Genomic DNA, 288358 nt, shown 5'->3' with positions numbered 1-288358 from the left:
TCCCAGTGAGAATCAGCACCTTCAGGGATTGTATCCCAGTGAGAATCAGCACCTTCAGGGACTGTATCCCAGTGAGAGTCAGCACCTCCATGATCTATAATGCAGAGAGTGTCAGCAGCTTCAGGAACTGTACCCCAGTGAGAGTCATCAACTTCAGAACCTGTACCCCAGTGAGAGTCAGCACATTCAGGATCTGTAACCCAGTGAGAGTCAGCAAGTTCCAGGACTACCTCAGTGAGAGTCAGCACCTTCAGTGGAACTGTACCCCAGAGAGTGTCAGCACCTTCAGGAACTGTACCCCAGTGAGAGTCAGCACCTTCAGAAACTGTACCACAGTGAGAGGCAACACCTTCAGGATCTGTAACCCAGTGAGAGTCAGCACCTTCAGGAACTGTATCCCAGTGAGAGTGAGCACCTTCACGAACTGCACCCCAGTGAGAGTCAGCATCTTCAGGAACTGTACCCCAGTGAGAGCCAGCACCATCAGGAATGATATTCCAGGGAGAGTCAGCACCTCCATGAACTGTACCCCAGTGAGAGTCAGCACCTTCAGGAACTGTATCCCAGTGAGAATCAGCACCTTCAGGGACTGTATCCCAGTGAGAGTGAGCACCTTCATGAACTGTACCCCAGTGAGAGTCAGCACCTTCATGAACTGTATCCCAGTGAGAATCAGCACCTTCAGGGACTGTATCCCAGTGAGAGTGAGCACCTTCATGAACTGTACCCCAGTGAGAGTGAGCACCTTCATGAACTGTATCCCAGTGAGAATCAGCACCTGCAGGAACTGAACCCCAGTGGGAGTCAGCACCTTCAGGGACTGTATCCCAGTGAGAATCAGCACCTTCAGGGACTGTATCCAATGAGAATCAGCACCTTCAGGGACTGTATCCCAGTGAGAGTCAGCACCTCCATGAACTATAATGCAGAGAGTGTCAGCAGCTTCAGGAATTGTACCCATGAGAGAGTCATCAACTTCAGAACCTGTACCCCAGTGAGAGTCAGCACATTCAGGATCTGTAACCCAGTGAGAGTCAGCAAGTTCCGGGACAGTACCTCAGTGAGAGTGAGTACCTTCAGGAACTGTATCCCAGAGAAAGTCAGGACATTCAGGAACTGTACCGCAGTGAGAGTCAGCATCTTCAGGAACTGTACCCTGGTGAGAGTCAACAACATCAGGAACTGTACCCTGGTGAGAGTCAACAACATCAGGGACTGTACCCTGGTGAGAGTCAACAACATAGCTGCCAGACTGGGTCTGCGACAGGTGGTGAGGGAACCAACAAGAGGGAAAAACCTACTTGATATCGTCCTCACCAATCTGCCTGTCGCAGATGCATCTGTCCATGACAGCATTGGTGGAAGTGACCACCGCACAGTCCTTGTGGAGACAAAGTCCTGTCTTCATGTTGAGGATACCCTCCACCGTGTTGTGTGGCACTACCACCGTGCTAAATGGGACAGATTTCGAACAGATCTGGCAACTCAAAACTGGGCATCCATGAGGCGCTGTGGACCATCAGCAGCAGCAGAATTGTATTCAACCACAATCTGTAACCTCATGGCCCGGCATATCCCTCACTCTACCATTACCATCAAGCCGGGAGATCAACCCTGGTTTAACGAAGAGTGCAGGAGAGCATGCCAGGAACTGCACCAGGCATACCGAAAAATGAGGTGTCAACCTGGTGAGGCTACAACACAGGACTACTTGCATGCCAAACAACGGAAGCAACATGCGATAGACAGAGCCAAGCGATCTCACAACCATCGGGTCAAATCAAAGCTCTGCAGTCCTGCCACATCCAGTCATGAGTGGTGGTGGACAATTAAACAGTTAACAGGAGGAGGAGGCTCCAAAAATATCCCCATCCTCAATGATGGTGGAGCCCAGCACGTGAGTGTAAAAGACAAGGCTGAAGCATTTGCAACTATCTTCAGCCAGAAGTGCCGAGTGGATGATCCATCTTGGCCTCCTCCTGAGGTCTCCAGCATCACAGATGCCAGTCTTCAGCCCATTCAATTCACTCCACGTGGTGTCAAGTAACAGCTGAAGACACTGGATACTGCAAAGGCTATGGGCCCTGACAACATTCCGGCAATAGTACTGAAGACTTGTGCTCCAGAACTAGCTGCGCCCCTAGCCAAGCTGTTCCAGTACAGCTACAACACTGGCATCTACCCGGCAATGTGGAAAATTGCCCAAGTATGTCCTGTCTACAAAAAGCAGGACAAATCCGACCCGGCCAATTACCGTCCCATCAGTCTGCTCTCAATCATCAGCAAAGTGATGGAAGGTGTCATCGACAGTGCTATCAAGCGGCACTTACTCAGCAATAACCTGCTAACTGATGCCCAGTTTGGGTTCCGCCAGGGCCACTCATCTCCTGACCTCATTACAGCCTTGGCCCAAACATGGACAAAAGAGCTGAACTCAAGAGGTGAGGTGAGAGTGACTGCCCTTGACATCAAGGCAGCATTTGATCGAGTGTGGCATCAAGGAGCCCTAGCAAAACTGAAGTCAATGGGAATCAAGGGGAAAATTCTCCATTGGTTGGAATCATACCTAGCACAAAGGAAGTTGGCTGTGGTTGTTGGAGGTCATTCATCTCAATCACATGACATCACTGCAGGAGTTCCTCAGGGCAGTGTCCTAGGCCCAACTGTTAAGTCCGTGAATGATTGAGACATGGACTAGCAGGAGAGAAAACAAACAGATCTTCACTGGTGAAAGGCATAAACGAAACTAAACAACAGAGGCTCTCTAGCGCCTTTTATACAGGGGTGGTCACTGCCGGTACTGCAGTCTGAGACCAGTTATTCTCTTAAAGGTACATACACAACAATTCCTCCCCTTTTAGATAAACAGTACATAACATTCATTTAACAACTAAATGATAACGAATTACAATCACAATTACTGTTGCTAGATACATTGGTTAAGTTTAAGCAATTATAAGTTCAGTCTTTGAGGAGGCTTCCTGATTCTGTCTGGATAACGCCTCTTTGGGGTATCAGGTTGTTCTGGCAATGTTGAGTTGGAATCAATGTCGTTGTTTGGTTCATCTGCTTCCAATATTACCGGTTCTGCGGTAGCTGCAATTGGAACGTCGATTTCATTACCAGGTGTATCAGATCGTGGTGTGGAGTTGACGTTTTCCCGTGACTCTAGAATCTGGTCAACATGGCGTCTTACAATGCTCTCCCTAACGTCCACGGTATACATGAGAGGTCCTTGTCATGTACAAATCGTTCCTGGTTGCCATTTCTCAGTGCGGTAGTCCCGGGCCAAAACTGGTTGACCTATCTTAAAACTCCTGGTCGGCCTTTCATTCATATTCTGAAACTGCCTGTTCTCCACATCTCTTTGGACGTTTGGCTTAACCAAATCCAAGCGGCATCGTAGTCTTCGATTGAAGAACATCATGGCTGGAGTTTGGCTGGTAACCGCATGTGTCGCATTCCGGTAGGCAAACAAGAAGTTGTCCACCTTGTGTTGTAGGGGTATATCTTCATTACACATTGCCTTGATAGCCTTCTTGAATGTTTGGACAAACCTCTCGGCCAATCCATTAGTGGCTGGATGATATGAGGCAGATGTGTAATGCTTAACACCATTGTTCTTTAAGAACCTCCGGAACTCTTCAGACACAAACTGTGGTCCATTGTCAGAGCAAATCTGTTCAGGCAGCCCATTCCTGGTGAATATGGTTCGTAAAACTGCGATAGTTTTTTCCATGGTGGTTGAGGACATTTTTATTACCTCTGGCCACTTTGAATGTGCATCCACCGCAATTAAAAACATCGAGTCCATGAAGGGACCAGCAAAATCAATGTGCACCCTTTGCCATGGAGATGAGGGCCACTCCCATGGATGCAGAGGAGCTTGTGGTGGGGCGTTTTGGACCTTCTGGCATCCTGCGCAGCTCTTGGTCATCTCTTCGATTTCTCTATCGATTCCCGGCCACCACACAAACGCTCTGGCTAAGCTCTTCATTTTTACCCCACCCAGATGACCCTCATGAAGCTCATTGAGCACTCTGTCCGTCAACTTAGGTGGAATTACTACTCTGGATCCACACATCAAGGTTCCTCTGCACACTGACAGCTGTTCTCTTCTCGGCGAGAATGCTGGCAGCAGTGGTTCGCCAGGTGCTGGCCATCCCTTCACCGTTAAATCATAGACCCGTGATAGTGTCGGGTCATTCCGTGTTTACTTTTCTATGTTTGCATTCGTCACAGGGAGACATTCGACTATGGTCGAGTGGAATAACTCCATTGGATCCACTGCAAGGTCTTCTTCTTCCACCGTCGGCAATGGTAGACGTGACAATCCATCAGCATTTCCATGCTGTTTAGTTCCCCTGTACTCGATGTCATATTGGTGTGCCCCTAGGAAAAGGGACCATCTCTGCAGCCGTTGTGCTGTCATTATCGGCCTCTCCAAACCATCAAGGAATTTATGTGACAGTACCGCCCCAATGCCGTAGGGAGACGCATCACACGCCAGCCTGATTGGCAGTGTCAGGGTTGGGGAGCCACGGGGCCGTATAAATACGAGGCCGTGCTCTCCGGGCGAGGTAGGTTCTGGACCCAAGTGCAGAAACCAGACAAGAGACACATATACCGTACTTTGTTTGAACTTTACTAGATTACACATAACTAGATTAACACCAGGGACACAACGATAAACATAAGAACTAGAGACAAGAGAACTCGAGACAGAAAAACAACAAGCATACATAAGAACTAGAGACAAGTTACAAGACAGCTAGTCAAGATAGGAACTCAGGACAGCTTCCATGAGGAAGCCCACTTGTCTATACTGAGCTTGCGACAAGCTACCACAAGGGGCAACCGGCTTGCCGAGGTTAAACTCCAGACAAGCTACCCCAAGGGTAATCGGCTTATCAATGCAAAGCTCAAGACAAGATCCCAACGGCTCCCACATAGCAACACGCTAGTCCAAACAGCACCTTACCAAGACAAGCAACTTAACAGAACAACAGACTTAAATACATCTTAAATCCAGAGACAAGAACACAGACTTAGATACATAGCTCGAGAGAACTATGGCAGCCAGCTAGTGAAGGCAAGCTGCCATAGAGAAAAGGCTAGTCACACAGAGCACCTAGTCAAGACAGAAGACAGTGTCAAGACTAACTCCCTGGTCCACCCTAGTGAGGACTGAGACCTGAGTGAAACAACCATAGAACTTATATACCAAGAAAACCAGGTGAAACCCATGAACAGCTAACAGGCCATTAAGAATTAACACAGGACACAAACAAGATCCAAACAAGTGAAGGTGCCATCTAGAGGCTAGAAAAGGGACTGACTGGCACCGTCACAGGCAGTGCTGGGTTGTAGTGAGCCAATACTTCCTTTGAAGTGATTAAGTCCTTGCTCTTCTGAAAAGCACGCTTACAATCATCGCTCCATTTCCATGCTACCCCCATTCGTAGCAGGGCGTTCAGTGGGTGCAGGATTGTCGACAAATTCGGCAAAAACTTATGATAGTAATTCACCAACCCGAGGAATGACCTCAGTTGCGACACATTTTCAGGCGCTGGGGCCTTAACAACCGCTTCAATTTTGTCAGGGGACTTATGTAACCCCTCTTCATCAATCACGTGGCCACAATACGATATCTGTTTCTTACAAAATTCGCACTTGGGGTGGTTGGCTTGCAGCTCATGTTCCCGTAGTCTAGTGAGCACCTGTTCTAGGTTGTTAAGGTGTTCACTGTCATCTTCACCTGTTACAAGGATGTCGTCCAAGTAACACTGAGTCCCCGGAATCCCTTGCAGGACTTGTTCCATCGCTCTTTGCCATATCGCCGGAGCCGATGCTACTCCGAATACCAATCGATGATACTGGTAAAGACCTTTGTGAGTATTTATCGTGAGATACTTCCTAGAGGACTCTTCAACCTCCATCTGCAAATATGCTTGTGCTAGGTCAATTTTTGTAAAACGCTTCCCTCCAGACAGCGAGGCGGAGATGTCTTCTATCCTTGGAAGAGGATATTGTACTGTGCGAAGGACTGGGTTCACCGTCACCTTGAAATCCCCACAGATGCGAATCTTCCTTGGCTCTCCGGACTTATTGCTTAACGTTTTCTTCATGACAGGAATGATGGGTGTCGCCCACTCGCTCCAGTCGACCTTAGACAACACGCCCGCCTTCTCCAGATTCTCCAGCTCTGCCTCGACGGCTGGGTGAATTGCATATGGTACCGGTCTCGCTTTGAAAAACTTGGGAACTGCATTCTCTTCTATTTTTATCGAGGCGGTTATGCCTTTAAGCGTGCCCAGTTCTTGTTGAAATACCTCTTTGGCGTTAGCTAAGATTGTTGACAATCGTCCAGGAGTGGCGTCTTCATCTTTTTTACCGTCCACCGTCATTGCATGAATGGAATGCCAATCTAAGTTTATCTTCCTGATCCATTCCCGTCCCAATAACGGTGGTCCACCATTTGGCAGTATGTAGAGATACAATTTCCGTATTTTCTTGCCATTGTATTCGACAGGCACCCTTATTTTTCCTCTGGGGTATACTTTTTGCCCCATATACGTCGTCAAGACGATGGATGTCTCTCTCAAGGGTATGTGTGAAAATAGCCGCTCGTAGTCTCGTCGATTCATGACGGTTAGCGCTGATCCTGTATCCAATTCCATTTTAACTTGGGACCCTGCTATCGTGAGAGTGACCCAAATGGTTCGGTGATCCTCTTTTGCGATTACATTGTGAAGTTTGAGACAGCTTAGTCTCCTGTTTCCGGATTCACTATCGCTCATCTGGTCTTTGGAACTACTGTCCGTCATCTTTTGTACTTTCTTGTACGGTTCCTTAGTAGCCTTTTTGTTGTCGCTGGTCTTCTTCCCAGACCTACAAACTCGTGCAATGTGTCCAATCTTCCCGCATTGTCTGCATATTTTGTCTTTGGACCAGCAGTCCTTCTGGTCATGGTTAGTTCTGCCGCAGCGATAACATTTTGCAAATCCCCGTGTCATTTCGTGGGTGCCGTATTCCTGAGGTTTTTGTTGAATTTCTGCAGCTCCCCTGGCTGCTGCTTCATATGATACTGCCACGCTGAAAGCCTTATCTAGCGTCAGCTCTTTTTCTGCGAGTAACTTCTTCTGTGTTCCTTCACTCAGGAGTCCACAGACAAATTTGTCCCGTAGGGTATCTGCCAGTCCTGCTCCGAACTGGCAGTGCTTTGATAGCTTGCGTAGTTCCGTAAGATACTCAGCATTGCTCTTATCGTTGTGCTGAGTTCTCCTGTGGAATTTAAATCTTTCTGCTATCAACAGCGGTGCAGGGTTTAAATGCTCCTGTAGAACAGCAACAATTTCGTTAAAACTCTTCGCCTTCGGTTTGGCTGGAGTAATCAGATCCCGCAATAGGCCGTACGTTCTAGAACCCATTAAGTTTAGCAATATTGATGCCTTTTTCCCCTCCACTATTTCATTTGCCTCGAAATATACCTCGACTCTTTCCACATACGTGGTCCAGTCCTCTAATGTGTTATCAAAAGCAGTGATACAGCCAGTCTTCGGCATCTTGCAAATCTAAAATGGCGCCTCCCGCGCTTTGTCTTCTTCCCCGCTGTTGTTAGCGCTGCTTTCCACGGTTTCTTGCGCGTTAAATATTAATTTGTTTTCTTTTATTATCTTCCCGTCGTGGAGTGGACCCTCTGGGACACTTCCCTCCCTCTTCTGAGGTCCGAACGCTGCCCAGCTTCGAAACACCGGCCGCGCCCTGTGTGCTCCACCCTCTCTCTCTCTCCTTGCTTCCCGACTCGCTGCCCGGCCCCGTTGAAAGGCCACCCGATCGAGCTTCAGCCCGCCGCAGCCCAGGAAGGATCAGAGCACTACCTGCCACCAGCCCGATTAGCTGGGAAACCACGGACCGAGGAACCCAGCCTGGCTCCGGACAGTCTCTCCTGCGAGTTTTTAAATCGATGATTGACGGTCGACGCCCGTTTCTTGAGTTTCAATGGCCTCTTTTTTTTTTTTCTTTCTTCTGGCTCCGACTTTCAACAATGTCATCGGAGCTGCTGCTGAGTTGCAGGTAAGTTCATTTCTAACTCGTCGCCAGTGTTAAGTCCGTGAATGATTGAGACACGGACTAGCAGGAGAGAAAACAAACAGATCTTTACTGGTGAAAGGCATAAACGCAACGAAACAACAGAGGCTCTCTAGCGCCTTTTATACAGGGGTGGTCACTGCCGGTACTGCAGTCTGAGACCAGTTATTCTCTTAAAGGTACATACACAACACCAACCATCTTCAGCTGTTTCATCAATGACCTTCCCTCCATCATAAGGTCAGAAGTGGGGATGTTCGCTGATGATTGCACACTGTTGAGCACCATTCGAGACTCGTCAGATACTGACGCAGTCCGTGTCCATATGCAGCAAGACCTGGACAACATTCAGGCTTGGGCTGACAAGTGGCAAGTAACATTCGCACCACACAAGTGCCAGGCAATGACCATCTCCAACAAGCGTGAAATAAAGAATAGATTTGCCTTCCAAAGCTAGGCTTTATTAACTTTAAAATCTGCAGCACATCTTTCCACATCCAGTCCCAACCAAAGCTGGAAAAGAACTGAATTTAAGGTGGCCACCACACATCATGTGACATCAACTACCAATGAGATTACAACATATATCCCAAGGCAGTTAACAAACAACCAATCACAATACTTTTACTAAACAAGGAATAATCACCACATTCACCCCTCCTTTTAAAATATACTCCAACCTAAATAACCTTTACAATTTATAATTAATTATTTACAACTAAAACTATGCACAACAAGAATAAAACTGTTTACATGACACAATACTAAGTGAACAACAACAAATAATAACATTGCACATAAGTATTAAGTATCTCTCAACTAAAACAATATAATATAATATTTCAACAATTTTAAAACATTACTATCAATTTAAAAGTCCATTTTCAATCGGTCGACCATATATCTTGTTCGTGTCGACCTTCTTAACCTTGGTGAAATTCCTTGCCCTCCCACACCAGAAGGCACAGAAGTATCTTCAGCAGGAAGGCTATCCATATCCCGATTTTCAACGGTTTCCGGATTAGAAATCCCATCAGAAGGTAAACTGGGATGGTCATAAACATCCATCAAGGGCTGACTAATAGAAGTATAATTATTTGCAATCGGATTGGAGACATTCGTAGTATCTGTAACAGCATCCACATTATCTAAATCATGACTATTGTTAATATCCTCAGAAGAGGGCTGGCCACCACAAGGAGCCAAGTCTTTAATTGAAACGGTACTTTCTTTCCCATCTTGGAATCGAATATGAGCATATTGGGAATTTGCCTCCAACAGCTCCACTTCCTCCACTAAAGGATCATATTTTGACAATCTAACATGGCGTCGAAGCAGCACAGGTCCCTGCATAGTAAGCCATGAAGGTACCGAATATCCCGTAGTAGATCTCAGCGGATAGTTAAAGAGCCTTTCATGGGGGGTCACATTAGTAGCCGTTGAAAGCAATGATCTAATGGAATGCAGGACATCAGGCAGTACCATTTCCCACTGTGTATTCTTAAGGTTCCGGGATGTCAAAGCCAACATAACTGCCTTCCAGATCACCCCATTGTATCGTTCGTACTGTCCATTACCCTGGGGATTATACGGGGTAGTTCTACTAGTAGAAATTCCCCGACTCTGAAGGTATTCCTTCAACTGGGAAGACATAAAAGAACTTCCCTGATCCGAATGGATATACGCAGGCATCCCAAAGATGACAAAAAGTCGAGTCAGACATTTGGTAACTGTGGCAGCTGATACATCTGCACAAGGAAAAGCAAAAGGGAACCTTGAAAACTCATCCACAACAGTAAAAATATATCGGTTTTGAGTAGTTGAAGGAAGAGGCCCCTTAAAATCGACGCTCAAACGTTCAAAAGGAGAAGTAGCCTTTATAAGATGAGCTCGTTGAGGCTTAAAGAAATTCGGTTTACACCGAGCGCAGATAGAACATGATGAAGTCATCCGCTTGACGTCTTCAACTGAAAAGGGCAAATTCTTACTGCGTACGAAGTGTATCATCCTCGTAACCCCAGGATGACATAAGGCATTGTGAAGATTAATAAGCGTATCTCCGTGAATCACAGAACAATAAGCCCTCGACAGTGCATCAGCAGCAACATTATCCTTCCCCGGACGATAAACTATGTCAAAATGGTAACATGCCAACTCAATCCTCCATCTCATTATTTTATCATTTTTGATCTTTCCAAAATGTTTAACATCAAACATAAAGGACACAGATTTTTGATCAGTTACCAACGTGAAATGTCACCCCGATAAATAATGTCTCCATTTACGCAATGCTTCTACTATTGCGTATGCCTCTTTCTCTATTGAAGAATGTCTTTTTTCACTATTGTTCAAAGTACGTGAGAAAAAGGCCACAGGTCTTCCATTTTGGTTCAGAGTAGCCCCAATTGCAAAATCAGAAGCATCCGTCTCAATCACAAAAGGAACCTGCTCATCAATAGAATGCACAACTGCTCCTAAAATATCCTTTTTAAAATTCTCAAAACATGTCCTGGCCTCCCATGATAGAGGATATGTCGTAACCCGAATAAGAGGCCGGATCTTCCGTGAAAAATTTGCAATCCAATTAGAATAATAAGAAAACAGTCCAACAACTTGTTGCAAAGCCTTAGAATTAGTAGGACAAGGTAAATCAATCAATGGTCGCAGACGTTCTGGATCTGGTTTAATCTTGTTTCCCGAGATAATATACCCCAATAGATTTACCTCAGTAGTCGAAAAGATACATTTCTCTTTATTAAAAGTTAAACCAACTTTTTCCGCAGCTTGAAGGAATCTTTTAAAATTAGAATCATGCTCCACCCTTGATTTGCCACACACTGTGATGTCATCTAAGTATGAAAAGGTGTCAGAGAGGGAGTTATCACTTATAAAAGCATCCATTGCCCGTTGAAAACAAGCAACACCATTAGTAACACCAAATGGTATTCGGCAAAACTGATACAGCTTTCCACCAGCCTCAAAGGCCGTATATGGTTGATCCTTCTTAACAATAGGAATCTGATGATAAGCACTCTTTAAGTCAATAGTGCTAAAAACCTTATACTGAGATACTTTATTGATAAGCTCATCAATCTTAGGCAAAGGGTACGCATCTAATTGAGTATACCTATTAATAGTTTGGGAATAGTCTATCACCATTCGTTTCTTGTGTCTCTCGTTAGTCGTGACAACTACCTGTGCTCGCCAAGGCGAACAACTAGGTTCAATGATTCCTTCCAATAAGAGACGTTGAACTTCAGAATTAATAAATTCTCTATCCTGACTACTATATCTTCTTGACTTGGTAGCAATTGGCTTACAATCCGGCATCAAATTGGAAAAAAGTGATAATGGAGAAATGGATAAAGAGGTTAATCCACAAATAGATAAAGGTGGCTTAGTCCCTCCAAATGAAAGATTAAGAGACTCGTGTAACTGAAGCACATCATGTCCAATCAAAATATCCGCACAGAGATTAGGCAAAACAGATAGGCGTATATCAGTATACGTATTACCTAGAAGAATCATTTTCACAAAGCAACAACCAGCTATTTGTGAAGTAAGGGTCGTCTGAGCCATACACACCTGATATGTAACAGGCGAAATTTTCAAATGCTTCTCCTTCGCAAACTGAAGACTTATAAAACTCTCAGTACTGCCCGTATCTATAAGGGCCTTCACTTCCAACCCATTAACTTGAGCCGTAACTATAGCTTTGTTTAGGCCATGAGCAAATGCAGCAGAAATTGATGCAATAAACGCCCTATCTAAAGGCTGAATAGTCACAGAGGAGGAGGTGGTAGAGGAGGGCCCTCCCACACCAGGAGAGGAGGAGGTAATTGAACCTGATGATTTGCACACGCGTGCATAATGACCTCTCTTGCCGCATTTACTACACACAGCCTCCCGAGCAGGACACTTCAGACGAGGGTGCCGGATATTCCCACAAAAATAACACTTCTGAATCCTAGAGGCAACAGCTGCCGAAGTAGAAACTGTTTCAGAATCTAGTAAACCACTCCCATTAAGTCCACATAATTCCTTTTCATCCGAAACTGCCGAAACCATAGTCGCAGGCCGATTAAAAAGAGCATAAGAATCCGAACTTCTCTGAGCCACATCCAATGTAGAAGCTTGCTCAAAAGCACTTTTAAGATCCAAAGTCTTATTTTCTAACAACCGCTGATGAATTGATCTAGACAGTAATCCATTAATAAAAGCATCCCATACCGATTCTTCCTTATATTCTTCAGCCGTCACGGCCTTATAATTACAGTTAACACTAAGGCACCGAAGTGCTTGTAAATAAGTACCCAAAGATTCTCCCACCTGCTGCCTACGGTCAGATAGAAGGTGACGTGCAAATACCTCATTCTTTGGTTTAACAAAAATCTTTTCCAATGTAGAAATAGCCACTTCATAAGTTTTACAGTCCAAAATATATTTATATACATCCGGAGCAATGTAGTTGATCAGCATATTCAGCTTATTTAGAGACTCTTGATCCAACACGCCCAAAAAGTTTTTAAATGTACAATACCAATGTTTCCATTTATCATCCACTCCAGCAGAATTGGGGTCAGCCTTGAATCGTTCTGGTTGAAGATATCGCTCCATTCTAACATAAAGTTAATAAATTGAAATAAAGAATAGATTTGCCTTCCAAAGCTAGGCTTTATTAACTTTAAAATCTGCAGCACATCTTTCCACATCCAGTCCCAACCAAAGCTGGAAAAGAACTGAATTTAAGGTGGCCACCACACATCATGTGACATCAACTACCAATGAGATTACAACATATATCCCAAGGCAGTTAACAAACAACCAATCACAATACTTTTACTAAACAAGGAATAATCACCACAAAGCGAGACTGTAACCATCTCCCCTTGACATTCAATGGCATTACCATCGCTGAATCCCCCACTATCAACATCCTGGGGGTTACCATTGATCAGAAACTGAATTGGACCAGCCATATAAATACTGTGGCTACAAGAGCAGGCCAGAGGCTGGGAATTCTGCGGCGAGTGTCTCACCTCCTGACTCCCCAAAGCCTTTCCACCATCTACAAGGCACAAGTCAGGAGTGTGATGGAACACTCTCCACTTGCCTGGATGAGTGCAGCTCCAACAACACTCAAGAAGCTCGACACCATTCAGGATAAAGCAGCCTGCTTGATTGGCACTCCATCCACCACCTTCAACATTCACTCCCTCCACCACCGGCGCACTGTGGCTGCAGTGTGTACCATTTACAAGATGCACTGCAGCAACTCGCCAAAGCTCCTTCAACAGCACCTTCCAAACCCGCGACCTCTACCACTTAGAAGGACAAGGGCAGCAGACGCATGGGAACATCACCACCTACAAGTTCCCCTCCAAGCCACACACCATCCTGACTTGGACCTGTATCGCCGTTCCTTCACTGTCGCTGGGCCAAAATCCTGGAACTCCCTTCCTAACAGCATTGTGGGTGTACCTACACCAGATGGACTGCAGCGATTCAAGAAGGCGGCTCTCCACCATCTTCTCAAGGGCAATTAGGGATGGGCACTAAATGCAGGCCTAGCCAGCGACGCCCACATCCCATCAATGAATTAAAAAAAACTGTACCCCAGTGAGAGTCAACAACATCAGGAACTGTACCCCTGAGAGAATCAGCACATTCATGAACTGTACCCCAGTGAGAGTCAGCACCTTCAGGATTTTTAACACAGTGAGTGTCAACACCTTCATGAACTGTACCCCAGTGAGAGTCAGCACCATCAGGAACGGTATTCCAGGGAGAGTCAGCACCTCCATGAACTGTACCCCAGTGAGAGTCAGCACCTTCAGGAACTGTACCCCAGTGAGTGTCAGCACCTTCAGGGACTGTATCCCAGTGAGAATCAGCACCTTCAGGGACTGTAGCCCAGTGAGAGTCAGCACCTTCAGGAACTGAACCCCAGTGGGAGTCAGCACCTTCAGGGACTGAACCCCAGTGGGAGTCAGCACCTTCAGGGACTGTATCCCAGTGAGAATCAGCACCTTCAGGAACTGTATCCCAGTGAGAATCAGCACCTTCAGGGACTGTATCCCAGTGAGAGTCAGCACCTTCAGGGACTGTATCCCAGTGAGAGTCAGCACCTCCATGAACTATAATGCAGAGAGTGTCAGCAGCTTCAGGAATAGCACCCATGAGAGAGTCATCAACTTCAGAACCTGTACCCCAGTGAGAGTCAGCACATTCAGGATCTGTAACCCAGTGAGAGTCAACACCTTCAGGATCTATCCCCGAGTGAGAGTCAGCAACTCCATGAACTATACCCCAGAGAGAATGAGTACCTCCAAGAACGGTACCCCAGTGAGAGTCAACAACATCAGGAACTGTACCCCAGTGCGAGTCAACAACATCAGGAACTGTACCCCAGTGAGAGTCAGCACCTTCAGGAACTGTACCCCAGTGAGAGTCAGCACCTTCAGGAACTGTACCCCAGTGCGAGTCAACAACATCAGGAACTGTACCCCAGTGAGAGACAGCACCTTCAGGAACTGTACCCCAGTGAGAGACAGCACCTTCAGGAACTGTACCCCAGTGAGAGTCAACAACATCAGGAACTGTACCCCAGAGAGAACCAGCACATTCATGAACTGTACCCCAGTGAGAGTCAGCACCATCAGGAACGGTATTCCAGGGATCCGAGTCAGCACCTCCATGAACTGTACCCCAGTGAGAGTCAGAACCTTCATGAACTGTACCCCAGTGAGTGTCAGCTCCTTCAGTAATTGTACCCCAGTGAGAGTCAGCATCTTCAGGACCTGTACCCAGAGAGAGGCAACACCTTCAGGAACTGTACCTCAGAGAGAGTCTGGACCTTCAGGAATAGTATCCCAGTGAGAGTGAGTTCCTTCAGAGGCTGTACCCCAGTGAGAGTGAGAAGCTTCAGCAACGGTTCCCCAGTGTGAGTCAGCAACTTCAGGAACGGTATTCCAGTGAGAATCAGCACCTTCAGCAACTGTCCCAGGGTGAGATTCAGCACCTCCATGAACTGTACCCCAGAGAGAATCAGCAAGTTTAAGAACTGTACCCCAGTGAGATTTAACACCTTCAGGATCTGTAACCCAGAGAGAGTCAGCACCTTCAGGAACTGCACCCCAGTGAGAGTCAACACCTTTAGGAACTGTTCCCAATGAGAGTCAGCACCTTCAGGAACTGTTCCCAATGAGAGTCAGCACCTTCAGGTACTGTACCCCAGTGAGAGTCAGCACCTTCATGAACTGCAGCCCAGTGAGAGTCAGCACCTTCAGGAACTGTTCCCAATGAGAGTCAGCACCTTCAGGAACTGTTCCCAATGAGAGTCAGCACCTTCAGGTACTGTACCCCAGTGAGAGTCAGCACCTTCATGAACTGCAGCCCAGTGTGAGTCAGCACCTTCAGAGACTGTACCCCAGTGAGAGTGAGAACCTTCAGCAAAGGTACCCCAGTGTGAGTCAGCAACTTCAGGAACGGTATTCTAATGAGAGTCAGCATCCTCAGTATCTGTACCCCAGTGAGTGTCAGCGCCTTCAGGAACTGTACCCCAGTGAGAGTCAGCAACTTCAGAAATTGTACTCCAGTGAGATCAGGAAGTTGAGGAACAGTACCCCAGTGAGAGTGAGCACCTTCAGTAACTGTACTCCAGTGAGAGTCAGCAAGTTCAGGGACAGTACCCCAGTGAGAATCAGCACCTTCGGCAGAACTGTACACCAGTGAGAGTCAGGACCTTCAGGAACTGTACCCCAGTGAGAGTGAGCACCTTCTGGAAATGTACTTCAGTGAGAGTCAGCACCTTCAGGAACTGTAACCCAGTGAGAGTCAGCACCTTCAGAAACTGTACTCCAGTGAGAATCAGCACCTTCAGGAACTGTACCCCAGTGAGAGTGAGCACCTTCAGGAACTGTACCCCAGTGAGAGTCAGCAAATTCAGGGACAGTACCGCAGTGAGAGTCAGCACCTTCAGTGGAACTGTACACCAGTGAGAGTCAGCTCCTTCAGGCTCTGTAACCCACCGAGAGCCAGCACCTTCAGAAACTGTACCTAATGAGAGCCAGGACCTTAAGTAACTGTACCCCAGTGAGAGTCAGGACCTTCAGGAACTGTACCTAATGAGAGTCAGGACCTTCAGTAACTGTACCCCAGTGAGAGCGAGCACCTTCAGAAACTGTACACCAGTGAGAGTCAGCTCCTTCAGGATCTGTAACCCAGTGAGAGTCAGCACCTTCAGAAACTGTACCACAGTGAGAATCAGCACCTTCAGGAACTGTACCGCAGTGAGATTCAGCACCTTCAGTATCTGTACCCCAGTGAGTGTCAGCATCTTTAGGAAATGTACCCCAGTGAGAGTCAGTACCTTCAGGGCCTGTACCCCAGTGAGAGTCAGCACCTTCAGGAACTGTACCTCAGAGAGAGTCGGGACCGTCAGGAATGATACCCCAAAGAGAGTCAGGACCTTCAGGAACTCTACCCCAATGAGAGTCAGCACCTTCAGCAACTGTCCCAGGGTGAGATTCAGCACCTCCATGAACTGTACCCCAGAGAGAATCAACAAGTTTAAGAACTGTACCCTGTCTTGTTTTGCACACTTTGTACAAAAATAATAAATTGCAGGACAACGGAGTATTACAGTTTAACTCTTTTATTAAGCATTAGTTCTGATCTTACTCATAACAGCACCATGGGGAAAAGCCTGGCATTAGGACCCCTAGCCTAGATCTTCCAAACAATAGTAGCCCTTACAGATGCCTGCGGGCCAATGACAACTCAGCACGTGATCACATGTGAATATAATAGGTATTCCTTACAGATGCCTGCGGGCCAATGATAATTCAATATGCAAATGTTACATCCCCTTTCTTTTCAAATAAAAATGTTATGCATTACTTTTAAACCTTTCTTCTACATAATGTTCTCAGTAGCATAAACATATAAGTAAACTCAGCATTTAACTAGCACTGAAAACATCTCAACGCTTCAATAACGATGTGCAGTTTTTTTTTAGGGCAGCGATCCGCCTACACCCTTTGACAGTTCACAAGTCAAGGATAACTCTAGGCTTAACCTCTCGTCCCGACCTTGTGTGGTATGGAACTGAGCATGCTCCTGAATCGGTCAACAATTCAGGTTCAGGTTTAGGTTCAGGTAAGTATGATGTGTTTTGTGCATTGCTCTGTTCATCACACTCTGTTGAACTGATCCTCTCGTCGGAATGACAGTGTTGTTCCTTGGTGTTCAGGAGGTGCCTGCGTTTGCGGCGGTACACCTGTCCTTCTGGGGTGCGGACGTGATACGATCGCTCAGTGAAAGCTGGCTGGATGACAACTGCTGGCTTCCAGTAGTCATGCTCCTGGATTCTGATGGATTCTCCATTGTGCAGCGGTGGCAGTAGTCTAGCTGACCTGTCATAGTATCTCTTTTGGTGTTGCTGTCTCTGTACATGTTTTGCATGCACTTGCTTGCAGCTGATGACCTCTGGCTGCAGCTGCTGGTTGGTGCTTGGAAGGATTGAGCGAAGTCTACGGCTCATCAACAGCTGTGCTGGTGACTTGAAGTTGTCAACCGGAGTGTTGCGGTACTCAAGGAGACTGATGTAGGGGTCTCTTTTGTCCGCTTTGGCTATGTTGTCCATGAGTGTTTTTGCAAACTGGACAGTTTTTTCAGCAAGGCCATTACTTTGAGGTTAATGTGGGCTTGATGTGACATGTGCGAAATCCCATGCCTTGGCAAACGACTCAAACTCTTTTGATTTGTATTGGGGGCCATTGTCTGAGACTAAAGTCTCTACCATGCCATGCCTGGCAAAGGCTGCCTTTAGCTTGTGGATCACAGCTGCAGATGTGGTGCTGTGAAGCTTGTCCAGTTCAAAAAATCTGCTGTAGTAATCAACAGTCACTATGTAGTCCTCGTTGTTCCATGTGAACAGATCAATTGCCGTGACCTGCCAGGGCCTGTCTGGGATACGGTGTGGTATCATGGGCTCTTTGACATTTGATGGGCGGCATTCTAGACAAATGGAACATTTTCCGACAATGTCCTCAATGTGTTTGCACATTCCGGACCAAAACATAATGTCACGTGCTCTTTGTTTGCATTTTTCCATGCCCATATGTCCAGCATGAATTTTTGTCAACATCTCTTCTCTGAGACTGGTAGGAATGATGATTTTCTCCCCTTTGAAGATGATTCTGTTGATTTGTGACCGTTTGTCTCTGTGGTTCCAGAATTCAGGTATGCTCTGAGGGCATTTCCTCCTTTCCTCAGGCCATCCTTCATGTATGACTTTGCTCAGCAGTGTGAGTTGTGCATCTTTCTCTGTTCCTGCTCGGATCTCCTTCAGTTTTGAGTCACTCACAGGTAAGCTGTTTGTACACCATGTGCACCTGCACATCCATGCCTTCACTGAGGCTGCTGTCCTGGTAGCTAAGAGACTTTCTGGAGAGCGTGTCTGCGACAGGAATGTCTTTGCCGGGACGGTGAATGATTGTGAAGTCGTACTTCTGTAGCTGAAGGATCATTCTCTGTAGCCTTGGTGGGGCTGCGGCTAGTGGTTTTCTCATGATTGACTCGAGGAGCTTATGGTCGGATTCCACAATGACTTGTCGGCCATAGACGTACTGGTGGAAACGCTTACATCCAAACAGAATTGCATATAGCTCTTTCTCGATTTGAGCATAGTTGATTTCACTGTCTGTGAGAGATCTGGAAGCGTAGCCGATGGGCTTTCCTTCTTGCAGTAATACTGCACCTAGTCCGTACTTTGACGCGTCCACTTGTAGTCTGAGCTCTTTGTTGGGGTCGAAGTAGGCAAGAACTGGTCCTGGTTCTCTGGTGATTAGGTCTTTCATTTTCTGAAATGCTGTGTCATGTTGTTTGTCCCACAGGAACTCATTGGATTGTTTGAGCAACTGATGCATGGGTGCGTTGATTTCAGAGAGGCTCGGGGCAAACTTGGCTAAATAGTTAACCATGCCTAGTACTGTCTCTAGCTCTGTGTGGTTCTTCGGCGGCTCCATCTTCTTGATGGCGGAGATTTTCTCTGGATCTGGCTTAATGCCATCAGTTGAGAGGCGATGCCTGAAATAACTGATCTCGGTGGATCCGATTATGCTTTTCTCGGGGTTGAGCCGGATACCTTTCTCCCGTGATCTTTGTAGCATCGCACGGAGGTTCCTGTCATGTTCCTCCCTATTCCTGCCATAGATGAGGATGTCATCTACGATTGCGACTACTCCGTCGAGGCCTTCATAGGTTTCGTCAATCTTCCGCTGGAATTCATCCTGAGCTGAGATAAGACCAAATGGTAAATGCAGAAATCGGTAGCGTCCAAATGGTGTGTTGAACGTTGTTAGCTTAGATGACTCTTCCGTGAGCTTGATAGTCCAGTATCCTGATCGTGCGTCCATTACACTGAAGTAACGTGCTCCCACTAGCTTGGGTGTGATGTCATCTAGCATTGGTAGAGGGTAGTGAGGGCGTTTGATAGCCTTGTTCAAATCTCTGGGGTTGAGACAGACTCTGAGCTTGCCTGTACGTGGTTTCTCAACCACTACTAATGCATTGACCCACTCTGTCAGTTCTGTTTCCCGGACGATGATTTCTGTATTCTCCATGCTCTGCAGCTCCTCCTTCAGGTGACTACATAGAGCAAGGGGTATCCTTCTTGGTGGGCAAAGCACAGGGGTTGCTGCTGGGTCAAGGTGAATAGTGCATTCACCTGGGAAAAGTCCGATTCCTTTGAAAACGTCAGCAAACTCCTCCATGACTGTCTGCTTCTCAACTGGTGCTGTCAATGATAGCACTAGCTTGACGAGGTCCATGTCTAAACATGCCTTTAGACCTAGCACTGGAGGTGCTCAAGTGTCAACAATGTAAAAGTCCAACATCATGTCGCTTTCTTTGTACTTGCATTTCATCACGCATGTGCCTTTTTCAATGAGCTGCTCACCCCCATAGCTGGTCAGTCTGCATGAGGTGGGCTGTAGCTCACACTCCTCCTTCAAGCTGTGATTCTCACTCAGAGGAATTATATTAATCTGAGCTCCAGTGTCTAGTTTAAACTTAAGCTCTGTGCCCTGTTTTCCTATCTCAATGTCTGCAAAGGCTTGCTCAGTCTCTCAAATCTGTTTTTTCTGTGACACAGAATCAATAAACAGTTCCTCTGCATTTGGCTCTCTATCTGGCATTTGGCTGTCACTCACTGTGTGTACTGCTATTCCAAAAACAGTCCTGCAAACTTTAGCAAAATGGTTCCATTTACCACATTTAGCACATTGCCTTCCTTTGGCAGGGCAGTGCACCTTTTCTCCATGCATCTTGTTTCCACAATATCCACAGTTTTTGAAGTGTTTTATGTCTGTGTCGCTCATTTTTAGAACTCTCTCTGTTCTTTCTGTTCTGAAACACGCTCTCTGGGCGGTGTTCTTTGGTGTGTGTCTATTAACTGCGTGCACTGTCTGTTCACGTGAGCTGCTCGTGGTGCCGGTTATGGTTTTCAACTGTGCTTAGGCTATCGCGTGCGATCTAGCTATGCCCATAGCTTTGTCCAGCGTTAGCCCAGACCCAACATTCAAAAGTTTCTCTCTCACTTTAGCTGAATGTATTCCAAACATGATGCGGTCTCTGACCATCTCATCTTTATCTGCATATTCACAGTCTTTTACCAGCAGTTTTAACTCAGTCACGAACTGTTCAAACGACTCACTAGCTCCTTGTACTTTCTCCTGAAACTTGTACCTAGCGAATATCGTATTTGTCTTGGGCATCACATATGATTCAAAACGGTCAAAATAACTTTTCAGTACCTTTGCTTCATCCGCGGTGAGAGACCATGTGTTAAAAATGTCTCTCCCTTTTTCTCTGATCCACAGGAGTAGGTAACTGCATCTTTCTTCCTCCCCTTTGCTTTTCAGCGGACCCGAGAACATCAACTCCACGTGTTGCTTGAACTTGCGCCATTCTCCATGTAAGTTCAAAGATCCCCAATCCATTCGAGGCAAGGGAGCTCCAACGATGTCCATTTCAAATCCCTGTTCTGACACCATGTCTTGTTTTGCACACTTTGTACAAAAATAATAAATTGCAGGACAACGGAGTATTGCAGTTTAACTCTTTTATTAAGCATTAGGTCTGATCTTACTCATAGCAGCACCATGGGGAAAAGCCTGGCATTAGGACCCCTAGCCTGGGTCTTCCAAACAATAGTAGTCCTTACAGATGCCTGCGGGCCAATGATAATTCAATATGCAAATGTTACATACCCCAGTGAGAGTCAGCACCTTCAGGATCTATACCCCAGTGAGAGTCAGCACCTTCAGGAACAGTACCCCAGTGAGCGTCAGCATCTTCAGGAACTCTACCCCAATGAGAGTCAACACCTTCAGCAACTGTCCCAGGGTGAGATTCAGCACCTCCATGAACTGTACCCCAGAGAGAATCAGCAAGTTTAAGAACTGTACCCCAGTGAGAGTCAGCACCTTCAGGATCTGTAACCCAGAGAGAGTCAGTACCTTCAGGAACTGTTCCCAATGAGAGTCAGCACCTTCAGAAACTGCACCCCTTGAGAGTCAGCACCTTCAGGAACTGCACCCCAGTGAGAGTCAGCACCTTCAGTGGAACTGTACCATAGAGATTGTAAGCACATGCAGGATCTGAAACCCCATGTGAATCAGCACCTTCAGAGACTGTACCCCAGTGAGAGTGAGAACCTTCAGAAATTGTACCCCAGTGAGTGCCTGCACCTTTAGGATCTGTACCCCGTAAGAGAGAGCTCCTTCAGGGACTGTACACCAGAGAGAGTCAGCAAGATCAGGATCTGTACCCCAGTGAGAGTCAGCAACTTCAGGAATTGTACATCAGTGTGAGTCAACACCTTTAGGATCTGTACCCCAGTGAGAGTCAGCACCTTCAGGAATTGTACGTCAGTGCGAGTCAACACCTTTAGGACCTGTGCCCCAGTGAGAGTCAGCAACTTCAGCAACTTTACATCAGAGATCGCAGAGATCTGAGGGAAAATGAATGCCCGGAGTGATGAAGGAGATGTGAGGAGGGATGGCCAAAAGACTGGCCAAAGAGGTGGATTTTAAAGTGGGACTTAAAGGAGGAGAGGGAGGTGGAGGCTTTTAGGGAGGGAATTCCAGAGTCTGGGTCCCAGACAGCTGAAGGCACGGCCGCCAATGGTGGAGTGAAGGGAGAGGTAATGCACAAAGGGTCAGAGTCAGAGGAACAGAGATTTTGATTGGGGATTATGTAGGACTGGACGAGATTAGGGAGATAGGGAGGTACAAGGCCTAGAAAGGATTTAAACACGAGGATGATAATCTTAAATTGGAGGCAAGGGCCACTGATAGTCAGCCAGGGCAAGAATGGATTCAGGAGAATATTAGATCAGCCAGGGCAGGAGTGATGGGTGAGCTGCAGCGGGATAGGATATTGGCAGCAAGAGCTTAGGATGAGTTGAAGTTTGCGGAGGGTGGAGGATGGGAAGGCCGGCCAGGAGAGCATTGGAATAGTGGAGTCAGGAGGGAACTGTTAAATCCGTGAATCTTAAGGTATGGTGTTCTTCAATAAATAGACGGAGACTGCAGATGAACAATCAACAGGTGTTTACTGGATGAGGGTATTCTAAAAACTAACAGTACAGATCCCTACTCAGGGTTTATATACAGGTGTGGTCACTGCCGGTACTACAGTATACAGGAGCTGTAAAAGCAGTTCTCCTCTTAAAGGTACATACACTACAATTCCTCCCCTTTTAGATTAACAGTACCATAACATTCAATTAACAGTTAACACTTTTAACATGCACATTAACTGAAATGGTCCATTTATAGATTCAGTCTTTGGGGCAACTTCCTGATCCTTTCTGGCTAGCGCCTTTCCTGAGTGTCTTGCTCTTGGTGCGGAGGCGATTCTGGCCCCCTGTCGTCGGTTAGTTCATCAGCTTCCGATGCTACTGTTTCTGGGGTAGATGCTACCGGTATGTCGGGTTCATCACCAGGTACGCGAGGCTTGGGGTTGACTCGTTCCTGTGATGCTAGGATCTGGTCGACATGGCATCTCACAATGTTCTCCCCAACATCCACTGTGTACATTAGTGGCCCCTGCCGTGTGCATATCGTTCCTGGTTGCCATTTCTCTGTTCGGTAGTCGCGGGCCAAGACTGGTTGTCCTACATTGAAGCTCCTTGTCGGCTTCTCATTGATGTGCTGGAATTGCTTATTCTCAACATTTCTTCGTACATTTGGTCTGAGCAAATCCAGACGAGATCTCAACCTTCGGTTAAAGAACATCATGGCCGGGGTCTGGTTAGAGTCATAGAGTCATAGAGTAATACAGCACGGATAGAGGCCCTTCGGCCCATCGTGTCCGCGCCGGCCATCAAGCCCTGTCTAATCTAATCCCATATTCCAGCATTTGGCCCGTAGCCTTGTATGCTATGGCATTTCAAGTGCACATCCAAATGCTTCTTAAATGTTGTGAGGGTTTCTGCCTCCACAACCCTTTCAGGCAGTGAGTTCCAGACTCCAACCACCCTCTGGGTGAAAAAGTTCTTTCTCAAATCCCCTCTAAACCTCCCGCCCTTTACCTTGAATCTATGCCCCCTAGTTATTGACCCCTCTACTAAGGGAAAAAGCTCCTCAGCATCCATCCTATCTATGCCCCTCATAATTTTGTACACCTCAATCATGTCCCCCCTCAGCCTCCTCAGCTCCAAGGAAAACAAACCCAACCTGCCCAGTCTCTCTTCATAGCTGAAGCGCTCCAGCCCTGGTAACATCCTGGTGAACCTCCTCTGCACCCTCTCTAACGCGATTACATCCTTCCTGTAGTGTGGCGACCAGAACTGCACACAATATTCCAGCTGTGGCCTAACCAGTGTTTTATACAGCTCCATCATAACCTCCTTGCTCTTATATTCAATGCCTCGGCTAATGAAGGCAAGTATCCCATATGCCTTTTTTACCACCTTATCCACCTGTTCCGCCGCCTTCAGGGATCTGTGTACTTGCACACCCAGATCCCTCTGACCCTCCGTCTTGCCTAGGGTCTTTCCATTCATTGTGTATTCCTTTGCCTTGTTAGTCCCCCCAAAGTGCATCACCTCGCACTTTTCCGGGTTAAATTCCATTTGCCACTGTTCCGCCCATCTGACCAACCCATCTATATCGTCCTGCAGACTGAGGCTACCCTCCTCGCTATTTACCACCCTACCAATTTTTGTATCATCCGCGAACTTACTGATCATACCCTTTACATTCATATCCAAGTCATTAATGTAGACCACAAACAGCAAGGGACCCAGCACCGATCCCTGTGGTACCCCACTGGCCACAGGCTTCCAGTCACAAAAACAACCTTCGACCATCACCCTCTGCCTTCTGCCACTAAGCCAGTTTTGTATCCAATGTGCCAAGGCACCCTGGATTCCATGGGCTCTTACCTTCTTGACCAGTCTCCTGTGCGGGACTTTATCGAAGGCCTTACTGAAATCCATGTATACCACATCCACTGCGTTACCCTCATCCACACACCTAGTCACCCCCTCAAAAAATTCAATCAAATTAGTCAGACATGATCTTCCCTTGACAAAGCCATGTTGACTATCCCTGATTAATCCTTGCCTCTCCAAGTGGAGACAAATTTTGTCCCTCAGGATTTTTTCCAATAATTTTCCTACCACTGATGTTAGGCTCACTGGCCTGTAGTTCCCCGGTTTTTCCCTACTACCCTTCTTGAATAATGGTACTACATTAGCGGTTCTCCAGTCCTCTGGCACATCCCCTGTGGCCAGAGAGGTCCTGAATATATGTGTTAGAGCCCCCGCAATCTCCTCCTTTGCCTCACACAGCAGCCTGGGATACATTTCATCCGGGCCTGGGGATTTATCCATTTTTAGGCCAGCTAAAACCGCCAATACCTCCTCCCGCTCGATGTTAATATGTTCGAGCATATCACAGTCCCCCCGCCCTATTTCTATGTCTACATCGTCCTTCTCCATAGTGAAAACAGATGCAAAAAATTCATTTAGAACCCCTCCTACATCTTCCGGCTCCACACACAGATTGCCACTTTTGTCCCTAATGGGCCCTATTTTTTCCCTAGTTATCCTCTTACCCTTAATATACTTATAAAACATCTTCGGATTTTCCTTTATTTTGCTTGCCAGTGTTATTTCATGGCCCCTCCTTGATCTCCTAATTTCTTTTTTAAGTATCCCCCTGCACTTTTTGTACTCCTCTAGGGCTTCCTCCGTCTTTAGCCTTTTGTATCTACCAAAAGCCCTCCTTTTTTTCCTAATCCATTCTCGTATATCCCCTGTCATCCAAGGTTCCCTGTGGTTTTTGGAACCACCCTTGACCTTTACGGGAACATGTTGCCATTGTATGATCTCAATCTCCCTTCTGAAAGCCTCCCATTGCTCCGATGCGGATTTTCCTACAAGTAGCTGATCCCAGTCCATTTTGGCCAGATCCTGCCTTATCCTATTAAAATCGGCCTTCCCCCAATTTAGAACCTTTATTTCCGGCCCATCCCTGTCCTTTTCCATGGCCACCTTAAATCTTACCATATTATGGTCACTATCACCAAAGTGCTCACCTACTAGCACTTTTTCCACTTGGCCGGCCACATTCCCTAGAATTAGGTCCAGTACCGCCCCCTCTCTTGTAGGACTTTCTACATGCTGGCTCAAAAAGCTCTCCTGGATGCACTTTAAGAATTCTACACCCTCTGAGCCTTTCACACTCTGACTATCCCAGTTAATATTGGGGAAGTTGAAATCCCCCATTATTATTACCCTATTATTTGCACATTTCTCTGAGATTTGCCTACATATCTGTTCCTCTATCTCCCCCTGACTGTTTGGAGGCCTATAGTACACTCCCAGCAAAGTGCTTGCCCCCTTTTTGTTTTTAAGCTCCACCCATATGGCCTCATTAGAGGACCCTGCTAATATATCATCCCTCCTTACTGCAGTAATTGACTCCTTAATTAATATTGTGACACCCCCTCCTCTTATACCTCCCCCTCTGTCTCGCCTGAAGATTCTGTACCCCGGAATATTGAGCTGCCAGTCTTGCCCTTCCCTCAACCATGTCTCCGTGATAGCAACAATATCATACTCCCATGTGTTTATCAACACCTTCAGTTCATCCACCTTATTCGCAAGACTCCTTGCATTAAAATAGATGCCATCCAGCCTTGCCCTTATATATTTGCCCTGTCTACCAAGCTGACTTGTTTTTTTCTCTATAATTGGCAGCACATCCCCCCCTATTTCAGCTCCCCTCTGTATCCCATCCCCCTGCCAAGTTAGTTTAAACCCCCCCCAACAGTGCTAGCAAACCTCCCCGCAAGGATATTTGTCCCGCTCTGGTTCAGGTGCAACCCGTCCGACTTGTACAAGTCCCACCTTTCCCAGAAGCAGGCCCAGTGATCCAGGAAAGTAAAACCCTCCCCCCTACACCAACTCTTTAGCCACGCATTCATCTGCTCTATCCTCCCATTCCTATACTTACTAGCACGTGGCACTGGGAGTAATCCAGAGATTACAACCTTTGAGGTCCTGCTCTTTAATCTGTTACCTAGCTCCCTAAATTCTTGATGCAGGACCTCATCCCTCTTTTTACCTATGTCGTTGGTACCAATGTGGACCACGACCATTGGCTGTTCACCCTCCCCCTCCAGAATGCCCTGCAGCCGCTCAGTGACATCCTTGACCCTGGCACCAGGGAGGCAACAAACCATCCTGGATTCACGTCTACGGCCACAGAAACGCCTATCTGTTCCCCTTACTATAGAATCCCCTACCACTATTGCTCTCCCACTCTTTTTCCCCCCTTCCTGGGCAGCAGGAGCACCCCCAGTGCCAGGAAGTTGGCTGCTGCTGCCTTCCCCTGGTGAGTCATCCCCCTCAACAGTATCCAAAGCGGTATACTTGTTTGAAAGGGGGATGCCCGCAGGGGTTCCCTGCACTACCTGCCTGCCTTTGTTGCTCCGCCTGATGGTCACCCCCTGTGCTGCCCTGCCCTGAGGCGTGAACAACTCGCTAAACGTGCTATCCACGAGCCTCTCAGCATCGCGCATGCTCCAAAATTCATCCACCTGCAGCTCGAGCGCCGCAATGCGGTCTGCAAGTAGCTGCAGCTGGATGCATTTCCCGCACACATGGTCGTCAGGGACACTGGCAGCTTCCCTGATTTCCCACATGGAGCAAGAGGAGCAGAACACGGGTCTGAGCTCTCCTCCCATGACTTACTCCTTTAATTAACTGCATGTTGGTAACTGCATGTGTCGCATTTCTGTAGGCTCACAGGAAATTGTCCACCTTATGCTGCAGTGGAATGTTGTCATCGCACATGGCCCTTACTGCCTTTTTAAAGGTTTGTACGAACCTCTCAGCCAATCCATTTGTGGCTGGATGATATGGGGCAGATGTGTAATGCCTTACCCCATTCCTTCTCATAAATTTCCGAAACTTTTCGGACACAAACTGTGGTCCGTTATCAGAGCAAATCTGTTCTGGCAAGCCGTTCCTGGCAAATATGGTCCGTAGGACTGCAATCGTTTTCTCTGTAGTGGTGGAGGACATTTTGATCACCTCAGGCCATTTCGAGTGCGCATCCACTGCTATTAAGAAAATTGAGTCCATGAATGGACCAGCAAAATCAATATGCACCCGTTGCCATGGAGAGGAGGGCCACTCCCATGGGTGTAGAGGGGCATGTGGTGGTGCATTTTGGACCTTCTGGCATCCTGAGCAGCTCTTGGTTAGGTCCTCGATTTGTTGATCGATCCCCGGCCACCACACATAAGCCCTAGCAAGGCTTTTCATTTTCACCCCTCCCAGATGGCCTTCGTGAAGCTCATTGAGCACTCTCTCCCTTAACTTGGGTGGAATTACCACTCGGGATCCACACATCAATGTCTCCTGGCATACTGACAGCTGTTCTCTTCTGGATGAGAATGCTGGCAACAGTGAGTCGCCATGTGTTGGCCATCCCTTCACCATCAAATCATATACCCGAGACAGTGTCGGATCATTTCGGGTCTCCTTCTCTATATCCGCGTTAGTTACTGGCAAGCGTTCAATTATAGTTGAATAAAATATTACGACACGGTCCACTGCTGGTACTTCCTCCGCAGTAGGCAGTGGCAGGCGTGATAGCCCATCAGCGTTTCCATGCTGTTTCGTGCCCTTATACTCTATTTCATATTGGTTCGCCCCCTAGAAAAAGGGACCATCTTTGTAGCCGTTGCACAGTCATCACCGGAACGCCCTTCTTTGGATTAAAGATGGAGACAAGTGGTTGGTGGTCAGTCAGCAAGGTGAACTTCTGCCCGTGCAGATAGTGGTTGAACTTTTTCACTCGGCATACTAGGCTGAGGGCCTCCCTGTCAATCTGGGCGTAGTTGCGCTCGGCTGAGGTTAGTGACCGAGATGCAAAGGCTACTGGCCTCTCCAACCCGTCTGGGAATTTGTGCGACAACACCGCTCCAATACCATACGGTGATGCATCACACGCCAACCGAATTGGTAGTGCTGGGTTGAAATGAGCCAACACCTCTTTTGATGTGATCAATTCTTTGCACTTCTGGAAAGCTCGTTTACATTCGTCATTCCACTTCCATGGTACCCCCGTTTGCAGTAGGGTGTTCAGTGGGTGTAGTACTGTAGACAAATTTGGTAAGAACTTATGGTAGTAGTTCAGCAGCCCGAGGAACGACCTCAGTTGTGACACATTTTCCGGTGCTGGAGCCTTGACTACTGCCTCAATCTTTTCAGGGGACTTATGTAACCCCTCTTCATCAATAACGTGGCCACAATATGAGATCTGCTTCTGGAAAAACTCGCATTTGTGGCGATTAGCTCGGAGCCCATATTCCTTCAATCTAGTGAGCACCTGCTCCAGGTTGGCAAGGTGATCACTGTCATTTTTGCCCGTGACCAGGATGTCGTCCAAATAACACTGGGTCCCTGGAATCCCTTGCAGGACTTAATCCATTGCCCTTTGCCAAATAGCCGGAGCTGATGCTACCCCGAACACCAGCCGGTTGTATTGGTAGAGACCTTTATGAGTGTTGATCGTGAGGTATTGTTTCGAGGCTTCTTCTACCTCCATTTGCAGGTACGCCTGGGCCAGATCAATCTTAGTGAAGTGTTTTCCTCCAGATAGCGAGGCGAAAATATCTTCAATCCGTGGAAGCGGATATTGTACCATGTGAAGGACTGGGTTCACTGTCACCTTAATGTCCCCACAGATGCAAACCTTCTTTGGTTCCCCAGGCGTATTACTCAACAACCTCTTCATTACAGGAACGATGGGTGTAGCCCACTCGCTCCAGTCCACTTTGGACAGTACTCCTGAACATTCCAAACCTTCCAGCTCTGCTTCGACAGCTGGGCGGATTGCATAAGGCACCGGTCTGGCCTTAAAAAACTTTGGGCTTGCATTTTACTCTATTTTGATCGTCGCTGTTATGCCTTTTAGTGTTCCGAGTCCCTCCTGGAACAGTTCTTGTGCGTCAGTTATCATTTTTGACAGTCGTCCAGGTGTGATGTCGTCATCCTTTTTGGCCTCTACCGTCAGTGCCTGTATGGAATGCCAATCTAACTGTATCTTCCGGATCCATTCACGTCCTAGTAGTGGTGGTCCTCCATCTGGCAATACATATAGGTCCATTTTTGGCGTTTCCTTGCCGTTGTATATCACGTTCACCCTTATTTTTCCTTTGGGGTAGACCTTTTGTCCCGTGTACGTCTTCAAGACAATCTCTGTATCTCTCAAGGGTATATGTGAGAATAGCCGCTTGTAGTCCCTTCGGTTTATGACTGTTAGGGCTGATCCTGTGTCCAATTCCATTTTCACTTGGACTCCGTCTATCTTGAGCATGACCCAGATAGTTTGGTGATCCTCCATTTTGATTACATTATGTAGTTTCAGACAACCCAGCTCCTTGCTTCCGGAGTCTGTATCACTTTTCTGTTCGTCTGAACTACTCTCCGTCACCTTATGTACCTTTTTGTACTTCTCCTGTGGAGATTTCTTGCTGCTGGTTTTCTTCCCCGACCTACAGACTCTTGCTATATGTCCTGCTTTTCCACACTGTCTGCACACTTGGTCCTTGAGCCAACAATCCTTCTGGTCGTGTGTTGTTCTGCCGCAGCGATAACACTTCACTGCTCCATATGACATTTCATTGGTGCCATATTCTTGCGGTCTCCGTTGTATCTCTGCAGTGCCCCGTGCGGCTGCTTCGTGTGATACTGCCATGCTGAAAGCCTTGTCCAGCGTAAGGTACTTTTCTGATAGAAGCCGTTTCTGGGTTCCTTCACTTTGAAGCCCACACACAAACTTGTCCCTTAACGTATCTGCTAGTCCCACTCCAAACTGGCAGTGTTTCGATAGCTTGCGTCGTTCCGTTAAATACTCAGCATTACTTTCCTCTTTATGCTGGTTCCTTTTGTGAAACTTAAATCTTTCTGCTATCAGCAGCGGTGTGGGGTTTAAGTGGTCCTGTAGGATTGCCACTATGCTTTCAAAATCCTTATCCACTGGCTTCTCTGGGGTTACTAGGTTTCGCTAAAAAGCCATAAGTTTTTGCACCCATGGAATTCAACAATACCAGTGCTTTCCTGGCATCTGGCACTTCATTCGCCTTGCAGTACACTTCAACGCGTTCTACATATGTCGCCCAATCTTCGACTTCATTGTCGAACGCTGTGACACTGCCACTCTTCGGCATCCCTGGGTGTGGTTAGTCTGGCTTAAATGGCGTCTCCCGCGCTCTCCCTTCTTCTCCGCTGGCTCAAAATGGCATCTCCCGTGCTTCCCTTTCTTCCCGCGCTCGCCCTTCTTCTCCGCTGCGGCTTCAAAAATGGCGTCTCCCGCGCTCTCCCTTCTTCTCCGCTGCGGCTCAAATGGCGTCTCCCGCGCTTCCTTTCTTCCCCCGCGAACGCTGCTCAGCCCTTGAGCACTGGCTGTGCTCTGCGCATTTTCCTGCGCGCCTCTCTTGTTGACGCCGCTCGGTCCTGAACCCCGGCTGTGCTTTACCCTCTCTCTCTTTTTGTTTTCCGTCGATGCCGCTTGGTCTTCAACCCCCGGCTGCGCCCTGTGCGCTTTACCCTCTTTCTTACCCCGTCGACGCTGCTCGGCCTTTTCTGTGCCATCGGTCAGCTCCAGCCGCCGCTGTCCGGGAAGGGTCTGCGCCGTACCTGTTGCCAGCCTGTTGCGCTGGATTGTCGTGACTGGAGAACCAAGCCCAGCTCTCAACAGCCTCCCCTGCGATGCTCACTCTCTGCTGGATGACTGGGCGGTTGCTCGTGGTCGACGCCCGTGCTTCTGGCCTCGACTTTCTTCCACTGTCCTTCAGCAGCGAATCCCTGGGAGGAAATGCAGAGTTGCAGGTAGGTTCGAATCAGTCTCGTCGCCACTGTTAAATCCGTGAATCTTAAGGTATGGTGTTCTTCAATAAATAGATGGAGACTGCAGATGAACAATCAACAGGTGTTTACTGGATGAGGGTATTCTAAAAACTAACAGTACAGATCCCTACTCAGGGTTTATATACAGGTGTGGTCACTGCCGGTACTACAGTATACAGGAGCTGTAAAAGTAGTTCTCCTCTTAAAGGTACATGCACCACAGGAACAAAAGCGAGGATGAGTGTTTCAGCAGCTGATCGGGTGAGGCGGGAGATGTTACTGAGGTGGACTAAGGCAGTCTTTGTTAGGGATATGCGGTCGGAAGCTCAGTTCAGGTTCAAGAAGCAAACAGAGATTGCAAACAGTTTGGTTCAGCCTGAGACAGAGGGCGGGGAGGGGGATGAATTTGGCGGCGCGCGGACGGACTTTGTGGTGGGCTCCAAGGCGACAGCTTCAGTCTTCCCGAAGCGTTCCTGAAGGGCAGACAGCGATCACTGCTCCTCCTGGATGCTGGAGCTGGAGCAGTTGTTTGAAGTTTGAATGGAGGAAGGCGCGAGGGCCTGGTACCGTGGGGACCTCGGATGAAAGCCTCAGCTCGCTCCATCAGGACCCCGAGGGAGACGCACCAGCATCACGGGAGAAGCCATTCCGATGAACTGCTGAGAAACAAAACCAGAATGTCCGAAAATAAGACAAAGAGCGGAGATTTGCATCAAAATTTCCATTAAAATCATCATTTGTTACATAAACTGCAACAGCAAGCCGCCCGGTCAAGACTAGGCATTCTAATTCGCACATTTTCGCATGACACAGCTCATTCCACCAACACATGTCCTTAATTCACACCTACCCCTCCTCAAACACAATCCCAGTGAGAGTCAGCACCTTCAGTAACTGTACACCCAGTGAGAGTCAGCACCTTCAGTAACTGTACCCCAGTGAGAGTCAGCACCTTCAGTAACTGTACCCCAGTGAGAGTCAGCACCTTCAGTAACTGTACACCCAGTGAGAGTCAGCACCTTCAGTAACTGTACCCCAGTGAGAGTCAGCACCTTCAGTAACTGTACACCCAGTGAGAGTCAGCACCTTCAGTAACTGTACACCCAGTGAGAGTCAGCACCTTCAGTAACTGTACACCCAGTGAGAGTCAGCACCTTCAGTAACTGTACACCCAGTGAGAGTCAGCACCTTCAGTAACTGTACCCCAGTGAGAGTCAGCACCTTCAGTAACTGTACCCCAGTGAGAGTCAGCACCTTCAGTAACTGTACCCCAGTGAGAGTCAGCACCTTCAGTAACTGTACACCCAGTGAGAGTCAGCACCTTCAGTAACTGTACACCCAGTGAGAGTCAGCACCTTCAGTATATATACCCCAGTGAGAGTCAGCACGTTCAGTAACTGTACCCCAGTGAGAGTCAGCACCTTCAGGAACTGTACACCCAGTGAGAGTCAGCACCTTCAGTAACTGTACACCCAGTGAGAGTCAGCACCTTCAGTATCTGTATCCCAGTGAGAGTCAGCACCTTCAGTAACTGTACACCCAGTGAGAGTCAGCACCTCCAGTATATATACCCCAGTGAGAGTCAGCACCTTCAGGAATGGTATCCCAGCGAGAGTCAGCACCTTCAGTATATATACCCCAGTGAGAGTCAGCACCTCCAGTAACTGTATACCCAGTGAGACTCAGCACCTTCAGGAACTGTACACCCAGTGAGAGTCAGCACCTTCAGTAACTGTACCCCAGTGAGAGTCAGCACCTTCAGGAACTGTATACCCAGTTAGAGTCAGCACCTTCAGTATATATACCCCAGTGAGAGTCAGCACCTCCAGTAACTGTATACCCAGTGAGACTCAGCACCTTCAGGAACTGTACACCCAGTGAGAGTCAGCACCTTCAGTATATATACCCCAGTGAGAGTCAGCACCTTCAGGAACTGTACCCCAGTGAGAGTCAGCACCTTCAGGAACTGTACACCCAGTTAGAGTCAGCACCTTCAGTATATATACCCCAGTGAGAGTCAGCACCTTCAGTAACTGTATACCCAGTGAGAGTCAGCACCTTCAGTATATATACCCCAGTGAGAGTCAGCACCTTCAGTAACTGTACACCCAGTGAGAGTCAGCACCTTCAGTGTATATACCCCTGTGGGGGACTACGGTCTCCCACGTAAAGAAATAGGCAACACAGCGAGCTACAAGAAATAGGTCTTTACTCCAACTCTCACAATACAGTACTGAATTCGTGAAGCCCGCGAACCTGTGATGACTCACGGATTGGTCACCTGCTGGAACCTGATTGGTTTTCCTTCTCTCAGCAGCAGGCAAGTCTGAACGTGCCTTATTCCTCTCAGCTTGCAACTGTCTTGCGGGGGGAGGGGAATACAGCAGTTATAAGGGGATTATACAGGTTTATCTACATACACACAGTGTTTCCCCAATGTGGCAACGCCACATATGCCCCCCCAGAATCCTCATTAACTATAAAAGTCAGTCTCTGCGGAGGTTTGACCAAGCGGCCGTAGCGGCTGTAGTAGCCATCTGGCGTGTGAGGAGGGCTGTCTGGGAGGTCGGCCGGTTGGTTCGTCGGCTGGTCTGGCGGCTGGTCTGCCGGTGGGCTGGCTGGACGGGCTGCCGGCGAAGGTGGGGCGGCGGCCGGAAAGTAAGGTTCTGGCGTGTCTTGGTCCTCTTGTGGGGCCGCCGCCAACGCGGGAGGTCTGCCCCGCCGTGGGGGAAGAGCCAACCGAAGTGGGACGCTGAGGTCCAGGTGCGCCAGTTTGAGGCGGTCTACTGAAATAAGGTCCGGCTTCCCGCCGACGTTGATAAGAATAGCTTTGTCCCCCGTCTCCAATACTGGGAAGGGGCCGGTGTATGGTGCATGCAGCGGGCCTCTGTGCGCGTCCCGGCGCACGAAGACGAACTCCGCATGTCGTAAGTCTCGAGGCACGTAGGACGGCTGCGGGCCGTGTTGTGAAGTGGGCACTGGACGGAATTGCTGGGCCGCGTCCTGGTGCAGGGAAAGCTGTCTGGCGGCCGACCACGGCTCCGTTGTCAGGGGGAGGAAGTCGCCTGGTACTCTGAGCGGTTGGCCGTAGACCATCTCGGCCGCGGAGGCGCGGAGGTCCTCTTTGGGTGCGGTGCGCAATCCCAGGAGAACCCAGGGTAGTTTGTCGATCCAGCTGGTGTCGGCCAGGCTGGCGCGGAGGGAGGCTTTCAAGGAACGATGAAAGCGCTCGCAGAGCCAGTTGGCCTGCGGGTGGTAGGCTGTTGTCCTGTGGAACTTGGTGCCGAGGCCGGTGGTGATGGCATTCCACAAGTGGGAGGTGAACTGGGGGCCTCTGTCCGAGGATATGTCGGTCGGCACGCCGAACTGGGCCACCCATGTCGAGACGAATGCTCGCGCGACGTCGGTCGCGGTGGTGGAGGCGAGGGGAACCGCCTCGGGCCATCTGGTGGTGCGGTCGACGATCGTGAGCAGGTGTGTAAAACCATGCGACGGCGGCAAGGGGCCTACCAGATCGATGTGGACGTGGTCGAAACGCCTCTCGGGCACCGGGAAACACTCCAATGGCGCCTTGGTGTGCTGCTGGACCTTAGCGCGCTGACACGCCACACATGTGTTGGTCCAGTCGCTCACATCCTTGTGGAGTCCAGGCCAGACGAACTTGGCGGACATAAGTTTCTGAGACGCACGCATCCCTGGATGTGAGAGGCCGTGGATGATGTCGAAAACTCGCTTGCGCCAGGCGGATGGGACGACCGGCCTAGGCGAGGGGACTGAGACGTCGCACAGGAGGGTTGTGCCGGCTGCGTGGAAGTGGATGTCGGCCAGGGTGAGGCTGGTAGTTGACGTCCTGAGGGCCTGGATCTCCGCGTCGGCGGCCTGGTCTCTCGCCATGCTGGCGTAGTCGACGCCCAGGTGCACTGCGTGGAGCGAGGGTCTTGAGAGGCAGTCGGCCACCAAAATTGTCCTTGCCGGCGACGTGGCGGATGTCCGTGGTGAACTCCGAGATGAAGTTGAGTTGGCGCTGTTGGCGCGCGGACCAGGGTTCGGTTACTTTGGCCATGGCGAAAGTGAGCGGCTTGTGGTCCACGAATGCGGTGAACGGCCGGCCTTCCAGGAGGAAACGGAAGTGCCGGATTGCCCGGAACAGGGCCAGGAGCTCTCTGTCGAACGTGCTGTAGGCATGCTCGTTCTTGCGCAGCTGTCGGCTGAAAAATGCCAGTGGCTGCCACGTGCCTTCGACCCACTGTTGCTGGACGGCGCCGACGGCGTAATCCGAGGCGTCCATGGTGAGGGCGGTCTTGGCGCCCGGGATGGGGTGGGCCAGTAGTGTGGCGTTGGCCAAGGCGCTTTTGGCCTGGTGGAAGGCTGTCGCCATCTCGCTGGACCAGGCGAGTTGCTCTTTACCCGTTTTGCCCCTGGTGGCTTCGTAGAGGGAGCGCATGAGTGCGGCGGCCTTGGGCATGAACCGGTGATAGAAATTGACCATCCCCAAAAATTCCTGCAGCGCCTTGACCGAGGTGGGCTGGGGAAAGTCCGCCACCGCCTGCACCTTGGAAGGTAGGGGAATGGCTCCCCTTGGCGAGATTCTGTGGCCGAGAAAGTCAATTTGGGCTGCTCCGAACTGGCATTTGGCTGGGTTGACGATTAGCCCGTGTTGGCTGAGGCGCTGGAAAAGGGAGCGCAAATGCGCGATGTGCTCGGCCTTGCTGGTGCTGGCCACGAGGATATCGTCCAGATAGACGAACAGGAAGCTCAGGTCCCGTAGGACGGAGTCCATGAGCTGTTGGAAGGCCTGTGCGGCGTTCTTAAGCCCGAAGGGCATGCGCAGGAACTCGAACAGTCCGAAGGGGGTGATGACCGCCGTCTTCTGGACGTCTGCGTGGTGGACGGGGACCTGATGGTAGCCGCTAATCAGGTCGACCTTGGAAAAGACGGACTTTCCTGCTAGGTGTGCCGAGAAGTCTTGGATGTGCGGAATGGGGTATCTATCGGGCGTGGTGGCGTCGTTGAGCCATCTGTAGTTGCCGCAGGGGTGCCAGCCACCGCCCGGCTTGGGCACAATATGGAGGGGGGACGACCAAGGGCTGTTCGAGCGGCGGATGATGCCCAGTTTTTCCATCATGGCGAATTCTTCCTTGGCCACCGCCATCTTGGCTGGGTCCAGGCGTCTGGCTCGAGCGAACACTGGTGGTCCCATAGTGACGATGTGGTGCTCGACCCCATGCTTGGCTGCTGCGGCTGAGAAAGTCGGTTGTGTGAGCCTCGGGAAATCTGCGAGTAGGTGGGCGTAGTCGTCATGCGCCGGGCTGGAGCAGGACCCGACGAGGGCCGGGCTGTTGCTCTGCTGGCAGGCCAGTGAAGCGAAAGTTGCTGCGTCGATCAGGCGCCTGTTGTGGACGTCGACCAGGAGTCCGTGGGCGCAAAGAAAATCGGCGCCCAGCAAGGGATGTGCCACCGAGGCCGTCACGAAATCCCACATAAATCGCTGGCCGTTGAAACAAACCTCAGCCCGTCGCTTTCTGAAAGTAGCGATGGCTGCGCCATTTGCCGCCACGAGGGGTAGGCCGCTGCGGCCTGCCTGGATGTCGAGCTGGGAGGCAGGAATTATGCTGCATTGGGCTCCGGTGTCGCAAAGGAATCTGCGCCCTGAAAGAGAGTCGGTTATGTACAGCAGTTTACCTGCGGTGCCGATGGCCATCGTGGCGGCGGGGGTGCAGTCGAGCGGGCCTAGGCGGCGGCGCGGGGCTGGTGCGTTGGTCCGGGTGGCCATCTTGGTTTGATCGAAAGAGCAGGGTGCTCTGCAGCGTTGGGCCTTGTGGCCGAAACGCGCGTGGTAGTAGCATAGTTCTGCGGCCTGGCGTGGCGGCGCGCGCTCGGTGATGTTGGGGAGCCTCGCGGCTGCACAGCCGAGTTGGGCGACGGTGAAGACTTTGTCCGCGGCGGCTGCCAGTTGTATGCAGTCCGCGATCGGGGACCCCGCGAGGGCAGTCTGTACCTGCTGAGGAAGCAGGCTGAGGAAAAGGGCCCGAAACAAGAAGCACTGCGGTTCAGAGCCCAGGAGCGCAAGCATCCGGCTCATCAACTGGGTCGGGGTAGAATCGCCGAGGCCTGGTAGTGAGAGAAGCCTGCGGGCCCTCTCCTCCCCGGACAGGCCGTAAGCCTGCAGCAAGCGGCCCTTAATGGTTGAGTACTTGCCGGTCTGTGGTGGGTTCCCCAGCAGGTCGAGAACTTCAGCAGCAGTAGAGCTTGCTAGTGCTGAGACTACGTGGAGGTACCTTTCTTTATCGTCTTGAACCCTGCGAAGGGTGAATTGGGCCTCCGAGTGCGTGAACCAAGCTGGTGCTTGGTGTTCCCAGAAGGTGGGGAGCTTCAAGGACGCGGCGCCAGCCGACATCAGGCTGCTGCTGGTTGCCATTGGGTCGTTGCTGGCCTCTGTAGGGCTGCGTGAGTCGGGGGCTTCGGCCGCCGACATTCGGGGTCACCAATGTGGGGGACTACGGTCTCCCGCGTAAAGAAATAGGCAACACAGCGAGCTACAAGAAATAGATCTTTACTCCAACTCTCACAATACAGTACTGAATTCATGAAGCCCGCGAACCTGTGATGACTCACGGATTGGTCACCTGCTGGAACCTGATTGGTTTTCCTTCTCTCAGCAGCAGGCAAGTCTGAACGTGCCTTATTCCTCTCAGCTTGCAACTGTCTTGCGGGGGGAGGGGAATACAGCAGTTAAAAGGGGATTATACAGGTTTATCTACATACACACAGTGTTTCCCCAATGTGGCAACCCCAGTGAGCGTCAGCACCTTCAGTAACTGTACACCCAGTGACAGTCAGCATCTTCAGGAAATGTACCCCAGTGAGAGTCAGCACCTTCAGGGACTGTGTCCCAATGAGAGTCAGCATCCTCAGGGACTGTACCCCAGTAAGAGTCAGCATCCTCAGGGACTGTACCCCAGTGAGAGTCAGCACCTTCAGTAAATGTACCCCAGTGAGAGTCAGCACCTTCAGTAACTGTACCCCAGTGAGAGTCTGCACCTTCAGGAACTGTACCCCAGTGAGAGTCTGCACCTTCAGGAACTGTACCCCAGTGAGGGTGAGCTCCTTCAGGAATTGTACTGCAGTGAGTCAGCACCATCAGGGACAGTACCCCAGTGAGATTGAGCACCTTCTGGGACTGTACCCCAGAGAGTGTCAGCAACTTCAGGAACTGTACCCCGGTGAGAGTGAACAAGTTCAGGAACTGTACCACAGAGAGTGTCAGCACCTTCAGGTACTGTACGCCAGTGAGAGTCAGCAACTTCAGGAACTGTATCCTAGTGAGAGTCAGCACCTCCACGAACTATAATGCACAGAGTGTCAGCAGCTTCAGGAATTGTACCCAAGAGAGTCATGAATTTCAGAACATGTACCCCAGTGAGAGTCAGCAACTTCAGGCTCTGTACCCCAGTGAGAGTCAGCAACTCCATCAACTATAACCCAGAGAGAATCAGCACCTTCAAGAATGGTACACCAGTGAGAGTCAACACCTTCAGGATCTATCCCCGAGTGAGAGTCAGCACCTCCATGAACTGTAATGCAGAGAGAAACAGCACCTTCAGGAATTGTACCCAAGAGAGAGTCATAAATTTCAGAACACGTACCCCAGTGAGAGTCAGCAAATTCAGGATCTATATCCCAGTGAGCGTGAGCACCTTCAGGAACTGCACCCCAGTGAGAGTCAGCTCCTTCAGAAATTGTACCCCAGTGAGAGTCAGCAAGTTGAGGAACTGTACCCCAGAGAGAGTCAGGACCTTCAGGAACTGTACCCCAGTGAGAGTCAGCACCTTCAAAAAATGTACCCCAGTGAGAATCAGCACCTTCAGTGGAACTGTACACCAGTGAGAGTCAGCACCTTCAGGATCTGTAACCCAGTGAGAGTCAGCACCTTCAGAAACTGTACCACAGTGAGTATCAGCACCTTTAGGAACTGTACCCCAGTGAGAGTGAGCACCTTCAGGCACTGTACCCCAAAGAAAGTCAGGACCTTCAGGAACTGTACCCCAGTGAGAGTCAGCACCTTCAGCATCTGTACCCCAGTGAGAGTCGACAATATCACGAACTGTACCGCAGTGAGAGTCAGCATCTTCAGGAACTGTACCCCAGTGAGAGTCAGTACCTTCAGGGATTGTATCCCAGTGTGAGTCAGCACCTTCAGTAACTGTACCCCAGTGAGAGTCTGCACCTTCAGGAACTGTACACCAGTGAGAGTGAGAACCCTCAGGAACTATCCCCGAGTGAGAGTCAGCACCTTTAGGAACTGTACCCCAGTGAGGGTGAGCTCCTTCAGGAATTCTACTGCAGTGAGAGTCAGCACCATCGGGGACAATACCCCAGTGAGATTGAGCACCTTCAGGGACTGTACCCCAGAGAGTGTCAGCAACTTCAGGAACTGTACCCCGGTGAGAGTGAGCAAGTTCAGGAACTGTACCCCAGAGAGTGTCAGCACCTTCAGGTACTGTATGCCAGTGAGAGTGAGCACCTTCAGGGACTGTATCCCAGTGAGAGTCAGCACCTCCACGAACTATAATGCAGAGAGTGTCAGCAGCTTCAGGAATAGTACCCATGAGAGAGTCATGAATTTCAGAACATGTACCCCAGTGAGAGTCAGCAACTTCAGGATCTATATCCCAGTGAGAGTCAACACCTTCAGGATCGATCCTCAATGAGAAACAGAACCCCCATGAACTGTAATGCAGAGAGAGTCAGCACCTTCAGGAATTGTACCCAAGAGAGAGTCATGAATTTCAGAACACGTACCCCAGTGAGAGTCAGCAAGTTGAGGAACTGTACCCCAGAGAGAGTCAGGACCTTCAGGAACTGTACCCCAGTGAGTGTCAGGACCTTCAGGAACTGTACCCCAGTGAGAGTCAGCAAGTTGAGGATCTGTACCCCAGTGAGAGTCAGGACCTTCAGGAACTGTACCCCAGTGAGAGTCAGCACCTTCAGAAAATGTACCCCAGTGAGAATCAGCACCTTCAGGAACTGTCCCCCAGTGAGAATCAGCACCTTCAGGAACTGTACCCCAGTGAGATTCAGCACCTTCAGTATCTGTATCCCAGTGAGTATTAGCACCTTTAGGAACTGTACCCCAGTGAGAGTGAGCACCTTCAGGCACTGTACCCCAGTGAGAATCAGGACCTTCAGAAACTGTACCCCAGTGAGAGTCAGCACCTTCAGTATCTGTACCCCAGTGAGAGTCAGGACCTTCAGGAACTGTACCCCAGTGAGAGTCAGCACCTTCAGAAAATGTACCCCAGTGAGAATCAGCACCTTCTGGAACTGTACTCCAGTGAGAGTCATCAATTTCAGGGACAGTAACCCAGTGAGAGTCAGCACCTTCAGGAACTGTACCCCAGTGAGAATCAGCACCTTCAGGAACTGTCCCCCAGTGAGAATCAGCACCTTCAGGAACTGTCCCCCAGTGAGAATCAGCACCTTCAGGAACTGTCCCCCAGTGAGAGTCAGCACCTTCAGGCACTGTACCCCAGTGAGAATCAGCACCTTCAGGAACTGTCCCCCAGTGAGAATCAGCACCTTCAGGAACTGTACACCAGTGAGATTCAGCACCTTCAGTATCTGTATCCTAGCGAGTATTAGCACCTTTAGGAACTGTACCCCAGTGGGATTGAGCACCTTCAGGCACTGTACCCCAGGAAAATTCAGGACCTTCAGGAACTGTACCCCAGTGAGAGTCAGCACCTTTAGGATCTGTACCCCAGTGAGAGTCAGCACTTTTAGGAACTGTACCCCAGTGAGAATCAGGACCTTCAGAAACTGTACCCCAGTGAGAGTCAGCACCTTCAGTATCTGTACCCCAGTGAGAGTCAGGACCTTCAGGAACTGTACCCCAGTGAGAGTCAGCACCTTCTGGAACTGTACTCCAGTGAGAGTCATCAATTTCAGGGACAGTAACCCAGTGAGAGTCAGCACCTTCAGGCACTGTACCCCAGTGAGAATCAGCACCTTCAGGAACTGTCCCCCAGTGAGAATCAGCACCTTCAGGAACTGTATCCCAGTGAGATTCAGCACCTTCAGTATCTGTATCCTAGTGAGTATTAGCACCTTTAGGAACTGTACCCCAGTGAGAGTGAGCACCTTCAGGCACTGTACCCCAGAAAAATTCAGGACCTTCAGGAACTGTACCCCAGTGAGAGTCAGCACCTTTAGGATCTGTACCCCAGTGAGAGTCAGCACTTTTAGGAACTGTACCCCAGTGAGAATCAGGACCTTCAGAAACTGTACCCCAGTGAGAGTCAGCACCTTCAGTATCTGTACCCCAGTGAGAGTCAGCACTTTTAGGAACTGTACCCCAGTGAGAATCAGGACCTTCAGAAACTGTACCCCAGTGAGTGTCAGCACCTTCAGGAACTGTACCCCAGTGAGAGTCAGCACCTTCAGGAATTCTACCCCAGTGAGAGTCAGGACCTTCAGGAATTGTACCCAAGGGAGAGTCATGACCTACAGAAATTGTACTCCAGTGAGAGTCAGCTCCTTCAGAAACTGTACCATAGAGAGAGTCAACACCTTCAGGAATTCTACCCCAGTGAGAATCAGCATCTTCAGGGTCTGTCCCCAAGTGAGAATCAGCACCTCCATGAACTGTAACGCAGAGAGAGTCAGGACCTTCCGGAATTGTACCCCAGTGAGAGTCAGCACCTTCAGGAACTGTACCCCAGAGAGAGTCAGGTCCTTTAGGAACTCTACCCTAGTGAGAGATTGCAACTTCAGGAACAGTATCCCAGTGAGAGTCAGCACCTTCAGGAATTATACCCCAGTGAGAGTCAGCACTGTTACGTCCATGAATAATTGAGACACGGACAGCAGGAGTGAACAAAATAAGTCTTTACTGGTGGAAGTCTATAGTGAAACTAAAAACACAGAGGCTCACTAGCGCCTTTTATACAGGGGTGGTGACTGCCGGTACTGCAGTCTGAGACCAGTTATTCTCTTAAAGGTACATACACAACAATTCCTCCCCTTTTAGATAAACAGCACATAACGTTCATTTAACAACTAAATGATAACTAGTTACAATCACAATTACTGTTGCTTGATACATTGGTTAAGTTTAAACAATTATAAGTTCAGTCTTTGAGGAGGCTTCCTGATTCTGTCTGGATAACGCCCCTTTGGGGTATCAGGTTCTTCTGGCAATGTTGAGTCAGGATCAATGTCGTTGTTCGGCTCATCTGCTTCCAATATTATCGGTTCTGCGGTAGCTGCAATTGGAACGTCGATTTCATTACCAGGTGTATCAGATCGTGGTGTGGAGTTGACGTTCGGCAAAAACTTATGATAGTAATTCACCAATCCGAGGAATGACCTCAGTTGCGACACATTTTCAGGCGCTGGGGCCTTAACAACCGCTGCAATTTTGTCAGGGGACTTATGTACCCCCTCTTCATCAATCACGTGGCCACAATACGATATCTGTTTCTTAAAAAATTCGCACTTGGGGCGGTTGGCTCGCAGCCCATGTTCCCGTAGTCTAGTGAGCACCTGTTCTAGGTTGTTAAGGTGTTCACTGTCATCTTCACCTGTTACAAGGATGTCGTCCAAGTAACACTGAGTCCCCGGAATCCCTTGCAGGACTCATTCCATCGCTCTTTGCCATATCGCCGGAGCCGATGCTACTCCGAATACCAATCGATGATACTGGTAAAGACCTTTGTGAGTGTTTATCGTGAGATACTTCCTAGAGGACTCTTCAACCTCCATCTGCAAATATGCTTCTGCTAGGTCAATTTTTGTAAAACGCTTCCCTCCAGACAGTGAGGCGAAGATGTCTTCTATCCTTGGAAGAGGATATTGTACTGTGTGAAGGACTGGGTTCACCGTCACCTTGAAATCCCCACAGATGCGAATCTTCCTTGGCTCCCCGGACTTATTGCTTAACGTTTTCTTCATGACAGGAACGATGGGTGTCGCCCACTCGCTCCAGTCGACCTTAGACAACACGCCCGCCTTCTCCAGATTCTCCAGCTCTGCCTCGACGGCTGGGCGAATTGCATATGGTACCAGTCTTGCTTTGAAAAACTTGGGAACTGCATTCTCTTCTATTTTTATCGAGGCGGTTACGCCTTTAAGCGTGCCCAGTTCTTGTTGAAATACCTCTTTGGCATTAGCTAAGATTGTTGACAATCGTCCAGGAGTGACGTCTTCATCTTTTATACCGTCCACCGTCATTGCATGAATGGAGTGCCAATCTAAGTTTATCTTCCTGATCCATTCCCGTCCCAATAACGGTGGTCCACCATTTGGCAGTATGTAGAGATACAATTTCCGTATTTTCTTGCCGTTGTATTCCTCTGGGGTATACTTTTTGCCCTGTATACGTCGTCAAGACGATGGATGTCTCTCTCAAGGGTATGTGTGAAAATAGCCGCTCGTAGTCTCGTCGATTCATGACGGTTAGCGCTGATCCTGTATCCAATTCCATTTTAACTTGGGACCCTGCTATCGTGAGGGTGACCCAAATGGTTCGGTGATCCTCTTTTGCGATTACATTGTGAAGTTTGAGACAGCTTAGTCTCCTGTTCCCGGATTCACTATCGCTCATCTGGACTTCGGAACTACTGTCCGTCATCTTTTGTACTTTCTTGTACGGTTCCTTAGTAGCCTTTTTGTTGTCGCTGGTCTTCTTCCCAGACCTGCAAACTCGTGCAATGTGTCCCATCTTCCCGCATTGCCTGCATATTTTGTCTTTGGACCAGCACTCCTTCTGGTCATGGTTAGTTCTGCCGCAGCGATAACATTTTGCAAATCCCCGTGTCATTTCGTGGGTGCCGTATTCCTGTGGTTTTTGTTGAATTTCTGCAGCTCCCCTGGCTGCTGCTTCATACAATACTGCCACGCTGAAAGCCTTATCTAGCGTCAGCTCTTTCTCTGCGAGTAACTTCTTCTGTGTTCCTTCACTCAGGAGTCCACAGGCAAATTTGTCCCGTAGGGTATCTGCCAGTCCTGCTCCGAACTGGCAGTGCTTTGATAGCTTGCGTAGTTCCGTAAGATACTCAGCATTGCTCTCATCTTTGTGCTGAGTTCTCCTGTGGAATTTAAATCTTTCTGCTATCAACAGCGGTGCAGGGTTTAAGTGTTCCTGTGGGACAGCAACAATTTCGTTAAAACTCTTCGCCTTCGGTTTGGCTGGAGTAATCAGGTCCTGCAATAGGCCGTACGTTCTAGCGCCCATTAAGTTTAGCAATATCGATGCCTTTTTCCCCTCCGCTATTTCGTTTGCCTCGAAATATACCTCGACTCTTTCCACATACGTGGTCCAGTCCTTTATTGTATTATCAAAAGCAGTGATACAGCCAGTCTTCAGCATCTTGCAAATCTAAAATGGCGCCTCCCGCGCTTTGCCTTCTTCCCCAATTTAACAAAATGGCGCCTCCCGCGCTTTGCCTTCTTCCCCGCTGTTGCAAAATGGTGCCTCCCGCGCTTTGCCTTCTTCCCCGCTGTTGTTAGCGCTGTTTTCCACGGTTTCTTGCGCGTTTAATATTGATTTTTTTTTCTTTTAGTATTTTCCCGTCGTGGAGCGGACCCTCTGGGACACTTCCCTCCCTCTTCTTAGGTCCGAACGCTGCCCGGCTTCGAAGCACCGTCCGCGCCCTGTGCGCTCCACCCTCTCTCTCTCTCTTTGCTTCCCGACTCGCTGCCCGGCCCCGTTGAAAAGCCACCCAATCGAGCTCTAGCCCGCCGCAGCCCAGGAAGGATCAGTGCACTACCTGCCACCAGCCCGATTAGCTGGGAAACCACAGACCGAGGAACCAAGCCTGGCTCTGGACAGTCTCTCCTGCAAGTTTTCAATCCGACGATTTGGAGGGCGGTTGCCCACGGTCGACGCCCGTTTCTCGAGCTTCTTTGGATTTTATTTTATTTATTAATTTTTTTTTCTTTCTTCTGGCTTCGACCTTCGATAACGTCGTCTGAGGTGCTGCCGAGTTGCAGGTAAGTTCGTTTCTTACTCGTCGCCAGTGTTACGTCCGTGAATAATTGAGACACGGACAGCAGGAGTGAACAAAATAAGTCTTTACTGGTGGAAGTCTATAGTGAAACTAAAAACACAGAGGCTCACTAGCGCCTTTTATACAGGGGTGGTGACTGCCGGTACTGCAGTCTGAGACCAGTTATTCTCTTAAAGGTACATACACAACAAGCACCTTGAGGAACTGTACCCCAGTAAGAATCAGTACCTTCAGGAACTGTCCCTGAGTGAGAGTCAGCACCTCCATGAACTGTAACGCAGAGAGAGTCAGGACCTTCAGGAACTGTACCCCATCTAAGTCATTAATATAGATTGTAAATAGCTGAGGCCCAAGCACTGATCCTTGCGGCACCCCACTAGTTACAGCCTGCCAACTGGAAAATGACCCTTTTGTCCCTACTCTCTCGTTTCTGTTTGTTGACCAATCCTCTATCCATGCTAATATATTACCCCAATCCCATGAGCCCTTATTTTGTGCAGCATCCTTTTATGTGGCACCTTATTGAATGCCTTTTGGAAATCCAAATATACTACATTCCCTGGTTCCCCTTTATTGACCCTGCTCGCTACATCCTCAAATAACTCTAATAAATTTGTTAAACATGATTTTCTTTTCATAAAACCATGTTGACTCTGCCTAATCATATTATGATTTTCTAAGCGCCCTGTTAACACTTCCTTAATAATGGATTCCAACATTTTCCCGATAACTGATGTCAGGCTAACTGGTTGATAGTTCCCTGTTTTCTCTCTCCCTCCTTTCTTGAATAGTTGGGTTACATTTGCTAGCTTCCAATCCGTGGGAACTGTTCTAGAATCCAAAGAATTTTGGAAGAGCATAACTAATGCATCCGCTATTTCTGCAACTATCAGCCAGTCATTATTCCAAGGAATTGTATAGGAAGTTCTAAGGAGTGCACAGAATGTTATACAGGGGAATTTATGGAAAGTAGAATCTATTACATGGGTGTTTTGTGGAAGGGACAGTGAGCTGTGGGGAATGTTACACAGGGAGCTGTGGGGAAGGGACAGTGAGCTGTGGGGAATGTTACACAGGGAGCTGTGGGGAAGGGACAGTGAGCTGTGGGGAATGTTACACAGGGAGCTGTGGGGAAGGGACAGTGAGCTGTGGGGAATGTTACACAGGGAGCTGTGGGGAAGGGACAGTGAGCTGTGGGGAATGTTACACAGGGAGCTGTGGGGAAGGGACAGTGAGCTGTGGGGAATGTTACACAGGGAGCTGTGGGGAAGGGACAGTGAGCTGTGGGGAATGTTACACAGGGAGCTGTGGAGAAGGGACAGTGAGCTGTGGGGAATGTTACACAGGGAGCTGTGGGGAAGGGACAGTGAGCTGTGGGGAATGTTACACAGGGAGCTGTGGGGAAGGGACAGTGAGCTGTGGGGAATGTTACACAGGGAGCTGTGGGGAAGGGACAGTGAGCTGTGGGGAATGTTACACAGGGAGCTGTGGGGAAGGGACAGTGAGCTGTGGGGAATGTTACACAGGGAGCTGTGGGGAAGGGACAGTGAGCTGTGGGGAATGTTACACAGGGAGCTGTGGGGAAGGGACAGTGAGCTGTGGGGAATGTTACACAGGGAGCTGTGGGGAAGGGACAGTGAGCTGTGGGGAATGTTACACAGGGAGCTGTGGGGAAGGGACAGTGTGCTGTGGGGAATGTTACACAGGGAGCTGTGGGGAAGGGACAGTGAGCTGTGGGGAATGTTACACAGGGAGCTGTGGGGAAGGGACAGTGAGCTGTGGGGAATGTTACACAGGGAGCTGTGGGGAAGGGACAGTGAGCTGTGGGGAATGTTACACAGGGAGCTGTGGGGAAGGGACAGTGAGCTGTGGGGAATGTTACACAGGGAGCTGTGGGGAAGGGACAGTGTGTTGTGGGGAATGTTACACAGGGAGCTGTGGGGAAGGGACAGTGAGCTGTGGGGAATGTTACACAGGGAGCTGTGGGGAAGGGACAGTGAGCTGTGGGGAATGTTACACAGGGAGCTGTGGGGAAGGGACAGTGAGCTGTGGGGAATGTTACACAGGGAGCTGTGGGGAAGGGACAGTGAGCTGTGGGGAATGTTACACAGGGAGCTGTGGGGAAGGGACAGTGAGCTGTGGGGAATGTTACACAGGGAGCTGTGGGGAAGGGACAGTGAGCTGTGGGGAATGTTACACAGGGAGCTGTGGGGAAGGGACAGTGAGCTGTGGGGAATGTTACACAGGGAGCTGTGGGGAAGGGACAGTGAGCTGTGGGGAATGTTACACAGGGAGCTGTGGGGAAGGGACAGTGAGCTGTGGGGAATGTTACACAGGGAGCTGTGGGGAAGGGACAGTGAGCTGTGGGGAATGTTACACAGGGAGCTGTGGGGAAGGGACAGTGTGCTACAGAGAGAATTAAATATTTTTATCCCGAATTTCCTGCTCTCCACTCCTTAAGTCACAAATTAATGTTTAGTTATAGTTCTACAAGCACCTCGGCAGTGAGCGTCTGCAGACTATTCAACTCTGGCGGGTACACAAGCTGAGTTCAATCATTTCCTGATCCAACATCCACGTATTTACTTTTCAGTAGGGCTCACTGGATGGTAATCAGGAGCAGTGTCCCTGGTTGATGTCCCCCCTCCCTACCCTCGGGAAACTGATACCAAATGTAGTGCACCTCCTGTGGCTCTGACTGGCCTCTGACTCAGCACAGACAGGGAAGTTACACACTGCCTTTACTAACTAAGGCATTGGGGGAGCAGAGAACTGAGTCTGTGTACTGGACAGTGAGTCACACAGAGAAGTACTGGATGTGGTGTGTTGGTAATTTAATATTTGAGCTGGAGTTATCAGATGGCGCATTTATTACATTGTGCAGCGTTGTGTGTATTTTTGATGGGATTTTCCTGTGATTACTGACAGCTTTTCAGTTGCTGTGCACCAAGAGGCAAGTGTTTTATCATATCTTTAAATAACATTTAATAGGTTGAGCAACCATCTGTCATCCCTGGGCAGGTAGGAAATGGATTATCAGGTATTGTAATGAAACAGGAATGAGTATTTCCTAAAGCCAAGGTTAGTTCATCTTCCTTGTCAATTGTTAACACTAGGATAGCTTTATGCTAGAAAGCACACAGCCCCCCTCCAATTCCCCAAGCCAAGAATCATCAAGTCTGTCGGATACGATGTATGATCACTCTCAAACAGTGATGTGTTACTACATCTGGGTAATATTCCCCTTGGTTATGAAGGTGAGTAACAAATATGACTCCGGTACCAGGAATTCAGTACGTTATGTGGAAAATTTAAGGATTTGTTTTTGGAGAAGTGGAGACTTTGAGGAAACCTAATTGAAGTTTTCGGGATTATGATGGGAACTGAAAATGATTCACGCAAATTGTTCACTGTGGTTGAAGGGTCCAAAGGCCAGGGGCATAAGTTAAAAATTAGCAAGTTAGGAGTAAGAAGGGAGGTCGAGCAAAAAGGTTTCACCTGAAGTATAAAAGAATAAATTAGCCGGGAAGCCTAGCAAGGCGGACAGCATGAATGAGTTCAAGACACAATAAGATGTGTTTCTGGAAAAAAAAGGGATTGAGGGATATATTGAGAAAGTGGTTGAAAGGGTTGATTAAGCAAAAAAGGGATGAGCTTGTTTGGGCATAATGGCCTTTTCCTGTTCTGAAAGTTATGCTGTTCTTCTGTTTCCCAAGCTCATTTTGGTTTCTAGTATTGTCAGGGTTCTTCAGCAATGCCAATTCCAGTTCCCCAAGAAAAATAACTAGGCTTTGAATTTTGATTGTTTGTGAACAGGCCTAAGTCCTGCTGTCTGAGCAACAGTGATACCGACTGGAGGGCGCACTCCCACTGCCCACAGTTTCCATTGTTTACAGTCAGTATGGCCGGAATTTTCCTTACCTGGGCAGGTCCGGTGCGGCCGGTGTTGGTGTCGGGTCGCGACCCCGCTGCTGGCCCCATCCCGCTGCAGAAAATGAACTTACCTTAATGGGGCCTATTAAGCCTGCCCAGCGCATCACCTGGCCCAATTAGATGGAGCGGGTCTGGTGACGTCATTCATGGCGCATTTTAAGCCATGATCCTTAAAGTGACCCTGGCCACATTCAATTTTAAATTTAATTTAACATAGTGAGTGTTGAATCTTTACTGTATATAATAATATAATAGAAGTTATATATGAGTGACAAAGAAATATTTAAATAAAATTATCATTAAGTAATATGACTCCATCTACAAATATGATGCCGAACATAATCAAAAAAGTATATTAATTGGGAAGTGCTGTGGAGTATTTAAAACCAACACCTGACGCAAGGTTTTAGATCGATAATCAAGTCGTCTTTATTGCACCAGTGGGGAGACAGCCTGCTCTGTCTTAGCCAGACTTCTCCAAATTGTTACAGCAAACACTACATTTTTATACATTACAATACACATGTCCAGCGCATGCAAAATTCATTCCTGCCACCTGATTGGACCTTGGCCCGCATGCATCTTCACTGAATATATCCGTTATCCCACAAGCTGTTGTTGCACCTATGACCTTTGTTAATGTCAGATGGGGTCTCACCAACATTGTACTTCTGACTCATTGTCCTGCTTTCCTGCCTCTCTAGGCCTCTTTACTTCCAACTCATTGTTTTACTTTCCTGCCAGAACAGAACTTACATCCTCTAGGCCTCTTATGGTTCAACATCTGGCTATTTGCAATTGTCTCCAAATTATACAGTTTGCAGTCATCAATCATTCTAACACTACTGCAAAATCAACATGTCATTGTTAGGTTATCTCAACTGCCAGTTCAGCAACTTAGAAAAAGCTTACTACTGCAAAGGCCTATTAGATTATTGTCTTTATTACACCATTCAGTGAAACTGCCAGCGATGTCAGTTTAACTCTTTCCCCACTGCAATCCCCTCTTTTGGTACTTGGCCCTTGCCCAAGTTAAACCACATGTATAAGCATCGCTGTGCCTCCTGCCCCATGCGGTGATCAAGTGCTGGTTTGGGAGGCCCTGCATACCCATCATGTTTAGAGCAAACTTGTGTTTTCCAGCTCTTTCCGACTTGCTTTAGCTCTTTGTTTGGTCCATTTCTTTTTACAAGCGGTGCATGCTGCTATTCCCCATCCTATAGCCATGACTAACTGTACTATCACTAATATGTGAGAAATCATGCGGATCCATGAGTATATGTTGACATTCATTCCCCAATCCCACAGCTTCTCATACCATGGGACTTCCTGTAGCTCTACCTCTATGTTCCTTTCTAATTCCCCAAGATTCCTTTGCAACATTATGTATTGTTTCACCATCTTACTTAAACCCTCTTTCATTTCTTGCAGATCCTCTTGCAGGCAGGGTATTGGGGCCCCTAACGGATCTTCATAATTAACCAACTCATCCTTTAGACTATCTGGCACATTTAGTTTTATCTCCTCCCTTGAATGTACATACACCAATCTGGTGTGTTGTAGGGTTTTTTTTGGCATATGTGCCCAGTCAGCTCTGCCCCTGACTGTCTCTGAGCAGTTTGAATCGCTCCACACCCCCTGGGTTCTAGACACCGGACTTAGGTACAGGCGGCGATAGAGAAAATCCAGTAGACAAGTGGTTTGATGCAAGAAAACCAAAATTTTATTAAAAGGCTGAATAAAACACAATACTACTGAGAATTACTGGTATAGTTACAGGCATAAAACAGTTACACTTATATGGGAATGGGGAACACACTGCACATCGAGGGAAAACAACTACATTACCAATCCCCTTATCCTTGTCCCACCCCCTATACCTAACTAGATTAAGCTATGAGGGGCCAGGAATTCATGCTCACCAATCCAAAACCTGTTGCTTTAATTGGGTTGGTTTTGAGGTCCGCACTTGCTTTCCTTTGGGGTATCCCATCGCCACGTGGTCTCAGGGTGCGGCGCTGGAGTTGTTGATGCGAAGCACCCTCCTTTTCCTCAGCTACCGTCGTCGTCGAGTCACGATGGGTTTTCTTCTTCTTCTCCCTCGGGTGGCCGTCGGCGGTAATGTTACGGTTGGGGGTCGGTTGGTGGTCTTTACCGTCAACGCCAACTTATTCACCAAACGCCAGCTTATAACTAGGCATTTGGTTTTTCCCCAATGCGTCTTTTGCTGCCCTTCTCTGCTCTTATCGGTTTACCGTAATTCTTCGTCTCGTCTCGTCTCATCCGCCCGTTTGTGGCCTGTGTGTCCTGTGTGGTTTTGAACTCGGGTCTCATTCTCCTCCCACGTTTGGCCCCGGTGTAATGGGCGTCCTTGGTTGTTGAGCGGTGCGGGGAACGAGAAGAGAGCCCGCCACGAGGCCAGGGCATGAGAACGAATGGCAGCAGGCCAAAGCCACACGATAAGAGGGCCAGAGCAAGAGTCAAGCAGAGCAATTGCCACTGATGGGCCTACAATTATACCCGATTCTTCATTCCTTATCTGCACGCCAAATCAGGTCAGTCCTTTGTCTAACTTTTGGCCGGCTCGTTTAAACTGATTACAGCCATTTATTTTAACGACTTGTGGAGTGGTTGTCTCTGGGTCTAATGGCCCCGATGTCCTGGTTGTTTGTCATGGATGAAACTTAATTGTCCCCATCCTGACTTGATGGCTACTGTGAGCTGTTACCGATTAAAATGCAGAAACCTAATGGCCTCAATTTTAGGCCCATTCTGGCTTGATCTGTTTCAAGTCGAATGAATGCATAGTCTGTGTTTACTTTGGCTGTCTGTCTCCACAAAGTCCTTTTCACAGATTCCTGCATTTTAAGTTTCGTCTCCGGGCCTGCCTGTCTGCAGAGCCCTGCTTTAAAAATCCTGTCGGTTTTGGTCACGAGGTTACAGAAGTCATTTTGGGTACCCTGTTTTTAATAACTTGTCCACACAGGGTCCCTTGATCCATAATTTTGGTGAATGTGAGAATTTTGAGAACCCTACAGTGTCCAATTGTCACAGGGATCTTTGGCGTAAAGCAGAAGTTAGGCATTGTGATTGCACATACAAGGTTATGATATTGGTACTCAGTCTCTGTGGTGGCTGTACAATACTCCCCTTCGCCTCTATATCTCGAGCGGGCATGATGGTGATCAACGTGATAATTCCAACACACAGCCCTCAGTCTTATTATAGCTGCACTCATCCTTAGGGCCTTCTCCTACCGGATGTGGGCATATCATAAGCGTGCCTTTCCCGTGGCATACGTTTAGGGAGACTCCTCTCATAGTATCATTCTTCCTGATGGCATAGGTATCAATTGGATAGTATGTCTCACCCCTCACTATGCCTAATTTTTGTTACCTGGTACTGTGGGTATGGAGTCGTGTCTAGTCCCACCACTGGTGTCAGGAGTACCATGCCAGTCATCGCTGTCACTTCTACTTTACATTTTTGTATCACTGGATATACTCTGGTCATCCCTTTGAGGGTACAAGCACTCAGAGGGCCTGGATTCTGGCTCAGGCCATAGAGCTGTGTGCTGTTAATCCAGTCTGGTACCTCGCCTTGCTGTATCTGTGCCAGATTATGTTTTAACTGTCCGGTGATCCATTGGCCATAGGCATGACCTGTCTTTTGCCTGTTCCTCATCTCTATGGTTTAATTTGCTGATAATGCTAGCATGGTCCTCTATAACCTTGATTCCCTCGAGTAATTTCCTTATCGTGTGTCCTCCTAACTCTGATCCTTGTCGAACCAAACCAATTTCCTTCTCTAAAATCTGTTATTTTATCCCTTGTAGTCGTTCCACACTACTTTGGACTCCTTGTACATCTAGGGCATTAATGAATGATGTCCCCGTGTTTATTCCCGTGAGTATATTGGTTCCTAAACTCCTCTTAATCCTTTGGTGGAATGCAGCATGTCCCCTGAAATTAGTGGCCCCTGTCGCATCAGCAGCTTGATTAATTACATTCTTTATCATATATGCATACAATTCTCTAGTTTTAGTAAACCTTTCACAATATCCTGGCCATTATAATGTGATTAATTTCATTAGTACCGGTACAATTTTGTGTCTCACATTATCATACAATTGTTCTCCCTCGGTAAATAATACTATTCCATTCATAGGTCCAGGTTTCATATCTGGACATTGTAGCATCCTCGGTTCGCTTGTCTCTTCTTTCGATGTATTGGGAGCCGTGGATGAGACTCCAAATGTGATTGTTCCATTAAAACATGGTGCTTCCTCATCATGTACTTGTCGTGTAGTGTGGGATGTCCCTTCGCTTATTTCGTGATGCATACTGTAGTGTATGTACCTTTAAGAGAGAACTACTTTTACAGCTCCTGTATACTGTAGTACCGGCAGTGACCACACCTGTATATAAGCCTTGAGCATGCCTCTGTACTGTTAGTTTTTAGACTACCCTCCTCCAGTAAACACCTGTTGATTGTTAATTTACAGCCTCCGTCTAGTTATTGGAAAACATCATACTTTAAGAATCGCGGATTCAACAGTGGCGACGAGGTCGATTCGAATCTACCTGCAACTCTGCATTTCCTTTCAAGGATTCGCTCCAGGAGGATGGCGGAAGAAAGTCGAGGCCCGAAGCACGGGCGTCGACCACGAGCAACCGCCCAGTCATCCGGCAGAGAGTGAACATCGCAGAGGAGGCTGTTGAGAGCTGGGCTTGGTTCTCCAGCCACGACGATCCAGCAACAGACTGGCAACAGGTACAGCGCAGACCCTTCCCGGACAGCGGCGGCTGGAGCCGACCGACGGCACAGAAAAGGCCGAGCAGCGTCGACGGGGTAAGAGAGAGGGTGAAGCGCATAGGGCGCAGCCGGGGGTTGAAGACCGAGCGGCGTCGACGGAAAACAAAAAAGAGAGAGGGGGTAAAGCACAGCCGGGGTTCAGGACCAAGCGGCGGCAATGAGAGAGGCGCACAGGAGAACGCGCAGAGCGCAGCCAGGGCTCAAGGGCTGAGCGGCGTCCGCAGGGAAAGAAAGGAAGCGCGGGAGACGCCATTGAGCCGCGGAGAAGAAGGGAGAGCGCGGGAGACGCCATTTTAGAAGCCGCAGCGGAGAAGAAGGGCGAGTGCGGGAAGAAAGGAAAGTGCGGGAGACGCCATTTTGAGTCAGCGGAGAAGAAGGGAGAGCGCGGGAGACGCCATTTTAGACAGTTTAACCACACCCAGGGATGCCGACGACTGGCAGTGTCACTGCGTTCGACAATGAAGTCGAAGATTGGGCGACATATGTGGAACGCATTGAGGTGTACTGCAAGGCGAATGAAGTGCCAGATGCTAGGAAAGCACTGGTTTTGTTGAATTCCATGGGTGCAAAAACTTATGGCTTACTGCGCAACCTAATAACCCCAGAGAAGCCAGTGGATAAGGATTTCGAAAGCATAGTGGAAATCCTACAGGACCACTTAAACCCCACACCGCTGCTGATAGCAGAAAGATTTAAGTTCCACAAAAGGAACCAGCATAAAGAGGAAAGTAATGCTGAGTACTTAATGGAACTGTGCAAGCTATCGAAACACTGCCAGTTTGGATTGGGACTAGCAGATACGTTAAGGGACAAGTTTGTGTGTGGGCTTCAAAGTGAAGGAACCCAGAAACGGCTTCTATCAGAAAAGGATCTTACGCTGGACAAGGCTTTCAGCATGGCAGTATCGCATGAAGCAGCCGCACGGGGCGCTGCAGAGATACAACGGAGACCGCAAGAATATGGCACCAATGAAATGTCATATGGAGCAGGGAAGTGTTATCGCTGCGGCAGAACAACACACGACCAGAAGGATTGTTGGTTCAAGGACCAAGTGTGCAGACAGTGTGGAAAAGCAGGACACATAGCAAGAGTTTGCAGGACAGGGAAGAAAACCAGCAGCAAGAAATCTCCACAGGAGAAGTACAAAAAGGTACATAAGGTGATGGACAGTAGTTCAGATGAACAGAAAAGTGATACAGACTCCTGGAAGCAAGGAGCTGGGTTGTCTGAAACTACATAAGGTAATCAAAATGGAGGATCACCAGACTATCTGGGTCAAGCTCAAGATAGACGGAGTCCAAGTGAAAATGGAATTGGACACAGGATCAGCCCTAACAGTCATAAACCGAAGGGACTACAAGCGGCTATTTTCACATATACCCTTGAAAGCTACAGAGATTGTCTTGAAGACGTACACGGGGCAAAAAGTCTACCCCAAAGGAAAAATAAGGGTGAACGTGATATACAAAGGCCAGGAAATACCCAAAATGGACCTATATGTATTGCCAGATGGAGGACCACCACTACTAGGACGTGAATGGATCCGGAAGATACAATTAGATTGGCATTCCATACAGGCACTGAAGGTTGAGGCCAAAAAGGATGACGACGTCACACCTGGACGACTGTCAAAAATGCTAACTGACACACAAGAAGTGTTCCAGGAGGGACTCGGAACACTAAAAGGCATAACAGCGACGATTAAAATAGAGGAAAATGCAAGCCCAAAGTTTTTTAAGGCCAGACCGGTGCCTTATGCGATCCAACCAGCCGTCGAAGCAGAGCTGGAAGGTTTGGAACGTTCAGGAGTACTGTCCAAAGTGGACTGGAGCGAGTGGGCTACACCCATCGTTCCTGTAATGAAGAGGTCGTTGAGTAATACGCCTGGGGAACCAAAGAAGGTCCGCATCTGTGGGGATTTTAAGCTGACAGTGAACCCAGTCCTTCACATGGTACAATATCCGCTTCCACGGATTGAGGATATTTTCGCCTCACTATGTGGAGGTAAACGCTTCACTAAGATTGATCTGGCCCAGGCGTACCTGCAAATGGAGGTAGAAGAAGCCTCGAAACAATACCTCACGATCAACACTCATAAAGGTCTCTACCAATACAACCGGCTGGTGTTCGGGGTAGCATCGGCTCCGGCCATTTGGCAAAGGGCAATGGATCAAGTCCTGCAAGGGATTCCAGGGACCCAGTGTTATTTGGACGACATCCTGGTCACGGGCGAAAATGACAGTGATCACCTCGCCAACCTGGAGAAGGTGCTCACTAGATTAAAGGAATATGGGCTACGAGCTAATCGCCACAAGTGCGAGTTTTTCCAGAAGCAGATCTCGTATTGTGGCCACGTCATTGACGAAGAGGGGTTACATAAGTCCCCTGAAAAGATTGAGGCAGTAGTCAAGGCTCCAGCACCGGAAAATGTGTCACAACTGAGGTCGTTCCTCGGGCTGGTGAACTACTACCATAAGTCCTTACCAAATATGTCTACAGTATGACACCGACTGAACACCCTACTGCAAACGGGGGGTACCATGGAAGTGGAATGACGAATGTAAACGAGCTTTCCAGAAGTTCAAAGAATTGATCACATCAAAAGAGGTGTTGGCCCATTTCAACCCAGCACTACCAATTTGGTTGGCGTGTGATGCATCACCCTATGGTATTGGAGCGGTGCTATCGCACAAATTCCCAGACGGGTTGGAGAGGCCAGTAGCCTTTGCGTCTCGGTCACTAACCTCAGCCGAGCGCAACTATGCCCAGATTGACAGGAAGGCCCTCAGCCTAGTATGGGGAGTAAAAAAATTCAGCCACTATCTGCATGGGCAGAAGTTCACCTTACTGACTGACCACCAACCACTTGTCTCCATCTTTAATCCAAAGAAGGGCGTTCCGGTGATGACTGCACAATGGCGACAAAGATGGTCCCTTTTTCTAGGGGCGAACCAATATGAAATAGAGTATAAGGGCACGAAACAGCATGGAAATGCTGATGGGCTATCACGCCTGCCACTGCCTACTGCGGAGGAAGCACCAGCAGTGGACCCTATCGAAATATTTTATTCGTCGATAATTGAACGCTTGCCAGTAACTAACGCGGATATAGAGAAGGAGACCCGAAATGATCCGACACTGTCTCGGGTATATGATTTGACGGTGAAGGGATGGCCAACACATGGCGACTCACTGTTGCCAGCATTCTCATCCAGAAGAGAACAGCTGTCAGTATGCCAGGGGACAGTGATGTGTGGATCCCGAGTGGTAATTCCACCCAAGTTAAGGGAGAGAGTGCTCAATGAGCTTCACGAAGGCCATCTGGGAGGGGTGAAAATGAAAAGCCTTGCTAGGGCTTATGTGTGGTGGCCGGGGATCGATCAACAAATCGAGGACCTAACCAAGAGCTGCTCAGGATGCCAGAAGGTCCAAAATGCACCACCACATGCCCCTCTACACCCATGGGAGTGGCCCTCCTCTCCATGGCAACGGGTGCATATTGATTTTGCTGGTCCATTCATGGACTCAATGTTCTTAATAGCAGTGGATGCGCACTCGAAATGGCCTGAGGTGATCAAAATGTCCTCCACCACTACAGAGAAAACGATTGCAGTCCTACGGACCATATTTGCCAGGGACGGCTTGCCAGAGCAGGTTTGCTCTGATAACGGACCACAGTTTGTGTCCAAAGAGTTTCGGAAATTTATGAGAAGGAATGGGGTAAGGCATTACACATCCGCCCCGTATCATCCAGCCAGAAATGGATTGGCTGAGAGGTTCGTACAAACCTTTAAAAAGGCAGTAAGGGCCATGTGCGACGATGACATTCCACTACAGCATAAGGTGGACAATTTCCTGTTAGCGTACAGAAATGCGACACATGCAGTTACCAACCAGACCCCGGCCATGATGTTCTTTAACCGAAGGTTGAGATCTCGTCTGGATTTGCTCAGACTAAATGTGCGAAGGAATGTTGAGGATAAGCAATTCCAGCACATCAATGAGAAGCCGACAAGGAGCTTCAATGTAAGACAACCAGTCTTGGCCCGCGACTACCGAACAGAGAAATGGCAACCCGGAACGATATGCACACGGCAGGGACCACTAATGTACACAGTGGATGTCGGGGAGAACATTGTGAGACGCCACGTCGACCAGATCCTAGCGTCACAGGAACGAGTCAACCCCATGTCTCGCGTACCTGGGGATGAACCCGACATACCGGTAGCATCTACCTCAGAAACAGTAGCAGCGGAAACTGATGAACTAACCGACGAAAGGGGGCCAGAATCGCCTCCGCACCAAGAACAAGAACCTCAGGAAAGGCGCTATCCAGAAAGGATCAGGAAGCCGCCCCAAAGACTGAATCTATAAATGGACTATTTCAGTTTAATGTGCATGTTAAAGTGTTAACTGTTATTTGAATGTTATGGGTACTGTTAATCTAAAAGGGGAGGAATTGTAGTGTATGTACCTTTAAGAGAGAACTACTTTTACAGCTCCTGTATACTGTAGTACCGGCAGTGACCACACCTGTATATAAGCTTTGAGCATGCCTCTGTACTGTTATTCTTTAGACTACCCTCCTCCAGTAAATACCTGTTGATTGTTAATTTACAGCCTCCGTTTAGTTATTGGAAAACATCATACTTTAAGAATCACGGATTCAACACATATGATTCCCAGCAGTCATCCCACCTTCATGGTGAAGTTTCCCTGTAAATTAAGCAGAAGCCTGGTCATCACCAGAGGTTAGTTTATCTCCGGTTATTCCATTGTTCCTGTGGGATTTAAGATCAGATGGGTTATTGCTATATCGTTTTAATTGGGTCCAATGTTTCCATTTCCCTTTACCCTCATATCTATACATGCGCACAATTCGCTGGTCATGATAACCTCAAATGGTCCAGTCCATCTAGGTGAGAATCCCGATCTCTCTGACAATATTTTAACAAATACCTGCTCGCCCACCTTGGGTAGGGGCTCCGAGGCCCCCTGCTTTCGTGTATTTTTATTTCTGATGTCTTGTTGTATTTTAACTTCTTGTTTGAGCTCTTTCAATTGATTATCCAATGGTTGTATGTATTTCCTAATGTTATAGAAACATAGAAACATAGAAGATAGGAGCAGGAGTAGGCCATTCGGCCCCGCGAGCCTGTTCTGCCATTTAATGAGATCATGGCTGATCATCCAAATTCAGTACCCTGTCCCTGCCTTCTCCCCATATCCCTTGATCCCTTCAGCCTTAAGAAATATATCTAACTCCTTCTTGAATATATTTAATGAATTGGCCTCAACTGCCTTGTGTGGTAGAGAATTCCACAGGTTCACTCTCTGGGTGAAGAAATTCCTCCTCACCTCAGTCCTAAATGGCTTACCCCTTATCCTTAGACTGTGACCACTGGTTCTGGACTCCCCCACCATCGGGAACATCCTTCCTACATCTAGTCTGTCTAGTCCTGTTAGAATTTTATAAGTTTCAATGAGATCCCCTCTCATTCTTCTAAACTCTAGCGAATATAAGCCTAATCGACCCAATTTCTCCTCATATGTCATTCCTGCCATCCCAGGTATCAGTCTGGTGAATCTTCGCTGCACTCTCTCCATGGAAAGAACATCCTTCCTCAGATAAGGTGACCAAAACTGCACACAATACTCAAGGTCTCACCAAGGCCCTGTACAACTGCAGCAAGACATCCTTGCTCCTGTACTCGAATCCTCTCGCTATGAAGGCTAACATACCATTTGCCTTCTTAACCGCCTGCTGCACCTGCATGCTTACCTTCAGCGACTGGTGCACAAGGACACCCAGGTCTCATTGCACTTTCCCTTTTCCCAATCTATTGCCATTCCGATAATACTCTGTCTTCCTGTTTTTGCCACCAAAGTGGATAGCCTTGCATATATCCACATTATACTGCATTTGCCATGCATCTGCCCAATCACCCAACCTGTCCAAATCATACTGGAGTTTCTGCATCCTCCTCACAGCACACATGCCCACCCAGCTTTGTGTCGTCTGCAAACTTGGAGATATTACATCTAGTTCCCTCGTCTAGATCATTTATATATATTGTGAATAGCTGGGGTCCTAGCACCGATCCCTGCGGCACCCCACTAGTCACTGCCTGCCACTCGGAAAAAGACCCGTTTATTCCAACTCTTTGCTTCCTGTCTGCCAACCAGTTCTCTATCCAAGACAGTACCTTACCCCCAATCCCATGTGCTTTAACTTTGCACGCTAATCTCTTATGCAGGACCTTATCGAAAGCCTTCTGAAAGTCCAAATACACCACATCCACTGGTTCTCCCTTATCTATTCTACCAGTTACATCCTCAAAAAATTCCAGTAGATTAGTCAAGCACGATTTACCTTTTGTAAATCCATGTTGACTTTGTCTGATCCTGTCACTGTTTTCCAAGTGCTCTGCTATTACATCTTTTATAATGAACTCTAGCATTTTCCCCACTACCGATGTCAGACTTACTGGTCTATAATTCCCCTTTTTCTCTCTACCACCTTTTTTAAATAGTGGGGTTACATTAGCTACCCTCCAGTTATCTTTTAAGGGTCCTAGTCCCTCGCTACCAGATGCTACTCCTTCCGGCAGACGCATTCCTCGTCCAGTGATGAGTTCATATGGTGTCAGTCCGGTCACCTTGTTTGGGGTGGCTCTCAGCCTCATCAGGATACATGGAAGGACATCCACCCATCCCTGTCCGGTTTCAGCTGTGGCCTTACTTAAGGCTGTTTTCAGGGTTCTGTTCATTTGCTCCAGCATGGCTGAGCTTTGCGGATGATAGGGGATATGGAACTTCTGTCTTACTCCTAGTAACTTAAAAGCTTCTTTCATTACCTTTCCCGTAAAGTGGGTACCTTGATCTGAATCTATTTGCAACGGGACCCCCATCTCGATATCATGTCGTATGCAAATATTCGGGCCACAGTCTGAGCACTACAGTCTCTGGTAGGGAATGCTTCCACCCACCTTGTAAACTGGTCTATGATCACTAAGCAGTATTTCTTCCCTCTACTGTTAGGTAGGTGTCCAGTAAAGTCTATCTGGAGGTTTTCCCAGGGGCCTTTGGGTCGTGGCTGGTGGGCCATTCTAACCTTTATGGGCCTACCCGGGTTGTGCTGTCCACAGATGATGCAGCGTCTGCAGTATCTTGCCACATCTTGTCCGTTTCCACTTGTAAGGTTCGCAAAATTCTACAGATACCCCCAAACCAAGAAGATTACTGTTTTAAAAGAATATTGGGCCGAAAAGGGGTTTAAAGTTAAAACCCCAGGATTTTGGTTATTTTAAAAAGGACATGTCCAGGCCTGTGGAAGGCTGCGACAAAGGGGTTGGGATGAGCCTCTGTAAAAGAAACAGTTTGAGTATTAGCATATGTAAGAAGTCACACAACACCAGGTTATAGTCCAACAGCTTTATTTGAAATCACAAGCTTTCGGAGCGCTGCTCCTTCTTCAGGTGAAGTGGAGAAATGCATAAAGACACAGCTTATATAGTCAGAGAATCATGTCAGATGTTTACAGGTAACCTTTCCAACTGCCATTTATCACACCTCGGCAGAGAGATAATCACAGCAGTCAAAGGTGTGAATGGTGTCCAAACAGGTCAGTCAGGGAAACATTACATCAAAGAACAATGAGGTGGGGTCACAAGGGGTCAAATATTGCAGATGCTGGGGTCTGTATGAAAAACAAAAAAACAGACAAAAAACATTTTTTTTGGCTGGAAATCACAGCAGGTCCGGCAGCATCTGTGTAGAGAGAACAAGCCAATGTCGACTCGAGTCTGGATGACCCTGCATCAGGTGGGGTTACATGTAGCGTGACATGAACCCAAGATCTCGGTTGAGGCCGTCCTCATGGGTGCGGAACTTGGCTATCAGTTTCTGCTCGACGATTTTGCATTGTCGTGTGTCTCGAAGGCCACCTTGGAGAATGCTTACCCGAAGATCGGAGGCTGAATGTCCTTGACTGCTGAAGTGTTCCCCGACTGGGAGGGAACACTCCTGCCTGGTGATTGCTGCGCGGTGTCCGTTCATCCGTTGTCGCAGTGTCTGCATGGTCTCGCCGATGTACCATGCTCCGGGGCATCCTTTCCTGCAACGTATGAGGTAGACAACGTTGGCCGAGTCACATGAGTATGTACCATGTACCTGGTGGGTGGTGTCCTCACGTGTGATGATGGTATCTGTGTTGATGATCTGGCATGTCTTGCAGAGGTTGCTGTGGCAGGGTTGTGTGGTGTTGTGGTCGCTGTTCTCCTGAAAGCTGGGTAATTTGCTGCGAACGATGGTCTGTTTGAGGTTAGGCGGCTGTTTGAAAGTGAGTAGTGGAGGCGTGGGGATGGCCTTAGCGAGGTGTTCGTCATCATCGATGACATGTTGAAGGCTGCGAAGAACATGGCGTAGTTTCTCCGCTCCGGGGAAGTACTGGACGACGAAGGGTACTCTGTTGGTTGTGTCCCGTGTTTGTCTTCTGAGGAGGTCTATGCGATTTTTCGCTGTGGCCCGTCGGAACTGTCGATCGACGAGTCGAGCGTCATATCCCGTTCTTACAAGGGCGTCTTTCAGTGTCTGTAGGTGTCCATCGCGTTCCTCCTCGTCTGAGCAGATCCTGTGTATTCGCAGGGCTTGGTCATAGGGGATGGCTTCTTTAACGTGGTTAGGGTGGAAGCTGGAGAAGTGAAGCATCGTGAGGTTGTCCGTGGGCTTGCGGTAGAGTGAAGTGCTGAGGTGTCCGTCTTTGATGGAGATTCGTGTGTCCAGGAATGAGACTGATTCTGAGGAGTAGTCCATGGTGAGTTTGATGGTGGGATGGAACTTGTTGATGTTATCGTGTAGTCTTTTCAGTGATTCTTCGCCGTGGGTCCATAGGAAGAAAATGTCGTCGATGTATCTGGTGTATAGCGTTGGTTGGAGATCCTGTGCAGCGAAGAAGTCTTGCTCGAACTTGTGCATGAAGATGTTTGCGTATTGGGGTGCGAATTTGGTCCGTGTGTTTGGGTAAAGAACTGGTTGTCGAAGGTGAAGACATTGTGGTCAAGGATGAAGCGGATGAGTTGTAGGATGGCGTCTGGAGATTGGCTGTTGTTGGTGTTGAGTACTGAGGCTGTCGCAGCGATGCCGTCATCGTGGGGGATACTGGCGTAGAGTGCCGAGACGTCCATCGTGGCGAGGAGTGTTCCTGGTTCAACTGGTCCGCGGGTGCTGAGCTTCTGTAAGAAGTCTGTAGTGTCGCGACAGAAGCTGGGGGTTCCCTGTACGATGGGTTTCAGGATGCCCTCGACATATCCAGAGAGGTTCTCACACAGGGTTCCGTTGCCTGATGCGATAGGACGTCCAGGTGTGTTGGCTTTGTGTATCTTTGGGAGGCAGTAGAAGTCTCCCACGCGGGGAGTACGTGGGATGAGAGCATGTAGGATGCTTTGAAGGTCTGGATCGAAGGTTTTGATCAGTCTGTTGAGTTGGCGGGTGTGTTCTTTGGTCGGATCTGCGGGTAACTGTCTGTAGTGTTCCTGGTTGTCCAGTTGTCGGTATACTTCTTTGCAATAGTCCGTTCTGTTCTGTGTGACGATGGCACCTCCTTTGTCTGCTGGTTTGATGACGATGTTGCGGTTGGTCTTGAGAGCGTGGATGGTGTTGTGTTGTACTTGGGTGACATTCTGGACTGTCTTGTGAGTGCGGCTGATGAATCTGGCATTGATGCATCTCCTGACAGCTTGAGCATACATGTCAAGCTTAGGGCAGCGACCCTCCGGAGGGGTCCAATTTGACTCTTTCTTCTTCGGTTGCTGCACTGCGGGTCCCTCTGTCTGCTGTTCCGGATCATTGATTGTCTCATTGGGTTCGCTGCTGACATCTTGGGATTTGTGGAAGAATTCCCAGAGCCTCATTCTCCTGATGAATTCCTCTGTGTCTGCCGCGAGACCGATGGGGTCCATTTTGGTGGTGGGGCAGAAATTGAGCCCTCGGCTGAGAACTTCAATTTCGTCTGGTTGAAGGGTGTGGTCGGACAGGTTGACGATGGATTTCCCTGTGGTTTCAACCGTGGTACCGGGGGAGGCTTGGTTGCTGCTGCTGGTGATGCCAAGTTTCTCAAGCTTCCTGTTCTTGGTGTGCATGTAGGTAGCGTAGTTCCGTTGCCTTGTTTGTTTGGCGGTGTCTCGTAGCTGGTCTGCTGTGTCCTGAGCACAGGCTGAGAACATGGACTCCATCTCGGTTTCGAGGTTGCGGCGTCTGCTGTAGAGCTGGTGTGCGAGATGGTTGAGGAGTGTGCAAGAGGTACGACGGCAGAGTCTCTCAGCGTAGTCTGTGTTGTAGGTCGACTTGAGTGGGTTAGTGATCTGTAGTCCTTTCGGGATCTTGTCTGCTTTCTTGCATCTCTGTAGAAACTTGATGTCTGTGTCGATATGCGCGATCTTCTTGGAGATCCTCTCCACTTTGAGCCGGCAGTTTGTGGTGTCGATAGTAGCCATGGTGTGGAGATGCCGGAGTTGGACTGGGGTGGACAAATGTAAGAAGTCACACAGCACCAGGTTATAGTCCAACAGCTTTATTTGAAATCACAAGCTTTCGGAGCCACAAGCTTCGGACCTGCTGTGATTTCCAGCCAAAAAAAATGTTTTTTGTCTGTTTTTTTGTTTTTCATACAGACCCCAGCATCTGCAATATTTGACCCCTTGTGACCCCACCTCATTGTTCTTTGATGTAATGTTTCCCTGACTGACCTGTTTGGACACCATTCACACCTTTGATTGCTGTGATTATCTCTCTGCCGAGGTGTGATAAATGGCAGTTGGAAAGGTTACCTGTAAACATCTGACATGATTCTCTGACTATATAAGCTGTGTCTTTATGCATCTCTCCACTTCACCTGAAGAAGGAGCAGCGCTCCGAAAGCTTGTGATTTCAAATAAAGCTGTTGGACTATAACCTGGTGTTGTGTGACTTCTTACATTTGTCCACCCCAGTCCAACTCCGGCATCTCCACACCATCAGTATTAGCATAGGCCAAACTGTCTGGGAATGTTCTGGACTGTCTCAGTCATTCATACATAATGACAATAGACAATAATGAAAGAGCAGTTCCCGCCAAAATTACAGTCATCAAGAGTATGCATAATGCAGTACATGCCACTGATCAACAAAAGGGACCCTGACCCCAACAGGAGAAGACAATCGAACAACAGTTTAACCACTCAGAGAGACATCCAAAACCACTTCACACACTTAAACCAATTTCGAAGCAATCCCGAAACCAGTTAAATAAATGGGACCAATCAATGTTAACGAGCCCGCCCAAAATTTAACAATGGCCAGAGAAGATTTGGCGGGCAGATAAGCAAGGCCTCAAACGGTATAATTGAGGCCTGCTTTTCAGTTGAAACAGGCCATTCGGAAAGACAGACACAGACACAGCCACACAGTGAAAGAAGAAGAGAGCAGTTCGGTTTCGGCCCGTTCGATACAGCACGACTCATGTAGAGAAGAAGAAGAAACGGACTTCAAGGTCCAAGTCAAGTCACAAAAGTATCCCATCAAACGCCTCGCGGCAACCAAGGGCCCCAAGAAACAAACAACCAAAAATATTACCAGCAACTAGGTAATACTGGGCCACCGCGACCAACAAGAAACCAACTCGGAAGAAACCGAAGATCTGCAAGTTTTTCCACTCTACAAACTATTCCTGCGTTTGGTGAGCATTTTCCCTGGTCCTCTGGAGTCCAACTTAGTCAGTGTAGTGGGATTGGGAGGGGTGAAGTATTCGGTCTATTGTTATTCTCCCTTGTATATTCTGAAGTGTTCCCCCTTTCAGAGTGATAAGATTATTGTATTGTAATTTTCCTTCTCAAATAAAAACCAAAGTTCTTGTATCAAATTCAGTTGTCTGCTGCAATTTCATTACAACCCCCAAATAAGTCCAGGTCTAGAACCAAGGGAGTGGGAGCGATTCGAACCGCTCAGGAGTCAGAGGCGAAGCTGACACACACACCACCCCTTACACGCTCCACCACCAATCTATACTTAGCCTACCTATCATGTCATTCTACCCCCCATGGTCTGGCTCATGGTATATTTTCAACAAATTCTCCTGAATACAGCGAGGGGCTACCACCCTATGATCCCTTTTCCATATTCCATATCTACATTTGGCTGCACCTCTTTTTGTCCACTGCTCCTTTCGGTCTCCTCTTGGATTCTCTTAATGTTCACTTCCTCTGCTCCTACTCTACCTACTGCTATTGGTGTAGGCATCTCTGTGTCCGCCGCTGCTCTTGCTGCCTGATCAGCTAGCATATTTCCTTTTTGTTGCTCGCTCACTATCTTACGGTGTGCCTTTATTTTAATCACTGCTACCTCTTCTGCTCCTTTTACCGCTTCTACTAGGTCTCTCACTACTTCCTCATGCTGTATTTGTCCTCCTCTGGAGGTTACATATCCTCTCCTAATCCATGCTATCATATAATCATGTACTACCCTAAACGCATATCTACTGTCTGTATATATATTTACTCGTTTTCCTTTTGCCAATTTCAATGCTTCCGTGGGAGCCACTAGCTCTGCTACCTGCGCTGAGGTTCCTCCTTCAAGCCCTCCCTTGTTTCTCCATTCTCAGATACTACTGCCCAACCAGTGTGCGGCTCCCCATTTATATATCGGCGAGATCCGTCTACATAAAAGGTGTTTTGGGGATTTTCAAGGGGCGATTCTAATACGGTTCCTCTGACCTCTTTTTCGATTACCAACTGACACTCGTGTGCCTCACCCTCTGATAGCATTTCCTCTGTGGGGTTGACTCTAAGGCCTAGAAATTTGGTGGGCTGCGTCACCAGTTAGCACCTAAAGAGGGCACTCAGTGGCTTTAGCGCCACTGGCCACGCCTCCCGTGATATTTAGCGGGGCGCTAATGGCAGCGTTAGCCTGTAGTGCTGCGCCGCCACCGATGACATCATCGGTGTGTGCAGCGCCCCGCTACCGCCCCGATCGCTATATTTGGTCGCGCCCGCCTCTGTGACGCCAGTCGCAAATCGCGCCCAGTTCACGGGGCCTACCTGTGGCGGTAGTGGCACAAATTAAGGTGGAGGTGCGGGGCGGCCATTTTTTTCGGTGTCCGCCTGCCAGTACCTCCGTCCCCGGCCTCCTGATCCCCCCCCCGGCAGTGCCAGCTGTGTCCCGAGAGCCCGGCACTTCTCCTCGGTGCCGGGCTCTTTTGCCGGCATTCGCGATTGGTCATCGTGCTGGTGCAGGCCCCTCCCCCTTAAGAAGGGGAGGAAGGGCTGCAGTACTGCAGCGCGCCGTGCCGCAGCGTGTGGTGCTGCGGCACGTTGCGCTGCGATATTCAGTTTGAGCGCCCCAAGAGGGACACGGGGCACCTCGAGCAGCGCCCCGCGTCCCTTTTGGGGCGCTCAAACTGAATTTCCAGTGGGCGCAATGGCTCCATTCGCAGCGGTAATTCCGGCGCCCAGTCACGGGGCGCCACCGAATTTCTAGGCCTATGTTCCCTTATAACCTGGACTGATCTGTCCTTGGGTATCAATACTGCTTCCCAAGCCGCCCTCCTTCTGTCTGATACAGCCTTCATTTTGCCTGTGTTTAGCAGGTCCACACAAATTTACACCAACCAGAATTTCACCTTGGCCACAATAAAAGTCTGGTTTTAATAGGTTAATTAACCTCAATAACTCCAATCCAATCCAGATCCATTTTTTTTAACTAACCAATATCACTTGAGAAAGAAAGAAACCATACCTTCATTTTCTTCCAGGCACATTGGCAACTGTGACTTCAAGGCTGAAGCTTATCTTTTGTAAAACAATTAACAAATTTAAAACAACACATGTTTGTCCATCATTCAAGACAAGTCTTCAAAGGGTTAAACAGCTTTTAGCTCTCTGTACAAAAGAGTGGGTGGAGCTAAAGCAAACACAACAGACACTTTCTTTCAAAGTCAGAAAACTTCCACACTTTTAACACACACTTTCACACAAACTGAGATTCCAGCATTCCTTTTAAGATTCCTTTCACTCAGTTATTTTACTTGTTTTGAACAGAAACTGATAGCATCTATGTCGATAAAACTTTAATTCTTTCCTTATTCCCTTTCTTAAATTACTGGTACTCGGGAACAGTTTTGGCACCCGTTTTTGGTCCAAATTCGAGTACGTTTACTCAACTCATAATATGCTTGAGCCACTAAAATTATGGCCTTTTTTTCCTTTAATTTTGTTTCTTTAGCCCTCCATTCTCTTTGTTTGGTCGGTGGGTCGTTCGGTTGCCAATCGTTTTTAACCATTTTGTCAATTAATCGTTTATTTTTGTCCGCTAAATAGCGTGTCAGAGACCCCACTCGAGTTTTTCACTTCCCATGGTTAATTGTTGTCAGCGGTACGTCGCTTACTTTACTCTCGCAGAGTGAGACGGTACTTGTAACCGCAGTTGTCAGAGGTACGTCCCTTACTTTACTCTCGCAGAGTGAGACGGTACTTGTAACCGCAGTTGTCAGAGGTACGTCCCTTACTTTATTCTCGCAGAGTGAGACGGTACTTGCAACCGCAGTTGTCAGCGGTACGTCCCTTACTTTACTCTCGTAGGGTGAGACGGTACTTGTAACCGCAGTTGTCAGAGGTACGTCTCTTACTTTACTCTCGCAGAGTGAGACGGTATTGTAACTGCAGTTGTCAGAGGTACGTCCCTTACTTTACTCTCGCAGGGTGAGACAGTACTTGCAACCGCAGTTGTCAGCGGTACGTCCCTTACTTTACTCTCGCAGGGTGAGACGGTACTTGCAACCGCAGTTGTCAGAGGTACGTCCCTTACTTTACTCTCGCAGGGTGAGTCGGTACTTGCAACCGCAGTTGTCAGCGGTATGTCCCTTACTTTACTCTCGCAGGGTGAGACAGTACTTGCAACCGCAGTTATCAGAGGTACCTCCCTTACTTTACTCTCGCAGAGTGAGACGGTACTTGTAACCGCAGTTGTCAGAGGTACGTCCCTTACTTTACTCTCGCAGAGTGAGACGGTACTTGTAACCGCAGTTGTCAGAGGTACGTCCCTTACTTTATTCTCGCAGAGTGAGACGGTACTTGCAACCGCAGTTGTCAGCGGTACGTCCCTTACTTTACTCTCGTAGGGTGAGACGGTACTTGTAACCGCAGTTGTCAGAGGTACGTCTCTTACTTTACTCTCGCAGAGTGAGACGGTATTGTAACTGCAGTTGTCAGAGGTACGTCCCTTACTTTACTCTCGCAGGGTGAGACAGTACTTGCAACCGCAGTTGTCAGCGGTACGTCCCTTACTTTACTCTCGCAGGGTGAGACGGTACTTGCAACCGCAGTTGTCAGAGGTACGTCCCTTACTTTACTCTCGCAGGGTGAGTCGGTACTTGCAACCGCAGTTGTCAGCGGTATGTCCCTTACTTTACTCTCGCAGGGTGAGACAGTACTTGCAACCGCAGTTATCAGAGGTACCTCCCTTACTTTACTCTCGCAGAGTGAGACGGTACTTGCAACCGCAGTTATCAGAGGTACGTCCCTTACTTTACTCCCGCAGAGTGAGACAGTACTTGCAACCGCAGTTGTCAGAGGTACCTCTCTTGCTTACTCTTGTAGGGTGAGACGGTACTTGCAACCACAGTTGTCAGAGGTACCTCTCTTGCTTACTCTCGCAGAGTGAGACGGTACTTGCAACCGCAGTTATCAGAGGTACCTCTCTTGCTTACTCTCGCAGAGTGAGACGGTACTTGCAACCGCAGTTGTCAGAGGTACCTCTCTTGCTTACTCTCGCAGGGTGAGACGGTACTTGCAACCGCAGTTGTCAGAGGTGCGTCCCTTACTTTACTCTCGTAGGGTGAGACGGTACTTGCAACCGCAGTTGTCAGAGGTACGTCCCTTACTTTACTCTCGCAGGGTGAGACGGTACTTGCAACTGGAGTTGTCAGAGGTACCTCTCTTGCTTACTCTCGCAGAGTGAGACAGTACTTGCAACTGGAGTTGTCAGAGGTACCTCCCTTACTTTATTCTCGCAGGGTGAGACGATACTTGCAACCGCAGTTGTCAGAGAGGTACCTCTCTTGCTTACTCTCGCAGAGTGAGACGGTACTTGCAACCGCAGTTGTCAGAGGTACCTCTCTTGCTTACTCTCGCAGGGTGAGACAGTACTTGCAACCGCAGTTGTCAGAGGTACCTCTCTTGCTTACTCTCACAGGGTGAGACAGTACTTGCAACCGCAGTTGTCAGAGGTACCTCTCTTGCTTACTCTCGCAGAGTGAGACAGTACTTGCAACTGGAGTTGTCAGAGGTACCTCTCTTGCTTACTCTCGCAGGTTGAGATGGTACTTGCAACCGCAGTTGTCAGAGGTACCTCTCTTGCTTACTCTCGCAGGGTGAGACGGTACTTGCAACCGCAGTTGTCAGAGGTACCTCTCTTGCTTACTCTCGCAGGGTGAGACAGTACTTGCAACCGCAGTTGTCAGAGGTACCTCTCTTGCTTACTCTCGCAGGGTGAGACAGTACTTGCAACCGCAGTTGTCAGAGGTACCTCTCTTGCTTACTCTCGTAGGGTGAGACGGTACTTGCAACCGCAGTTGTCAGAGGTACCTCTCTTGCTTACTCTCGCAGAGTGAGACAGTACTTGCAACCGCAGTTGTCAGAGGTACCTCTCTTGCTTACTCTCGCAGAGTGAGACAGTACTTGCAACCGCAGTTGTCAGAGGTACCTCTCTTGCTTACTCTCGCAGAGTGAGACAGTACTTGCAACCGCAGTTGTCAGAGGTACCTCTCTTGCTTACTCTCGCAGAGTGAGACCATACTTGCAACAATTTTGTTCGGGTAATTTGCTTTCAGAGGTATGCTTAGCACTACTTGCAACTGGAGTTGTCAGAGGTATGCTTAAACTTTCTGCACTACTTGCAACTCGAGTTGTCAGAGGTATGCAGGTATGCATTAGACTTTTACTCCAAAGTTAACGCACTACTTGCAACTCATACCATGCCCATACTTCCGCGCGTTTCACCTGAACCCCAAGACCGCTTGACTTATCGATTCAAACCTTTTAGTTCTTTGATTCCAAAGAGGGCGGTGGACACGAGATGGTGTTGCCTTGCCCTATCTGTACGTGGTATTTAAAAGTACTCACGTTTTTGGCTCAGCTTCACTCGCCCATGCCTCCCGTCCATGTGAAAATCCTGTTCATGACGCCAATTGTTGTGGAGTATTTTAAACCAACACTCGACACAAGGTTTTAGATTGATAATTAAGTCGTTGTAGTGCAGCTGTGGACTGCACCTTTAAACTGTATGTACTTTCTTGCATTTCCGCGTGATGACGTCATGACGCCGATCACGTGACCACCAGTTGGCGTGGAGAACGTCATGACGTCAGCTTCCAGTACTTTGCAGCAGTCTTTGAGGTGCTGAGGGGCTGCACAGACCTGTGTACATCTTCTCCTGTAGTGTTATCAGTTAAGTTGTTTGTTTAATAAACTTTGTTATTTTGTTTCACTGAGTCGAACTTCATTATTCGGATAGGAACCTCCGTTCCTACATCGTCTTTATTACACCGGTGGGGAGACAGCCTGCTCTGTCTTAGCCAGACTTCTCCAAATTGTTACAGCAAGCACTACATTTTTATACATTACAATACACATGTCCAGCTCATGCAAAATTCATTCCTGCCACATGATTGGACCTTGGCCCGCATGCATCTTCACTGATTGGTTGCCTATGCCACGTTACATTAAAGTACCGCCTTTATTATCGGAAAAGTATATGTCCATTATCCAACAAGCTGTTGTTGCACCTATGACCTTTGCTTATGCCAGATGGAGTCTCGCCAACATTGTACTTCTGACTCATTGTCCTGCTTTCCTGCCTCTCTAGGACTCTTTACTTCCAACTCATTGTTTTACTTTCCTGCCAGAACAGAACTTACATCCTCTAGGCCTCTTATGGCTCCACATCCGGCTATTTGCAATTGTCTCCAAATTATACAGTTTGCAGTCGTCAATCATTCTAACACTACTGCAAAATCAACATGTCATTCTTAGGTTATCGCAACTGCCAGTTCAGCAACTTAGAAAACGTTTACTACTGCAAAGGCCTATTAGATTATTGTCTTTATTACACCATTCAGTGAAACTGCCAGCGATGTCAGTTTAACTCTTTCCCCACTGCAGGAAGTTATTGGTGCTTTAGTCCACCGCTGCCGCCACCACCACCACCTCCTCCTCCACCTCCTTCTCCTTTGTGACTGTGACAAGGGTAAGCTATCCCTCCTTGCCCTTCTTGACTTGTCTGCAGCCTTTGACACGGTTGACCACTCCATCCTTCTCCAACGCCTCTCCACCATCATCCAGCTGGGTGGGACTGCACTTGCCTAGTTCTATTCTTATCTATCTAATTGTAGCCAGAGAATCACCTGCAATGGCTTCTCTTCCCGCTCCCGCATCATTACTAATGGTGTCCCCCAAGGATCTATCCTTGGCCCCCTCTGATTTCTCATCTACGTGTTGCCCCTTGGCAGCATCATCAGTTTTCACATGTACACTGATGACACCCAGCTCTACCTCACTACCATTTCTCTCAACCCCTCCAATCCCCAGAGTGCATCTCGCTCACTAACCGGTTCACAGTTCTGGAAACTGGTGGGGGTGATGGTTCCTCTGGGGGGAGCAGCCAGAGCCAAGGCCACAGCACCACGGGTGGCTCAGCTGCACAGGGGGAGGGGGAAGAAGAGTGGAAGAGCAATAGTGATAGGGGATTTATTGGTTAGGGGAACAGATAGGTGTTTCTGTGGATGCAGGCATGACTCCAGGATGATATGTTGCCTCCCTGGTGCCAGGGTCAAGGATATCACTGAGCAGCTGCAGGACACTCTGAGGGGGGGGGGTGAATAACCAGAGGTCGTTGTCCATATCGGTGCCAACAACATAGGCAGAAAGAGGGATGAGGTCCTCCAGGCAGGCTATAGGGAGCTTGGAAAGAGATTAAAAAGCAGGACCTCAAAGGTAGTAATCTCCGGATTACTCCCGGTGCCATGTGCTCGTGAGTACAGGAATAGGAGGATAGAACAGGAGGGAGGGCTTTGGATTCCTGAGGCATTGGGGCTGCTTCTGGAGAAGGTGGGACCTGTACAAACCGGACGGGTAACATCTCAACGGAGCCGGGACCAATATTCTCGTGGGGAGGTTTGCTAGTGCTGTTGGGGAGGGTTTAAACTAACTTGGCAGGGGGATGGGCACCAAGATATAGGAGCAGAAAAGAGGAATAAGGTGCATAAAAAAGCAAGTGTGTTGGATAGTACTAGAGAAGAAAGTAGTTTTAGAGGCAGTAGTAGTACCATATTAGAGAGGAGCAGACTAAGAAAGACTATGAAAAATTCAAAAATGGGTTTAGAATGCATGTACGTAAATACACAAAGTGTGGTGAATAAGGTTGGTGAACTACAAGCACAATTAGCCGTATGGCAATATGATGTGGTAATAACAGGTACGTGGCTTAAAAACAGTGAGGACTGGGCACTTAATATTCAAGGATACAAGGTGTTCAGAAAAGATAGGGAAGGGAAAAAGGGAGGTGGGGTGGCAGTGCTGATTAAGGAAGACATTGTAGTTTTGGAAAGGGAGGATGTTCTTGAGGGGACAAGGACAGAATCCATTTGGTTAGAGTTGAGGAGTAAAAAGGTTGTGGTCACGCTATTGGGGATATTCTATAGGCCTCCAAATAGTGAGAGGGAGGTAGAGGAGCAAATCTGCAAGGAAATCACAGAGATATGCAAGAGCTATAGAGTGGTGATATTGGGGGACTTTAATTACCCAAATATCGATTGGGATAATGTTAGGGTAAAGGGAAAGGAGAGGGAGGAATTTATGAAATGTGTTCAGGAAAATTTCCTTGACCAATATGTTCTTGGCCCAACTAGGAAGGAGGCATTGCTGGATCTGGAGCTGGGGAATGAGGTGGGCCAGGTTGACCAAGTGTCTGTGGGAGAACACTTAGGTACGAGTGATCATCGGATCATAAGATTTAGATTAGCAATAGAGAGGAGCAAGGTACAATATGGAGTGGAACTTCTAAACTGGAATAGGGCTAAGTTCAATGGGATGCGAAAGGATCTAGCCAGGGTAAAATGGAACCAAAGACTGACAGGAAAAACTGTAACGGAACAATGGGTGATCTTTAAGGAGGAGATGTTCCAAGTACAGGCTAGATAAATTCCAATAAGAGGGAATGGTAAGGGAACCAAAGCAAGGGCTCCTTGGATGACGAGGGAGATAGAGAAGATGATGAAACAAAAAAAGAGGGTGTATGATACATGTCAGGTGAATTCTTCAAGGGAGAACCAGACCAAATACAATGGCCCCGATTTTCGGCTTGTGTGGGGAATGGTCGGATTTCCCCGAATGTGGGGTTTCTGACACACATAAAAAAGTGTCAGCCAGCTCCACACAATTTTCCCTCAAGTGGCCAATTAATTCCCAGCATGTGGGAAGCCTTGCTAATTGTCCACTTCGAGTCAGAAATCCCCACAGTATGATGTCATCATTCGTGGTGCTTTCAAGGTCCATAGCAAGCACTGCATCCTCTGAAGGCTTCCAAACGAACCACACAGGATGGCAGAGGAGCCTGCAGCAGCTGTGCGCAGTGCCAGACCCCGAGCTGCCTTCAAATTCGACGAGGCTTCACTGCAGGCATTATTGGATGGGGTTAGGGCTCACAGGGAGATCCTCTTCCCTAGGTCAGGGAGGAAGAGGCCTCCCACTGAGACCAATGCTGCATGGATGCAGGTGTCAGCAGATGCCAACTCGCTGGGAGTCACCAGAAGAACCTTGGCATTACATCTCTATCTCCTTCCTTTACTCCCCCACAGAACCATCCAGAGCCCCCGTCCTCACTGTGGAGGAAACATAGAAACATAGAAACATAGAAGATAGGAGCAGGAGTAGGCCATTCGGCCCTTCGAGCCTGCTCCGCCATTCAATGAGATCATGGCTGATCATCCAAATTCAGTACCCTGTCCCTGCCTTCTCCCCATATCCCTTGATCCCTTTAGCCTCAAGAAATATATCCAACTCTTTCTTGAATATATTTAATGAACTGGCCTCCACCGCCCTCTGTGGCAGAGAATTCCACAGGTTCACCACTCTCTGGGTGAAGAAGTTCCTCCTCATTTCAGTCCTAAATGGCTTACCCCTTATCCTTAGACTATGACCCCTGGTTCTGGACTCCCCGGCCATCCGAAACATCCTTCCTGCATCTAGTCTGTCCAGACCTGACAGAATTTTATAGGTTTCGATGAGATCCCCTCTCAATCTTCTAAACTCCAGTGAGTATAAGCCCAATCGACACAATCTCTCCTCATACGTCATTCCTGCCATCCCAGGTATCAGCCTGGTGAATCTTCGCTGCACTCCCTCCATGGCAAGAACGTCCTTCCTCAGGTAAGGTGACCAAAACTGCACACAATACTCAAGGTGCGGTCTCACCAAGGCCCTGTACAACTGTAGCAAGACATCCTTGTTCCTGTACTCGAACCCTCTTGCTACAAAGGCCAACATACCATTTGCCTTCTTAACCGCCTGCTGCACCTGCATGCTTACCTTCAGCGACTGGTGCACAATAACACCCAGGTCTCTTTGCACTTCCCCTTCTCCCAATCTATTGCCATTCAAATAATAATCTGCCTTCCTGTTTTTGCCACCAAAGTGGATAACCTCACATTTATCCACATTATAGTGCATTTGCCATGTTTCTGCCCAATCACCCAACCTGTCCAAATCGTACTGGAGTTTCACGACATCCTCCTCACAGCTTACCCACCCACCCAGCTTTGTGTCATCTGCAAATTTGGAGATATTACATCCAATTCCCTCGTCCAGATCATTAATATATATTGTGAACAGCTGGGGTCCTAGGACCGATCCTTGTGGTACCCCACTAGTCACTGCCTGCCACTCGGAAAACGACCCGTTTATTCCAACTCTTTGCTTTCTGTCCGCCAACCAGTTCTCTATCCAAGTCAATACCTTGCCCCCAATCCCATGTGCCTTAATTTTGCACGCTAATCTCTTATGTGGGACCTTATCGAAAGCCTTCTGAAAGTCCAAATACACCACATCCACTGGTTCTCCCTTATCTATTTTACCAGTTACATCCTCAAAAAATTCCAGTAGATTAGTCAAGCATGATTTACCTTTTGTAAATCCATGTTGACTTTGTCCGATCCTGTCACTGCTTTCCAAGTGCTCTGCTATTACATCTTTTATAATGGACTTCAGCATTTTTCCCACTACCGATGTCAGGCTTACCGGTCTATAATTCCCCGCTTTTTCTCTACCACCTTTTTTGAATAGTGGGGTAACATTAGCTACCCTCCAATCCATGGGTACCGTTCCAGAGTCTATCGAGTTCTGGAAGATGACCAGCAATGCATCTACTATCTCTAGGGCCACTTCCTTAAGTACCCTGGGATGTAGACCATCAGGCCCTGGGGATTTATCGGCCTTCAGTCCCATCAATTTTCCTAACACCATTTCCCTACAAATACTGATTTCTTTCAGTTCCTCCCTTTCATCAGACCCTATGTTCCCCAACATCTCTGGGAGGTTATTTGTGTCCTCCTTTGTGAAGACAGAACCAAAGTATGTATTTAGTTGTGCAGCCAGACTCCTCAGAGGAAGCTCCAACCTCTGAGGGCACAGCGTCAACAGAGGTAAGCGCACCCAGCACCAGCGCAGACACTCACACCTCGGGGGACCTTCGGGACATAGAGTAGTGTTGTCACCTGGTGTTTCACAGCTCACAAGTGAGCCTCAGCAGATTCTGGAGACAGGGACAGCAGTGGAGAGTCCTCGTCGGAGGGCGCAGGACTCTGCCAGCTCAGCTCAGCTGCGCTGCATGTCGACCCTCTGCCTCTGGGTCCATCAGCAAGAGAAGAGGTGATGGATCTCCATGCACAGATGCAGGAGTCTCTGGCAGGTTTTGTCTCCAGGGTCGCTGCGAGTGTGGAGCGAATGGAGGAGTCCATAGCGACCATGAGCAGAGCCTTTGTAGAGTCATTGGCGCATGAACGTATCACCATGGAAAGGTTGGCAACCTCCATGCAGGAGATAACTCGCCAGGGTACGGAAAACATGGTGAGTGCTCATAAGAGAATGACATCTCTTGAGGAGCATTGGCCATCTGTTGAACAGAGAAACCAGATCCTCATGGAAGTCCTTCTGAGTAGGACTGCATGTGCAGATACGGGTCCCCATGGCCCCCTAAAGCGCAGCAAGGTGCTCTCAAGCCACTTCCAAGCGTTGGCCCCTTCTGGCCTGTGCAACTTCAGGTGAGTGAGCAGCAGCCTGGTGCTCCTGGTGCTCATCATGCTGCTGCCACCTCTGCTGCTGGAGATCCTCTAATGGCAGGAAGGGAACGTCTCAAAGGCCTCCCATGCTTCTGGCAGATGCCTCCGTTGAGGGGGCGCTGAGTTAGGGTGGTGAGAGGGGCTTCCCAGGAGCTCACACTGGAGAAGTGTGTGAGGCTCCAACTTTCTGCAGCTGCTCCTAAGGCTTCAAAAAGTTCCCCCAAGCCTTGATCAACAAGGTCCTGCAGCCTGCAAATGCTGCCTATTTAAATCTCTTCAGCCCTCATCGACCTGCTGCTGCAAGCAAGCAAGCCAGCTGTTTTCACGCCAGCTCTCAGCAGCGGGGTTCCCTGCAGGCGGGTTTCAGGTGGGGAAAGCCCCAAAGTCGCAACAGCACGGGAAAATCCACTTCAACAAGCAGATAATTTCTTGTTAGTGCTCCGATGACCAGTCCCGCCAGCGGCGGCCGGGACTGAAGCGGGGCGCGTGAAAACGGCAGTCCGAAAGTCGGACGGGGCGGGGAATCAGGCTGGGGGGGGGGTCCCGACCCGCTTTTTCGCCGATTTTCGGCCCCCGGCCGCATGAAAAGCCGCCTGACGGCGGCCAGAAAATCGGGGCCAATAAGTTGAGGGGGGAAGTGAAGATGAAAATAAGATTGGCAAAAAGAGAATATGAGAGTAGAATGGCGGTTAACATAAAAGGGAATCCAAAAATCTTCTACCGGCATGTAAACAGTAAGCGGGTAGTAAGAGGCAGGGTGGGGCCTATTCGGGACAAAGAAGGTGATATACGCTTAGAGGCGCAGGGCAAGGCTAGAATACTCAATTAGTACTTTGTATCGGTGTTTACTCAGGAGGTGGATGCTGACAAAATATCGGTAGAAGTGGAAAAGGTAGAAGCAATGGAAGGGGTGAAAATTGATAGACAGGATGTACTAGAAAGGCTGGGTATGCTTAGAGTGGATAAGTCGCCTGGTCCAGATGGCTTGCATCCCAGGTTGTTAAGGGAATTGGGGGAGGAGATAGTGGAAGGGCTTGCCACAATTTTCCAATCTTCCCTAGATGTGGGGGAGGTGCCTGAGGATTGGAAAGTGGCAAATGTGACACCATTGTTCAAGAAAGGGTGTAAGGACAATCCTAGTAACTACAGGCCGGTCAGTTTAACATCAGTGGTGGGTAAAGTTTTAGAAACAATAATCAAGGAAAAAATTAACAGGCACTTGGAGAGGCTTAAGCTCATTAAGGAGAGCCAACATGGATTTGTAAAAGGCAGATCGTGTTTGACTAATCTAATTGAATTTTTTGATGAAGTAACAGGGAGGATTGATGAAAGGAATGCAATGGATGTTGTCTACATGGATTTTACGAAGGCGTTTGACAAAGTACCACATAGAAGGCTGGTTAACAAAATTGAGGCTCATGGAATAGGTGGGTCAGTGGCAGCTTGGATAAGGAATTGGCTTACGGATAGAAAACAGCGAGTTGTGGTAAATGGCTGTTTTTCAGACTGGAGGATGGTAGACAGTGGTGTTCCCCAAGGGTAAGTGCTGGGTCCACTGCTTTTTTTGATGTATATAAATGACCTGGATATTGGAATACAGAGTAGAATTTCTAAATTTGCTGATGATGCCAAACTTGGGGGTGTGGCAAACAGTGATGATGATACCAATCGACTGCAACAGGACATAGAAAGGCTCGCAGAATGGGCAGACAAGTGGCAGATGAAATTTAATACAGAGAAGTGTGAGGTGATGCATTTTGGCAGAAGGAACAGGGAGAGGCAATATACACTTAATGGCACAGCTTTAAAGAGTGTGCAGGGACAGTGGGACCTGGGAGTTAATGTGCATAGGTCCCTGAAGATGGCAGGACATATTGAGAGAGTGGTTAACAAAGCACACGGGATCTTGGGCTTCATAAATAGATGTATTGAATACAAAAGTAGAGAAGTTATGCTGAACCTTTATAAAGCGCTGGTTAGGCCACAACTGGAGTATTGTGTCCAGTTCTGGTCACCACTCCTTAGGAAGGATTTGAAGCCCCTTGAGAGGGTGCAGAAGAGATTTACCAGAATGGTTCTGGGGATGGGGGATCTTAGCTGCAAGAACAGGTTGGAGAAGCTGGATTTGTTTTCATTAGAGCAAAGGAGGTTGTGGGATGATTTGATAGAGGTGTACAAGATTATGATGGGTTTGGATAGGCTAGACGGGGAAAGGCTGTTCCCACTAGTTGATGGTACAAGGACTAGGGGACACAGGTTTAAGGTTTTTGGCAGGGGATACAGGGGAGACATAAGGAAAAACTTTTTTATGCAGCGAGTGGTGAGGACCTGGAACTCACTGCCGACAGAAGTGGTGGAAGCGGACACATTCAATGTCTAGAACTAGGGGACATAGTCTCAGGATAAGGGGTAGGGCATTTAAGACTGAGATGAGGAAGAATTTCTTCACTCAGAAGGTTGTGAATCTTTGGAATTCTCTGCCCCAGAATGTGAATGCTGAGTCTTTGAGTATAATCAAGGCTGAGATAGATAGATTTTTGGACTCTAGGGGAATCAAGGGATATGGAGATCGGGTGGGAAAGTGGAGTTGCAGTCAATAATCAGCCATGATCTTATTGACTGGCAGAGCAGGCTCAAGGGGCCGTATGGCCTACGCCTGCTCTAACTTTTTATGTTCTTATATTTTCAAGGGGAGACTGGAAAGGCACTTGAGGAAAATAAACTTGCAGGGCTACAGGGATAGAGCGGGGGAATGGGACTGACTAGATCGCTCCACAGAGAGCTGGCATGGACTCGATGGGCCGAATGACCACCTTCTTTGCCATTATGACTCTATGACCTCCCTTTCCTCCTTTAAGACGCTCCTTAAAACTTACCTCTTTGACCAAGACTTTGGTCACCTGCCCTAATTTCTGCTTATGTGGCTCGGTGTCAAATTTTTTGTCTTATAATACTCCTGTGAAGTACCTTGGGACATTTTACTACGTTAAAGACGCTATATAAATACAAGTTGTTGTTGCTGTTTAGTCACAAATCTTTTGCATCTGTAACTGTTACAAATAAAAGATGTGTGTGTATAGGTAATACATAAAATTAAGTAGATTTTAAATGTAATTGTAAAGGGGTGGATTTACAATCTTATGCAAGTTCAGCGGAAGAGCTGTGGAATCCCTGACAAACAGTGTAAGTGGTGCTTACAATGTATTTCTGGGATTTCTGCAGCTCTTCCGTTGAAGTTAACAATGGACAAGTGAGAGAACCTCTGCAGAAATTCACCCTAAAGTCTCAGACTGAAAAATTAAATTAGTCATATTCAGGGACTGAAAGCATAGTGAACCAGTGGAATGAGTGATGAGAATAAAATTGTTACAGTTGATGACTCAATTTAATGTGTAACTAGACAATCACAATTGACTGTAAGAAAAACCTGACCAGAAACAACACAAAAATTTATTTAAATGGTATAGGTCCTGTTTTACAGTGCAGGTCAATTCACTGCAATTACTGTTCAGTTGGAAGGCAACAGCGAGAATGGCCAGTGAAAAATTAACATTTACAAGTAGCTTTTCAAGTACAACAGAATCTCCATCAATCTGCCAGCTGATGTAATCAACATGTTTTTATTCTGGTTTGTTTTTATGCTGTCAAGTAATCAGCTGGAGCAATGGCCACGGAACTCACGCCTCAGGTTGACAGACATGGTTCTCGAGCTGTGTGAATCATGTGGCTATGCAGGGAAATTTAAAAAGTAGGGGGAAAAAGACTGTTAAGTGCCTGTAAAGTGCCTTACATTGATTTCAATTGGGTCCTCCGCTGCTGCAGGCCGGGTTGGTGCCATGCTGAGGAAAGGCACGTGGGAGCAAGTTGACCCACTGTCAAAAAAAACAACTTTCCCACTGACCCGCCACTGATCATACCCGCTACCACCACGGAAAATTCAGCCCTAAATGTCTAATGTCAGTTGATTTCAGCTGGGTGCTGGTAGGGATACATAGTTGCCAACTATTTGCTTTTTGAGCGACCTGCCAGTGTTTCTGCTTCCAGTTTGTGCTATTTGCACAGTGCCCCAAATTTTTTTTAAATTCATTCACGGGATGTGGGCTTCACTGGCAAGGCCAGCATTTATTGCCTAGCCCTAATTGCCCTTGAGAAGGTGGTGGTGTGCCACTTTCTTGAACCGCTGCAGTACGTGTGGTGAAGGTACTCCCGCAGTGCAGTTAGGTAGGGAGTTCCAGGATTTTGACCCGGCGACAAAGAAGAAATGGCAATATATTTCCAAGTCAGGATTGTGTGTAACTTGGAGGGGAACTTGGAGGTGGTGGTGTTCCGATTAGCCTGCTGCCCTTGTCCTTCTAGGTGATAGAGGTCACGGGTTTAGGAGGTGCTGCCAAAGAAGCCTTGGCGAGTTGCTGCAGTGCATCTTGTAGATGGTACACACTGCAGCCACGGTACACTGGTGGTGGAGGGAATGAATGTTAAAGGTGGTGGATGAGGTGCCAATCAAGCGGGCTGCTTTGTCCTGGATGGTGTTGAGCTTCTTGATTGTTGGAGCTGCACTCATCCAGGCAAGTGGACAGTATTCCATCACATTCCTGACTTGTGGCCTTGTAGATGGTGGAAAGGCTTTGGGGAGTCAGGAGGTGAGACACTAGTCACAGAATACCTAGCCTCTGGCCTGCTCTTGTAGCCACAGTATTTATGTGGCTGGTCCAGTTAAGTTTCTGGTTATTGGTGACCCCCAGGATGTTAATGGTGGGGGATTCGGCAATGGTAATGCCATTGAATGTCAAGGAGTGGTTGGTAGACTCTCTTGTTGGAGATGCTCATTGCCTGGCACTTGTGTGGCGTGAATGTTACTTACCACTTATCTGCCCAAGCCTGAACGTTGTCCAGGCCTTGCTGCATGCGGGCACGGACTGCTTCATTATCTGAGGAGTTGCGAATGGCGCTGAACACAGTGCAGTCATCAGCGAACATCCCCACTTCTGACCTTATAATGGAGGGAAGGTCATTGATGAAGCAGCTGAAGATAGTTGGGCCGAGGACACTGCCCTGAGGAACTCCTGCAGCGATGTCCTGGGGCTGAGATGATTGGCCGTCAACAACCACAACCATCTTCCTTTGTGCTAGGCATGACACCAGCCACTGGAGCATTTTCCCCTGATTCCCATTGACTTCAGTTTTACTAGGTCTCCTTGATGCCACACTCAGCCAAATGCTGCCTTGATGTCAAGGGCAGTCACTCTCACCTCACCTCTGGAATTCAGCTCCTTTGTCCATGTTTGGACCAAGCCTGTAATGAGGTCTGGAGCCGAGTGGTCCTGGTGGAACCCAAACTGAACATCGGTGAGCAGATTATTGGTGAGTAAGTGCCGCATGATTGCACTGTCGATGACACTTTCCATCACTTTACTGATGATTGAGAGTAGACTGATGGGGCGGTAATTGGCCGGATTGGATTTGTCCTGCTTTTTGTGGACAGGACAGACCTGGGCAGTTTTCCACATTGTCGGGTCGATGGCAGTGTTGTAGCTGTACTGGAACAGCTTGGCTAGAGGCGCGGCTAGTTCTGGAGCACAAGTCTTCGGCACGACAGCCAGGATGTTGCCACGGCCCATAGCCTTTGCTGTATCCAGTGCGCTCAGCCATCTCTTGATATCACATGGAGTGAATTGGCTGAAGACTGGCTTCTGTGATGGTGGGGACCTCAGGTGGAGGCCGAGATAGATCATCCACTCGGCACTTCTGGTTGAACATGGTTGCAAGCGCTTCTGCCTTGTCTTTTGTACTCACGTGCTGGGCTCTGCCGTCATTGAGGATGGGAATGTTCAGGGACCCTCCTCCTCATGACTGAATGTGGCAGGACTGCAGAGTTTTGATCTGCACCGTTGGTTTTCCGATCACTTAGCTCTGCCTATAGCATGCTGCTTCCGCTGTTTAGCATGCATATAGTCCTGTGTTGTAGCTTCATCAGGTTGGCATCTCATTTTTAGGTATGCCTGGTGCTGCTCCTGGCATGCTTTTCTACACGACTCATTGAACCAGGGTTGGTCCGCTGGCTTGATGGTAATGGTAGAGTGAGGGATATGCCGGGCCATGAGGTTACAGGTTGTGGTGGAATACAATTCTGCACCGGCTGATGGCCCACAACGCCTCATAGATGCCCAGTTTTGAGCTGCTAGATCTGTTCTGAATCTATCCCATTTAGCATGGTGGCAGTGCCACACAACACAATGGGGAGTGTCCACAGTGTGAAGATGTACTTCGTCTCCACAAGGACAGTGCGGTGGCCACTGCTACCAATACTGTCATGGACCTATGTATCTGTGACAGGTAGATTGATGAGGGCGAAGTGAAATAGGTTTTTCCCTCGTGTTGGTTCTCTCACCACCTGCCGCAAGCCCAGTCTGCCAGCTATGTCCTGCAGGACTTGGCCAGCTGTGGTGCTACCAACCCACTCTTGGTGATGGACATTGAAGTCCCCCACCCAGAGTACATTCTGACCACCACACAGTCCTTCTGGAGACGAGGTACATCTTCACACTGAGGACACCCTCCATCGTATTGTGTGGCATGACCACTGTGCTAAATAGGATAGATTCAGAACAGATCTAGCAGCTCAAAACTGGACATCCATGAGGCGCTGTGGGCCATTGGAAGCAGCAGAACTGTATTCCACCACAATCTGTAACCTCATGGCCCAGCATATCCCTCACTCTACCATGCCCTTGCTACCCTCAGTGCTTCTTCCAAGTGGTGGTCAACATGGAGGAGTGCTGATCCATTTGCTGAGGGAGGGCGGTAGGTGGTAATCAACAGGGGGTTTCCTTGCCCATGTTTGACCTGATGCCATGAGACTTCATGGGGCCTGGAGTTAATGTTGAGGACTCCCAGGTCATTCCTTCCCGACTGTATACCACTGTGCCCCCACCTCTTGTGGGTCTGTCATGTCAGTGGGACAGGACAGATCCAGTGATGGTGATGGAGGGGTCTGGGACATTGGATGAAAGGTATGATTCTGTGAGTATGACTATGTCAGGCTGTTGCTTGACTAGTCTGTGGGAAATCCCTTCCAATCTTGGCACAAGTCCCCAGCTGTTAGTGAGCAGGACTTTGCAGGGTTGACTGGGCTAGTTGTGCCTTTGCAGGGTGGTCCGTCCGATTTTATTCTTATTATAATTTTTCGTAGTGGTTTGCTATAACTGAGTGGCTTACTAGGCCATTTCAGAGGGCAGTTAAGAGTCAACCACATTGCTGTGGGTCTGGAGTCACATATAGGCCAGACCAGGTAAGGACAGCAGATTTCCTTTCCTAAAGGACATTAGTGAACCAGGTGGGTTTTTACGACAATCCGGTAGTTTCATGGTCACCATTACTGATACTAGCTTTTTATTCCAGATTTATTTAATTAACTGAAATTAAATTCCCCAGCTGCCCTGGTGGGATTTCAACTCATGTCTCCGGATCATTAGTCTAGGCCTCTGGATTACTAGCCCAGTAACATAACCACTCTGCTACCGTTCCCTACATTGTGTCTTCTCTCTTCTCTGAAATTGTGATGTTTTTGCATGTGTGCAGAAGAGAGGAGCTGCAAAGCATTATGGGCCAAGTTCATCACGCCCAGGGAAAAATGTTGACAAGTAAGTTTATCTAACCTGCTAGCTCTTTTAGATCTTTCATGACAGGTTTGTTTAACTAGAGTGGCACCAAGTATTGTGGCTTGTAATATGGCTGATGTAAAGCCACCGCAGCACTACTGTCAAACTCCTTTTCCAATTAATCTAATGCAAAGCAATGAAGCTGCTGCCAATGATTCAACTGAATGTTAACTGTTGCAGCAAAAAAGAAACACCCAGTGAAACATATTCAAATGTGAATTTAATAGCACTCCACTGTTCATTAAAAGTGAACACGAAGTAGATGTCCCTCAGTTACAAGTTGATAGAGTTAGTATGTCTAAGATATCTTTCAGAAAATGCATTTGGTCCAAAGATATGTGTACATTGACCATATCTTATCTTGTACACCACAACTACAAGATATGAGAAACTACAGCACAATTTCCATAAGCCAGTGTCAGGACAGCAGACTTTCACCAGATTCTGACATTGCTTCAGTGAACAAGATGATGCATTCAGTTTACAGGTGATGAAGGAAACCTGGTAACCTAAGCTGTTGACGTTCAGAGCCATTTGTTTCAGTTTTTGTATTTTGTCAGTTCTAATTTGGGTCATAGAGCATCATGAGGAAGTGAAGTATTTTATTTGGGGAGTGGAGGAAGAGGCCATTTGGGTTAGTTTATTAGGAGTAGCCCACTGTTGATGTTCGCTGTATCGATTTGACAGTGACCGTGTAAAATCTAGGCCCAGGATCCAGTCAGTGTGAAGTTACTATCAATCAGGTTAATCCAGTCCTCAAATGTATCTCAAAAGCACTTGATTATAAATGAAAAGAGATTGTTTTAATCCTGGTTAAGTCAGACTTGGAATATTTTTTGAATCTGAGCACCATATTGTTGTCTCTCCTTTATTACAATCAGGTTCTGCTTAAAGTCTTGCACAGGCTCTTTTAAAAATATCCTAGCTCTATTTAATAGGGTTATTATTGGCAATCCCATAACACAATGTACTGCATCAGCTTCAGTGATGGGGTTAACTCAGCCAACTTCAACAGTGAATAACCAGTTTAAGTGATGTATACCCAAGTCTAGGTCATTAATATATATCAAGAAGATCAATGGTCCTCATACCAACCCCTGGGGAACACCACTATGCTTTCCTCCAGTCTGAAAAAAATCGTTCACCACTACTCTCTGTTTTCTGTCCCTTAGGCAATTTCATATCCATGCAGCCACTGTCCCTTTAATCCCATGGGCTTTAATTTTGTTAACAAGTTTCTATTATGTGGTATTTTGTCAAATGCCTTTTGAAAGTCCATATACACAACATCAAACACACTACCCTCATCAACTCTCTCCATTACTTCATCAAAGAACTCAATCAAGTTAGTCAAATATGATCTGCCTTTAATAAATCTGTACTGACTTTCATTTATTAGCCCATACTTTTCCAAATGTTAATTAATTTTGTCCAAACAATGGGTTGGGTGACTAGAGAAGCTAGACTAAGGATAGGCTATATGATGGGAGCATCTACTCACTTACTGTAATAGAAAACGAAAGAAAGACTTGCATTTATATAGCGCCTTTCATGACCACCGGTTGTCCCAAAGCGCTTTACAGCCAATGAAGTACTTTTTGAAGTGTAGTCACTGTTGTGATGTAGGAGAATGACAAGTTAGTCTGGGGAGGGAAAGATTGAGACAGAAACACTGATCTGTAATCGAGGGACCTTTGAAACAGTTTGGAAACAGTGGCAGATTTCGGGTATAATAGTGCATTTGTTTGACTTAATTATTTTCCAGTATGTTTGAGAAGTGAGACAAATTAGGAATTGTGCAGATTAATTAAATTGATTAATTGCGGGAATGTCAAATTGATATTTAGATTTATGCGAGTGAGTTATTACAGAGCTAGTCTATAAAAAGCAAATAACCAAATGGAGTGACAGTATCAAAAACATTCAAATTTCCCCTCAGTCACAATTTATATGTAATTATGTTCTGTAAATGACTGTAATTTGGGTTCATCTTCTGCTTACTCTTATTTCAGTATTTTTCTGATAAGCATTTAACCTTCTTACATTATTACATCACGTAGGCATGGATTACCTCCTGATATTCAGGATACAACATCAACAATCACTTGGAAATGTGATTTTTGCCTGTCATATACCTACATTTAAGACTGTGGCCCCAAAATTCATGGGTTGGGGAGGGCAGAAGAGAGGATTTGTGTTTTTGTGGACCAGGAATTTGGGCAGGTGCTAGATCTGCCATATTTGCACCCCTAAAGCGCCACATCACAAATTTTGTCAGGTTGAGTGTCTGCCCTCTCCGTGGTAGATGTATATAAATCACAGACTTAGGACAGGATGGCATCATCTGTCCACTCGATGGCTTCCGCTTTCCCATGCGGCCTTCTGATTGCCTGCCGCCATATAGCTGGTGCAGATGCCAAGATCTGCTCTTTAAGGCAGCAGTGATTGTTTAACGGGAAGTTGCAGATAGTGAGGTTGCTGTTCTACATGTTTGGTGATTTCTTGGGATTGCCTGCAGGTATCACTCTCAGCTATATCAGGCTCACTTGCACACCTGCATCCTCTGACTTCCCTGAGCGCTGTGTCTCATGCGGCTCTCCTCATCTTTGATGGGTGGATCCATCCGATTAAGGCTATAGACCAATGGGTAGTTTATTCAACATAGACCAACTAACTGAGCTGTGTTCAGTACAAAAGAGTCTATTTATTGTAGTTTACAAACTTGGCTATTCTGCTTGATATATCAAAATCCATACAGAGACTTCTTCTGTGTTATCTCTCAACATACATTGACCTTTGGAATCGGATGTTCGTTTCTTATATAGTGAAACACCACTGGAATAACACAGGCTACCTGCCGGCCTTAGTCTGGTCATTTTAGTGCTCACAGCTCCACTAGAAGTTTCCAGTCACAGCATTGTTCTTCAAAAGGGATTGCAAAGATTTAGTGACCCTGTCACTTTGGCATGCCCCAAACACGGCTGTAAATCAAATCCGCCACCCAAGGATGGTTTGATTCTTTGATCAACCTATTTGAAGATCTTTTGAAGGCCTGTCACAATAAAAGAAATGAACACACTCATCATCATTCAAACAATGCTTTAAAAGGGTGCAGAGTTATTAGGCCTGAGATTGAATTTTTAGCTGTAATAATCCAATTGTCAACAGACTGAAACATAGAAACATAGAAAAATAGGAGCCCGCTCCGCCATTCAATATGATCATGGCTGATTCTCTATCTCAATACCATGGCCCAGAAATTCGGGTCTCCACGGGTGAGTACGCACGGGGCACTCACCCGTAGGCCCAATGGAAGTGCCGGTTTTCTGCATGCACTGCGCATGCGCGGGAAACCGGCACTTCCGTTCCTCTGAACGAAGAGGTTCCGAGGTCGAACACGTGCGCAGGAGAGGCTGCGCGTGCACATCGAACTTTGTTTTTTTTAACAGGTTTTCCCGGGAGAGTAAGTCTCCAGAATTTAGGAATGTAAAAAGCAGGCATAAGGCCTGCTTTTTACAAGGTAAGTGGTGAATTAATTCAAATTAAAACATTTTTTCCACAGGTTTATTATTTTTAAATACTTTAAAGCAAGGTAAGTTTATTTTTAGCCCCATTAGAAAATAAAATAATTTTTTTCAAAAATTTAAATTATTGTTTCAAATAGTTATTTCATGTAATTTATAGTTTATTTAAAAAATGTGATTCAAAAAAAAATTTATTTGAAGATTTAGTGCTGTTTTAGGGCCGTAGTATTTATAGGTCTTGACAGCTCTTCCTGTCAATCTCATGAATGGAGCATTCCCTGCTCCGATTGGCTCCCCATGGCCCATGTGATCCCAGGGGGACGCATCGAACTAACTGCGCCCCTGGGATACGCAAGCACTGCGCCCCGCAGGCCCCGGGCGACCAGGCCCCGGATCGGAATTCCACGGGGGCCCAGAGCTCAATGGCCGGCGCGCTAGGTAAGTGCAGATCGGGGGCTTGCACCCGCGGGAAGCCCCCGACCCGAATTTCTAGGCCATGCATATTCCCGCTCTCTTCCCATACCCCTTGATGCCTTTTGTGTCTAGAAATCTATCTATCTCCTTCTTAAATATATTCAGTGACTTGGCCTCCACAGCCTTCTGTGGTAGAGAATTCCATATGTTCACCACCTTCTGAGTGAAGAAATTTCTCCTCATCTCAGTCCTAAATGTCCTACCCCATATCTGAGACAATCCCTTACAACAGCAGCAGGAGGTAGGAGCCAGAGTGGTGTGGGGGAAGAAGCCTGATATGTATACTGGACCTGAAATCAATGTAGGACAGTGCTGCAGAAATGTGTATCGGGTAGTGTCCAGAACAATGTCCCAGAGACCTGTACAGGAGAGTACAGTTTTTAAAAGAATCATTCCCAGGATGTTGGCATCGCTTGCAAGGCCGGCAATTATCTGCCACCCCTAGCTGCCCAAGGTTTGGTACAACTGAGTGGCTTGTTAGGCCACTTCAGAAGGCAGTCAAGAGTCAACCGTGTTGGTATGGGACTGGAGTGACATATAGGCCAGACCGGGTAAGGACAGTAGGTTACCTTCCCCATGAGTGAACCAGTTGGGTTTTTATGACAATCCGACAGCTTCATGCTCACTTCTGCTGATACCAGCTCTTTGTTTCCAGATTTTTTAAACTGAATTCAAATTCTCAAACTGCTGGGATTTGAACATGTTGGGATTTGAATTAACATTATCTAGATTACTAATATATAAACAGAAAATGCTGGAAATACTCAGCAGGTCAGGCAGCATCTGTGGGGAGAGAAACAGAGTTAACGTTTCAGGTCGATGACCCTTTGTCAGAACTGGAAAATGTTACAGACGTAACAGGTTTTAAACAAGCACAGAGGCAGGGAAAGGGGGTGTGATGAGGTGGGAGGAAAGGACTAAAGGGTAGGTCTACTAATCCAGTAACATAACCACTGCATCACCACTACAGGTGCCCTGGAGACCTATTGGCCTAGAAATTCAGTGGATAGCGCCAGCCATTAACGCCATAAGAGGGGTCTACTTCCAGCGCTAGGCACTTTGCGCCCGGGCGCAGCGCGATCCGCGCCGACGCCCAAATTCAGTTGACATTTAGCGCCGGCTTTGCGCCTGCTCAGGTGCGCGCGCAGCTTATGACGTCATATCGTCGCGCAACGCTGTTTGTGCGCCCCAAACCGGAAATTCAGTGGCGCCCGCCCAATGTGGGCGTGGCGCTGCTAAGAACTGTGAAGTGGAACGCAACAGAGGCCCTGTGGGCCTCGGGGAGCGCTAATTAAAGGGCACTTACACTGACCTATAAAGCCCAGCCATTTTGCTGCAATGACTTTACTGCTTTGGATTTCTGGACAGAGACCAAGGGACAGAGCTAACTGATTTGGGACAACATAGGAGAGGTATTTTTGGCTTCTGGCCAGTGCTTTGACATTTGACTCATTGTGATTTCACTGTTTTCAACTTCATTATGGGGGCTGTATGGGGGTGCAACCCTGAGTTGCAGCATTATGTGCGAAGGGCTCGCAGACGCTGTGAGAGAGGGCCAGCCATGCCTAGACGCAGAGGGGCCATCAGGCGTCGGCAACGTAGGCCTTACACACTCAGGCAATACCGGCAGCAGGTGTCCTATCTCACCATGACTGCGGCGCATTGTGTTAAGAGGCTGCGCTTCAGAAGGGAGGTGGTTGCAGAGATCTGCCAGCTGCTTCACAGAGATCTGCGTCCACAGCTGATGTGCAGGACGTCTCTCTCGGTGGAAGTGAAGGTCACGGTGGCTCTGAGCTTTTATGCAAGCGGCTCCTTCCAAGCCGCTGCTGGGGACATAGCGAACATCTCCCAGTTTGTCGCGCATCGCTGCATCCGGCAGGTCACCGATGCACTTTTCGCGAGGAGACACCAATTCATCTCCTTCCCCATGACCCGACAGAGGCAGGAGCAGTGTGCAGTCGGATTTGGCAGGTTCGCGGGCTTCCCCATGGTGCAGGGCGCCATTGACTGCACGCATGTGGCTATGCGGGCACCTATCCACAATGCCAAGGATTACCGCAACCGGAAGGGCTACCATTCCCTCAATGTACAGCTGGTGTGTGACCACAGGCAGCGCATCCTAGCTGTCAATGCCCGCTTCCCAGGAAGCAGCCACGATGCATTCATCCTGCGCCAGACTACTGTGGCTGACATGTTCGAGGCACAGCCTCCACCAAGGGGATGGCTTATTGGGGACAAGGGCTACCCTTTGTGTACATGGCTCATGACCCCGCTCCGCGCGCCCAGGACCCCAGCGGAGGAGGCATACAACGAAAGCCATCAAGCCACAAGGAACATCATAGAGCAAACGATAGGCGTCCTCAAGCAACGGTTCCGCTGCCTGGATCGTTCTGGCGGCTCTCTACAGTACTCGCCGGATAGAGTCTCCCAGTTCGTCGTCGTGTGCTGCATGCTGCACAACCTGGCTATCCGCAGGACTCAGGCACTGCCACCTGACATTGCACCACCACCTCAGGAGGACAAGCAGGAGGACCATGAGGAGGAGGAGGAGGAGGAGTACCAGCCCAGGAGGGAGCCACAAGGTCCAAGGGCCGTCCGCCGGGTGCTTATTGCTCGACACTTCTAGGCCCCCTGTCAGGGAATGGGCTGTGGAAATGTACGCACCTGAAGGCAGCCGCTCCGCAAGCCCTCAGCCGGTTAACGCAACAACCACTTGAAACATGACACCTGGACATGCTGAATAAATAAAACGCTTTATTTCACAAACTCAGGGCCCTTCCCACATGAAACAGAAAAACAGACAAGAGCCCCAAAAAACAGTCAAAATCATCTGTTGCTCCCAAAACCTGGGGAGGACTTACAAAACTTGGCCATCCAAATGGCCTTCAACATCGGCCTTACAAAAATAAGGGCCCCCCTCCACAACACAAACACCCCCATAAAAACAAACAAGGCCTTGATCTTCGGCCTTCCCAAAATAATCCCCCCCAAAACACAAGCCCCCCCATATATAAAAAACCGCTCTCACCACACTCTAGTGGGTGTGCCGAGAGGGCGAGTCCTTAGACAGCCTTCCCCGGCCCCTGCCCGACCTGCTGCTCCGCCTCAACCTGGGCCCTGTGGCTGGGACAAGGCTGGGGGAAGGCTCATGAGGGCCCCGAGGCGTGTCGGCAGATGCCCTTGGGGGTCGGCCTAGACGACGCACGTCCCGGGAGGGGCCGGCTGCTGACTGCTGCAGCTGTCGCTGGCCAGCATCAGTGCCAGCAGCAGCTCATCGCACCTTGGCTGGGGGAGTGGCAGTGTCGGCTGCACCAAGGGGGGCAAGCTGGCTGATGGCAGGCGCGCGATGTTCGCCAGAGACACTGGCACTCGGCCGGCCTGGCAGTGCAGCAGGCGCAGCTATCTGGTGGAGGCCAGACCGCTGTGCTGCAGCAGGGCTGCGGGTGTCGTGGCGAAGCCTCTGCGCCACAGCGAGTGTGGCAGAAGTGAGTGCCCGAACTGCCCTGGTATGTGGCCGCATCAGCTGTGCCAGTGTCTGGACGGCACCACTCATCTCGCGAGTCGCGTCCTGCACTGCCGCGAGATGCTGGACACCCCTGTCATGGGCTGCCGCGAGTTGTTCCACCCCCCTGGCCTGTGATTCCCCGAATGCGACCACACTCTGAGCCAGGGACTGAATGGCCTGAGGCATCTGGTCCACAACCCCCATGAACCCCTGGTGGCGCCGCTCAGAGGCCGCCGAGATCTCTTCGAGGAGGCGCACCTCCTGGGCGAGGACCCTCTCCAGACTGGAGGGAGGACTCTCCCTCTGGGGAGAAGGCGGCCGAGCTGGCCGAACCCTCCCGCCTGCCTCAACCCCACTGGGCCCAGGATCTGCCCTCCCCTGCAACACCTCCCCCCTCTGGGGAGCAGGCCGGCGTGCTGCCGGACCCTTCCCGCGTGCCTCAACCCCACTGCGCCCAGGATCTGCCCTCCCCTGCAACACCTCCCCCCTCTGGGGAGCAGGCCGGCGTGCTGCCGGACCCTTCCCGCGTGCCTCAACCCCACTGGCCACAGGATCTGCCCTCCCCTGCAACACTTCCCCCTGGCTCTCCTGCAGGCCAGACGTCCCCCCTCCATTGCCATCCCCTGGCGCGGCTGAGGGTTCCCCCGATGTGCCGCCTTCCTCCTGGTCCTCGTCGTCCTCCTCCTCCAAGGGCCTGGCACTCGGAGCTTCAGGGACCACCTCCTCCTCAGCAGCTGAAAGCAGGAAGGCATAAGAGTAGCTTTAGAGTGAGGACACGGCGTCAGCGAGGGAGGCCTGAGTGGTGGCATTATGCGCATTTGTCGGTCAGTGGGAAAGGATCTAGATCTGAAGCGCTAGGGCAACGAGAGAGGTCCAACCGGTCATGTCCTAACCAGTGGGTTCCAGTACAGGGTCCGCATCTCCGATCGCAACAGGGCCAGTCACCCGGTGATATACCTATCAATTCGTCCAATAAAAAGCGACGAGTTAGGAACGTAACTAAAGGTTTTTATTGACTAAATAACAGAGCCCACCCTCGTGGGTGATCGGGTCCAACAAGGAGGAATACCAGCCAGTCGACTACCTTTATACCTGGGCAGGTAGGTGGAGCCATGGGCGGAGTCGGAGGTGGTCAGCCCAGGTATAACAGCGCGACAAGAGGCGACCTCGTATCGTGATACAACAGTGATAAAGGTGATAACAATACAACAGTGATAACTATAGTGTAACGATAAAAGTGGTTTACCACATTCACCCCTTGTTTAGATTTGAGTCCGGCGGGGTGAAGTGTACTACCAGTTCTGGTATGTCAGTCTGTCCGGAGGCCTCGTAAGCCTCTCCGATCGTCGCAGCGGCGGTGCTGCATTATCCGGTGTTAGTGCTGGTGTCTGCGTGGTCGGCGAAGGCTCGTGGGGTTCCGGCATGCCGTCTACCTGGGCTGGAATTGGGGGGGTGGTGGGGGGGGGTAAAGGTGGTGTCTCCGGAGTGCCCGAGGGTGCGAGGTCTCGTAAGGAGACAGTGTCCTCCCGCCCGTCTGGGTAAGCCACGTAGGCGTACTGGGGGTTGGCGTGCAGGAGGTTCACCCTCTCGACCAGGGGGTCTGTTTTATGGGCCCTCACGTGCTTTCGCAGCAAGACGGGCCCCGGAGAGGTCAGCCAGGTTGGTAGAGTGGTTCCCGTAGTCGACTTCCTGGGGAAAACAAACATTCGTTCATGGGGGGTGGCGTTAACGGCAGTGCAAAGTAGTGACCGGATGGAGTGCAGCGCTGTCGGGAGGACTTCCTGCCAGCGGGAGGTTGGGAGGCCCTTAGACTTTAAGGCTAAGAGGACGGCCTTCCATACCGTCGCGTTCTCTCTTTCCACCTGGCCGTTCCCTCGGGGGTTGTAGCTGGTGGTCCTACTTGCTGCAATACCTCTCGCTAGTAGGAACTGACGGAGTTCCTCGCTCATGAAAGAGGAGCCCCGGTCACTATGTATATAGTTTGGGAACCCGAACAAGGCGAAGAGGTCGTTCAGGCATTTAATGACCGTGGTACTGGTCATGTCTGGGCAGGGGAAGGCAAAGGGGAAACGGGAGTACTCATCAACAATGTTGAGGAAGTACACGTTACGGTCAGAGGACGGGAGGGGCCCCTTAAAGTCGATGCTCAGGCGCTCGAAGGGGCGGGTGGCCTTGATCAGGCTTGCTCTGTCCGGCCTAAAGAAGTGCGGTTTGCACTCGGCACAGGTCTGGCAGTTCCTGGTTATGGTCCTGACCTCCTCGATGGAGTAGGGCAGGTTGCGGGCCTTAATGAAGTGGTAAAGTCTGGTGACCCCGGGGTGGCAGAGGTCGTTGTGGAGGGTCTGAAGTCTATCACTTTGCGCGCTGGCGCATGTAATTCATGACAGAGCATCGGGGGGTTCGTTCAGCTTACCTGGCCGGTACAAGATATCATAATCGTAGGTGGAGAGCTCGATTCTCCACCTCAAGATCTTGTCATTCTTGATTTTGCCCCTCAGCTTGTTATTAAACATAAAAGCGACCGAACGTTGGTCGGTAAGGAGGGTAAATCGTTTGCCTGCCAGGTAGTGCCTCCAGCGTCGTACCGCCTCCACAATCGCCTGGGCCTCCTTCTCGACCGACGAGTGTCGGATCTCAGGGCCCTGTAGGGTCCTTGAGAAGAAGGCCACCGGTCTCCCCTCCTGGTTAAGGGTGGCGGCTAGGGCGAAGTCGGATGCATCGCTCTCGACTTGGAAGGGGATGGACTCATCCACTGCGTGCATAGTGGCCTTGGCAATGTCTCCCTTAATGAGGGAGAAGGCTGCGCACGCTTCCTCCGTAAGGGGGAAGGATGTGGACTTCATGAGGGGTCTGGCTTTGTCCGCATAATTGGGCACCCATTGGGCATAGTAGGCGAAGAGCCCCAGGGTTCTCTTAAGTGCCTTAGGGCAGTGGGGGAGGGGTAGCTCCATGAGGGGGCGCATTCTTTCGGGGTCGGGGCCGATGAGTCCGTTCTCTACTACACAGCCAAGGATGGCAAGGCGCGAGGTGTTAAACACACATTTCTCCTTATTGTAGGTGAGGTTCAGCCGTTGGGCCGTACGGAGGAATTTCTCCAGATTCACGTCATGGTCCTGCCGGTCGCGGCCGCAGATGGTGACGTTATCTAGATAGGGGAATGTGGCCTGCAGTCCGTTCTGGTCAACCATCCGGTCCATCTCCCTTTGGAAGACCGAGACCCCGTTGGTGACACCGAAGGGGACCCTAAGGAAGTGGTATAGGCGCCCATTCGCCTCGAAGGCGGTGTACTGGCGGTCCTCGGGGTGGATAGGGAGTTGGTGGTAGGCCGACTTAAGGTCGATGGTCGAGAATACGCGGTATTGTGCAATCTGATTGACCATGTCAGATATGCGGGGAAGGGGGTATGCGTCCAGCTGGGTGTATCTGTTTATGGTCTGGCTGTAGTCGATGACCAGGCGATTTTTATCGCCGGTCTTAACGACCACGACCTGGGCACGCCAGGGGCTGTTGCTCCCCTCGATGATGCCCTCCTTCAGGAGACGCTGCACCTCAGAGCTAATGAAAGCTCTGTCCCCAGCGCTGTACCGCCTGCTCTTGGTAGCGACGGGTTTGCAGTCGGGGGTGAGGTTAGCGAACAGGGAAGGTGGCGGCACCTTGAGGGTGGATAGGCTGCAGGTGTTACGCGGTGGGCGGTTTAACCTTCGCTGGTTGTCGACTGTGAGTGGGGGGAGGGGTCCACCGTATGCTAGGGTTACACTTTGGAGGTGGGATTGGAAGTCCAGCCCTAGTAGGACGGCAGCGCAGAGCTGGGGGAGGACGAGGAGTTTAAAGTTTTTATACTCTGTACCCTTAACCGACAAGGTCACAGCACAGTAGCCGCTAATGTCCGTGGCGTGGGACCTCGATGCCATCGAGATTCGGTTGCGCGTTGGCAGGACAGGGAGGGAGTAGTGGCTCACCGTGTCTGGGTGGATGAAGCTCTCCGTGCTTCCGCTGTCGAACAGGCAGGTCGTGGCGTGGCCGTTTACTTTGATGTCCATCATCGACTTGGACAGGTGGTGTGGGCGGGCTTGATCCAGAGTGACGGAGGCTAGCGTGTAGGTAAGCGAGTCGTTGTCGTCTGCGGGCGAGGCGGTCGTCGGGTCCGGGGGCCCGGTGGCAGTCGGGCGTGGTGGGTAAAATGGCGTCTCCCACGAGGTAGGACAAAATGGCGGAGAAGATGGCTGCCCCCATAACTCACATGAGGCACTATTGGGGTCGGTTGCCTTGATCAAAGATGGCCGCCCCCATGACTCACGTGTGGGGATACTGGCCTCAGTTGCCGTGAAAGAAGATGGCCGCCCCCACAGTTCGCATGAGGCACTGCTGGCCTCTGAAGATCCGCTCCTGCAGGCCTTAGAGAAGTGGCCTTTCTTCCTGCAGGTTGTGCAGGTAGAGTTCCTGGCTGGGCAGCGCGACCTCGGGTGCTTCTCCTGGCCGCAAAAGAAGCAGCCGGCGGCCCGATCGCGGGTGCCCGATGTCGGAGCCGGTACCGGGGGTGGCGGGCCCGGTCGGGTCCGGGACGCCGACGCTGAGGTAGGTCCCGGGGGCGGCGCTGCGAAGGGTATTGGGGTAGGGGTCGGGGTAGGTCCCGGGGGCGGCGCTGCGAAGGGTATTGCGGTAGGGGTCGGGCCCGAGTCCCAGGGTCGCGAGCAGTACCTGGAAAACGCCTCCTGGTCCTGATGGGCCACCTCCAGGGAGAGAGCGAGGGCTTCAGCTTTGTCCAGGTCGAGGTCTTTAGCTTCAAGCAGTCTTTGCCGTGAGTAGTCGGACCGTAGGCCTTTCACAAAGGCATCGCGGATATTATCTTCCGTATTTTCAACAGCCGTCACCGCTTTAAAGTCACAGTTCCTGCCGAGTGCTCTTAGCGCCCGTAAAAATTCAGCTACAGACTCTCCTGGCTGTTGCGGGCGGGATCTTAGGAGGTGCCTGGTGTACATGTAATTTACCGGGCTGCGGTACTGCTGTTTCAGTAGGTTGATAGCGGCCTCGTACGTAGTCGTGTCCTGGATGAGTGCGTATACTCTCGGGCTCGCTTGGGCGTTCAGAAGTCTTAGTTTGGATCTCTGCGGGGCGCCGGATTCTTCCAGGTAGGATTCGAAGCAGTCCAGCCAGTGTTTGAAGTTGAGGGCTGCGTTTGCTGCCTGTGGGTTTAGATCCAGGTACGGTGGTTTGAGGGCTTGCAGCCAAGCCGGCTGGTGTGGCTGTGCTTCTGGGAGGGCTTCTGGCTGGCCAGTAGTAGACATCTTTAAAATTTAGTCAATAAAATTGATATACCTATCAATTCGTCCAATAAAAAGCGACGAGTTAGGAACGTAACTAAAGGTTTTTATTGACTAAATAACAGAGCCCACCCTCGTGGGTGATCGGGTCCAACAAGGAGGAATACCAGCCAGTCGACTACCTTTATACCTGGGCAGGTAGGTGGAGCCATGGGCGGAGTCGGAGGTGGTCAGCCCAGGTATAACAGCGCGACAAGAGGCGACCTCGTATCGTGATACAACAGTGATAACGGTGATAACAATACAACAGTGATAACTATAGTGTAACGATAAAAGTGGTTTACCACACCCGGGAACGCATGAGTCCAGCCACGCTCTCCTCCAGATCAGTGAGCGCCTGGTACTGGGGACGGCCTCCACCGGTGACAGTCTGGCTCCTCAAATTCCTTGCCAGCTTGGCCTGCAAGAGAAAGGACGGACTCTAAGTACAGTGTGGTGCCCTGTTGCTGTGTGCACTGCCTCCCATGGTGGAATAGCTTGGCCAGTGTGGTGCCCTGTTGCTGTGTGCACTGCCTCCCATGGTGGAATAGCTTGGCCAGTGTGGTAAGTGCAGAAAGTGCTATTGATGATCATGCCAGTGCCATTGCTGCGGGAGGAGGGCTGCCCATTAGGCCTTTGAGGTCCCTTTGCCCATAATGTGAGGTTCACATGCAAGGATGAGGAGGACACTGGAAAGGGTACTCACCTTCACCAACCGAGTGAGGTCGTTGAACTTCTTGCGGCATTGGTCCGCACTCCTGGGGACATCGCAGGTGGATGACACCCTGCGGGCGATTCTCCTCCAGGCTTTCCTGTACTCGCTCCTGGGAGCCTTGTTGCCACTGTCCGGGCACAAGATCTGTCTTTTGTCCTCCACACCATTAATGAGCACCCTCAGAGCATGCTCGGAGAAGCGCTGCGCTCGTTCACGGGCCCTCTCCATGTCTCCTGGCGCTATTTTGGCCCACCAGCAGTGTTGAGGCCTAGCTGCAGGGCTCCAGTATGCAGGGCGTGGCAGCAGTCAAAGTCGACCCTTCCCCCTTTAAGAGCAGGCCGGCGTCAGGGTGTCTGCTGTCAATCAAAACATGACCGCACCTGCGCTGCGCCCGGCCTCGGCGTTATCAGGCCGCATCGCCGGATTAGCGCCTGAACAGAGCATTGCAACGCCAGTTTCAGTGCTTGGCCAAACTCTTGGCCAACTCTGCTGAATTTTGGCGAGGTGGCCTGCACTTTCCGGCGGGCGCTAACTTTAGCGAGCGCCCGACTTTAGCGCCCCAAAAGTGTCCAGACTGAATTTCTAGGCCATTATATGCATACCTGTATAATACTTTGAGACTTGAAAAGGACACAGCAGGCTTGTGTACTTATCCAGTGAGACATTCTCTGGCACCTTGTTGGTGTAAATCAGGCATGTCCAGGACCTTTATTCTTGAATGGTTCTCTTCTATGGCTTATAATTAATCGACTGAGTGAGTAGAGGTTAGAGCTGCCTCCCCTCTACCCCTGCCTGTAAATGCACTCTCCTGCAGCTCCCAGTGCACACTGCCCTGATCTAATTAGCACGGCTGCTCTTCCACAGTTTGTTGAGGGATGAAAGAGACACCGTTAATTAAAACGGTTCTGTGTTGAAGAGTGTCTGTGTCTCAACTCAGGCCTGAAAGGCTTCAGAGACACTGGTAACAAGCAAAGTGCTTTTGTTGTACCCTGAATGAAAGTTAATTACAGTTGCACTGAACACAGGTGCAGTGCATCTTCTGGTGGGAGCTGCACTGATAGCTGAGACGGCAAACGCGGTTTTAAAAACAATTATTGAGAAACAAAGTTGAAGGATCATTGTGCAGGAAAGGAACAAGATTACAAAGTTTCAAAGAGAAGATGCAGTCAAGCAGGTTACAGCGGTTAGGTGACGCCGAGCTTGGGTTTCAACAGCCTGTGGCTTTGTAGGGGGAAGGCTGAGGGAGGTATGGAGCTCCAGTGTATTGAGGTCCTGGGAAAGGACCGGTATACATGCCAACTGTCTCCATTTGTTGTGGACAGTTTCTGTTTGCCAATGAAAATCCACAAGGACCAGGCTCCTCCCCTCCCCCCACCCACCACTCTGGCTCCTACCTCCTGTTGTTGTTATAAGGGATTGAACATTACTACACACTGTGGGCAGGAACTCTTGCGGGATCAGAAGTTCCGCCCACATTGGGTTTTTTATCCATTCATGGGATGTGGGCATTACTGTCAAGGCCAGCATTTATTGCCCATCCCTAATTGCCCTTGAGAAGGTGGTGGTGAGCAGCCTTCTTTAACCGCTGCAGTCTGTGTGGTGAAGGTACTCCCACAGTGCCGTTAGGGAGGGAGTTCCATGATTTTGACCCAGCGACGATGAAGGAACGGCGATATATTTCCAAGTCAGGATGGTGTGTGACTTGGAGGTGGCGGTGTTCCCATGCGCCTGCTGCCTTCTAGGTGGAAGAGGTCGCGGGATTGGGAGGTGCTGCCGAAGATATTCAGTCTCTTACAACAGCAACAAGAGGCAGAGCCTGTGAGTGGTGCTGGGTGAAGAACAAGCCAGGAGTGACGCTTTGGAGGGAAAAAAGAAGCCCAGGGCACTGCTGGGTGTAGGAAAGTTTCAGCAATTACTATTGAGGGGGAAGGAAAGTTCTGCATGAACTGGGGTGAGGGAGAGGAGGAGGAGGAAGAGGAGAAGGAGAGGGAAGAATTGCATTTATATAGCACCTTTCACGACATCCCAAGGCACTTTACAGCCAATTATTTTGTTTGAAATTCTGTTGTTATTGTTTGAAATAACAACAGAAAACGCTGGAAAAAACTCAGCAGGCCAGGCAACATCTGTGGAGAGAGAAATAGAGTCAACGTTTCGGGCCGAAACCCTTCTACAGAACTGAGAGAAAAGGCAGGAAATGAAACAAAAGGCAGTTTGGGGGATGGGAAATGGGGGAGGGGATGAAAGAAGAGACATTAAGAGATATTCAAGGTGAGACGAGATAGTAATAGGACAGGTAAAGAAACAGACAATGGCTCTAGATGAAGTGTGAAATGCGCTGGCAGAGTGAGAGACAGCTGCCTTGTGGGAGAGAGGAAAAAACAGGGAAAGTCACAAACCAAAAGTGTGGATAAAAAATATAAAAATATAATAGGGGCCGAGGTTATGATCTGAAGTTGTTGAACTCGATATTGAGTCCGGAAGGCTGTAAAGTGCCTACTCGGAAGATGAGGTGCTATTCCTCGAGTTTGCGGTGAGCTTCCGTGGAACAATGCAAGAGGCCGCGGACGGTGAGGTCTGAGTGGGAATGGAGCGGTGAATTGAAATGGCAGGCGACCGGAAGCTCGGGGTCACCCTTACGGACTGAACGGAGGTGTTCCGCAAAGCGGTCACCCAATCTTTTTTGCAAGTACTTTTTGAGCTGTAGTCACTGTTGTAAGGTAGGTAACGTGGCAGAAAATTTGCTCACAGCAAGGTCCCACTAACAATGAGTTAATAACCAGATAATCTGTTTTAGGTGTTGGTTGAGGGATAAATATTGGCCAGGATACTGACAGAACTCCCCTGCTCTTCTTTGAATAGTGCTGTGGGATCTTTTACGTCCACCTGAGAGGGTAGACAGGATCTCGGTTAAACGTCTCTATCGAAAGATGGCACCTCCGACAGTGCAGCACTCCCTCAGTACTGCACTAGAGTGTCAGCAAAGATTATGTGCTCAAGTCTCTGGAGTGGGACTTGAACACATAACCACATCTGTTGTATAGGGGGGAGGAGGCTATCAGCATGAATTGGGAGTATTGGTGGGGGAAATGAATACCAGCTTGAATGGGTTGGGGGGGGGGTTGGTGTAAATAGAATGCCAATTTGAATGGTGGGGGTGGAATGTATAACGAATGCCATCTTGAAATGAAGGGAGTGGATAGGAATTATAGTATAAACTGGTGGTGGATGATTGGAGGAGGAGAAGAACCCCAGCTTGAACTGAGAGGGGAAGAAGAGTGCCAACATGAACTGGGAAAATTGGAGAGGAAGAATGTGTTTTGTGAATTGGGTGGGGCACAACTTGGAGTGGAACTTTGTCTGGAGGGAGTAGAGTATCTCAGTGAACTGTGGGTGGGGAGATCGGAGGGGGAGAGTGTCTCTGTGATGGGGGAGAATGCCTGTTGAGGTAACTTTTCAGGAAGTGATGGTCAGGTTAGTCTGTTGAAAACCCAAATGGCATTCAATTTTTCCCACTTAAAATTCCTATGGATTGCGAGTGTAAGGGCTCGATATTAGCTCAGAGGCGGGGAGGGAGTGGGTGGTGCAGTTTTGAGGGCGGGAAACCTGAATGTGCGGGTTTTTATTTTTTTTCTGTATGTTTCCAACCCACGGCCAGCCTGATTGACAAGCTGGCTGCTTGTCAGGTGGGAAAGCCTATAGCACAAGGCCACAGCCAAGCTGTGCTGTGAGCAGGTAGGTCTAGTGGGGCAGGGGGTCCAATCACGGTGGGGGGGGGGCGAGGGGTGGAGATGGTGGTTGGGGGGAGCAGATGGTGGGGGGTCTGATCGCGGGGAGGGGGGTACAGATAGATTGCAGGGAAGGGTTTACTGGGTAGTTTGTTGGGCCTGGAAGAAACACTCCCACTTACCTCATGGATTCAGCCTTCTAGCCTTCTTTCATCTGCCGGGTTTCCCGAGGCCTGGGAAACCTGACTGACTGCGGTTAAAAATAGAAACCCAGTTAAAATGAAGGCCCACAGCCTCATTAAAATATTTAAATGACCAATCCGCCTTTTGTGAGTGGATTGGTCGCCAGCCCCTCGTCCTGCCTCCGTTAAAAACGGAAGTAGGCGGTTTGGGTTCAGATTTTTAGCTTTTTAATCTCCCACCCGCAGTGAACCCACCCATTTTTGGGGGTTAAAATCCTCCCCCAAGTGTTTAAATTAACCAGAATACACAATTTTTACTGTGAAAACTTAACATTTTCCGAGTATGATGCTGTTGGACCCCCTAGGACTGTACCGTGAGGGTTGAGGGACAACATTTGGAAGGAATGTGTACAAGTCTAAATTTTCTGCCTACAGTTGCCTTATGGTTAATAAGGTTGGGTTCAAATCCTCTGTTCATTATTAGAAAGAAAGAAAATGTATTTGTGAAGTAGCACCTTTCATGTCCTCATGACATCCAATACTCTTTACCATCCAATGGACTATGAGGCAATCTAAAAGAGTAAATAAATCTTTTTATCTCCAGTGGTAGATTATTGGCTGCTACTGGAAGAAAGAAGTTTTAAAATATAAAGACAAATAATTAATTCCAAAATGACAAATAGGAGCACTTTTCAATGAAATTGAACAAATATCCCTCCGTTTATAGTTCACAAAACTGCACTGCCCCTGTTCATTGTAGATGACTCTGATGCATTTTTCTCAACATAGGTTTTCTCAGGCTGGCAGGCACAAGAATATTGTGATTTTTGAAGATAATCGTCTCTTCAATATTCAATTCACCCCCAAAAACTCCAGATCTCAGCTGGGGCAGTACAACGGAGTTAAGTTCCTCTGAGTGAGGGAGGTGAAAAATCAGCCTGGGTTGTTTGATGGGGTTGATTTCCTCTAATCTTTATGTGTAGTGACATAAGCATATTTGAGAAGATTTCCTTTGGTTAGTATTTCGAACAACATTATGAATGCATCATTATGAATTTGCTAGAGATACCAAACTGAAGAAATGTCCCTGCATTTGTTTGCGATGTTATAACTAGAGGAATTCATGCCACTGATCTCTAGCCAGTTACCCCTACTGGAAAGCATACTTATGTGGACATTGACATTCTTTGTAATGCCCTCCATGATTGAACAACTTACTGAGTCTCTTTCTCTTGGCTCACACATTAAGAATGGTCACTTGGACAAAGTACCACAGGTCATTGGTTGTGGATCCATACTCCAGCAAGGTGCCAGGGTTTTCAGGAAAGGAGGGGGGGAACTAAAATACATATATTTGCACTTCTCTGCAATGCCTAGTAACACAATCCTTCCTCCACACTCTGTTATGAACATACATATATGAGGAATACATTTGCACACATGGGACAGCTGATTTGCTGGGTCTACAGAAAGCTACATTCCCATCCCTAGCTCCAGCCTGAATCCTACCCTATGAACACATTGCAGGTTGAGAAGTATGGTGGGTGTAAGGTTGGGTAGGTATGTTTGGGCATTGAGACAGGATTAAACTCAGCTGTAATGTCCTAACAGTTGAATCGCTGCAGACAATCATGGTCTAGGCTTACACATGAAGAATGACTATTCACTTGAGGTACTGGAGGGATACCTTACTCCAGCATGAGTCAGTACCTTCAGCAGGAGGGGAGAAAATTGGAGATGTGGAGAATTAATAAAAAATGATTAGGGCTAGATGCGACAAGGATAAAGAGTGTGGTTCAAGAGCATGCTTCCCATTCTTTACTGTTAACTTCAGCTTTATTCAGCCTCTGCTCTCCAGTATCTTTCAGTTTAATTAGCCGTTCTGGAAGTGTGGCACACACTCCACTTGTCCCCATAGTCCATATCATTGCTAAGGACTTGTAGCCTGTCCGAACAAAGGCATTATTAAGATAGCTGTAGAGTATGTTCTTGGAGGGTAATCTGCTTTGAAACTCTTTCATAGGAAGGCAAAGGTGTTTTTATTTAGAAAGTAGCTGGACGTGGAGGCAGCCTGTCAGGGCAGCCGTGGACATTACACTGCAGCCCCTTGAATATCAAAGAGCTGGATCCTGAATTGGTGTGTGGGGAGAAAATGGAACCTGTTTATCTGGAATCATTTGAAGTACTCTCAGCTGCACTCGGGAGAGGGTCGGGCCATGGATGACTAAGCACGAGCTGTAGTTACACATCTTATTAAAAGCACAAAGCCTGCACGGAATTGTTCATCTGATGCAAAGTGCTGCTCAGTCAGTCTGCTCCTTTACTGATCAGTATGACAAAGCCATTAGTGAGCGGTTCTGTATTTATACATCTTATTATCTGCTGGAGATGAAGCGGCCGTTTTTTTGTCTGTTTTGAGCTCTTTGTATATTTGTTTCCTGGGTCCAAATCAGAGGGAAAAGGGGCAAAGATCTGTGATGCCAGGTCTCCACCTCTTGGTGCTATACGTGGGGGGTTCTCAGAGTGGGAGAGGTGCAGTAGACCATCAGCTGGAACAGGTAGAAACATGCAAATAGTATGGAAATGAGGCAGGAGTTACACAACCTGCATCACCTGCTGGAGATCCAAACAACTGCAAATTGGCCTCAGTGCTGATGCCCAGCCTCCTTGGATCAAAGGATCTGAGCGGGAGCTGGCAGTAAAGTTCCAAATGTTGCACTGAAGGTTATTTCATTTCCCCCCAGAGCCAGCGGGATGAGCATCAGAGCTAGAAGCCTTTTGGCTGCTGTTTTTGGAGTCCAGACAATGTGTTGGAAAAATATTTAACTGTGGGGGGCCTCACAAATTAGCTTTACTTTGTCCTCACCACACACGCACGTGCACACACTGCCCCTCCCCTCCCCCACACACAGGATAGTGATCAGAAATGGGAACCTGGCTGATTCTTTCTCATCCTTAGGCTGGGGACACTGAGCCCATTTGCTGAGAACGACTAATCCAGCATACTCCATGGTTTGATCATAGAATCATAGAATGGTTACAGCACAGAAGGAGGCCATTCGGCCCGTCGAGCCTGTGCCCGCTCTCTGGAAGAGCACTTCAGCTATTCCCACTCCCCTGCCCCTTCCCCGTAGCCCTGCAAATTTTTTTCCTTCAGGTACTTATCCAATTCCCTTTTGAAAGCCACGATTGAGTCTGCCTCCACCACCCTTTCAGGCAGTGCATTCCAGATCCTAATCACTCGCTGCGTAAAAAAGTTTTTCCTCATGTCGCCTTTGGTTCTTTTGCCAATCACCTTAAATCTGTGTCCTCTGGTTCTCGACCCTTCCGTCAATGGGAACAGTTTCTCCCTATCTACTCTGTCTAGACGGCTCGTGATTATGAACAACTCTATTAAATCTCCTCTCAACCTTCTCTGCTGTAAGGAGAACAACCCCAGCTTCTCCAATCTATCCACGTAACTGAAGACCCTCATCCCTGGAACCATTCTCGTAAATCTTTTCTGCAGCCTCTCTAAGGCCTTCACATCCTTCCTAAAGTGGGTTCTTTCTGTTCTGTCAGGCCCATACCACATGATGCATTCACTCGCTGACAAATAGGGGAGCCAGTTAACTTGTGTTCATGAATGTTTATGGATTACGAATATATGTAAGTCTGAAATTTTTCAGCCTTGTTTATTGACTTATGGACTGGTTGGGCTGAATGGCCCTTTTCTGTGCTGTATATCCTATGTAATCTGTCTGTGGGTAGAGCCTGTAACACCTTGTACTAGTGTGTATGAAGTCATCGTACATTTTGATTATATAGTGCTTGTGGGAGGAGTACACTGATTTATTCAGTTTCCTTGAGATGATTACGCTTGTACTGGGACTGTGTGGATTTAAGCAGGGGAAAAATTCGTTAGCGACCATTTTGGGTCGCAGCGCTGGTGACCGCTAACTTCAGTTTTAGCGCCCCAAAAGGGAGATGGAGCGCTAATTCAAGCGCTCCACTTCCTTCTTAGAGCGCTAACCCCGAATATCGGGGTGATGCGTTCTGCAGCACTATGCACTGGGCCACGTAGCGCTGCCGCATGGAAGGGCTCCTCCCCTCATTAAAGGGGAGGGCCCAAGCCCACAACTCTGCGGGGCCCTACCTGGACCACCGAGGAGCGGGATGCCGTGCCAGCAGCTTGGCACTCAAGAGGAGTGCCAGGCTGCCAGATCGTGGCACAGACCCCTTGTTCAAAGATGCAACGGGCCGCGACAAGTAAGTTGGCCGATTTTTTTCCCCCCGCCTGCCACCTCCCCTTTGCTTAGCGCACTGTGCGCTTGCTGCCGCTCCGCTCCCGCCCCCCCGAATCGGTCGCTGTCATCGCCCAGTGCAGATTTAGGGGACACGGGCCAATTTTGCAGGCGGGGTGACAATGGGACACTGCGCACGGTGAGGCTGCGCAGCGGTGCGGGGTGCTACCGGTCACGTCCGCCGCTAAACTCCCGCTGAATTTAGCGGGAGTCGCTAGCGGCGCCGCGCCTGGGCAAAAAGTCATTTGCGTTCCATTAGCGCCCCCTGGGCGCGCTAACGAGAGACACAATTGCACCGAATTTCTAGCCCAAAGAAATGGTGTTTGTTCTTGGTCCCTGGCTTGTAGAATGAGGGTGTCCTACCTACTAGTGGTGCTGCTTGTTGGGGGAACTATCCTGATGTGTTCATGGGTGGATCAATGATGCTGGTTTATTCGCCCCTCTCCCCACCCACAACCACCTCACGCCCCCCAAAAAAAATGTCTTGATCTTCCTTCTTCTCCTATGAAGTGATTTGGGTGTTTGTGAGGACAGTGGGTGGAGGAGAAGTTGTGAGGAAGCCTTCAAGCATGAGCCCTAGATGGCTGCCAATTCCAGGCTGAGGCCAAAAATTATCCATTCGGATTAGGATATGCCCCATGGGTACTTTAGCCATTGTTTCCTTCTGCACAGTGGGAGCTTTCACCGTGTAGCTAGTCATACTAGCTTGCATTCTGTGAGGGGTTCTCGCTCTCCAGGCCAACAGGCATTGGGCTGGGACCTTCAAAATGATGAGACTGATGGGGCATGACCAAAATCTATGTAGGAAGGAGGCCTTCTGGCTGCAGCTCCTCCAGAAATTGTCTGGTACGGATAGGTAGAACTTTGTGTGAGGTATAGTTGTTTTATGGAAGGGATACCGAAGGTGACAGGAAGAGACCCAGTGGTGGTAGTCCATGTAGGGTTAACTAACATGGGCTGCATTCATTATAGAAGCCTTAAAAGTCCCTTAAAGCTTGAAGATAAGGGATGCAAAGTAATGTTCTGTGGTATACTTCCCATGTCCAGGAAAGGAGCAAAGTTCATAAAGAAAATTGAGGATATAAATGAATGGCAGGCAACATTCTGTAAAAACAAAAGTAAGTAAATTTCATAAAATAAAAACAGACAATGCTGGCAATACTCAGCAGGTCAGGCAGCATCTGTGGAGAGAGAAACAGTTAACGTTTCAGGTCGATGACCCTTCATCAGAACTGGAAGAAGTTAGAGATTTAATAGTTTATAAGAAATTATCATAACTAACTGAACATATTTTCAGACATTAGAAGTACTGGTACAGGAGAGTTGGGCTGGAATCAGAGAAGTGATTTCAAACAGCTCACTTTTTGAGTCAGTGGGAGGATAGATAATGTAAACCAGGTTAGCAGGGAAGCTGGTATTCAGTGGCGGACATAGGATACAAGCACTACAGCACCAACACTGCTAGTAGACCTGAGTGACGGGACATAAGACATGCTGCAGAGGCACCAGTGATCGGATACAGCATGATGGGGGAGAAATTTGGTGGAGGCGCAAACAGGGCGCCCAGCTCACCTGGGAGCCGGAATTACCGCTGCGATCGGAGCAGTTGCGACCGCCAGAAATTCAGCTTGTGCGCCCCAAGAGGGACACGGGGTGCTGCTTGTGGCACTCCGCGTCCCTCTTAGGGCGCTGAAACTGAATATCGCAGCGCAACGTGCCGCAGCGCCACACGCTGCGGCACGGCGCGCTGCGGTACTGCAGGCCTTCCTCCCATTCTTAAAGGGGAGGGGCCTGCACCAGCACGATCAGAGATCGCGAGTGCCGGCAAAAGAGCCCGGCACCGAGGAGAAGTGCTGGGCTCTCGGAAAACAGCCGGCACTGCCGCGGGGGGAGATCAGGAGGCCGGGGACGGAGGTGCTGGCAGGCGGCCGCCGAAAAAAACGGCCGCCCCGCACCTCCAACTTAATTTGCGCCACTCCCGCCACAGGTAGGCCCCGTGAACCGGGCGCGATTTGCGAACGGTGCTACAGAGGCGGGCACTACCAAATATCGCGATCGGGGCGGTAGCGGGGCGCTGCGCACACCGATGACATCATCGGTTGCGGCGCAGCGCAACAGGCTAACACCGCCATTAGCACCCCAGCTAAATATCGCGGGAGGCGTGGCCAGTGGCGCTAAAGCCACTGAGTGCCCTCTTTAGGCGCTAACTGGTGGCGCAGCCCACCGAATTTCTAGGCCGATAAGTTTACATAGGCAAAACCCATTATAAATGTGGACATAGGAATCGAGAATGGTAAAAGGTTGACACAATAAGTGTGGCAGAAATGTGACAACAGGTGGCCCATTGGTAAGGGCAAGAAGTACACGCAGATGTAAGATAAAGCTAGATAGGGCACTGGTTCATTCTCAGTCACCCAACTGCTTTTCTCAGGCCCTCTACCCACCACAATATGACTGCTGCTGTTAACTTTCTAAACTGTTCCCTCACCTCTGCTTTCAAACTATCCCAGGTCAGGTGTAGCAATGTTAGATGCAGATTAAAGCTCTCTCTACTATGCTCCATCAGCATTTCCAGGTCAGGTACAGCACAGGTTAGATGCAGAGTGAATCTTATTATGCTCAGCCCTAAACCTGGTATTCCATTTCCCACACTAGCCGTTGTGTGGTCTCTGTGAGTGAGAATGCCAGTTTGAAGCCAGGTTAGGGGCAGATTTGTTCTGTAGGCCTATAAAACTGGATTCAGTCAGCCCAAACTCATTTCTTTGACATTTTAATTTATGGTAGCATTCACAATATGTTTGTTTAAGCTTTAGTGATTGGAAGTCATCCTGAAACAGTACAAAGGATGTTTGTAATATTGATTGGTCTGATATGTGTAACAAATGTATTAATGAATATAGTAATAAAAATAGAGCTTGACTTGGGTACAGTGTTCAAGTTTAATATGATCTAGGATTATATCTAGGACAGTATCAAACATTGTGAATGCATCTGCACTTGCAAAAATTAACAAAGACTATTTGGATAAAATAAGCTTTTTGCTATAATCCCTTTCCAAACATTAAGCAGCTAACAACTCACTAACTTGGGGAGGCTCCAGATAGAAAGGGCGAGTGTCACCAATCTATATCATGAGAAAGGGAAATGTTAGCTGAACCCATCAAACTGGCAGTAACATTATAAGAATTATTTTTCTCACTTCTTGAACTCCTCCTCCCTCTCCAATACCCCCAGAATTGTGAAATCTTCTGACAATATTTTGGAAAAGGTATTAATCTACCTGAACTGCACTGTGTTGACTTTGTAATGAAACTGAGACAAACAGGTGCCTATTAAAAGCTACAAAGTCATTGTTTATTGCCCTCTGAATGTGTTCATATTACAACAGCAAACAAGAACGAGTAAACTCGGGGCAGGTGTTGCTCTTTGAATAAGACACAGCCAAATCAGTCACTGAAGAATGAAAAGGCCATTGACCATGGCTGGCAAGCCAGCTAGTGCTGGAAGGAAGGGAGCTGAAGCATTGCAAGAGAGGATAATGGAGATGGCCCGTTCACCAGCGATCTTTCCTTACTACACTAGACTGGTCCTTAAACTATATAGAAGCACCTTGCAGAAATTCAGTGAGGCACCATATATGGTCAGGTCCCAAATACAGTGAAACATCATATACAAAAAGGCACTATATATCCTGAGACCACAAACGGTGAAGCACCAAAATTAGTGAGACATTCTAAACACTGAAGATGCATATACATTGAGGCACCATATACTGTGAGACTACTTAAACAGTGAGAACCACATATACAATGAAGCATGAAATACAGTGCGGCAACTATACAGCATAAGGCATCATATCCAACAAAGTACAATATTCAATTAGACCACATATACAGTGAGGGTTTGTCTACACTTTCTGTGGGACTTTTTTATTTATTGGACTTGTACATTAGATCCTGCTGTACTGTTTATGTTTGAGGACAGGCTGCCTCTTTTACCATTTGCAACCCTCACTCTAGTCCAGAATTGTGGAGTGGGCTTGACTGCTCTTGTGATATAGTTTGGTGACACTCACCCTTTCTCTCTGGAGCCTCCCCAAGTGGTTGAGTTGTTAGTTGCTTAATGTCTCCCTTTTAGCTATTAGTCAGTTGGTTGCCTGGGACATCACTGGTTTTCCTTTAGCCAACATATGATTTGGACAGGTTGGGTGATTGGGCAGATGCATGGCAGATGCAGTATAATGTGGATAAATGCGAAGTTATCCACTTTGGTGGCAAAAACAGGAAGGCAGATTATTATCTGAACGCCAATAGATTGGGAGAAGGGGTAGTGCAACGAGACCTGGGTGTCCTTGTGCACCAGTCGCTGAAGGTAAGCATGCAGGTGCAGCAGGCGGTTAAGAAGGCAAATGGTATGTTGGCCTTCGTAGTGAGAGGGTTTGAGTACAGGAACAAGGATGTCTTGCTGCAGTTGTACAGGGCCTTGGTGAGACCACACCTTGAGTATTGTGTGCAGTTTTGGTCACCTTATCTGAGGAAGGATGTTCTTGCCATGGAGGGAGTGCAGCGAAGATTCACCAGACTGATACCAGGGATGGCAGGAATGACGTATGAGGAGAGATTGGGTCGATTGGGCTTATACTCACTGGAGTTTAGAAGAATGAGAGGGATCTCATTGAAACTTACAAAATTCTGTCAGGACTGGACAGACTGGATGCAGGAAGGATGTTCCCGATGGCCGGGGAGTCCAGAACCAGGGGTCACAGCCTAAGGATAAGGGGTAAGCCATTTAGGACAGAGATGAGGAGGAATTTCTTCACCCAGAGAGTGGTGAACCTGTGGAATTCTCTACCACAGAAGGCAATGGAGGCCAATTCATTAAATATATTTAAGAAGGAGTTGGATATATTTCTTAAGGCTAAAGGGATCAAGGGATATGGGGAGAAGGCAGGGACAGGGTACTGAATTTGGACGATCAGCCATGATCTCATTGAATGGCGGAGCAGGCTCGAGGGGCTGAATGGCCTACTCCTGCTCCTATCTTCTATGTTTCTATGTTTCTATGAAAGGGCTGGAGCAGTCCTTTGTGGGAATAGTGTCCTATATGCTTCCAACCAGCACTTGATATGATGCAGGGAGCAGGATACTGATGAAGGTACAAGCAGAAACTGGATTCTTTTGTGGAGGAAGATGTTGGTTGTCAACTTGGAGGACAGAGTGACCAACACTGCAATACTGAGAAGGAGTGACCTGTGTGCAATAACTGAGTATGAGAAGATTTCAAGGCTGGTTTGTCTGGGATATGGCTGATTATTGGAGCCCTCAGATTCTGGAATCGGTCTCAGCGCGAGCCACCTACGAGCAGGTCAGATCCTGCAACTACATTTTGCAGGCAACTGATCCGTACAGGATTTGAATTGTAAGGGGGAAAATTGGGTTGCTTTGTGCCTCCCGTTAGCACCCCAAGGAGGCGCAAAGCACCGCTAATGCCTCCCGCGAAAACCTCTCGCTCGCGCCCCCTGACCTACTGCTGGACACTATGTCCGACAGGGTCAGGGTGCCGTGTTTGCGGCCGGGGCGGCGCAAATTAAAGGGCAGGTGCTGGGCAGCCATTTTTCTTTGGGCTGCCTGCCAGCACCTGCCCCCTTTTGCCTCCTCCGGCGGGGTGCCAGCCACGATCAGTCAGCCCGGCACTCCTCTTCAGTGCCGGGCTCTTTTGCCGGCACCCCACTCCCTGGTGGCCCAGCTGGGCCCCGGTGCACGCTGCGCAAGGCCCCGCCCCTTTAATCAGGGGAGGGAGGCCGGTAGTACCGTGGCGCTACGTGCTGCCACGCATGGCGCTGCTGCATTTAGCGCTGTGATACTGAATGGGAGCGCCCCAAGAGGGAGGGGGAGTGCTTCCAGTAGCACCCGGCCTCCTGCTTGGGGCACTACCATTCAATATTCGGCGCGGGGGTGCGAAGTTACTGCCCCAAAGGGGGCGCGACCCGATATTTCCCCCTAAATGTTTATATGGGAAGTTCCAATGCTAAATGTTCACTAAAAAGTGTAACAAAAAATCATGACAACAGGGAGTTAGATAGGAAGTGTCTGTGTACACAAAATATTTACTATAGTACTAGTGGATTTCCCCTGGCAATACACACAGGGATCAAAACCAAGTAGTCTTCAGGTGAAGCAAGGTTAGAGGGCAAGGATAATTGGCTCAATACATGCAAATATAATTATGTCCCCTTTTTAAAGTCATATAAGTTCTGCCCTTTCCTTTTTAGTTCCATTATAAATTCCTCCACTAGGAGGAGGTGTAATTACAGTGCGACAAGTTTACATCAGCAGTTGCCATTATAAATGTGGATATAGGAATTTATAATGGGAAAAAATGAGAGGAGTGCATCCGCACATATGATTTTAATATATTACTTTATATTATATATCTTGTGACTTTGTTTTCAGTAACGCAGAGCATATAGCCACTCCCTTACCTGTCACTCATGTCTTTATGTTACTGTTTCTCTCTGTTTCTCCTCTTGCATTCTGCTTCTCTCTTAACTTTTCTTTTTATTTCACTCTGTCCTCTTTTGCTTCACAACCTGTCTTTTCCTTTTTTCCATTTTGGTGGGAGCTGGCGGATGGTGTGATGAGGAACGGAGTCCTCAACGGCTGATGCCTACATTTGGAGTAGGATCTGTGGGGCAAATGTCACCTACCCCTTCAGCTTCCCACTACCCATTCCCCTTCCTACCACCCCTCAGTCCCATTACATTTCCCCTTTGAACTACCCACTCACCCCTGTATCCTACCTTTCCCCTTGCTCTACTGTAACTCACTTTACCCTTAATTCTCCATCTAGTTGCCCCACTTCCACTTGCTCCCCCCAAGGTTGGGTGATAGAGGCTAGAGACCTTTCACCCTCAAGTGGTTCCCCTATTTTGTCCCTTTCAATTTGTTTCTCTCAGAGACTTTGTTTGCTTTCAAAATTCAACTTAAAAAAATCAAATTAAAATAAAGTATTTGCTTCTCTGCTTTTCTCCCAATTTGTGTCATTTCTCTCTCTTCCTCTGCCTCAGGTGTTAGAAATTAGACTCTCTATCTCACAGATATAAACTGTAGGGTTTGGCCAGTGCCAACATCAGTGGATGCATGTGCCTCAAGGATTTTTGGACTTTTAAAATGGATATGTACCCTTTTAAAATGGAGACGCACGTGGGCTGCGTTTTAAAAATGGAGTTTGGACTTCTGGACTTTAAAAGGGACTGCCTGTTGGTTTCTGTGAAGATAGCAGGAACTGTCTGTCTTTTGGGTTGCCATGGGATCTGTCTCAATGCTGATGTCATGAAATATTCGAACTTGTGTGATTTGGGGAAAACCACCCTTTGTCCATGGAGCCAGGATGTCTGGATGGACAATGAGGTTTGCAGGCCAAAAGTAACATCTCTAGACTCTTTCAATGAAGGAGCAGTCAAGAACTTAACAAACAGTTAGCACTTAGAGAACTGCTCATCTACAGAAATGGCCTACCATTGTTTTCTTCAAGGTAACCAATCCAGGACAAAGACATCACCAGGAAGGCCTGTAGTGTATGTACCCGTCTACCTTTAAGGGAACGATTGAGTGTAACCGTTCACCTTTAAGAGAACTACTTTAGGTGTGGCACTATTTGATTGGCTTCTGTATACGGTAATACCGACAGTGACCACACCAGTATATAAGTGATGTTACAGGATAACTAGGGCAGATTCGCCCTGACCTCTGAATAGTAAAGACCTGTTTGTTTGTACTTCAAAAGTCTGTGTATTTATTTACTGCACAACCCACAGACTTTACAGTGGCGACGAGTCCGATCGTACCCTGCGGCAAGAATAGCAAAGTAACAAAGAGCGTCGAAGAGAGGCAACCGCCCTCGTCGTGCTACCAAAAGAAAACACGAGGCTACAACAACAGAAAGTGTGGTACTTTACAGAAGCTGGAAGACTAGCAACAAAAGCTTCATCAGCAACAGGCACTGATTACCCTGCTACCACGGTGTGGAGTGAGCCGACCAGCAAGAAACAAGGCGGCCGAAGAGACTGTGAGTAGGGGAAGGGGTAGAAGTATCCGGAGGAGAAGGGCAGAGCACTCGACCTCGGTCGAGGGGGAGCTGTACCGGCCAAAAGTCGGGTCCAACGGCGTTGGGTGACAGCCGGACTGCGATCGGCGGGAAAAATCCGGGCAGCGACCGCAGCCACGAAGCGCTGAACCTGCGAGTAGGCGCGGGAGGAGAAACCCAGCCGCAGCCGGGGAGGGAAACACCGGTCTGCGAGAGGGCTGGGGAGGCGAACGGGAACCGTGCGGGTGAGAGCCGGGTGCGGAGTGAGAGACTGCGAGGAGCCAGTCCAGCGGCTGAGCTGTTCTCCACCAACGGGGTACTCAGAGCCGGCAAAACCGAACGTGCGGGAGTGGGAGAGCGAACAGGAGCCGAGAACGGGGAGAGAGACTGCGCGAGAGCCAGTCCAGCGGCTGAACTGTTCTCCACCTACGGAGTACCCAGAGCCGGTAGAACCGAACGTGCGGGAGAGGGCGAGACAGAGCCGAGCACGGGGAGAGAGAGACTGCGCGAGAGCCAGTCCAGCGGCTGAACTGTCCTCCGTTAACGGGGTGTACCCAGCGCCGGTAGAGCCGAACGTGCGGGAGAGGGAGAGACAGAGCCGAGCACGGGGAGAGAGAGACTGCGCGAGAGCCAGTCCAGCGGCTGAACTGTCCTCCGTTAACGGGGTGTACCCAGCGCCGGTAGAGCCGTGCGGGCGGGAGGAAAAGACAGAGCCGAGTAAGGGGAGCTGTGCGAGAGCCAGCCCAGCGGCTGAACCTGTCCGCTGTGGGGAAAGCGTACCCCTTACACCAGGGAGAAACGCAGAAAGCCGCCATTAGGCGGAGAAGACGACAGAGGCGGGAAACCGCCATTGAAGTGGGCGGGGAGAGAAAGGAAGAGCGGGAAACCGCCATTTTCGCGGGAAAAGAACCGCCATCTTAACTGCCATTGAAGTGGGCAGAGAGAGCGAGAGAGAGAGAGAAGGGAAGAGCGGGAAACCGCCATTTTCGCAGGAAAACCGCCATTTTAGAAAAAAAAAGATAATAAATAATACTTAAAGAAATACTGTGCTGCTTCAAAGAAAGAAAGATGCCTAAGCGAGGGAATATTAACGATTTTAATTCTGAAATAGAAGACTGGGCCACGTACGTGGAACGCATAGAGATCTATTGCGAAGCCAACAAAATAGAGGAAGACGACAAGGCGATAACATTGCTAAACTCGATGGGGGCAAAAACATATGGGCTCTTGAAGCATCTAATAGCACCAGCTAAACCAGCGGATCAGACCTTCGAAGAAATTGTGGCTGTGCTGAAGGACCACTTGAACCCCACACCGTTGATGCTGGCTGAGCGATTCAAATTCTACGCAAGAACGCAGAGGAAAGACGAAAGCAATGCGGAATACTTGGTCGAACTGCGTAGGCTAGCGAAATACTGCCAGTTCGGAGGGAATCTGACAGAGGCACTGCGGGACAAGTTCGTATGCGGATTGTCCAAAGAAGGAACGCAGAAGCGACTACTGGAAGAAAACGACCTCACACTGGACAGGGCTGTCCTCATAGCTGCATCACACGAAGCCGCAGCGAAAGGAACGGCCGAAATGCAGCTAAAGGCGGCGGCACTCGGGGTGGACCAAATTACTTCGAGCACAACAAAATGCTACCGTTGTGGGAAGACCACGCACGACCAGAATCACTGCTGGTTTAAGAACCAAGAGTGTCGGAAATGTGGCAAACTGGGTCACATCGCGAAGGTATGCAGGTCCGGGAAAAAGATCAACAATCAACGGAAGCCACCACAAGAAAAGTACAACAAGGTACACAAGGTGGCTGAAAAGAGTTCAGACGAACAGAATTCAGACTCAGACCCAAACAACCAGGAGCTGGGTAGTCTGAAGATCCACAATGTGGGGAAAGAAACTGATCTACAAACGATTTGGGTCGTACTAAAAATAGCTGGAGTCCAAGTACGAATGGAGCTGGACACTGGATCAGCTCTATCAGTCATCAACCGAAGGGACTACCACCGGCTGTTCTCTCACATACCTTTGAGAAATACCAAGTTCGTATTACAGACATACACGGGGCATAATGTATACCCCATGGGGAAAATAAGAGTCAAGGTGAGAGATAGAGGGAAAGAACACCCAAGAATGAATTTGTACGTATTACCTGAGGGAGGACCACCACTTCTAGGACGGGAGTGGATTAAGAAAATAGACATGGAATGGCACTACTTAAAAGCCATAATGAAGGAGGATTCGGTGCAAGCTATCAGCTCAGATTCTGAGATGGATGACGATAAGACCAATTCAAATATGCATGACAAGGCTAAAGGGGACTTGCCGACGATGGGGAAGGAAACAAAGACATGCAGAAAGACTTATGTCACCAAGAAGAATAAAGTTACAGAGCAGAACTCCAGGTTGACAGAGAATTCTGAGCCTGTTCAAGCTAAGGATTCATCCACGATGGAAGAACACCGAGCTCGGACTCAAACTTATGTCAAAGTACGACAACAATTAGAACAGTGGAGTGACCGTCTCGTACAAGAGATGAAAAATATGGAAAAGTTCTGGGACACTGAATGGGAGAACCTGGAAAGACAACAGAGACAGCTAGCTCGAGAAAAGAGTGACCATAGAGCCATCGTGGCCAAGTACCGATCACATCTCCCTGAAACTGTTCAGGAACTAGACTATTTACAGAACGACCTAAAGGAAGAGGAATCTTCAGGAAGCCAGGATTTTATCCCAGTTCATCTCTACGACTCGTTGCAAGCAGAGTGTAACAAGTTGAAGGAACAGTATGAACGGGCCCAGACTACAATCCTGGAAGGGGTTAACTCGGCAACCTCCGAAAAGCTAGTTTTAGTGAAAGCATATGAACAACTAAAGTTTGAACATGAGCGAGAATTACAAAGGCTGCAGGAAATGTTTGACGAGCTCCAGGCCAAGACAGATTCATCGGTAGAGATTCCATCCGTAGATGGAAAATTAGAGGTGGAAGACATAGCAGAAAGTGAAATTCAAGATGTCCAAGAACTCGTTAAATTATTGAAGGAAACCCAAGACAAATATGAGGCGGCAATGGCAGAGGTCCAACAACTTGAAGAACATATTCAACTAGGAATCCGGGCAGTGGAAGGAAAGGCCAATGGAAGGAACACAGAGACTGTAGGAATGGCCCCTGATCAGGAGTTAGAGAACACCAAGGCGCAATTTCTTCGCGCGCTTAAAACCAAAGGACCGGAGGAAAGGAAGGTGAAAACATTGGAGGGAAAGGTGGATGAAATGGAGAAGGCGCTAATCCACAGTGTCCCCGTAGAAGAGTTAACGGCCAGCCAACTCTTATACACGCTGAGGGACAAGACTCCAAAATGGGAACACGAGTTTCAGGTTTCAAAGGGAAAGAATTCGGAGCTTCCAAAAGTCACGGAGAGAGCTGAGGGGGCAACACAGCTTGCACATGGATGTCAAAAGTATGCTGAATTACGTCAAGGGGAACAGAAGAATGCGGAAACAGCTACTTCAGTAGAAGGATTAAATAGCCTGATAACGGAATCCCCGATGGAAGGGAAGGTATTGAACTCACAAATGAGGCCAGGCGTGAAGGAATGGCAGACATCCCAGGAAGAGCGGGATGAATATGAATGCTTGAAGAAGTCTTTTCAAGAAAGATGGTCAGAGAAGGAACCACCGTCGGCTAACGTCCAGTTGGATAAGAAGGAAGTAGAAGGGCCCCTCACTGGCCTAACTCAGGACGACCCCGAATACTATCATGACCTATTGAGTGACACTGAATATTACGAGGATCTGGTCTGCCCAGTTTGTGATGAAAACTCCCAAAGTACAGAAATCCGCATGAAGCACTTAAGGTCTAAGGAACATAGAGAGTTGGTGGCGCTACAGATGGCCGCAGAGAAAGGAGCTCCGAGAGTTTCAAAAAGGCAGAAAAGAAAAAGAAGAAGCAGGAGATAATAACTGTCTAAAATACTATCATCTCAGGCGGGACACCATGAAAGGAGCTAAATTAGTTGAAAACCCGAAAATTATCAAGACAGCCAGTTGGTTGTAAAAGTCCGCACTGCTGGTTCAACAGGACGGAAGGTCAAGCTGTTACGTTAAGAAAAAGGCTATGGAGGAGTCACGCTAGCCATGTGAACCGGCTACACCAAAGAGATGCTGTTCGGAATGAGTCAAGATCAGAGACTGAATCTATGAACTGTTTCCGCAGAGACTGAACCTGTGAACTGTTCCCACCGAAAGTATATCTGTAAACTGTTTTATATGACGTTGACTCCACCGGAATTATCTCTGTAAATTGTTTGTTCTCCACCGAGAGTATATCTGTAAATTGTTATGTGAAGTTGAAGATATGTATGTTTAACGGGGACCCTGTAAGTAATAAGCTAAAAAGGGAGGATTGTAGTGTATGTACCCGTCTACCTTTAAGGGAACGATTGAGTGTAACCGTTCACCTTTAAGAGAACTACTTTAGGTGTGGCACTATTTGATTGGCTTCTGTATACGGTAATACCGACAGTGACCACACCAGTATATAAGTGATGTTACAGGATAACTAGGGCAGATTCGCCCTGACCTCTGAATAGTAAAGACCTGTTTGTTTGTACTTCAAAAGTCTGTGTATTTATTTACTGCACAACCCACAGACTTTACAAGGCCAACTATCATCTCTGCGACCATGGTAACCAGGAATCGCCCAGCAAGTTTTGTCTATTGCACGGGGCACAAACATGCTGAACTTTGGGGATGCAGGCCTTGCTTGCTTGCTTTTCTCTACCATCTGTAACAAGGTTCTCCGCGTAACCATGCGTCCATCAACTCTCCAGGAACGCTTGAAGTGAGTGCCTCATCGTACCACCTGAATGTAACTCTCTAGGCCCTATCACATGCCTCTGTTAGGCACGGTTTTGTCTCTGGAGTCGAACGGAGCCGGGACGGCGTGAATCAACGACAAGGTAATTATATCCAGCCTACACCTCTAGTAAATCCCCAGGACCGCCCACGTGTTTTGCTGCTGAGGAACTGCAAGTGTCCAAGAAGCAGGCTAACACAGGTGTGTGTGTGAGGAGGCTTCCAAGTGTGGGTTCTGACCAAACTGGGAGAGGGGTTTAGTTAGAAGGGTTTTTCCAATTTCTAGGCTTAGGTTCTGGGAAGGGGTTGGTTCGGCGTAACCAACAGGGTGGGTATTTTAGTCTAAAGTTATAAGCTAGTGTCCACGGTCACCTACTCATTCTGCCGTAAGCGAGAGGAGTAGGGATTGTCGTTTTTGTGAGTGTAATAAAAGGAATCGATCTTTGACCAACCTGAACCGTTTCATTTTGTCTGAATCATTTATAATCTATCCATAGTAACTCCTTGGTTCCGAACTTGGGGGTTGTGGGGCTTGTGGTTCATGGTATAATTCAGAAGACCAACCGGGTGGTATCCGGTCACGGCTGGGTTACACAGTAATCCCGCTGGAGACGCTGCGCATCGGGCATAGGAGAAAACCTATCTGGCCTTGGTCTCCCTGTGTGGGATTACCCGCTAATCGACGGGCTGGGCAGGGACTATTGGCATAAGCTCCTGCCGTCCAAGGGAAACAACACAAACCGGGGAGTTTTTGTGGCACGGGTCGATTCAAGGGAGAGTCATAGAAACACGGGGCATGCAAAAACACCCTACAAAACATAGGCGAGATAATTCGTTTACTCCAAAATTCAACCAGTGTTTTTAATTGAACATTAAAGAAATACTCTCTCACTCTCCCCATCTCTCTCCTCCTTCTCTCACTCTCCCCATCTCTCTCCTCCTTCTCTCACTCTCCCCATCTCTCTCCTCCTTCTCTCACTCTCCCCATCTCTCTCCTCCTTCTCTCACTCTCCCCATCTCTCTCCTCCTTCTCTCACTCTCCCCATCTCTCTCCTCCCTCTCTCACTCTCCCCATCTCTCTCCTCCTTCTCTCACTCTCCCCATCTCTCTCCTCCTTCTCTCACTCTCCCCATCTCTCTCCTCCCTCTCTCACTCTCCCCATCTCTCTCCTCCTTCTCTCACTCGCCCCATCTCTCTCCTCCTTCTCTCACTCTCCACATCTCTCTCCTCCTTCTCTCACTCTCCCCATCGTTCTCCTCCTTCTCTCACTCTCCCCATCTCTCTCCTCCCTCTCTCACTCTCCCCATCTCTCTCCTCCTTCTCTCACTCTCCCCATCTCTCTCCTCCTTCTCTCACTCTCCCCATCTCTCTCCTCCCTCTCTCACTCTCCCCATCTCTCGCCTCCTTCTCTCACTCTCCCCATCTCTCTCCTCCTTCTCTCACTCTCCCCATCTCTCTCCTCCCTCTCTCACTCTCCCCATCTCTCTCCTCCTTCTCTCACTCGCCCCATCTCTCTCCTCCTTCTCTCACTCTCCCCATCTCTCTCCTCCTTCTCTCACTCTCCCCATCGTTCTCCTCCTTCTCTCACTCTCCCCATCTCTCTCCTCCCTCTCTCACTCTCCCCATCTCTCCCCTCCTTCTCTCACTCTCCCCATCTCTCTCCTCCTTCTCTCACTCTCCCCATCTCTCTCCTCCTTCTCTCACTCTCCCCATCTCTCTCCTCCTTCTCTCACTCTCCCCATCTCTCTCCTCCTTCTCTCACTCTCCCCATCTCTCTCCTCCTTCTCTCACTCTCCCCATCGTTCTCCTCCTTCTCTCACTCTCCCCATCTCTCTCCTCCTTCTCTCACTCTCCCCATCTCTCTCCTCCTTCTCTCACTCTCCCCATCTCTCTCCTCCCTCTCTCACTCTCCCCATCTCTCTCCTCCTTCTCTCACTCTCCCCATCTCTCTCCTCCTTCTCTCACTCTCCCCATCTCTCTCCTCCTTCTCTCACTCTCCCCATCTCTCTCCTTCTTCTCTCACTCTCCCCATCTCTCTCCTCCTTCTCTCACTCTCCCCATCTCTCTCCTCCTTCTCTCACTCTCCCCATCTCTCTCCTCCTTCTCTCACTCTCCCCATCTCTCTCCTCCTTCTCTCACTCTCCCCATCTCTCTCCTCCTTCTCTCACTCTCCCCATCTCTCTCCTCCTTCTCTCACTCTCCCCATCTCTCTCCTCCCTCTCTCACTCTCCCCATCTCTCTCCTCCTTCTCTCACTCTCCCCATCTCTCTCCTCCCTCTCTCACTCTCCCCATCTCTCTCCTCCTTCTCTCACTCTCCCCATCTCTCTCCTCCTTCTCTCACTCTCCCCATCTCTCTCCTCCCTCTCTCACTCTCCCCATCTCTCTCCTCCTTCTCTCACTCGCCCCATCTCTCTCCTCCTTCTCTCACTCTTCCCATCTCTCTCCTCCTTCTCTCACTCTCCCCATCGTTCTCCTCCTTCTCTCACTCTCCCCATCTCTCTCCTCCCTCTCTCACTCTCCCCATCTCTCTCCTCCTTCTCTCACTCTCCCCATCTCTCTCCTCCTTCTCTCACTCTCCCCATCTCTCTCCTCCTTCTCTCACTCTCCCCATCTCTCTCCTCCTTCTCTCACTCTCCCCATCTCTCTCCTCCCTCTCTCACTCTCCCCATCTCTCTCCTCCTTCTCTCACTCTCCCCATCTCCCTCCTCCTTCTCTCACTCTCCCCATCTCTCTCCTCCCTCTCTCACTCTCCCCATCTCTCTCCTCCTTCTCTCACTCGCCCCATCTCTCTCCTCCTTCTCTCACTCTCCCCATCTCTCTCCTCCTTCTCTCACTCTCCCCATCGTTCTCCTCCTTCTCTCACTCTCCCCATCTCTCTCCTCCCTCTCTCACTCTCCCCATCTCTCTCCTCCTTCTCTCACTCTCCCCATCTCTCTCCTCCTTCTCTCACTCTCCCCATCTCTCTCCTCCCTCTCTCACTCTCCCCATCTCTCTCCTCCTTCTCTCACTCTCCCCATCTCTCTCCTCCTTCTCTCACTCTCCCCATCTCTCTCCTCCTTCTCTCACCCTCCCCATCTCTCTCCTTCTCTCACTCTCCCCATCTCTCTCCTCCTTCTCTCACTCTCCTCATCTCTCTCCTCCTTCTCTCACTCTCCCCATCTCTCTCCTCCTTCTCTCACTCTCCCCATCTCTCTCCTCCTTCTCTCACTCTCCCCATCTCTCTCCTCCTTCTCTCACTCTCCCCATCTCTCTCCTCCTTCTCTCACTCTCCCCATCTCCTTCTCTCACTCTCCCCATCTCTCACCTCCTTCTCTCACTCTCCCCATCTCCTTCTCTCACTCTCCCCATCTCTCTCCTCCTTCTCTCACTCTCCCCATCTCTCTCCTCCTTCTCTCACTCTCCCCATCTCTCTCCTCCTTCTCTCACTCTCCCCATCTCTCTCCTCCCTCTCTCACTCTCCCCATCTCTCGCCTCCTTCTCTCACTCTTCTCTCTGGCCCTTGTTTATCTGCCTCTTTTTTCCCCTCAGTTTAATAAATTTTCTGAAATGTTGCATTTCAGAATTTTTGACCATTTTACAATGGAAGGGGAGAGCTCGGTGTAATTTATGTTAAAACGTGCTTTTAAAGGGTTAGATTCACAGGGCAGCCATATGGCGGGAATACAGATCAGAATTCAGATGCAGTGTCTGCCCAGATAGTCTCAGAAAATGGAGGTTTCTTAAAAGAAAACCCCAGCAACCATTCACGCTTTAGTGATTGGAATGTCTCATCTTTCTGACATTTGCAGAAGTTAGTTTCAAGGGGCCATCCAAGGAGGTTGTAGCAGTCTACATCGGCAACTCTACTGGCCAACCCCTAGACAGGGAATGGCTAAGTTGCCAATTTGCCAAACTTCCTGTTTTGGGAGGCCACAAAAAGGACAAAGAGACACATGTTTGAGGGCAGTTGTAAGAGCTGTTGTGAGCAGGAGGCTAGACCTAGGCTGGGGATTAGCAGTAGAGCTGGTTAGATTTGAACTAGGGCTGACCAGAAAGAAAAACAGTATTTGTCCCACTACCTATGGTAGTGTATTGTGCGTTGTTGTTTTGTATGTTACAGAAAGCGTTATAGAAGAAGTTAAATAAGAATGAATATGTTACTTTGTTCAGTCACACGTATTCTGTAAAATAAACCTTCTTGCTTTTAATTTGACCTCATCTGACTAGAGTGTGTGTCAGTACCACCTTTTGAAAGATTGGAAAAGCACAATTGAGGGCATATGCAAGGATAACAATACCCAGTTCCTACAACCAGGGGGTTTCATTGTTACACACTGGGTTATACAATAATATTCCTAGATATTGGACAGTACAGATGAACTCCTGAATGTAAATGTGCAAAGTATATAGGGTATCAGGGTTCCAAGCAAACAATGAACCTTTTGACTGTTGAGGTATGCACTAGTAATACTACAGGGTATCACTTCACACTCCTGATTTCTCCAGCTAATGGAAAACATCAAACAGGCCAATAACTCAGACTTCATACCAATTTGTGTTTATTAAGATTAAACAGAAACAAAAAAATTAGAATAGAAGAGATAGGTCAGCTTTGTCATGGTTTCCTCTGAGTTCTCAAGTGCAAAGGAGAAGAAAAAGAGGGAACCCATCATGTCTCTACTTTACATTGTATAGGGTTTCCTGAGGGTTTCCAAGGTGGCGCAGTGCAGCGGTTATACTACAAGATTAAGCCATGCAAATAATATGGGAAAGTGTAACCAGCCCTCCCACTTCATTCTCCTCCCCCAGTGCCATGAGGGCACCCATTTTGAGGGAGACTCTGAAGTGACCCTTAGGCTCTATGCTCAGCCTCTGTCAGGTCAGTGGGTCTGAGGGGCAGGTAACAAGAGGATGGAGCGTGGTGTTAAAGATATGTACCTTTTCTTTGCAAGTACTTGGGCCTGAAGGCTTTCTGGCTGCTCCTTTGAACAACAGCCAGAAGATGCCACAGGCTCAGCCATTAGAGAAATAGACGAGTAGAGAAAGAGGCGAGGGCAGACAAAAAGAAGAGAGAGAGGAAGAGAAGGACGCAAACAGAAAGGAAGAGAAATGGAGGAAAATTGCATTGTGATATTAGCATACAAATGCATTATTTTAAATAGATTAATGCCTTTGTCAAAGAATCTGACAGAGAAAATGCATACTAGCGCATTAACACCTTTGTATGAAAGAAAGAAATAAGAACATAAGAAATAGGAGCTGGAGTCGGCCATTTGGCCCTTCGAGCCTGCTCCGCCATTCAACAAGATCATGCCTGATCTTCTGCCTCAACTCCACCTTCCCGCACTATCCCCATATCCCTTAATTCCCTTCGTTCCCAAAAGTTTATCGACCTCTGTCTTGAATATACTCAACGATTGAGCACCCACAGCTCCCTGGGGTAGAGAATTCCAAAGCTTCACAACCCTTTGAGTGAAGAAATTTCTCCTCATCTCAGTCCTAAATAGCCTACCCCTTATTCTGAGACTGTGACCCTGTGTTCTAGATTCTCCAGCCAGGGGAAACATTTTCCCAGCATTAACCCTGTCAAGCCTGTAAGAATTTTATACGTTTCAATTAGATCACCTTTCATTCTTCTAAACTCTAAGGAATATAGGCCTAGTCTACTCAGTCTCTCCTTATAGGGCAATCCCTTCATCCCAGGAGCCAGTCTAGTGAACCTTCACTGCACTCCCTCTAAGGCAAGTATATCTTTCCTTAGGTAAGGAGATCAGAGCTCTACACAGTACTCCAAGTGTGGCCTCACCAATGCCCTGTATAATTGTACTAAGACTTCTTTACTCTTATACTCTAATCCCTTTGTAACAAAAGCTAACATACCATTTGTTTTCCTAATTGCTTGCTGTACCTACTTTCTGTGATTCATGTGCAAGGATACCCAGGTACCTCGGAGTGTAAACATTTCCCAGTCTCTCACCATTCAAAAAATATTCTGCTGTTTTGTTTTTCCTACCAAAGTGGATAATTTAACACTTCCCCACATTGTATTCCATTTGCCATGTTCTTGCCCACTCAGTCAACCTCTCTATATCTCTCTGCAGCCTCTGTGTCCTCCTCACAGCTTACTTTCCCACCTAAAGGGGCCTTTAGGGACAAGTGACCATAATATGATTGAATTTTACATTAAGTTTGAGAGTGAAGTAGTCCAATCTGAAACTAAGGTCGTCAAGCTAAACAGAGGAAACTACAATGGTATGAGGGACAAGTTGGCCATGGTAAATTGGGAGACTACACTAAAAGATATGAAGGTGGACATACAATGGCTAACATTCAAGGAAAAAATGCATAATTTGCAACAAACATATATTCCTCTAGGGCATAAAAACCCAAAAGGAAAGTGATCCAACCATGGCTAACAAAAGAAATTAAAGCTAGTATTAAGTCAAAGGAGGAAACTTATAAAGTTGCCAGAAAAAGCGGTCAGCCTGAGGATTGGGATCTTTTTAGAAATCAGCAAAGGGGGACCAAGAAATTGATAAAGAAAGGGAAAATGGAATATGAGCACAAACTAGCGAAAAATATAAAAACGGATTGTAAAAGCTTCTATAGGTATGTGAAAAGGAAAAGACTGGCGAAGGTAAATGTAGGTCCTTTACAGTCAGAGACGGGAGAATTTATAATGGGGAATGAGTAAATGGCAAAGAAATTAAATTAATACTTTGTTTCTGTCTTCACGGAGGAAGACACAAAAAACCTCCCAGAAATACGAGAAAACCAAGGGGGTGACGAGAATGAGGAACGTAAAGAAATTATTATTAGTAAAAAAACAGTACTAGCAAAATTAATGGGACTAAAAGTCAACAAATCCTAAGGACCGGATGACTTGCATCCTAGGGTTTTGAAAGAGGTGGCCATTTGAATAGTGGACGCATTGGTTGTCATCTTCCAAAATTCTATAGATTCTGGAATGGTTCCTGCAGATCGGAGGATAGCAAATGTAACCCCGCTATTTAAGAAAGGAGGGAGAGAGAAAACGGGGAACTACAGACCTGTTAGCCTCACATCAGTAGTTGGGAAAATGCTGGAATCTATTATAAAGGATGCAATAACTGGGCGCTTAGAAACTAATAGTAAGATTGGGCAGAGTGAACATGGATTTATGAAAGGGAAATCCTGTTTGACAAACCTATTGGAGTTCTTTGAGGATGTAACTAATGGAGTAGACAAAGGGGAACCGGTAGATGTGGTGTATCTGGATTTTCAGAAGGTCTTCGATAAGGTCCCAAACAAGAGGTTGGTGAACAAAATTAGGGCACATGGGATTGGGAGTAATATACTAGCATGGCTTGAGAATTGGTTAACAGACAGAAAATAAAGAGTAGGGATAAACAGGTCTTTTTCAGGATGGCAGACTGTGACTAGTGGGGTACCGCAAGGATCGGTGCTTGGGCCCCAGCAATCACAATCTACATCAATGATTTGGATGAGGGGACTAAATGTAAAATTTCCAAATTTGCTGATGATACAAAACTAGGTGGCAGTGTCAGTTGTGAAGAGGATGTGAAGAGGCTTCAAGAGGATCTCGACAGGCTCAGTGAGTGGGTGAGAACATGGCAGATGGAATATAATGTGGATAAATGTGAAGTTATCCACTTTGGTAGAAAAAACAGAAAGGCAGAGTATTTCCTAAATGGTGAAAGATTGGGGAATGCAGATGCTCAAAGGGATCTGGGTGTCCTTGTACATGAGTCACTGAAAGTGAATGTGCAGGTGCAGCAAGCCATTAGAAAGGCAAATGGTATGCTGGCCTTCATTACAAGAGGATTTGAGTACAGGAGTGTAGGGGGTGGCCTGTGGGGTTACGTGCGCCCAGTCTGTTATGCCTCTGACTGTTTATGAGCGGTTCGAATCGCTCCCACGCCCCTGGGTTCTAGACACCGGACTTAGGTACAAGGCGGTGGTACAGAGAAGACTCGAGTAGACAGGTGGTTGGATGTAAACAAAAACCAAGATTTTATTGAAGAGGAAAAAAATTGATACAATCTTATGGAAAATTACTAGTGTACACTTCTACAGGCAAAAATACAAAAGAATAACTATACTTATACAGGGAATGGGGAGCCCACGGCACATCGAGGGAAAACAACTACCTTAACAATCCCCTTATCCTTATCCCACCCCCTATACCTAACTAGATTAAGCTATGAGGGGTCAGAACTTATGCTCACCAATCAAAAGGGTTTGTTGGACTCAAAACAGCGGTGGGGTTTGGGGTTTGCTCTTGGTGCTCTCTGGAGCCTGCCATCATCACATGGTCTCCGGGCGCTGCAAGGACGTTGTCCAGGTTCGAGTACCCCAAAGTTAAAGTCTCTGTTTGGGTACTTTACCTTGCAGGGATGATTCTTCGTCGTCGGCCGACAGTTTGAGTTTGTATGAAGATAGTCGCAGGTTGGCTGAGGCTGAAGGACCGATGATTCAAAGCCTCCCCTCAGTTCGTCTCCTCAGTTGGTCTTCAGTCGGTCTTCCTCAGGTGGTCTTCCCTCCTCCCCTCGTCGCATCCCGCCTCGCCTGGCCTGAATTGTCCGTGTCTGCCCGATGCAGTGCCGGGGCGATTTCCAGATGGAGTGGGGAAAGGCACGGGCAAAGGCCAGGGGGTAAGCGCGGGATGGGGAAAGAGCGACAGCCACGAGGGCGAGGGGCTGAGGAGCAGAGAGAGAAGAGAAGAGCAGAGAGCGATTGCTACCCGGGGGCCTTCAATTATACTACATAAGAACATAAGAACATAAGAAATAGGAGCAGGAGTAGGCCAATCGGCCCCTCGAGCCTGCTCCGCCATTCAATAAGATCATGGCTGATCTGATCCTAACCGCCAATCCACTATCACAGAACCATCTCCTGAATCTAACAGAATTAGACACACGAAATAGGAGCAGGATCAGGCTACACGGCCCCTGGGCCCGCTCCGCTACCCACAGGGCCATGACCGATCCGAACCTAGACTCATGTCCAAATTCCTGCCCGCTCCCCGTAACCCTTAATTCCCTTTACTTCTAGGAAACTGTCTATTTCTGTTTGAAATTTATGTAATGATGTAGCTTCTACAGCTTTTTGGGGCAGCATATTCCATGGACCTACCACCCTCTGAGTGAAGTAGTTCCTCCTCATCTCAGTTTTGAAAGAGCAGCCCCTTATTCTAAGACTATGCCCCCTAGTTCTAGTTTCACCCATCATCGAGAACATCCTCCCCGCATCCACCCGATCCAACCCCTTCACAATCTTATATGTTTCAATAAGATCGCCTCTCATTCTTCTGAACTCCAATGAGTAGAGTCCCAATCTACTCAACCTCTCCTCATATGTCCATCCCCTCATCCCCGGATTAACCGAGTGAACCTTCTTTGTACTGACTCGAGAGCAAGTATGTCCTTTCTTAAGTATGGACACCAAAACTGTACGCAGTATTCCAGGTGCGGTCTCACCAATACCTTGTACAACTGAAGCAATACCTCCCTATTTTTATATTCTATCCCCCTAGCAATGAAAGCCAACATTCCATTGGCCTTCTTAATCACTTGCTGCACCTGCATACTAACCTTTTTGAGCTTCGTGCACCAGGACCCCCAGATCCCTTTGTACTTCAGTACTTTCCAGTTTCTTGCCATTAAGATAATAACTTGCTCTACGATCTTTCCTGCCAAAGTGCATAACCTTACACTTTCCAGTATTGTATTCCATCTGCCAAATCTCTGCCCACTTACTTAGCCTGTCTATGTCCCCTTGCAGGTTTTTTATGTCCTCCTCACTCACTACTTTCCCTCCCATCTTAGTATCATCTGCAAACTTTGATATGTTACACTCGGTCCCCTCCTCCAAATCGTTAATATAGATTGTAAAGAGTTGGGGACCCAGAACTGACCCCTGTGGAACACCACTAGTTACTGATTGCCAGTCTGAGAATGAACCATTTATCCCAACTCTCTGCCTTCTGTTAGATAGCCAATCCTCTATCCATGCCAGAATATTACCCCCAATCCCATGATTTTTTATCTTAAGCAATAATCTTTTGTGTGGCACCTTGTCAAATGCCTTTTGGAAGTCTAAATACACTACGTCCACTGGTTCCCCTTTATCCACCCTATATGTTACTTCCTCAAAGAACTCCAGCAAATTTGTCAAACATGACTTCCCCTTCATAAAACCATGCTGACTTTGTCCTATTAAATTATGATTATCCAAATGTCCCGTTACTGTCTCCTTAATAATGGACTCCAAAATTTTACCTACCACAGATGCTAGGCTAACCGGTCTATAGTTTCCAGCCTTCTGTCTACTGCTCTTTTTAAATAAGGGTGTTACATTAGCAGTTTTCCAGTCTGCCAGGACCTTTGCTGAGTCCAGGGAGTTTTGGAAAATTATTACCAATGCATCCACAATCCCTACCGCCACTTCCCTCAAGACCCTAGGATGTAAGCCATCAGGTCCAGATGATTTATCCGCCTTGAGTCCCATTATTTTACTGAGTACCACTTCCTTAGTGATTTTGATCGTGTTTAGCTCCTCCCCCCCTTTAGCCCCCTGTTTGTCCAGTGTTGGGATATTCTTAGTGTCTTCTACTGTAAAGACTGATATAAAATATTCATTCAGTGTTTTTGCCATCTCCATATTTCCCACCATTAATTTCCCGGTCTCATCCTCTAAGGGACCAACATTTACTTTAGCCACCCTTTTTCTTTTTATATAACTATAAAAACTCTTACTATCTGTTTTTATATTTTTTGCTAATTTACTTTCATAATCTATCTTCCCTTCCTTAATCAATCTTTTTGTTATTTTTTGCTGTCTTTTAAAGTTTCCCCAATCCTCTATCCTCCCACTAGATTTGGCTACCTTATATGCCCTTGTTTTCATTCGAATACTATCCTTAATTTCTGTACTTAGCCACGGATGGCTGTCTTTTCTTTTACACCCTTTTCTTCTCAGTGGAATATATATTTTTTGGAAGTTGTAAAATAACTCCTTAAATGTACACCACTGATCATGTATCATCTTACCCTTTAATCTATTTTCCCAATCCACTCTACTCAATTCCGCTCTCATACCTTCATAGTCTCCTTTATTCAAGCTTAGCACGCTTGTTTGAGATCCAACCTTCTCACCCTCTAATTGAATATGGGATTTAACCATGTTATGGTCACTCATTCCAAGGGGATCCTTTACTAGGACATTTTTAATTAATCCTGTCTCGTTACACATACTCTTTTCGAAAACCCTTACCTGCACGCCAAATCAGGTTAGTTCTTTGTCTTAATCTTGGCGGGCTATTTTAAATAATGGTCGCAATCCATACTAACTGTTTTTAGATGGCCGATAATTGACTTGTATTGTCATGAATGTTCCTTGATGGGCCTGTCCAGCCTCGATGGCTCTCTTAATCTGTTTCCGATTATATATGTAGACTGCTTGATGGCCTTAACTATAGGCCTAAACTGAATTTAGATTTGTCTCCAATTTGATCTAATACATAATTCAGAGTCCTGTCTGGTTTCAAAACACAAAGACCTAGAAATTCGGTTGGTTGCGCAAGCGATTAGCGCCTAATGAGTCCGAGATTTGGGGCGCTACCCAATGTTCGGGCGGGCGCAATGAAGATAGCAACAACTCACATATTGACTATCCATTTAGCGCCTGCGCTAACTGTTAGCACGCGCCCGCGTGCGCAGGCTGATCATGACATCATTTCAGTGTGCAATGCCCTTTTGGCGCCCCTGACCGGATATTCGGTGGCGCCCGGAACCTTTCCGCCTGGCGCTATTAGTGACCGTTCGAAGGAACGTTCCCAGGCCCTTCTCGGAGTCGGGGGGCGCTATTTAAAGGGGACAGCTCTAGTATAAAAGCTGCAGCCACTTGGCCTGTTCATTCTGATCATTGCTGGAGAGAGTTGGTGAGCTACTGTTGCACAGGATTTATCGGATTTAGCCTTCAAATACTTGGGACCTTCAGCCCTGTCCGGAGCAGTTGGAGCGCTAGACATTACAGCGTGTTGCCCGTCTGGCATAGCAATGGGAGCTGCTTTGGAGGGGAACGTCCTCATGGCCGGACACTTTGAAGGGGCACAGAGACGGCGGGAGAGAGGACCGGGATTGGCCAGAAGGAGGAGGGGCAATGGAGGTCGGCCACTCCGAAGATACGCTGCGAGGGTTTTCAGGCAGCAGGTGTCATACCATATCATGTCGGAGGAGCAGTGTCTGCGAAGGCTCCGATTTCGTAAGGAGGTTGTGACTGAGCTGTGCCACCTGCTTGCTGAGGATCTGCAGCCGCATCTACGGTGCAGGACCTCTCTGTCGGTGGCCGTCAAAGTGACTGTTGCCCTCAACTTTTACGCCACCGGATCCTTTCAGTCAGCCACTGGGGACACAGCGAATATATCTCAATTTGCAGTGCATTGTTGCATCCGGCAAGTGACAGCTGCCCTCTATAGAAGAAGGCGTCAATTAATCACCTTCCCTCTGACCCCGGAGAAGCAGGCGGCGCACGCGCAGGGCTTCGCTGCTATTGCGGACTTCCCCATGGTGCAGGGGGCCATTGATTGCACACACGTGGCTTTGCGGGCGCCATTACTGAATCCTGAGGAGTTCCGCAACCGCAAGGGGTTCCACTCCCTGAATGTCCAGCTGGTCTGTGACCACCGCCAGATGATCATGGCAGTCAACGCGCAATTCCCTGGGAGCAGCCACGATGTGTTCATCCTGCGGCAGACCTCAGTTTCTGACCTTTTTGAGGGGCCGGCTCACCCACGAGGCTGGCTTCTTGGCGACAAGGGCTATCCTCTCTGCCCATGGCTCATGACCCCACTCCGTTTGCCCGCCACCCCGGCAGAAGAGCTTTACAATAGCAGCCATCAGGTGACCAGGAACATTGTGGAGCACACTGTTGGTGTGCTCAAACAGCGTTTCTGCTGTCTGGACCATTTGGGGGGAGCCCTGCAGTACTCGCCGGAGCAAGTGGGTCGCATCGTCGTCGTCTGCTGCATGCTCCACAACTTGGCCATTCGACGAACCCAGCCAATGCCAGCTGCCCCTCAAGGTCCAGCAGAGCAGGCCGAGGAGGAGGAGGAGGAGGAGGAGGAAGAGCAGGCAGACGAGGAGGAGGAGCATGCAGACGAGGAGGAGGAGGAGGAGGAGGAAGATGGGAGGGCTCCTGAAACTGGAAGGGCCGTCCGTCAGCGGCTCATAAGGACTCGGTTTGAGGACCCTCTGACGGAATGATGGGTCTCATTCGTCCTGCGCACTTCTGATCGTTCAAAGCCTATGAAGGCCACCATGAGTGTAAATAGTTACGAGTACCATTGTAAATAAAAAATGTTCTTTATTTTCAACAAAGTGCTTCCTTCCAGCATAGCAACGTCATGTCAACAGAAACCATAACTAACAAAATAACAGTTAACTCTCTGGCAAAGCCGCAAAACTAAACAAACCATCACCAACAATCAGAACAGGTGAGGGCGTCCTTGAATTTGGGGAAAGAAACGTCTCAGCACCTCCCTCTACTGCTGGCCCCTTGATGGAGACCGACTTCTCTTTCGCGGTCGGCCCCTTCCCTCCCTGCTGCTCCTCCGTAGTTGAACCCCAGTGGCGGCGTCAAGGATGGGGGACGCCTGGTGACTGTCTGCAAGCGCAGAAGCCCCTGAGGGACGGCCTGGACGACCTCTGGGCTTGGAGGGTGCGGAGGCTGGCTGCTTGATCTGGCCATGGCTGGAAGCAGTGTGCACTGCAGGTGGTGGCAGCTGCACTGCAGACGTTCCAGCGGTGGCATGAGCAATGGTCACCTGCCGAGAGAGGACACCTGCACCATGGTCGGACGACACACTGGCTCTCGGAGGGGACCGGCTCGGCTCTACCGCCACAAGCGACTGCTCCACTGATTCCTGGCCTCGTGTGGTACTGGAAGGGCCTGGGGTGATCCTAGCTGATGCAGATAGGGTGGCAGCAGTGAGAGTTCACGTTGCCTCAATCTGGGTCTGGACGAGGTCAGCAAGTGACTGCGTGGCAGCAGTGAGGACCTGTGTGGCAGGTGCCAGTGCTTCGGAGAAACCCTGGACAGTTCTCTCCATTGCTTCAGACAAGGCCGGAGCAGTCCGTTCCACTGCCTCGGACAAGCCCTGGACAGACCTTTCCAGGGATTGTCCGAAGCTCTGAACAGTCCTTTCCATAGTGGCCTCGAAGCCCTGGACAGTCCTCTCCATTGCTGCCCCGAAGCCCTGGACAGTCCTCTCCATTGCAGCGTCAAAGTCCAGCACACTCTTTGCCAGTGTTTCTATCGACTGAGGCATCCTCCCCACTGCAGCCATAAGCTCAGTGTGCCTGAGCCGGGCCTGGGTGCTCATTTCAGCCAGGCTACGCACCTCCTCTGCACTCTGTGCAGCAGTCATCGCTCCCTGCCTCGCCCACCGGGGAGCCGGTGCCCGAACTTGCCTACCCCCCTCGCGTTGATGCAGGCCGCTTGTTCCGGCAACTGGCTCCTCATCAGAGCCCCCCCCCTCCCCTCCAGGGAGCTACTATCCCCAGTCTGCAGATGTGTTGGCTCCCCTGCGGCTGGAACGGATGGTGCGGCTTCCTCCTGATCCTCGCCTCCAGAGGCACTGGCACTGGCAGCTTCAGGGCCCGGATCCCGAGCTGGTGATGCAGCATCTGAAAGCAGGGAGGTGGAAGAGTGGCTTTAGCAAAAGGACAGGTTGGCAGCAAGGCATGCCAGATTGCGGCAAGGCTATGACATGGCTCCACAGTGAGAAAGCATGCTGGCGGGGGGACCAAGTGGCAGGAGACAGCTGAAAAAGGTGAGATCCTTACCATCGCTGTCGACAATGGGGTCGGCAGCTGCAGTGGTAACAGGGCCACTCAGACGTCCTCCAAGAATCTGGTGCACTCTCTCCTCGAGATCCGTCAGAGTGACCACTTGTGGAGGTCCTCCACCGGTTCGAAGCTGGTCCTTGCGAATCGTCGCCAGCTTGGACTGCAGGGGAAAGAAGGGGAAGTTCTGTTACATGATGCCCTGAGTGATCATCTCATGCCCCCCATGGTGCAAGAGCCCTTACATGACGCCCTGAGTGATCATCTCATGCCCCCCATGGTGCAAGAGCCCTTACATGACGCCCTGAGTGATCATCTCATGCCCCCCATGGTGCAAGAGCCCTTACATGACGCCCTGAGTGATCATCTCATGCCCCCCATGGTGCAAGAGCCCTTGCATGACGCCCTGAGTGATCATCTCATGCCCCCCATGGTGCAAGAGCCCTTACATGACGCCCTGAGTGATCATCTCATGCCCCCCATGGTGCAAGAGCCCTTACATGATGCCCTGAGTGATCATCTCATGCCCCCCATGGTGCAAGAGCCCTTACATGACGCCCTGAGTGATCATCTCATGCCCCCCATGGTGCAAGAGCCCTTACATGACGCCCTGAGTGATCATCTCATGCCCCCCATGGTGCAAGAGCCCTTACATGACGCCTTGAGTCAAATGTGCATGTGTGTGCCCACAAAGGGCCATGGGTGCTTGCTGACACATGGCCATTGGGGCATCGCGCACCCTGTAGCCATGAAGTCAGGTGCAGATGGAGGGAATCAGAAGTTTGCATAAACACCACTCACCCTCACGACCCAAGTGAGGTCGTTGAATTTCTTCCTGCACTGAACAGGGCTCCTGGTCACCATGCTGCTGGAGTTGACCCTCTGACAAACATCCCTCCAAGCTCGGCGGTAGTCCTTTTGATTCGGCCTCCTGCCATTGTCAGGATAGAGAACATCTCGACGGCGCTCCACTGCGGCCACCAACTGCTCCAGAGCCTCAGTGCTGAAGCGCTCTGCTCTCTGTCTCACCTTTTCCATCTTGACCAAGTTTTTTGCGCCAGAGAAGGGCATGCGCCGATTCTGAGGCCTACAGGGCGATGAGTGTGGAAGTTGAGGCTGACTGACCCACCCCTTTAAGAGCCGGCTGGCGCCTGGAAGTCTCGTGGTTATCGATAATTGAGATCACCTGCGCTGCGCCCGTCCGCACCGATATTGGGTAGCGCTGGAAGTTTTGCGCCTTAGGAGGCCCGTGCAATGTCTGAATTCGCGCCTCAATCACCTTTGGGGGCGATGCAACCCAATATTGCGCCAGGCGGCGATAAGTTTCGTCTGGCTATAAACTTTGCGCAGCACCAGTTCTAACGCCTCAAGTGGGGCTATACCCAATTTCTAGGCCAAAGTCTCTCTTCACAGAAAACTGCAGCTTGGGTTTCGATCCACAAGCTGTCTGCGTTGCAGAGTCCATTTTAAAACCCCACAGGCTTTCTGCCACGAGGCACGGATGCCATCTTGGGTACCCTTTTTGATTTAAAATGTCCACACAGGGTCCCGTTTATTAATAACAGCCTTCGGGGAAATGCAGAAATGTTGCAAATCTTACACTCCCCCCTGTGATACTAAAACTTGTTTGAAGCATCATACTTTTAAGGTGAGCAAAATTTTTTTGACCCTCCATAGTCAACCGTCCCCAGTAATTACATAAGAACATAAGAACATAAGAAATAGGAGCATGAGTAGGCCAATCGGCCCCTCGAGCCTGCTCCACCATTCAATAAGATCATGGCTGATCTGATCCTAACCTCAAATCTACTATCACTCTACATCCCTCCCGAACCCATGTGATCTCATGGGAGAGGCGAAAAACCAGATAGAAAACCCAATGGCCAATTTGGGAGAAAAAAATCTGGGAAATTCCTCTCCGACCCATCTAGGCGATCGAAACTCGTCCAGGAGATCACTGTCCCTATATTTTCTACAGTACTTACCTTCTGTAAAAGGTGATCTCCACCCCAGCCAGGAACAGGAATAGAACCATCTCCTGAAATCTAACATATAATTAGAACACAAGAAGTAGGAGCAGAACCAGGCTACACGGCCCCTGGGCCCGCTCCGTTACCCATAGGGCCATGACCGATCCGAACCTAGATTCATGTCCAATTTCCTGCCCGCTCCCCGTAACCCCTAATTCCCTTTACTTCTAAGAAACTGTCTTATTTCTGTTTTAAATTTATTTAATGATGTAGCTTCCACAGCTTTCTGGGGCAGCAAATTCCACAGACCTACTACCCTCTGAGTGAAGAAGTTTCTCCTCATCTCAGCTTTGAACGAGCAGCCCCTTATTCTAAGATTATGCCCCCTAGTTCTAGTTTCACCCATCATTGGGAACATCCGCACCACATCCACCCGATCAAGCCCCTTCACAATCTTATATGTTTCAATAAGATCGCCTCTCATTCTTCTGAAATCCAATGAGCAGAGTCCCAATCTACTCAACCTCTCCTCATATGTCCACCCCCTCATTCCCGGGATTAACCGAGTGAACCTTCTTTGTACTGACTCGAGAGCAAGTATGTCTTTTCTTAAGTATGGACACCAAAACTGTATGCAGTATTCCAGGTGCGGTCTCACCAATACCTTGTACAACTGCAACAATACCTCCCTATTTTTATATTCTATCCCCCTAGCAATGAAAGCCAACATTCCATTGGCCTTCTTGATCACTTGCTGCACCTGCATACTAACTTTTTGAGCTTCGTGCACCAGGACCCCCAGATCCCTTTGTACTACAGTACTTTCCAGTTTCTTAGCATTAAGATAATAACTTGCTCTATGATTTTTCCTGCCAAAGTGCATAACCTCACACTTTCCAGTATTGTATTCCATCTGCCAAATCTCTGCCCACTTACTTAGCCTGTCTATGTCCCTTTGCAGGTTTTTTATGTCCTCCTCACTCACTACTTTCCTTCCCATCTTTGTATCAGCTGCAAACTTTTATATGTTACACTCGGTCCCCTCCTCCAAATCATTAATATAGATTGTAAAGAGTTGGGGACCCAGCACTGACCCCTGCGGAACACCACTAGTTACTGATTGCCAGTCTGAGAACGAACCATTTATCCCAACACTCTGCTTTCTGTTAGCTAGCCAATCCTCCACCCATGCCAGAATATTACCCCCAATCCCGTGATTTTTTATCTTGAGCAATAATCTTTTGTGTGGCACCTTGTCAAATGCCTTTTGGAAGTCTAAATACACTACGTCCACTGGTTCCCCTTTATCCACCCTGTATGTTACTTCCTCAAAGAACTCAAGCAAATTTGTCAAACATGACTTCCCCTTCATAAAACCATGCTGACTTTGTCCTATTTGTCACGGGGCCGTGCATTCACGGGGCCGTTTTGCTAGAGTTTTCGGTAGTGGACCCAAGTGCAGGAAACCTATCCAAGGACCCGAGACCGGGTAGAACTCGAAAGATGCTTAACTTGATACTCGAAAACACAGAGACATGGTAACACTCGAGAGATGATTCCTTGAGACTCAAGAACATAGAGACAGGGTAGAACTCGAAAGATGCTTCACTTGATACTCGAAAACACAGAGACATAGTAACACTCGAAAGGAGATTCCTTGAACCTCGAACACAGAAAGACTCGAGAGAGCTGCTACCTGCAGGCAGCTGAACCCAGGACTGAGCCAAGAGGACAGGAAACAGGAAGCTTAAATACAGGCCAGAATGGTCACGTGACATAATTCATCAAATGAGACAGGAGACAAATACATTAACAAGACACAGGTGAGGCCAGAGGCATAGAGGACAAGACAAGGACAAAAACACAACTTTATTCATTCTCTGTGGTGCTGGTTGGAGCTGCAGCAGAGTGGAAAGTGGTGGTCGTCTTGGCCAGGGAGTGGAGGAGAAGGAAAGACCCCAGGCCACCACTACCATCAACCAGCAGCAACATCTACAACTGAGGTGCCTGGAGAGGGAAGAGGAGAGGGAAAAAGGAGGTCAGCATCTACAAGAGGAGAGGCCTTTCCACCACTGCCTCCCCAAATTGGCCTCCATTCCAGGAGGGGGAGAGAGGGGAGAGGAGTGGTACTCAACACCCACTACTTGGAAGGAGGGTAGGAACAACTTCTTCTGAACATCTGCAGGTGGGTGTCATTTGGTGCATTCCCCAAAAGACTTTGTATTGTAGGTGGGCGGAGGAAAGAAGACTGGCCGGAAGACCAAGGGGTGTCTGTGTGTGCGTGTGTGTGGCTCTTGTAGTATACTAGGCCACACGCACCACTAATAAGCGCCCCTTCCATTGCCTGGCCTGGGATAGCTGGAGCTGCCTAGGTGAAGCCTTTATACATCGCGAAGACCTGGTGTGGGGCTGAGCCTGGGCATTCTCCAGCTTTCCCAGGTGAAGACATCTTCTCCCCCTGCCTGAAGACCACCAACAGAGACTTTATTTTTTCCATCGGGGAGTGCACCCCTGCCGACACCCACCCACCTACCATCCTGAGTGGCGACCCTGCCTTTGCGGCCTCCCTCCTTCCCACCCCCCTCTCTCTCTCTCTCTTTGTCTCTCTCTTTGTCTCTCTCAAAGGGCACCTCTTTTTCCACCTTTTATTAATTGCCACTTGAGCAGAGGGGAGAAGGCCCCTCTCCCAATTACTTCCAACAAGGGGAGAGGTGTGCCTTTAATTTAACAGCTCCCTCTGCTCAAGGGAAGACCTTAATTACCTGAGGCCATTAACACCGTAAGGCCTGTGACTTGGGGTGGGTGCAGCTCTTCTTTAAAAAGCCACCCCATAATGGCGTCTGCATCTTCGCCGGTGACGGGGCCAGCCAGGACTTATGTGGGAGTGGCAGCCACAGCCACTGCTGCTCCCGCATCTTCTGCTGCCCTGCCACCTTTCAAATTAATTACAAAAAAGCTTGGGGTGAAGAGCTACACCCACCCCACCATGACAATTGAGGCGTGCGTAAAGGCCATGGCTGGAGTTGTCGGCCCTTCAGCCATCCTCGCCGCCTCAAAAATGTACGGGAAAGCTGTGTTCTTCCTGGGGTCGGAGCGGGCGGTGTCCCTGGCCGTCGCCAAGGGGCTCACCGTGGGCGGGACCTTCCTGCCGGTGGATCCTCTTGAGGCCACCGTGCGGAGGATCGTGATTTCCAACGTCCCGCCCTATATTCCTGGTGAGCTCCTCCTCCCCCACTTGCACCAACTTGGGGAGGTGAGGTCGGGGATTACGCCCATCCTGCTCGGCTTCCGGGAAGCCAGCCTTCAACACGTCTTCTCCTTCCGGCGCCAGGCCTTTATTCAGCTGGCGCGGGAGGAGGACACCGACGGGGCTTTTGTCGTCCTCCATGAGGGGACCGCTTACCCCGTCTTCTGGACGTCGGACGGTGTGCGGTGCCACGCCTGCAAGGAGGTGGGGCACATCCGAAAGAACTACCCCGCCTCCAAGGCCGCCAGATCGTCTGGCGTGGCCGAGGCTGGCGCTGCCGCCGCCCCCCCCGGATCTGTCCGCGCGTCGGGTGCCACTGATGTGCGGTCGACGTCGGAGGCCGATGCCACCGGGGCCTCCGGCGGGGGGGAGGGAGCCCGTCCGGGCGGAAGGAAGTCACGGCGCAAGATGAAACACCTCAGGGTGGGTCCCCCCGCGGAGGGCGAGCCCTTGGATCTGGAGCCCCTGACACCTGCGCTCATCGCAGAGTTGGTCGGGGCAGACGAGGGTGGGAGGGACCTCGTGCCCGAGCCTGTGGTCGCGACCGCCGAGGCGGAAACGTTAATACCTGCGGCCGGGCTCGGGCCCGAGGGACCCGACGAACCTGCTCCGCCGGAGGGAGCAGAGGAGGAGGCCCCTGCAGGCATGGAGGTCTCCCTCGCTCCCTCTGCACTAACAAGAAGGCGCGACCCCCTGGAAGAGGAGGAGGACTGGGAGGAGGAAGGTCCCTCCGAACAGGGGGAGTCATCGCCCGCCGCGGGTACTGCGCCCCCCCCCACCGCTGTCACCACCACCGGCGATCGGCAGGGGTCGCCTGTCCCTCGGGAGGCTGAGGCAGATGTGTCTGTCCAGCACGTGCCTCCCGGGGATGGGGACGAGACCCTGCCCGTGGGGGGGGTCGCGGAACAACCCGTGGCAGAAATAGATGTTCTTTCAGTGCCGTTACCCCTCGACGGGTCGGGCGGCCTGGGGTCTGGGTCGGGCGAGTTCGAGGAAAGTGAGCTCGCCCAAAGCGACCCGGACATTTCCCAGGGGCTGCTCGACCTGGTCGAGGTTTTAGCTAAGGACACCCCATCTGCTGGGTCGGAGGCCGGTGGCGGGGAAGAGGAAGGCCCTCTGACTGTGTCTCTGGCGCTGGACGTCTTGGAGGAATTCGGTTTTGTTTTTTCTCTGATTTCTCCGGTCGTTCCGGCGTCTGAGGCGGAGGGGGGCTCCGAACCGCCGCCGTCTTCTGGCCCGGCACCCCCAGAGGAGCCCAGGGAGGATTCCTCTGCCACCGATCCTGGGGGTGGGATCCGGGCAGAGGCGGGGCCGGCTGTTGCGGCCGAGCCGTTCGCTGCGCACTACGCGACGGACGGGTCGGTTGCCGGTGACGACCCCCCGGAGGAGGACGGGGACTCGGTGATGGGCGCGGAGGATGAGTTGGAGTCCATCGCCGACGAGGCGATGGATGACCTCGTGCCCCTCGCCGAGTCTCCCCTCATTCCCGTCAGGGAACTCCGGGATTTTGTGGCCGTGTGCCAGGGTCGTCCAAACAAGACCCGGCTGGCCCTCGCCAGGTGGTCGGAGCTGGCGCTGCTCATCGGGTCGGTCCGCGCCGCCGTCAAGACCATGGGCGCGGACGCGGACGTGAGCCCGCTCGAGCTGCGTCAGCTCAGGTCGTTCCTCACTGGGCTGCTGAGGGAGTGGCGGTCGACTAGCGGCTGCACTCCCTCCCCCCGTTAGTTGTAGGTAGAGGTTGCACTATGCTTCTGAGATGAAGATAACCATAGCCAGCCTCAACATCAACGGCAGCAGGGAGGCTCGCCGCAGATTTAATAACCTTTCGGTCCTTCGGGACGGGAAGTATGCGGTGTGCTTCCTGCAAGAAACGCACACCGTTCCGGGAGACGAGGCCACGTGGCTCCTGGAGTGGCAAGGAGGGGTCAGCATGAGTCACCTCTCCAGCGTTTCCAGCAGGGTGGCTATCTTGCTGGCCCCGCATTTTCAGCCGGAGATCTTGGGGGTCAAGGAGCTCGTGCCGGGCCGCTTGCTCCAGGTCACTGTTCGCCTGGGGGGCGTGCCGCTCCATCTAGTGAACGTGTACGCCCCTCAGGCCGGTGCGCAGCAAGTGCGCTTCTTTGAAGAAGTGTCCGCTCTTCTGGGCTCCATCGACGCGGGCGAGTGCGTCATCCTCGGGGGGGATTTTAACTGCACCCTCGAGGCGAGGGACCGTTCGGCCCCCCAGCGATGCCTGGTGGCGATGGAGAAGTTGAGGGACCTGGTCGGGTCCTTTGACTTGGTGGACATCTGGCGACATCTCCACCCCGACTCCAGCGCCTTCACTTGCGTGAGGTCTGGAGGAGGATGGTCCAGAATCGACCGCCTTTATATTTCCCGGGCGTACGTCTCCTGCGTTCCGGCGGCTTCCATGCGGCTGGTGCCGTGCACGGACCACCACCTGGTGTGGGCGGAGCTCGTTCCGCTGCGTGCGCGGATGGGGTCCGCGTACTGGCATTTTAACAACCTGCTGCTGGAGGACGCGCGGTTCCAGGATTCGTTTCGTCGGTTCTGGGCCGACTGGAGAAGGAAGCGGGGGGGCTTCCCCTCCTTGAGGCTATGGTGGGACGTGGGCAAGGCTCACGTCCGTCTCTTCTGTCAGGAGTACGCGAAGGGGCCGACTAAGAGGCGGGAGGCCCGGGTTGGGCGGTTGGAGAAGGAGGTGCTCGACCTGGAGTCCCGTCTCGGTCAAGTCGTCAAGGACCCGGCCCTGCGGAAGGTGTATGAAGAGAAGAAGGGCGCGCTGAAGGACCTGCAGCTCGTCGGGTCCCGAGGCGCGTACGTGAGGTCGCGGATCCAGTTCCTGCGGGACCTGGACCACGGCTCCCCCTTCTTCTACTCGCTGGAAAAAAGACAAGGGGTCCATAAGCAGCTCTTGGGGCTGCTGGCCGACGACGGATCTCTGGTCTCGGATCCGGAGGGAATCAGCGCGGAGGCCCGCGCCTATTACGGGGCTCTGTTCTCTCCGGATCCGTCCAGCGAGGATACGCGCAGAGTTTTGTGGGAGGACCTGCCGAAGGTTGGCCTGGAGGGCGCCGAACAATTGGACGCTCCTGAGTCTGGAGGAGCTGACCGGCGCCCTCCGCCAGCTCTCCAGGGGAAAGTCCCCGGGGCTGGACGGGCTGACCGTGGAGTTCCACAGGGCGTTCTCGGACGTCTTGGGGGGCGACTACGCGCGGGTCCTGGGGGAAAGTTTGGCGACCGGGGAGATGCCCCTCTCTTGGCGCAGGGCGGTTATTGTCCTGCAGCCTAAGAAGGGCGATCTCCGCCTCAAGAACTGGCGCCCGGTCTCCCTCCTCAGCACGGACTATAAATTTTTTGCCAGGGCCATGTCTGCTCGCCTTGGCGCCGTGCTGGCCCACATGATCCACCCCGACCAGTCCTACACGGTCCCGGGCCGGTCTATCCACGATAACATCCATCTGGTCCGGGACCTGGTCCACCATTCCCAGAGGGCTGGTCTGTCGGTCGCCCTCCTTTCCCTGGATCAGGAGAAGGCATTCGACAGGGTGGATCACGAGTATCTCTTCGGGACTCTGCACGTATTCGGGTTCGGGACGCATTTTGTCGCCCGGATCCGACTTCTGTACGCTGCCGCAGAGTGTCTGATTAAAGTTAATGGGTCCTTGACGGCGCCCCTTCGCTTTGGGAGGGGGGTGCGTCAGGGATGCCCCATGTCCGGTCAGTTATACGCTATTTGCGTAGAGCCTTTCCTGCGCCTCTTGCGGAAGAGGTTGACGGTACTGGCTCTGCAAGGGCCGGGCGTGGAGGTGGTCCTCTCGGCTTACGCCGATGACATGCTCCTCACGGTCACGGATCCCGCTGACTTGCGGAGGATGCGGGAATGCCAGCAGATTTACTCGGACGCATCCTCTGCCAAGATCAACTGGGAGAAATGTTCCGGACTCCTGGTGGGTCAGTGGCGGGTGGACTCCCTGCCGGAGGAGTTCAGGCCCTTCGCCTGGAGCACCACACACCTCCTCTACTTGGGAGTCTACCTCTGCCCTGCCGAGGATGCCTGGCCGGCGAACTGGCACGAGTTGGAGGCCAAAGTCGCCACTCGCTTAGGACGCTGGACAGGACTGCTCCAATTGTTGTCCTACAGGGGTCGAGCGTTGGTCATAAACCAACTGGTGGCCGCCATGTTGTGGTACCGGTTGGTCACTCTGATCCCTCCCCCTGCTTTTGTCGCCAAGATACAGAAGAAGCTCATCGACTTCTTCTGGGGCAAAAGGATGCACTGGGTCTCTGCCACGGTTCTGAGTCTCCCGCTTAGGGAGGGCGGTCGGGCGCTGGTGTGCCTTCGCACCCAGGCTGCGACTTTCCGTCTTCAGATGCTGCAGAGATACCTGTACATCGAGAATCCTCCGAGATGGTGTGCGCTGGCAATGTATTTTTTCCGCCAGCTGCACGGCCTCAATTACGACATACAGCTCCTGTTTGTGAAAGTGGGCGGCACGCGTGCCAGCCTGCGGGAGCTGCCTGTCTTCTACCAGGAACTGCTATGGGTTTGGAACTACGTCGCCTCCAGGCGGAGCTCTCCCCCGTCAGGAATGGCGGCTGTCCTTCGGGAGCCGCTGTTCAGGAATCCGCACCTCCACGTCCACGGGTTCGGGTGGCTGGCGGAATGCAGGGCTGTGCCTGGCAAGGTGACTAGAGTCGGGGACCTGCTCGATGGCGGAGGAGCGGGCTGGATGACGCCGGAGGAGTTGGCGCGGCGCATGTCTTGGGCCAACGTCCGGCTCGCGGTCAATGCCATCGAGTCGGTGAAAGCGACGCTATGCCCCGGCGCCACGATGTGTATCAAGGCGGCTCAGGCGCGTGGGGCGATCCCGCCCGAGCTTTCCCCCGTTTGGACGGAATTCCTTATCGGCGCCCAGCCCCAAAACCCCCCTCGGGAACCGGCGCCTCACAACTTGAGCCGTCTCGAGGAAATACCCTCCGTGCCTTTTCATTCCGCACGGAGGGGTTTCCTGTACGGGCTGCTCCTGCACACTTTCCACTTTGCCATCTTCGCCTGCCGTCCGGACACGCCGTGGCGTGCCGTTTTGCCTTCCGGCGGAGGCGGGGGTCCCCAATGGAGGGCTCTCTATGCGGGAGTCCTCCCTTGTTCTATTGGGGACTTGGCCTGGAGGGTGTTGCACGGAGCAGTCCCGTGCAATATATTGTTAAGTAGGTTCACGGACTCCCAGACCGCCTGTTCGTTCTGCAGTCTGGAGGAGTCCGTTTTTCACGTATATGTTGAATGTGAGAGGTTGCAGCCCCTCTTCCATTATTTGAAGGGGCTGCTCCTCGATTTTTGGTTGCACTTCAGTCCCACGCTCTTGATCTACGGTCACCCAGTGCGGAGGGGAGCGGGCAGGTTGGAGGACCTCCTCGTGGGTCTGCTCCTGGGCCTGGCTAAAAAAGGCCATCAATTGGTCCAGGCAGCGGGCGGTCAGGGGGTCGTCCAGCCAGATTGCCTCCCTCTCTTCCGCTGCCATGTTTGCGCCCGGGTGGCCCTGGAGATGGAGCACGCGGTGTCCGTCGGCGCGCTCGAGCACTTCTGTGACCGGTGGGCGCCGCGGGGACTGGAGTGCATAATTGGATTGGACAACGAAATTTTAATTTGATTTTGCTAAGGGTTATTTAAAGTTTTAGAGGTTTAGTTACAGTTTATTTGTTTAATTTACTTGGTCTTTTAAAAGAGGGACAAAACTGAACAACTTTATTAACTAGCCTAATTACTCTGATGAGATCAATTACTCGAGAAACAGGTGAGGAGAGGGACCCAGAAGGCACATCCGCAGCGCACCGAAGCCTCAAAAACTGCCCTCAGGCGGCGAGCAGAGGGAAGTGCCGCTGAAGCCGTTACACTATTAAATTATGTTTATCTAAATGTCTATAGTTTCCAGCCTTCTGCCTACTACCCTTTTTAAATAAGGGTGTTACATTCGCAGTTTTCCAATCTGCCGGGACCTTTGCTGAGTCCAGGGAGTTTTGGAAAATTATTACCAATGCATCCACAATCCCTACCGCCACTTCCCTCAAGACCCTAGGATGTAAGCCATCAGGTCCAGGGGATTTATCCGCCTTGAGTCCCCATTATTTTACCAAGTACCACTTCCTTAGTGATTTTAATCGTATTTAGCTCCTCCCCCCCTAGAGCCCCCTGTTTGTCCAGTGTTGGGATATTCTTAGTGTTCTCTACTGTAAAGACTGATACAAAATAATTGTTCAGCATTTTTGCCATCTCCATGTTTCCCACCATTAATTTCCTGGTCTCATCCTCTAAGGGACCAACATTTACTTTAGCCACCCTTTTTCTTTTTATATAACTATAGAAACTTTTGCTATCTGTTTTTATATTTTTTGCTAATTTACTTTCATAATCTATCTTCCCTTTCTTAATCAATCTTTTAGTTATTTTTTGCTGTCTTTTGAAGACATCCCAATCTTCTACCCTCCCACTAGATTTGGCTACCTTATATGCCCTTGTTTTTCGTCGGATACTGTCGTTAATTACTTTACTTAGCCACGGATGGCTATCTTTACTTTTAAACCCTTTTTTCCTCAGTGGAATATATATTTTTTGGAAGTTGTAAAATAACTCCTTAAATGTACACCACTGATCATGTACCGTATTACCCTTTAATCTATTTTCCCAGTCCACTCTAATCAATTCTGCTTTCATACCTTCATAGTCTCCTTTATTCAAGCTCAGCACGCTTGTTTGAGATCCAACCTTCTCACCCTCTAATTGAATATGGAATTCAACCATGTTATGGTCACACATTCCAAGGGGATCCTTTACTAGGACATTTTTAATTAATCCTGTCTCATTACACAGGACCAAATCTAAGGTTGCTTGTCCCCTGGTCGGTTCAGTTACATACCGCTCAAGAAACCCATCCCTAATACACTCAATGAACTCATCCTCAAGGCTGCCCTGCCCAATTTGATTTGTCCAGTTAATATGATAGTTAAAATCCCCATAATTATAGCTGTTCCCTTATTACAAGCCTCAACTATTTCCTGATTAATACTCCGTCCAACAGAGTTGCAACTTTTCGGAGGCCTATAGACTACGCCCACTAGTGTTTTTCTCCCCCTTATTATTCCGTATCTCCACCCAAGCTGTTTCACTATCCTGATCCTTTGACCCAATATCATTTCTCTGTATTACAGTGATTCCTTCCTTTATTAACATAGCCACCCCACCTCCCCTTCCTTCCTGCCTGTCCTACCTATCTAATATACCCACGACACATGCACTTCCCATTCCGCGAAAATGTAGTGTACATCAGCATACAGAGAGTAAAATTACAGACTTTACACACACATCCAAGCATGGAGGGGGTCCAACACCCCTGCACCACTCGGTACACACATCTTTATTAAACCGCGTCACAGAAAAAACAACAAAAGAAAAACCTTTATTAAAAATAACAAACACAAAGAAACAACAATCCTTTACTTATAATACAGGGAAAAGACTTAAACCGGCGTATCTCCCTCCACCTTTACATAGTGTTCCTTCCAAATTCTCTGGTTTTGGAATTCTGACCACCGACCCTTTCCCTTACACTGGATACAAACTAAATACAACACTATCCCTAACTGACAAACCACAAGAATGTGGGAAGCCGGTCTGATCCACGAAGGGACCTCTATATCCAATATCTTAGTCCCTATCTCTAATGTTTTCTGTTCGAGTGTGTAAAAATGTTTCTGTGAAACTATAACGGCTTTGAGTATTTTGGTAAGGTGTTCAGAGAGAGGGGGAATTTCATAGCCAAAGTGTGCTACGTACTTCTGCAAATCCGTAAAATTCTCCTTCACAGTGAGGTGAACAGTGGAGGGTTCAGGAATGGGGACAATTCGCTCCTGGGCCAGTTGAACTTCTGCCTCGGGTTTAAAACAGAAGCTGCTGTCACTAACCGGACACCAGCTATGCTGTCCATTCTGGTAGAGGGACGCGCTGGTGGTGACACAATATGTCCCACCTCCTATATGTACTACCTGCGGGGGAACATGGCCTTGTGCCATTGCCTCCATTGTACAATTTATAGGCTTCGCGTCAGCAGCTCTGAACCCACACTGCGGTTTCGAAAAGGCATTCAAGTGCTGGGGACACAGGATTATGTATGCTCCCCGGCTCCGGCACCCTGAGAGGTCAGTACCTGTCATAGCGTGCTCCCACTTAATGACGTAAGGCGGGACCGCTGTGAAACAAATGTGTGCACCCCCTTGAATGACTCCAATGTTCTCAACCCTGTATACCGGTGTGGATCGGGCTGTCCTACCCATGACCGGCATCCTAACTACTACTCCCATGATTGTGTGTTTGGACTGCCCACAATCCACGGGGACTGGATAGGCTTCGGAGGCTAGCCGGAGTTGTCACGGGCTCAATGCATTCTCAAAAGGGTGGAGGGCTGCGAGGTGCTTGTTGCTAATCCAGGAGGGGACCAAACGCTGTTTTAAATCCTCCAGATTACTGCAGCCCTCGCCCAGTAACCACGCCCCATATAACATGCACACCTCATTCTGCGCAGCCTGGTCAGAAGCATTTCTGTCCTCCCTTATGAGAGCATTTACCATCTTTGCGTGCTTTTCCAACTCGGCTATGATCTCCTTTAAATGGACCATCATGGCCTGGTCCTCATGCAACTCCGAGCCCACTACCTTGTTCTCATCCAGTAATATCTTCTTCAACTGTGTTTTTAAACCATTTATCTGGGTCTGCAGCGCTATGTCATCCAAGCTGTTGATGACAGAGGACCCAGTATTAAACGCAGTAAAAACATCATTCCATGCACCCCTTCTTTGCCTCCCTGCATTACCCAAAAACTCTCGGTGTGTGGTGTAGAGTTCAGTCTTGTCCACGTGGGCAAAATCGAACTTGTAAAACTTCTTGAACATGTCCTTTAATAGGGCCTGGTATAGCTGCTCTGTTTCTTTGGGGCACCAGTCCGGTAAATGTACCTCGGTGAGATTTAAAATCACGGAGGCTACCGCGGAGTGTACCCCCTGGTACAGCATCTGATCGGTGGGGACTAGTACCAACCCATTCCCTGGTCCCTTGGTGGTGGTGGGGCAACGTTCCCTGGGTAACCTCGCCACCTGCGCCGTGGGCGGGGCACAAGCTCAGTGGCGTTGACTGGGATCGGGGTGTAAGGGACCGCACACACCTTCAGGCTGGTATCCCACTTCATCCCCTCCCCAGTGTCGTGCCACTGCCGGTGGAAAACAATGGATATGCCTGCGGGACAGACCTCCTCTGACCCCCACATACAGATGTAAATCCCTTGATCCAGTTCCCACCACTTGTCCCAACACACGGTTAGTCCTCCAGGAGTCCCTGTAATCGTCCGATGGGTGTTGTTTTCCAACCGTTCCCAGTCGACTTCGGGGTTCCTCATGTCCTTGCTCAACTCCCTGAGCCACCACCACCTATCCAGTGGAATGCGTCCTTTACACGTCAAACATATTCGCTTTCCAACGGTGACGCTGACCCTCGTGGTAATGACTCATACCTTGGGGCACCGGAGGGAGGCTTCCCCATACGTGAATCCTGTTAGATCCGTGATTCTGAGAGTATGATGTTTTTCAATAACTACACGGATGCTGTAACTTAACAATCAACAGGTATTTACTGGAGTAGGGTAGTCTCAAGACTGGGGGTACAGAGGCATGCTCAAGGCTTATATACAGGTGTGGTCACTGCCGGTACTACAGTATACAGGAGCTGTAAAAGTAGTTCTCTCTTAAAGGTACATACACTACAATTCCTCCCCTTTTAGATTAGCAGTGCCCATAATATTCAAATAACAATTAACACTTTAACATGTACATTAAACAACAATAGTCCATTTATAGATTCAGTCTTTGGGGCAGCTTCCTGATCCTTTCAGGATAGCGCCTTTCCTGAGGTTCTTGTTCTTGGTGCGGAGGCGATTCTGGCCCTTTTTCGTCGGTTAGTTCATCGGTTTCCACTGCTACTGGTTCTGAGGTAGATGCTACCGGTATGTCGGGTTCATCCCCAGGTACTCGAGACATGGGGTTGACTCGTTCCTGTGACGCTAAGATCTGATCGACGTGGCGTCTCACAATGTTCTCCCCGACATCCACTGTGTACATTAATGGCCCCTGCCTTGTGCATATCGTTCCGGTTGCCATTTCTCTGTTCGGTAGTCACGGGCCAAGACTGGTTGTCCTACGTTGAAGCTCCTTGTCGGCTTCTCATTGATGTGCTGGAATTGTTTATCCTCAACATTTCTTCGCACATTTGGTCTGAGCAAATCCAGACGAGATCTCAACCTTCGGTTAAAGAACATCATGGCCGGGGTCTGGTTGGTGACTGCATGTGTCGCATTTCTGTAGGCTAATAGGAAATTGTCCACCTTATGCTGTAGTGGAATTTCATCGTTGCACATGGCCTTTAACGCCTTTTTAAAGGTTTGTACGAACCTCTCGGCCAATCCATTTGTGGCTGGATGATACGGGGCGGATGTGTAATGCCTGACCCCATTCCTTCTCATAAATTTCCGAAACTCTTTGGACACAAACTGTGGTCCATTATCAGAGCAAATCTGCTCTGGCAAGCCGTTCCTGGCAAATATGGTCCGTAGGACTGCAATCGTTTTCTCTGTAGTGGTTGAGGACATTTTTATCACCTCGGGCCATTTCGAGTGAGCATCCACTGCTATTAAGAACATTGAGTCCATGAATGGACCAGCAAAATCAATGTGCACCCGTTGCCCTGGAGAGGAGGGCCACTCCCATGGGTGTAGAGGGGCATGTGGTGGTGCATTTTGGACCTTCTGGCATCCTGAGCAGCTCTTGGTTAGGTCCTCGATTTGTTGATCGATCCCCGGCCACCACACATAAGCCCTAGCAAGGCTTTTCATTTTCACCCCTCCCAGATGACCTTCATGAAGCTCATTTAGCACTCTCTCCCTTAACTTGGGTGGAATCACCACTCGGGATCCACACATCACTGTCCCCTGGCATACTGACAGCTGTTCTCTTCTGGATGAGAATGCTGGCAACAGTGAGTCGCCATGTGTTGGCCATCCCCTCACCGTCAAATTATATACCCGAGACAGTGTCGGATCATTGCGGGTCTCCTTCTCTATATCCGCGTTCGTTGCTGGCAATCGTTCAATTATTGACGAATAAAATATCTCGATAGGGTCCACTGCTGGTGCTTCCTCCACAGTAGGCAGTGGCAGGCGTGATAGCCCATCAGCGTTTCCATGCTGTTTCGTGCCTTTACATTCTATTTCATATTGATTCGCCCCATAAACAGGGACCATCTTTGTAACCGTTGTGCAGTCATCACTGGAACGCCCTTCTTAGGATTAAAGATGGAGACAAGTGGTTGGTGGTCAGTCAGCAAGGTGAACTTCTGCCCATGCAGATAGTGGTTGAATTTTTTTACTCCCCATACTAGGCTGAGGGCCTCCCTGTCAATCTGGGCGTAGTTGCGCTCGGCTGAGGTTAGTGACCGAGATGCAAAGGCTACTGGCCTCTCCAACCCGTCTGGGAATTTGTGCGACAGCACCGCTCCAATACCATAGGGTGGTGCATCAGATGCCAAACGAATTGGTAGTGCTGTGTTGAAATGGGCCAACACCTCTTTTGATGTGATCAATTCTTTACACTTCTGGAAAGCTCGTCTACGTTCGTCATTCCACTTCCATGGTACCCCTATTTGCAGTAGGGTGTTCAGTGGGTGTAATACCATGGACAAATTTGGTAAGAACTTATGGTAGTAGTTTACCAGCCCGAGGAACGACCTCAGTTGTGACACATTTTCTGGTGCTGGAGCCTTGACTACTGCCTCAATCTTTTCAGGGGACTTATGTAACCCCTCTTCATCGATGACGTGGCCACAATACGAGATCTGCTTCTGGAAAAACTCGCACTTGTGGCGATTAGCTCGTAGCCCATATTCCTTTAATCTGGTGAGCACCTTCTCCAAGTTGGCGAGGTGATCACTGTCATTTTCCCCCGTGACCAGGATGTCGTCCAAATAACACTGGGTCCCTGGAATCCCTTGCAGGACTTGATCCATCGCCCTTTGCCAAATAGCCGGAGCCGATGCTACCCCGAACACCAGCCGGTTGGATTGATAGAGACCTTTATGAGTGTTGATCGTGAGGTATTGTTTCGAGGCTTCTTCTACCTCCATTTGCAAGTACGCCTGGGCTAGATCAATTTTGGTGAAGCGTTTACCTCCAGATAGCGAGGCGAAAATATCCTCAATTCGTGGAAGCGGATATTGTACCGTGTGAAGGACTGGGTTCACTGTCAGCTTAAAATCCCCACAGATGCGGACCTTCTTTGGTTCCCCAGGCGTATTACTCAACGACCTCTTCATTACAGGAATGATGGGTGTAGCCCACTCGCTCCAGTCTACTTTGGACAGTACTCCTGAACGGTCCAACCCTTCCAGCTCTGCTTCGACGGCTGGTCATAAGGCACTGGTCTGGCCTTAAGAAACTTTGGGCTTGCATTTTCCTCTATTTTAATCATTGCTGTTATGCCTTTTAGTGTTCCGAGTCCCTCCTGGAACACTTCTTTTGCGTCAGTTAGCATTTTTGACAGTCGACCAGGTGTGACGTCATCATCCTTTTTGGCCTCAACCTTCAGTGCCTGCATGGAATGCCAATCTAATTGTATCTTCCGGATCCATTCACGTCCTAGCAGTGGTGGTCCTCCATCTGGCAATACATATAAGTCCATTTTAGGTATTTCCTGGCCTTTGTATATCACTTTCACCCTTATTTTTCCTTTGGGGTAGACTTTTGCCCCGTGTACGTCTTCAAGACAATCTCTGTAGCTTTCAATGTTATATGTGAAAATAGCCGCTTGTAGTCCCTTTGATTTATGACTGTTAGGGCTGATCCTGTGTCCAATTCCATTTTCACTTGGATTCCGTCTATCTTGAGTGTAACCCAGATAGTCTGATGATCCTCCATTTTGGTTACCTTATGTAGTTTCAGACAACTCAGCTCCTTGCTTCCGGAGTCTGTGTCACTTTTCTGTTCGTCTGAACTACTGTCCATCACCTTGTCTACCTTTTTGTACTTCTCCTGTGGAGATTTCTTGCTGTTGGTTTTCTTCCCAGACCTGCAGACTCTTGCTATGTGTCCTGCTTTTCCACACTGTCTGCACACTTGGTCCTTGAACCAACAATCCTTCTGGTCGTGTGTTGTTCTGCCGCAGCGATAACACTTCCCTGTTCCATAGGACATTTCATTGGTGCCATATTCTTGCGGTCTCCGTTGTATCTCTGCAGCGCCCCTTGCGGCTGCTTCATGTGATACTGCCATACTGAAAGCCTTGTCCAGCGTAAGATCCTTTTCTGATAGAAGCCGTTTCTGGGTTCCTTCACTTTGAAGCCCACACACAAACTTGTCCCTTAACGTATCTGCTAGTCCCACTCCAAACTGGCAGTGTTTCGATAGCTTGCGCAGTTCCGTTAAGTACTCAGCATTGCTTTTGTCTTTGTGTTGGTTCCTTTTATGGAACTTAAATCGTTCTGCTATCAGCAGCGGTGTGGGGTTTAAGTGGTCCTGTAGAATTTCCACTATGCTTTTGAAATTCTTATTCACAGGCTTCTCTGGGGTTATTAGGTTTTGCAGTAACCCATAAGTTTTTGCACCCATGGAATTTAACAAAACCAGTGCTTTCCTAGCATCTGGCACTTCATTTGCCCTGCAGTACACCTCAATACGTTCCACAGATGTCGCCCAATTTTTGACTTCATTGTCGAACGTAGAGATACTGCCACACTTCGGCATCCCTGGGTGTGATTTAACTGTCAAAAATGGCGTCTCCCGCGCTTTCCCTTCTTCTCCGCTGGCACAAAATGGCGTCTCCCGCGCTTTCCTTTCTTCTCCGCTGCGGCTTCTAAAAATGGCATCTCCTGCGCTCTTCCTTCTTCTCCGTGGCTCAATGGCGTCTCCCGCACTCTCCCTTCTCCCCGCGGACACTGTTCAGCCCTTGAGCCCTGGCTGCGCTCTGTGCATTTTTTTTTTCTGTGCGCCTTTCCCGTTTCCGCCGCTCGGCCCTGAACCCGGCTGCTGCTTTACCCTCTCTCTCTCCGTTTTGTTTTTCCTCGACGCCGCTCGGTTTTCAACCCCCGGCTGCGCCCTGTGCGCTTCACCCTCTATCTTACCCCGTCGACGCTGCTCGGCTTTTTCTCTGCCGTCGATCGGCTCCAGCCGCTGCTGTCCGGGAAGGGTCTGCGCTGTACCTGGTACCTGTCGTCAGTCTGTTGCTGGTCGTCGTGGCTGGGGAACCAAGCCCGGCTCTCCACAGCCTCCCCTGCGATGTTCACTCTCTGCTGGACGACTGGGCAGTTGCTCGTGGTCGACGCCCGTGTTTCTGGCCTCGACTTTTTTCCACCGCCCTCCCGGAGCGAATCCTCGAAGGGAAATGCAGAGTTGCAGGTAGATTCGAATCGACACTCGTCGCCATTGTTAGATCCGTGATTCTGAGAGTATGATGTTTTTCAATAACCACACGGATGCTGTAACTTAACAATCAACAGGTATTTACTGGAGTAGGGTAGTCTCAAGACTGGGGGTACAGAGGCATGCTCAAGGCTTATATACAGGTGTGGTCACTGCCGGTACTACAGTATACAGGAGCTGTAAAGGTAGTTCTCTCTTAAAGGTACATACACTACAAATCCGGTTTGGCTGGAGTACTGAGACGAATTGGACCCCAGCCATCCTGGCCACCTTCCCGCGTGGAAGTAAACGGCGGTCTCCTCCGCATTCCGTTCACCGTCCCCATCGATCGCCAGGGGCGCCTTGTCTCCCGAGCACCCGTAGATGTGGGAGTCCTGGACGTCGCCCCTCCTCTCCACACTCATTCCGATCAGGGCGAATAGGATCACGATCCATTCCATCCCGAAAATCTTTCTGCAAAAAGATGTAAAAGAACATGCAGCCAGGTCCCCAAGAAATTCTCTGGCTTGGTGAAGCATGGTCGGGTCCCGCGACCTCGACCCAAAGATACACTCTTAACAGATTACTTAACTTAAAACTACCCAACACCTTATTTAACTTGAATTTTAAACACCCAAACTTAAGCTAAATAATTACACTTCACTTAAACTTAACTTAAACTAAACTATATACATGCGCCGCCTGTCTCCGGGCAGCCAGGCTAATCCCTGGTCGGACTGCGGCTCACCGCTACCCCCGGTGTGACCGCACCGTCCTTGACTGTGGGTCCCTTGCAGCCCGTGGCTGTTGGCTGAGGGCCTGTGTCCTTGGACCTCTCCCTGACTCAAGGGGCGGCCCTTGGTAACTGGAGGGCTGGTGACCATGGTTTTCTTGGCTGGGGCATCCGTGGAGACCTTCTAGGGGCTTTGATGGGTGGGGCTTTCTAGGCTGCTGGGCCTTTTACCCGAACCGCTGCTCCCCCAGGCTTGACCCCTCCCGAACCTAGGCTGGGGGCAGGTAACTTTTCGCAGCCTGCTGCTGCGAGCTGAGAGTCTCCGCCCCCAGGTCCCATGGCTGGGTCCGGGGCGGGGTTTTCGACCTCAGGTCCCTCCCTCTCTACACCTGGGTTAGGGGCGGGGTTTTCGCTCTCAGGTCCCTCCCCCTCGTCTGGATCCCAGAAGAGTGGGGGAGTGCCCCAATCGATGGGCGGGATGGCCCCTCTCTTTAAGCAAGCCACAGCGCCTGCCTGTGCAGTCTGTGAACTCGCTCCTGCTGCAGGCTGGGGATCTTTATCCTGAGACCTTTTTCCATCTGCCTGTTTTCCCCTTTCGGGCGTAAACAGCTTACACTGGTTGATATGAAACTATTTTGTATGCCGGGGCATTTTCACGGCGTATACCATGGGGCTGGCATTATCTACAATACTGTAGGGCCCCATGTACAATGGTTCCAAACTACCTACTCGGGCATAATTCCTCACCATAACCTGATCTCCTATCTCCCACTCATGGTGCTTTCTTGGTTCGAGCAGCAATCGGTTACTCCGATGCTGCCTTCCCATGTTCCCAGCCGCCTGCTCATTGACCTGCTTCAGGTGCTCAAAAAGGTTTCGGGCAAACCTGTCCCGGTTTACCTCTCTGAGCTGACCCTCCATGTGTACCGGGGCTAGTACATGGGTGGGGGTTCGCATAATCCTGCCAGTCATTAGCTTGTGCGGGGAGGAACCCGTGCTTTTAGACTGGCTGGCCTGGATCCCCATCAAAACCAACGTAGGACTTCGGCCCATTTACGGGGCGAGTCCACCGTTTCCTTTCTTAACCTTTCTTTCAGGGTCCAATTCATGCGTTCTACAATCCCCGATGACTGGGGGTTGTGGGCTACATGCCATTTCCCTTCAATGCCCAACAGCATAAGGGTGTTCTGCATCACCTGCCCGGTGAAGTGACTCCCTTGGTCGGACTCCACAAACTGTGGTGGTCCCCACCTCGAGAGCACTTCCCGGACTAGGATCCTGGCAGTACCCAGAGCTGTGGCAGTTCTGCAGTGAAAAGCCTCTACCCACTTGGTAAACACGTCCACCAGGACTAGGCAGTACTTATAGCCTCCCTGGGCGGTGGGCAGGGGCCCGATGTAGTCGACTTTTATCGACTGCCATGGTCCCTCTACTCTCCTGACGTGTCCCATAGGGACCTTCCTTTTGTGGGGGTCAGGGTTGTTCGCAGCACACACAAGACAGCCTGCACAGAACTCGCGGACATCGTCCCTGAGTCCCGGCCACCATCCCGCCTGTTCCACCCACTGCCAGGTGGTCTCAGGCCCGGGGTGTCCCGCTCCTGGATCCTCGTGGGCCAGTTGAAGGAATTCACTCTGGTGCTGCTGCGGCACAACCCACTGTTCCCCCCGGAACAGCATGCCCTCTTTAACGGAGAGGGTCGCTGTGCCGTACGGACCTTCGATCCCCTTTCCCTCAGCAACTGCGCTGAGGACTGCTTTTAGGACGGGGTCTTGGGCTTGGACCGTCTTAAGGTCCGGGGCTAAAGCTACCCCTCCACTCCCTTGGGTCCCATCCCTACCTCTGACCGCCGCCATGGGTCTGGACCCAAATGGGCCCCAGAAAGTGCCTGTGCGGGCACCCTCCTTGGCGAGCAAGTCAGCCTGCTGGTTGCCCTGGCTGCGGGGTTCTGTGGAGGAATGGGCCTTCACCTTGTGAATGAAAACCTCCCCTTCCTCCCCCACTGCTGCTAGGATCTTTTCCAGCAGGGGGCTTTACTGTGAGGGGTCTCCCGTCAGTGGAGGTGTATCCGTGGCGGGACCAGATGGCCAGGTACTCCGTACACGAATTGCACGTGAACATGCTGTCCGAGCAAATCGTGTAGGGGGTGGGGAAGATTTCGGGGTGTGTAACAACATACACCACCGCGGACAGTTCAGCCTGCTGGGTGCTCATGGTGCTGGGGAGCTTAATCGCCAGGGCAATGTTTGCCGCTGGGTCGTACACTCCACACCCCGTGAGACGCTCACCAGCAGATACTGTGCTGGAACCGTCTACATAGATCTCACGGCCTATGGGATATATCCCAGCCCGTAAACCTATGTTTACTTCCCAAACCCCTTCAATGGAACACCGGTGGGCTGTTCCAGGATATACCAGGTTGGCTGCGAGCTTTGGCTCGCAGAGACCCTTCACTCTAAGATCCATCTGTGAGAGGAGCAAGGTTCAGCGGGCAATGCGGGCACTGCTCACTGTTCCATCCTTGATACTCCCGTCCAGAAGCATCTGGGTGGGTGTGTGATGGGTGAGGAGGGTGATGGGAGAGGTGCCTGTGAAGATCAATGATCTTTTCACAGCCCAATGTGTGGCCAAAAGATGCCGCTCACAATTGGAATAGCTCCTTTCCACATCTGTGAGTATCCTGGAGGAGTAGGCCACCGGCCGCAGCCGGCCGCGCCGCTCTTGGAGCAGCACAGCACTGAGGCTGTCCCCGCTGGCTGCTACCTCCAGGAAAAACTCCTCTTTCGAATCAGTGAACAGGAGCAGGTCATCCACATATAGGACCAACTGTCTGGGCTGGCTAAAATCCTTCAAACTGTCGGCCATGCACTGATGGAAAATGCTGGGGCTGTTGTGGAAGCCCTGTGGCAAACAGTTCCACGTGTACTGTTGCCCTTTAAACGTAAAGGCAAACTTGTACTGATCCTCCCTCCTTACAGGGATGGACCAAAGCCCATTTGAAATATCCAGCACCGTGAAAGTGGTCGCGGATGCTGGAATACTCCCAATAAGGTCGGCAACTGCTGCTACTGTGGGTGCGCAGGCTGGGATGTTGCTATTGAGCACCTGATAGTCCACCGTGGCCCTCCAGGAATTGTCCGGCTTTCTGACCGGCCATAACGGAGAATTCACATGGGTAGCTATCGGTCTCAGAACTCCCTGCTGCACTAACGAGGACATGGCTGCTTCCATGTCCGGCTCTGCTTCCCTGGGGAAGTTATACTGTTTCTGTGGTCGGGCCATGGGATCCCCGTCTACGCTGACCTAAAACCCTGTGACCCTCCCGCAGTCGTGTTTGTGGGTGGCAAATGTGGCCAGGTGGGCCTGCACAAATGCCTGGAACTCTGGTGGGGTGTTGCTGACCATGAGCCCGAAGTTATAATCCTCTTCGGGCTTCATGGTGCAGAGGGTCCCCTTCCCTTCCTTTCCCGGGATTACTACGATCTCACCGTTCTTTACTCTACCTGCCTCCCAAAGGCAGTGATTCCTCAAATCCACTAGGATCCCGTGGCCTACAATAAAGTTGGCCCCCAGGACCCCTCTTCCACCCTCCACGTCCCATTTCATCAGGACACACATCCACTTGGAGCGTAGCGGTCCTATCCGAATGGCGAGCGGGATGGAAAACGAGCCGGCCTGTTCTCTACCCGTGAACCCCGATAGACTGTATGGGACCCTGCTGGAGAGAGGTGAGGTGATGGGGATAGCTGAGTAGACCACGGTGCATGATGCCCCCACATCTAACAGATAAGTCCTCGTCACCTTCTCCACCTCCATCTCCAAAAGGGGTCTTTTCCACTCATCATATCAGAGCGAACACAGATGAACCGGCTGCGCTGGCTCTAGTCACGGCTGTGGGTTGGATGGGGCTGATGGGGTGAGAGCACCGGTGGCAGCTGCTACTCTCCCCATGCCAGTCAGTAAGGACCTCATGGCATCCAAAAGTGACTTAACCTCTGCGGAAGGGGTCCCTGCCCCTGCCTTTTGGGCTGGGGCTGTGGGATGCTTTCCCTTGTTATCCTTCCAAGGGTTTTTGCACTCCTTCCGCCAGTGACCATCCTTCCCACACCCGTAACAATTGGTCTTTGTGTTGGGGGTGTTACTCCCTTCCTGGTGCCAATCTTTCCTACCTGGTCCGGGTTTTATCTCATGCACCTTCCCCTTGGGTGGGTGAGCATCGGCTCCACTACCGTTTTTGTAAGCCAGAGTGAGCTGCCTAATTACCGTGAGTTCTGTGGTCTGGGGATCTTTCGGGTCGAACCAGGCTTCTGCCTTGGCCCGGACCTGTGGCAAGCTGTTCACCACTAGGCAACGGAGCCAATGCGTCAGGGAATCCCCGTTCAGGAACACCCGGCCCGACGTCCCTGGGCAAGCCTTCCGGTACACCGGCCACAGCCTGTCCGCAAAAGCCTGCGGGGTTTCCCCAGAAAGCTGGATCATCCTCTCCACGCGGGAGAAGGGACTTCCCTCATCCATCCCCATGGCCTCTAGAACCGCATCTCTAAGCTCCTCGTACCCGCTCTGCCCCCTTTTACACTCATCAGAGAGGGATTGGAGGAGATTACTCTCCAGGGAGAATAGCAGCATTTTGGCCTTCTCAGCGTCATCGCAGTTGTTGACGCTGGCGGTCTGCTCTATTTCCCTGAAGTGGATCGAGGGGTCTCCTTTGGCGGAAAGCTTCGGGATATGGTTGACCATAACCCTGAGCTGTTGGGTGTTAAAGGGCAATATGAACTGGTTTTGGAGGGGTCCCTCAATGTCGCCATTAGCGGGTGGGCCGAACCTCCGATGCCACGCTGAGCACATCGGTCCCGGCTCCAGCCTCTCGGGCGGGGGTTGCTCTACCTCCGCCTCCACCTCTGGCTCCACTTCGGGTTCCACCCCCGGTTCCACCCCCCCTTGCTGCCAAACCTCGCTGAAACTTGGCGCTACGGGTGGTGGCCGTGAGGTCTCCTCTCTCTCAACCGGGTCGTCCCTCGGCACTACCGGTGACGTTGGAACTGTCCTCCCCTTGTTCCCCATAAAATCTGCTTGGCCTGCCTTTGGGCTTATGAGGCATACCATGCCTTTTGCCTTCCGGAGGGCCCGGATCAGATTTTCTATCCTCTCTCTACAGGGGCCCTGGTCTGTCTCCTCAAACCCCTGTTCACTCGCTAGCTTATACGCTGCCTTTACCTCCTGTACTTTTTCTTCCTGTTCCCTGATCTGCCTAGCCAAGCGGGTGTTCTTCTCCCGCAACCTTAACTCATTTCCCTTGGCCTCGATGACTTGGCACCGTAGGTATTCCAACTGGGCCCTGTGTTCTCCCACTAAATGCACTCTTTCTTGGTTCAAAGCCTGCAAAGCTACTAATAACTTCTCCCCTGTGAGAGCCTTATCCTGGATCTCCAGGGTTGACTCCCGTAACTCGACTGCCTGTGCTGCAACGAGCCCGTCCAAGAGCTGGACCTGCCTTTTAAAGCACATCAGCCAAACTGCCTTCTCTAAGGACTTCTTGTGTTCCTCTCCCTCTGTCCACTTAGCTGCTGCATCTATCGGATGCCCAGCCCTTAACAGAGTGGTGATCCACTTCTTAGTGATATTCACCTTGCTAAACACATAATCAGAAATCCTTTCCTCCATCACGGTTCGCTCATCCGAACCACTGTCTACTGCATTGCAACCTTGTTGCTGGTGTCCTGCCGTGGTCGCCATTTCTGTAGGGGGTGGCCTGTGGGGTGGCACGTGCGCCCAGTCAGTTATGCCTCTGACTGTTTATGAGCAGTTCGAATCGCTCCCACGCCCCTGGGTTCTAGACACCGGACTTAAGTACAAGGCGGCGGTACAGAGAAGACTCGAGTAGACAGGTGGTTGGATGTAAACAAAAACCAAGATTTTATTGAAGAGGAAAAAAATTGATACAATCTTATGGAAAATTACTAGTGTACACTTCTACAGGCAAAAATACAAAAGAATAACTATACTTATACAGGGAATGGGGAGCACACGCCACATCGAGGGAAAATAACTATCTTAACAATCCCCTTATCATTATCCCACCCCCTATACCTAACTAGATTAAGCTACAAGGGGTCAGAACTTATGCTCACCAATCAAAAGGGTTTGTTGGACTCAAAACAGCGGTGGGGTTTGGGGTTTGCTCTTGGTGCTCTCTGGAGCCTGCCATCGACACGTGGTCTCTGGGCGCTGCAAGGGCGTTGTCCAGGTTCGAGTACCCCAAAGTTAAAGTCTCTGTTTGGGTACTTTACCTTTTGGGATGATTCTTTGTCATCGGCCGACAGTTTGAGTTTGTATGAAGATAGTCGCAGGTTGGCTGAGGCTGAAGGACCGATGATTCAAAGCCTCCCCTCAGTTCGTCTCCTCAGTTGGTCTTCTTCAGTCGGTCTTCCTCAGTTGGTCTTCCTCAGGTGGTCTTCCCTCCTCCCCTCGTCGCGTCCTGCCTCGCCTGGCCTGAATTGTCCGTGTCCGCCCGATGCAGTGCCGGGGCGATTTCCAGATGGAGTGGGGAAAGGCACGGGCAAAGGCCAGGGGGTAAGCGCGGGATGGGGAAAGAGCGACAGCCACGAGGATGAGGGGCCGAAGAGCAGAGAGAGAAGAGAAGAGCAGAGAGCGATTGCTACCCGGGGGCCTTCAATTATACTCTTTTCGAAAACCCTTATCTGCACGCCAAATCAGGTTAGTTCTTTGTCTTAATCTTGGCGGGCTATTTTAAATAATGGTAGCAATCCATACTAACTGTTTTTAGATGGCCGGTAATCGCATCTACCGGCCCGATAATTGACTTGTCATGAATGTTCCTTGATGGGCCTGTCCAGCCTCAATGGCTCTCTTAATCTGTTTCTGATTATATATGTAAACTGCTTGATGGCCTTAACTATAGGCCTAAACTGAATTTAGATTTGTCTCCAATTCGGTCTAATACATAATTCAGAGTCCTGTCTTCACAGAAAACTGCAGCTTGGGTTTCAATCCACAAGTTGTCTGCGTTGCAGAGTCCATTTAAAAATCCCAGAGGCTTTCTGCCACGAGGCACGGACGCCATCTTGGGTACCCTTTTTGATTTAAAATGTCCACACAGGGTCCCGTTTATTAATAACAGCCTTCGGGGAAATGCAGAAATGTTGCAAATCTTACAAGGAGTAAAGAAGTCTTACTCCAATTATATAGGGCCTTGGTGAGACCATGCCTGGAGTACTGTGTATAATTTTGGTCCTAAGGAAGGATATACTTGCCATAGAGGGAGTGCAACGAAGGTTCACGAGATTGATTCCTGCGATGGCGGGGCTGTCGTATGAGAAAAGATTGAGTAAACTAGGCCTGTATTCTCTTACAGGGCTTGATAGGATGGATGATGGGAGAATGTTTCCTTTAGCTGGGGCGTCTCTAACCAGGGGTCACAGCCTCAAGATAAATGGTAGGCCATTCAGGATTGAGATGAGAAGAAGTTTCTTCACACGGAGGGTGGTAAATCTTTGGAATCCTCTACCCCAGAGGGCTGTGGAGGCTCAGTCATTGGGTAAATTCAAAACAGAAGTTGATAGATTTCTGACTAGTAAGGGCCTCAAGGGATATGGCGATAAGGCCGGTGAATGGAATTGAGGCAGAAGATCAGCCATGATCTCATTGAATGGCGGAGCAGGCTCGAAGGGCCGAATGGCCTACTCCTCCTATTTCTTATGTTCTAACTGTATTAACAGCAAACTTGGATACGTTACACTCAGTCCCTTCATCTAAGTCTTTAATATAGATTGTAAATAGCTGAGGCCTAAGCACTGATCCTTGTGGTACCCCGCTAGTTACAGCCTGCCAACCTGAAAAAGTATCGTTTATTCCTACTCTCTGTTTTCTGCCCATTAGCCAATCCTCAATCCATGCTAATAGATTACCCCCAATACCATGAGTCCTAATTTTGTGTAATAACCTCTTGTGTGGCACCTTAGCGAATGCTTTTTGAAAATCCAAATACACTACATCCACTGGTTCCCCCTTATCCATCCTGCTAGTTACATCTTCAAAAACCTAATAGATTTGTCAAATAACTAGAGGTCACAGATTCAAAATCATTGGAAAAAGATCGAGAAGGGATTTGAGGAGAATTTTTTTCACTCAGAGTTTTTGGGATCTGGAACGCTCTACCTGAAAAGGTGGTGAAAGCTGATTCCATAAATAATTTTAAAAGGGAGTTGGTTCTTGAGGATGAGGAACTTACAGGGTTACGGACAAAAAGCGGGGATGTGGGACTGAGTACAACTGCTCTTTCAAAGAGCCAGCACAGGCACGATGGGCTGAATGGCCTCCTTCTGTGCTGTAAGTTTCTATGATTCTAAGATTCTGTGACCTGGAAAGAGAGAACAATGATTATCCTGCTATATGCTTATTTTTCATCACACAGAACACTAGCTTGAGCAGTTCACACCTAACAGTGACTTCTGAAATATAGCGCGCAGCATTGGTACCTCAGCTCTGTAATAAATCTTGAGACCTCAGTCATAGGGCTGCCGTGGTCTGCTCAAGGTTGGCACTCCCCTAAAACAACTCTGACATGAACTTGCATCAGTAATCATTAGAATGAATTAAGAATGGGCAGGTTTGGAATTAGCCTCACTTAATCCTGTCTGTGAGAGGGTTTACCTTCTTATTGTTTTACAGCAATTTATTTAATGCATTAAGCTAAAGTACCTGAGGGCACATAATCTGGTTATAATGTTATTGTCGAACACCACCCAACCTGCTGAGTGAGGTAAGCTGTACTCTGTTTGTTGTTTCAGTGTAGTCTGACCTGCCATATATTTGGATGTTACTAAATGTACACTGAGTTAAGGTATAGAAACAAACACACTTGCCTTTTATCCCCTCTCTTATTTCACTAATCTTCTCCCCTTCCCCATCTCCTCTCCTATAGGTTGGGACTCTTGCTGGGGTACAGTTCCACGAGTGCCAGTTGCTGTCCAATACAGGTGACCACTCTCCATACACGAGAACCTGACAGCCAGCAGGATTTATACAGACATCAACTTGCGACTGAGCACAGCAAATTTGAGGGCACAGACACGATGGGCCGAAGGGCCTCTTTCTGTGCTGTATAACTCTATGACTCTGACTCTAAATTTAACCCTCAAATTAATTGCTACCTAGAGAAAAGTAATGCTGAGGGCAGTGCACCTTCCAGGCAGTGGGAGTTCACAGAACTTCTGCTTGGATGGAGTGGCAATAGGCAAGGAGGATCTAATCACCTTGCTGCATCAAATGATTGAGGCCAATGTGGTGCAAGCTTGCTGCAGCTTCTATCAGTGTGAGGACACTGATTCCTTGGCATCAGGCAAAGAAATAACTGCTGAGTTGGGATAGACCCAGCTACGTTGCTGAGGATGTAACATATCTGATAAGAAGACCTAATGCTGGAAAGGCTCCCTAACTACAAATTAACAGGCATTCCCCTCTGAACACCATAGCACCAATTTCTAGATCTATGCATGGACCTGGTGGGAGACAAACATGGCAGAATTAGTACTCACTTGATTGCAAGGCCGCTGACACAACCTGAGCTTCCAGGGTCAGCCTTATCTTAATAGGGAATGGTAGCATAGTGGATATGTTACTGGACTAGTAATCCATAAAGCCTGGACTAATGATCTTGAGAGACATGAGTTCAAATCTCACTATGGCAGCTGGGGAATTTAAAATCAGTTAATTAAATAAAACTGGAATAAAAAAGCTAGTATCTGTAATGGTGACTATGAAGCTACTGGATTGTTGTAAAAATCCATCCTAATTTCCCCTTAGGCAAGGAAATCTGCTGTCCTTACCTGGTCTGGCCTATATGTGACTCCAGACCTACAGCAGCATGGTTGACTCTGAACTGGCCTAGCAAACTGCTACGAAAAACAATACTGTAATAAGAATAAATCAGATAGACCACCCGGCCTTGACCTCGGCACCAGCTTTGGACATGACAACAGCACACCCAGCCTAATCAACCCTGCAAAACCCTCCTCACTACATCTGGGGTCTTGTGCCAAAATTGGGAGAGCTGTTGCACAGACTAGTCAAACAACAGCCTGGCATAGTCACACAATCATACCTTTCAGCCAATGTCCCAGACTCCTCCATCACCATCCCTGTCCCATGGGCAGGACAGACCCACCAGGGTGGTGATACAGTAGGGATACAGTGGCTCTGGGAGTTCTCAACATTGACTCTGGACCCCATGAAGTTTTGTGGCTTCAGGCCAAACATGAGCAAGGAAACCTCCTGCTGAGTACCGCCCTCCCTCAGCTGATGAATCAGTACTCCTCTATGTTGAATACCACTGAGGGTAACAAGGGCACAGAATATACTCTGGGTGAGGAACTCCAATGTTCATCACCAAGATTGGCTCGGTAGCACCACTGCTGGCTGAGTCCTGAAGGACATAGCTACCAGACTGGGCCTGCGGCAGGTGCTGAGAGAACCAACACGAGGAAAAAACATACTTGACCTCATCCTCACCAATCTACCTGTCGCAGATGCATCTGTTCATGACAGTAGTGATAGCAGTGACCACCACACAGCCCTTGAGGAGACAAAGTCCCGTCTTCACACTGAGGACATCCTCCATTGTGTTGTGTGGCATTACCACTGTGCTAAATGGAATAGATTCAGAACAGATCTAGCAGCTCAAAACTGGACATCCATGAGGCGCTGTGGGCCATCAGCAGCAGCAGAATTGTATTCCACCACAATCTGTAACCTCGTGGCCCGGCATATCCCTCACTCTACCATTACCATAAAGCCAGGGGACCAACCCTGGCTCAATGAGTCGTGTAGAAGAGCATGCCAGGAGCAGCACCAGGTGTACCTAAAAATGAGGTGCCAACCTGGGAAAGCTGCAACACAGGGCTACATGCATGCAAAGCAGCATGCTGTAAACAGAGCTAAGCGATCTCATAACCATCAGATCAAAGCTCTGTAGTCTTGCCACATTCAGTCGTGAATGGTGGTGGACAATTAAACAACTAAAGGGTGTAGAAGACTCCACAAGCATCCTCATCCTCAATAATGGCGGAGTCTAGCACATGAGTGGAAAAAACAAGACTTAAGTGGTCCCCACCATCACAGAAGCCAGTCTTCAGCAAATTCGATTCAATCCACGTGATATGAAGAAATGGCTAAGTGCACTGGATATAGCAAAGGCTATGGGCCCCAACAACAACCCGGCTGTCGTGCTGAAGACTTGTGCTCCAGAACTAGCTGCGCCTCTAGCCAAGCTGTTCCAGTACAGCTACAACACTGGCATCTACCCAACAATGTGGAAAACTGCCTAGGTGTGCCCTGTCCACAAAAAGCAGGACAAATCCAATCCAGCCAATTACCGCCCCATCAGTCTACTCTCAATCATCAGCAAAGTGATGGAAGGTGTCGTCGACAGTGCTATCAAGTGGCATTTACTCACCAATAACCTGCTCAGTTTAGGTTCCGCCAGGACCACTCGGCTCCAGACCTCATTACAGGCTTGGTCCAAACATGAACAAAAGAGCTGAATTCCCGAGGTGAGGTGAGAGTGACTGCCCTTGACAACAAAGCAGCATTTGGCCGAGTGTGGCATCAAGGAGACCTAGTAAAATTGAAGTCAATGGGAATTGGGGAAAACTCTCCACTGGCTTGAGTTATACCAAGCACAAAGGAAGATGGTTGTGGTTGTCAGATGCCAATCATCTTCAGTTGCTTTTTCGGTGACCTTCCCGTCATCATAAGATCAGAAGTGGGGATTTTTGGTGATGATTGCACAGTGTTCATTTCCATTCACAACTCCTCAGATAATGAAGCAGTCCGTGCCCGAATGCAGCAAGACCTGGACGACATTCAGGCTTGGGCTGATAAGTGGCAAGTAACATTCGTGCCACACAAGTGCCAAGCAATGACCATCTCCAACAAGAAATTCTAACCACCGCCCCTTGACATTCAATGGAATTACCATCGCAGAATCCCCCACCATCAACATCCTGGGGGTCACCATTGACCAGAAACTTAACTGAACCAGCCACATAAATACTGTGGCTACAAAAGTAGGACAGAGGCTGGGTATTTTGCAGTGAGTGTCTCACTTGCTGACTTCCCCAAAGCCTTGCCACCATCAACAAGGCACAAGTCAGGAGTGTGGTGGAATACTCTCCACTTGCCTGGATGAGTGCAGCTCCAACAACACTCAAGAAGCTCGATACCATCCAGGACAAAGCAGCCTGCTTGATTGGCACCCCATCCACCACCTTAAACATTCACTCCACCCACCACTGGCGTACCGTGGCTGCAGTGTGTACCATCTACAAGATGCACTGCAGCAACTCGCCAAGGCTTCTTCGGCAGCACCTCCCAAACCTGCAACCGCTACCACCTAGAAGGACAAGGGCAGCAGGCACATGGGAACACCATCACCTCCAAGTTCCCTCCAAGTCACACACCATCCTGACTTGGAAATCTATTGCCATTCCTTCATTGTCGCTGGGTCAAAGTCCTAGAACTCTCTCCCTAACAGCACTGTGGGAGTACCTTCAACACAAGGACTGCAGTGGTTCAAGAAGGCGGCTCACCACCACCTTCTCAAGGGCAACTAGAGATGGGCAATAAATGCTGGCCTTGCCAGCGATGCCAACATCCCATGAACGAATAATTAAAAAAAATAAAGGCGGTGAGCTCCCAGTCCATATTGGGCCTGGTGCTAGGAGCTCATAAGAAGTGGGGAACAAGTGGAGGGAGGGAGAAGTTTGCATGTCAGCTGTTGACAAGTCTTGACAGGAAACTTTAAAGTGACCACATGGAGGGGGAGAATTGTTCCAGGCTATAAATATCGTTCGTGGAAGCTGGCACTATTAGAATGTACTAAGGTCGAAGCAAAACTGTAAACCAATAGATTGATTGGTGTAACAGATGAAACTAACAAGCTAGGAAGAACCTTGATATCAAAAACAATGTCTTTTGTATCATAATTTAAGTGTGGAGCCGATCAAATGAAAGCGGCAAATGCAATCGGTCACATCTTGATGGATATTTTAAGGGAACTGCTGAATATAGGAGTTGTGTACATCCTGGCCTTGAGGGAGTACAAAAATGAGATTGGGCACCTGAGCCACTGAGCAATAAGAAAAGATTAATTGTAATTAATGTTTAAATTGGAAAAAAGGTGGTGTAAAGTGAAGTTTTTAGATACTTATAAGATCATAAAAGGAATAAATAAGCTCAATACCACAATAATCAATCTTAACCCAAGCTCCAGGACCAAGGGGGCCTGGACTCAAACATAGATGAGTAAACAGATGATGATATGCATTGTCGCATTTTGCTTTTGTGATAATACAGATCTGTCTACCCAGGTGGCAATAGAATGGTATAAATTTCAAAAAGGTGATGGATATTGAATGGTGTGAAAGATGTAGTGGAGTAAGACGTTTGTGACCTGCGACACTGGCCTATGGGTGGAAACAGTATTTTCTGGTTCCGTTCAGCCCTATGTAGCTAGGGACATAAAAGTGGGGTGGCGGGGGCAGGGAAGGGAGGGGATGTTTGTTAATGATGCATCATTGGCAACCATGGTCTCCTGGAGCATGGTTAGGTGGTTGGGGAGGGATTTTCCAAAGTATTTTTTCTCATTGCCTATCCCCAGGAGTTGACATTGCTAGCAACTTCAGCAGGTGATGCATGATGCATTGATGGGTCTTTTCTTGTTTTTCTTTCCAGATGTATGTTCATAACAGCACCAAAGCTCAGTTCACTAGTCAGCACATGAGAAAGGTTATGGGAGGTAGAGGTAGGCTTTGAGCATGCATGCTGTTGTCCAAAGTTTAAATACAAAGAGAGAAAAAGGAGGGGAGAGTATTGCACAGAGTTGCAGACATGCCTCAGACCTGGACCACAAACCCTCTGCAAGCTAAAGCTGCCCCAGAATCCTAAACCAGTTTGGCTACACCTCACACCTTCAGTACTTAGCTGAGTCTTCATTGCCATCTCATTTTCCTCAGGTGAAAGGTCAACACAACCGCCTGAAAGCATTCCACATGGATGGATGTTAATAAAACACTGAACTACTGAGCTGTAAATGTTACTATTGATTCAATAGCTCATTCTTATTCAAACAGGAAAATAATTTTTTATTCCTACGCAGCTGGTCTGTGATTGTTAAACAATATAGACCAGCGCAGTATGCAACTCTTATACGATCATTACGCAGATATTGAAGAGGAAGCCCCTTTAGTCTTTCATAGAGTCATAGAATCATAGAAATTTACAGCACAGAAGGAGGCCATTCGGCCCATCGTGTCTGTGCCGGCTGAAAAAGAGCTATCCAGCCGAATCCCACTTTCCAGCTGTTGGTCCATAGCCCTGTAGGTTACGGCACTTCAAGTGCATATCCAAGTAATTTTTAAATGCGATGAGGGTTTCTACCTTGACCACTCTTTCAGGCAGTGAGTTCCAGACCCCACCACCCTCTGGGTGAAAAAAGTTCACCTCAACTCTCCTCTATTCCTTCTACCAATTACTTTAAATCTATGCCCCCTGGTTATTGACCTCTCTGCTAAGGTAAATAGGTTCTTCCTATCCACTCTATCTAGGCCCCTTATAATTTTATACACCTCAATCAAGTCTCTCCTCAGCCTCCTCTGTTCCAAAGAAAACAACCCCAGGCTATCCAATCTTTCCTCATAGCTCAAATTCCCCAGCTCAGGCAACATCCTCGTAAATCTCCGCTGTACCCTCTCTAGTGCAAACACACCTTTCCTGTAACAATTTTCCTAGCTCATCCATCCAAAACAAAGTGACCTTACAGTATACAACTGTTTTTCAGCGATTCCATGAAACTACTGGGAAGTCCATTCCACAATTTGGTCACTTTTTGAAGAACCTTCCTACATCTTCCCTAAACTTACCTTCTGAACCTGGGCTCCTTTGTGCTTCTCTCAAGGTTTAACTTGAGTAAGTGTTCTGGGTTTACCTTCACTATGTTGTTTATTATCCTATGTTTTATAAAATCATCTTTCAAGGCTGTTTTACAGCTCAGTTCTCGGATGCTAGGGGTCAGCCTTGAGGTTTTTCTCTGCACTACCTCGAGAGTTTGAATGCCTCCCTTGTGTCTCAGTCACTACAACCTTCTACTCTTCTAATTTGGCTATATAGTCCTGAAATTTCAGGGCTAAACAGCTGCACACCAGTGTGGGGCACAGATCTATTGATGCTCCACTCCTGCAGCAGATCCTTGCAATATTTCTGATTATAGAACTACATGTGGGACAGTCTCTGCTAAAGGGGCATTGTGCTAAATTACTAGTGAATTTCACTAGTAGTTTATTGCTTAAGCCATGGTCTAATATAATGCTTTACCTTCCTGCTTCTGAAGTTTAGAAAATCACATGGCATTAAGTGACTAGAGTTCCCAGTTGCCCCAGGGCTCAGTACCCAGGCATTAGGCAACTAATGGCACACTCCAGGTTGGAGGGAGAAAGTTTCCACTTATAAGAGTGATCTGCGACACTAAATCCAAGGAAAACACCTTGGCTTTCAGGTAAAAAATGGATACTGCAGGGTCAGATCATTTGCATAATTTCCCTATATGGTTTTACCATCCCCTTAAAGCTTAGCGTTCTATTCGCACAACCTGCATGTGTGGGGTGCTCACACATGACATTGAAAGCACGCAGTCAGCATTGGAACAAGTGGCAACAGTAGAGCTATCTGCAGCACTGCCTCATGGAAAAGGCAACTCTGGAGCCAATCGAGAAACAATTGGTTGCTGCAATGGGGGACTGTAGGGTCTTTCTGTCTAGATGAATTAAGATGAGCCAAATTGCCTTCCTCGTCCATAATCACCTTGTGATATTTGTGAGGCTAGGGTAACAAATGTGCAGTGAAGCGATGTGGTCTGGTTAGCAGATAAGTACAGTAGTCATGGAAATGTTGGAGATTTTGATTTATTGCAGGGTACAGGGAAGATGCAGAGAGGACTGGTAATGGGAAGGGATCTTTGTGTCTTCAGCAGAAATTGATACGAATGATGGGGCAGCCTTCTGGGCACTCTCAGCTGTAGGAGCATGTAACACTATTATACAGGGTGCCAGAGCTTGCAGACAGAACTGGGTGAACACAATTGGAGTGGATCACAAGCAGAGTGGAGGAACTTGGTAAGAGCAGGAGTTTGGTGGAGAGGAGGAAGGTGGTTGAGACGTCTAACTGGAAAGGAGGAGTGCAGCCACAGACCTCAAGGACTCTAAGTTAATAGGCCCAAGAGCGGACCTCTAAGAGAGTGAAAGGAGTGGCCAGAGATAAAGGTAGGCCTGAGAGCCCAGAGCCCGGAGGGAGCGCGAGCGTCAGGGAATGAGGTAAGTGATGTCAGTGCAAGGGAAGGAGCTAATTGGTGAGTAGCTGATGACTGTTTTCTTTAAAGTCTTGAATTTATTCTGTTAAGTTAGTTAATAGTCTATTAAATAGAGGCATGGCAGGGCACCTCAGTCCCGTGGAACACACATCTTGTGCCATGTGGGAACTCCAGGACGCTTCCCGTGTCCTGGACAACCACATGTGCAGGAAGTGTCAACAGCTGGAGGAGCTCAAGTTCCAGGTTTTGGAGCTTGAGCCGCAGCTGGCATTACTGCGGTGCATCCATGAAGCTGAGAGCTACATGGACAGTATGTTTTGGTCACCCCGCAGCGTAAGAGTGTGCAGGCAGAGAGGAAATGGGTAACCGTCAGACAGACAAGGAGGACCAGGCAGGTAGTGCAGGAGTTCCCTGAGCGCATCTCACTCTCTAACCGGTGCATGATGGTTCCTCTGGGGAGTATAGCCAGAGCCAAGTCCACGGCACCACGGGTGGCTCAGCTGTATGCGGGGGGGGGTGGGGGGTGGGGGGGGGTGGAGGAGGGAGATTGGGGAAAGCAATAGTGGTAGGGGATTCCATAGTTTGGGGGACAGACAGGTGTTTCTGCGGTCACAGACGTGATTCCAGGATGATATGTTGCCTCCCTGGTGCCAGGGCCAAGGATGTCACTGAGCGGCTGCAGAACATTCTGAGGGGGGAGGGTGAACAGCCAGAGGTTGTGGTCCATATCGGTATCAACGACATAGGTAGAAAGAGGGACGAGGCCCTGCAAGCAGATTTTAGGGAGCTAGGAAAGAGATTAAAAAGCAGGACCTGAAAGGTAGAAATCTCCGGATTACTCACGGTGCCACAAGCTAGTGAGTATATAGAAATAGAAGGATAGAGCAGACGAATGTGTGGCTGGAGAGATGGTGCAGGAGGGAGGGCGTTAGATTCCTGGGACATTGGGACTGGTTCTGGGAGAGGTGGGACCTGTACAGGCTGGGTGGGTTGCACCTCAACAGAGCCGGGACCAATGTCCTAATGAGGGGGTTTGCTAGTGCTGTTGGGGAGGGTTTAAACTAATTTGGCAGGGGGATGGGCACCAGAATGTAACATTAGAAAGGAGAAACAAGGTGCACAAAGGATTGGGTGAGACAGATAGCTTTAGAGTAAAAAATAGTAGAGTATTAGGTGGGGTCAGACAAAGAGAGAATACAAGAAGGTCTAGGATAGGTTCATAGTGCTGGGACTAGAGTCCTGGCGAATCATATAACTAGGGCTGTAGAGAGGGCTTCAAACAAATTAGTGGGGGGGGGAGGTTTCTAGAGAGCAAATAACAGAAATGACAATGGAGAAGGTCATAGACTTAGGTAGCAGTGGGGTAATTAAAAAACAGAATGTGTCAGGAAGGGACAGAGGTATGGAGTAAAAGGTAAAGTAGTAAAAGGGGAAAAAACAGGAACTAAGTGTCACAAAACATATTTGAAAGTTCTTTATCTGAATGCACATAGCATTCGTAACAAAATGAATGAGTTAATGGCACAAATAACTACATATGGGTATGATCTTGTGGCCATTACAGAAACATGGCTGCAGGGTGACCATGACTGGGAATTAAACATACCAAGTTATTTAACAATCAGGAAGGACAGGCAGGAAGGGAGGGGAGGTGGGGTGGCTATGTTAATAAAGGAAGGAATCACTATAATACAGAGAAATGATATTGGGTCAAAGGAGCAGGATAGTGAAACAGTTTGGGTGGAGATAAGGAATAATAAGGGGAAAAAAACACTAGTGGGCATAGTCTATAGGCCTCCGAACAGTTGCAACTCTGTTAGACGGAGTATTAATCAGGAAATAGTTGAGGCTTGTAATAAGGGAACAGCTATAATTATGGGGGATTTTAACTATCATATTAACTGGACAAATCAAATTGGGCAGAGCAGCCTTGAGGATGAGTTCATTGAGTGTATTAGGGATGGGTTTCTTGAGCAGTATGTAACTGAACTGACCAGGGGGCAAGCAACCTTAGATTTGGTCCTGTGTAATGAGACAGGATTAATTAAAAATGTCCTAGTAAAGGATCCCCTTGGAATGAGTGACCATAACATGGTTGAATTCCATATTCAAGTAGAGGGTGAGAAGGTTGGATCTCAAACAAGCATGCTGAGCTTGAATAAAGGAGACTATGAAGGCATGAAAGCGGAATTGATTAGAGTGGACTGGGAAAATAGATTAAAGGGTAAGACGGTACATGATCAGTGGTGTACATTTAAGGAGTTATTTTACAACTTCCAAAAAATATATATTCCACTGAGGAAAAAAGGGTGTAAAAGAAAAGACAGCCATCCGTGGCTAAGTAAAGTAATTAAGGATAGTATCCGACTAAAAACAAGGGCATATAAGGTAGCCAAATCTAGTGGGAGGATAGAAGATTGGGAAGTCTTTAAAAGACAGCAAAAAATAACTAAAAGATTGATTAAGAAAGGGAAGATAGATTATGAAAGTAAATTAGCAAAAAATATAAAAACAGATAGCAAAAGTTTCTATAGTTATATAAAAAGAAAAAGGGTGGCTAAAGTAAATGTTGGTCCCTTAGAGGATGAGACCAGGAAATTAATGGCAGGAAACATGGAGATGGCAAAAACGCTGAACAAATATTTTGTATCAGTCTTTACGGTAGAGGACACTAAGAATATCCCAACACTGGACAAACAGGGGGCTCTAGGGGGAGAGGAGCTAAATACGATTAAAATCACTAAGGAAGTGGTATTTGGTAAAATAATGGGGCTCAAGCCGGATAAATCCCCTGGACCTGATGGCTTACATCCTAGGGTCTTGAGGGAAGTGGCGGTAGGGATTGTGGATGCATTGGTAATAATTTTCCAAAACTCCCTGGACTCAGCAAAGGTCCCGGCAGATTGGAAAACTGCTAATGTAACACCCTTATTTAAAAAGGATAGTAGGCAGAAGGCTGGAAACTATAGACCTGTTAGCCTAACATCTGTGGTTGGTAAAATGTTAGAGTCCATTATTAAGGAGACAGTAATGGGACATTTGGATAAACATAATTTAATAGGACAAACTCAGCAGGGTTTCATGAAGGGGAAGTCATGTTTGACAAATTTGCTTGAGTTCTTTGAGGAAGTAACATACAGGGTGGATAAAGGAGAACCAGTGGACATAGTGTATTTAGACTTCCAAAAGGCATTTGACAAGGTGCCACACAAAAGATTATTGCTCAAGATAAAAAATCATGGGATTGGGGGTAATATTCTGGCGTGGGTGGAGGATTGGCTCTCTAACAGAAAGCAGAGAGTTGGGATAAATGGTTCATTCTCAGACTGGCAATCAGTAACTAGTGGTGTTCCGCAGGGGTCACTGCTGGGTCCCCAACTCTTTACAATCTATATTAACGATTTGGAGGAGGGGACCGAGTGTAACATATCAAAGTTTGCAGATGATACAAAGATGGGAGGGAAAGTAGTGAGTGAGGAGGACATAAAAAACCTGCAAATTGACATAGACAGGCTAAGTAAGTGGGCAGAGATTTGGCAGATGGAATACAATACTGGAAAGTGTGAGGTTATGCACTTTGGCCGGAAAAATCATAGAGCAAGTTATTATCTTAATAGCAAAAAACTGGAAAGTACTGTAGTACAAAGGGATCTGGGGGTCCTGGTGCACGAAACTCAAAAAGTTAGTATGCAGGTGCAGCAAGTGATCAAGAAGGCCAATGGAATGTTGGCTTTTATTGCTAGGGGGATAGAATATAAAAATAGGGAGGTATTGCTTCAGTTGTACAAGGTATTGGTGAGACCGCACCTGGAATACTGCATACAGTTTTGGTGTCCATACTTAAGAAAAGACATACTTGGTCTCGAGTCAGTACAAAGAAGGTTCACTAGGTTAATCCCGGGGATGAGGGGGTGGTCATATGAGGAGAGGTTGAGTAGATTGTGACTCTACTCATTTGAGTTCAGAAGAATGAGAGGCGATCTTATTGAAACATATAAGATTGTGAAGGGGCTTGATCGGGTGGATGCGGTGAGAATGTTCCCAATGATGGGTGAAACTAGAACTAGGGGGCATAATCTTAGAATAAGGGGCTGCTCTTTCAAAACTGAGATGAGGAGAAACTTCTTCACTCAGAGGGTGGTAGGTTTGTGGAATTTGCTGCCCCAGAAAGCTGTGGAAGTTACATCATTAAATAAATTTAAAACAGAAATAGATAGTTACCTAGAAGTAAAGGGAATTAAGGGTTACGGGGAGTGGGCAGGAAATTGGACATGAGTCTAGGTTCGGAATGGTCATGGCCCTGTGGATAGTGGAGCGGGCCCAGGGGCCGTGTAGCCTGGTTCTGCTCCTACTTCTTGTGTTCTAATTCTGTGTTAGATTTCAGGAGATGGTTTTATTCCTGTTCCTGGCTGGGGTGGAGATCGCCTTTACAGAAGGTAAGTACTGTAGAAAATATAGGGACAGAGTGATCTCCTGGACGAGTTTCAATCGCCTAGATGGGTCGGAGAGGAATTTCCCAGATTTTTTCTCCCAAATTGGCCATTGGGTTTTTTATCTGGTTTTTCACCTCTCCCGGGAGATCACATGGGTTCGGGTGGGATGGAGAGTGATAGAAGATTTGAGGTTAGGATCAGATTGGCCATGATCTTATTGAATGGTGGAGCAGGCTCGAGGGGCTGATTGGCCTACTCCTGCTCCTATTTCTTATTTTCTTATGTTCTTATGTTCACAGTGCATGTGTGTGAACTCACGAAGTGTAGTAAATAAGGTTGGTGAGCTGCAGGCGCAAATAGCCACATGAAAATATGATGTTGTGGCAATAGCGGAGACCTGGCTCAAAAAAGGGCAGGATTGGGTACTAACTATTCCTGGATATAAGGTGTTCAGGAAAGATAGGGAAGGAAAGAAAGGAGGTGAGGTGGCAATATTGATTAAGGAGAATATTACAGTGCTGGAGAGGATGTCCTGGAGGGGTCAAGGACAGAATCTATTTAGTTAGAGTTGAGAAACAATAGAGGTGCCATTACACTACTAGGTGTATTCTATAGGCCACCAACTAGTGGGAAGGATATAGAGGAGCAAATATGCCAGGAAATTACAGAGAGGTGGAAGAACTAAAGAGTAGTGATAATGGGGGACTTCAACTATCCTAATATAGACTGGGATAGTAATAGTGTAAAGGACATAGAGGGGGAAGAATTTCTGAAGTGTGTTCAGGAGAACTTCATTGGTCAGTACGTTTCTGGCCCAACGAGGAAGGAGGCATTGCTGGATCTGATTCTGGGGAATGAGGTGGGTCAAGTGGAGCAAGTGTCAGTAGGGGAATATTTAGGGAACAGTGATCATAGTATCATAAGATTTAGATTAGCAATGGAAAAGGACAGGGAGTAATCTAGAGTAAAAATACTTAATTGGAGGAAGGGCAATTTCAGTGGGTTGAGAGTGGATCTGGCCCGGGTAAATTGGAATCAAAGATTGGCAAGCAAAACTGTAATCGAACAATGGGCTGTCTTTAAAGAGATGGTTCGGGTACAGTCAAGGTACATTCCCACAAGGGGGAAAGGTAGGGCCACCAAAGTCAGAGCTCCCTGGATGACGAATGTGATAGAGAGTAAGATGAAGCAGAAAAAGAGGGCATATGACAGATATCAGGTTGAGAATACAAGTGAGAGCCAGGCTGAATATAGAAAGTTCAGAGGGGAAATGAAAAAGGAAATAAGAGGGGCAAAGAGAGAGTATGGCAATAGATTGGCAGCCTGTTGAAAAAAGGGTGTAAGAATAAACCCAGCAATTACATGCCAGTCAATTTAACCTCGGTAATGGGGAAGTTTTTAAAAACTATAATCCAGGACAAAATTAACAGTTACTTGGACAAGTGTGGATTAATTAAGGTAAGCCAGCACAGATTTGTTAAAGGCAAATCGTGTTTAACTAATTTGATTGAGTTTTTTGATGAGGTAACAGAGAAGGTTGATGAGGGCAATGCAGTTGATGCAGTGTACATGGACTTCCAAAAGGCATTTGATAAAATGCCACATAATATAATAGGCTTGTCAGCAAAGTTGAAGCCCATGGAATAAAAGGGACAGTGGCAGCATGGATACAAAATTGGCTAAGTGACAGGAAACAGGGAATAGTGGTGAACAGTTCTTTATCGGACTGGTGCCAGGTACACAGTGGTGTTCCCCAGGGGTAGGTACTAGAACCACTGCTTTTCTTGATATATATATTAATGACTTGGACTTAGGTGTACAGGGCACTATTTCAAAATTTTCAGAGGGCACAAAATTTGGAAGTATAGTGAACAGAGAGGAGGATAGTGATAGACTTCAAGAGGACCTAGACAGGCTGGTGGAATGGGCAGGCACGTGGCAGATGAAATTTAATGCAGAAAAGTGCGAAGTGATACATTTTGGTGGGAAGAACAAGGAAAGGCACTATAAACTAAAGGGTACAATTCTAAAGGGGGTGGATGAACAGAGAGACCTGGGTGTGTATGTGCACAAATCGCTGAAGGTGGCAGGGCAGGTTGAGATAGTGGTTAAAAAAGCATACGGAATCCTGGGCTTCATAACTGGAGGCATAGAGTACAAAAGCAAGGATGTTATGATGAGCTTTTATAAAACATTGGTCTGACCTCAACGGAGTAATGTGTCCAATTCTGGGCACTGCGCTTTAGGAAGGATGTGACAGCCTTAGAGAGGGTGCAGAAAAGAATTACAAGAATGGTTCCAGGGATGAGGGACTTCAGTTACATGGATAGACTGGAGAAGCTGGGGTTGTTCTCCTTAGAGCAGAAAAGGTTGAGAGAAGATTTGATAGAGGTGTTCAAGATCATGAGGGGTCTGGACAGAGTAGATAGAGAGAAACTATTCCCATTGGCAGAAGGGTCGAGAACCAGAGGACACAGATTTAAGGTGATTGGCAGAAGAACCAATGGGGACATGAGGAAAAACTTTTTTTACGCAGTGAGTGGTTAGGATCTGAAATGCACTGCCTGAAAGGGTGGTGGAGGCAGATTCAATCGTGAGCGTGACTTTCAAAAGGGAATTGGATAAGTACCTGAAGGAAAAAAAATTGCTGGGCTATGGGGAGAGGGCGGGGGAGTGGGACTAGCTGAAGGGCCCTTACAGAGAGCCAGCATGGGCTCGACGGGCCGAATGACCTCCTTCTGTGCTGCAACCATTCTATGTTTCTATGTGTGACACCCTATATTTTAGAGAATCCTATCATTCTATGAAAAGCTGTTGCTCTATCCCATTGCTTTCTATTGTCCATGGAGAAAGTGATGTATCTGCTTCGTCTGGCAAACAAGGACTCAATCATTTGTTTTATGCAATGTGACAGACTGACTGCTGACTGATGCCCCAGTGGTCCCCTGAAAATAATCCACGGCATAAAGTTACAAGACAGCTGTGACCTGTAGCATGATGCACAGCTCTCTCACTGTCTCTCTGGTGAAGTGCAGCTTCTGAAGGTTGTTTCCCTGTGAGATCCACATAATTCCTTTGTGACTGATATATTGAACTGGCAGGTTAATGCCGGATAGGAGTCCTCCTCCCTAGTGATGTCTCACTTCCTGGGCATCCAAATATTCTTCTTCCTTCATGGAGCTGGTGTGCACTGGGGTTCCAATAGAAGACCCGTTGTACTAAGTTGATGGTGTGAGCACAGAACTCTCCAGCTCTACAGCAATAGTAAACTTTTACGTCTTTATCAGTTAACTAGCCAAAAGACAATTTGCGAGTCACTATCCAGGTTGGTGCCTGTTGCTTTAAGTACCAAACATTTGAAATGCAACTTTGCCAAACAGAAGGCTCGGTTTATATGGGCGTTGTCAGCGTTACACTTTATGACAAGTCGAAATGGAGGAAATGGATGTTCAGGCCTTAAATGACAACGCCCCCTGTTCGTTTTAATCTACTTTGAATAGAAATGACTGTTTCAGGCGCAGTGAGTCCGTCCCGTCCAAGCCGTGGCCGATTGTGTACCTGAAGTACCGACGGGATGGACTCCAGGTTGGACTCCAGGTCCAACGGATCTCGGTACCTTTTTCTTCTAAGTTGCCCTCTGAAAATAGACGCACATGAGGTGCAATGGAGAGGAGATCGTCCCCAAATCTTTCCATCCCGGTAACAGTAATGGATGGGATCTTTCCCTTTGAGTAATAAGATATTTCAGTAGTAGCGATGGAATGGTATATTTTCATTTCATTTGTAATAGTGGGGCGGCACTGTTCCTTGTAGTAGGCTTAATGAAATGAGAACTTTCCACTTGGATAGTGGGTCCGGATCTTTCCATTTCAATAGTAATGACGGAGTTGTATGTTTTCCTTTCAACAGGTGGTAATGTTGGGAGGAAATCTCTCTCTTTCAGTAGTAATAGGATCATTAGTGAGGTGATTCCATTTCAGTGGTAATAATAGAATGGGAGCTTTGCAATTGAGCACGTCCTCTTTTGAATAAGACGACACTGTGCCACTCAGCGAATACACTCTAAAAATGCCTTCTCGACTTGTTTCCAGGAGTGGCACTGGGTACCCATAGCCAGCGGTGGCACCGGCCGCTGAGCAAGGTACTGGCGGATGGACGGGACCGCTGATAATAGTTAGCTGGGATCTTTCCATTTTGGTTATAATAGTAGGGGTCTTTCTATTTCAGCGGGAATGATAGATATTTGCATTTCAGGCTGCGGGGATATAGTTTGAGTGTTTGGTTCTTTCAGTTTCAGTAGTTTTGCTGGACTCTTTACCATTTCGTTATTAATTACTGGTTTGGGAGAAAATCGGTGAGGAAAAAACAAGATTGAGGAGTTCATTATTTTCTAATTTTCTCATTGTTATGGGAAGGTAACCATGGAAACCTTTCGGAAACGCGCCGGTTTTCCCAAATCCCGGTCAATTGGGTTTAATAGATACAAGTTATTCCGAAATGCGAAAGATTAAGGATACAATGTGAACCAGGAAAAACAAAATTACCCTCGCAACTTTATTCACATAGCTGTAATATGGTGTTAGTGAATTGAGCGATTGGAACACCTGGATGTGGGACTGAGGAAACCCCTGATCGAATCTCTGTAGCTGGCTTTTTGATATTTTAGTAAAGAAAAACACATGGTTAACACTTTACCGAGCTCAGAGGGACAGCGACAAAGAATCAGATAGACGGAGACAGATAGAACTAGATTAACAGGTAGAGGCACAGAGGCGCAGATAGAAATAGAAACAATTGTATAAAGATAGAGACAAATATAGAGACAGAGTCACAGACGCAGAGAGATAAACAAAGTAACACAGACAGGTAGCGACAGAGAAACGTGAGAAATAGAAACGGATATACAGAGAAACAGATAATAGTAGGAAAGACAAAAGGTAGAAAGAAGAAAGACAGGTGTGGAGACCGACAGAGATAAATAAACAGACAGGGTAGAGAAAGAGATCAAGACAGAGAGAGAGAGAAACGAAATAAAGAGAAATAGACAGATATAGATTGAGATAGACAGAGAGAGAGAGCGAGAGATTGACAGATAGAAAGATGCAGAGACAGAGAGAGAAAAGACAGAGACATGGGGAGTAAGGTGTAAAGAGATTAAGACAGAGCGGCAGATAGAAAAAAGAGATAGAAAGATGAAGAGAGAACGAGACAGAATAAATAAACAGTTAAAGATGGGTAGGAAAGACAGAAACACAGGCAGACAAAAGCAGAAATAGAAACAGGAAACAGATAAAGATGTCGACAGGAGATATAGATAGAAAAAAACTAGAAATAGAGACAGATGGAGAGAGGAAAATATTGAGACAGGGACATGGAGAGATATATACAGACATGGAGAAGAGAGAGAGAGAGAGAAGGAGTGAAAGGCTAGATGGAGAGACAACGAGGAGACAAAGATAGAGATGGCAGTCAGATAATGTGCCTTTGTGAGAGGCGGCAAGCCAACTGATTTCACAGATAAATTCCATTTCGTTTCACTGATGAATTTGCACAGCCACGGGTTACCTGCTTGCGCTGAATACAGGGCAATAGTCTTTAACGAAAGCCTATCAGTGAATTGATATTTGTAATTAGTAACATGCCATTAAGCTCCAATAAGTAACAGGTAATTAACTAATGGTCGGTCATTTTAGAATATCATGTTGAAATCACGGTTCTCAGTTCTAGTGAGTCGCTGTGTGTGTCCCCATCACTGTGTGACCTCCACAACCTCGGCACTCTCTCCAGCTCCAGCCGTCTCTAATTCTGCACCCCTTTCATTGCAACAAGTGACACCGATCCGTTGTTTGCTTTCCGGCCTTTTTTTCTTTGAGCTCCCACGTCATCCAGTAAAAATAGTTTGTTATTTTTTCCTCAGGGTGTAAATTCAATAGGAAGGGCTGAGAGGCAGACGCTGGTTATTGCGCATGACCTCCTTCTCCCAATAACTCCCCACTCGGTGTCCCCGCCTCTGCAGCCGTCCCAATGCCGTCAGTGTTCTCTGTCCACAAACACCCGGGTCCCGGGGGGCTGTGGTAATGACGTGACTCCTTTTATTTCCCTGTTTGCTTTTGATTTACTTCCCTTGGAGATTAAGAGGGGTTGGAGAGGTGGGACGGCGTAGTGCCGGCTCCCCAGCCAGGTATAAATAGCAGAGCGCAGCAGAGGAGAGGAGAGCAGAGGACGGCAGAGCAGAACTGGACACAGCAGGACACAAGGGTGGCAGAGTGGGTACAACACCAGAGAAGTCAGAGCACAGGGCACAATACCAGGCAGGGCAGGACAGAGCGCAGGGGACAGGACAGCAAGTAGGGCACAGTACCAGGTAGAGTGGGCACAGTACCAGGTAGAGTGGGCACAGTACCAGGTAGAGTGGGCACAGTACCAGGTAGAGTGGGCACAGTACCAGGTAGAGCGGAGCGCAGGGACTGGGCAGGAACGCAGAGACAGAAAGCTGCTCGGATCTTGGCACCATGTACTCCAACAGATACGAGGAACCCAGGAGAGGGCGGTCCTTTGAATCCACGAACTCCGGCTTGGACGAGAAGCATCTGAATAACGAGGTTAGTCGAGTTGCGAATGCGCCAGCTTTGTTTCCTGTAACGCCCTCCCATTATTTGAACGGGGGGAGGATTTGAAACTATTTTATGGGTCGTTCACCAAGATAGAAAAATGACTGGGCGTGCTTGGCGGGGTCTCTACCCGAGCGTTACTGTAAATAGGTCAAAGTTGCCCTGCTGGAGTAAAAGTGGACTCACAGTAGCCAGGGTGGAGAAGAAATGGATGCGGGCGAAGGGAGAGCCTGGAGCGGGAGGGTGAGAGGCGTCTGAAAGAAGAGGGAGCAGACAGAACAGGACAGAGCAGCAAAAGGACAGATCAGAGAACAGAAACAGTAATAAAGGAAGGAATGGAGGCAGCACAGGAGGGAGAGAGAAATAAGGGAACAAATAGAACGGGTTATCTGTTGAGTAGTTAATTACAAAGTTACTCTCGGAGCAGAAAGATATACAACAGCGGGGGAGATTTCCGAACCTGTTTATACATAATGCCAGTAGCTGGAGATGAGGAAAGTGCCGAAGATAGTGTTAAATAGTGAGGTGGAATAAGGTGTTCAGTATCAATTACTATTGACTGAATGTCATACACTGATGACACTTTTAGGGTGGATATTGAGGGTAGGGGGCCTCGCGGGCATATCCTAGAGCTGGTGTGGAGCCGGGATTCTCTACAATGTGTGGTTAGTACGGTATGTGGGGAAAGAGAGGGATGCGTCTCCCCCGCAAAAAAAACCCTGAGAATTGCCCTGATGTTCACCCCGGACTCATTTGATTGATATCTGAGACTAGGAATTTCCGCAGTTTGGCGAAACTGCTGAGAATTGGTCGGGTCGCAATGGCTTTGTAATGTTGCGCCGAGATAATCGCCAACAGACGCTTACCAAAGGGAAATGCCTGCGTTTAAATAGCAGAGCGGAGTTTAAGAGGAACGGGGCGAGGGTCGGAGCCCACCCTGTCATTTCACGGTTTAGGTGCAACAGTGGTTCAGTCTAGTATCTGCCGTGAACCCTCTCAGAACGGGAAGTACCCAACAGAGGAAATCCTCACAACACACTTAAACTTAACGAAAAGAGGAATTATAGTTATAGAGTTAGAATGCGCCAGGAAATTCGTGCGGCTATGTACCAATCAGATTCCCTGGCCCATTGCCACTGTGGTTCTGTTGGATTTCAAGTGTTAGATTTGTGTGTAGCCAAGAGATTTGTGTAACTCAATCCCAGCCTCAGCCTGCCCGCTTACTTTGAAGGTCACAGGATTTTCCCACACGGTTTGGTTACTGTCGTGCAGGCTGTGTTGTTTGTGTCTGCGCCCTATACGATAGTTCAGAGTGAATAGGGATTATTTATGCCGGTGGTTCGCTTAGTTAAATAGACACTGGAGAGCTGGGAATGGGCGAGCGGTGAACTGGTGCAGACATAAATGTGATATTAACGATTCAGCGTTGTTCTACTGATATCCCAAACTCATTATTAGCCTTCTTTCTCCTGCTGCTGGAGCCTCTCGTCAATGCCATTTGGAGACGGGATTGTTTAATCCAACGTTTAGAGCCCTGTGTATTGCGCATTAACTAAAGCCAGCTATTCATAGCTGACCCGTGTTGAACACTTGTCAAATTAAGTAGGATTGTAGGAGGAACCTGGCACTTAGCAATGTTTGAAAATTTGGAGGCTTGTTGTCATTCAAACCAAACCCACAGATAACGCGCATTGAGGGAGTCTAATCGATTAGAAGCAAAAGCGAAAAATCCTAATCTTGGTGAATATAATTGTGCAAATATATAGGGCCATCATTTGCTGTCAAAATAACTGCACGGCTAATGGCGCTCACCGTTATTAATCCGCAAATGCTACAGCAACTTCAGGCAGGGCAGATGCAGGTTAAACGAGACAATCCCCAAATTGCTGTCCTAAATGCGCTGCTCCACCTTTAGCTTCGCTGTCCGCCTCACCATTGAAAGGCATTGAACGGAGTGCTGCATTTGCCTGGTCGATATGAACAGAAAGTCAAGTCTTGTCCATTTCAGTCTTTTAAAGACCTGATAAATGTTAATTTCTGCCAGTCAACCTCTCTGGCGCTCAAAATTAACTATTACAAGTGTGGAGTCTTATTTCTTCAGGTTTTAATTGTTTTTTACGTTATATAAATGGAAGTTGTTGTTGGAGATTTTTAAAATGTAAAATTAAAAAAAAATTCCTTTCTGTCTCTTTTTTCTCTCTCTCTTAATCAGATCTTTCTTTCCCTCTCTCGACCTGATTTGACATTGAATTTACTCACTCTTCATTTATATTTCCTTCTCAGTCCCTGTGCTGTTAATTTCACAATCCTTCAATCATGGTGATACACAGTTGCGTGTCCTGTTCACTCAGGTCGCAGATGCCCGATTTCCCTTGCTGTGACATTATCAGCTCGCACTTTCAGCAACTTGTGGTGTAAAATATCATCGCGATTAAACAGGCAAGAGCAAGTCCAGATAAAGGTGGACACCGTTCGTTGCCCCGCCACAGCAAATTATGGCCCAATATATATGCAGTCCTTCACATTCAGCGCACCGAGCAATATACACAGCCAGTAATACACACACACGCAGTTCCTAATGCAGACACCTGAAGGTTAATGCACATACAGACACAGAGCGCTTAATACACACATGTGGTGATTAACATCCACACACTGGCTGAATAGCTCAGACACAGGGTTAGTAACACGCACACATAACCATTAATACACATGCAGCGACTAATACACAGGCAGCCATTAATAGACCCCATACCCACGATTTTCAGCGCATTCACTTCACTTTAATGGGCGAATAACTGCGGACTGCCCATCATAGAAGTGGGAAAACCCCAGCCAAAGGGTCCACTAGTGGACAATTTAACCAATACCTTGGCTGCTGGGAACACACATTGGGAAATGGTGAACTACTCCCAATGATTTTCTGTCCATCTGTTTAAAATTGACAGAAAATAATGGGGGGTCTGGCTGAGATTTCATTGGCTTCCAGTGGGTGAGACTCCCCACCAGAAGTGCACATTCATGAAATTATCTCTATATACAGCCCGCAGACACGTACATAGCCTAGCAGTAGGTGCCCCCTCATACACACACAGCCTACCAATACACACATGCAGCCCACTATACATACACAATCCATCTACACACACACACACACACACACACACACACACACAGTCCATCAATAAGCGGGCATACACACACAACCCACTAAGCACTGAAACAGCCCTAATCAAAGCCACAAATGACATCCACTGTGACTATGGTGCACTCTCACTCCTCATCCTTCTCAACCTGTCTGCAGCCTTTGACATGGTCAACCACACCATCCTCCTCTAACGCCTCTCCTCCGTTGTCCAGCTGAGTGGGATTGTCCTTACTTGGTTCTACTTTTACCTATCCAGTTATAGCCAGCGAAGCTCTTGCAGTAGCTTCTCTACCCACTCCGCATTGCTACCTCTGGAGTCCCTCAGGAGTCTCCTCGGCGACATCATCCAAAAACACAATGTCAGATTCCACATGTATGCTGATGACACCCGACTCTGGATAGGCAACTTCATTTTAGCAGCAGACAGTTTTCACAGCATAACTTTCCAAGACTGCTTCTATAGTGTGTGCTTCTCTTGACTGTCTTCTGTCTCTGCCAGTCTGCCTGCTCTGCATTCTGCCTGCCTGTTTCCCCTGTCCTTTGCTACTAATTTGTTATTTAAGCCTGCAGCAGTAGGTGGGAAATAGATCACGGGGCAGAAATTAGGATCGGGGGCTTGACGCGCATGCAAGCCCCCGATGTGCACTTACCCGACGCGCCGGCCGTTGAGCTTCAGGGACGCCTGGAATTCCTGTTTTAAAATGATGACTCCCGGGCAGCGTCTGACGTCACGCCGCCCAGGAGTGCAGCCAACGCGAAGCCTGGAGCGCGCAGTGCAACTGAGACACGCCCCTTGAGGTCTCAGTTTAATAGGACACGCCCCAATATTTCTCACAAGCTGCAAAGCATTTTTACATGCAGAGCAGCATTTTAAATAGGTTTTTGGTATTTTTATGAAGCTTTTGATAACTTTTATAAACTTTTAAAAACGTTTACATTATTTTGAAGAATCTGAAGTAGTTTTAAACAGAATTAAAGCAATTTAAAGACTTTTAAAAGCCCTGAAAGCATTTTTTTCATTCCATTTATTTAATTAGCAACATTGTCGTCGTACGTGTCTTCACACTGTTCCCTTTGGGGAACTGAATGAAGTGGTGGAAGGATTTATGGCCATGATTAATGCTCCTTCCGTGACCGTAACCATCTTTGTACCAGCCATTAGGGTGGTTAGTCCTATGGCGGGAGGGTTTTACGGGCTCCCACAACCTATACGAGGGGGGGGGGCCACCCACACCCGTGGACGCAAGTATCCCGCTGGATGTCCACCCAGAATTTATAGTTGGAGCTCCGACTCCACTTGCCGGGACTGTCTGGAGCGGGGTTCGAAACCCTACCCCGTCTGGCCCAGCGGCGGGGATGCTACCGCTACGCAAAAGGCCCACTCCGATTAACAACATGAAATGGCTGGAATGAGCACAATTCACGGCATTAAAAGAACTCACAATTGAACTGATGCTGACCTCAGCAATCTCCTCAACGAGGTGGAGGCGCAGCGCCTGCTCATCATTGGTAATGAGAAGTCCAAGGCGCTGCAAAAAAGGACAGATGATAGCTTGGTCTTTCAAGTGGCAGCATAGGGCTCCAGTCACGGGGAGGGAAAAGGCGCAGGAAACGTATGGGTGTCACCTTTTGTGCGGAGTGGGCCTTTTGCGTAGCGGTAAGCATCCCCGTCGCTGGGCCAGACGGGGTAGGGTTTCGAACCCCGCTCCAGACAGTCCCGGCAAGTGGAGTCGGAGCTCCAACTATAAATTCTGGGTGGACATCCAGCGGGATACTTGTGTCCGCGGGTGTGGGTGGCCCCCCCCCTCAGATGGGTTGTGGGAGCCCATAAAACCCTCGCGCCATAGGACTAACCACCCTAATGGCTGGTATGAAGATGGTTATGGTCACGGAAGGAGCGTTAACGTGGCCAGAAATCCTTCCACCACTTCATACAGTTCCCGAAAGGGAACAGTGTGAGGATACGTACGACGATGACCTCTTGCGCAATGCACCTCCTTGGACCCTCAGTCACAGATGCGAAGGGGCAAATCGTGCAATTGTTAAATTTTTCATTTTATTGACATGTAAAATGTTGTGTTTGCTGTTTTCATTGAAATGTTTATTTGTGACTGAAAGGATATGTAACCTTTTCCTTTAAACAGTGCAGCCTGTAGTCAGTTTGAAAAAAATTAGCAACTTTTATTGGAGCCAAAGTATTTTTACAACAACTATTTGAAAATTAGAACATAGCTAGTTTCCACCCTGAATGTCTTTATTGCACTAAGAAAACAGAAAAAGTCACTTAAAAATGTTAACACATTTTTTTCTGAACTATTCATGTTTACAAATGTTTGAAAAGCAGGAAATAGCTAGTTAACATTTTAAAGTTATAAACTATCTACATCAAAACTGACCCTGAAAACTGTTTTATGATGCAATAAAAGTTCACTGCTTCACTTTAAATTGTGTCTGCTCCTTTCTTTGCCTTGCGGGGGGAGGGGGAGGTACAAGGCGACACTAGCTCGTGAAGGTGTTGGCTATTAGCAGTTCCCGGGCATTTTTCTCGCTCACAGGCCTCCTGCTTACACAGACGTCCTTGCAAGGAAGAAATGGAAAGAGTTGTTAAAGTAATTTTAATGAAGTGACTGGCTAGAAAATCACCCCGGCCTATGGCAGGAGAAACGCGTTATCGTCTTGGTAATACATCATACCCGCCTGATCAATTTCACAGCCCGAGATGATTTTCCAATAAGTTACTTTCTCTCAAAGTCATAATTAAATACATACATTCATACACATAAGTAAAGGAATATATACATACATACATATACGTAAAGGAATATATACGGACATACATACATAATTACTTACTGATGAAAAGTTTCTTTCTTAAAAACGTTGGAAATGTTACATTATTCATTTTAGAACAGTCATTTTCACATTTAATAAACACAGCAAATTCAATTCACACAGCCACAATTGCTCCTTCTACCTACAGTACTGAAAACCCGTTAAAAAAAAATAAAAAAAAATTAAACTTTAAAACTTACCTCATCATTTCTTAAAATAACTTTCCTCCCTTTCCCAAACAAAAATATTGCCTTTCAGAAGCTCCACGATAAAATATATCTTCCTCTGCAGCCTCTGGAGCAACTTTACTCATGCTTTTTTCATGTGTAAGTTGTAAGGACTTAACCTCACTGAATCCATGAATGAAATCGACGAAGTTCACTGCGCACGCGCTGCCTGTGCAGTCGCACGCGCTGTGCCTCTGAACCCCTTCATTCAGAGGACAGGAAATGCCGGTTTTCCCCGCATGCGCTGTGCATGCTGAAAACCGGCATTTCCTCCGGCCAGACGCGTGAGTACCCCGACCGTACTCATGCGTTTGGAACGGAATTACTGGGCCCACATCTTCAGGAGTACACTGGCAAAGGAGGAAACTAATTAAAACACTTATTAATTAATCTATATTTTAGCAGCAGCTATAAAGGCCATATGAGCTACCTTGGACATGGAGTCCCAATCAATCCCTAGCTTTCATGTGTGCCTGCTGTGTCCTGGGTCATACAGTGCCTAGAACAGCCCAAGCTGGGCTGCTGCCACTCTCCCATCTTTATTGTTGTCTTTTTATATCTGGCAGATCAACAAGTCGAATTTCTGCAAAATTGAAGAGAATAAGGAGAATGTGTCTGTAGAGCGGGGGCGGGTAGCTGTGGTCTTCTCACTGAAGAATGAGGTTGGTGGGCTGGCGAAGGCACTGAAACTCTTCCAGGTAACATCATTTTGTACATTTGGAGCTAACTCGGAGGCAACATCACACACTCTCTCCCCGTCTTTCTAACTCACTCTCACTCACTCACCTCACTCACTCACTTATACTCACTCACTCACTCACCTCACTCACTTATACTCACTCACTCACTCACTTATACTCACTCACTCACTCACTTATACTCACTCACTCACTCACCTCACTTATATTCACTCACTCACTTATACTCACTCACTCACTTATACTCACTCACTCACTTATACTCACTCACTCACCTCACTCACTCACTTATACTCACTCACTCACTTATACTCACTCACTCACTTATACTCACTCACTCACTTATACTCACACACTCACTTATACTCACTCACTCACTTATACTCACTCACTCACTCACCTCACTCACTTATACTCACTCACTCACCTCACTCACTCACTTATACTCACTCACTCACTCACTTATACTCACTCACTCACCTCACTTATACTCACTCACTCACTTATACTCACTCACTCACTTATACTCACTCACTCACTCACTTATACTCACTCACTCACCTCACTCACTCACTTATACTCACTCACTCACTTATACTCACTCACTCACCTCACTCACTCACTCACTTATACTCACTCACTCACTTATACTCACACACTCACTTATACTCACTCACTCACTTATACTCACTCACTCACTTATACTCACTCACTCACTTATACTCACTCACTCACCTCACTCACTTATACTCACTCACTCACTCATACCCACTCATTCACTCACCTCACTCACTTATACTCACTCACTCACTTATACTCACTCACTCACCTCACTCACTCACTTATACTCACTCACTCACTTATACTCACTCACTCACCTCACTCACTTATACTCACTCACTCACCTCACTCACTCACTTATACTCACTCACTCACTTATACTCACTCACTCACCTCACTCACTCACTTATACTCACTCACTCACTCACTTATACTCACTCACCTCACTCACTCACCTCACTCACTCACTCACTTATACTCACTCACTCACTTATACTCACTCACTCACTCACATTCACACCTGGGGTACACACCTTACACAAACATGCTCCTTGGGTAGTTCTATACACTGAGAGACTGCAATCCCTGCAACCACTAAACTTATGCCAACAGTAACTTCCATTTCCAAATTTTGCTCAGATGTCAGATCTTTATGATCATAGATGCAGCCTCGAGTCCGGGGATCCCATTTCTGGCACTAGGAGTAACAGATATACCCATATGGATACCCATTTTCTAGGAATCTACAGCCTATCAGCAGCCCCATGTCTCTTGGTTGCCTCCTTTGCCTATTCCTGCAATCCTGAATTTCTATGGGGCATATTTTGCCCATTTTGGGAATAAATGTATTGTAGAAAATAATGATGCCAAGTCAAATTGTTAGGTCCATGCTAATTTCCCCCCAAAATTTCCATTTTATGCAATTTTCTAGCATTAATGAAAGGGAACTGCCCACATCCGGACCCAACCATAATAATGGTGCTTTTACCTATCTCAGTCACCCAAACTGGTACATAACCAACTTAAGTGGGAATATACATACAGTAGTGGAGTGTGCAAAGCTTTGAGTATCCCACTAATAGTGCTAATCTAGTTTTACAGTTGTACAAAGTCCTACTAGATGGTGTGATCAAAATCTATGGCAGGGCTCAGCCAGCAAGCACCTGCAACATTGCAACTGCATCCCACTTACTTACTACCACAATATTTTGCTATTGTACTGGCCTGAATTCTGTTGGTAACAATGGCCCAACCTGACACTTGCAAGCAGCAGGTTGTAACTGTGGAAAAGAAGGGTGTGTGTCAGTGATTAAGTTTTAAATGTTAACTTTAAAAAAAAAAGGTATGAATTAAATAAAAAAAATGCACACTAAGTAAATAAAGTCGCCGACTTGCCAGCTGTAAATTCTGCCTGTGGGAGTCAGGTAGGGGCTGCCAACTTAAATCGGGCTAATTAGCGGGTGCATTCACATTGCCCAACACTCTCCCTAAATCTGACATTGGTTCTGTTGGTGCTGTTTACATTTTTACATCTTGCTCTTTCTTCATACAACAGTCTCAGTGATAGCAATTAAATCAATCGTCCTACTTATTCCACCCTGAACAAAAGTGTATGAGTTCATCTTGTTTGCCCTTTAACAAGACTGAAGAGTGCTTAATGAAGAGTTAACGAATAGTAAAAGCAGAATACTGCAGAAGCTGGAAATCTGAAATAAAAACAGAAATTGCTGGCAATACTCAGTAGGTCAGGCAGCATCTGTGGAGAGAGAAACAGAGTTCTGATGAAAGGTCATTAACCTGAAACATTAACTCTGTTTCTCTTTCCACAGATGCTGCCTGACCTGCTGAGTATTTCTAGTAATTTCTGTTTTTATTTCAGTTAACAAATACTGCTTTTTGGAGCTAACTATCCTAAAGACATTTAAGATCAGAGTAAGACATTGCAAAACAGTAAAAATGGAAGAAACTCCACTCTGATTTTGTTCACCCAGGTTTGGCGTTGGGGCCCTGCAATCTGTCTAGTTGCCCAGTCAGGGCCCTGAGCAGATCCCGTCCCAGTGACCGTCTGCCACTGGCAGCATTGGTTGGTTCAGACAGGCTGAGCTCTTGGCCTAACGTACTCTGTTTCTGCTCGACTGGTGTGTATGGATCTTCCCCGTTAGGGCCCTGCAACCAGGGCAATTGCTTAATCAGGGGCCCTGAGCAGATCCAATCCCCAAACCGACCCTTTCCAAGGCAAGCGCTGCCACTGTGTCCACTTGTTTAATCACAACTGTTCCCTTTTATTAAACTTTAGCTGAAGAGAAATATATACCCTGAGGTCCTTTCATGAAGTATTTCACAGTCAAATTTGACAAAGCACATTATACTTGAGGTAAAAAGAAAACATGCCAAATGATGGAAGTGTTGCTGTGTATATCCAGCATTTTCTGTTTAAACCTCACAGTTTCACATATTATCTCTTTTTTCATTCTCCAGGAGGAACATGTGAACCTGGTTCACATCGAGTCTCGAAAGTCCAAGCGGAGGAACTCTGAGTTTGAGATCTTCTTGGACTGTGACAGTAACAGAGAGCAACTCAATGAAATCATTCAAATTCTGAAAAGCCACGTTAATGTGATCACTCTGAACCCACCTGACAACTCCTATGCACAGGGAGACGGTAAGAAACATGTTGATGCATCACTGTGTGTGTGTTGCGCGGGAACAAGGTCTGTGAGTGTGTCAATGGGCCTGTTATGTTAATATGTGCATCATTATCACTGAGTGTATCCACATGTATGCCAGTGTGCCTGTGTGTCACTGATGGTGTGTCAGTATATGGCAATTTGAGTGTCAGTATCTGTCAGTAAGTGTGTTATTGTGCATCCTAATCAGTATGCCTGTGTCACTGTAGCTGGATCGCTGTGTAATATTGAGTAAATGAGTGTTATAATTAGTATGTCAATGTGATCCTATGAGTGCGCCTCTGTATTTCAATGCATCTAATAGTCAGTGTATCTGTGCCATTGCCTGAGTGCCACTGAATGTGTCAGTGTGAGTTGTTTGCACTAAGAAATATTTCAGTAATTACTCCATTGTGAGTTTTGATTCTGACTATAAGACAATGCCACATCTGTAGAATAGAATTTTATGAACACAGCCTTATAGTTTGAGCACATCTATAAGTTAAAATAGTTAAAACAATTATTTTGTTTGTCACACAGATGTACAAATTTATTCCATTATTGTTGATGGTATGTATACTCTGGCAATCATTTTCTGTTGCAAAGTGCTCTCTCTCTGTGCAAATAAATGTCACAAAATTATTGGTAAAAATGATGTGAGTACAAGAAGTGACAGTATAAGACAGGACACCATTCTGCAGCCTAAGATATACTATTATACAACAATTAATAATGCAGTCTAAGAAATGGTTGAATGTAGTCAGTGATGGTAATTGGTGAGACAATAGTGAGGCAGTGTTAAAAAGCGTGACCATCTTTGGTGTGGCTCAGGCTTCTCATGTTATTAATTTAATTTATAAATTGTTTCCATTTGCACACTTACAATAAAATGTCTGAATAGAAATGATAAATCATATGGGGACATGTACAAATAGAAATTGTAAATATTACTGGGAAATATCTAAATAGAAATTATGCATAGTGTAGGTAAATGTATGAATATAAATGATATATATTCTGGGAAATGTGTAAACGGAATGATAAATATTACAGCAAGGTAAACAGATACAAATTATACATATTGGAGAGAAATGTGTAAATAGAAATGATAAATAATGCAGGGAATTTTGTACATAAAATAATAAATATATTACAGGGAACTGCATCTAAAGAAATTACTATTTCACAAGTATATGATAGACTTGATAATTAGAAAATAGAAGTATAAACACTAAAGGGAAATGTGTAAATCAAAATGATAAATATTGCATGACATATATAAATAGAAACAATAAATATTCTAGGAAAATTAATAATGGCAATTATAAATAGATAACGCAGATATGTATGAATACAAATGATAAATATTACAGGTGGTGCATAAATAAAAACTATATATATTACATGTTCATATTTTAAATTATAAATATTACAGGTAAACATGTAAATTAAAATGATTAAAAATATAGAAGTTACAAATTACAGTATTAATATCAAATTCTAAGTCTTACAGCTAAATCTACAATTTGAAATTTTAATTACAGCAAATTGTATAAATAGAAACTATAAATATTACAGGTAATTTCTCAATTGTAACCATTACAGGGGGATATAATATTCAAAAAACACATATAATTTGGAACTGTAAAAGAGAGAGAAAAAAAGAAAGCAATAGATAAATAGATAGATACCGAAGCATTTCACAACCAATGAATTACTTTGAACTGTGAATAGTGCTGTAATATAGGGAAACTCGGCAGCTAATTTTCACACAGTAAGATCCCACAAAATGAAATAGATGACCAGACAGAAATGATAAATATAACAGGTAAACATGTAATGATATTAAAAATAAGTTACAAATTACAGTATTAATAGAAAATATATATATTACTGGAAAATGTATGAATAGAAATTGTAAATATTAGTGGGTAATGTATTAATTTAAATACATTTTACAGGGAAATGTATAAATAGAAACAACTAATTTTACAGGTAAATATACTTAGAAAATTATAAATATAATGGACTATAGTAGAAATAATAAATCATATCAATGAATGCAGGAATGGTTTATAAATATAATGTAAGATATTGAAATGAAATATTTCAGGTAAATAGCAATGATGAATGGTACAATTTGTAGATATAAATTGTAAATATTAGAAAATACAGTAATCTAAATTTTATTGAAAACTGTGTAAGAGATGATACATATTATAGTAAAATGCCTAAATAAAAATTATATATTACAGGTAAACATGTAAATAGAAAGTATAAATTATAGGAAATGTTCTAATATAAATTATAAATATTACAAGAAATGTCTAATTTAAAATTCTAACTATTATAGGAAATTTTAATATTTTCTAAATGTTACATAAAATATAAATCTTGATAATTGCAGGTCATGGTTTTAATAGAAAGGACAAATATTATAGGTAGTTTGTAAATTTTAGATATAAATATCACACATTTATAAATAAACATAGAAACATAGAAGATAGGAGCAGGAGTAGGCCATTTGGCCCCTCGAGCCTGTTCCGCCATTTAATGCGATCATGGCTGATCATCCAAATTCAGTACCCTGTCCCTGCTTTATCCCCATATCCCTTGATCCCTTTAGCCTTAAGAAATATATCTAACTCCTTCTTGAATATATTTAATAAGTTGGCCTCAACTGCCTTCTGTGGTAGAGAGTTCCACAGGTTCACCACTCTCTGGGTGAAGAAATTCCTCCTCATCTCAGTCCTAAATGGCTTACCCCTTATCCTTAGACTGTGACCCCTGGTTCTGGACTCCCCCGCCATCAGGAACATCCTTCCTGCATCTAGTCTGTCTTGTCCTGTTAGAATTTTATAAGTTTCAATGAAATCCCCTCTCATTCTTCTAAACTCCAGCGAATATAAGCCTAATCGACTCAATCTCTCTTCATACGTCATTCCTGCCATCCCAGGTATCAGCCTGGTGAATCTTCCCTGCACTCCCTCCATGGCAAGAACATCCTTCCTCAGATAAGGCGACCAAAACTGCACACAATACTCAAGGTGTGGTCTCACCAAGGCCCTGTACAACTGCAGCAAGACATCCTTGCTTCTGTACTTGAATCCTCTCGCTATGAAGGCCAACATACCATTTGCCTTCTTAACCGCCTGCTGCACCTGCATGCTTACCTTCAGCGACTGGTGCACAAGGACACCCAGGTCTCGTTGCACTTCCCCGTTTCCCAATCTATTGTCGTTCAGATAATAATCTGTGTTCCTGTTTTTGCCACCAAAGTGGATAACCTCGCATTTATCCACATTATACTGCATCTGCCATGCATCTGCCCAATCACCCAACCTGTCCAAATCGTACTTGAGTTTCTCTGCATCCTCCTCACAGCACATAGGCCCACTCAGCTTTGTGTCATCTGCAAACTTGGAGATATTACATCTAGCTCCCTTGTCTAGATCATTAATATATATTGTGAATAGCTGGGGTCCTAGCACCGATCCCTGCGGTACCCCACTAGTCACTGCCTGCCACTCGGAAAAAGACCCGTTTATTCCAACACTTAGCATCCTGTCTGCCAACCAGTTCTCTATCCAAGTGAGTACCTTACCCCCAATCCCATGTGCTTTAACTTTGCACACCAATCTCTTATGCGGGACCTCATCAAAAGGCTTCTGAAAGTTCAAATACACCACATCCACTGGTTCTCCTTTATCTATTCTGCCAGTTACATCCTCAAAAAATTCCAGTAGTTTAGTCAAGCATGATTTACCTTTTGTAAATCCATGTTGACTTTGTCCGATCCTGTCACTGTTTTCCAAGTGCTCTGCTATTACATCTTTTATAATGGACTCTAGCATTTTCCCCACTACCGATGTCAGGCTTACTGGTCTATAATTCCCCATTTTCTCTCTACCACCTTTTTTAAATAGTGGGGTTACATTAGCTATCCTCCAATCCATGGGAACTATTCCAGAGCCTATAGAATTTTGGACGATGACCAGCAATGCATCTACTATTTCTAGGGCCACTTCCTTAAGTACCCTAGGATGTAGATTATCAGGCCCTGGGGATTTATCGGCCTTCAATCCCGTCAATTTCCCTAACACCATTTCCCTACAAATACTGATTTTATTCAATTCCTCCCTCTCATTAGACCCTATGTTCCCTGACATCTCTGGAAGGTTATTTGTGTCCTCCTTTGTGAAGGCAGAACCAAAGTATGTATTTAATTGGTCTGCCATTTCTTTGTTAGCCATTATAAATTCCCCTGATTCTGACTGCAAGGGACCTACGCTTGACTTCACCAATCTTTTTCTCTTCACATATCTATAGAAGCGTTTACAGTCAGTTTTTATGTTCCCTTCAAGCTTACTCTCATATTCTATTTTCCCCCTCTTAATTAATCCCTTTGTCCTCCTTTGCTGAATCCTAAACTGCTCCCAATCCTCAGTTTTGCTGCTTTTTCTGGCCAATTTATATGTCCTCTCCTTGGATCTTATGCTATCCCTAATTTCCCTTGTTAGCCACGGTTGAGTCACCTTTTTTGTTTTATTTTTATGCCAAACAGGGATGAACAAATTCTGTAGTTCATCCATGCGATCTTTACATGTTTGCCATTGCCTATTCACCATCAACCCTTTAAGTAACGTTCCCCAATCCATCCTATCCAACTTGCGCCTCATACCATTGTAGTTTCCTTTATTTAAGTTCAGGACCCTAGTCTCTGAGTCAACTACTTCACTCTCCATCTTAATGAAGAATTTGATGATATTATGATTGCTCCTCCCCAAGGGGCCTCGCACAACAACATTGCTAATTAATCCTTTCTCATTACATAATACCAGTCTAAGATGGCCTGATCACTAGTTGGTTCCTTGACATATTGGTCCAGGAAACCATCCTGTATACACTCTAGGAATTCCTCCTCCACAGTATTGTTACTAATTTGGTTAGCCCAATCTGTATGTAGATTAAAGCCACCCATGATAACTGCTGTGCCCTTATTGCATGCGTCTCTAATTTCCCGTTTAATGCCATCCCCAACCTCAGCATTACTGTTTGGGGGTCTGTATACAACTCCCACTAACGTTTTCTGCCCCATGGTATTTCTCAGCTCTACCCATACAGATTCCACATCATCAGAGCTAATATCCTTCCTTACTATTGTGTTAATCTCCTCTTTAACCAGCAATGCTACCCCACCTCCTTTTCCTTTTTGCCTGTCCTTCCTGAATATTGAATACCCCTTGATGTTGAATTCCCAGCCTTGGTCACCCTGGAGCCATGTCTCCGTAATTCCAATTACATCATATCCGTTTATATCTATTTGCGCAGCTAATTCATCCACCTTATTACGAATGCTCCTCGCATTAAGACACAAAGGGGGAGAAATTGGGTGAGTAGCGCCACCTGTTAGCGCCTAAAGAGGCAGCCAGTGGCTGTAGCGCCACTGGCTGTGCCTCCCGCGATAATCAGCAGGGGCGCTAATGGTGGCGTTAGCCTGTTGCGCTGCGCCGCCACCGATGATGTCATCGGTGTGCGCAGCGCCCCATTCGCGCCCCGATCGCGATATTTGGTAGCGAACGCCGCTGTTGCGCCGTTCGCTACCCGCGCCTGGTTAACGGGGCCTTACTGCGCCGGCAGAGGCGCAAGTTAAGGTGGAGGTGCGGGGCGGCCGGTTTTTTCGGCGGCCGCCTGCCAGCACCTCCGTCCCCGGCCTCCAGATCCCGCCCCCCCCGCGGCGTTGCCGGCTGTTTCCCGAGAGCCCGGCACTTCTCCACGGTGCCGGGCTCTTTTGCCGGCACTCGCGATCGGGGTTCGCGCTGCTGCAGGCCCCTCCCCCTTAACAATGGGAGAAAGGCCTGCAGTACCGCAGCATGCCATGCCGCAGCATGTGGCGCGGCGGCACGTTGCGCTGCGAAATTCACTTTCAGCGCCCTAAGAGGGACGCGGAGCGCCTCGAGCCGCGCCCCGTCTCCCTCTATGGGCACTGAGGCTGAATATCTGACGATCGCTACTGCTCCGAATGCTGCACAAAAATCTGCGCCCAGGTGAACTTGGCGCCAGTTTGGCGCCTCACCCCAATTTCTAGGCCAAAGCCTTCAGGCTTGTTTTTTTAACACTCTTAGTCCTTTTAGAATTATTATTTACTGTGGCCCTGTTTGATTTACACCCTTGATTTCTCTGCCTTCAAACACTCCCCGTCAATCGGTCCCGGTCCCGCCCAGGTGCAAACCATCCAGTTTGTACTGGTCCCACCTCCCCCAGAACCGGTTCCAATGTCCCAGGAATTTGAATCCCTCCCCCTTGCACCATTCATCTAGCCATGTATTCATCTGAAATATCATTCTATTTCTACTCTGACTAGCACGTGGCACTGGTAGCAATCCTGAGATTACTACCTTTGAGGTCCTATTTTTAAATTTACCTCCTAACTCCCTATATTCAGCTTTTAGGACCTCATCCCATTTTTTACCTATATCGTTGGTACCTATATGCACCATGACAACTGGTTGTCCACCCTTCCCCTCCAGAATGCCCTGCAGCCGCCCCAAGACATCCTTGACCCTTGCACCAGGAAGGCAACATACCATCCTGGGGTCTCGTTTGTGGCCGCAGAAACGCCTATCTATTCCCCTTACAATAGAATCCCCTATCACTATAGCTCTCCCAGTCTTTTTCCTCCCATCCTGTGCAGCAGAACCACCAATGGTGCCAGGAAGTTGGCTGCTGCTGCCTTCCCCCAATAAGCCATCTCCCTCAACAATATCCAAAGTGGTATATCTGTTTGAGAGGTGGATGGCCACAGCGGACCCCTGCACTACCTGCCTGCGCCTACTACTCTGCCTGGTGATCACCCATTCCCTTCCTGCCTGTGCAGCCTTTACCTGCGGTGTGACCAACTCCCTAAACGTGCTAGCCACGATGTCCTCAGCATCGCAAATGCTCCAGTATGTATCCATTCGCAGCTCCAGCGCCGCAATGCGGTCTGTCAGTAGCTGCAGCTGGATACACTTCCCGCACACATGGTCGTCAGGGACACAGGAAGTGTCCCTGATTTCCCACATAGTGCAGGAGGAGCATGCCACGGGGCCAAGCTGTCCTGCCATGACTTACCCTTTAATTAATTTAAATTAATTTAAATCAAATCAATACCACTAATTACACTACAATTAAATGATATAGTCAAGGGCCCTTGGTTACTAGCATTCCCCGATTATAAATGAAAGGAAATGTATGCATTTCAATTCTGAATACTAAAGTAGTTACCAAGTGAAATTATAAGAATTATAAATATTAAGTATCAAAAACTTAAATTTATATAGTACCTTTTTAATATAGTAAAATGTCCAAAAGTGCTTTAACGTTCAATATCAGACCTGAACAATAGGCAAAGACAAAGTCAAAGAGGCTTTTGGAGGTGGAATGGGATGTAGTGAAGTGGAGGGGTTTACGCAGATAATTCCAGTGTATGCTGGAGATGGTTAAAGGCTCTCCCACTGAGGTTAGGGAGGAGTAAGTAAGGAGCTTCAGGAGAGTTGGAAGAGTGGAGGAAGCAAACCAGGATGTAGGGCCGGTGAAGGCTGCAGAGTCTGGCGGAGTGCGATCATGAAGGGATTTAAAGATGAAGACCAGGATTTTGACATCAATGCACTGAGGGATGGGGAATCAATGGAGTGTTGCAGGATTCAAACCGGGATAAGGGTTATGCTGGGGTTGGTAAGGGAGGCTGGAGGAGGCTCAGGTATTTTAAATATTGCAGCAAAATGTATTAATATATTTATTTGAAAAAATTATAATACATTTCAAGTAAATGTAGGAATAGATATGAATGTTCCCCAACTTTACTCTCAGCGCCTGTCTATATAAATATTAGCTATCTGTAATATCCGTGCCTGTCTTTACATAAGAATGTTATATTACCTGTTTGTAATCTCAGTGCCTTTCTCTTTATAAATGTAGAATATTACCCTTCTATTATATGTCTTTCTTTATATAAATACTAGCTGGGGGTAGCCCGGCGTTGCTCCTCCCTAACCTCAGTGGGAGAGCCTTTAACCATCTCCAGCATACACTGGAATTATCTGCGTAAACCCCTCCACTTCACTACATCCCATTCCACCTCCAAAAGCCTCTTTGACTTTGTCTTTGCCTATTGTTCAGGTCTGATATTGAACGTTAAAGCACTTTTGGACATTTTACTATATTAAAAAGGTACTATATAAATTTAAGTTTTTGATACTTAATATTTGGGCCGGGCGGTTTAAATGGAGTCCCAGGCTTTGGGGCCTCTCTGTGTCCCTCTGTGAATCTGCTGCCGGGCAACATTTTAAATCGAGTCCCAGGCTTTTGGGCCCTGTCTGTGTCCCTCTCTCAATCTGCTGCCGGGCAACATTTCTACCTTTTAATACCTTCAAAGATGAAAGTGAAAGTACTTATAAAACGTTTTTGGTAAATCTTTTAAAAATAACATAAGAGATACTAACCTTTTCAAAGCCGGATGAGCAGATTTTGAGCTGGAAGGAGTTGAAGCAGCAATGGGGTTTTTAGCTTGAGGCAATGGATGCCACATCCCTGAGATGAAAACGATTAGTCCCACCCACACACACACACCGATTGGCCAACCATCAGGGGACTGTACTGTAGGATTGGTCAATGGTGACGGCACAGGATTGGTCGAACCTTGACGTCAGTCAATCAATGCTAAGTAGCAGATAATGAGTTTAATTTTGAAGGTTTTTTGCATAAGGCGCGAACAATTTTTGTCCGACCGAAAAGTAAATATGCTTACGACTGTCCCGGAAGCGTAAGCTTTCTTCGGAGGTAACGCGCGCGTAGGTACGCTCTATAACTTTCGAGCGCATAGCCGGACAGACGCACACCCGAGGACAGACAGACAGATAGACAGACAGATCGACTCGTTTATTTATAGCTATAGATGGAATATTACTTATCTATAATCTCAGTGCTTGTCTCTACATAAATATAGAATATTACTCATCTCTAGTATCTGTATCTGTCTCTATGAATATGGAATATTACTCATCTGTAATATGTGCCTTTCTCTTTATAAATATGGATTACCCCTCTATAATACATCTGTTTCTTTATATAAATACAGAATATTACTCATCTGTAATGTCTGTCTTTATCTATATAAATATGGAATATTACCTATCTGTAATTTGTGTCTGTCTCTATATAAATATGAGTTGTCCCTCTATAATAAGTCTGTTTCTCAATATAAATATGGAATATTATCCATCTGTAATCTCAGTGCCTTTCTTTTATAAATATTGAATATTACCCCACTGTAATATCTGTGCCTTTCTCTTTTTAAATGTGGAATATTATCCATCTATTATATGTCCCTGTCTTTATATAAATATGGAATATTACCCCTCTATAATAAGTCTATTTTTCAATATAATATGGAATATTACCCCTCTATAATAAGTCTATTTTTCAATATAATATGGAATATTACCCATCTGTAGCCTCAGTGCTGTTCTCTGTGTAAATGTGGATTATTTTATGTCTGTAATCTCTGGGCCTGTCTCTGTCCAGAGCAGAATTCTTATTTTTACCAATTTGTGTTCTGATACAGACGTGCGATATTAGTCGTGTTCATGTTGTCTGTCTCAAAATGGGGGCTATGGAATATGATATATAAATCTCTGTGGTTGTCTTTATACAGATATAGAATATTATTGGGCTTGGTTTGGATTTGACCCTGTGCAATTGTTGAATTTGACCTGCTTTAAATCCTTGTGCTAGTTGTAAAGTCTGTGGGTTGTTTAGTTAATTAATACACAGACTCCAAGAGTAACTTAAAACAGGACTTTACTATTCGAAGGTCAGGGCGAATCTGCCCAATAACTCCTGGCACAACACTTATATACTGGTGTGGTCACCGTCGGTATTACCGTATACAGAAGCCAAACAAAGTAGTGCCACACCTAAAATAGTTCTCTTAAAGGTGAACGGTTACATACAATAGTTCTCTTAAAGGTAGACGGGTACATACACTACAATCCTCCCTTTTTAGCTTACAACATACTTATTCCCCATTAAACATAACATATAATCAACTTCATGTAAAACAGTTCACAGATATAGTCTCTGCGGGAAACAGTTCACAGATTCAGTCTCTGCGGGAACAGTTCACAGATTCAGTCTCTGGTCTTGACTCGGTCCGAACAACATCTCTGTGGTGTAGCCGGTTCACATTTCTAGCGTGACTCATCCAATAGTCTTTCCCTTGGCTTAACAGCTTGAACTTCCGTCCTGCTGAACCAGCAGTGCTGACTTTTACAAACAGCTGGACTGCCTTGGTAATTTTTCCTACTTTCCAACTGATTTGGCCCCCTTCATGGGGCCCACGTGCATGATCTGATAGAAGTGATAATGATTTAGATGGTTATCGTCTTCTGCTTCGTCTTTTTCTTTTCTGCTTCTTGGAGACTCTCGGGGCTCCCTTATCCGCTGCCAGCTGTAGCGCCACCATCTCCCTATGTTCCTTAGACTTTAAGTGCTTCATCCTGATTTCTGCACTTTGGGAGTTTTCATCACAAGCTGGGCAGACCAAGTCATCGTAATATTCCGTGTCAATCAACAGGTCATGGTAATATTCGGTGTCGTCCTGAGCTAGTCTAGCGAGAGGGCCTGCTACTTCTTCCGTACCCAACTGGACGTTAGCCGACTGTTGTTCCCTCCCTAGACATCTTTCCTGAAGAGACTTCTTCATGCGTTCATATTCATCCCGCTCTTCCTGGGTTTCCTGCAAATCCTTCACTAATGACTTCGTTTGTGATTTCAACACTTCCCCTTCCCTCGGGGATTGATTGATCAGGCTATTCAATCCTTCTACTGGAGCAGCTGTTTCAACATTCTGCTGTTCACATTGACGTGATTCAGCGTACTTTTGGCATCCCTGTAAAATCTGTGTTGCAACCTCAGCTATTTCCATAACTTTTGAGAGCTCCGAACTCCTTCCCTTTGAAGATTGAAGCTCGTGTTCAGATTGTTCCCATTGTAGAGTCTTGTCCTTCAGCATATGAAGGAGTTGGCTGACCGTTAACTCTTCCACGGGAACACTGTGTGTCAGAGTCTTCTCCATTTCATCCACCTTTTCCTCCAATGCTTTCACCTTCTTTTCCTCTTGTACTTTGGCTTCCAGCGCTCGGAGAAGTTGCGCCTTGATGCTCTCTAGCTCATGTTCAGAGGCCATTCTTACAGTCTCTGTGTTTCTTACAGTTCCCTTTTCTTCCACTGAACGGATTCCCAGTTGAATCTGTTCTTCAAGTTGTTGAATCTCGGTCATTGCTGCCCCATATTTGTCTTGGGTTTCCTTTAATATTTTTATGAGTTCTTGTACATCTTGTCTTTCATGTTCTGCCATGTCTTTCACCTCTAATTTCTCATCTATGGATGGAACTTCTACCGATGAGTCTGTCTTGGCCTTGAGCTCATCAAGAATTTCCTGCAGCCTTTGGACTTCTTGCTCATGTTCAACCTTCAGTTGCTCATATGCTTCCACTGAAACTAGCTTTTCGGAGGTTGCCGAGTTAACCCCTTCCAGAATTGTAGCCTGGGCCTGTTCATACTGTTCTTTCAACTTCTCACACTCTGCTTGTAAGGAGTCGTAGAGAAGAACTGGAATAAAATCCTGGCTTCCTGAAGATTCCTCTTCACTTGCTTCTTCCTGCAAATATTCGAACTCCTGAACAGCATAAGGGAGATGTGATCGGTAATTGGTCACGATGGCTCTATGGTCGCTCTCTGCTTGAGCTAGCTGCTTCTGTTGTCTTTCCAGATTCTCCCATTCGGTGTCATAGAACTTTTTCATTGTTTTCATCTCTTGTACGAGACGGTAACTCAATTGTTCTAATTGTTGTCGTAATTTGAAATAAGTTTGAGTCCGAGCTCGGTGTTCTTCCATCATGGATATGTCCGTAACTTGAACAGGCTCAGAATTTTCTGTCAAACTAGGTTGTCGTTGTTCGGTGGAGTTCTGTTCTGAAACTTTGTTCTTCTCTGGAGCATAAGCCTTTAATGCATGCCTTCGTTTTTCCAACCTTCGTCGGCAAGTCCATTTCAGCCTTGTCTTTCATATTTGGGTTGGTCTTATCGTCATCCGTTTCAGAATCTGAGCTGATTGTCTGCACCGAGTCCTCACTCGTTATGGCTTTTAGATAGTGCCATTCCATGTCTATTTTCTTGATCCACTCCCGTCCTAGAAGTGGTGGTCCTCCCTCCTGTAGTACGTATAAGTTCATTCTTGGGTGTTCTTTACCCCTATCTCTCACTTTGACTCTTATCTTTCCCATGGGGTATACTTTATGCCCCGTGTATGTCTGCAATACGAACTTGGTATCTCTTAAGGGTATATGTGAGAATAGCCGGTGGTAATCCCTTCGATTTATGACTGATAGAGCTGATCCAGTGTCCAACTCCATTTTCACTTGGATTCCAGCTATTTTTAGCATGACCCAGATAGTTTGTAGGTCAGCTTCCTTACTCACATTGTGAATTCTCAGACTACCCAGCTCCTGGCCGTTTGGGTCTGAGTCTGAATTCTGTTCGTCTGAACTCTTCTCAGCCACCTTGTGTACCTTGTTGTACTTTTCCTGTGATGGCTTCCTTTGGTTGTTGGTCCTTTGGTTGTTGGTCTTCTTCCCTGACCGGCATACCTTAGCTATGTGACCCAGTTTGCCACATTTCCTACATTCCTGGTTCTTAAACCAGCATTGGTTCTGGTCGTGTGTTGTCTTCCCACAACGATAGCATTTTGTTGTTGTCGAGGTAATTTGATCCACACTTAGTGCTGCTGTCTTTAGCTGCATTTCCGCAGTTCCCTTCGCTGCAGCTTCGTGCGATGCTGCAATAGGGACAGCCCTGTCAAGTGTAAGGTCGTTCTCTTCGAGTAGTCGCTTTTGCGTTCCTTCCTTTGCCAACCCGCACACGAACTTGTCTCGCAATGCCTCTGTCAGATTCCCTCCAAACTGGCAGTATTTCGCTAGTCTACGCAGTTCGACCAAGTATTCTGTGTTGCTTTCGTCTTTCCGTTGCGTTCTTGCATAGAATTTGAATCATTCCGCCAACATCAACGGTGTGGGGTTCAAGTGATCCTTCAGAACAGCCACAATATCATCGAAAGTCTGATCCGCCGGTTTAGCTGGTGATAGTAGATGCTTCAAGAGCCCGTATGTCTTCGCGCCCATCGAGTTTAGCAAGGTTATAGCTTTGTCATCTTCTTCTATTTTATTGGACTCACAATAGATCTCGATGCGTTCCACGTACGTGGCCCAGTCTTCCACCTCGGCATTAAGATCATTGATGTTACCACGCTTAGGCATCTTCCTCTCTTTCTGATAACACCCCGAATTATTTCTTTAACTTATTTTTTTTTTTTCTAAGATGGCGGTTTTCCCGCGAAAATGGCGGTTTCCCGCGCTTATCTTCTCTCCCCGCCCACTTCAATGGCGGTTTCCCACTTCTGTCTTCTTCCCCACCTAATGGCGGCTTCCCGCGTTTCTTCCCTAGCGGGAGGGGTACACTTTCCCCCACAGGCGACGGCCGCTGGCTTTCAGATTCACAGCCTGCGCGTCGGCTTCAGTGCTTTCCCTTTTCTCGGCAAGGCAACCGGCGCTGGGTACACCCCGTTGACGGCGAACAGGTTCAGCCGCTGGGCTGGCTCTCGCTCAGTTCCCCTTGTTCGGGCTCGGTCTCTCTCCCGCTCTCTCGGCTCTACCGGCGCTGGGTACACCCCGTTGACGGAGAACAGTTTCAGCCGCTGGACTGGCTCTCGCGCAGTCTCCCTTGGTCGGCTCTGCCTCTCCCGCTCGCTCGGCTCTACCGGCGCTGGGTACACCCCGTTGACGGAGAACAGTTTCAGCCGCTGGACTGGCTCTCGCGCAGTCTCCCTTGGTCGGCTCTGCCTCTCCCGCTCGCTCGGCTCCCAAACGCCTCTCCCAGTCGTCTCGCAGTCTGGTGCTTCCCTCCCCGGCTGCGGCTGAGTTTTTATATCTTCCCGCGCCTACGCTCCCGGTCGCAGCGCTTCGTGGCTTCGGTCACTGCCCGGCCTTTTTCGCCGGTCGCGGTCTAGCTGTCTCACGACGCCGTTGCGTCCCCAGCCTGTCTGTACCGCGGCTTCCTTGCTCCACGCTGCCCCAGTCTCAGCGCCTCTGGGCCCGACTTCTGTCCGGCTCCTTTCCCCCTCGACCGTGGTCGAGTGCACCGCCCTTATCCTCCGGTTATTCTTTTTACTTTTCCCTTACTCACAGTCACCGTGGCCGCCTTGCTTCTCGTGCTGATCGGCTCACTCCTCACCGTGGCGGAAGGGACAGTCAGTGCCTGTTGCTGATGGAAGTCTTTGTCTCTGAATTCTTCCTCCTTTCCAGCTCTGCAGACTCGAGTTTTCTCCCAGCAGAATGACGAGGGCGGTTGCCTCTTCTCGACGCTCGTTAACTGCTTCGGAATTATTGTTGCCGCAGGGTACGATCGGACTCGTCGCCACTGTAAAGTCTGTGGGTTGTTTAGTTAATTAATACACAGACTCCAAGAGTAACTTAAAACAGGACTTTACTATTCGAAGGTCAGGGCGAATCTGCCCAATAACTCCTGGCACAACACTTATATACTGGTGTGGTCACCGTCGGTATTACCGTATACAGAAGCCAAACAAAGTAGTGCCACACCTAAAATAGTTCTCTTAAAGGTGAACGGTTACATACAATAGTTCTCTTAAAGGTAGACGGGTACATACACTACACTAGTATACCGATGTGCCAATCTATTTTCAATTCTAGGTCTCAATGCCGAGGCGGAGATGTGGGCTGTTTTAAAAAAATCTATATGTGTCTGCCTCTCTGCCGATAGAACAATATTACCTGTTACTTTTTCCAAATGAATGTGGTTGCTTCCTGAAGAAGCTATAGAATCATTACATGTCTCCTAAACCTTTTCAGTGTAAATATTGCTTCTCTGAAATTTGTGTGAATGGTGAGGCGATGCTGTCTCTCTTCCTTATCCATTTGCCTGTGATGATATGGAGAGTGGTCCTGCTGTGTAATTTAGTTATTTGTCTCTCTGCACAGATATGGAAACCACTCCCTGGTTTCCAAAGAAGGTTTCTGATCTGGATAAATGTGCAAACAAGGTGCTGATGTACGGCTCGGACCTGGATGCAGATCACCCGGTATGGAATTGGTTTCTTATTTTGCTGAGGGTGTGTGCCCCTGTCTCTCTCCCTTCTCCTGTTTATTTTCTTCAGCTCTGTTTGCAGATTTTTCATCAAATATGGTCATGATGGTGCTTATACCACTCATTAGTTGAGAACTAAGAAGCGTCCATGGCAGCCGGACTTGTTTATAAACCCTCTCCCAATGGGTCAATGCTTGTTCTCTGCCCAGTGTGTTCTCATAGAAACACAGCTGATATTTAGGGCTAAGTACAATGATGCACTGTAGGCACGATCCCACCCTTTCCCAGTCTGCAGTAATGCATACTGGAGCTACTCCCGAATAACTTTGAACATTTGGGTGAATTTCTATGCTCAGGAATGTCAGTGTTGGGAATGGAACGCTCTATTTTGGACACCCGGGGGGAGTTTTAACCTAAAAAAAAAATCGGGTGGGTTGGGGGCAGGGGGGTAGTTAAATTGTTAAAAATGGGATTTCCGACCTGAACCTGCCTCTAACGGAGACGGGACGGGGCCGCAGGACGGGGACGGGCGACCAACCCGCTCCCAGGAAGCGGGATGTGAATTTAAATATTATAATGAGGCTGGAAGCCTCTTTTTTAGCCTCCATTTTGTTTTTAACTGCATGTGGATGGGTTTCACACAATTCGTAAAACCCAGCAGTTACAGCAAGGCGGGGACTGCTAGAGGTAAGTGCCTTTATACCTACCTCCTGGATGCAGGGTCCCTGTCTAACCCACCCCCTGCGATTGGAGACCTCCTCACAAGGCTTCCGATCATCCCCCAACGATGGTGCTGAGGCTGGCCACGATCCTCCGTTGGCCGGCCACGATCCTCTCTTCACCCACTCCAATCATCCGGTCCCGATCCTCTCTCCCCCCCGCACCCCCACCCCCACCCTGATCCCTGCCTGACATCCCCCCGCCCCCCACCCCCTGATCCTTTAAACGGCACGGCACGGCCCGATTCCCAATCCCTGGCCAAGCCCCCCCAACTCCACTCCTTTTCCTGGCATGGCTCAATTCCTGGCCAACCCTCCCCATCCTTTTAACGGCCTGGCCTGATCCCTCCCTCCCTCCACTGTGCGGCCTAGTGCCGCAGGCCTCTCCATCTGGCTGGCTGCGGGTGGGAAACCGAGGCCTCACACGCAAATCAGACCCTGCCGTTAAAGTCGGCAGGGCCTGTGTGAAACCCAGCCTCCCGGGTTTCCTGACTGCCTTGGAGGCCCCTTGCTCACCGCCCCCCACCCCCGCCACCCAACCTGCCCTCCTCCTTAAAATCCAGCCCCCTAGTGTCAGCAGCAGGCACCTCATAATCACAGCATTTTAAATGAAGAGTAAAGCTGCCTCTACTAGACCTGATAAAGTGTTTCAGCCCCAACCTCAAAAGAGCACCCCTACTGCTCCATGTGGCAGGTGGGGTGTGTGGGGGAGGGGGGGTCATTAGATAGAGATCGAGAATGAGAACCCAGGCTGATTTTATTACTGGGGCATTTTGGCTAATGGTAGCATCCCTACTACTGCCCAGAACAACATCAGCTAATTCAGACCAGGGATTCAGATCAGCTAGAACAGACCAGGGATTGAACGTGAGACCTTCTGGGTCTGAGTGGCTCAGTGCTATACCTGACAATTCCTTCACCTACTAGGCTTTTTGAGGTGCATTTTGGTACACTTTAAGTACAATTATTATTATTTAAAGTTTCTTTTCACGATTACTACCCTTACTAAGTGCTACAATGACTTAGAGAATGGCTGACTGTTTCCTTAAGTGTTTATTCTGCTTTCAACAGGGATTCAAAGACAACGTCTACCGTAAAAGGAGAATATATTTTGCTGATTTGGCCATGGACTACAAGCAGTAAGTAAAAGAAGGAAGAAAGAAAGACTTGTATTTATATAACACCTGTTACATGACATCCCAAAGTGCTTTACAGCCAATGAAGTACTTTTGAATTGTAGTCAATGTTGTAATGTAGGAAATGTGGCAGTCAATTTGCACACAGCAAGCTCCCACAAACAGCAATGTGATAATGACCAGAAAATCTGTTTTTTGGTGATGTTGACTGAGGGATAAATATTGGCCCGGACACCGGGGATAACTCCCCTGCTCTTCTTCGAAATAGTGCCATGGGATCTTTTACGTCCACCTGAGACAGTAGATGGGGCCTCGGTTTAATGTCTCATCCAAAAGACGGCACCTCTGACAGTGCAGCACTGGAGTGTCAGCCTAGATTTTTGTGCTCAAGTCTCTGGAGTGCGACTTGAACCCACAACCTTCTGACTCAGAAGTGGGAGTGCTTCCCACTGAGCCACGGCTGACATGTGTGCCGACAACAGTCCTGCAAAATGCACTGTCTCCGTCTCTCATTCCCTTAGAGGGGAATTATTTTATTTTATTTTTACTGTATCAAAATGTTCACTTACAGTTTAGTGACTAGTGATGCTACTGTTCCTCTGCCATCCTCCGTCTGCAGAAGCTACTGCAGGACAGGCGGAGGGAGTTGGAGCGCTTTTTAATTTTTTTTCTCACAATGTATTTTTTCTCATCAAAATGAGGGATGTTGAGGGTGGGGATTGGATCACTTTCCATTTCAGGCACCCAGTGTCAGCATCAAGCACTCACAAATCCAGAATAGCACCATTTAGTCAGAGTAAAGTTCCATCTGCACTGTCCCATCAGGTTAGGTACGGCATTATTTCAATACAGAGTAAAGTCCCTTCTCTCTATCCCAACAATAGGTTGCAAATGAGCACCCCCAACTGCAATAGTGTGACAGTTTTCCATTTTCCAAATCAGCCATCCTATGGCCTCCTGAATGAAATTCCATATTTAGCTCCAATTCTAATTTTGGCTCATACCCACTTATGGATTGGATTGAGACTATACAAACTAGTTTATGGAGAACCCTTACAGACAACAGGCACAGGGAGCTTTCATCCAATCAGTCTAGGCCGGATTCAAAACAGTAGCAGAGATTAAAGGTCAATGCACTTAACCCAATCCACCCATTGAACATAAGAACATCAGAAATAGGAGCAGGAGTAGGCCATTCGGCCCTTCGAGCCTGCTCCGCCATTCAATGAGATCATGGCTGATCTTCTGCCTCAATTCCATTCACCAGCCCTATCGCCATATCCCTTGATGCCCTTACTAGTCAGAAATCTATCGACTTCTGTTTTGAATATACCCAATGACTGAGCCTCCACAGCCCTCTGGGGTAGAGAATTCCAAAGATTCACCACCCTCTGTGAAGAAATTTCTTCTCATCTCAGTCTTGAATGGCCTACCCTTTATCCTGAGGCTGTGGCCCCTGGTTCTAGACTCCCCAGCCAAGGGAAACATTCTCCCAGCATCCATCCTATCAAGCTCTGTAATAATTTTGTATGCTTCAATGAGATCCCCTCTCATTCTTCTGAATTCAAGAGAATACAGGCCTAGTTAACTCAATCTCTTCTCATACGACAGTCCCGCCATCCCAGGAATCAATCTCGTGAACCTTTGTTGCACTCCCTCTATGGCAAGTATATCCTTCCTTAGGTAAGGAGACCAAAAATGTACACAGTACTCCAGGTGTGGTCTCACCAAGGCCCTATATAATTGGAGTAAGACTTCTTTACTCCTGTACTCAAATCCTCTTGTAATGAAGGCCAGCATACCATTTGCCTTCCTAATGGCTTGCTGCACCTGCACATTCACTTTCAGTGACTCTAGTACAAGGACACCCAGGTCCCTTTGAGCATCTGCATTCCCCAATCTTTCACCATTTAAGAAATACTCTGCCTTTCTGTTTTTTCTACCAAAAGTGGATAACTTCACATTTATCCACATTATAATCCATCTGCCATGTTCTCGCCCACTCACTGAGCCTGTCAAGATCCCCTTGAAGCCTCTTCACATCCTCTTCGCAACTGACACTGCCACCTAGCTTTGTGTCATCAGCAAATTTGGAAATGTTACATTTAGTCCCCTCATCCAAATCATTGATATAGATTGTGAATAGCTGGGGCCCAAGCACCGATCCTTGTGGTACCCCACTAGTCACAGCCTGCCATCCTGAAAAAGACCCGTTTATTCCTACTCTTTGTTTTCTGCCTGTTAACCAATTCTCAATCCATGCTAGTATATTACCCCCAATTCCATGTGCCCTAATTTTGTTCCCCAACCTCTTGTGTGGGACCTTATCGAATGCCTTCTGAAAATCCAAATACACCACACCTACCGGTTCCCCTTTGTCTACTCCACTAGTTACACCCTCAAAGAACTCCAATTGGATTTTGTATTTGGAGATTGGGTGGGATAACATCAGTTGTAGTTGTACAGGACTGGAAAAAGGACAGATGTCTCAGCAAATTTGACACTGGCTGTTCCTGGGAGCACATTTGAAAAGAGAATAGATTTGAAAAGTACTGCATTAACAAAATACTCAGAAATTTTCCATACTCTATAGTATGATGGAACACACAGGGTCTTTTTAGGGTTGAGGTGGCTCCTAGTTGACATGCCTGGTGATGGGTGTTCAGAACCAAATTAACCCTCTGTGGCCAGCAGATTATTTAGTATTCTGATCCCTGAAGCAGGCACGCGGGCATGACTCCTGGGCACCTTGCCACCCAATTCCACCCCCCACCCCCATCCTTGTGTTTTCTGTTGCTATCCTGCCCAATTTGGGGTAGGATCATGGAGGAAAATCTGTCCCTTATTCTCATAATCTGATTAAACTTTACCAGTCCTATTTGGATAGCTATCTTGGCTAAATGTTTGAGGCTAACCTTGCAATCAAAACTACCTGAGTTGTAAGGACATGCCCTATTATTATGTGTGATGAAGTTACTACAGAAGGGTAAGTCCATCGGTTCACATCCAGTCAGATTAATAATTTAAAAGTCTCCTCTCTATCTATTGGCTGTAAAAGTCCTTCACAAAATGAGTTTGGGGCATTATCAATCCAATTCTGAGTTGGCATGAACCCACATCACAAAACTGTCCCTAATTTGACACTAACTGGCATTAAATTGGCAATCAGAATTAGCGAGGCCACAAAATGCTGCATTTAAAGTTAGGAAAAGACCAGAGGGAGCTTTACTTTGTATCTAATGTTGCTATACCTGACCTGGGAACCGTTAATGCTGACACAGCAAGCATAAATTGAAAAGCATTTCCTTTCCCCAAGATGAAATATCCCTCACTTTGAGCACAGCCATTTCCGCTAAAAATCATGAAGGGATTGTTATTGCTTGGTAGAGCTAGCAGTAGCTTACTGGGGGCTGGGTTGGATTGAGATCCATCCCAGCTCCTGACAGCCCTGGGGGATAAGACCATCCGGGATTAACTGTGACCTGCCTCTGCAGTGGTGCACCCATCCCACGGATAGAATTCACAGGGGAAGAAGTGAAGACCTGGGGCACAGTTTTCCAAGAGTTGACCAAGCTGTATCCGACCCACGCCTGCAGAGAATATTTGAAGAATCTGCCTCTGCTGACAAAGTATTGTGGCTACAGGGAGGACAACATCCCTCAGTTGGAGGATGTCTCCAGATTCCTAAAGGGTGAGTCATAGAAACCAGGATATCGTGGGCAAATATTTCTCCTCTTTTACTTTTTGATGAGAAAATTGCAGTGTCATTGTATAATTTGTAATATTAGCAGTGGATCTTAATCGTATGTGGACATGATATAGCCCTATGAATTCTGTCTTTCACATTTTCTGCCCTTGTGTGCTGTGAATGACACTCTGTGGTTTGGTGCCTTGTGTCACAGTATCTGTAATTTGATGCTATGAGGTTTGTTGTCTTAAGTCCTGGTTTGGTGTTGTGAATCACACTCTCTCTGATTTTGGTTTTATGAGTCTCTCACTCCCTGGTTTGGTGCTAAAAGTCACAGTTACAATTTGAAGTGGGCATCACTTACAATCAGAATCTTACCTTTGCAGCTCAATATCTAGCCCTTCCATGGTGTGGCCTGGGGGCCTCTTATTATATGAACTAGATGCAGTAATGCCATGTGCACTTCTCCATTCTTCCAAAAGGCAGACTGATGAACACTTTAGTGAGACAAGGCCAACTATAAATCAATGAGCTTGTTTAATTTACAAACCATAAGTGGACAAACAAAGTAACATTAATAGTACAGCTCACCTTACTTTATCTGCATTCTGTAACACACCTTGTAACAAAGAAATCAATGAAGTACATCACACTGTCCCTGTTAGTGGAACATTTCTGACCAATGGTTCAGTAAACTCCTTAAAGATTTCCAGTAGGTTTGTAAAGCATGACCTACTACTTCTGCACTCCCACTGTGAGTGCACTCCATGCCAGGAGCTCGTACAACATATGTAATTAGGCTGACTCTAGAAGTTTTTATATGCGAATGGTGGGTGGGCACATCATCCACTGTGCACTGCTCCCAGCGCCTGAGTGCCAGGATTAGAAAATCCACCATGTAGAATTTCAAAGCAACAAAATACTGTAGTTATAAAGAGCACTAGACAGATTCCATTCTGGAGTACTGTGTTCTGTTTTGGGTACCCCAATTTAGGAAGAATACATTATCCTTGGAGAGAGTCTAGCAATAATTCAGCAGGGCAATAGCTGGGATGAAGGGATTTAGCTATGAGTACATGATGCATACATACATTTGGATTATATTCTCGAACAAGGTATCAATTAATCCCAAATTAATTACCTTCTCTGGGAATTCCATGTATCCACTAGTTTATGGGAAAAACATAGTGGGAATCTTGTGTCCAAGACCTGAACTGGGTAACAGCAAATGCAGGAAAAATTTCTTCTCACAAGGGGTTGTGAGAATATTGTGTAGAATCAATTGAGTTGTTTAATGGGCGAGAAAGTTACTTGCTCATGGAAAGTAAGGGTATTATGAGATATGGAGAAAGGACAGGGAATTGGGATTAAAAGGGATAAAGGAGTTGCCATGACAAACAAAATGGCAGAACAGGCTTGATGAGCTGAATGGCCTACTCCTGTTCCTATTGACTCTGAATGGATTGAGCTTGATGGGCCAAATTATCTTTTCTCATTCCAGATGTTCTTATGTTCTTAAAATTATGAATGAAGTTGAAAAATTTGTTCCAGGCAAATTGTTCACATTGCTAAGGTTCAAATGTTGGGGACACAAGAAACTTAAGAGTGAAAAAGGAAGTTGGGTGTATTTTTTAAATCAATGTATTGCGGAATGAAATGGGCTGGAAAGGCCATTGTCGTGTATGTTATGAAAGGTTCAAGAGACAAGTAAATGCATTTCTGGAGGGACATGATAAGAAGGGAGTTAGATGGGGTTATTCTATACAAAAAGGACAGACTTGTTGCCCCAAATGGCCTTGTTGGGTGCCTACAATCTTTATTTTCTTATGACCTATCAATATGGAGTAACCCTGTGCTAATTTGTATTCATGCCACTCATTTAATTGTTCAAGTTATATCTTTTTCTATTGCTAGTACCATGGTAACACTTTGCTCTCATCTTTCAGAACGGACTGGGTTCACTATCCGACCAGTGGCCGGTTACCTGTCTCCCCGTGATTTCCTGGCTGGTCTGGCATTTCGAGTGTTTCATTGTACTCAATACGTGAGGCACAGCTCAGACCCCCTCTACACCCCTGAACCGTGAGTCTTTCACTGGCTGTAGCTGGGTGTGACACATTACAGTGGGGAAGACAGAGGAGGCTAGCAAGATAAGAAAGCATGATATGGCTTACAAGGAGCTACATATTCATTGAATATAGTAAAAGTCAGAGAGATCACAGCTTCTTTCAGTACACTAGAAATGTTTGGGCTGCTGAAAATAAAGGGAGTCTTAATATCTCTACCAAGATTTAAGAATGAGTCCTAATATTTAGATGCATATATTATGTCTGAGTCTGAGTGACAACTGTTTGTGCTTTTCGTTAGCAGTACTAATAGAGGAAGTGCAATGGAGGCCCAGGACGAACGGCTTATAAAATTCAAGTGGGCAACCTGATAATTAATTATTATTGGCACTGGAAATATAAAAATTGTGTTCCGATTCTCATCATGTATTCTGTTGATAACATATACAGTATTGGGTAAACAGAATTAAAAATTTATGTCAAATATTAACTTTAAATGCCAGCTGTCTTGCTGTCAGGTTTGTGGACTAGTTCTAATGACATACTTGAACCATTTTTCTCAGTACCATGTATTCTTAATGACATCATATTTGTAAAATGCAGTTGGCTTCAAAATGCAGAGTAGGGTTTAGGACAAGAGTAGGAGTTGAGATAACATGGAGAGTAGGGTGAAGGGTAGGAAGTACAATAGGTTTTAGACCATGTTATAAGGTTGGATGTTGGGTAGAATAGAGGAAGAGGTACCTGGTAGAGTGTAGGGCAGGATGCAGGACAGGATTTAGGGTAGATGTATGATAGGATGCAGTGTAAAGTAGGATATAGGGTAGGATGAACGGCTGCTATAGAATAGGATGCAGGGTCTGATTTTGGGTTTGGCATAGGGTATGATACAGGGTAGGAACTAAGCCAAGATAAAGAGGTAGGACAGAGGGGGCGTAGGCTAGGGGGTAGGGTGGAGGATTGAATTTTGTTTCTTTAATATCTTATCACAAAATGTACTGCCTGGAAATACTTTACAAATAAAATATGTAAAAGGATGTGATAATCAGAAAATAATGTGAAAAGAAACTTCATATTCACATTTATCATTAGATATTTTATCTGTGAAATGAGTAGATGACTATAGAGATGAACCTGAGGAAACCCATAACACAAACCTGCAGCATTACAGACCGACCCTGTAACACAAACCTACAGCCGCACAGACCGACCCTGTAACACAAACCTACAGCCTCACAGACCGACCCTGTAACACAAACCTGCAGCATTACTGACCGACCCCGTAACACAAACCTGCAGCCTCACAGACCGACACTGTAACACAAACCTGCAGCATTACAGACCGACCCCGTAACACAAACCTACAGCCTCACAGACTGACCCCGTAACACAAACCTACAGCCTCACAGACCAACCCTGTAACACAAACCTACAGCCTCACAGACCGACCCTGTAACACAAACCTACAGGCTCACAGACCGACCCCGTAACACAAACCTACAGCCTCACAGACCGACCCTGTAACACAAACCTACAGCCTCACAGACCGACCCTGTAACACAAACCTACAGCCTCACAGACCGACCCCGTAACACAAACCTACAGCCTCACAGACTGACCCCGTAACACAAACCTACAGCCTCACAGACTGACCCCGTAACACAAACCTACAGCCTCACAGACCGACCCTGTAACACAAACCTGCAGCCTCACAGACTGACCCTGTAACACAAACCTACAGCATTACAGACCAACCCTGTAACACAAACCTACAGCCTCACAGACCGACCCTGTAACACAAACCTACAGGCTCACAGACCGAACCCGTAACACAAACCTACAGCCTCACAGACCGACCCTGTAACACAAACCTACAGCCTCACAGACCGACCCCATAACACAAACCTACAGCCTCACAGACCGACCCTGTAACACAAACCTACAGCCTCACAGACCGACCCTGTAACACAAACCTACAGCCTCACAGACCGACCCTGTAACACAAACCTACAGCCTCACAGACTGACCACGTAACACAAACCTACAGCCTCACAGACTGACCCCGTAACACAAACCTGCAGCATTACAGACCGATCCTGTAACACAAACCTAAAGCATTACAGACCGACCCTGTAACACAAACGTACAGCCTCAGAGACTGACCCCGTAACACAAACCTACAGCATTACAGACCGACCCTTTAACACAAACCTACAGCCTCACAGACTGACCCGTAACACAAACCTGCAGCATTACAGACCGACCCTGTAACACAAACCTACAGCCTCACAGACTGACCCTGTAACACAAACCTACAGCCTCACAGACTGACCCTGTAACACAAACCTGCAGCATTACAGACCGACCCCGTAACACAAACCTACAGCATTACAGACCAACCCTGTAACACAAACCTACAGCCTCACAGACCGACCCTGTAACACAAACCTACAGGCTCACAGACCGACCCCGTAACACAAACCTACAGCCTCACAGACCGACCCCGTAACACAAACCTACAGCCTCACAGACCGACCCCGTAACACAAACCTACAGCCTCACAGACCGACCCTGTAACACAAACCTACAGCCTCACAGACTGACCACGTAACACAAACCTACAGCCTCACAGACTGACCCCGTAACACAAACCTGCAGCATTACAGACCGACCCTGTAACACAAACCTAAAGCATTACAGACCGACCCTGTAACACAAACCTACAGCCTCACAGACTGACCCCGTAACACAAACCTACAGCATTACAGACCGACCCTGTAACACAAACCTACAGCCTCACAGACTGACCCGTAACACAAACCTGCAGCATTACAGACCGACCCTGTAACACAAACCTACAGCCTCACAGACTGACCCTGTAACACAAACCTACAGCATTACAGACCGACCCTGTAACACAAACCTACAGCCTCACAGACTGACCCTGTAACACAAACCTACAGCCTTACAGACTGACCCCGTAACACAAACCTGCAGCATTACAGACTGACCCCGTAACACAAACCTGCAGCATTACAGACCGACCCTGTAACACAAACCTACAGCATTACAGACCGACCCTGTAACACAAACCTACAGCCTCACAGACTGACCCCGTAACACAAACCTGCAGCATTACAGACCGACCCTGTAACACAAACCTACAGCCTCACAGACTGACCCCGTAACACAAACCTGCAGCATCACAGACCGACCCTGTAACACAAACCTGCAGCATGACAGACCGACCCTGTAACACAAACCTACAGCCTCACAGACCGACCCCGTAACACAAACCTGCAGCATTACAGACCGACCCTGTAACACAAACCTGCAGCCTCACAGACTGACCCCGTAACACAAACCTGCAGCATTACAGACCGACCCTGTAACACAAACCTGCAGCATTACAGACCGACCCTGTAACACAAACCTACAGCCTCACAGACTGACCCCGTAACACAAACCTACAGCCTCACAGACCGACCCTGTAACACAAACCTACAGCCTCACAGACCGACCCTGTAACACAAACCTGCAGCATTACAGACCGACCCTGTAACACAAACCTGCAGCATTACAGACCGACCCTGTAACACAAACCTGTAGCATTACAGACCGACCCTGTAACACAAACCTACAGCCTCACAGACTGACCCTGTAACACAAACCTGCAGCCTCACAGACCGACCCTGTAACACAAACCTACAGCCTCACAGACCGACCCCGTAACACAAACCTGCAGCATTACAGACCGACCCTGTAACACAAACCTACAGCATTACAGACCGACCCTGTAACACAAACCTACAGCCTCACAGACTGACCACGTAACACAAACCTACAGCATTACAGACCGACCCTGTAACACAAACCTACAGCCTCACAGACTGACCCCGTAACACAAACCTACAGCCTCACAGACTGACCCCGTAACACAAACCTACAGCCTCACAGACCGACCCTGTAACACAAACCTACAGCCTCACAGACCGACCCTGTAACACAAACCTACAGCCTCACAGACCGACCCCGTAACACAAACCTACAGCATTACAGACCGACCCTGTAACACAAACCTACAGCCTCACAGACTGACCCTGTAACACAAACCTACAGCCTCACAGACTGACCCTGTAACACAAACCTACAGCCTCACAGACTGACCCTGTAACACAAACCTGCAGCATTACAGACCGACCCCGTAACACAAACCTACAGCATTACAGACCAACCCTGTAACACAAACCTACAGCCTCACAGACCGACCCTGTAACACAAACCTACAGGCTCACAGACCGACCCCGTAACACAAACCTACAGCCTCACAGACCGACCCCGTAACACAAACCTACAGCCTCACAGACCGACCCCGTAACACAAACCTACAGCCTCACAGACCGACCCTGTAACACAAACCGACCCTGTAACACAAACCTACAGCCTCACAGACTGACCACGTAACACAAACCTACAGCCTCACAGACTGACCCCGTAACACAAACCTGCAGCATTACAGACCGACCCTGTAACACAAACCTAAAGCATTACAGACCGACCCTGTAACACAAACCTACAGCCTCACAGACTGACCCCGTAACACAAACCTACAGCATTACAGACCGACCCTGTAACACAAACCAACAGCCTCACAGACTGACCCGTAACACAAACCTGCAGCATTACAGACCGACCCTGTAACACAAACCTACAGCCTCACAGACTGACCCTGTAACACAAACCTACAGCATTACAGACCGACCCTGTAACACAAACCTACAGCCTCACAGACTGACCCTGTAACACAAACCTACAGCCTCACAGACTGACCCCGTAACACAAACCTGCAGCATTACAGACTGACCCCGTAACACAAACCTGCAGCATTACAGACCGACCCTGTAACACAAACCTACAGCATTACAGACCGACCCTGTAACACAAACCTACAGCCTCACAGACTGACCCCGTAACACAAACCTGCAGCATTACAGACCGACCCTGTAACACAAACCTACAGCCTCACAGACTGACCCCGTAACACAAACCTGCAGCATTACAGACCGACCCTGTAACACAAACCTGCAGCATGACAGACCGACCCTGTAACACAAACCTACAGCCTCACAGACCGACCCCGTAACACAAACCTGCAGCATTACAGACCGACCCTGTAACACAAACCTGCAGCCTCACAGACTGACCCCGTAACACAAACCTGCAGCATTACAGACCGACCCTGTAACACAAACCTGCAGCATTACAGACCGACCCTGTAACACAAACCTACAGCCTCACAGACTGACCCCGTAACACAAACCTACAGCCTCACAGACCGACCCTGTAACACAAACCTACAGCCTCACAGACCGACCCTGTAACACAAACCTGCAGCATTACAGACCGACCCTGTAACACAAACCTGCAGCATTACAGACTGACCCTGTAACACAAACCTGTAGCATTACAGACCGACCCTGTAACACAAACCTACAGCCTCACAGACTGACCCTGTAACACAAACCTGCAGCCTCACAGACCGACCCTGTAACACAAACCTACAGCCTCACAGACCGACCCCGTAACACAAACCTGCAGCATTACAGACCGACCCTGTAACACAAACCTACAGCATTACAGACCGACCCTGTAACACAAACCTACAGCCTCACAGACTGACCACGTAACACAAACCTACAGCATTACAGACCGACCCTGTAACACAAATCTACAGCCTCACAGACTGACCCCGTAACACAAACCTACAGCCTCACAGACTGACCCCGTAACACAAACCTACAGCCTCACAGACCGACCCTGTAACACAAACCTACAGCCTCACAGACCGACCCTGTAACACAAACCTACAGCCTCACAGACCGACCCCGTAACACAAACTTACAGCCTCACAGACCGACCCTGTAACACAAACCTACAGCCTCACAGACCGACCCTGTAACACAAACCTACAGCCTCACAGACCGACCCTGTAACACAAACCTGCAGCCTCACAGACCGACCCCGTAACACAAACCTGCAGCATTACAGATCGACCCTGTAACACAAACCTACAGCCTCACAGACCGACCCTGTAACACAAAGCTACAGCCTCACAGACCGACCCTGTAACACAAACCTGCAGCATTACAGATCGACCCTGTAACACAAACCTACAGCCTCACAGACTGACCCCGTAACACAAACCTACAGCCTCACAGCCTGACCCCGTAACACAAACCTGCAGCATTACAGACCGACCCTGTAACACAAACCTACAGCATTACAGACCGACCCTGTAACACAAACCTACAGCCTCACAGACCGACCCCGTAACACAAACCTACAACATTACAGACCGACCCTGTAACACAAACCTACAGCCTCACAGACTGACCCTGTAACACAAACCTACAGCCTCACAGACTGACCCCGTAACACAAACCTGCAGCATTACAGACTGACCCCGTAACACAAACCTGCAGCATTACAGACTGACCCCGTAACACAAACCTGCAGCATTACAGACCGACCCTGTAACACAAACCTACAGCATTACAGACCGACCCTGTAACACAAACCTACAGCCTCACAGACTGACCCCGTAACACAAACCTGCAGCATTACACACCGACCCCGTAACACAAACCTACAGCCTCACAGACCGACCCTGTAACACAAACCTACAGCATTACAGACCGAACCTGTAACACAAACCGACAGCCTCACAGACTGACCCCGTAACACAAACCTGCAGCATTACAGAACGACCCTGTAACACAAACCTACAGCCTCACAGACTGACCCCGTAACACAAACCTGCAGCATTACAGACCGACCCTGTAACACAAACCTACAGCCTCACAGACCGACCCCGTAACAGAAAACCTGCAGCATTACAGACCGACCCTGTAACACAAACCTGCAGCATTACAGACCGACCCTGTAACACAAACCTACAGCCTCACAGACTGACCCCGTAACACAAACCTGCAGCATTACAGACCGACCCTGTAACACAAACCTACAGCATTACAGATCGACCCTGTAACACAAACCTGCAGCCTCACAGACTGACCCCGTAACAGAAACCTGCAGCATTACAGACCGACCCTGTAACACAAACCTACAGCCTCACAGACCGACCCCGTAACACAAACCTGCAGCATTACAGACCGACCCTGTAACACAAACCTGCAGCATTACAGACCGACCCTGTAACACAAACCTACAGCCTCACAGACCGACCCCGTAACACAACCCTGCAGCATTACAGACCGACCCTGTAACACAAACCTGCAGCCTCACAGACTGACCCCATAACACAAACCTGCAGCATTACAGACCGACCCTGTAACACAAACCTGCAGCATTACAGACCGACCCTGTAACACAAACCTACAGCCTCACAGACTGACCCCGTAACACAAACGTACAACCTCACAGACCGACCCTGTAACACAAACCTACAGCCTCACAGACCGACCCCGTACCACAAACCTGCAGCATTACAGACCGACCCTGCAACACAAACCTGCAGCCTCACAGACTGACCCTGTAACACAAACTTACAGCCTCACAGACCGACCCTGTAACACAAACCTACAGCCTCACAGACCGACCCTGTAACACAAACCTACAGCCTCACAGACCGACCCTGTAACACAAACCTGCAGCATTACAGACCGACCCCATAACACAAACCTGCAGCATTACAGACCGACACCGTATCACAAACCTGCAGCATTACAGACCAACCCTGTAACACAAACCTACAGCCTCACAGACCGACCCTGTAACACAAACCTATAGCCTCACAGACTGACCCCGCAACGCAAACCTACAGCCTCACAGACTGACCCTGTAACACAAACCTACAGCCTCAGACCGACCCTGTAACACAAACCTGCAGCATTACAGACCGACCCCGTAACACAAAGCTACAGCCTCACAGACTGACCCCGTAACACAAACCTACAACATTACAGACCGACCCTGTAACACAAACCTACAGCATTACAGACCGACCCTGTAACACAAACCTACAGCCTCACAGACTGACCCCGTAACACAAACCTACAACATTACAGACCGACCCTGTAACACAAACCTACAGCCTCACAGACTGACCCTGTAACACAAACCTACAGCCTCACAGACTGACCCCGTAACACAAACCTGCAGCATTACAGACTGACCCCGTAACACAAACCTACAGCATTACAGACCGACCCTGTAACACAAACCTACAGCCTCACAGACTGACCCCGTAACACAAACCTACAACATTACAGACCGACCCTGTAACACAAACCTACAGCCTCACAGACTGACCCTGTAACACAAACCTACAGCCTCACAGACTGACCCTGTAACACAAACCTGCAGCATTACAGACTGACCCCGTAACACAAACCTGCAGCATTACAGACCGACCCTGTAACACAAACCTACAGCATTACAGACCGACCCTGTAACACAAACCTACAGCCTCACAGACCGACCCCGTAACACAAACCTGCAGCATTACAGACCGACCCTGTAACACAAACCTACAGCCTCACAGACTGACCCCGTAACACAAACCTGCAGCATTACAAACTGACCCTGTAACACAAACCTACAGCCTCACAGACCGACCCTGTAACACAAACCTGCAGCATTACAGACCGACCCCGTAACACAAACCTGCAGCATTACAGACCGACCCTGTAACACAAACCTGCAGCATTACAGACCGACCCTGTAACACAAACCTACAGCCTCACAGACCGACCCCGTAACACAAACCTGCAGCATTACAGACCGACCCTGTAACACAAACCTACAGCCTCACAGACTGACCCTGTAACACAAACCTGCAGCCTCACAGACCGACCCTGTAACACAAACCTACAGCCTCACAGACCGACCCTGTAACACAAACCTACAGCCTCACAGACCGACCCTGTAACACAAAGCTACAGCCTCACAGACCGACCCTGTAACACAAACCTGCAGCATTACAGATCGACCCTGTAACACAAACCTACAGCCTCACAGACTGACCCCGTAACACAAACCTACAGCCTCACAGCCTGACCCCGTAACACAAACCTGCAGCATTACAGACCGACCCTGTAACACAAACCTACAGCATTACAGACCGACCCTGTAACACAAACCTACAGCCTCACAGACCGACCCCGTAACACAAACCTACAACATTACAGACCGACCCTGTAACACAAACCTACAGCCTCACAGACTGACCCTGTAACACAAACCTACAGCCTCACAGACTGACCCCGTAACACAAACCTGCAGCATTACAGACTGACCCCGTAACACAAACCTGCAGCATTACAGACTGACCCCGTAACACAAACCTGCAGCATTACAGACCGACCCTGTAACACAAACCTACAGCATTACAGACCGACCCTGTAACACAAACCTACAGCCTCACAGACTGACCCCGTAACACAAACCTGCAGCATTACACACCGACCCCGTAACACAAACCTACAGCCTCACAGACCGACCCTGTAACACAAACCTACAGCATTACAGACCGAACCTGTAACACAAACCGACAGCCTCACAGACTGACCCCGTAACACAAACCTGCAGCATTACAGAACGACCCTGTAACACAAACCTACAGCCTCACAGACTGACCCCGTAACACAAACCTGCAGCATTACAGACCGACCCTGTAACACAAACCTACAGCCTCACAGACCGACCCCGTAACAGAAAACCTGCAGCATTACAGACCGACCCTGTAACACAAACCTGCAGCATTACAGACCGACCCTGTAACACAAACCTACAGCCTCACAGACTGACCCCGTAACACAAACCTGCAGCATTACAGACCGACCCTGTAACACAAACCTACAGCATTACAGATCGACCCTGTAACACAAACCTGCAGCCTCACAGACTGACCCCGTAACAGAAACCTGCAGCATTACAGACCGACCCTGTAACACAAACCTACAGCCTCACAGACCGACCCCGTAACACAAACCTGCAGCATTACAGACCGACCCTGTAACACAAACCTGCAGCATTACAGACCGACCCTGTAACACAAACCTACAGCCTCACAGACCGACCCCGTAACACAACCCTGCAGCATTACAGACCGACCCTGTAACACAAACCTGCAGCCTCACAGACTGACCCCATAACACAAACCTGCAGCATTACAGACCGACCCTGTAACACAAACCTGCAGCATTACAGACCGACCCTGTAACACAAACCTACAGCCTCACAGACTGACCCCGTAACACAAACGTACAACCTCACAGACCGACCCTGTAACACAAACCTACAGCCTCACAGACCGACCCCGTACCACAAACCTGCAGCATTACAGACCGACCCTGCAACACAAACCTGCAGCCTCACAGACTGACCCTGTAACACAAACTTACAGCCTCACAGACCGACCCTGTAACACAAACCTACAGCCTCACAGACCGACCCTGTAACACAAACCTACAGCCTCACAGACCGACCCTGTAACACAAACCTGCAGCATTACAGACCGACCCCATAACACAAACCTGCAGCATTACAGACCGACACCGTATCACAAACCTGCAGCATTACAGACCAACCCTGTAACACAAACCTACAGCCTCACAGACCGACCCTGTAACACAAACCTATAGCCTCACAGACTGACCCCGCAACGCAAACCTACAGCCTCACAGACTGACCCTGTAACACAAACCTACAGCCTCAGACCGACCCTGTAACACAAACCTGCAGCATTACAGACCGACCCCGTAACACAAAGCTACAGCCTCACAGACTGACCCCGTAACACAAACCTACAACATTACAGACCGACCCTGTAACACAAACCTACAGCATTACAGACCGACCCTGTAACACAAACCTACAGCCTCACAGACTGACCCCGTAACACAAACCTACAACATTACAGACCGACCCTGTAACACAAACCTACAGCCTCACAGACTGACCCTGTAACACAAACCTACAGCCTCACAGACTGACCCCGTAACACAAACCTGCAGCATTACAGACTGACCCCGTAACACAAACCTACAGCATTACAGACCGACCCTGTAACACAAACCTACAGCCTCACAGACTGACCCCGTAACACAAACCTACAACATTACAGACCGACCCTGTAACACAAACCTACAGCCTCACAGACTGACCCTGTAACACAAACCTACAGCCTCACAGACTGACCCTGTAACACAAACCTGCAGCATTACAGACTGACCCCGTAACACAAACCTGCAGCATTACAGACCGACCCTGTAACACAAACCTACAGCATTACAGACCGACCCTGTAACACAAACCTACAGCCTCACAGACTGACCCCGTAACACAAACCTGCATCATTACAGACCGACCCTGTAACACAAACCTACAGCCTCACAGACTGTCCCCGTAACACAAACCTGCAGCATTACAGACTGACCCCGTAACACAAACCTGCAGCATTACAGACCGACCCTGTAACACAAACCTACAGCATTACAGACCGACCCTGTAACACAAACCTACAGCCTCACAGACCGACCCCGTAACACAAACCTGCAGCATTACAGACCGACCCTGTAACACAAACCTACAGCCTCACAGACTGACCCCGTAACACAAACCTGCAGCATTACAAACTGACCCTGTAACACAAACCTACAGCCTCACAGACCGACCCTGTAACACAAACCTGCAGCATTACAGACCGACCCCGTAACACAAACCTGCAGCATTACAGACCGACCCTGTAACACAAACCTGCAGCATTACAGACCGACCCTGTAACACAAACCTACAGCCTCACAGACCGACCCCGTAACACAAACCTGCAGCATTACAGACCGACCCTGTAACACAAACCTACAGCCTCACAGACTGACCCTGTAACACAAACCTGCAGCCTCACAGACCGACCCTGTAACACAAACCTACAGCCTCACAGACCGACCCTGTAACACAAACCTACAGCCTCACAGACCGACCCTGTAACACAAAGCTACAGCCTCACAGACCGACCCTGTAACACAAACCTGCAGCATTACAGATCGACCCTGTAACACAAACCTACAGCCTCACAGACTGACCCCGTAACACAAACCTACAGCCTCACAGCCTGACCCCGTAACACAAACCTGCAGCATTACAGACCGACCCTGTAACACAAACCTACAGCATTACAGACCGACCCTGTAACACAAACCTACAGCCTCACAGACCGACCCCGTAACACAAACCTACAACATTACAGACCGACCCTGTAACACAAACCTACAGCCTCACAGACTGACCCTGTAACACAAACCTACAGCCTCACAGACTGACCCCGTAACACAAACCTGCAGCATTACAGACTGACCCCGTAACACAAACCTGCAGCATTACAGACTGACCCCGTAACACAAACCTGCAGCATTACAGACCGACCCTGTAACACAAACCTACAGCATTACAGACCGACCCTGTAACACAAACCTACAGCCTCACAGACTGACCCCGTAACACAAACCTGCAGCATTACACACCGACCCCGTAACACAAACCTACAGCCTCACAGACCGACCCTGTAACACAAACCTACAGCATTACAGACCGAACCTGTAACACAAACCGACAGCCTCACAGACTGACCCCGTAACACAAACCTGCAGCATTACAGAACGACCCTGTAACACAAACCTACAGCCTCACAGACTGACCCCGTAACACAAACCTGCAGCATTACAGACCGACCCTGTAACACAAACCTACAGCCTCACAGACCGACCCCGTAACAGAAAACCTGCAGCATTACAGACCGACCCTGTAACACAAACCTGCAGCATTACAGACCGACCCTGTAACACAAACCTACAGCCTCACAGACTGACCCCGTAACACAAACCTGCAGCATTACAGACCGACCCTGTAACACAAACCTACAGCATTACAGATCGACCCTGTAACACAAACCTGCAGCCTCACAGACTGACCCCGTAACAGAAACCTGCAGCATTACAGACCGACCCTGTAACACAAACCTACAGCCTCACAGACCGACCCCGTAACACAAACCTGCAGCATTACAGACCGACCCTGTAACACAAACCTGCAGCATTACAGACCGACCCTGTAACACAAACCTACAGCCTCACAGACCGACCCCGTAACACAACCCTGCAGCATTACAGACCGACCCTGTAACACAAACCTGCAGCCTCACAGACTGACCCCATAACACAAACCTGCAGCATTACAGACCGACCCTGTAACACAAACCTGCAGCATTACAGACCGACCCTGTAACACAAACCTACAGCCTCACAGACTGACCCCGTAACACAAACGTACAACCTCACAGACCGACCCTGTAACACAAACCTACAGCCTCACAGACCGACCCCGTACCACAAACCTGCAGCATTACAGACCGACCCTGCAACACAAACCTGCAGCCTCACAGACTGACCCTGTAACACAAACTTACAGCCTCACAGACCGACCCTGTAACACAAACCTACAGCCTCACAGACCGACCCTGTAACACAAACCTACAGCCTCACAGACCGACCCTGTAACACAAACCTGCAGCATTACAGACCGACCCCATAACACAAACCTGCAGCATTACAGACCGACACCGTATCACAAACCTGCAGCATTACAGACCAACCCTGTAACACAAACCTACAGCCTCACAGACCGACCCTGTAACACAAACCTATAGCCTCACAGACTGACCCCGCAACGCAAACCTACAGCCTCACAGACTGACCCTGTAACACAAACCTACAGCCTCAGACCGACCCTGTAACACAAACCTGCAGCATTACAGACCGACCCCGTAACACAAAGCTACAGCCTCACAGACTGACCCCGTAACACAAACCTACAACATTACAGACCGACCCTGTAACACAAACCTACAGCATTACAGACCGACCCTGTAACACAAACCTACAGCCTCACAGACTGACCCCGTAACACAAACCTACAACATTACAGACCGACCCTGTAACACAAACCTACAGCCTCACAGACTGACCCTGTAACACAAACCTACAGCCTCACAGACTGACCCCGTAACACAAACCTGCAGCATTACAGACTGACCCCGTAACACAAACCTACAGCATTACAGACCGACCCTGTAACACAAACCTACAGCCTCACAGACTGACCCCGTAACACAAACCTACAACATTACAGACCGACCCTGTAACACAAACCTACAGCCTCACAGACTGACCCTGTAACACAAACCTACAGCCTCACAGACTGACCCTGTAACACAAACCTGCAGCATTACAGACTGACCCCGTAACACAAACCTGCAGCATTACAGACCGACCCTGTAACACAAACCTACAGCATTACAGACCGACCCTGTAACACAAACCTACAGCCTCACAGACTGACCCCGTAACACAAACCTGCATCATTACAGACCGACCCTGTAACACAAACCTACAGCCTCACAGACTGTCCCCGTAACACAAACCTGCAGCATTACAGACTGACCCCGTAACACAAACCTGCAGCATTACAGACCGACCCTGTAACACAAACCTACAGCATTACAGACCGACCCTGTAACACAAACCTACAGCCTCACAGACCGACCCCGTAACACAAACCTGCAGCATTACAGACCGACCCTGTAACACAAACCTACAGCCTCACAGACTGACCCCGTAACACAAACCTGCAGCATTACAAACTGACCCTGTAACACAAACCTACAGCCTCACAGACCGACCCTGTAACACAAACCTGCAGCATTACAGACCGACCCCGTAACACAAACCTGCAGCATTACAGACCGACCCTGTAACACAAACCTGCAGCATTACAGACCGACCCTGTAACACAAACCTACAGCCTCACAGACCGACCCCGTAACACAAACCTGCAGCATTACAGACCGACCCTGTAACACAAACCTACAGCCTCACAGACTGACCCCGTAACACAAACCTGCAGCATTACAGACTGACCCCGTAACACAAACCTGCAGCATTACAGACCGACCCTGTAACACAAACCTACAGCATTACAGACCGACCCTGTAAAACAAACCTACAGCCTCACACTGACCCCGTAACACAAACCTGCAGCATTACAGACGGACCCTGTAACACAAACCTACAGCCTCACAGACTGACCCCGTAACACAAACCTGCAGCATTACAGACTGACCCTGTAACACAAACCTGCAGCATTACAGACCGACCCTGTAACACAAACCTACAGCCTCACAGACCGACCCCGTAACACAAACCTGCAGCATTACAGACCGGCCCTGTAACACAAACCTACAGCCTCACAGACTGACCCCGTAACACAAACCTGCAGCATTACAGACCGACCCTGTAACACAAACCCACAGCCTCACAGACCGACCCCGTAACACAAACCTGCAGCATTACAGACCGACCCTGTAACACAAACCTACAGCCTCACAGACTGACCCCGTAACACAAACCTGCAGCATTACAGACCGACCCTGTAACACAAACCTACAGCCTCACAGACCGACCCCGTAACACAAACCTGCAGCATTACAGACCGACCCTGTAACACATACCTGCAGCATTACAGACCGACCCTGTAACACAAACCTACAGCCTCACAGACCGACCCCGTAACACAAACCTGCAGCATTACAGACCGACCCTGTAACACAAACCTGTAGCATTACAGACCGACCCTGTAACACAAACCTACAGCCTCACAGACTGACCCTGTAACACAAACCTGCAGCCTCACAGACTGACCCTGTAACACAAACTTACAGCCTCACAGACCGACCCTGTAACACAAACCTACAGCCTCACAGACCGACCCTGTAACACAAACCTACAGCCTCACAGACCGACCCTGTAACACAAACCTGCAGCATTACAGACCGACCCCATAACACAAACCTGCAGCATTACAGACCGACACCGTATCACAAACCTGCAGCATTACAGACCAACCCTGTAACACAAAGCTACAGCCTCACAGACCGACCCTGTAACACAAACCTATAGCCTCACAGACTGACCCCGCAACGCAAACCTACAGCCTCACAGACTGACCCTGTAACACAAACCTACAGCCTCACAGACCGACCCTGTAACACAAACCTGCAGCATTACAGACCGACCCTGTAACACAAACCTACAGCCTCACAGACTGACCCCGTAACACAAACCTACAGCCTCACAGACTGACCCCGTAACACAAACCTGCAGCATTACAGACCGACCCTATAACACAAACCGACAGCCTCACAGACTGACCCCGTAACACAAACCTACAACATTACAGACCGACCCTGTAACACAAACCTACAGCCTCACAGACTGACCCCGTAACACAAACCTGCAGCATTACAGACTGACCCCATAACACAAACCTACAGCATTACAGACCGACCCTGTAACACAAACCTGCAGCCTCACAGACTGACCCCGTAACACAAACCTACAACATTACAGACCGACCCTGTAACACAAACCTACAGCCTCACAGACTGACCCTGTAGCACAAACCTACAGCCTCACAGACTGATCCTGTAACACAAACCTGCAGCATTACAGACTGACCCCGTAACACAAACCTGCAGCATTACAGACCGACCCTTTAACACAAACCTACAGCATTACAGACCGACCCTGTAACACAAACCTACAGCCTCACAGACTGACCCCGTAACACAAACCTGCAGCATTACAGACCGACCCTGTAACACAAACCTACAGCCTCACAGACTGACCCCGTAACACAAACCTGCAGCATTACAGACTGACCCCGTAACACAAACCTGCAGCATTACAGACCGACCCTGTAACACAAACCTACAGCATTACAGACCGACCCTGTAACACAAACCTACAGCCTCACAGACCGACCCCGTAACACAAACCTGCAGCATTACAGACCGACCCTGTAACAGAAACCTACAGCCTCACAGACTGACCCCGTAACACAAACCTGCAGCATTACAAACCGACCCTGTAACACAAACCTACAGCCTCACAGACCGACCCTGTAACACAAACCTGCAGCATTACAGACCGACCCTGTAACACCAACCTACAGCATTACAGACCGACCCTGTAACACAAACCTACAGCCTCACAGACTGACCCCGTAACACAAACCTGCAGCATTACAGACCGACCCTGTAACACAAACCTACAGCCTCACAGACTGACCCCGTAACACAAACCTGCAGCATTACAGACCGACCCTGTAACACAAACCTGCAGCATGACGGACCGACCCTGTAACACAAACCTACAGCCTCAAAGACCGACCCCGTAACACAAACCTGCAGCATTACAGACCGACCCTGTAACACAAACCTGCAGCCTCACAGACTGACCCCGTAACACAAACCTGCAGCATTACAGACCGACCCTGTAACACAAACCTGCAGCATTACAGACCGACCCTGTAGCACAAACCTACAGCCTCACAGACTGACCCCGTAACACAAACCTACAGCCTCACAGACCGACCCTGTAACACAAACCTACAGCCTCACAGACCGACCCTGTAACACAAACCTGCAGCATTACAGACCGACCCTGTAACACAAACCTGCAGCATTACAGACCGACCCTGTAACACAAACCTGTAGCATTACAGACCGACCCTGTAACACAAACCTACAGCCTCACAGACTGACCCTGTAACACAAACCTGCAGCCTCACAGACCGACCCTGTAACACAAACCTACAGCCTCACAGACCGACCCCGTAACACAAACCTGCAGCATTACAGACCGACCCTGTAACACAAACCTACAGCATTACAGACCGACCCTGTAACACAAACCTACAGACTGACCACGTAACACAAACCTACAGCATTACAGACCGACCCTGTAACACAAACCTACAGCCTCACAGACTGACCCCGTATCACAAACCTACAGCCTCACAGACTGACCCCGTATCACAAACCTACAGCCTCACAGACCGACCCGGTAACACAAACCTACAGCCTCACAGACCGACCCTGTAACACAAACCTACAGCCTCACAGACCGACCCCGTAACACAAACCTACAGCCTCACAGACCGACCCTGTAACACAAACCTACAGCCTCACAGACCGACCCTGTAACACAAACCTACAGCCTCACAGACCGACCCTGTAACACAAACCTGCAGCCTCACAGACCGACCCCGTAACACAAACCTGCAGCATTACAGATCGACCCTGTAACACAAACCTACAGCCTCACAGACCGACCCTGTAACACAAAGCTACAGCCTCACAGACCGACCCTGTAACACAAACCTGCAGCATTACAGATCGACCCTGTAACACAAACCTACAGCCTCACAGACTGACCCCGTAACACAAACCTACAGCCTCACAGCCTGACCCCGTAACACAAACCAGCAGCATTACAGACCGACCCTGTAACACAAACCTACAGCATTACAGACCGACCCTGTAACACAAACCTACAGCCTCACAGACCGACCCCGTAACACAAACCTACAACATTACAGACCGACCCTGTAACACAAACCTACAGCCTCACAGACTGACCCCGTAACAGAAACCTGCAGCATTACACACCGACCCCGTAACACAAACCTACAGCCTCACAGACCGACCCTGTAACACAAACCTACAGCATTACAGGCCGACCCTGTAACACAAACCGACAGCCTCACAGACTGACCCCGTAACACAAACCTGCAGCATTACAGAACGACCCTGTAACACAAACCTACAGCCTCACAGACTGACCCCGTAACACAAACCTGCAGCATTACAGACCGACCCTGTAACACAAACCTACAGCCTCACAGACCGACCCCGTAACAGAAAACCTGCAGCATTACAGACCGACCCTGTAACACAAACCTGCAGCATTACAGACCGACCCTGTAACACAAACCTACAGCCTCACAGACTGACCCCGTAACACAAACCTGCAGCATTACAGACCGACCCTGTAACACAAACCTACAGCATTACAGATCGACCCTGTAACACAAACCTGCAGCCTCACAGACTGACCCCGTAACACAAACCTGCAGCATTACAGACTGACCCCGTAACACAAACCTGCAGCATTACAGACCGACCCTGTAACACAAACCTACAGCATTACAGACCGACCCTGTAACACAAACCTACAGCCTCACAGACTGACCCCGTAACACAAACCTGCAGCATTACACACCGACCCCGTAACACAAACCTACAGCCTCACAGACCGACCCTGTAACACAAACCTACAGCATTACAGACCGACCCTGTAACACAAACCGACAGCCTCACAGACTGACCCCGTAACACAAACCTGCAGCATTACAGAACGACCCTGTAACACAAACCTACAGCCTCACAGACTGACCCCGTAACACAAACCTGCAGCATTACAGACCGACCCTGTAACACAAACCTACAGCCTCACAGACCGACCCCGTAACAGAAAACCTGCAGCATTACAGACCGACCCTGTAACACAAACCTGCAGCATTACAGACCGACCCTGTAACACAAACCTACAGCCTCACAGACTGACCCCGTAACACAAACCTGCAGCATTACAGACCGACACTGTAACACAAACCTACAGCATTACAGATCGACCCTGTAACACAAACCTGCAGCCTCACAGACTGACCCCGTAACACAAACCTGCAGCATTACAGACCGACCCTGTAACACAAACCTACAGCCTCACAGACCGACCCCGTAACACTAACCTGCAGCATTACAGACCGACCCTGTAACACAAACCTGCAGCATTACAGACCGACCCTGTAACACAAACCTACAGCCTCACAGACCGACCCCGTAACACAACCCTGCAGCATTACAGACCGACCCTGTAACACAAACCTGCAGCCTCACAGACTGACCCCATAACACAAACCTGCAGCATTACAGACGGACCCTGTAACACAAACCTGCAGCATTACAGACCGACCCTGTAACACAAACCTGTAGCATTACAGACCGACCCTGCAACACAAACCTACAGCCTCACAGACTGACCCTGTAACACAAACCTGCAGCCTCACAGACTGACCCTGTAACACAAACTTACAGCCTCACAGACCGACCCTGTAACACAAACCGACAGCCTCACAGACCGACCCTGTAACACAAACCTACAGCCTCACAGACCGACCCTGTAACACAAACCTGCAGCATTACAGACAGACCCCATAACACAAACCTGCAGCATTACAGACCGACACCGTATCACAAACCTGCAGCATTACAGACCAACCCTGTAACACAAACCTACAGCCTCACAGACCGACCCTGTAACACAAACCTATAGCCTCACAGACTGACCCCGCAACGCAAACCTACAGCCTCACAGACTGACCCTGTAACACAAACCTACAGCCTCACAGACCGACCCTGTAACACAAACCTGCAGCATTACAGACCGACCCTGTAACACAAACCTACAGCCTCACAGACTGACCCCGTAACACAAACCTACAGCCTCACAGACTGACCCCGTAACACAAACCAACAGCATTACAGACCGACCCTGTAACACAAACCTACAGCCTCACAGACTGACCCTGTAACACAAACCTACAGCCTCACAGACTGACCCCGTAACACAAACCTGCAGCATTACAGACTGACCCCGTAACACAAACCTACAGCATTACAGACCGACCCTGTAACACAAACCTACAGCCTCACAGACTGACCCCGTAACACAAACCTACAACATTACAGACCGACCCTGTAACACAAACCTACAGCCTCACAGACTGACCCTGTAGCACAAACCTACAGCCTCACAGACTGACCCTGTAACACAAACCTGCAGCATTACAGACTGACCCCGTAACACAAACCTGCAGCATTGCAGACCGACCCTGTAACACAAACCTACAGCATTACAGACCGACCCTGTAACACAAACCTACAGCCTCACAGACTGACCCCGTAACACAAACCTGCAGCATTACAGACCGACCCTGTAACACAAACCTACAGCCTCACAGACTGACCCCGTAACACAAACCTGCAGCATTACAGACTGACCCCGTAACACAAACCTGCAGCATTACAGACCGACCCTGTAACACAAACCTACAGCATTACAGACCGACCCTGTAACACAAACCTACAGCCTCACAGACCGACCCCGTAACACAAACCTGCAGCATTACAGACCGACCCTGTAACACAAACCTACAGCCTCACAGACTGACCCCGTAACACAAACCTGCAGCATTACAAACCGACCCTGTAACACAAACCTACAGCCTCACAGACCGACCCTGTAACACAAACCTGCAGCATTACAGACCGACCCCGTAACACAAACCTGCAGCATTACAGACCGACCCTGTAACACAAACCTGCAGCATTACAGACCGACCCTGTAACACAAACCTACAGCCTCACAGACCGACCCCGTAACACAAACCTGCAGCATTACAGACCGACCCTGTAACACAAACCTGCAGCCTCACAGACTGACCCCGTCACACAAACCTGCAGCATTACAGACTGACCCCGTAACACAAACCTGCAGCATTACAGACCGACCCTGTAACACAAACCTACAGCATTACAGACCGACCCTGTAACACAAACCTACAGCCTCACACTGACACCGTAACACAAACCTGCAGCATTACAGACCGACCCTGTAACACACACCTACAGCCTCACAGACTGACCCCGTAACACAAACCTGCAGCATTACAGACTGACCCTGTAACACAAACCTGCAGCATTACAGACCGACCCTGTAACACAAACCTACAGCCTCACAGACCGACCCCGTAACACAAACCTGCAGCATTACAGACCGACCCTGTAACACAAACCTACAGCCTCACAGACTGACCCCGTAACACAAACCTGCAGCATTACAGACCGACCCTGTAACACAAACCTACAGCCTCACAGACTGACCCCGTAACACAAACCTGCAGCATTACAGACCGACCCTGTAACACAAACCTACAGCCTCACAGACCGACCCCGTAACACAAACCTGCAGCATTACAGACCGACCCTGTAACACAAACCTGCAGCATTACAGACCGACCCTGTAACACAAACCTACAGCCTCACAGACCGACCCCGTAACACAAACCTGCAGCATTACAGACCGACCCTGTAACACAAACCTGTAGCATTACAGACCGACCCTGTAACACAAACCTACAGCCTCACAGACTGACCCTGTAACACAAACCTACAGCCTCACAGACCGACCCTGTAACACAAACCTACAGCCTCACAGACTGACCCTGTAACACAAACCTACAGCCTCACAGACCGACCCTGTAACACAAACCTACAGCCTCACAGACCGACCCCGTACCACAAACCTGCAGCATTATAGACCGACCCTGTAACACAAACCTGCAGCATTACAGACCGACCCTGTAACACAAACCTGTAGCATTACAGACCGACCCTGCAACACAAACCTACAGCCTCACAGACTGACCCTGTAACACAAACCTGCAGCCTCACAGACTGACCCTGTAACACAAACTTACAGCCTCATAGACCGACCCTGTAACACAAACCTACAGCCTCACAGACCGACCCTGTAACACAAACCTACAGCCTCACAGACCGACCCTGTAACACAAACCTGCAGCATTACAGACCGACCCCATAACACAAACCTGCAGCATTACAGACCGACACCGTATCACAAACCTGCAGCATTGCAGACCAACCCTGTAACACAAACCTACAGCCTCACAGACCGACCCTGTAACACAAACCTATAGCTTCACAGACTGACCCCGCAACGCAAACCTACAGCCTCACAGACTGACCCTGTAACACAAACCTACAGCCTCACAGACCGACCCTGTAACACAAACCTGCAGCATTACAGACCGACCCTGTAACACAAACCTACAGCCTCACAGACTGACCCCGTAACACAAACCTACAGCCTCACAGACTGACCCCGTAACACAAACCTACAGCATTACAGACCGACCCTGTAACACAAACCTACAGCCTCACAGACTGACCCCGTAACACAAACCTACAACATTACAGACCGACCCTGTAACACAAACCTACAGCCTCACAGACTGACCCTGTAACACAAACCTACAGCCTCACAGACTGACCCCGTAACACAAACCTGCAGCATTACAGACTGACCCCGTAACACAAACCTACAGCATTACAGACCGACCCTGTAACACAAACCTACAGCCTCACAGACTGACCCCGTAACACAAACCTACAACATTACAGACCGACCCTGTAACACAAACCTACAGCCTCACAGACTGACCCTGTAGCACAAACCTACAGCCTCACAGACTGACCCTGTAACACAAACCTGCAGCATTACAGACCGACCCTGTAACACAAACCTACAGCATTACAGACCGACCCTGTAACACAAACCTACAGCCTCACAGACCGACCCCGTACCACAAACCTGCAGCATTACAGACCGACCCTGTAACACAAACCTGCAGCATTACAGACCGACCCTGTAACACAAACCTGTAGCATTACAGACCGACCCTGCAACACAAACCTACAGCCTCACAGACTGACCCTGTAACACAAACCTGCAGCCTCACAGACTGACCCTGTAACACAAACTTACAGCCTCACAGACCGACCCTGTAACACAAACCTACAGCCTCACAGACCGACCCTGTAACACAAACCTACAGCCTCACAGACCGACCCTGTAACACAAACCTGCAGCATTACAGACCGACCCCATAACACAAACCTGCAGCATTACAGACCGACACCGTATCACAAACCTGCAGCATTGCAGACCAACCCTGTAACACAAACCTACAGCCTCACAGACCGACCCTGTAACACAAACCTATAGCCTCACAGACTGACCCCGCAACGCAAACCTACAGCCTCACAGACTGACCCTGTAACACAAACCTACAGCCTCACAGACCGACCCTGTAACACAAACCTGCAGCATTACAGACCGACCCTGTAACACAAACCTACAGCCTCACAGACTGACCCCGTAACACAAACCTACAGCCTCACAGACTGACCCCGTAACACAAACCTACAGCATTACAGACCGACCCTGTAACACAAACCTACAGCCTCACAGACTGACCCCGTAACACAAACCTACAACATTACAGACCGACCCTGTAACACAAACCTACAGCCTCACAGACTGACCCTGTAGCACAAACCTACAGCCTCACAGACTGACCCTGTAACACAAACCTGCAGCATTACAGACCGACCCTGTAACACAAACCTACAGCATTACAGACCGACCCCGTAACACAAACCTGCAGCATTACAGACCGACCCTGTAACACAAACCTACAGCCTCACAGACTGACCCCGTAACACAAACCTGCAGCATTACAGACTGACCCCGTAACACAAACCTGCAGCATTACAGACCGACCCTGTAACACAAACCTACAGCATTACAGACCGACCCTGTAACACAAACCTACAGCCTCACAGACCGACCCCGTAACACAAACCTGCAGCATTACAGACCGACCCTGTAACACAAACCTACAGCCTCACAGACTGACCCCGTAACACAAACCTGCAGCATTACAAACCGACCCTGTAACACAAACCTACAGCCTCACAGACCGACCCTGTAACACAAACCTGCAGCATTACAGACCGACCCCGTAACACAAACCTGCAGCATTACAGACCGACCCTGTAACACAAACCTGCAGCATTACAGACCGACCCTGTAACACAAACCTACAGCCTCACAGACCGACCCCGTAACACAAACCTGCAGCATTACAGACCGACCCTGTAACACAAACCTGCAGCCTCACAGACTGACCCCGTCACACAAACCTGCAGCATTACAGACCGACCCTGTAACACAAACCTACAGCATTACAGACCGACCCTGTAACACAAACCTGCAGCATTACAGACCGACCCTGTAACACACACCTACAGCCTCACAGACTGACCCCGTAACACAAACCTGCAGCATTACAGACTGACCCTGTAACACAAACCTGCAGCATTACAGACCGACCCTGTAACACAAACCTACAGCCTCACAGACCGACCCCGTAACACAAACCTGCAGCATTACAGACCGACCCTGTAACACAAACCTACAGCCTCACAGACTGACCCCGTAACACAAACCTGCAGCATTACAGACCGACCCTGTAACACAAACCTACAGCCTCACAGACCGACCCCGTAACACAAACCTGCAGCATTACAGACCGACCCTGTAACACAAACCTACAGCCTCACAGACTGACCCCGTAACACAAACCTGCAGCATTACAGACCGACCCTGTAACACAAACCTACAGCCTCACAGACCGACCCCGTAACACAAACCTGCAGCATTACAGACCGACCCTGTAACACAAACCTGCAGCATTACAGACCGACCCTGTAACACAAACCTACAGCCTCACAGACCGACCCCGTAACACAAACCTGCAGCATTACAGACCGAGTCTGTAACACAAACCTGTAGCATTACAGACCGACCCTGTAACACAAACCTACAGCCTCACAGACTGACCCTGTAACACAAACCTACAGCCTCACAGACCGACCCTGTAACACAAACCTACAGCCTCACAGACTGACCCTGTAACACAAACCTACAGCCTCACAGACCGACCCTGTAACACAAACCTACAGCCTCACAGACCGACCCCGTACCACAAACCTGCAGCATTACAGACCGACCCTGTAACACAAACCTGTAGCATTACAGACCGACCCTGCAACACAAACCTACAGCCTCACAGACTGACCCTGTAACACAAACTTGCAGCCTCACAGACTGACCCTGTAACACAAACTTACAGCCTCACAGACCGACCCTGTAACACAAACCTACAGCCTCACAGACCGACCCTGTAACACAAACCTACAGCCTCACAGACCGACCCTGTAACACAAGCTTGCAGCATTACAGACCGACCCCATAACACAAACCTGCAGCATTAGACCGACACCGTATCACAAACCTGCAGCATTACAGACCAACCCTGTAACACAAACCTACAGCCTCACAGACCGACCCTGTAACACAAACCTATAGCCTCACAGACTGACCCCGCAACGCAAACCTACAGCCTCACAGACTGACCCTGTAACACAAACCTACAGCCTCACAGACCGACCCTGTAACACAAACCTGCAGCATTACAGACCGACCCTGTAACACAAACCTACAGCCTCACAGACTGACCCCGTAACACAAACCTACAGCCTCACAGACTGACCCCGTAACACAAACCTACAGCATTACAGACCGACCCTGTAACACAAACCTACAGCCTCACAGACTGACCCCGTAACACAAACCTACAACATTACAGACCGACCCTGTAACACAAACCTACAGCCTCACAGACTAACCCTGTAACACAAACCTACAGCCTCACAGACTGACCCCGTAACACAAACCTGCAGCATTACAGACTGACCCCGTAACACAAACCTACAGCATTACAGACCGACCCTGTAACACAAACCTACAGCCTCACAGACTGACACCGTAACACAAACCTACAACATTACAGACCGACCCTGTAACACAAACCTACAGCCTCACAGACTGACCCTGTAGCACAAACCTACAGCCTCACAGACTGACCCTGTAACACAAACCTGCAGCATTACAGACTGACCCCATAACACAAAACTGCAGCATTACAGACCGACCCTGTAACGCAAACCTACAGCATTACAGACCGACCCTGTAACACAAACCTACAGCCTCACAGACTGACCCCGTAACACAAACCTGCAGCATTACAGACCGACCCTGTAACACAAACCTACAGCCTCACAGACTGACCCCGTAACACAAACCTGCAGCATTACAGACTGACTCCGTAACACAAACCTGCAGCATTACAGACCGACCCTGTAACACAAACCTACAGCATTACAGACCGACCCTGTAACACAAACCTACAGCCTCACAGACCGACCCCGTAACACAAACCTGCAGCATTACAGACCGACCCTGTAACACAAACCTACAGCCTCACAGACTGACCCCGTAACACAAACCTGCAGCATTACAAACCGACCCTGTAACACAAACCTACAGCCTCACAGACCGACCCTGTAACACAAACCTGCAGCATTACAGACCGACCCCGTAACACAAACCTGCAGCATTACAGACCGACCCTGTAACACAAACCTGCAGCATTACAGACCGACCCTGTAACACAAACCTACAGCCTCACAGACCGACCCCGTAACACAAACCTGCAGCATTATAGACCGACCCTGAAACACAAACCTACAGCCTCACAGACTGACCCCGTAACACAAACCTGCAGCATTACAGACTGACCCCGTAACACAAACCTGCAGCATTACAGACCGACCCTGTAACACAAACCTACAGCATTACAGACCGACCCTGTAACACAAACCTACAGCCTCACACTGACCCCGTAACACAAACCTGCAGCATTACAGACCGACCCTGTAACACAAACCTACAGCCTCACAGACTGACCCCGTAACACAAACCTGCAGCATTACAGACTGACCCTGTAACACAAACCTGCAGCATTACAGACCGACCCTGTAACACAAACCTACAGCCTCACAGACCGACCCCGTAACACAAACCTGCAGCATTACAGACCGACCCTGTAACACAAACCTACAGCCTCACAGACTGACCCCGTAACACAAACCTGCAGCATTACAGACCGACCCTGTAACACAAACCTACAGCCTCACAGACCGACCCCGTAACACAAACCTGCAGCATTACAGACCGACCCTGTAACACAAACCTACAGCCTCACAGACTGACCCCGTAACACAAACCTGCTGCATTACAGACCGACCCTGTAACACAAACCTACAGCCTCACAGACCGACCCCGTAACACAAACCTGCAGCATTACAGACCGACCCTGTGTCACAAACCTGCAGCATTACAGACCGACCCTGTAACACAAACCTACAGCCTCACAGACTGACCCCGTAACACAAACCTACAACATTACAGACCGACCCTGTAACACAAACCTACAGCCTCACAGACTAACCCTGTAACACAAACCTACAGCCTCACAGACTGACCCCGTAACACAAACCTGCAGCATTACAGACTGACCCCGTAACACAAACCTACAGCATTACAGACCGACCCTGTAACACAAACCTACAGCCTCACAGACTGACCCCGTAACACAAACCTACAACATTACAGACCGACCCTGTAACACAAACCTACAGCCTCACAGACTGACCCTGTAGCACAAACCTACAGCCTCACAGACTGACCCTGTAACACAAACCTGCAGCATTACAGACTGACCCCATAACACAAAACTGCAGCATTACAGACCGACCCTGTAACGCAAACCTACAGCATTACAGACCGACCCTGTAACACAAACCTACAGCCTCACAGACTGACCCCGTAACACAAACCTGCAGCATTACAGACCGACCCTGTAACACAAACCTACAGCCTCACAGACTGACCCCGTAACACAAACCTGCAGCATTACAGACTGACTCCGTAACACAAACCTGCAGCATTACAGACCGACCCTGTAACACAAACCTACAGCATTACAGACCGACCCTGTAACACAAACCTACAGCCTCACAGACCGACCCCGTAACACAAACCTGCAGCATTACAGACCGACCCTGTAACACAAACCTACAGCCTCACAGACTGACCCCGTAACACAAACCTGCAGCATTACAAACCGACCCTGTAACACAAACCTACAGCCTCACAGACCGACCCTGTAACACAAACCTGCAGCATTACAGACCGACCCCGTAACACAAACCTGCAGCATTACAGACCGACCCTGTAACACAAACCTGCAGCATTACAGACCGACCCTGTAACACAAACCTACAGCCTCACAGACCGACCCCGTAACACAAACCTGCAGCATTATAGACCGACCCTGAAACACAAACCTACAGCCTCACAGACTGACCCCGTAACACAAACCTGCAGCATTACAGACTGACCCCGTAACACAAACCTGCAGCATTACAGACCGACCCTGTAACACAAACCTACAGCATTACAGACCGACCCTGTAACACAAACCTACAGCCTCACACTGACCCCGTAACACAAACCTGCAGCATTACAGACCGACCCTGTAACACAAACCTACAGCCTCACAGACTGACCCCGTAACACAAACCTGCAGCATTACAGACTGACCCTGTAACACAAACCTGCAGCATTACAGACCGACCCTGTAACACAAACCTACAGCCTCACAGACCGACCCCGTAACACAAACCTGCAGCATTACAGACCGACCCTGTAACACAAACCTACAGCCTCACAGACTGACCCCGTAACACAAACCTGCAGCATTACAGACCGACCCTGTAACACAAACCTACAGCCTCACAGACCGACCCCGTAACACAAACCTGCAGCATTACAGACCGACCCTGTAACACAAACCTACAGCCTCACAGACTGACCCCGTAACACAAACCTGCTGCATTACAGACCGACCCTGTAACACAAACCTACAGCCTCACAGACCGACCCCGTAACACAAACCTGCAGCATTACAGACCGACCCTGTGTCACAAACCTGCAGCATTACAGACCGACCCTGTAACACAAACCTGTAGCATTACAGACCGACCCTGTAACACAAACCTACAGCCTCACAGACCGACCCTGTAACACAAACCTACAGCCTCACAGACCGACCCTGTAACACAAACCTGCAGCCTCACAGACTGACCCCGTAACACAAACCTACAGCCTCACAGACTGACCCTGTAACACAAACCTACAGCCTCACAGACCGACCCTGTAACACAAACCTGCAGCATTACAGACCGACCCCGTAACACAAACCTACAGCCTCACAGACTGACCCCGTAACACAAACCTACAGCATTACAGACCGACCCTGTAACACAAACCTACAGCCTCACAGACTGACCCCGTAACACAAACCTACAGCCTCACAGACCGACCCTGTAACACAAACCTACAGCCTCACAGACCGACCCTGTAACACAAACCTGCAGCATTACAGACCGACCCTGTAACACAAACCTGCAGCATTACAGACCGACCCTGTAACACAAACCTGTAGCATTACAGACCGACCCTGTAACACAAACCTACAGCCTCACAGACTGACCCTGTAACACAAACCTGCAGCCTCACAGACCGACCCTGTAACACAAATCTACAGCCTCACAGACCGACCCCGTAACACAAACCTGCAGCATTACAGACCGACCCTGTAACACAAACCTACAGCATTACAGACCGACCCTGTAACACAAACCTACAGCCTCACAGACTGACCACGTAACACAAACCTACAGCATTACAGACCGACCCTGTAACACAAACCTACAGCCTCACAGACTGACCCCGTAACACAAACCTGCAGCATTACAGACTGACTCCGTAACACAAACCTGCAGCATTACAGACCGACCCTGTAACACAAACCTACAGCATTACAGACCGACCCTGTAACACAAACCTACAGCCTCACAGACCGACCCCGTAACACAAACCTGCAGCATTACAGACCGACCCTGTAACACAAACCTACAGCCTCACAGACTGACCCCGTAACACAAACCTGCAGCATTACAAACCGACCCTGCAACACAAACCTGCAGCCTCACAGACCGACCCTGTAACACAAACCTGCAGCATTACAGACCGACCCCGTAACACAAACCTGCAGCATTACAGACCGACCCTGTAACACAAACCTGCAGCATTACAGACCGACCCTGTAACACAAACCTACAGCCTCACAGACCGACCCCGTAACACAAACCTGCAGCATTACAGACCGACCCTGTAACACAAACCTACAGCCTCACAGACTGACCCCGTAACACAAACCTGCAGCATTACAGACTGACCCCGTAACACAAACCTGCAGCATTACAGACCGACCCTGTAACACAAACCTACAGCATTACAGACCGACCCTGTAACACAAACCTACAGCCTCACACTGACCCCGTAACACAAACCTGCAGCATTACAGACCGACCCTGTAACACAAACCTACAGCCTCACAGACTGACCCCGTAACACAAACCTGCAGCATTATAGACTGACCCTGTAACACAAACCTGCAGCATTACAGACCGACCCTGTAACACAAACCTACAGCCTCACAGACCGACCCCGTAACACAAACCTGCAGCATTACAGACCGACCCTGTAACACAAACCTACAGCCTCACAGACTGACCCCGTAACACAAACCTGCAGCATTACAGACCGACCCTGTAACACAAACCTACAGCCTCACAGACCGACCCCGTAACACAAACCTGCAGCATTACAGACCGACCCTGTAACACAAACCTACAGCCTCACAGACTGACCCTGTAACACAAACCTACAGCCGCACAGACTGACCCCGTAACACAAACCTACAGCCTCACAGAGTGTCCCCGTAACACAAACCTGCAGCCTCACAGACTGACCCTGTAACACAAACCTACAGCCTCACAGACCGACCCTGTAACACAAATCTATAGCCTCACAGACCGACCCTGTAACACAAACCTACAGCCTCACAGACCGACCCTGTAACACAAACCTACAGCCGCACAGACTGACCCCGTAACACAAACCTACAGCCTCAGAGTGACCCCGTAACACAAACCTGTAGCCTCACAGACTGACCCTGTAACACAAACCTACAGCCTCACAGACCGACCCTGTAATACAAACCTACAGCCTCACAGACTGACCCTGTAACACAAACCTACAGCATTACAGACCGACCCCGTAACACAAACCTGCAGCATTACAGACCGACCCTGTAACACAAACCTACAGCCTCACAGACCGACCCCGTAACACAACCCTGCAGCATTACAGACCGACCCTGTAACACAAACCTACAGCAATACAGACCGACCCTGTAACACAAACCTACAGCCTCACAGACTGACCCTGTAACAGAAACCTACAGCCTCACAGACTGTCCCCGTAACACAAACCTGCAGCATTACAGACTGACCCCGTAACACAAACCTGCAGCTTTACAGACCGACCCTGTAACACAAACCTACAGCATTACAGAGCGACCCTGTAACACAAACCTACAGCCTCACAGACTGACCCCGTAACACAAACCTGCAGCATTACAGACCGACCCTGTAACACAAACCTACAGCCTCACAGACTGACCCCGTAACACAAACCTGCAGCATTACAGACTGACCCCGTAACACAAACCTGCAGCATTACAGACCGACCCTGTAACACAAACCTACAGCTTTACAGACCGACCCTGTAACACAAACCTACAGCCTCACACTGACCCCGTAACACAAACCTGCAGCATTACAGACCGACCCTGTAACACAAACGTACAGCCTCACAGACCGACGCCGTAACACAAACCTGCAGCATTACAGACCGACCCTGTAACACAAACCTACAGCATTACAGACCGACCCTGTAACACAAACCTACAGCCTCACAGACTGACCCCGTAACACAAACCTGCAGCATTACAGACTGACCCCGTAACACAAACCTGCAGCATTACAGACCGACCCTGTAACACAAACCTACAGCATTACAGACCGACCCTGTAACACAAACCTACAGCCTCACAGACTGACCCCGTAACACAAACCTGCAGCATTACAGACCGACCCTGTAACACAAACCTACAGCCTCACAGACCGACCCTGTAACACAAACCTGCAGCATTACAGACCGACCCTGTAACATAAACCTACAGCCTCACAGACCGACCCTGTAACACAAACCTGCAGCATTACAGACCGACCCCGTAACACAAACCTGCAGCATTACAGACCGACCCTGTCACACAAACCTGCAGCATTACAGATCGACCCTGTAACACAAACCTACAGCCTCACAGACCGACCCCGTAACACAAACCTGCAGCATTACAGACCGACCCTGTAACACAAACCTACAGCCTCACAGACTGACCCCGTAACACAAACCTGCAGCATTACAGACTGACCCCGTAACACAAACCTGCAGCATTACAGACCGACCCTGTAACACAAACCTACAGCATTACAGACCGACCCTGTAACACAAACCTACAGCCTCACAGACTGACCCCGTAACACAAACCTGCAGCATTACAGACCGACCCTGTAACACAAATCTACAGCCTCACAGACCGACCCCGTAACACAAACCTGCAGCATTACAGACCGACCCTGTAACACGAACCTGCAGCATTACAGACCGACCCTGTAACACAAACCTACAGCCTCACAGAACGACCCCGTAACACAAACCTGCAGCATTACAGACCGACCCTGTAACACAAACCTGCAGCCTCACAGACCGACCCTGTAACACAAACCTACAACCTCACAGACCGACCCTGTAACACAAACCTACAGCCTCACAGACCGACCCCGTAACACAAACCTGCAGCATTACAGACCGACCCTGTAACACAAACCTGTAGCATTACAGACCGACCCTGTAACACAAACCTACAGCCTCACAGACTGACCGTGCAACACAAACCTACAGCCTCACAGACCGACCCTGTAACACAAACCTACAGCCTCACAGACTGACCCTGTAACACAAACCTACAGCCTCACAGACCGACCCTGTAACACAAACCTACAGCCTCACAGACCGACCCTGTGACACAAACCTGCAGCCTCACAGACTGACCCCGTAACACAAACCTACAGCCTCACAGACTGACCCTGTAACACAAACCTACAGCCTCACAGACCGACCCTGTAACACAAACCTGCAGCATTACAGACCGACCCCGTAACACAAACCTACAGCCTCACAGACTGACCCCGTAACACAAACCTACAGCATTACAGACCGACCCTGTAACACAAACCTACAGCCTCACAGACTGACCCCGTAACACAAACCTACAGCATTACAGACCGACCCTGTAACACAAACCTGCAGCATTACAGACCGACCCTGTAACACAAACCTGCAGCATTACAGACCGACCCCGTATCACAAGCCTGCAGCATTACAGACCAACCCTGTAACACAAACCTACAGCCTCACAGACCGACCCCATAACACAAACCTATAGCCTCACAGACTGACCTCGCAACGCAAACCTACAGCCGCACAGACTGACCCCGTAACACAAACCTACAGCCTCACAGACTGACCCCGTAACACAAACCTGCAGCCTCACAGACTGACCCTGTAACACAAACCTACAGCCTCACAGACTGACCCTGTAACACAAACCTACAGCTTCACAGACTGACCCCGCAACACAAACCTACAGCATTACAGACCGACCCCGTAACACAAACCTGCAGCATTACAGACCGACCCTGTAACACAAACCTACAGCCTCACAGACTGACCCCGTAACACAAACCTGCAGCATTACAGACTGACCCCGTAACACAAACCTGCAGCATTACAGACCGACCCTGTAACACAAACCTGCAGCATTACAGACCGACCCTGTAACACCAACCTGCAGCATTACAGACCGACCCTGTAACACAAACCTGCAGCATTACAGACTGACCCCGTAACACAAACCTGCAGCCTCACAGACTGACCCTGTAACACAAACCTGCAGCATTACAGACCGACCCTGTAACACAAACCTACAGCCTCACAGACCGACCCCGTAACACAAACCTGCAGCATTACAGACCGACCCTGTAACACAAACCTGCAGCCTCACAGACTGACCCCGTCACACAAACCTGCAGCATTACAGACTGACCCCGTAACACAAACCTGCAGCATTACAGACCGACCCTGTAACACAAACCTACAGCATTACAGACCGACCCTGTAACACAAACCTACAGCCTCACACTGACACCGTAACACAAACCTGCAGCATTACAGACCGACCCTGTAACACACACCTACTGCCTCACAGACTGACCCCGTAACACAAACCTGCAGCATTACAGACTGACCCTGTAACACAAACCTGCAGCATTACAGACCGACCCTGTAACACAAACCTACAGCCTCACAGACCGACCCCGTAACACAAACCTGCAGCATTACAGACCGACCCTGTAACACAAACCTACAGCCTCACAGACTGACCCCGTAACACAAACCTGCAGCATTACAGACCGACCCTGTAACACAAACCTACAGCCTCACAGACTGACCCCGTAACACAAACCTGCAGCATTACAGACCGACCCTGTAACACAAACCTACAGCCTCACAGACCGACCCCGTAACACAAACCTGCAGCATTACAGACCGACCCTGTAACACAAACCTGCAGCATTACAGACCGACCCTGTAACACAAACCTACAGCCTCACAGACCGACCCCGTAACACAAACCTGCAGCATTACAGACCGACCCTGTAACACAAACCTGTAGCATTACAGACCGACCCTGTAACACAAACCTACAGCCTCACAGACTGACCCTGTAACACAAACCTACAGCCTCACAGACCGACCCTGTAACACAAACCTACAGCCTCACAGACTGACCCTGTAACACAAACCTACAGCCTCACAGACCGACCCTGTAACACAAACCTACAGCCTCACAGACCGACCCCGTACCACAAACCTGCAGCATTATAGACCGACCCTGTAACACAAACCTGCAGCATTACAGACCGACCCTGTAACACAAACCTGTAGCATTACAGACCGACCCTGCAACACAAACCTACAGCCTCACAGACTGACCCTGTAACACAAACCTGCAGCCTCACAGACTGACCCTGTAACACAAACTTACAGCCTCATAGACCGACCCTGTAACACAAACCTACAGCCTCACAGACCGACCCTGTAACACAAACCTACAGCCTCACAGACCGACCCTGTAACACAAACCTGCAGCATTACAGACCGACCCCATAACACAAACCTGCAGCATTACAGACCGACACCGTATCACAAACCTGCAGCATTGCAGACCAACCCTGTAACACAAACCTACAGCCTCACAGACCGACCCTGTAACACAAACCTATAGCCTCACAGACTGACCCCGCAACGCAAACCTACAGCCTCACAGACTGACCCTGTAACACAAACCTACAGCCTCACAGACCGACCCTGTAACACAAACCTACAGCATTACAGACCGACCCTGTAACACAAACCTACAGCCTCACAGACTGACCCCGTAACACAAACCTACAACATTACAGACCGACCCTGTAACACAAACCTACAGCCTCACAGACTGACCCTGTAACACAAACCTACAGCCTCACAGACTGACCCCGTAACACAAACCTGCAGCATTACAGACTGACCCCGTAACACAAACCTACAGCATTACAGACCGACCCTGTAACACAAACCTACAGCCTCACAGACTGACCCCGTAACACAAACCTACAACATTACAGACCGACCCTGTAACACAAACCTACAGCCTCACAGACTGACCCTGTAGCACAAACCTACAGCCTCACAGACTGACCCTGTAACACAAACCTGCAGCATTACAGACCGACCCTGTAACACAAACCTACAGCATTACAGACCGACCCTGTAACACAAACCTACAGCCTCACAGACCGACCCCGTACCACAAACCTGCAGCATTACAGACCGACCCTGTAACACAAACCTGCAGCATTACAGACCGACCCTGTAACACAAACCTGTAGCATTACAGACCGACCCTGCAACACAAACCTACAGCCTCACAGACTGACCCTGTAACACAAACCTGCAGCCTCACAGACTGACCCTGTAACACAAACTTACAGCCTCACAGACCGACCCTGTAACACAAACCTACAGCCTCACAGACCGACCCTGTAACACAAACCTACAGCCTCACAGACCGACCCTGTAACACAAACCTGCAGCATTACAGACCGACCCCATAACACAAACCTGCAGCATTACAGACCGACACCGTATCACAAACCTGCAGCATTGCAGACCAACCCTGTAACACAAACCTACAGCCTCACAGACCGACCCTGTAACACAAACCTATAGCCTCACAGACTGACCCCGCAACGCAAACCTACAGCCTCACAGACTGACCCTGTAACACAAACCTACAGCCTCACAGACCGACCCTGTAACACAAACCTGCAGCATTACAGACCGACCCTGTAACACAAACCTACAGCCTCACAGACTGACCCCGTAACACAAACCTACAGCCTCACAGACTGACCCCGTAACACAAACCTACAGCATTACAGACCGACCCTGTAACACAAACCTACAGCCTCACAGACTGACCCCGTAACACAAACCTACAACATTACAGACCGACCCTGTAACACAAACCTACAGCCTCACAGACTGACCCTGTAGCACAAACCTACAGCCTCACAGACTGACCCTGTAACACAAACCTGCAGCATTACAGACCGACCCTGTAACACAAACCTACAGCATTACAGACCGACCCCGTAACACAAACCTGCAGCATTACAGACCGACCCTGTAACACAAACCTACAGCCTCACAGACTGACCCCGTAACACAAACCTGCAGCATTACAAACCGACCCTGTAACACAAACCTACAGCCTCACAGACCGACCCTGTAACACAAACCTGCAGCATTACAGACCGACCCCGTAACACAAACCTGCAGCATTACAGACCGACCCTGTAACACAAACCTGCAGCATTACAGACCGACCCTGTAACACAAACCTACAGCCTCACAGACCGACCCCGTAACACAAACCTGCAGCATTATAGACCGACCCTGTAACACAAACCTACAGCCTCACAGACTGACCCCGTAACACAAACCTACAGCATTACAGACCGACCCTGTAACACAAACCTACAGCCTCACAGACTGACCCCGTAACACAAACCTGCAGCATTACAGACCGACCCTGTAACACAAACCTACAGCCTCACAGACTGACCCCGTAACACAAACCTGCAGCATTACAGACTGACCCCGTAACACAAACCTGCAGCATTACAGACCGACCCTGTAACACAAACCTACAGCATTACAGACCGACCCTGTAACACAAACCTACAGCCTCACAGACCGACCCCGTAACACAAACCTGCAGCATTACAGACCGACCCTGTAACACAAACCTACAGCCTCACAGACTGACCCCGTAACACAAACCTGCAGCATTACAAACCGACCCTGTAACACAAACCTACAGCCTCACAGACCGACCCTGTAACACAAACCTGCAGCATTACAGACCGACCCCGTAACACAAACCTGCAGCATTACAGACCGACCCTGTAACACAAACCTGCAGCATTACAGACCGACCCTGTAACACAAACCTACAGCCTCACAGACCGACCCCGTAACACAAACCTGCAGCATTACAGACCGACCCTGTAACACAAACCTGCAGCCTCACAGACTGACCCCGTCACACAAACCTGCAGCATTACAGACCGACCCTGTAACACAAACCTACAGCATTACAGACCGACCCTGTAACACAAACCTACAGCCTCACACTGACCCCGTAACACAAACCTGCAGCATTACAGACCGACCCTGTAACACACACCTACAGCCTCACAGACTGACCCCGTAACACAAACCTGCAGCATTACAGACTGACCCTGTAACACAAACCTGCAGCATTACAGACCGACCCTGTAACACAAACCTACAGCCTCACAGACCGACCCCGTAACACAAACCTGCAGCATTACAGACCGACCCTGTAACACAAACCTACAGCCTCACAGACTGACCCCGTAACACAAACCTGCAGCATTACAGACCGACCCTGTAACACAAACCTACAGCCTCACAGACCGACCCCGTAACACAAACCTGCAGCATTACAGACCGACCCTGTAACACAAACCTACAGCCTCACAGACTGACCCCGTAACACAAACCTGCAGCATTACAGACCGACCCTGTAACACAAACCTACAGCCTCACAGACCGACCCCGTAACACAAACCTGCAGCATTACAGACCGACCCTGTAACACAAACCTGCAGCATTACAGACCGACCCTGTAACACAAACCTACAGCCTCACAGACCGACCCCGTAACACAAACCTGCAGCATTACAGACCGAGTCTGTAACACAAACCTGTAGCATTACAGACCGACCCTGTAACACAAACCTACAGCCTCACAGACTGACCCTGTAACACAAACCTACAGCCTCACAGACCGACCCTGTAACACAAACCTACAGCCTCACAGACTGACCCTGTAACACAAACCTACAGCCTCACAGACCGACCCTGTAACACAAACCTACAGCCTCACAGACCGACCCCGTACCACAAACCTGCAGCATTACAGACCGACCCTGTAACACAAACCTGTAGCATTACAGACCGACCCTGCAACACAAACCTACAGCCTCACAGACTGACCCTGTAACACAAACTTGCAGCCTCACAGACTGACCCTGTAACACAAACTTACAGCCTCACAGACCGACCCTGTAACACAAACCTACAGCCTCACAGACCGACCCTGTAACACAAACCTACAGCCTCACAGACCGACCCTGTAACACAAGCTTGCAGCATTACAGACCGACCCCATAACACAAACCTGCAGCATTAGACCGACACCGTATCACAAACCTGCAGCATTACAGACCAACCCTGTAACACAAACCTACAGCCTCACAGACCGACCCTGTAACACAAACCTATAGCCTCACAGACTGACCCCGCAACGCAAACCTACAGCCTCACAGACTGACCCTGTAACACAAACCTACAGCCTCACAGACCGACCCTGTAACACAAACCTGCAGCATTACAGACCGACCCTGTAACACAAACCTACAGCCTCACAGACTGACCCCGTAACACAAACCTACAGCCTCACAGACTGACCCCGTAACACAAACCTACAGCATTACAGACCGACCCTGTAACACAAACCTACAGCCTCACAGACTGACCCCGTAACACAAACCTACAACATTACAGACCGACCCTGTAACACAAACCTACAGCCTCACAGACTAACCCTGTAACACAAACCTACAGCCTCACAGACTGACCCCGTAACACAAACCTGCAGCATTACAGACTGACCCCGTAACACAAACCTACAGCATTACAGACCGACCCTGTAACACAAACCTACAGCCTCACAGACTGACCCCGTAACACAAACCTACAACATTACAGACCGACCCTGTAACACAAACCTACAGCCTCACAGACTGACCCTGTAGCACAAACCTACAGCCTCACAGACTGACCCTGTAACACAAACCTGCAGCATTACAGACTGACCCCATAACACAAAACTGCAGCATTACAGACCGACCCTGTAACGCAAACCTACAGCATTACAGACCGACCCTGTAACACAAACCTACAGCCTCACAGACTGACCCCGTAACACAAACCTGCAGCATTACAGACCGACCCTGTAACACAAACCTACAGCCTCACAGACTGACCCCGTAACACAAACCTGCAGCATTACAGACTGACTCCGTAACACAAACCTGCAGCATTACAGACCGACCCTGTAACACAAACCTACAGCATTACAGACCGACCCTGTAACACAAACCTACAGCCTCACAGACCGACCCCGTAACACAAACCTGCAGCATTACAGACCGACCCTGTAACACAAACCTACAGCCTCACAGACTGACCCCGTAACACAAACCTGCAGCATTACAAACCGACCCTGTAACACAAACCTACAGCCTCACAGACCGACCCTGTAACACAAACCTGCAGCATTACAGACCGACCCCGTAACACAAACCTGCAGCATTACAGACCGACCCTGTAACACAAACCTGCAGCATTACAGACCGACCCTGTAACACAAACCTACAGCCTCACAGACCGACCCCGTAACACAAACCTGCAGCATTATAGACCGACCCTGAAACACAAACCTACAGCCTCACAGACTGACCCCGTAACACAAACCTGCAGCATTACAGACTGACCCCGTAACACAAACCTGCAGCATTACAGACCGACCCTGTAACACAAACCTACAGCATTACAGACCGACCCTGTAACACAAACCTACAGCCTCACACTGACCCCGTAACACAAACCTGCAGCATTACAGACCGACCCTGTAACACAAACCTACAGCCTCACAGACTGACCCCGTAACACAAACCTGCAGCATTACAGACTGACCCTGTAACACAAACCTGCAGCATTACAGACCGACCCTGTAACACAAACCTACAGCCTCACAGACCGACCCCGTAACACAAACCTGCAGCATTACAGACCGACCCTGTAACACAAACCTACAGCCTCACAGACTGACCCCGTAACACAAACCTGCAGCATTACAGACCGACCCTGTAACACAAACCTACAGCCTCACAGACCGACCCCGTAACACAAACCTGCAGCATTACAGACCGACCCTGTAACACAAACCTACAGCCTCACAGACTGACCCCGTAACACAAACCTGCTGCATTACAGACCGACCCTGTAACACAAACCTACAGCCTCACAGACCGACCCCGTAACACAAACCTGCAGCATTACAGACCGACCCTGTGTCACAAACCTGCAGCATTACAGACCGACCCTGTAACACAAACCTGTAGCATTACAGACCGACCCTGTAACACAAACCTACAGCCTCACAGACCGACCCTGTAACACAAACCTACAGCCTCACAGACCGACCCTGTAACACAAACCTGCAGCCTCACAGACTGACCCCGTAACACAAACCTACAGCCTCACAGACTGACCCTGTAACACAAACCTACAGCCTCACAGACCGACCCTGTAACACAAACCTGCAGCATTACAGACCGACCCCGTAACACAAACCTACAGCCTCACAGACTGACCCCGTAACACAAACCTACAGCATTACAGACCGACCCTGTAACACAAACCTACAGCCTCACAGACTGACCCCGTAACACAAACCTACAGCCTCACAGACCGACCCTGTAACACAAACCTACAGCCTCACAGACCGACCCTGTAACACAAACCTGCAGCATTACAGACCGACCCTGTAACACAAACCTGCAGCATTACAGACCGACCCTGTAACACAAACCTGTAGCATTACAGACCGACCCTGTAACACAAACCTACAGCCTCACAGACTGACCCTGTAACACAAACCTGCAGCCTCACAGACCGACCCTGTAACACAAATCTACAGCCTCACAGACCGACCCCGTAACACAAACCTGCAGCATTACAGACCGACCCTGTAACACAAACCTACAGCATTACAGACCGACCCTGTAACACAAACCTACAGCCTCACAGACTGACCACGTAACACAAACCTACAGCATTACAGACCGACCCTGTAACACAAACCTACAGCCTCACAGACTGACCCCGTAACACAAACCTGCAGCATTACAGACTGACTCCGTAACACAAACCTGCAGCATTACAGACCGACCCTGTAACACAAACCTACAGCATTACAGACCGACCCTGTAACACAAACCTACAGCCTCACAGACCGACCCCGTAACACAAACCTGCAGCATTACAGACCGACCCTGTAACACAAACCTACAGCCTCACAGACTGACCCCGTAACACAAACCTGCAGCATTACAAACCGACCCTGCAACACAAACCTGCAGCCTCACAGACCGACCCTGTAACACAAACCTGCAGCATTACAGACCGACCCCGTAACACAAACCTGCAGCATTACAGACCGACCCTGTAACACAAACCTGCAGCATTACAGACCGACCCTGTAACACAAACCTACAGCCTCACAGACCGACCCCGTAACACAAACCTGCAGCATTACAGACCGACCCTGTAACACAAACCTACAGCCTCACAGACTGACCCCGTAACACAAACCTGCAGCATTACAGACTGACCCCGTAACACAAACCTGCAGCATTACAGACCGACCCTGTAACACAAACCTACAGCATTACAGACCGACCCTGTAACACAAACCTACAGCCTCACACTGACCCCGTAACACAAACCTGCAGCATTACAGACCGACCCTGTAACACAAACCTACAGCCTCACAGACTGACCCCGTAACACAAACCTGCAGCATTATAGACTGACCCTGTAACACAAACCTGCAGCATTACAGACCGACCCTGTAACACAAACCTACAGCCTCACAGACCGACCCCGTAACACAAACCTGCAGCATTACAGACCGACCCTGTAACACAAACCTACAGCCTCACAGACTGACCCCGTAACACAAACCTGCAGCATTACAGACCGACCCTGTAACACAAACCTACAGCCTCACAGACCGACCCCGTAACACAAACCTGCAGCATTACAGACCGACCCTGTAACACAAACCTACAGCCTCACAGACTGACCCTGTAACACAAACCTACAGCCGCACAGACTGACCCCGTAACACAAACCTACAGCCTCACAGAGTGTCCCCGTAACACAAACCTGCAGCCTCACAGACTGACCCTGTAACACAAACCTACAGCCTCACAGACCGACCCTGTAACACAAATCTATAGCCTCACAGACCGACCCTGTAACACAAACCTACAGCCTCACAGACCGACCCTGTAACACAAACCTACAGCCGCACAGACTGACCCCGTAACACAAACCTACAGCCTCACAGACCGACCCTGTAATACAAACCTACAGCCTCACAGACTGACCCTGTAACACAAACCTACAGCATTACAGACCGACCCCGTAACACAAACCTGCAGCATTACAGACCGACCCTGTAACACAAACCTACAGCCTCACAGACCGACCCCGTAACACAACCCTGCAGCATTACAGACCGACCCTGTAACACAAACCTACAGCATTACAGACCGACCCTGTAACACAAACCTACAGCCTCACAGACTGACCCTGTAACAGAAACCTACAGCCTCACAGACTGTCCCCGTAACACAAACCTGCAGCATTACAGACTGACCCCGTAACACAAACCTGCAGCTTTACAGACCGACCCTGTAACACAAACCTACAGCATTACAGAGCGACCCTGTAACACAAACCTACAGCCTCACAGACTGACCCCGTAACACAAACCTGCAGCATTACAGACCGACCCTGTAACACAAACCTACAGCCTCACAGACTGACCCCGTAACACAAACCTGCAGCATTACAGACTGACCCCGTAACACAAACCTGCAGCATTACAGACCGACCCTGTAACACAAACCTACAGCTTTACAGACCGACCCTGTAACACAAACCTACAGCCTCACACTGACCCCGTAACACAAACCTGCAGCATTACAGACCGACCCTGTAACACAAACGTACAGCCTCACAGACCGACGCCGTAACACAAACCTGCAGCATTACAGACCGACCCTGTAACACAAACCTACAGCATTACAGACCGACCCTGTAACACAAACCTACAGCCTCACAGACTGACCCCGTAACACAAACCTGCAGCATTACAGACTGACCCCGTAACACAAACCTGCAGCATTACAGACCGACCCTGTAACACAAACCTACAGCATTACAGACCGACCCTGTAACACAAACCTACAGCCTCACAGACTGACCCCGTAACACAAACCTGCAGCATTACAGACCGACCCTGTAACACAAACCTACAGCCTCACAGACCGACCCTGTAACACAAACCTGCAGCATTACAGACCGACCCTGTAACATAAACCTACAGCCTCACAGACCGACCCTGTAACACAAACCTGCAGCATTACAGACCGACCCCGTAACACAAACCTGCAGCATTACAGACCGACCCTGTCACACAAACCTGCAGCATTACAGATCGACCCTGTAACACAAACCTACAGCCTCACAGACCGACCCCGTAACACAAACCTGCAGCATTACAGACCGACCCTGTAACACAAACCTACAGCCTCACAGACTGACCCCGTAACACAAACCTGCAGCATTACAGACTGACCCCGTAACACAAACCTGCAGCATTACAGACCGACCCTGTAACACAAACCTACAGCATTACAGACCGACCCTGTAACACAAACCTACAGCCTCACAGACTGACCCCGTAACACAAACCTGCAGCATTACAGACCGACCCTGTAACACAAATCTACAGCCTCACAGACCGACCCCGTAACACAAACCTGCAGCATTACAGACCGACCCTGTAACACGAACCTGCAGCATTACAGACCGACCCTGTAACACAAACCTACAGCCTCACAGAACGACCCCGTAACACAAACCTGCAGCATTACAGACCGACCCTGTAACACAAACCTGCAGCCTCACAGACCGACCCTGTAACACAAACCTACAACCTCACAGACCGACCCTGTAACACAAACCTACAGCCTCACAGACCGACCCCGTAACACAAACCTGCAGCATTACAGACCGACCCTGTAACACAAACCTGTAGCATTACAGACCGACCCTGTAACACAAACCTACAGCCTCACAGACTGACCGTGCAACACAAACCTACAGCCTCACAGACCGACCCTGTAACACAAACCTACAGCCTCACAGACTGACCCTGTAACACAAACCTACAGCCTCACAGACCGACCCTGTAACACAAACCTACAGCCTCACAGACCGACCCTGTGACACAAACCTGCAGCCTCACAGACTGACCCCGTAACACAAACCTACAGCCTCACAGACTGACCCTGTAACACAAACCTACAGCCTCACAGACCGACCCTGTAACACAAACCTGCAGCATTACAGACCGACCCCGTAACACAAACCTACAGCCTCACAGACTGACCCCGTAACACAAACCTACAGCATTACAGACCGACCCTGTAACACAAACCTACAGCCTCACAGACTGACCCCGTAACACAAACCTACAGCATTACAGACCGACCCTGTAACACAAACCTGCAGCATTACAGACCGACCCTGTAACACAAACCTGCAGCATTACAGACCGACCCCGTATCACAAGCCTGCAGCATTACAGACCAACCCTGTAACACAAACCTACAGCCTCACAGACCGACCCCATAACACAAACCTATAGCCTCACAGACTGACCTCGCAACGCAAACCTACAGCCGCACAGACTGACCCCGTAACACAAACCTACAGCCTCACAGACTGACCCCGTAACACAAACCTGCAGCCTCACAGACTGACCCTGTAACACAAACCTACAGCCTCACAGACTGACCCTGTAACACAAACCTACAGCTTCACAGACTGACCCCGCAACACAAACCTACAGCATTACAGACCGACCCCGTAACACAAACCTGCAGCATTACAGACCGACCCTGTAACACAAACCTACAGCCTCACAGACTGACCCCGTAACACAAACCTGCAGCATTACAGACTGACCCCGTAACACAAACCTGCAGCATTACAGACCGACCCTGTAACACAAACCTGCAGCATTACAGACCGACCCTGTAACACCAACCTGCAGCATTACAGACCGACCCTGTAACACAAACCTGCAGCATTACAGACTGACCCCGTAACACAAACCTGCAGCCTCACAGACTGACCCTGTAACACAAACCTACAGCCTCACAGACCGACCCTCTAACACAAACCTGCAGCCTCACAGACTGACCCCGTAACACAAACCTACAGCCTCACAGACTGACCCTGTAACACAAACCTACAGCCTCACAGACCGACCGTGTAACACAAACCTACAGCATTACAGACCGACCCTGTAACACAAACCTACAGCCTCACAGACTGACCCCGCAACACAAACCTACAGCATTACAGACCGACCCTGTAACACAAACCTGCAGCATTACAGACCGACCCCATAACACAAACCTGCAGCATTACAGACCGACGCCGTATCACAAACCTGCAGCATTACAGACCAACCCTGTAACACAAACCTACAGCCTCACAGACCGACCCTGTAACACAAACCTATAGCCTCACAGACTGACCCCGCAACGCAAACCTGCAGCCTCACAGACTGACCCTGTAACACAAACGTACAGCCTCACAGACCGACCCTGTAACACAAACCTACAGCCGCACAGACTGACCCCGTAACACAAACCTACAGCCTCACAGAGTGACCCCGTAACACAAACCTGCAGCCTCACAGACTGACCCTGTAACACAAACCTACAGCCTCACAGACCGACCCTGTAATACAAACCTACAGCCTCACAGACTGACCCTGTAACACAAACCTACAGCATTACAGACCGACCCCGTAACACAAACCTGCAGCATTACAGACCGACCCTGTAACACAAACCTACAGCCTCACAGACCGACCCCGTAACACAAACCTACAGCCTCACAGACTGACCCCGTAACACAAACCTGCAGCATTACAGACCGACCCTGTAACACAAACCTACAGCATTACAGACCGACCCTGTAACACAAAGCTACAGCCTCACAGACTGACCCTGTAACACAAACCTACAGCCTCACAGACTGTCCCCGTAACACAAACCTGCAGCATTACAGACTGACCCCGTAACACAAACCTGCAGCATTACAGACTGACCCCGTAACACAAACCTGCAGCATTACAGACTGACCCTGTAACACAAACCTACAGCCTCACACTGACCCCGTAACACAAACCTGCAGCATTACAGACCGACCCTGTAACACAAACCTACAGCCTCACAGACCGACCCCGTAACACAAACCTGCAGCATTACAGACCGACCCTGTAACACAAACCTACAGCATTACAGACCGACCCTGTAACACAAACCTACAGCCTCACAGACTGACCCCATAACACAAACCTGCAGCATTACAGACTGACCCCATAACACAAACCTGCAGCATTACAGACCGACCCTGTAACACAAACCTACAGCATTACAGACCGACCCTGTAACACAAACCTGCAGCATTACAGACCGACCCCGTAACACAAACCTGCAGCATTACAGACCGACCCTGTCACACAAACCTGCAGCATTACAGACCGACCCTGTAACACAAACCTACAGCCTCACAGACCGACCCCGTAACACAAACCTGCAGCATTGCAGACCGAACCTGTGTCACAAACCTACAGCCTCACAGACTGACCCCGTAACACAAACCTGCAGCATTACAGACTGACCCCGTAACACAAACCTGCAGCATTACAGACCGACCCTGTAACACAAACCTACAGCATTACAGACCGACCCTGTAACACAAACCTACAGCCTCACAGACCGACCCCTTAACACAAACCTGCAGCATTACAGACCGACCCTGTAACACAAACCTACAGCCTCACAGACTGACCCCGTAACACAAACCTGCAGCATTACAGACCGACCCTGTAACACAAACCTACAGCCTCACAGACCGACCCCGTAACACAAACCTGCAGCATTACAGACCGACCCTGTAACACAAACCTGCAGCCTCACAGACTGACCCCGTAACACAAACCTGCAGCATTACAGACCGACCCTGTAACACAAACCTGCAGCATTACAGACCGACCCTGTAACACAAACCTACAGCCTCACAGACCGACCCTGTAACACAAACCTGTAGCATTACAGACCGACCCTGTAACACAAACCCACAGCCTCACAGACCGACCCCGTAACACAAACCTGCAGCATTACAGACCGACCCTGTAACACAAACCTACAGCCTCACAGACTGACCCTGTAACACAAACCCACAGCCTCACAGACCAATCCCGTAACACAAACCTGCAGCATTACAGACCGACCCTGTAACACAAACCTACAGCCTCACAGACCGACCCTGTAACACAAACCTACAGCCTCACAGACCGACCCTGTAACACAAACCTACAGCCTCACAGACCGACCCTGTAACACAAACCTACAGCCTCACAGACCGACCCTGTAACACAAACCTGCAGCCTCACAGACTGACCCCGTAACACAAACCTACAGCCTCACGGACTGACCCTGTAACACAAACCTACAGCCTCACAGACCGACCCTGTAACACAAACCTGCAGCATTACAGACCGACCCCGTAACACAAACCTACAGCCTCAGACTGACCCCGTAACACAAACCTACAGCATTACAGACCGACCCTGTAACACAAACCTGCAGCATTACAGACCAACCCTGTAACACAAACCTGCAGCATTACAGACCGACCCCGTATCACAAACCTGCAGCATTACAGACCAACCCTGTAACACAAACCTACAGCCTCACAGACCGACCCTGTAACACAAACCTACAGCCGCACAGACTGACCCCGTAACACAAACCTACAGCCTCAGAGTGACCCCGTAACACAAACCTGCAGCCTCACAGACTGACCCTGTAACACAAACCTACAGCCTCACAGACTGACCCTGTAACACAAACCTACAGCCTCACAGACTGACCCCGCAACACAAACCTACAGCATTACAGACCGACCCCGTAACACAAACCTGCACCATTACAGACCGACCCTGTAACACAAACCTACAGCCTCACAGACTGACCCTGTAACACAAACCTGCAGCATTACAGACTGACCCCGTAACACAAACCTGCAGCATTACAGACTGACCCTGTAACGCAAACCTACAGCCTCACAGACTGACCCTGTAACACAAACCTACAGCCTCACAGACTGACCCCGTAACACAAACCTGCAGCATTACAGACCGACCCCGTAACACAAACCTACAGCATTACAGACCGACCCTGTAACACAAACCTACAGCCTCACAGACCGACCCTGTAACACAAACCTACAGCCTCACAGACTGACCCCGTAACACAAACCTGCAGCCTTAACAAAGAAACCAACCCCACAGGACAAACCCAACAGCTTCCTACATGAATCTACATTTTTATCAACTTTGCCTTGAAATATTTTAATTCCAAAGTACAGTGATATTCAAATTTATTCCACTCATTTCAACGTTGCTGTTCAAATTAAGTCTTTAATTGCGTCTAAGTTCCTTTTACAGTTCTTCTGCCTAAGAAGAAGAAGACAGTTTGATGTTTTGCTCATCCCCTGCATAAACAATACCAAATATCATTGCCCCAGTAATTGATAGCAATTTTTTTCTCTCAGTAAGATTAATTCTTTTGTACTTCCTTTCAGTGACACATGCCATGAGCTGATGGGACATGTTCCTCTTCTGGCTGAGCCGAGCTTTGCTCAATTTTCTCAGGAGATTGGCTTGGCTTCTCTGGGAGCATCTGATGAAGCAGTTCAGAAACTCGCTACAGTAAGTTACAGTAAAATTGTGAATCAATTTGGAGCTACAACTATATGGTGTAAAAGGTTGATTGCATTTAGATTATGGCTGTTCACTGTGATTCATTTTACAGTGCTACTTTTTTACCGTGGAATTTGGTCTGTGTAAGCAAGACGGCCAACTCAGAGTCTTCGGAGCTGGCCTGCTGTCTTCTGTCAGTGAACTGAAGGTCAGTATCACTCTTAGGTAGACCAGGACCTGAGAGTCCAGTGGATCTGCGTAATTAACATTTCAATGTGACATAAAGTTCTAAGTGATTATCCATTCCCTCATCACTGCTTTCCTTTGTAAAATGTTGTGTCAATTTATGAGGATTCTGTCATCTGAATGTTCTCTCATATCTAACCTCCAAACTCACTCTCATCATTGCAATTATTCTTGTCTTTTTCTATTGATCACAACCCCAATGGGCAATGCTCTTCTCTTTATCCTCCAAATACAACATCTCCCAGGTTCTCCCTCCTTCCTCACTACGTTGACATTGATGCTCATTGCACCATCTCCTACTGCAAATTATTATTTCCCAGGTCCTCAATCCTCAAAATTCTGAAACTCCTCACCTCCCTCGGTTTTCCACAGGCATCAACAAAGTACTGCTTCTGGATTTACCTCACATTCTCTCCTTCTCCTTGCAACCTTGGTGGTCTCCTGCACTTTGGGTCTTTTCCATTCATCTACGTTTCTGCCAAGCAGAAGTGCTGTAGTTGCAAGTCTTATCTTTGAGGAACACTAACCTGTTCTTTCTGTAATGCTGCAGTACTCACTCTCAGGAAATGCCAAGGTGAAGCCTTTTGACCCAAAAGTCACCTGCAAGCAGGAGTGTCTCATCACCACATTCCAAGATGTCTATTTTGTTTCAGAAAGCTTTGAAGAAGCAAAGGAGAAGATGAGGTAAGCAGGAGGACTGGGTAGTAGGATGGGATGGGTTGAGGACTGAATAGTGAGTTAGACACTGAACTTTCAACCCTGGGACCTGGGTTCAAGTCCAGCTTAGGCTGTTGTGATAAAAATTGTTGTCTGCTAGCTGTAAGGATTCTACGTGAAATGAGTTGGGGCAGTGGCAATCCAGTTTCTATCAGCCTGGCACACCGTGCTAAAATCCCTCTAATTCAACACTAATTGGCACTAAATTGGCACCTTAATTAGAAAGTAGAATGGTTTTGTGGAAAATGGAAAAATATCATACAGCTTTCACCTGCATCGAACTGTGCTATATGTTGACAATGGATGCCAGAAATGAGAAGTTCTCTATTCTCCAGCACGGACATCCCTTACCTTGACTACAAAATTGACAAAAAATGTTTATAAAAGGATGAGGTAAGCAACCCTCTTTGTGCCAAGAAAGTCTTTAAATATCTAGTCAGCTCACTCTCTTATCACCTTGTTGATCTGAACTCACTGTACTAGAGCAACAAACCTGTGCAGGCTAGTTGAATAAATGGTGAGGCTGCTCCTCTGAAAGGTCACCTGGCTGAGCCCTGCATACCAGGAAGGCCCCAAGTTTGATCTTGAGTTATCTGATCTCAGCTCAGGGTCGGGAAAGACACTACAATTGGCAAAACTGTCTCTGATTATGGAAGGGAAAATCAACCATGGTTCCTGCTCCTGATCACTATCCAATGACCCGCTGCTGGAAATTTCGCATGTGGATGTCAGCTGTAGGCCAGGAACATGCTTCTCCCAATTTTCTGTCCATTTCTCCAGAAGGCGTTGACTCTTGTAAGCCCTCTGGTACCTCGCTCAAGTGGCCACCCTTCATTTGTGAGCCTATATGGTCAATGACTGCAGGCTGTTTTGACCAGGTAGTGCATAACAGCTTAGCTGACCTTGTTCTCATCTGATATCCAAACAGGTGCACTTACGAGGACGAGTTAATGGACAGTGATCAGGAGTGGGAAACCTGGGCTGCTTATTTTTCCAGCCCAGGCGTACTGAAGCCAAATTGCTCCTCCAGCTGAGATCAGCTAGCTTAACCTGGAATCTTCTGGTCTGTCTAGCTTAGGAAGAGGTCTGTTGAGATGTTGGCACAGAAACCGCTTTAACCTGAATTTATCAATTTTGTTCTTTAAGGGAATTTGCAAAGACCATCAAACGCCCGTTCAGTGTGAGATACAACCCGTACACACAGAGTGTGGAGATTCTGAAAGACACCAAGAGCATCACAAATGTCGTGAAGGAACTTCGTCAGGAGCTCGATATTATTTCAGATGCTCTCAGCAGGATGGACAAGCAGTTCGGCATCTGAGCTCTTCCCCCCGCCCCCCTCCCCATCCCATCGCACTTCCAAACCTGATTGTTACTCCTTTGGCATGATTAGATAACATCCTGGCCAATTAACATACAAAACATTAATCTGCAAAAGTACAAACTGTGAAAGCATGCCCTGGCTTAGAAACTATCCACATTGGGACAGCAAGCATGCTGTCCATGTTCAACAGCCTCAGTCTTAAAGCACAAACCCAGTAACACTGCTCCCTGTTCAATTTGCTATCTTTAAGAAACCTCTAGGTTCGTCACAGCATCAATACTGAATCAACCATCTAGGCCCAGTTATTTCAGAGCTTTTTTTGGTATTGGAGCCAGGTCTGTCAGGTTCTTTTCCATTTTCTAGCAAGGTTCAGGGCAGGCAGTTAGAATTAACAAATACCAGGCTGACAGTTTCCATTATTCACCCTTTTGGACCAGAAAGAGCATTGTACAGAGCCTATCACAATAAAAAAATTGGATGGGCAGCGCATTCTTTATTTTTCCATTGCTTGTGATTAAGAGTGCAGATAAAATGGCCACCTTAGTGACAGTGACAGATTACTGAGGAACATTGCTTACTTGTTCAAAGTTCCATGAACAGAAAGGAGCAGTTTAGACCAATGTGCACTGCCTGTTACAAAAAGAATCCGTCATGCCTGCAGCTCCGAGGAACTAAATTCTGAATTAACGTCTGTCGTTCGGTTGCTAGCATAAAATTTGGGCTTGTTGCTGGGTTGGGCAGTCTTCGTTGAAATAAATAATAAATAAAATATTAAATGGCTTGGATGAGGTAAATCCTGATTATTACTTTAAAATAATAGGCTAGGAGAACCAGAGGGCAGAAGTATAAATTAGTGAAGGAGATACCAGAAGAGACTTCTCCATGCAAAAATGTATTTGGAAAAATCTGCTAGAGGAGACATAAACCTGGATTTTCCACTTTTGCGGAATCCCAACACGGCATCAATAGGGTGGGAATTCTGACCGCCACAAGGACACGCCCCCACCCCCCCCGCCACCAACCCCCTCCCCCTCCCCCGGACGTTTTTCAGGGGTCAGGGTCATTCACATTTTTAAATTAGTCTTCTCGACCTCTGCCAGATAGTGTAGCTGGGATGGGGCTGGAGATTGTTGCAGCAGACATTCCAGCACTTTTATTTTTTAATCCCCTGCCCACCGCCCACAGGAATGCCGGATGTCAGGAACGCACAGACGTTCCTGCCATCAAGTGTCTCTGAGACCAAATGAGAAAAATGTTGTATGACATACCACTGTCATTTGTGTGCAATTATATCTCCAACCATAATTGGGCAGACATATCCATACATCCAATGTCACTTCTGGTAGAAAATGCCGCTCGTGGTAGTGGTCAAGCAGGGAGCTGGTGGAGTGGAAATTCTAGGCTGTAGACTGTAGCGATGGTATATGAAAACTGCAGTGGGCACTGGGCTGGGAAACTTAGAATTGGAAGGATGGCTTCGACGGGCAAGTCTCCTTATGTTCTTATGACATTGATCTTGCAATAATTTAGGATTGGAGGAGTATCTGCTGATGGTTGAAGGTGCAGAATATAATCCAGCAACTGGCTTTAGACATTAATATCACACCATGGAGAGTCTGCATGTTACCTGATATGATAGGCCACTAGTGGTTGTGCACAGTGCACAATGGCCATGTGCAATAGTGTGACAGTACACTCTGGCTGTACTCGCTGGTGTGACGGTGCACACTAACCATGCTCAGTGAGTTTTGCAGGTTACTGTTGTGAATTCCTCACTAGTGCTAGAACACTGACTGAAATCCTGCAATAGTTTTGCAATAGTTGTCACTCTGGAGATTTGTAAGCTGCTATGTGAGTGTCCCCTGACTACCTGCAGTAGCATTTGTCTATCGATTGCTGTGTATGTGCATGTATTCACAGTCACTAGTTGCATTTTTGCTTAGAGAATCACTGCTATAAGTAACTGGACCTTTCAGCCCCTGCACATCACGTTGAGGGGCTGCAGAGACTCCTCAAGGGTACAATCTCTTCACCTTAAGTTTCCATATGCAAATAGAAGATGGGTCTGAGTGTTAGCTGATCTTATATGCAGGGGGAAAGGTGGGATGGACTCCAGCTCCTGATTGCTGTCCAGTGACCCCTGCCAGAAAGTGCATATCTGATGTTGTTGTTGAATCTGTCCTCAAACAACAACAGGGTTGGCTGTGATGCTCCCCCTCAGAGTCAAGTGTCCTGTCGACATTCACTATCTAAACTCACACATGAAGAATGACCTTCTGGATGAGGTACTGGAGCATTGACTGTGCTGTAGTTCAGGAGGGTCAGCACCTCCAGGAAAGGAGAAAAATAAAGTCTCAATCTGTGAAAAACGCCAACCTCATTTAAACTTCCCCAAAATCAAATATGAGCTTAGTACTACACTTTGTTACTGTTGATGCTCAGTAACTGATAACAAAGAGTCTGTTGTTCATTGCAGCCCCCTGTAATCGTAGGATATGTCTGAACCTCAAGTGAATATTGAATGACTGAAGAGTAAGTTATGTGTTGTCTAGCTGGTAGATCAGTTTTGTGTGAAAGTATTTTAGTCCAGTGTTACCCAGCAACATTTTGTTAAGGGCCACAATCCCAACCAGTATCTTGCTTGAGGGCATTGGAATGCTGCGGCCCACAATGATGGGCAGCATGATGACAGGGTGATGAATCTGGGCCTGTGACTTGCACACACTGATTTCCTGATTTCAGGCATACCACTGTGGGAAGTTGCCAAGTGGAGGCTAGGGACATCCCTACAGGAAGGGAAACAACGTCGGACTAAGAGTTCGGTTGTACTCCGGCCCTTTTGCTTGCTGGATGGAAACTGGGATAACATGCTTCTAATAGCATTCCATTGCCGCCTTTCGCTGGACCGCAAAAAAGGGAGAGGGAACAGCACTGAATCCCAACTTGGTTAACGTTCCACAACTGGGAAGGCCTTTGAATGAAGGTCCAGGCAAAAGGGAAGCAGGGTGCTAATGAGTACCACTGTTGTAATCTAGCATTATGCAATGAATTTGGGACAAATTGTATGTATTGAAGTAAAACTGGGATTGTGCAGGGAGAAACCATACCCTTCAGTGCATGTATAATGTCCATGAATAGCCTATAAATGATGAATTAGGTTGGACCTCATGTAGGCACTGTCTCCAATTGTATGATTCTTGCTGGATTCTAGTATTTTAAATGTGCTTGTCCTCCTTGTGCCAAACTACTTGTCCAATGCGCTTGTACTTCACTAATAAAGGACAGCTTTACCCAATCAGACCGCAGTGTGCAATGTTTACTGAGCCAAACTCTCAATTGGTGGTTTAATGGAGTTTTATTTCCATTTTTCAGGACAGGTGATGTGTATATGGTGCCACAGGGATTCTATTCATTAAATGCAGCTTAATTTTTTCATTAATTATCACTATATCTTAATATCTTCCATGCCCTTCGATGTGTATTAAAGACCATGGCCTAGAAATTCGGTGGGCTGCGCCACCAGTTAGTGCCCAAAGAGGGCACTTAGTGGGTTTAGCGCCACTGGCCACGCCTCCCGCTAAATTTAGCGGGGTGCTAATGGCGGCGTTGGCCTGTAGTGCTGCGCCGCCACCGATGACGTCATCGGTGTGCGCAGCGCCCCGCTATCGCCCTGATCGCGATATTTGGTAGCGCCCCCCGCTGTAACGTCGGTCACAATTTGCGACCGGTTCAGGGGGGCCTACCTGCGGTGGTAGAGGCGCAAATTAAAGGAGAGGTGCGGGGCGGCCATTTTTGTTGTTGGCCGCATGCCAGCACCTCTCCGCGCTGCCGTTCCCGGCCTCCTGAGCACCCCCCCCCCCCCCCCGGGTAGTGCCGGCTGTGTCCCAAGAGCCCGGCACTTCTCCTTGGTGCCTGGCTCTTTTGCCGGCATTCGCGATCGCCGTTCGCGCTGCAGCAGGCCCCTCCCCTTTAAGAAGGGGAGGAAGGCCTGCAATACCGCAGTGCGCCGTGCCACAGTGTGTGGCGCTGCAGCACGTTGCGCTGCGATTTTCAGTTGCAGCGCCCCAAGAGGGACGCGGGGCACCTCGAGTAGCGCTGCGCTTCTGTTTGGGGCACTGAAACTGAATATCGGGCTGGCGCTCGCGGCTCCTTCCGGGGCGGTACTTCTGGTGCCCAGGCGAAACTGGCGCTCCAAACGAGCCGCCACCGAATTTCTAGGCCCATGTTTTCGCACACAACTTCAGTATCGTCCACAAATTCATTAAGTGTACTATCTATGTCCTGCTCCAGATATTCTAATATAATAAACAGGAAGGGACCCAGCTCTGAACCCTGGAGAATCCCACTAGTGACCAGAGCAGCTCCATTTAAAGCCACCCTCTGCCTATGGTCCTTTAGCCATTTTGCAATCTATCTCACAGTGTCACCTTTGACACCATGGAACTTAATTTTAGTGCAGAGTCCTTCAAGTGGCATTTTATCGAAATGTTTTTGTAAATCCAGGTAGATGGCCTCTACTGGATCTCCCTGATCTATCGAACTAATGACTTCTTCAGCTAAATCTGATACTTTTAGCCTTTTTTCTGTTAATTTTAATAAACTAGATTTGTAGTTTTCAGTCCAGTTTTATGGTTTGTTAGTGTGGCATTTTCCATCAGACAAAGGTATCAAGAGTGTATGATGTATCAATTAAAAGATCATTGTACATCTGATGGCACGCAATCCCAGTTACTTTACACATAAGGGTCCATTTTGGTTCATAAGAAGCAAGGGCTTATTGATGAAAGCAGACTTTCATGTTGGGCTTGAGGGGAAATTTTCTGGAAGGAGCTTGACTTGTAACGGTTACATCCTCTTGCCTTTGCTAACTCCATGCTCAGTACTTACTCATCTATTAATATTCATGGCTTACTATCACCTCTGACCTCGAGTGGAGCTCCCACATCTCCTTCATTGTTAAAAGCTGCACAAACACACATAGTTTTTTTTCTTTTGTGCCAAACGCTTCTTTCCCCTCCACCCCCCCAGCATCTCTTAACTTCTATATAAAGCCCAAGTTTGATTAGACTTGAACACTGCTCCCTTACCTGGACAAGATGCAAAAAAAAAAATCCTTCTCTCACGTCTAACCTTTAACCTCTCACTCTCGCTGTCTGTCACTTTTTTGTCTATCTCTATTTTATCAATACAAGCATATCCATTGTTCCTCTGAACTTTCTCTCTTGTTCCTGCTAAATTTTGAATAATCCATCCTACATATTTCTTCCTTTCTACACCCTCAGTTTTGAAATCAACACTCATTACAATGTATCCATTCAAACTCATTCTTGGCACCTCAAGTGTGGAACTCCATACCTCCCTCAGTATTCCTTTCCTTCTACAGGCTTTTAAAAACCTCAACTAATCACTACTTTGTGGCGGAGCCACTGAATGACTCTGGGCAACTGTACATAATTCCCTTTAACGATGTTCTAACACCAGCCTAAGCCGGTACCATTGTGTTAGACATTACTTTGCTTTGTATATAGTGTTTGTATGCACGGGGCATGGCCCCTTTAAGAACACGGGAAAACGTGGGCAAACGCGATGATGTCACATCGCAAACCATGTGACTACCCAGGCAGTCCTCGTGGAATCTCCATCTTGTTAAGACCTGTTTTCGTGGCTCTCCTGTATCGATCTCATCAAACTGTTTCAACTCGTTTAGTCTTACATTAAAGACCTGTTTGATTGATCTCCTGAGTCGACCTCAGTTATTAGTTAGGAATTCGTCAATTCCTACAACTTCCTGAATTATCTTGGCTCTTTAATTTCTTTAATCCTGGTGATTCCCTGCATGGGTTTCTCAATAATTAAATGATCTGTGTAATAAATAACTGCTCCCACTATAGGTATCTGGATTTAAAAAACACTTCGACTACCCAGATGGTGTAACTGAAAAAAAAATCAATATTCAGGGCCTCAAATTTTGGGATTATTTTTGGTGTGGGGCAAAAGTGGTGTAGTTTTGGCATAGGGAGCCAGAATTTGGGTTGCAAGTTCTAAAGCACTCACTAAATTCCAGTATTCTGGTAGAATTGGCTGCTGGCAGAAGATGTGCCCATTTCCAAAGTGGTGCATGATGAGGGCCAAATAATGAGGGCCAAAGCTGCTGTCCCATGAACTCTGCCATTTACACGAGAATTGCACCTGACTTATGTTAGCTCTGTAAAAAGCAGGGGTAAGATGCTTGGGTGACTTGTCAGACCAGGATTTGGGTGTGTTCACAGCCTTTGAATGTCCAAAACTTTGCCTGAAATATCAGCTTTGACTGAAGCGGTTAGAAAATTCTTTCTCAGCTGTGCTGCTCAGAAGGGATTCTGCAAACTGGCCGCCAGAAGTTTCAGGCAAGAAAATCAGATTTTTCCCACCCTTCTGTTATGGAGGCCTTGCTATGGGCATTCCCAAATTTGTCCTTATGATGGAGGCACACCAAGGACAAGAGGCAGACGAATGAGAGAGGCAAGCACGATAATGCTACACCACAGGAAAAGAAGATCAAATAGAAGTTAGCCTTCCACCAGATGCGACAAACAATGCCGCTCCCTCAAGAATGTGTCACCTGAAGAAGGCAACAATTCATTAAGGAGGCACAGAAGGAATAGTGGCCTAGATATTCGGTGGGCTGCGCCACCAGTTAGCACCTAAAGAGGGCACTCAGTGGCTTTAGCGCCACTGGCCGCGCCTCCCGCGATATTTAGCTGGGGCGCTAATGGCGGCGTTAACCTGTTGCGCTGCGCCGCCTCCGATGATGTCATTGGTGTGCGCAGCGCCCCGCTACCGCCCCGATCTCGATATTTGGCAGCGACCGCCTCTGTAGCGCCGTTCGCACATGGCGCCCGGTTCACGGGGCCTACCTGTGGCGGCAGTGGCGCAAATTAAGGTGGAGGTGCGGGGCGGCCATTTTTTTCGGCGGCCGCCTGCCAGCACCTCTGTCCCCGGCCTCCTGATCGCCCCCCGCGGCATTGCTGGCTGTTTTCCGAGAGCCCGGCACTTCTCCTCGGTGCCGGGCTCTTTTGCCGGCACTCGCGATCGCTGATCGCGCTGTTGCAGGCCCCTCCCCCTTAAGAATGGGAGGAAGGCCTGCAGTACCGCAGCGCGCCGTGCCGCAGCGTGTGGTGCTGCGGCACGTTGCGCTGCGATATTCAGTTTCAGCACCCTAAGAGGGACGTGGAGCGCCTCGAGCCTCGCCCCGTGTCCCTCTTGGGGCGCTCAAGCTGAATTTCCGGCGGTCGCTACTGCTCCAAATGCTGCGCTAAAACCGGCGCCCAGGCAAGCTTGGCGCCCCATTTGCGGCTCCACCCAATTTCTCCCCCAGTGTATTTTGTTGTAAAATAACCTCCAAATATCCTCTCAACCATAAAAACAAAAGAACAGACATACCTTGGAAAACTGAACTTCATATCACAAAGTTTACTGTGCACTTATATATTTACAACAGGTGCCTACACCTGGTGCCTCTCTTAAACCAATCCTGGCGCTGCGCCAAGGTGATACCTGAAGGTCAGGTGTACCAATGGTGCTTGGCTGTGCCTTCATGAGCCTTTTGGGACTAAGATGACCCTTGTCTCAGGGCTTTTGAGTCCCTGGAGGACTCTTCAGTAGGCTGCATCACCACTGCAGGTATGATCCTGTATCCTACATGAACAGGCATCTGAGGGGGGCTGATCGAAGCTGCCATCAAGAGCATCATGTTGGCAGATTCCAGCCAGATCATTTGTGCTGGGTCCTGGATCTGATCCATGGGAGGGAAGACCTGATGGAGTGCCACATTTAGGAAGCTGCAAGGGACGGTCATGAGAAGCAGGTAGCTCACTTCACCTGCCCTGGTGAGATCTTTAAACTTTCTACTGCACAGCTCCAACAACACTCAAGAAGCTCGACACCATCCAGGACAAAGCAGCCCGCTTGATTGGCACCCCATCCACCACCTTAAGCATTCACTCCCTCCATCACCGGCTTACCATGGCTGCAGTGTGTACCATGTACAAGATGCACTGCAGCAACTCGCCAAGGCTTCTTCGGCAGCACCTCCCAAACCTGCGACCTCTACCACCTAGAAGGACAAGGGCAGCAGGCGCATGGGAACACCACCACCTCCAAGTTCCCCTCCAAGTCACACACCATCCTGATTTGGAAGTATATCGCAGTTCCTTCATCGTCACTGGGTCAAAATCCTGGAACTCCCTCCCTAACAGCACTGTGGGAGTACCTTCACCACACGGACTGCAGCGGTTCAAGAAGGCAGCTCACCACCCCCTTCCCAAGGGCAATTAGGGATGGGCAATAAATGCTGGCCTTGCCAGTGACGCCCTCATCCCAGGAACTAATTTTTAAAAAATGAGTCCTTGGGTTCAAGGAGGTAGCACGCACTGCCACAGCCACAGCCATCTACCTCCTCAGAGTGTGTACCACCATCTAGGCAGGTCTCCAACCCCGACTCTATACAGCCCATCCTTCCTGCTCTGCATTTCTATTAGGCGGACATGCAGGCCCGATTCCCTGATGTTGACTGCTTCTTTTGTTCCTTCCTCCCAATCTTGTCCAGGTTGCCTGCTTCCTCCAGTGCTACCACTGCCACTTTAAGCAGCACTAGGTCTCTGCCTCACCTCCAGCTATTTTCTGCTCCCTCCCCCCATCTGTCAACCATTGAGAGAATTTTGGGGCCTAATACCCCCCACCCAAGCATATCTGAGGCATTGCAGGCTGGATTTACAGAGCCTCCACACAGCTTCCAATGCTAATTATCTGACTCACAGTTTACAGCAGAGTCAGCCCCAGGATCTGTTGGCAAGCGGATGCCCTGCCCCATCTCGCTTCAGGCAGCACAAAGGCGCCATTGGAACATCAGGCCCTCAGCCCTTACTAGATAAATAATTCATTCTGCAGATCAGATCAAAGGAGTTCGTTTATGGATGACTGGATTCAATAAATAATAAAATCTAAAATAAAAATCTCAGAGTCTGACTCAACCACTGGAAGGAACTACTGTCCTTCCCTAATATGGAGCTCCCTGTGATGGACGTGAACTCCATCTTGCGTCGTTACAGGATTTTAATTTTTTTTTTAAATATATCTTTTCGTATGAAATGTTAGCTAAGCTAAATATACCAAATTTAAACCAGTTTTATTTTAACCATTTTGTGAAAGGGGTTTATTTTGTTTTAGTGTGTACAGAGGGTGTGGGTGTGCAGCCAACACCTACTCCTGTCCGAAGTCACCAACTGTTAAATGTCAGCAGAAATTCTCTCCTGGCTCGGAAACTTTACTTAGCCCAGTTGCTTTTCAACTATTGATAACCAATTATGCATCCGTTGGTCTTAATCACCCATTGAGCCAGTGGAGACAAAACCCAGAAAACAGACACTCAGCAAGTCAGACAGCATCCATCAAGAAAACATGAGACAACTGGCATTTCAGGTATAAAGTTGGGAGTTCCCTTTCTGCTTTAACCTGATATGTTGGAATGTTTTGGCTCTGGTTTCATTTCAGTCACAGTGGGAACATTTGATGAATCAGAACATGTTTTTTGGCTGCCTTAAATCAGGTGCTCGCGAGGAAGTACAGTAAATTTCAGCTGAGCAGAACTCTGGCAGCTGTTTCACTGACTGACACTTAGCACTAGGAGCAAACGTGAGAGAACCTATCTGGGGCATTCCATTTTGATTCCGACAAGAATTCTTCATTTGGAGCCTGTTTATGCTGGATAAAGCAGCGAGTAACAGAGTCAGGAAGTCACAGTTTTGATCTCTGATTTCAGCCAGGGCAGTAGTTGGGGTGACACTGTAAGGTTAGGTTGGGGGGGGCGGTGGGGGGAGAAATCAGTCAATGTTCCTTCTCCTGATCACCATCTGGTGACCCTTGTTGAAACATTTATATGTGTGGATTCATTCTGAGAACAGGATCTAGCTGAGCTACAATGACCCCCATTGTTGACTAGTTTGCCAAATTCACTGAAAAATGGCCACTTGAATAGTTACAGTGGAACTGCCAGCACCCACGGGCCATGCGTCTGTGCCATCGGGATAGGGAGGAGGAAAACTGGCGGGGAAATAACTTATGCGGAAGCCTAACATGTAACGCTCGATGATAGGCATTTACAGACATGGTATCAATCCTGCCGTACAACACTCAGCATCGGGCTTGCAATGTAGGGCAGCGTCATGTATTTCTGAATATCTCTTAGTATTGAGGAGGCTAAAGCACAATCTTTAGCTGCTGTAGTATGAGGTGCGGTGATTGGATAGCAGGGAATGTGAAAGTGAAGCTTCATATTAAGGTGATTGACAGCATCACGGAGCTGTTGTTTAGTTGTGGTTTGTGTTTGCTCTCCTGCTGTTTGATTGACAGTGTTTGTTATGTCCATTCAGCTCCATTTACCCTGTGGCTGACTTTGACACTCAATGATTATGTGCCCTCAGATGGTCCAATTGAAATATGACGCATGTACAGGAGTGATAAAGAACAAGTGAAAAGGCTGTTGACCTCACTGAAGCTCATCCGTCTAGTACTCTAACTGTCCCCCAAGGATCTATCCTTGGCCCCCTCCTATTTCTCATCTACATGTTGCCCCTTGGTGACATCATCCGAAAACATAAGAACATAAGAAATAGGAGCAGGAATTGGCCACTTGGCCCTTCGAGCCTGCTCCGCCATTCAATAAGATCAAGGCTGATCTTGGGCTCAAAGCCACTTCCCAACCTGCTCCCCATAACCCTTCACTCCCTTATCTTGCAAAAATTTGTCTATCTCCAGTTTAAATGTATTTATTGACCCAGCCTCCACGGCTCTCTGGGGCAGAGAATTCCACAGATTTACGACCCTCTGAGAGAAGAAATTCCTCCTCATCTCGGTTCTAAAAGGGCGACCCTTTATTCTGAGACTGTGCCCCCGAGTTCTAGATTTCCCCATGAGGTGAAACATCCTCTCTGCATCTACTGTCGAGCCCCCTCAGTATCTTATATGTTTCGATAAGATCACCTCTCATTCTTCTAAATTCCAATGAGTATCGGCCCAACCTGCTCAACCTTTCCTCATAAGTCAACCCCCTCATCTCAGGAATTAACCTAGTGAATCGTCTCTGAACTGCCTCCAATGCAAGTATATCCTTCCTTAAATAAGGAGACCAAAACTGTACGCAGTACTCAAGGTGTGGTCTCACCAATACCTTGTACAGTTGTAGCAGGACTTCCCTGCTTTTATACTCCAGTCCCCTTGAAATAAAGGCCAACATTCCATTTGCCTTTTTGATTACTTGCTGTACCTGCATGCTAACTTTTTGTTTTTCATGCACAAGGACCCCCAGGTCCCTCTGAACTGTAGCATTTTGTAATCTCTCTCCATTTAAATAATAGTTTGCTTTTTTATTTTTCCTGCCAAAGTGGATAACCTCGCACTTTCCCACATTATACTCCATCTGCCAAATGTTTGCCCACTCACCTAGCCTGTCTATATTCCTTTGCAGGTTCTTTGAGTCCTCTGCACAACTTGCTTTCCCACCCATCTTTGTATCATCCGCAAACTTGGCCACATTAATGCCTTGGATGATGGGATCAAGTGTAATGTAGATTGTAAATAGCTGGGGCCCCAGCACCGATCCTTGTGGCACCCCACTAGTTACCGTTTGCCAACCAAAAAATGACCCATTTATCCCGACTCTCTGCTTTCTGTTAGTTAGCCAATTCTCTATCCATGCTAATATATTACCCCCAACTCTGTGAGCTCTTATCTTATGCAGTAACCTTTTTATGTGGCACCTTATCGAATGCCTTCTGGAAATCCAAATACATCACATCCACTGGCTCACCCTTGTCCACCCTGCTTGTTGCATCCTCAAAGAACTCCAGCAAATTTGTTAAACATGATTTCCCTTTCCTAAAACCATGCTGACTCTGTTTGATTGCAGTATGTTTTTCTAAATGCCCTGCTACTGCTTCCTTAATGAAGGACTCCAGCATTTTCCCAATGACAGATGTTAGGCTAACTGGTCTATAGTTTCCTGCTTTCTGTTTCCCTCCTTTCTTAAATAGGGGTTGACATAAGAAAACTACTAGGCACTTGGTCTGAGTATTAAACAAGGCTTTAATCAACTGTTTTTCAACATGGAGATCTAGTTGTGTCCTTCACTAGTTCCTGTTAAAGAATGTCCTGAGCAAGCTGGGCCCATGCCCGAGTATTTATACTCTCCCTGGACAGCGCCACCAGCAGGCCGCCCAGTATTATTTCATAAGTCATTTCCACATGAATGACAAGATTCATGTCAGGGGTGTTACATAAATAAGGGTTTTCCAATCCGCTGGGATCTCTCCAGAGTCCAAGGAATTTTGGTATATTGCAACCAATGCATCCACTATCTCTGCAGCCACTTCTTTTAAGATCCTGGAATGCAGGCCATCTGGTCCAGGGGACTTGTCGTCTTTTAGTCCCATTATTTTACTGAGTACTATTTCCTTAGTCATAGTGATTGTCTTTAGTTCTCCACTCCCTGTGGCACCTTGATTATCTATTATTGGGATGTTGTTAGTGTCTTCTACAGTGAAGACAGATGCAAAATATTTGTTCAGAGCCTCTGCCATTTCCCCATTATTAATTCCCCAGTCTCATCCTCTAAGGGACCAACGTTTACTTTAGCTACCCTCTTTGTTTTTATATACCTGTAGAAGCTCTTACTATCTATTTTAATGTTTCTTGCCAGCTTACTCTCATAATTCATCTTCTCTCTTTATTATTTTTTTAGTCATCCTTTGCAGGTTTTTAAAAATTTCCCAATCCTCTGGTCTCCCACCAATCTTGGCAGCATTGTATGCTTTCGTTTTCAATTTGATACCATCCCTTACTTCCTTAGTTAGCCATGGATGGTGCTCCCTTCTCTTAAAATCTTTCTCTCTCACTGGAATATATTTTTGTTGAGAGTTATGAAATATCTCCTTATATGTCCACCACTGCATTTCAACTTCCTTACCCTTTAATTTGTTTTTCTAGTCCACTTTAGCCAGTTTGCCCTCATGCCTGTAATTGCCTTTGTTTAAGATCAGGACACTGGTTTGAGATACAACTTTCTCACCCTCCAACTGAATTTGAAATTCAACCATGCTATGATCACTTTTTCCTAGAGGATCCTTCATTATGAGACCATTTATTAATTCTGTCTCATTACATAGTACCAGATCCAAGATAGCCTGCTCCCTGGTTGGTTCCATTACATACTGTTCTAGGAAAACATCCCGGATGCACTCTATGAACTCCTCCTCCAGGCTACCATGGCCAATTTGATTTGTCCAATCAATATGGAGATTAAAATCACCCAGGATTATTACTGTACCTTTTTTACAGGCCTCCATTATTTGTTGATTTATATTCTGTCCAACAGCATTGCTGCTGTTCGGGGGCCTGTAGACTACGCCCACCAGAGACTTTTTCCCTTTATTATTTTTTATCTCCACCCAAACCGATTCTACATCTTGATCTTCTCACTTCTCACCACTGCACTGATCCCATCTTTTACCAACAAAGCCACCCCACCTCCCTTTCCTTTCTGTCTATCCTTCCAAATGATCATATACCCTGGAATATTCAGTTCCCAGCCCTGGTCGCCTTGCAACCACGTCTCTGTAATGGCAATCAGATCATACCCATTTGTATCTATTTGTGCTGTCAACTCATTTATCTTGTTACGAATGCTACGTGCTTTCAGCTTTTAACTTTGTCTTTCTACCATTTTTCCTTGTTTTGGCCTTTTTTCTGTTACACTCTTATTTTTAAACATTCTGGGGGAGAAATTCAGTTGTTAGCGCCATCCGTTAGCGTCTCTCGCGAAATTGAGCAGACATTTAGCGGCGGCGCAAAACCGCAACGCCCGCTCAGCTGTGCGTGCAGATCCTGACATCATTTCATGGTACAACGCCCTTGGGGCACCCCGAACCGGAACTTCAGTGGCGCCCCCCTCCTTTCCGCCTGGCGCTCCCAGCGACTGGTTGACTGGAACGGTTCCCAGTCGCTGTGGGGCTGGGGGGCACTATTTAAAGGGGGCTCTTCCTGGCTTCTTTGTGGTAGCCATTTTTGGACCACTCCTTCTGTGAGAGAGAGGGAGATTTGCAGAGAGACAAAGGGAGAGAGATTTCTGCATTGAGTCAGCGCTCGCAGAGGTACTTCTGGTTTCGGCCCAGAACTTTGTAGTTGGTTTGCTTTTTCCACTGGCATTACCTTGAGTGGCCACACACTATGGGGGCTGCAATGGGTGGAAACGTTGGGTTTCTCCATTACATTGAGAGGGCTCAGAGACGCCGAGAGAGAGTGCCAATCATGGCCAGACGGAGGAGGGCCAACAGGCGTCGGCACAGGAGACCTTACCATCCCAGGGTATTCCGCCAACAGTTCTCATACCTCAACATGTCTGAGGAGCAGTGTTTTCAGAGGCTGTGATTCATCAGGGAGGTGGTCACTGAGCTCTGCCACCTGCTTCAGCCAGATCTGCAGCCTCAACTGAGGAGCAGGACGTCTCTGTTGGTGGCAGTGAAGGTGACAGTGGCTCTCAACTTCTATGCCACCGGCTCCTTCCAATCCGCTACTGGGGACATTGCCAATATCTCCCAGTTCGCGGTGCATTGCTGCATCCGTCAAGTCATGAATGCCCTCTTTAAAAGGAGACGTCAGTACATTTCCTTCCCCATGACCCTGGACAAGCAGCAAGAGCAATGGGATTTGCAAGAATAGCGGGCTTCCCCATGGTCCAGGGTGCCATTGGCTGCACGCATGTGGCTTTGCGGGTGCCGCAAGAGAATGCCAAGGATTACCGTAACCGGAAGGGGTTCCATTCGTTGAACGTCCAGTTGGTGTGTGACCACAGACAGCTGATACTCGCTATCAATGCCCGCTTTCCAGGCAGCAGCCACGATGCCTTCATCCTGCGCCAGACTTCTGTGGCAGACCTTTTCGAAGCCCCGGCTCACCCAGGAGGCTGGTTTCTCGGGGACAAGGGCTATCCTCTGTGCACCTGGCTGATGACCCCGCTCCGTGCGCCCAGCACCCCTGCTGAAGAATGATACAATGAGAGCCATCAAGCGACCAGGAACATCATTGAGCACACAATCGGCGTGCTAAAGCAACGGTTCCACTGTCTGGACCATTCCGGGGGAGCCCTTCAGTACTCACCTGAGCGAGTCACCCATTTCGTTGTAGTGTGCTGCATGCTGCATAACCTGGCAATCCTCAGGACTCAGCCACTGCCACCAGATATTGGAGCACCAGCAGAGGAGGAGGAGGAGGAGCAGCACCAAGACGGGAGGGAGGCACAAAGTGCAAGGGCCGTCCGTCAGCAGCTTATTGCAAGTTGGTTCTAGGCCCCCTCTGAGGGAATGGCTTGTGCCATTGAAAGAACATGAATGGAACCGTTCCGCAACCCCTGAGCTGGTCAAGGCAACAAATAGTTCAAAAAGCAAACATGCACAATCTGAATAAAGACGCTTCTTTATTTAACAAACTGTGTGCCCTTCCCGCATGACAAAGTAATAGAGAGAACCCCCAAAAAAAGCAGTCAGACACATAACTGGCTCTCACAACCTGGAGACAATGAACAAAACAGTAACCAAAAAATGACCATGATCCTTGGCCTTCAGTAAAAAAATTTACAGCATTTTGCCACACCTCCTACTTTTTGCCCTTCGAGGGTGATCTGCTTCCCTTGCGAAATTCCCCCCTTCCCACCCTGCAGCTCCTCCGCAATGGGACCCCAGTGGCTGCAGCAAGGCTGGGGGAAGGCTGCTGAGTGTCAGAAACTGAGTCGGCAGATGCCCTTGAGGTATGGCCTGGACCAGCTCTGGGCCTGGAGGGCCCGGCTGCTGACTGCTCCAACTCTGCATGGGCGGCAGCAGTCTGTCCTACAGGTGGTGGCAGCTGCAGTGGAGAAGTGACAGTGTTAGCAGCAGGAATGCTGCCATCCTGACAGAGGACAGCCACTCCCTGGTCGGATGACACACTGGCACTCCCACAGGGCAGCACTGCAGCATGCGGAGCAATCTGCTGAAGCACAGACTGCTAGCCTGCTGTGGCGCGGCGAGGGCCCCGGCGATTCGTGCCCGATCCAGCGAGCGTGGAAGCAGTCAGTGCTCATGTGGCCTCAATCTGCGTCTGCATCAGACCAGCCACTGACTGCATTGCACCACTAAGCACTTGTGTGGAAGCCGCCTGTGCTGCACCGAAGTCCTGCAGACTCCTTGCCAGTGCTGCGCCAAAGTCCTGGACACTCCTTGCCAGTGACTCAATGGATTCGGGCATCCTTGCCACTGCAGCCATGAGCTCAGTGTGCCTGTGCTCTGCCTGGGCGCCCATTTCAGCGAGGAGCCGCACCTCTTCTGTGCTCACTGTAGCAGGGGAGAAGGCCGCCGAGCTTCCCTACCCCCGCCCCACGTTGCTGCAGCCCGCTGGGCCCCGGAGCTTCACCCTCCTCAGACCCTTCCCCCCTGCTCCCCTCCAGGGAAGACGTGTCCTCATTATGGCCATGGGCTGCCTCGGCTGAGGCTGGCACTGATGGTCCGGCTTCCTCTTCCTCCTCGCCTTCAGAATCACTCACAGTGGCAGCTTGAGGGCCCGCCTCCTCACCTGGCGAATCAGCATCTGAAAGCAGGGAGGTACAAGAGTTGCTTTAGCGTGAGGACAGGGCGGCAGCGAGGGAGGCATGAGTGCTGCAATGCACTGTATTGGTTCGATAGTGGCAAAGGATGCTGGTGTGAGGCACAAGTGGAAAGAGAGAGGTCAAAAAGGTGATGACCTTGCCATTGCTGTCCAGAATGGGGTCGGCATCTCCAGTGGCGACGGGGCCAATCATCCGGCCTGCCATAATCTGCTGGACTCGCTGCTCCAGATCGCTGAGGTCTTGAAGGTGAGGCTGGCCTCCCCCAGTCCATTGCTGCTGCCTCCTGTTATGGGCCAGCTTGCCCTGCAAGAGAAAGGACGGGCTCGGAGTACAGTGTGAAGCCCTGATCTTGGCTGCACTGCCTCCCATGGTCGAATAGCCCTTACAGAGTGAAGCCCTGATCTTGGCTGCACTGCCTCCCATGGTCGAATAGCTCTTACAGAGTGAAGCCTTGATCTTGGCTGCACTGCCTCCCATGGTCGAATAGCCCTTACAGTGTGTAAAGTGCTGAATGTGCGTGTGAGTTTCATGAAAGGCCCATAGGTGTTGGATGAGGGCTGGGCAGTGGGGCTTTCAGGACCCTTTGGCCATAAAGTGAGGTGGACATGCAGGGATGAAGAGGATACTGAAAAGGGTACTCACCCTGACGACCCGAGTGAGGTCGTTGAACTTCTTCCTGCATTGCACAGGGGTCCTAGGCACCTTGCTGCTGGAGGTCACTCTGTGAGCCACCTCCCTCCAAGCTTTGCGATAGTCGTTGGGCAGCGGCCTCCTGCCACTGTCCGGAAACAGGATAGATCACCTGCGCTCCACTGCGCCAACCAGAACCTGCAGGGCCCCCTCACTGAACCGCTGCGCTCGCTCCCTGGCCCTCTCCATGGTCCTAGGCGTTAGAATGTGGCAGCAGGTCTGTCCAGGCCGAGAATCAGGGCTCCGATGCACAGGGTGTGGCTGCAATCCAAGATCGAACCTCCCCTTTAAGAGCTGACCGGCGCCAGCGTGTCTGCGTGCAATCGCTAACTGGTCGCACCTGCGCTGCGCCCGCCCTCGGTGGTAGCACCTCACTTCTCCGGCTTAGCGCCTTAAGACAGTCGTGCAGAGCCTGTTTTAGCGTTCCAAACACCTCCTGGGGCGAAGCAGGCCAATTTAGCAGTAGGTGGCGATAATTTGTGCCGGGCGTTAAATTTCGCGCCCGCTCGAGTATAACGCCCCAAACGTGGCGATACTGAATTTCTCCCCCTCTGTCCCTTCCTGTCACACTCTGGTTATTATTTGCCCCATCTCTAACCTGCTCTATTGCTTTCTCATTTCTCATTAACTTTTTATTTTCCCACTCACCTGGTTCCTCCCCCCACTATTTAGTTTAAAGCCCTCTCGACAGCCCTAGTTATTCGATTATCCAGGACTCTAGCCCCAGCATGGTTCAAGTGAAGCCCGTCCAAACGGAACAACTCCCTCTTATCCCAGTACTGATGCCAGTGCCCCACAAATCGAAACCCATTTCTCCCACACCAGTCTTTGAGCCACTCGTTCATTTCTCTGATCTTATTTACCCTATGCAAATTCGCTCGTGGCTCAGGTAATAATCCAGAGATTATTACCTTTGTGGTTCTGCTTTTTAATTTAGCCCCTAGCTGCTCATACTCTTTCAGCAGAACCTCTTTCTTTGTCCTACCTATGTCGTTGGTACCTACATGGACCATGACAACTGGATCTTCCCCCTCCCACTCCAAGCTTCTCTCCAGCCCAGAGGAGATGTCCTCAACCCTGGCACCGGGCAGGCAACACAGCCTTCGGGACTCACGCTCTCGGCTGCAGAGAATAGTGTCTATCTCCCTAACTATACTGTCCCCTATCACTACATTTCTTTTTGCTCCCCCCACTTGAATGGCTTCCTGTACCACGGTGCTATGGTCAGTTTGCTCATCCTCCCTGCAGTCCCTGGCCTTGTCCACACAGGGAGCAAGAATCTCGTACCTGTTGGACAAGGCCAAGGGCTGAGGCTCCTCCACCACTACCTCCTGGATCCGAATACTTGCCTCGCTTGTAGTCACATCCTCCTGTCCCTGACCATGGGCCAAATTGGAAGTAATTATTCTAGTGGGTGTGACTGCCTCCTGGAACATTGTGTCCAGGTAACACTCCCCCTCCCTAATGTGTCGCAGTGTCTGAAGCTCGGACTCCAGCTCATCAACGCTGAGCCGAAGTTCCTCGAGCAGCTAACATTTGCTGCAGATGTGGTCGCCCTGGACCTCAATGGTGTCCACGAGCTCCCACATGTAACAACAACAACACATTGCCTGGTCTCCCATCTCAATCAATTAATTCATTTTAAAATTTGGAACACTTATATATTTTAATCTACACCAAGGCACTTAAATTTAGACGCTCAAGTTTGGAAAAAAATGCGAGAAATAGAGAAATACTCACCAACCAATCACTTACCTGCTTTCTAGTGACATCACACTTCGATTACTTTTTACTTCTTTACACTCACCAATCCTTTGTATCTCAGCGTTTCCCGCTGCTCCCGAACTCTCCCGGGTTCTGGAGCTCTCGCTCTGTTCCCGCTGCTCCCGAACTCTCCCGGGTTCTGGAGCTCTCGCTCTGTTCCCGCTGCTCCCGAACTCTCCTGGGTTTTGGCGCTCTCGCTCTGCTCCCGCTGCTCCCGAACTCTCCCGGGTTCTGGAGCTCTCGCTCTGCTCCCGCTGCTCCCGAACTCTCCCGGGTTCTGGAGCTCTCGCTCTGTTCCCGCTGCTCCCGAACTCTCCCGGGTTTTGGCGCTCTCGCTCTGTTCCCGCTGCTCCCGAACTCTCCCGGGTTTTGGCGCTCTCGCTCTGTTCCCGCTGCTTTTGAACTCTCCCGGGTTCTGGAGCTCTCGCTCTGTTCCCGCTGCTCCCGAACTCTCCCGGGTTCTGGAGCTCTCGCTCTGTTCCCGCTGCTCCCGAACTCTCCCGGGTTCTGGAGCTCTCGCTCTGTTCCCGCTGCTCCCGAACTCTCCTGGGTTTTGGCGCTCTCGCTCTGCTCCCGCTGCTCCCGAACTCTCCCGGGTTCTGGAGCTCTCGCTCTGCTCCCGCTGCTCCCGAACTCTCCCGGGTTCTGGAGCTCTCGCTCTGTTCCCGCTGCTCCCGAACTCTCCCGGGTTTTGGCGCTCTCGCTCTGTTCCCGCTGCTCCCGAACTCTCCCGGGTTTTGGCGCTCTCGCTCTGTTCCCGCTGCTTTTGAACTCTCCCGGGTTCTGGAGCTCTCGCTCTGTTCCCGCTGCTCCCGAACTCTCCCGGGTTCTGGAGCTCTCGCTCTGTTCCCGCTGCTCCCGAACTCTCCCGGGTTCTGGAGCTCTCGCTCTGTTCCCGCTGCTCCCGAACTCTCCCGGGTTCTGGAGCTCTCGCTCTGTTCCCGCTGCTCCCAAACTCTCCCGGGTTTTGGCACTCTCGCTCTGCTCCTGCTGCTCCCGAACTCTCCCGGGTTTTGGCACTCTCGCTCTGTTCCCGCTGCTCCCGAACTCTCCCGGGTTTTGGAGCTCTCGCTCTGCTCCCGCTGCTCCTGAACTCTCCTGGGTTTTGGCGCTCTCGCTCTGCTCCCGCTGCTCCCGAACTCTCCCGGGTTCTGGAGCTCTCGCTCTGTTCCCGCTGCTCCCGAACTCTCCCGGGTTTTGGCGCTCTCGCTCTGTTCCCGCTGCTCCCGAACTCTCCCGGGTTTTGGCGCTCTCGCTCCGCTCCCGCTGCTTTTGAACTCTCCCGGGTTTTGACGCTCTCGCTCTGCTCCTGCTGCTTTTGAACTCTCCTGGGTTTTGGCGC

At 48.7% G+C, this 288358-nt stretch overlaps 1 protein-coding gene across 3 annotated transcripts; it reads left to right on the top strand.

Moving 5' to 3' along the window:
* The first annotated feature begins 181747 nt into the window (after positions 1 to 181747).
* tph1a (tryptophan hydroxylase 1 (tryptophan 5-monooxygenase) a) lies at positions 181748 to 271188 on the top strand. Of its 3 annotated transcripts, XM_086007703.1 has the most exons (12): positions 181748 to 182633; positions 189416 to 189547; positions 192587 to 192770; positions 193315 to 193344; positions 207870 to 207970; positions 209766 to 209833; positions 213325 to 213521; positions 215465 to 215600; positions 265489 to 265615; positions 265719 to 265814; positions 266403 to 266536; positions 267716 to 271188. In XM_086007703.1, exons 1-12 carry the CDS (start codon positions 182544 to 182546, stop codon positions 267888 to 267890), a joined length of 1470 nt encoding a protein of 489 aa, XP_085863829.1. In that variant the 5' UTR covers positions 181748 to 182543; the 3' UTR covers positions 267891 to 271188. The 3 variants fall into 3 exon arrangements, with proteins under 3 accessions (XP_085863829.1, XP_085863831.1, XP_085863830.1); XM_086007705.1 differs by lacking the exon at positions 189416 to 189547 and having other exon boundaries at positions 181749 to 182633; XM_086007704.1 differs by lacking the exon at positions 193315 to 193344 and having other exon boundaries at positions 181751 to 182633.
* Positions 271189 to 288358: the final 17170 nt, after the last annotated feature.

The sequence above is a fragment of the Somniosus microcephalus genome, chromosome 15 (genome assembly GCF_052327205.1).
Source record: "Somniosus microcephalus isolate GS21.2 chromosome 15, FLI_Smic_1.0, whole genome shotgun sequence".
In the NCBI taxonomy this organism is placed as follows: domain Eukaryota; kingdom Metazoa; phylum Chordata; class Chondrichthyes; order Squaliformes; family Somniosidae; genus Somniosus; species Somniosus microcephalus.
Note: the sequence above shows the minus strand (reverse complement) of the source record. Positions and strands in the feature narration are given on the sequence as shown.

Bases quoted from the DNA above. Each gene is read 5' to 3' on its own strand.
- tph1a (XM_086007703.1), top strand. From the start codon at position 182,544: ATGTACTCCAACAGATACGAGGAACCCAGGAGAGGGCGGTCCTTTGAA. The intron at 215,601-265,488 runs GTGAGTCTTTCA...ACTTCCTTTCAG, and splicing joins CCCCTCTACACCCCTGAACC to TGACACATGCCATGAGCTGA. The intron at 266,537-267,715 runs GTAAGCAGGAGG...TTGTTCTTTAAG, and splicing joins GAAGCAAAGGAGAAGATGAG to GGAATTTGCAAAGACCATCA.